Source organism: Aulonocara sp. 'chitande type north' Nkhata Bay, linkage group LG19, assembly GCF_057382095.1.
Source record: "Aulonocara sp. 'chitande type north' Nkhata Bay isolate Kocher_YH1m ecotype deep benthic linkage group LG19, A_spYH_male_GT1.1, whole genome shotgun sequence".
In the NCBI taxonomy this organism is placed as follows: Eukaryota; Metazoa; Chordata; class Actinopteri; order Cichliformes; family Cichlidae; genus Aulonocara; species Aulonocara sp. 'chitande type north' Nkhata Bay.
In genome coordinates this window covers 6,563,136-6,780,054 of record NC_141362.1, presented here as the reverse complement: position 1 = coordinate 6,780,054, position 216,919 = coordinate 6,563,136, and the positions used below count along the sequence as shown (strand labels likewise).

Sequence of the window (216,919 nt, the reverse complement as noted above, 5' to 3'; positions counted from 1 at the left end):
AGCAACCATTTGACTAACATGTGTGTCTCACCTGCTCTTGTTCATCTCTGTTCTGTCCTGTCTCCTCTCTCTCCCTCTCTGCTCCTCTCTCTCCCTCTTTGTGCTGACAATCATCAAATATACAGTTGAAACCACATATTTACAAACTCTTCAGATCAAAACACAAACACTTTTTTAATTGTAACATCAAATCAGACTAAATGTTTATTTTTTTAGATTGATAAATATAAAAAACATATTTGTTAACTTTAAGAGTAAAGAGAGAAACTGTCTGTGTTTTTTAATTGCAAATGGCACCAAATTGTATTCAAATTGAGCCACACTTATGGAGCTCCACGATTCTTTTCCTGGTGTTTTGGTTGACATCTCTTGATTTTCCCATGTCAAAGAAACAGCCTCTGTGTTTTGCCTTATATGCATCCACAGCTGTGCCACCAATTTACTCACATGGACTCTACTAACCTATCAGAAGCTTCTTCAGCTCAGAATGGAATCGTCTGGAGTTTTCTTATTAATTAACAATAAATTTAGTGTACATGTACTCCTAAATTTAATGAAAGTGATAAAAAATAGAAGCTCTGTCTCTCTTTATTCTGACATTTAACTAATTCAAAAGATATTTCAATATTTATCTAAAACAAAAGTTTACTCTAAATTGATGTTGTACAGTAAAAATGTTTTATGTTTTCTCCCTAAAGTGTAAATATCTGGTTACAAATGTGAATATCCTGCTGTGTACTGAAATCCCTCTTGTTTTGCATAGAAATATACTGAACAACATACAAAGCATAATATATAAAATAACATTTACCTGAGTTTTTTCTTTGAAAGAAGCCTCTAATGTCCATTCTTATATTTCAGTACATAACTGAAACCGAATTAGTCGGGGAGGGTAAGAACTGAAAATATGAAATAAACACACGTAAGCTAAGACTCTCTAAAAAATAGCATTTGTTCGGCTTTTCATTTTGCCATTTGTTGATTCACTTGAAGAGCAAGTAAAATAATATTGGTCAAGTGATCAGTTTCATATCAATCTTTCGTGATGCACCGTCATATTTACATTATTTGTACGGTACGAATGATTTGCTTTGGTACCTGCTCAAACTTAAGCTCTCCTTAGTATGGCTGGCTCCGTCTCTCCAACAGCGCACTCACGGGCAGCAGCTCCCCCCGCCCCCTCGCTCAGTCGCTTAGTGCCTGAGCTTGGATCATACCAATATCAGGGGGGGATTCACGCACAGTCGTAAATTCCCACAGTGTGCACTATGTGCTTCGAATATTGTGTGTACTTTTTGTTTTATACAGTTGTCAGCCAGACATCTAACTATGAAAAAATTACACTCCAAAATACCCCGGGCTTCTGACAAAACAACCCGGGCTTAAGCCCCGTAAGCCACCCCCACGCTCCGCCCCTGCCTGACGGTGGTAATTTCTTGATGAGGCAATTCATCCCCTTCTACATGTCTCCACATCTTTCTTCTCCTCCTCCTGTCACTGACTCCTGGGAGGGCTGACGTATCCTTTCCGTCATAATTGAGTGAACCGTGTGGTAGAAGCTGTAGACTTGGCCAGGTTGCTCTCTAGAGTGGTGTGATGAGTGTCACTAGCAACAAAAATGGACAACCACCCCCAAAACAAAACACATGACACAAAAAAAATGAGAATGAGACAGTAGCAGGGTAAGGCGGAGGACAGCTGTGGAGGAGCTTATGGGTGAAATAATTGCAGTCGGCATGTGAGAACAGGAGCAGGGTCTGTACCTGGAGCCAGCTAATTGAGCCTGAATGAGTAAGTGTAGACACAGGTAGGAACTGCATTTGAGTTTTGTTCCCCCTTTTCCGTGTGAACGACTATGAACAAAAGGGCAGACGCCTCCCTAATCAAGCTAATGGAGTGGGAACAAGCTGGTGGCTGAATTCGATGGGCAGTGACAGGTAGAAGGGCCTTTGGGGGATTTACAGAGTCAGGAGGAGAAGAGGCAGACCGAGGTGAGGTTTTCAGCTGCTGGTTGGCAGGACGAGGGGCCGATATAAAGCCTCGGCTTGTACTGCCAGATCCATTAGCAGATGGTTCAGGTCAAAGGAACCATCAGTGACAAGTACTGTGGTTCATGTTATTCATTCAGTCCAGCCAAAAAATCATTTCACATCCGAGTATTAAAAAGTGAGAGTAGCTGCTCATTAAACAGCAAAAAACTAAAACAGATGCTTCAACGTCTGCTTGAAACCAGACTGCAACTGCGATTTACAGCTGAGATGACCCTTCAAAGGAGACAGCCACAGTGGTGAGTGCATGCAGGATTATTTTCCGAGGTTTAACTTCGAGGATTGTAGCTCTTAACTGTGTTCAGTCAAAATAGCAGGACTGTTTTTAGTCCTGAACGATAACCAGGAATGTCAGAGATTTACAGATTTGCAGTTTATTGGTGACAAGTCCAGAAAATAATAAATGATTCTACAAATAACTTAATTTGTCTAACTCTGTAGTTTTTAACATGTTGTGTGCTTTTGGCAGACAATGTATCAAATGAGAGGAATTACAAAATTATCAAAAGTGAAAAATTCTATTTTTAAGGATTAAAACTCCAATAATTTTTTGACCAGTACTGGACCATACTTCTATTATAGAGGAATGCAGGTGATTTAATAAAAAACAGAGACCTGACCGTTGCCTGACACTCTACAATACAGCTGTTATGGGCTTCATTCCTAAAACATTTGCATAAAAAAACCCAATACTACAAAGTGATAACTAAAGGGGTATCATCTCAGCTAAAGCACACTGAGAATAAACTCATTTAAAGTCAAGTTCTAAAGAAAATGACTTGACTGGAAAGTTCAGGGTTTTATTACATTTTTGAGGTGGAATGTCAGCAGAGACACGATGTAGCGCTCTTTTCCTGCTTTTATTTGCTCTTTGAGTCTCCTGAACGTGTCCTGGTTGAGGCACAGAGGAATGGAATGGTTATTCTGAATATTACCAAGGTAGGAAATACATTTAAGGCCATTTAAAAACAACATTGGACAAGGTGGTCAACAAACTGTACTTAAGATTACAGATTTACAGTAAACACCTATGATTCCATTTTAATTGATTTTATGACAAGCTTACAAATAACTGACACCAAAAAAAAGTGCAGTGGGACAGCTTCACATCGATATGCAGAGGCCAGAATGCTCTCACTCTAAAGAAATGTGTTCATGCATTTAGGGAGTCAGCCTCCTCGCTTGCATCAAGTATGCCCTCACAAATCCTATTTAAAGTCTTCTTTAAATCACTCCTCCTTCTTTACGTCCACAAATCCTTCTCTTCCTCAGGAAGCCTGCTGTGGTTCTGTGTTGCTTTTTGCTCGGGATCTCTCTACAGTCCGACAACATCAGCTGTGTGTCAACCATCAACCTGCGGCGTTTCATTGGCTGCGCAGTCCGGGAGTTCACCTTCCTGGCCAGGAAGCCCGGCTGTGGGAGTCTGCACATCACCACTGATGCCTGCTGGGGGCGCTGTGAGACCTGGGAGGTGAGGACAAGGGCCACTGTACCAGGCACAGACACACAGGGAGGATAAGGGGGACTGAAAGAATATGATTATAGTGCGAGGTGATATAACTCACAACTTTACTCAAAATTAAATTATCAGCATAGATAAAAAAAGATGAACAACATGGTTTAGTAGACAGTTAAACACAGAGAGAGGCAGAGACAGATGAAGTGAATACTGTAGATACAGAGATGGAGAGATGGGTGATCCCGCCCTGGAGAAAATTTGTTTTCGCTTTCTCCCAAGGTCAGCTGCAAGTGCAAGCAGGGATTGAGCTGCTACAGTTAGATGTCCAAGGGAAAATTATTTTGCATAAGAATGAATAAAGACAGAAGACTTTTGTGTGCTAAAATTGAGTTAACATTCTGCAGGAATGGGAAGCAGCGTGGAATCCAGAGATTGAAGTGACAGCAGAGGTTTCCTCCACAATGCCTCAAGAGCATGAGAGACACAATTGGATTTCACAAGTCACCATATACTATTATGAAAAAAAGACGCTGTGAAATCTCAAGTTTCATCTGGAACATTGCATTCAGTGACGGGAGGCATTAGGAAGCTCATGATTCTCTCTGCTTTATTACTGCAGTGTAGCGGAGCTTTGTGTTGTTCTACTCTTTGGATCGCCTCAGGGAAGAGCCTCATCTTTTTCTCTGTTCTCCCCCACAGGGAGGTCAGGGCACAGCAGAGGGAGCTGATGTATTGCTTTAGGGAGAGTCTGAGGACAGACACTAGGAGGTCGGGGGTTAAATCTGTGCAGGCCACGGAACCGTAAACAGCTGCAAAAGATTTGCATTAATTTGAGCATTCTTTGGAAAATAGAATCAAGATAAACTTTTGTCATTTTATAAAGTATTTGAGGAACACTGAAGGTGTTTAATGTAATGTGATGATGTGTCACAAATGTCCCATCAAAGACAGCTTGGAATATAAAAGCTAACTGGAGCAGCTTTCTTTGGCAAGCTGAAAGAATTATCATTAATATGAAATGATAAAGTAGGCCATAACTGTAAAGAAAGCCCAGCCTCCTTATTCATGGATTTTGTCAACGTCTTAAAATACAACAACAACACAGGTATGGAGCAAAAAGAACTAGACTGCATTTGTATGAGGCGCACAAAGACTTTAAGTTACACTTACTGCAAAAACAAAGTACAAAGCCACACATAACCTTCACCAGAATGAGACACATCAGTAAATCACAGCAGCACTCAGTGATAGTTTGGCTTCCCTTTAAAAACAGGTGCACTGATTAAGTCTGCATGTTAATTGAAGGACAGGATTGGGCCACTGGTCCAATCAGTCATGGTGGAATGCAGGACCAAGAACCAGCAATGAGGATGAAAGGCAGGATGTGGAACGTATGCAGCCACTAATCGGGAACATGGGTTTGCATGCACTAATTAGCATACAAAACACTCAGATATGTTAGTCACAAGGAAGGAAGAGGGAGCGTAACAACCACGACAGCTGGAAACACATTATTTGTTATTCAGTTGAGAATGAGAACAGAAAAGCCTACATAAATACATGGGTGCTGCAATATACCAGTATTTGTGTGTGTGTATATATATATAGTATGCATATGATAATGATAATAGACTTTTATACATACCTTTCAAGACACACAAGGACACTTTACAAGCGGTTAAATACCATAATCACAGTGTGCACAGTGTGTGTCTGCCTGTATATAGATTCTGTCAGTGTGTCATGTTCACGTCTCGGTCCTCGTCTGAGTGTTTGTTAATTCCTGTTTTATTTGAAAGTTCTCAGCAATAAACCTGCTTTTTTTTTTTTAGCGTTTGGCTCCAACCCTGCCTGCCATACAGTGAACCCTGACAGTATTACAACAAAGTGATAAATAAATTTAAAACAAAATCAATTTATTTTTGGTTTTTTCAGAAGCCAATCCTGGAGCCTCCCTTCATTGAGTCCTATCAGCGGGTTTGTACTTACAATGAGACTCGGCTGGAGACTGTGAAACTACCAAACTGTCAGCCCAATGTAGATCCAACATACACCTACCCTGTGGCCTTAAGATGTGACTGTGGAGTCTGTCTGACCAGCACTACTGAATGCATAACTTCTGTGTGAAGTCTGAACAGGCAGAAATATTTTATGTACACTTTTGGTAATAATTACACGCAATACTGCTTTAACTGGAATGTGTCACTATGCCAGGAAATGTTGTTAGAATGCTCTTAGTTTGGATACTACATATCCAAGAAAAACCTGAGATATAGCACTACTGAAATATGTTACCAGCTTCACTTGGCATTTTTTCTTAGGAGCAAAGCAATCACTGTAAACCTTGCAATGTTGTAATTGACATAAGTAAAAAACAATTTTTTATCTGCCTTTAATGGATGAATAATGAAATGATCACTTATTAGCTTTTAATCAACCTGAGCTTTTAGCCCAAGGGTCTGCTGGAGAGGTAAGGGCTTACTAAGTGTCCTTATTCATTTGATTTTCCATGAGAACTGGGTGTATTAATAATCTCTGAGTGCTCTCGTGTGTTTTGGAGTGCAGGACCATCACTCTTTCCACAATAAAAGCATGTTTTCTTTCCTCCTCTGTTTCTTGTCATTTGGGTTTGTAGAACTTCATGTTTATGCTTAAATTGCTGCAAATCTGGCTTTTGATACAGACATTACCACCAGGGCAGAGAGCTGTGTAAAAAAAATAAAAATAAAATAAAAATATTAAACTTTTATACAAAGCAAATAAACAAACCAATTTTATAATTTTAGAAACAGTTTTAAATTCTCATCCTCATAAGAAACTTCAATATAACATTCATTGGTCTGTCTCACAAAAACTTTATAAACAAACATGGTTTTTATAAAGAATGAAAACACTAAGCATGTTCAAAAATGCTAAACTAGTGTAAGATGTATATAAAAATACAAAAACTTGCTGAAAATAATGTTGAAATTGAAAGAATTATGTTGTTTTTTAAGAAAATGTATTCTTACTTAGAAACTGATGCTAGAAACCATGTTTCTGGGTGTCCCACTTCAGAGTGCTGCCTCAGGGGCAAGAATCAGCTACTCAGCATTGGTTTTCAGTGCTATCCTCTGAGTACATAGATGTTTTAATAATGTTACACAGGGAAGATGTAATGATGAAACCTTCATGTGGTTCTTTTTAGAATCACATATGACGTTCCAGCCATTTTTTTTTAAATGATGGGGGTCACCTTTGCCCAAGCAGACCCTCAAAAAGTGAAGTGGCTTATCACAAAGGTTAGTTATTTAAAACATTCATTATCATTAAAATTTTATATTTAATTTTATATTCATTACTGCATTAATATATATTACACTCTTTCTGTTAGTCAGGAGACTGAGACTGAGGAGTCTTGTTAGAAGAATAAAACCTGTGACCTTCAGCCATCGAGTCACCTGTTATTGTAACTGACACTGTGTCACTTAGTGCAAAGATAATCTTTGCTTTCTATTGATTGTGCTCAGTTGTTAGAAGCTGCACTGGTCTTTTCTTACACATTTTAGTAACCTTAACAGAAACCAACAAAAACTAACAAATGGCCTTTCTTAGCTAAGGTCAGCGTCGCTGAAAATCCTTGACCATGATTGATTTTTGTTGCTTTTTACAGCCTTAAAATCACATATGGGCAAACTTAGGTAATCAGTTGAGAGCATTGCCCTATGTGTGGAAATAACCACACCTCAACATGTCCACAAGGGAACATGTCAAGAGATGACTGTCGTGTCTACTTCACTTGTTAAAGCTCTTGCAATTACTATACTACTACTACAATAATAATAATAATAGCTTATTTCCCAACATGCTGTGACAGACTGTGACAGGGTGTGCTCTGCTCTCGTCTAATCACAGCTGGGATAGGTGTGCAATGTACAGCAGATAATGGCAAATATTATGTAATACATACAAAATTCTTTGCAGCCTGTCGCTTTGAGAAATGCTGTTTCTACGAGCCCACTGCAGAGCTCTATAGTGCCATTCATAAAATGAAGAAAATCTATAAACAAAAGCAGTTTGAGTGAGTGCTGAAGAGGCTTTTAAGGGTGTACATTAAATGGAGAGGTTAAAAGGAGACACTAGAGAGGGTAGCTGTCTGTGCTGCTGACTCTCCTGAGACCTCTGTTATCTTCAACAGCCCTGGCAGGAGAGTCACTGTAACGACTCCCGCTGTCCTAATCATTTCTGACATTAGCACTTCCTATTCTGGCAGGCAGGAGGTGGTGGGGGGCCTGCAGCATCACTTGGTGGGAGGACTATATAGCTGTGAGGGAACACAAAGGAAGACCTTTTAAAATGGTAAACATGACAGAATTTTTTCCATTAATAGCAGATAAATGTGTTGTTTTTTGTTGTTGTTGTTGTTGTATACTGTACTACCTCAGTACAATTTTTGCTCAGACCACACCTACAGAGCAGGACAGAGAGTGCACTCACACTACTGTAAGTTGATGTACACCACCTGAGCACGTCTCACCCTTAAAGCTACGGTGTTACTGTTTTCCATGCCTGTGTACAGTCAGTATATAGTTCTCATAAGTTCTGTCCACTAATTTTGCCTGTAGTGAAGAACTAATACATTTCCTCAGTGTCACCTGCCTCCTGTGCAAGTCAGAGGGCCGTATGTCACCGTGCACCAAAACAAGCCCCCCAAAACATGTCACAAAAATAGGATCCCAAACTCTTTTGTGCTCATCTTATTGAAGTGTGTGTGATAACAAGAAAGACTCAGGGGAGATGACACATCCATTTCATCTTGTAATGTCACGGTCTGCGTGGCAGTCCGTGGGGATGAGGAAAATAGGACCTAAAACGCAGGACTCTGCGATGCCACAGTGCACTTTATTTACAGTGAAACCGACAGGCAGTGTTGGTCAAGTTACTTGAAAAAAGTAATCAGTAACTAATTACTGATTACTTCCCCAAAAAAGTAATCCCGTTACTTTACTGATTACTTATTTTCAAAAGTAATTAATTACTTAGTTACTTAGTTACTTTTTAAAAACACGATTTACAACCTGAAGAGGTGATAAAGCGATAGATCTTTCAGCCCAATTCTACTTTTTCTGCATAATCCATCATACAAAATGTAATCAAATGGAAAAGTCTCTTTTTAACTTGTTTTATCAGTTTTAATCTTTTAACTTTATGCATCAAGCAAAAATTTAATTATATGCAACATTCTCTGACTGGAAGAAATTAGTTTAACATTTAAACCTATTTTCTGCACATTCCAGCACATAAAATAAAATATTTTTTGGGTTTTCCACTCACTCTTTCAAATAGATGCAAGTAAAACACAGCAGAAAATAAATAAAGTCAAAGACTCAGCGGTCCTTTTGCTCTATTTTCACCTGTAAAGCAGGACTGGGGTAGGCGGAGGTTTACCCTGGTGCAGGTGTGCCGCGGTCAGTTGAAGAATCCGCGAGTTTCTCTGTGAATTTCCCATTACGTCGTTGCGCACTCGGTGCTTGCTTAGAAGTTTAGAGGTTTTTTTCGCTGTAAAAAGTTTTCTTCCCACGCACAATGCTAATGGACGCTAATGTTTTTGTCACTTTTTATGGAATCAAACTCAAAGTAAGGTCAGTACTTCCACGCTTTAAACACGGCACGCTCATACTCTCTCCGCACTCGATATATGATCCATTGTTGATCTGCACGCAGCTGTTGTCACCAACGTTGTCACTGTCATGAGACATTCTCGCAAAAAAATCACGGTTTTAGTAACGCAGTAACGCAGCGTTCCTACGGGAAAGTAACGGTAATCTAATTACCGATTTTGCAATAGTAATCCCTTACTTTACTTGTTACTTGAAAAAAGTAATCAGATTACAGTAACGCGTTACGCGTTACTGCCCATCTCTGCCAACAGGTAAGTCCAACAATTCACTCAAAAGTGCAATTTGCCAATAGTGCTCGTCCCTTGCTCCCAGTGCGTCCCGTGCTGTAGCTCCGTTAGTGTGTGTGCTCCCCAACTCGCTTCTTCGCTCGACTCTCCTGGAGGAAGAAGGAAAATCCACAATTAGCCACACGCTAGCCGAATACCAAGAACACACGTCTCGCACAGGCTATACCAATTAGGAGTAATAATCCCACGTCGACTGTCGCCCAGGTTAAATACCTCTGTCTAGCCGGGGGGGATGATAAGATAAGATAAGATAAGATAAGATAGAACTTTATTAATCCCTCGGGTGGGTTCCTCTGGGAAATTCGACTTCCAAGAAATTACCAACAGCTGAGCAGGTAATCAGCTGCAGGTGGGAATCTATTTTTGTTGTGCTCTATGATCAAAAAACTGTTTTTGCATAACATAATAAAATTAAACCCCCTTACACACACTGAATTAGTACTCAAAGGCATTTGAAATATTAAATATTAACACCCTGGCAGCTGTGATCCCTAATTGACAACTTTCTGGCCAATCGGAAAGAAGCCTCCTGCCAGGCTATGTAAACATAGCTGTCTAGAATAAAAGCAGTGTGTCTCACTAATAAACAGTAGTTTGAAATTAAGGCCAGCTGAGTAGGTTTTGCAGTCAAGCCTTAAGGGCACCTTCTCCATTGCCTTAGTAGTAACAGTCTGACAGGTAGATGCTGGGGTTATGAATTATATAGCAGTTCCTGCAGGGACATGAAGATTGAGGATCCCTGTGAATATGATGGATAAATCTTAGGAAGAGTATCTTTGTTGGATAACATTTCTTTTGAGGCATATTCTCACTGAGATTGTTACAGCCTTTATTACCAATGGCATGTAATAAGACAGAGGTGTTATGATTGAACGCTATATTTTCTTTTTGCTGGCCAAGAAACAACAATTGAAGACAGTGACGACTTATTTGGTTCTCAAGAGAGAGCACCTTTATATTTGGAGTATTTCTATTTTAAGAAACCTTCCATCCATTTCCTTAACCACTTATACAATAAAAGTTCATTATAAATTGCAAGTGTGGAGTCTGCAGTGGGTGTTTGTTGTTATATACCGGGGTTTTTTTTGTCATAATTTAATCCTAAGAGTTAAACCTTCATATATTCAATATTCATTACACACAATACAAAGTGAAATACCATTTGGTACTAGGATCCATGGACACGTCCTCCTGGAAAAGGAAATCAGGACCTCCATAAGGTTGTGAAAACATGAAGTGCTCTAACTTCTCCTGGTAAATGGCTGCACTGAAATATGCATTGCATATATATATACAGTGGGGCAAAAAAGTATTTAGTCAGCCACCGATTGTGCAAGTTCCCCCACTTAAAATGATGACAGAGGTCAGTAATTTGCACCAGAGGTACACTTCAACTGTGAGAGACAGAATGTGAAAAAAAAAAATCCATGAATCCACATGGTAGGATTTGTAAAGAATTTATTCGTAAATCAGGGTGGAAAATAAGTATTTGGTCAATAACAAAAATACAACTCAATACTTTGTAACATAACCTTTGTTGGCAATAACAGAGGTCAAACGTTTACTATAGGTCTTTACCAGGTTTGCACACACAGTAGCTGGTATTTTGGCCCATTCCTCCATGCAGATCTTCTCGAGAGCAGTGATGTTTTGGGGCTGTCGCCGAGCAACACGGACTTTCAACTCCCGCCACAGATTTTCTATGGGGTTGAGGTCTGGAGACTGGCTAGGCCACTCCAGGACTTTCAAATGCTTCTTACTCCTTTGTTGCCTGGGCGGTGTGTTTTGGATCATTGTCATGTTGGAAGACCCAGCCTCGTTTCATCTTCAAAGTTCTCACTGATGGAAGGAGGTTTTGGCTCAAAATCTCACGATACATGGCCCCATTCATTCTGTCCTTAACACGGATCAGTCGTCCTGTCCCCTTGGCAGAAAAACAGCCCCATAGCATGATGTTTCCACCCCCATGCTTCACAGTAGGTATGGTGTTCTTGGGATGCAACTCAGTATTCTTCTTCCTCCAAACACGACGAGTTGAGTTTATACCAAAAAGTTCTACTTTGGTTTCATCTGACCACATGACATTCTCCCAATCCTCTGCTGTATCATCCATGTGCTCTCTGGCAAACTTCAGACGGGCCTGGACATGCACTGGCTTCAGCAGCGGAACACGTCTGGCACTGCGGGATTTGATTCCCTGCCGTTGTAGTGTGTTACTGATGGTGACCTTTGTTACTTTGGTCCCAGCTCTCTGCAGGTCATTCACCAGGTCCCCCCGTGTGGTTCTGGGATCTTTGCTCACCGTTCTCATGATCATTTTGACCCCACGGGATGAGATCTTGCGTGGAGCCCCAGATCGAGGGAGATTATCAGTGGTCTTGTATGTCTTCCATTTTCTGATGATATAAAAAAGATATAAAAATATAACACTACAACTGCCGCTATACCACTGGGTTAGGCGTAATCCCATTCAGTCAGCAATCAGCACATATTCACACAGAGGTGCAAATGTTGATAATCGTCCTCACAGGCTGTATATATCAACACCTCTGTTGGAACAATGTGTGCATGAGATGGCAAAAAAATAACTATAGATGAAAATAAACTGAAAAAAATACATAATTCTGGTATATAAATCACAACATATAGCCATGAAAGTGCCATTGAAAACAGGCCTATTATACAACCATGTGGACAGTTAATAGATTTAATTTAATTAGTTGTACAAATTAAATCTCAGTAGTTTAAGTCTGTGCTCAACAACTGTAATTTAACTATGGTAATAAACTGCAGGCTGCTCAGTCTCTGAGTTTGCTGAAATATGATGAAAAACTCGTTTTATCTTCTTTGCAAAGATAAAGATTGATAGCGTTCAGTGCTAAAGGCGCGCTATGAAGTTTTACTTTCATTAAAGTCTTGTTTATTCATTAACTGCTTCACTAAAAAGGGAGCCGTAAACCGAGTTACAAATTTAGAAATGTAACTAATTATTTCACATTGTTATTACAGTCATCTGTTGTGCTTTGTATCGTGGTATTTGATACTGAATTAACCATGCATGCATCTATATGTAGTACATATAGTATAGTATACATTAACCTTAAGTGTTACTCAACAAAAACTCACCGCTCTTGTTCAAAGTGTGATTTGTTGACCCTTAATTTGTTTACTTTGATGCTAGCAGTTATATTTCCTGCAGCAAACATTGCAGGGAAAGATTAGCCTAGCATAACACTGAAAGTTTCACGTGCGTCTCTCCACGCTTACAAAATATGTTTTACTAGCATAAGTTATGTTTCAGCAGAGCCTGTGGAGTACAGTCATAGTGTGATTGTGGTGATGATGGCTCAGTGGGGTGATAGGCCTTAGATGTTGGATATCCCTCCAGTCTGCTTTGCTTCCACTTTGTCTTGATGATGTAACATTCTGAAATCAGACAGAAGTCCTTACATGTAGAGCCAGAGCACATACAGACCATAAACTACAGTAAAGTACACACACACACACACACACACACACACACACACACACACACACACACACACACACACACCTTATCATTCTTATTATAAAGACTTCGGTCTGCTCGTTAGCGATGTCGTCTTGAAAGAAAAACTTCAGGAATAGCAACTTATAGTCAAACTATAATTAAAATTAACACATTTTGTGAAAAACGCCTAACATTTGAAGCACAAAAACCTTAATCTACAGTCACAGTGTCACAGTGATTGTGTGTCTTCTTCTAATAATCACCCAACAAATCAAAGACAGTTTAGGTTCTTGGCCGTTATAAGGCTACAGGTTTGGGCTCTATGTAGGTTTGCATGCCTCAGTGATTAAAGTTCTCCTAAAATATTAATTTTTGGCTCCATAATTTATTTATTTTTTTAACTTTGGCTCATGCAATGAGGATGAAGCCCTCAGTTTATTCTCTTTCTGTAACAAATTGTTTAAGTGTGAGTTTTGGTCCTTGTTTCTCTTGTAATATAGTTGTGTCTCACTTCCTGTTTCATTTTGGTAGTGGTTGTTGTTCGTGTTTTGTGTTGCCATAAATTATTGCGGTGTGACATGGAGGCAGTCAGCTCATGGTAATGCTGAGTAAATGAAAGTTGTGCCAATAGCTACTTCTCTATAGCTGTAGCTAAAAAATTATAGCCTGTCTTCATTTACATTTATCCACTAATGATCATGGTAATGACAGCTTAGGGGGAAAAAGCAAGGTATTGTCGTATACTTGTGGAAATAACAAGCTGTCAGGATATCAGGTCAAAGTCAAAATATGAGAATTTAATTTACAGACTCAAACAACATAGATTATACATAGCGAGTCCTTTGAAGTAGCCGAGACCGGATTCAATTTTAAATCTAATGAGGTAGCCTCTGGGGAGACCTTTGTGAAATTAACAATCCAATCTTCTAATTTCTCATAAAGGATTCAATACTGTATGTTACAGTATTAAGCACGACTCAAACTGTGGTATTTTCTCTGATATTGACAGCAACTAAAACGTGACTGTTGTCTCCTGTCTGGATTTTAAGTGTTTCATTCTCATGATGCTTTTGGGCATCTGTTTGGTATCAAAGCAGTGTTTGTCTCGAGATGACAGACTTTTGATCAAATGAGCTGAGACATAAACCTCTGATGATTAAAAGTCTTTATATTTTACAGCTATTTGGATAGCTTCAATAGTCTGCCTCATGCACTTTTTGATTTATATGATTGGGACTGTGCAGTCTTGTGGAAGGCTTGGATAAGGAGAGACACTGTCTGCCTCTCATGTGGTCCTCTTACATAATTTGAATTTCCTCCTTAAAAGACTGAGTGTTTGACCTGGTTGAGATGAAGGGGAACAACATGATCATATTGACTTCTATTTTGTTTTTTAATGTGAAAGTTTTCTGCCTGTAGCAAGGAACAAGTTGCTCTCTCATCAGAGTACGATTGTGTGTGGATGTCAGATAGAGAGCACTTGTATAAAAAACAAAGTGGTGGTGTGAATGGGGGAATGAGGCATGTTGCATAAGTTGCTTTGAGTTCTTAAATGAAGTAGAAAAGCAGCGGTGGCTGAACTCAGATTGTACAAAAATATCATAGTTAATATTCGTTACTTTTTGTGCAAGTAACCACGTGACGTGTCAACCTTCCCTTCTGGATTTTCTCTTACTTGAGAAGGTTTTTAGAGGCATCATCATGGGGGCCGTGATGGGTTTGCCCCCAAAATCCAAAGAGGAAGACACATCAGCTGGCTACTTACAACAAAAGCAACAGATAATAACTGGGATCATTTGAAGCTCATGAAGCTCATCATTACATTATTTGCAAATGATGGACTGTAATATCTGAGCCAAGGTTCTTGAGTGAACCATGAGTTTCTATTTGTTGAACTGATTGTTCCAGTGTCAAGAATTAACTTGAAAAAAGACATGCTTTGTAAAAACCAGAATGCTTCATCTTTCTCTGCTTAGTGATTTCCTGCAGTAGCAGACGCCACGCTGCTAAAATTAAACTTCAGTCATTGGGATTTAAATGTTAATGAACCACTACCCACTACAACTGCTACCACCACCAACTAAATCGTAATATCTCATTCAACATTTTTAATATTTTAAAAAGTTAAACAAGTGTAAAACTCTCACTGCATGATTCACTGATATTGAATGAGTCAGAGAACAATAACAGTTTGAAATGAATTCACATGCAGGTTATGACTCATTTTAAATGTGCTGCTGGAAGAACAACAACTAAAAACCTAAACATACATTATTCTTCTTCCTTTTCTTCTTCTCACTTTAAGGATCGCCACAGTGGATCATCTTGCTCCATCTCACTCTATCCCATACAGCTCTGGACATCAGTCGATACCATTACACTTCTTCTGTATATATCAGGTATCATCTTCCTCTCCAGGATTGTGGTAAACATTCCAGTTAAAGTCTGTCACCTGAACAAATTTCATTCTTTATGACCTGCATGGCTTTCCTCACACAACCCATCCCATTTATCCAGGTTTGGGACTGGCACTAGGAATACACTGAGCTAAAAATGCAATTCCCTCTCCTCAGATGAAATTCTCCACATTAGACAAAGAGAATGTTTCTGCACCAAAAAACTACCATATCCTGTGAATTTAAAGGTAACGTTGTTTTGGCATTGAGAATACCTTTAAAAATACAGAATTTAACTACCTCAAAAGTTGTTGATCCACACAGAGAGAGGCACCAAAACACCAACACTTTATGACTGACACTAAAAAAGAAGCAATTCTGGAGTAAATGAGTTTTAAAAGCACCTCTACTTCAAACTGCTGTAACTCGTCGACTGTAAACTGAGAGACAGCCTTTCGCACATCTACTTCCCACCAGCAGCAATTAAAAATGTTTTCCAAGAGATTCCACTGGCACATCCGGAGCTGATGGGTGTCAGTTTGGGTAAAAGAGTGTGTCTCCTCTTCTCTATTCTCAGGAGCAGTGAGGAGACACTAATGGGGATAAGCATGTGCTCAATCTTGGCACCAAAACGGGGCTCAGCTCTAACTTTTGGAATCAGCAGAGGTTTCTGTGTCCAGGCAGAGCTGCAGGTGGGCCTGCTGGGGCTACGGCACAGCCTTGACAGGCTAATTCCTCCTCTGTGTTTCCTCTGGCTCACCGTCATTGCTCACCATCCACGGGAAACTAACCGTGATAATTCTGGTGCCTGCAGGTAATTGGCTGTGGAGATTCAGAGCCTATCACCTCATAATGGTCCATGACAGAAAAATGTCTGATCAGATTAGCTGGACGCATTATTAGATGGAAAGGGAGGCTGAAAAAAAAATACATTTAAAGATGTTAAAAAACAACAACAACAAATTTTTTTCCTGCTAAAATATCCAAAATCACAGCAGCGGCTTCAACATCCAAAGTCTCTGCACACCTCTGATGTTTTTGAGCACCTTAATGAGATTTTGTGGTGTTAAACTGGGACTTGAGATTATTTCACATTACAATGATCCGCTTAGATTATCTCAGGTAGAAAGAAACTGAAAAAAATGCAATTGCAGGAGGACGAGGTGGAGTTTGAGAAGAGGGAGATGAGCAAATGCTTAAGCTGCGGGACACGATAAAGAGACTCAAAGTTTCCAAATTCTATATCTGACATCTGGCGGAGCAGCAAGTGTAATAAGAATTGGAACTTGTGGAGAAATCAAGTGAATAAGTTTAACCTTCTCTCCTCCATGCAAGTAGCATCTGCATGAATTATCCTTCAGATCTAAATTTCAGCAATCACAAGTAAACGGAGGTCACAAAAACTTGTTCTCTCATGCTGAAAATAACCTTCAAACTGGTGTGTCTCATTGACTTTGGAAAATTTGGAAATTTCAACCAGTGACAGCATAAAGTTTGCATGTTTAACTGTATTTTCATCTTCTTCTTTTACAATCTTTGTACTGACGAGGAAAGCAGGTTTATTTTTACATATATTCACCATCAGTTCATTTATTTATTTATTGGTTGGTGTACAAAATAAGACATTTTCTAAATTCACAAATAATTTCAAGGGTGCTTTTGTTTTGTTTTCACAGGATTAAAGATGTTTTCTCTTTATTTTTTATAGCATAGACCAAAAAATGTAAGGTTCTGGAGCTCTACAGCACAATTTCTTCATAACGTGGAAAAACTTCAAGTGAAGTTGTAGTCAAACCTCAGGAATAATTTAGGTGCGTGTCTTTGGATGTCACATAAAATATCCTTTGCGTGCATTCTTTATGCAGCACTATGTGGATTCATTTTTGGTTTTGTTTTCTGTGTGTTATTTTGTTTGTGTTATTTTAATTATAGAACCGCTTCTGGGATGCATCTGTTGGAATCAGCAGCATTGTCTTAAGAGGGTGCGATCAGCTGGTGTTTTCTCAGGGTAACACGTCCAAGTTAATAAGTAGAGTTCTGTGTGAGATTTAAAGTTCTCTGTATTATTTTGGTATATACAAATAAGGAACATAGAAAACAATCTAACATAAGTGCAGATATTTAGTGAACATAACATCTATAAATCCAGTCATTTGCTAAACTGCTCCCCTGAGCAGTAACTGTTCAATCATAGCTTTAGGATGACAGTTTTTGACCTCTAGTTGTGCTATATGCTTTGATAGGGCCCATCACAGTTTAGAGCTTATGCAGGAAACCCAATGGATATGTGCACTGTGTTGCCAAAGGTACGCTTCTTTTTGTGTTTGTTAAAGAAACCAGGAGCCAGATTTGTGTCCGGTATCCTCACTGCATGCTTTGTTTATTTGCACGCAACTGATGCACATAGAATAATGCCAACGGTTCGACTGACATGTAGAAGTAGCATGCCAAGTGTTACAGGTGTTCTCCACACGAATGAATAATTCTACCAATAACTTTTCAAAGTGAACTATAGTGAATCATTATGATTACTGCCAATAAGCAACAGAGCTCCTATCTGGCAACTGAGAGCGAAATTTCCATCTCAGTGGTGATTCACAGTACGTGACTTCCTCATTGATAGACTATTAAAAGACTGTGAATGCTACAGCAACGATCATAAGCTGACAGCTTAGTCATAAACAAGGTGCTGCTGAGTTGTAAAGCCTATGAGCAGTGCTATCGGTCAGCAGACGTTTGTGCTGAAATGAAAGTAACAGCTTGAAGAAACAAGAGTGAACACAGTGAGTCAGAATCATCAATGTCCATTAAGCCGAATGAACAATGCGTTCACTTTCTGTTGTACAACTGAAATGCTTTGAAAACAGCAGCTCAAATCTGAGCTGAGGAAAAAAGCATGTAAAGTTTACATTCAGTGAGCAGGAAACTTTGAACTGAACTACAAGAAGTGATTGGAATCAGGAAACTGATTTGTGCTTTGATACTGAAGCGTCCATTCAAAGAGCCATTTCAGCTAACATACATAGTATTGGAAGACTCCTTTAAATCTTTGAATTCAGGTGTTTTTATCACTGTCACAGGTGTCAACAAGAAGCACTCTGAGGGTGCAAACCTCCGCAGTTCGCTCTCCTGGCAGTGTTGTATTTTCTATATACTCATGTAGTTTTCCTTGTACTCTTTAAACTTACGTTAAAAACAAGTCTAAGTGCAGGCTTTTGTTATTTGCCCTATTGAAACCCATTTTAAAATACGTGATGTAATTTTGACTAGAGCTATTTTTTATTTATTTATGTGGGTATAGTACATGTGTAGCATTTGTTTCATTGTTTAGTAAAAGTCCTTTGAATGTAATAAATATCAAGGGAAAAAACATTTTTGATCACAACTTTATTTTGTTTGTCCCCCCCAAAAAAAACGTATTCAGGAACATTGTACATGTATCCACGGTGGTTAGGGCACCTGACAAGTATGCGAGGTGTTCCGGGCATGTCTCACCGGGAAGAGGTGGGACAGACCCAGCGTTGTGTACACGTTCTGACCTCATTCCTTTCCACTCCAGCGTCACTAAAAACAGCTCCATCATCACCCCATGTTGACCCACCTGCCTGGCTCTGCCCCTTGAGCTCATTGCACCAACCCTTCCCTGCAGCTGAGCCAGGGACCACACCGTCGCCACAGATATGGAAATGAAAGTTACAGGAACTCAGACCTCGGAAACTTACGTAAAGTGGGTGTAGTGCATACACGCCTCAGTACAGTATGTGTACAGTGGGGAAGTGGCTTTGACTTTAACATGGGTAAAAAGACATTCAAACAGTTTTAGGAAAACAATTAATCTTTTTTATGCTTTTAGCCACCACAGCTCAATAAGGTTCTTTGAACTCCTTTTAGGTGTCAAAAAGCAAAAGATAATTGATTCATTAATGCTTGTTTTGGAAGATGAGTGCAAAGGAAGCTCTCACTGAAAACAGAGAACCAGACAGGAAGCCCAGCGAGAGTATCCCAGACGGATGTTTATTATTCTGACACTACAGTTTAGGTGTGCAACTGCAAAACAATACATGAGTCAGTGTGGGAATCCAGTGCTGTGTCATACCACTGCTTCAACAATACAGTAGAAATTGAAAACATTCCAGCAGAAAAAAAATAGAAAAGCTTTTCTAGTGGGTCCCATTTATTAAAAGGATCCAAAGTTTGAGCTAAAGGTGAGATTGATGAAAAATTAATTCAGGTGAAAAAAGTCTGAAGGTTGTGTAGATAAGTGAAAAGATAAAAAACAATTCTATCACTCTCCGAGAAATGACTTCCATTTCTTTTTGAGTCATCTCGGACGCACTATGCAGAATCAAATACAAACCAAAGGATAATTTTAATAAATGAGGCCCCTCTGTCCTGCCCACCCATCCCAAGATTGGCGCGTTTGTGGTTTTTCAGTCAGATGGCACGACAAAGAAGACGGTGCTTCATCAACATGCTTATGGGAGCAGTTGCAGTTTTGTGAGTGGGGATCATTGAGAAGGGAGAGAGAATGGAGGATCAGAAGGGTGAAGGTGGAGGAGACCCAAAATGACAAAACATAAATAAATAAATAATAAAACGAAAAAACCAAGGTGCTCATAGGAAAAGGAAGTGAGACAGAGCAGGACTTCTTACCAGGTTCAAGGCAAAAGATACAGCAAAGGGACGCTTCCAAAAAGTAGAGAAAAGCAAAATATTTTTTTCAGAAATAAAAAGAAAAGAAGAGAGAAGGGAAAAACTTCCATCCCTACTCCAGAAGAAATTCTCAGAGCACAGAGAAGGGACAGTATTTGGAGTGGGGGTGGGGTTGGAGGGGGGTTTGTACATTCAAGCGGCAAAGCCGAAAAATCCTGTGCTGAAAGGTGTGTGTGTAGGTGTGTGTGTCTGTGTGTATATAGGCCTCAGATCACAGAGTTGCCCTTCACTCGCTTGTCAAATTAATAAGAACGAGGACGAGGACGCTGCTGTTTCTCCTCAGACAAGCCGTAAAGTTTCAGGTAAATTCGCTGACAGGAAAGCTCTCAAACTCGATCCAGTGCTGCAAGTTCTCCTGTGAGCCCCCTGTCCTGCACCTCATCATGTACTGCAACTACTCAGGGGATGATTTTTATTTCTGAGGACAGAATAGCAGTATTGCTAATGCAAAATTTAGGGTTACTTCTTCAAACTTATCTTACTTAGCACTTCCAAGGTGCTCACAGTCTTGTCTTAAGACTTGCTGCTGCGTGAAAAACAGACAACCAATTGGAAACCAATATTTTGAAGTTTGCATCCAGGCCAAGACTTCCTGTTCCGTCTGCTGATCATTGTTTGCATTGTTTACAAAATGCAAGTAAGTTTTTAAGAACTTGCAAAAAGCAAAACCATCATTAAATGGCAGCTGATGGTTCCTAAACTGCATTTAAGGTGCATTTAAGATGCAGCTCATCTTATGCTGTTGACTCCATGTTTACCTGCATAAAACCAGACTGTGCTCAGACCCTCAGTAGGTCTGTAGTACCTGGACTATAAGGAGACTATAAAAAGTCAATATGTGTCTGTTTATAGAGAACACATCGACCAATACATGATTTTTAATGAAAAATTACAAAAAGAAACCTTCATGGTGGATTGATCTGATTAGCACTTTTGCAGCGGTTTGGGTTGACACTCTGACCACTATGAATCACACATTCTCTTCCTGGTAAAGCTAAATTTTAATGACACTGTTTATTTTAATTTGAACTCCATTTGGAACGAGTACAAACATGACTGTGGAGGCCGTTTGAGTACAATGAACTCACTGTTGCGTTCACCAGAGCAGTTTGAGATCATCTTCCATTTTTTTTAGCTTTGTGACATAGCCCGTTATCCTTCAGCCGTCAGGAGATGGCTACACTGATCATAAAGGGATGGACACAGTCAGCAACAACACAGGTAGGGTGTTGACATTAACATGATGCTATATTCATACTAAAGGGCCCAAAATGTGCAAAGAAAATACCCCCTACACCCTTCCACCACCACTATTAGCCTGAAATATTCATACAAGGTAGGATGAATCCATGCTTACACCTACTCCAAGGTTCAATGTGTTGTCCATTCAGAGATGTTTATCAGCATACCTGGGTTGTAACAAGTGATTATTACTGTTGCCTTTCTATCAGCTCGATATAGCTTGGCCATTTTTCTCTCATCAGCAAACCCTAGTAATGGCTATGTGGGAAACTTTCAGTAGATCAGCAGTTTCTGAAAGCCTCAGACCTGCGCGTCTAGCACCAACAAACTCGTCACTATCAAACTCACTTAAAGTCAAGTCAAGTATTTATTTATTGTCATTGTCAAAGAACAATGAAATTGCGTTTGGGGCTTCCGTACAACCCGTAAATAAAAATAAAATAAAATAATTTAAAAAAAAAAAAAACACCTTTCTTTCTTATTCTGATGCTCACTTTGAGCTTCAGATGGCCGCCTTGACCATCCCTATGTGCCCACATGCATTGAGGATCCGCCATGTGTTTGGCTGATTAGATATTTTGTTAATAAGCAGTTGAACAAGTGTATCTAAAAAAGTGGCATTTAAGTGTTTATAAAATACATTCTTTAACCCCTCGCATTGAAAAGCAATGCTACTTAGTGACAGCAAGAGATCCTGAACAAGTCAGTTATAAATGAAACCAAGCTGTTTATTTGGGGTATGAATAATGTGTTTTTTTTTAATAAAAATACACATTTTAGTTCCATATTTGATACATTGTACTCTTTGCTTAATGGATATTTATTCTAACACATATTTTATTGCACTGAATAATTTTAAGAAGACATTTTTGAATCAATTATAGGTGATGTTCTGGGTGAAAAGTTGACCCTAACGTGATACTTTTAGGTTAAGGAAGTACTCTAATTCTTTTTTTTTTAGCACGTGCTGTATTTGTCTGTGAGGAAAATCTTTCCGTCAGGTAGAGAAAAACAGCATATGATATACTCCAAACACGAGTATGTGACATTGATCTCATGTCTTTTTGTGAAAACACATTAGACTCCTCCATAGCCACAAATGTAAGGAAATGATCCCTTTAATGTCTTAAAATGTTTCTAAGGAGTTTGTCTTGTATTGTGGCTTTATTTTTGTTATAAATTCTAATATGATAACATCCGACAAAACACGTCATTCAAATTCTCCCTAGACTTAAAGAAGAGAAAAAGTCTGGGATGTTTGGTACTTTCTGAGAGCTATTAAGTAATTAATTTTACTGCTGCACTCACTCCTCCTCCTGCTGTGTCAGTCAGTGATTTCTTAGTTTCCCAAAAAGCTTTTAACATTTCCATAGAAGAGTCTTTGTTGGTAGCTGAGCGTGTGGTGGGGGTAAAGCCACAGTGAGTCATGCCCAGTTGGTCAAACTACAAAACCCTTTCACACACTACCATCTGCAGATCCACAAACATTAATGACCGCTGTGTATTTTTGTCTTGTACTATGTTACTGTGGCTAAATAAGCTTGTTTGGTAGGTCTCACCGTGCACAATGCAAAGTGTGAACAAAACCAGATCTTAAACTGAATTTCACAGCTTCAGTTGGAGAACTTTGAATATACGCAAGCCAATATGTGGAATGTAGCATTTAACTTGAGAGTTTTGATGTTTTCAAGATCTCTTGTCCAAAGCTGAAGCAAGAGATCAATGTGAAACCCCCCTGATGGATATACTTTGAATAATTACTATAATATCTCGCTTTGTGTGATATTGACTCCAACTGTTAAGTGACGTGAAGCACACTGGCATGTTTTGCACTACACACATACATTGGTAGCCATCATTGAAGATGATTTCTACAACAATCACTGGAGCCAAGTTGACTGAAAATGCTGCTGCGTTTCCCCTGAGCAAGGCACTTGCTGCTGATTCCAGCAGGGGATCTGCTTAGCAGCCTGAAGCACAGAGTATATGGCCCGCCGTGGCAAGTGACCAAGTGTGAGTGTAAAAAAAGATGTTGGTAGAGGGAATGGGCCTGTGCTGACAGGATGAATTTCCAATTTAAATTAAATGTTGTCATTTGCATAACTGCAGCCATTAAAACTGTATTCTTTCCAAATTGAACAACCTGATTAGCATGTCGTGACAGAAATCTAATGTCTAACTCGGACTACTGTGATTTTATGCCAATTAGCATCATAAAGTTATAATTTCTCATTATTTTTCTGCCTGTAGAGAACAGAGAGAAATGAATCTGAATGAGCCTTCACACCTATAATCACAAGAAATGGCAGGAACATTCAGAATAAATGCTTCGTTTTTGCTGCACCAAAAATGACAATTGTTTTGGTGAAGTTTCTCCAGAATAAAAATCAAGAGTTGTAACTGGGCTCATTAAAATTATAGCAAAACATCCCTTAATTTGTTATTTTTCAAGCATGGGTGTCAGTCAAGATCAGACAGCACAATATATGTCTTTTGAAATGGTCACTATATCAGTTTGTGCAGTCATGATGGTTTAAATTTCTGCTGTGAATCCTAACGGCACGCAAAGGGGGCAGAGATGAGGTGTGAGAACAGAAAGAAGACATGGTGCCAATAGCACCACTGAAAGGCATCTAGGTTCTGATTTGTTAGAATTCTATTGGTCACTTCTACTTTACAAATCAAGCAGTGTACATTCATCCATAGAGTAACAATTGATTACATTTCATCACTTTCTAGACTACATGTTTTATGTCGACAATGGAGGGCGATCGCTTTGGAACTTGCATGTATCTCCTTGGTGTTGCCTAAGCTACTAATTTGTCTTGTCTGTAGATTTCCTGGATCAGCAGTGTGACATTCTGACAGTCAATCAAGTTCAATATGATGCATTAGTCTGGTTAATGTGAATCCAAAGAGGTAAGACTTGTTCCTAACAGCCTCCTGGAAGACATCTTTAGGGTTTGTACTCCTATTTGTTCACATGGGAGATGATAGAGATTATCTATGCTTATCAGAAGCTCAGCAAAGATGTAAAGCGAGGCTAAATATTGAGAGGATTGATTTTAATATGATATAGAAATAATTGTATGCAGGTTCCCTCTAAGGACTGATTTAGCCTTCAGCAGCAGGAAATCTACAAGAGAACTTGTATGACATAACCATAAATCCCTTTTAACCCTATTTCTAAGCTTGGGTCAACAAAGCCTGGATTGACTGAATGGCTTGGAAGGTTATGGCATAGGGTTAAAAAGTGTTTCTTTTTATGTCATTAGATTTCTTGCAGAAGCAGTTTCCACACCCATCCACTCTTTTGACAAAAACCTATAATGGAGTATCTCTTTTTTTGTCCTGTCGCCCTCCCTTCACTCCCAACTGGTCCCAGCAGATGGCTGTCGCTCCCTGGGCAGAGGAAGCAACATCCAGAGGTTTCTTCCTGCTAAAAGGGAGTTTTTCCTTCCTACTGTCGCCAAGTGCTTGTTAGAAGATACTTTGCAGCAGCATCAAAACAGGTTCTTGTGTTTAAACCAAACCATTCACTGTGCAGAGGACAAACTGCAAAATCCTCAGTTTTGAATCTAATTCTTTACTTTTTGGCATATTTACTACTGTTAACTATTTAACTTACTATTCATTCAGCTATTCATTTGATATAACCACCAGAAAATAATTAAATGTTTATAAAACTTTCATGATGGCTACTGTACATTTGTGTTCTTATCATTGTCTTATTAAATATGATTCTGAGAGTGTGTGTGTGTTTTTTCAGGGAATGAGCGCTGGTAGGAGGAGGGACATTGTCCAATTCACAGAGGACCTGAAAAGACTGTGACTTCTGACAAACCAACTGATCTGCCTTGTGTGAAGAAAAGGTCTTTGCGAGCCTTCAGGGTTCACACCACGAGACGCCTTCACACTGCATGTGTATGCATGAAGCAAATGTGTCACTTCTCACACGTGTATTTGTAAGCACTGCGGAGCATAAAACTGCTCCTTCACATGCAGTTTTTTTACAAAAAATTATATCATAGAAAGTACACTATTCCATTTTTATGACTTGCTAGCTTTGAGGCAAAGCTGTTGCTGCTTAGTTAATGGAATTCAGAGCAGGCTTCAGAGAGACGCTAGCTGGTTAAGACTGCCGTGTGTGTTGCTGGGGCCGTGGGATTACATGTCACTGTGCTGAGTGGACTTTTGCGTGAACTGTGTTATTTCCCCAAAGCCTTCTTGTCACCCCAACTTTACCCAAAAGTGCATTCTGCCATCCCTGATTCATGCAGAGGAATGGAACAAAAACCCCCAAAGAAAACTAAACAAAAAACATTATTCATCAACGAGATTACAAAGGTACAATATTCTGGCAGCGTACCCGAGTGATGCATAGACACAAGGAGGGCTCAAACAAAACAAGCATTTTTCAGGGTTTACATATCAAACTGAGGCCAAGGGCATTTCTGTAATCAAAAATAGAAATCAATGATCATTATTATTATTATTATTATTATATATATATTAGAAAAACATATCAGAAATTTCCCTCCCTGTTTTAACAGATGCTGATCCTCACATCCGAGCATCTCTGTGGCGAGAGAACAGAATCACACATCTGCTTCATCTGACAGGCAAAAGAAATGAAACAAAACCTCTGTCCCCTTATAACTTCTCTATGTATAAATAATCCATGCACAATCCATCTGCCTGTAAACCCTTTGAGATATTCAATGTTTATAGTGCTACTAGTATGCAAACCCTGAATGTCCACATAGTAAATTCATCAATGAAAAATATTTATATGTACAGTGTAGCTCAATAAAATGTCTCTTTGAATCTTATTTGCATGCAGTCAACTGCATAATATACAGGCAATAAGTACGTTTAGTAGTTGTTTCTTTGGCAGGCCAGAATCCAGCTGGACATGCATAGAGAGGTATGTACAATCAAAAAGAAACCAGAGTCCGGGTGACTGGAGAGTAAAGACTCTCACATCACCTGGAGACAAAAAAAATCAGTGTGCAAACAAGAAGCCAGTTTTTTTTTTTTCAATTTGGAATTGAGACCAGCGGTGTACGAGAGTCCAAGAGGATGCCCAAAAATGAGAGTAACCTTGAATTGATAGAGCTAATGTTAATATAATCTCTGTTAGTCTAGTGCGCACTCTGCACCGCTGGTTCAGCTCTCTTCAGAGCCCGTCGTCTTTCTCTGAGTCTGGAGAAACGGGCCTGGAGACGGTGAAAATGTCTTGCCGTTGTATTTTGGTTTTGGGCATGGCAGAGGCAGGTGGCGCCCCCGTGGACGGCTGTCTCTTATCCGACAGCAGTTTGATAATTTCAGCTACCTGACTCTCCAGGGCGCCCAGACGGCCTCCCAGAGTCTGGATGTCCCCCCGGAGCTCCATCCGGGTCTCGTGCAATGCAGCCTGCAGGGCCTGTTCCGGTATGGGGCAGAAAGAGTGAGGGGACCCCACTCCTCCGGGAAGAGGGCTGTGGAGAAGTGGGGTAACTGCCGCTGGGGTCCGCGGCTCCCCTGCCCGGTCGATGCGCAGCTCGCTCTTAGTGATTCCACTGTCACAGGAGTCCGTCTTGCGAAGTGGGTTGTTGCTGGAGACCCCACCTTCCTCTCCATCCCTGCTCCCCCCTGTTTCCCGACCTTTACCGTCCTGAGAGAGCATCTCCACGGAAACAGCTTTGACATTGTTGTTAAGACCCTCCTTCCTCGTCTCCGCTGGAGCCATGTTGTTTTTGAGGCGCATCCAGCCGCTCGCCTTGGCGGCCGGCTTTCCAAGCGCAGGGCTGGTGCTAACTTTGAGCCTGACAGTTTGCTCGCTGCCCCCTCCAGCAGAACTGGGCTGCAGCTCCATGATGTCACAGTTGTTCTGCTTTGCAGGTGCCTCGCTGGGATGGCCGTAAGCCAGAGAGCTCTGCATGGGTGTGACCTGAGACACAGTCAGAACACTGCTGCTGGGTGGAGCCCCGTTCTGCATGGAGGTGAGGGGCCGCTGCAGGGTGAGCGGCAGGGAGTGCTGCAGACTGGAGTGGCCGAGCTGCAGGGTGTGAGGATGCAGGTGCTGGTGGTGCTCCACCTGCAGCTGGTTCTTCTCCAGGTCTAGTTGTGAGGCAGCTGCGGCTCCTTGGTTGCGGAGCTCCTTCTGCTGCTTGAACTTCTGGAAAAGCTTCCGGACAGGATGGTCCTGTGGGATGGTGAGCTGTACCTCGTTCTTCGCTCGCTGTCTCTCCTCCTCCTCCTTCTTCACCTCACTGATCTTGCGGAAAATTATCTGCGGGGGAGGAGGGATACACATAAATAAGCAAAATGCAGCTTATCAGCAAACATCATTTCATATGAATGCTATGAATAGTAATTCTGTCTCCGGTGCGCCCCGATGAGCATTGCACATAATTCATCAGAGATAAAAGCATTTTTCTACAACAAGAAGTAAACAAAGATTTATTATTGTTATGGAAATCTGACGGTCTGTTTTAACATTTTTCACTTTAGAACACATGACACATTCTTTCTGCAGTGCACTCAGGTACTGCAAAATGTAGCTGACTTCTGGACAGTCATGTTAAATTATCCATCAGTGCTCCTACACCTTGCCTGTATTATTCAGCCTGGCGCCAGGCTCTCTTCTGGCTCCTCTTACACCCTAATTACATTGGAAATGACAGAAATCCCTGCCAGGCAGTCAGCCAGCCATCCAACTGGTAATTTAAGTGTTATTTTTGGTTAAAATAACGGTGCCCAATGGATGGGGAGCCGAGTCGATGTTTGACTTAAAGATGGAAGCGAGGGGAAATCGCTTACTTCGCTGCCCAGCCATAATCGACCCAACTGACCACATCTAGCACATCTCCTAAACTCCTTCCATTCATCCACCCATACTTCCTGCTCGTCCAACCTGCTGCCGAGAGCTGCTGAGCCAACCCAAGCTAGAAGCTGCTCTGAGCTAGAAGAGAATCTGTGGTGGGAGTGGGGAATGCCTTACGTGTCACTTCATATCTCCATGTCTACCTGGAGGCATAAGCTGAAAGATTAGCACTTTTAATTAAATGAATCTTTGGCAAGAAGAGTACGATTTGATAAAAAGTAAATGAGAAGCTATCACTGGTGGGCTTTGTTCTCTTACTCATTACCTTCTGACAAAAACAATGAGTCCACTGTTGCTGAATACAAATCAGGAGAATCTCTGTCACAGCTGAGCTGATGATACATGATGTGATCGGATCAAACATGATGAACCGTCATTGCTTCATATCAACTAAAGCAGTAAATGTTCCTTCCTATTATCATGATATGCATTGCAGATGTTATACAAAGTGCATCTAAACAGTGTGATTAAAGTGCTTCATCTGGTAAAGTGAAAGGGATACTGAGTGTCAGCTGAAATTAGATTAAATGTCAGCAGAAGTGAAAGTGCTGAAAGGAATTAGTGTCAGATAACTGTCAAGTAAAACAGAGGTTTCTTTCATCACAGTCCAAACTAACTCCCCCAGAAGAAATATCTGGAACAAATATATTTTTGCCTTTTGTTTGTGTAGATGAAATGTTTCACTGACGCTTCTGCCTGTTCAGTCAATTTACCGATTGAAAATGCTGGCCACAGGGACAATCTCAGCCAATCCTCTTAGAAAACTTCACATAGAGCTTAGTATTTGAGTTGCTTTAGTGCACCCACAGTGGCTACTACCTGCAAGCCCCTTTACAACCCATCTTGGCCCCAACTCCTCCTTTTAATGAAGTTTTTAACTAAAGCAGTGTCTTGCTGCTGGTCCTAGAAGAATGCCACCAAATTAAAAAGAATTAAATGAATGATAAATAGACTGGCTCTTATTATGCTTTTCAACTCGAGCAAGTCATGGTTTAATCTTGCCCAAGGACACTTTGGTATGTAGACTGAAGCAGCCAGGAAACAAACCACCAACCCTCCAATTAGTAAATGACCCACTCCACCCTTAGTGGTTATTTACAAGCTTAAATAACCACTGACTGCTGATTGCTCACTGATTGTCCTGACTGAAATCACATTTTTGATTGGTTAACTGTTAAATTACAGTCTTCTGGTTTAGAAGCTTTTTTTTTTTCGCGCATCCAAATAAGCTGTCAGTGCCCAGCATTAAGCTAAATCTGATTAGGTCTAGAGCAGTTTTTAAATTTTTTTAAATGCCATTTTACTGGTAATAGGGGCTGAAACTGGTAAGTGATTCAACAGGAAAATCCCTAACACCGCAGGTTATTTAAGCTGCAATCCAACGCCTTGTTAATCGTGTCTGCTCTGTTCAGTGTTGGGGTTTTGCTGCTGCTCTGGGTGGGGAAGTCACATAACAGACAGTGGTGATGAAAATAACAATCCTTTTGACTGCAGTGGCCCAAGCTGAACCACAGCTTCTTTAGTTACAGCGACAGCATCTGTTCCATTATGTCAGGGACTTTTTCACAATAATAATAATCTTATAGTGTTTTTTTCCCCTTCAAGTTCTCTGTGTTTCTGTTTCTGTTTCATTTGGGCATTAATATTTAATCTTTGCACACTCTTGTTGCTGACTATCGACCCTGAGGCAGGGATGCTCACTTCACCAAGAATTTCCTGTCTAATTATACAAGTCGTTCCTAAACTCACGGCGTCTTTTCAACCAATCAATCAGCCAACTCTTGATTTGAACTATATCGTTGTAGGGTCTTTACCTTACAATGTAAAACGCCTTGAGGCAGTTGTTGTGGATTTCTGCTTGACTAGTTATACCCGAGACTCAAAACTGACTCAAACTTATCAGCTGGTTATTGCCAACATATGGCTCACACAAACTAACTCTGCTGTCACTTTAGGGATGAACTACTGAACTTTGAGTACTGACAGGACTCAACATTACTGGTTTCTTGGAAGAAGACATGACAAAGATAATATTGATAATAGTTTGTGGTTAAATACAAAGTGTCGGGTAACCAGTGTTGGGTGTAACGCATTACATGTAATGCATTACTTTAATTGCATTACATTTTTCAGTAACAGTGAAATAACGGATTACTATTAAATTCAGTCATTTAAATCTTCTTTTATTCATTTTTAATTATGTTGTTACTTGTGTTACAAAGGTTATCCAGTTATCTGGCCGAGGAATAAAAAATAAAAACAAAACATCAAACAAACAGCCTTTTCCCCCTGCGTAAATGGGCTACAGTCATTTGATTTCAGTTTGTGTGCAGGGCTACAGCTTTTGAGTAGAGATATGCACATTACTTGTATTTTTATAGCACAGAAGGACAAGAGCTTAATAGTAAAGTGGAAACTGCATCCAAGACAGAAACAAATGGATTTTACTGATAACAGAACATTTGCACAGACAGCATGCTAACGCAAAGCTAGCCAAGAACACAGAGGGATTTTAAAGCTAAGTGTATGCCGACCCCCAACCCAGCAGGCAGAATCCGAACTTAAAACAGGTATCAAAAGTAGTGATGAGTCATTTGTGTTTCTAGAGTATGAAACAGTGTGACGATCCTATCTCTTTGGGCTGATTTTCAACTGATTTTCAACTTTGCTTTAACTAAACTAAAACAAAGACTAGTTATGTTCTCATTAGAATTGGGATTCAGATTACAGTCCCACAGACTAACACAAGGTTTGCATTGTTAACTGATAATTACGAAACGGTGTGTTTCAGCTCATTTTAAGGACTAATGAGAAAGTAATATAATGAGTAGTGTAACAAATTACTTTCTCCAGTGAGTAGTTACGTAACATACTGCATTACGCTTAAGAAAAGTAATGATACATTGATTTTCTGGAGTAAAAATCCCAACACTGGTTTTAACATGTAGAAACATTAGATCCAAGTTCTTGTCTCTCCTTTTTGCATCTCACTTTTTTTTTAAATCAGGAGGATTTAAATTTTTGTGTGAAGAGTTGGTTTTTAAATACCACATAAATGTCAAATACATTTTTTATATGGCTCAGAAGTAGAGACAAATCCTCTTACGGTAAACATGTTTCAACTAAATGAAAAAAATGAGATCTATTGTGAAACCGCCAGATTATCTATAACAACTGAACCTGAACCTCATGAGTACTATTATCTGTGTAGACTTTAGTTTTCAGATGTAAAACGCAGTTGTATTGCCAGATAAGAATACACAATGGAGAACAATGGGCTTTGTTTAGTGCCAACATTATTTTTGCAGTGAGTATGTTTAAACAATAGGTGCAATAATTAAGGCGTTGGCTAGCAGCCATGCTGCTACTTTTCTCAAATGAAAATAAAGTTGAAGATGCTAAACACATACCGTAATTTATGACGGTGTTACAGACCTGGTGTGAACTGTGGTTTTGCTTGTGGGGGTGTTTTGCTCACTATCCTGCTTTATGCTTAATTTATGGTACTGCAATTGTGCCAGTTTGCATATGCACTGGCCTACAGAGAGCCAGTGGAAAGAGGTTTTCAATCAATGCAAACATGTGTAGTATGCTGAATGCTGATGACCTTCAGCTCTTTGTATGTTCTAACTTTGCTCTTCATCACAGCACAAGCAAGCGTACCCCACAGACATATTGTATTGCATATTTTTGACACTGCCCCCATCTGACAGCAGACGCGCTCTGCAGACAGACAAGCAGTCTGCAGCTGCCCACGCTGCCAATGCTCGACCACTTCTGAAGCCCTGTAGGTAGGTACCGCCCTGAGATTTCACTCAGTGATTAGGAAAGCGAGTACTTAAGGTCAGGGAGACGAATGCTCCGGGGCCAGAGTGACATTTTCTTGGCAGAGTTTGAGCTGTGTGTTTGTGGCATGGAGTAGGTGGAATGTGTTTTTGCTAACTTCTTGACTGATTTGTGTTTTGACCAATGTTCTTTTCCTAAAGTAATGATAACAGCTAGTCTGTCTCTTTTATTTTAAGTATTAATAACAAAAAGAAAAACCTGTTGAAAATGTCTGAGTTGAAAAAGAAACATTGGTATTTCCACAGTCACGGCAGAAGGTTTTCATCACAGCATAAAGATGTTTGCCAGTATCATGGATGCAGTCGATGACCTGATTACGTCTACTTTGAAAATCGGTCCAACATGAAAGAACTTGTAGTTTTGGCCATTAATCCATTTCAGAGTCTGTTGCATCTCCTCACTAACAATGTCTGTTAAATTCTCCGTGTTCTGGTGGTGTCTGTGAGGTTGATCTGACCTCTTTAAAGTGAAACTTTGTGATCCCTGGAAAAAAACAAAAAATGTATTCCATGTTTTGCTTTCCCAGAAATTTTAAACGTGAACCTGAGGGTTTTTCTTAAAAATGTATGACTCCATAACCTTAACAGATATTCAAGGTTTCAAGGTTTTTGTAGACTATTACCCCCACCCCAACATCTTTTCTGACCTAGAACAGCCCTAAAAATCCCTCTCAGTAATTTTTATTCAGATCCATCAGTATAAACACTTTGCCTGCTGGATTTTTAAAAGAAACAAAACTGGTTGGGTTTACACAGTTGTTGGGTGGCTCAGTGGACCTCAGGATGATCGCTCTGACTGCATACACTAGAGGGACCTGACTCATTTCTCACCTTTGACCCAAAGCTGACCCAATTATTCAGGCCTTCTGCCTGCTTGACAGCCAGCACTCACATACGAAGCCTCATTCGGAGTCTGAAGTGGCTGTCCTCCACGACTCATGTACAGAATATAACTGCGAGTTATGAGGAATGCTGCTGAACGGCTCCCTCTCAGCATCATTCCGAAGTAAGAAGTCATAAGGAAAGGGAAGACAGATAAATGGGTTTCTTGTGAACCACTGGGCTGAACAGCTGTCAAATTAATGCAGGGATTACTGTGAACCTGACGTTCCAGTATGATTACTACAAAGAATACAAAAAAGTGGAGTGTGAGCTCTGCTGTGCAGCACCACAAAATCTTGGCAGATTGGTTTTGGCTTTGGATTTACTGCATGAAAAGTTTGAGATGACATTAAGGCTAAAATGATGAATCCTATTATATCATTTATATGTAAGACCTTTGATTACATAAAACCTTTCAGCTCAGTGTTTGAATAGATTCTGAAATTAGTGCTTGTGTACTTCATTTGAATCAAAATGTTTGTTCATGTCTAGGAGTAAAAGGAATTGGATTTGATTTCCTCCCTTTGGCGAGTAGCGTTTTCACAAGCTTTTTAAAAGCTTTCCAAATTCACCAGCAGCGTATTTCAATTAATGATTCTTTCCTACTGGCTCTTCTTTTTTCATCTTTTCAATCTCTCGACCTGATGTGTCTCTTAGAGCTTCTCCTTTGTGCTTCATTTGTAAATATAAAATAAATGGGACACGTACTACGCGCAGCACTTGTGTTTGTTTAAAAACAAAAAAACAAAAAAATTATCTGGATATGGTCAAACAAAAAGCCAAAGTAGACAGTTTTTAAGCTGATAATCAGGCCGAGATGCCTTTTCCTTCTTCATAAAGACAAAAGTTGTGAAACTTTGAGTTGTTATTACCTTCATCACAAATCCTCCCTGCTATGGGAGGCTGCTAACAAAGCTTTGTTATGGCTAGTATAGTAATCTGTCATTAACCCATAAGTTGACTTTTTAGCAACCTGCACACAAGCTTCAAAACGCTGATTAATAATTTAATACACAACAACTCTGGTGCACCAGATTTATTTTATTCCTGATTTTCTCCTGTTTTGTTAGAACCTCGGCCAGGCTCTGCCTTCTGAAATGTATTTTTCAACAGATAATGCAATGAAGCTGCACAAAGCACAGACTTTGCAGGAACAAGGATTTGTATTTTGCATGACAATTTTTAATTCTTAATTTCTCCTGGATTTCAACATCTAATATTTGTGCAAGTAGTTAGGTACAGACACAGTGCAGCTGTAGGTGAACGGTAGAACAGCTGCTTCCTGTCTCTTTCATTCTCTGCTTTTGCTGAGAAACTATTGTGCTACTTTAAAAAGGTGTTTGTCCCAAAAACATATTAGTGTGTGTGTCTGCGTGTGTGTTCACCTGATTGTCACAGAAGGTCACAAGTATGAGCTCTGCAAACATACTCTCAAGTCCATTTTCTCCTTATTGACTAATTGACTGATCAGCTAATGTTTCAGCACCAGTCAAAAGGTCAGTAGGACCTGAAATTGCACATTGAAATAGTCTGATGTTACCACCTTTCCACAGGATAATCACTTTGGCGGCAATTATCTGAGAGCTGATGTCCATTAAGTCCGTACGGTCCTTTCATAGTCCGCCCACAGTACACTGGAAGCACTGCTGGGTTCCCCTGAGAGCTTCATATGCAAATTTGAGGATTCATAGAATGAAAACATAGAAGGGCACTGAGACAGTCTGGCTGCTTCTCTGGCTCGCTGCCTTAAGTTGTTGCTGCTCATGTTTGTTATGAATCTGATTTCTTAAAGGCCGACTTCCCTCAGTTTGGCGTTCCTGTCTTTTTTCTCTTTGCTCATTTACTGATCTATTCATCTGAGATTGAAGGTAACCATCTAGTTATTGTCGCTTACTGTCAGGTAGTGGAAGTGGCTGCTTCCATAATTACATTGTGCCATTTCAGAAAGGCTAAAAAACTGTAAGACATATAGACACGTAGAAATATCACCCCAGTGATATATGAATGTTAAATGAACTTGTACAAAGTGCAGAGGCGAGGGGACCGTGACTGACTATTATGGCACAGGTCCAGTGTGTCCCTCTCTTTACATAGGAGCCAAATCAACACAATAACTCTGGTGAAACGTTTCTAGAGAGGTGGAAGCGACCTGCTTTTGGCTCATACTAATGGCTCATTAGTAAAGAAGTTCCTCTGCTCTTCTGCTTGTTTTGTGACTCCCATTAACACAGCCCTGGTCAACAAATAAATACAAAAATGGGCAAAAATGTAAAAAATATAAATGCTTCAAAATGCATGTTTAGTTTAGAGGATGAAAGCATCATGAGTAGAACCAGATTTGCATTAACGGAAAAACTTAAAGGCCAACTTGGAGTCATCTCTTTTGTGGCTACATGGTTGGGTTTAGTGGTCTGCTCCACCATCGCAATACATGTACAGCCAAATGTAAATACCAGCCTTCCCAGTTGAACAAATAATTCAGTTATGGGGGACAAATATGGGGAATAATAATGGGTGGAAAATAAATATATTAAACTGGATTACCTGTTGAACAACATGAACCAGTCATTAAGCTTCATTACCTCCAGTCTTTTTCAAATATTTTATATTAATCATCCATGAAATATAACCATGCTTATTGTTTTAACAGTGACACTCAAGGTCATTTTAATTGTTTTGAATCAAACAACTGATGTCAGGTAGCCGGCTTATTAATTGCTGGCTAGTTCAACATCTGCACAAAGCAAATGTTAGCATTCATCTCAATGCACAATTTTCTACTCAGTAGCAGCATTATCATTACCTTGGTTAAAACTAGTCCAACATTTAAAAATAAAAAATATTAAAAAATGGTCCCTCAGCAAACTGCACAACATCAGGGTGAAAGAAAGCTGCATTTTTGCATAGTTTAGGTACAATGAAGAGAGAGTGTTAGAAAGCAACATGGAATTTAGATGGTGAACAAGCTCGTGTATTAAAGTTTTCTTCCTCCATTTTATGCTAGCTATAGGGCAGAGTGAGGTTTCAATTCTGTATTGAACTACAGTAGAATTGTTGAAGAGCTGGACTTGAAGTTTGTGTTGGATCATACTGTCATAACGTCTGTGTGACAGGCAGGATTTGGACTCAGTTGCAGAACACGGCAGACAGAATGTCAAAAACAGCTTTAACATTACACTCAAGCAAAATACAAAACAAAGGAATCCAAAAATTAGAGAAACACAGAGCAGGAACATAAACCCAACCAGGAGGGAGGACGCAACAATGAACAAAAACAAACTGACAGGAGACATCTGGGAGGACAGCTGAACCTAACTGAGAAAACGAGACAAGGGATGCAAAACTAATTAAAAAGCACAAGAGACCAGTGACTAACAAAATAAAACAGGAAGTGACTGAACACAGGAACAGAAATGCAGACTTGACACAGAACAGAGGAGGGCAGGAAAAACAAACTCTGAGGATAATAAAAGATTAAAAAAGGAGACTGAACCAAGACTAAAAGTAAAATCATGAAATGAAATAAGAATACAAATAAATACTCAAACTGGCAGAAGTATAAATAAATAAATAAGCAGAAAGATACAAACTGCACATTTATCAATAACTGAACTTGAAATGATCCATGATACAAACAAAAAGAAGCTGGTTGCCATCACTACTTTCCAAACCAACCAAACCATTAAAGGCAGTGAATTCTCCCCAAAATAACCATGAATGAAGACACAAAATACTGTACATATATTATAATATTAACATACACACAGCAGCCCTGCAGTAGTGTTGCTGCAGGATTACTGTACATGGACTGAGAGTGACCGAAGCTTTTGTTTCATGAATTTTGTCCATGTGGCTGAAAACAATGAGCAGACCACTTTTTGGTGGCAAATCTCTCACAGAGCACAGTTTAGTTTCCCCAAAGTTAATGAGCATCTGCATGCCATTCTGTACCCCACCTCCACCCCCAGCTCCTCCTTCCATGCTGCATCTGACTTAATCAAAGTCAACTCTGCTGTTGACGCTGGCACTCTTCTATGTCCAGCTCTCGCTGCTACTCTCCATGCCTCTACCTTTCCACACGTGCCCAATGCAGGGCAGAGAGCTCCGAGGAAAAAGCCATTTTCTTTTGACTGTCTGGCTCCTGAAACTCATGTATTTTATGTCTCTTTATCAGTTACATCAAAACTCTTCCTTCTACCTCATGCATCCAAAAAGATTTCAGTTTAAACCTCTAACCAGCTGTAAACTCTGTTAACCCACAGGGCTGAATGGAGAGAGTTTTATGATGCAGTTTAAATTAGGACAGAATGAGCAGTGTCATTTTAACAAGTCGTGTGCGGCGATCTGCTTGATAATGAGAAATGCATCCTCAGACAAGTGACTGAATCCAGTTAGCTAAAACAGAAATGGATAATCACATTTGAAACATGCGTATGCCTGTGTTCTCTGCAGAGGTGCTCGAAGCATCTTGGCACCAAAGATCTATTTGGGAATTCAAAGTTTTAAAAACAGTTTAAATAGAAAGTGTATTTCATGACTATTTCGAAAGAGAGCACAGAGCTGGAGCGGGACTCACATCAAATGTGACATTGTGTTTGCGAGCTGTCCAAATGTACGTCAGGCTTGTTTAAATATTCAAGAGCAGAGCTGAGCAGAAGGAGAGTGTCAGGGTTTATTTAGGGGTTCGCACAGAGATGCTGGTTGGGCTGAGTAATGTCTTCATTTTACTCAGGTCATGATATTCTGACTGGAGGGGAGGAACGAAATAGCAAACACTGCACACTGAGGAGGAAATGTGAAGAGGACAGATTACATAATATTAAATGCAGTAAGTGTCTGATGTGTATAATATTTAATGCTGTATGTATGAACAGAATAAAGTGCTATGATCTTATGCTCATTTCTTTTTTGTCTTTTATAAGACCCTGGCCACACAATACAGCAGTGCTAAATATGAAAGGATAACAAGAGGAAAATGTGGACAGGACAAAAGAGACATGACAAAACAAAAAGACAGAGAAGACAAGAGAAAGAAAATAGTAGAGTGGAAAATGGAGAGAATGGGATCAAAGAATAAAGTAGTGAGGGCAGATAAATTAAAGCTGAGCAGCAACAGGAAACAACATACGTCATTAAGAAGATGGACCCAAAGAAAGCGAGGACCTGAAATACTAACAGAGCAACATGACACAACAAGAAAAACTGATGATCCAGAAAGAAAGGAAATAGATGGGCCAGAGAGTGAAAAATAACACTGTACAGTTAATTACGCTGAGAAAGGTTAGACAAAGCGGGAGGAAAAGAGCACACCACTTGCAAAAAAACAAAAACGTCATTACAGGAAGAATCTGTAATTGCACACATAATATGGCATACATAGAGTATATGAGAGCCTTCACTGCAGTGTGATTAAGCTTAGAGAAAGGTCATGTTTACTGCTAAATATATGATACATATGTTTATTGTCTTTAGAGGTAGGTGAAAAGATTAATGTCAGGCTTTTTAATACAAAGCTACAGCTTGCATAAAGACTAGTGATGGCAAAGGAAATGCTGACTAATGCTGTTGTACTTACAATAAGGATGAAACAAAAAGCTTTTATGCATCATTTTTAAAAGCAGTTATTGTACAGCTGATGTTTGGAAGACCCCCTAACACCTAGTGTGTCATATTTGATGCATAACTTTGTGACTTTGTGACACGGGGAATTTCAATGAAGAGGTCATTAGAAACATAATTGATATACGCCACATTGCGCATCATGTGTTAGAACATCCTTGTACTTGTATATAATAACAGAAATGTCAGTAAAAGCTTTTAGCAATTGCTTTAAGATCATTTTCTGCAGTAACCTGTTTGGAAAAAGGTTTGACAAAGTCTTCGTGACTTTCAATTAGAGATTACCAAATGGGCTATGGATGTTAATATGAGGTACTTTGCAACATGTTTCTCCTGAAAATGCTCACATCTTGGAAATATATACTATATAAAGTAAAGATTAGCCTAAAGAAAGAAACAATGAAAAAAAAAAAACACGAGTAAATGAGGCGTGAGAGTGAAAGAGAAAATGACCAGGAGGAATAACAGACATTTCTGCCTCCTTATCTACCAAACTCAATATCAACTGTGGCCCGTAAAGAATTTGCTGCAAAGCATTGTGGGTCATGATTACCTCCAGCCTCTCCCTTTCTCTGGCTACATATTATTATGAACTGATGTCACTCCTTTATCATTTTCACTTCACTCCTAAAGAAGAAATCTCTTTTTCTTTTTTTATCTAGTGATGGTTTCTCGTTTATGCAGAGCTGCCTACAGTCATGCGGCGCTCTCACTCACTCATTCGTCACTGTAATTGTTCAACGGGAAGCAGCTACGTGTGAACGAGGTGAGAGGATGTTGTGGCAGAAATGACAGAGGAGGTCATTAGAGAGCGTGACTTGTTTATGTAACGGGTCAGACACATATACAGTACTGTGCAAAAGTCTTAAGTAGTCCCTCATTTCTGTATTTTTTCTAAATAGATACAACAATTTACTGAGCCTAAACTCTCTTAAGCAAACTTTCTTTAAATCGTGTTCAGAAAAAGCTAATAGGCTTTTTTGAAAGGCAAGCCAAAGCTCTCCTTAGGATGTCGTCTGAATTTTGTTTGTTCTGTCAGGATGAGCCCACACTGCTTCAGTAATGCCGCAGCCTGGTCAGATCATCTTCCGATTTGCTTTTACTGTATTCCATCAGTTTTGACAGGATCTCCAACATCAATAGCTGAAAAACAGCTCTAAAACATAACTCATTTGGACTCATCATTCCACTGATTCTAATTGCTGGTCTTGAGTAATTTGGCATATCTCAGCCTTTCTCCATATTTCCTTTCCTTAAGAAAAGCTTCAGTCTGCTTACATTTTGAGAACAACGTTTCTCTTTAATAAACCCAAGATTTCAAGCACACATGTTTCTTTTTAAGTTCTTAAAGGACAAACATTTGTTTTCCATGGCAGATGGCAGCCCAGCCTGAGTCCAATTATTTTGGACTCAGCCTTTGTAGAACCTGTTCCCTCCTCTGCCACTTAAGAACTAATTAAACAAAAAGATGGTCGCTCCTTCTACAGGACAAAAAAGGTTTCTTGGTTTTCCAATTACAATGTGTCAACTTTAATAAGCGGATAAAAACAAGCAAATTGAAAGTTTAATGATATGATCAGTGAAAAAATTGCACTACTTTGTTTTTCTTGAGGATGATCTCAACTGTGGAGATGTACTGCGCAGTATATCGCTATAGATATAAATATATCCACCCAATTTATCTGCCACCTCTTTCAGTTACAAGTTATTACACGCTTCTAAGCAGAATGTCAATAAGTCAGAAAGTTATATTCAGTTTATTTCTCTCTTCAGTTCCCAGAGTATCAAATGAAAAGTCGTTATTTTGTCCTCTCCAAGAAAAATCCAATTTGCCATGCTTTGGGTGTTATGAACATGCTATCTTAAGAAATAAAGATGATAGTATTGTTTAATCATCACTTTTGCAACACTCTTTAATGAAACGTTTCAAACAGTACCCCAGCCTCTTTTGAACAACAACACCAAAAAATAAGAAGATAATTGAAGGTCAGCACTTCAGTAAAAAGTTTCGTTTTTTTTATTAAAAATGGTAGACGACAGCATTAGAGCAAGTCTGCTGCCCTGTCTAAAGCAGAATGCATTTATGTTTGATTTTATTATTTAAATGTATCATACTTAAGATTTACACAAAACCATACCTGTTTCTGTCACTATAGTAGTCACCACAGTTTGCTGTGAGGATTATACCGACGGAAAAATGATCCAACATAATGAAGCTTTATTTTAATACTGGATTTGTCACTAATCCCTACTAGAAATACTACAAATGTTCTAGTGTTGGACAGTAGCGAACCAAGAGTAATGTGAACCAGTCAGCTTTTATAGAATCAGAATTTGTTACTGAGATCTGGGAGGTGTGCACTTTAGGGATGTGATATTCCACTGTCATATTAATGATATAGTGACACCATGCCTTTACGTTCCCTAGTGCGCACAACAATGAGACGAGACCAGACACGTCTGACTGCGAGAGAAAGCGTGTCACCTTCCGATGATGATTTAGCAAAAAGGGAGCTACTTCAACAACCTCCAGCAACGCACAATGCTTTGCAAAAAGAGCAAGAAAAGTTTTCCTGCTAAAGGAAATTTGTTTCATCACTTGAGGCAAAACTACAGTATCGAGCACAGCTAGGCTGTGAGGGCACGTGAGTAGGAGACAGTAGCAGCTGATGATGTGTGGGCCAAAACTAAACAATAAAAAGACTCCACCAGGCATCACCGGAGCACATGCTGGTGCACTCCATATGATAGGAAGAGCGAATAGTGGATGAAAATTACTAAACCAGTTAAACAGTGGTAAAGGCGGATGCACTGGAAACATGTTACAACATTCCAGGTGAAAAATAATTTTCAGTTTCAGTTTTATTATGTGACAATATTGTAAATTACGTTACTTTAATTTGAGATGTAATTACAATATATCGATAAGAAGATACATGTGAATGCATCTAGGATACATCTAGGCCAACCCCTAGTCACCATCAGCTCTGTACAGTTTTGCAAACACATTGACATGTCTTGAAAGAAACAGAAATTCTTCACTGAACATCTGATTAACACTGTGGAGCATTTGAAGCATCCATCCATTCACTTCCGCTTATCCTTTTCAGGGTCGCGGGGGGCGCTGGAGCCTATCCCAGCTGTCATAGGGCGAGGGGCGGGGTACACCCTGGACAGGTCGCCAGTCTGTCGCAAGGCTAACACACAGGGACAAACAACCGTTCGCACTCACATTCATTTGCACATTCACACCTAGTGACAATTTGGGTTATCCAATTAACCTATCCCCACAAGCTGCATGTCTTTGGATGGTGGGAGGAAGCCGGAGTACCCGGAGAGAACCCACGCAAACACGGGGAGAACATGCAAACTCCACACAGAAAGACCCCGGCCTGATGGTGGAACTGAACTCAGGACCTTCTTGCTGTGCGGCAACAGTGCTAACCACCATGCCACCGTGCTGCCCTTTGAAGCAAAGATGATAATATATATGGACATTTTTACCATCATAACTTGGTTGTACTAATAAGTGCTAATTTTGACATGAAATTTTAGGCATCTAAATTATTTTAGTTTGTTTTTACCAGGGGAAGATCAAACGTTTGTTCTCACCATACTGCACAATGAGATAACTTCTAATTGGATCCCTTCCAAACGTGTCCCATCTTTCTACACAACTGAATACGTTTGATTGGCTCTCGTCTTTCCGATATATTTTCATCTTGTCTTTATTCGTTGACAAAACTGTCAAAACATTTGATCATGTTTTGTCCTTGTGCATTCGTTTTTATTAATTATCTTGTTTTTGTCAGGGAAAAAAAGGTTGTTGATGTAAACAATGACAAAATTCACAGGTCAATAAAATTAGCACTGGATGGATGAATGGATAGAAGTTGGTAAAGACCAAAAACAAGGGAGTCCGATGGCTTTGCACGTAAATAATTGCTTATAGTGGATGGAGGTTTAAGTAATAACTGTTCACAAACATACTCACAATATTATCTTAAGATTTGATGCTGTTAACCCTCAATGTTGTGTGTTTTTGCTGCCTGAATTGATATCTGACCAAAGAAGCTGTCACTGGAGGTTACAAACTTACAGCATACATGCTCTCTGTCAGCTAACCTCATCATTTACTTGCAATAAATTAGACTCATTGAAATGATGATGACAATTAAAAGTATTTCTTTTTTTTTTTTCTTTTTTTTTTAAATGACATCAGAAACAGCAGTATGCGACATTACGTGATGGCAGAGCTTCAGTTCATCCTTTGTCATTTTTTTTTTTTTTTTTTTTTTTAAATAAATAGGACAGGGGGAATGAATGAGAGAAAGAGGGGGAGAGAAAGAAAGAAAACCAAAGGGGAGAAGAGACGGTGAGAAGGGGGGGGAAGAGAGAGAAAAAAAAAAAAAAAAGAACTCCTGGGTCACCTGTATGGAGAAAAAAAAAAAAACAAACAAAAAAAACAAACAGAGGAGACAGCAAACAACAAAGAGCAACATAATAATAGAGAAAACAAAGCACCATCACAATAAACTAGCTAGTCATAGATATCAATATTTACTAAATAATAAACGATATTGTGCAGCACGCAAGATAGACAGCGCACAGTGTGCTTTGAGCGCATGCATGTCTTAAAGCCAAGAAAGCTTTAGTCCGCGTCTGTGAATACCCATGTGTGCATACCTGTGTGGATCAGCATGCTTGCATTCCAAAGGTTTCTCCATGTAATGATCTGCTAGGGAGTGTGGGGGGGCCACAGCCCCGTCCTCCAGGGTGTGAAGCGGGTATGGAGGAGATCAAAACTCCAGACATCCAGAGGCCCCCAGAACACAAGAGACCATGGAAGACCAACAGAGGGGCAGCCGCGCCACTGTTCCAGTAAGAGCTGAGGAGAGTCCCAGATGAGGGCTCGCCCAGCAGCCGTGGAGCAGAAGTCAGGGGGAGTTGCAGTGACGCGCCCGTGAGCTCCGCCGGCCCCCAGCTGTGCCTGAGTGACCGAGCCCCAGGCCGAGAGGCCGGGGGCACCCCACCTCCAAAGGGGCCCGAGCGAGCCCCAGGCCCCAGGCCCCGACAAGCGGCCGCCAAGGAGTGAGCCGGTGTGTACCCGGACGCCCACCCCCAGACACAAAGAACCACCAACACACCGACACCTGAGGGAGTCCGCCACCGGCAGGGGAAGTGGTGGTGGGTGGAGATAGGCCTCCAAACCTTGGAGGGCCTGAGGTGTCCCCAGAGAGGTGGCGTCTGATACCCAACCTGACATATAGACACAGACATACAGGCACACACAGACACAAACATCCATTCCCACCCTCATGCTCTCATATGCACTTACTCCACACTCAACCAACGTGGAGACAGACATAAAGAGACGCTGTACACACAATCACACTCCCCAAGCGTACTCTACAAACCGGGTCTAGGTACCCTTGCCCCTGGAGGGGGGAATTGCACCCAGACCCAGGTGGTGTTACCCTTTTCCCTGCGGTGGGGAGAGGCAGACCACCCCGACTCCGCAGCAGCAGGGAGGCCCCACACCCCAGACCGCAGTCGGACGGCCAACTCCTCCTACTAGCCCTCCCGCTCCAGCAGGCCGCAGAGAATGGGGGTGGGAGAAGACTCCATTAAAAGTATTTCTAAATTACCTTACTCTGCACTCTCATATAAAAACAATTTATGTAATTACCAGCAGGATATATATACATAAAGCCAAAGCCAGCTCAGCAAACTGAAACACATCCAAACCCTCCCATTACCATTGCCAGCTAGAAATCTGTCAGAGTCAATTATGCAAAGTAATAGAGCAATAAAACCTAGTTTAATTGCAATCGAGGCGTTTTTGCTTTCATCTCACATTAGCTGTATCTATACAATAATAACATTTATTAAAAAAAAGGTTTGAAGCAGCAGAAAGTGGCAGTTTAACAGCTCCTATAGCAGGCAACTGGAACCAGGATCCAAATGCAGATACAGTTGGTTAAGTAACAGGCAGTTTATGTAATTCAGGAATCAATACACAGGCTTATAGTTGGCAGGGTGTCAGGAACATAGAAGAGGCAGAGGCAGGTAAAGGGCACATTTGATCTTCAGAAAAATTCCACCCCTGGGTGTCCAGTATCGACACTTTATCACCTTTCTGCCCATGAGTGCCAAACCTGCTTCCCTAGATGGTAACAATAGGCTTGTTTTGCCTTTCATAGGTGAAACAATGCTCATCTGTGTAAAATGTGTTATTTCTGCATGTACTATATTGAATTGGAACCTGAGAGGGTTGCAGGTAAAACCACCTGAGCCTGGAACTGGCATGTGACTGAAGCATGTGATTTCTAAATGAAGACGATGGACAGTATGCCCCCCTTTTTAATCATCATCATCATTAGTAGTACTTGCAAGGGTAGTTGCAACCCTTTTACACACTGCAGTTTCAGTGCCACGGTGTAAACAACACAGTCACATAGAGTCAGCAGACTTATTTAGAATTCCCAGGTTAGCGCTGCAAGTTGAAGCAAAGCATACAAATTCTGCAGAAGTGATACTGATTAAAATGCCACTTTTTTACCATCTGTTAGTCAGTCAGTTCCATAACGATGCAAAAAACACATATTACAGCTGAATATTTTGTACTCTCAATTGAAATATGAATAGTGATTTTCAGTGTAAGGTTTTGTGGTGGAAGTTGAAGAAGGAAGGATAAAGTTTTGGAAGCTGAATAGTGAAGAAAGTTTTCTGGGTGGTAGGAAAGAGTCACCAGATGACTGGGAAAGTGAGGAAAAAGTAGACAGCAGAGAGAAGTGGAAAGTGGAAGGTCTGTTGGTCCAGACAACCAACTTGTCTTAAATAAACCATACCATAAAGTTAGGGGAAAGCTTTTGAAGCTAGGTTAAGATGAAAGGTGATCAGCGAGCAGAGAAAGTGCACGATACAGCAGGTGAAATAAGTATTGGACATGTCACCAATTTTCCAAGTAGATATATTTCTAAAGGTGCTGTTGACTTGACGTTTTCACCAGATGTTGGTAACCCATCCAATCCACACATGCAAAGAAATCAAAGCATAGAGGTCCATAAATTAGGATATGCGTAATAATGAGGAACACAGAGGGAAAAAGTATTTAAAAATGCTTATTGGAATGTGTTTAATGCTTTGTCCAAAAGCCTTTTGAAACTATTCACATGCATTGCTCAGGTGTGATTTCGACCAATTCTGCCACAATCTTGAGGTTTCTTGAGCCCCTCTATAAACTCTGAGCTTTAATTCTTTCCACAGATATTCAGTTGGATTCAGGTCAGGTGATTGGCTGGGCCATTCTAGCAGCTTTATTTTCTTTCTTTGAAATCATTTGAATTTCCTTGGCTGTGTGTTTAAGATCATATTCTTGCTGAAACATCCCCCTTCACTTTAACTTCATCATCCTGGAAATGGCAGCAAATTTTTATAAAGAATGTCTTGAAAGAATTTTTCCATTCATCCTTCTTTCCATTACATAAAGCATTCCAGTGTCATTTGCTGAAAAACAGCCATAATGTTCCCACCTCCACACTTTACTGCTCGTATGGTGTTTTTGAGGTGAAATACAGTGCCTTTGTTTTGGTCTCATCTTGCAAGACTATCCGATTGTTCAGTCTGACGTTGAAGGAAATTGCCATCCCGGGTTTCCTCCGTGGCGTGAGCGATAAGCAGAGTTTTGTCCTTTCCTTCTAAGATTCCTAATTATTTAAAGTAACACTCAGGTATGCCGTTCAGCTGGGTTAGTTACAGCGCCGGGAGCAGCTTGGGAGAACAAGGAAACACAGACTGCTTCAGGTTGCCTTCCCAAATCGACTCAAAGGTTTATTTGATACACAGCAGTTTATATAGATGAAAAAAAAGGTTCGTGTGTCAGCTTTCCCAGTTCAAACCGGTACAGACCAAATAAGGAAACGTCTTCCTGCCTTGTGAACAAAGAAGTATCCTGTGTGTAGTTTATCAGCTCAGCTACAATTTATGATCATCCCAGCAAAATACACTCCTAGACATAAAATACAGAGTTCTTTCATTAGTGAATTCTGAAACGAACCACCTAGCCTTTAACGAGCCTTTTCCAGGAGATAAAGAAAAAGGGAGGATGGGAGTAAGGAAGTGGTCTCATCTCTGTGGTGTTTTCGACCTTGGGGTACCAGCTTGTGAGTCCTACACATTAATTCTTGGGTCACAGAGAAAGAGAAAAACAACTAGTAGTTGGGCCTTATTGAGTAACAGTTTTCCTGTATAAAACAATATCCTGTAAATGCTACTATGGTATCAAAATACCTAACAGACGTCACTAGCCGTGTCTGGACCTAAACTCCGCTGCAGGTCCATATATCAAACGATCACTATGGCATTACTGAGAGTTGAAAAACTGTCTAAAGTCTTTCATCTTTAATAAAATGATCAGCGTTCTGCTCTACCAGGTGTAACAATTGAGTTTAACATCCAGGCATCCATGAAAACGGAATTTATGACATTTAACGGAGTTAGAAGTTAGCAGGAAGTTAGCTCGCTAGCTTCCATCTAAATACAATATAGCATGTCCTGACTGCGGGGTTTTGGAAACAAATTAAAACGTACAGCTCTGCTATCACTTCCAACATAAATGAAGACAGAAAACTAAACAGCAGTGACGTTTGTAGGGTTACTGAAGTTTGGCTAGCTGGTATATAATGATGTGCTACGTGACCGCTAGCGACACAGCTATGTTAGCATAATATAAACAAGCTAATTTTTTTTTCCACTCGATAAAAGTTAATGTGAGTGTTCTCGGTGGTCAGGAACAAATGTAATCGCATGGCAGGATGCTGTAAAAGGACCAAACTTCAGCCAGGAGAACAACTGAGATAATCCATCCACAATACGAGGTTAGTCATTCATATACACTGCTGCATGGGATGGGCTGTAGCTACATCCTAAGGTTTTAAAAACTGAGCTTAAATAAATGATTAGCGGTAATAAAAGCCGAGGGAGGTCAACAGTGATCACTGACTGTTTTAGGAGCTTTTTGAGATTAAATAGAAGAAAATACATAACATTAAACATGTTAACAACACAAAAGCCATATTAAACGCAGACTACTTTAGGCCCGGAAGTAGGATTCGTCGCGTCATCACTGAACAACCGGATATGCTCCCAGTATCTCACAGACTTATTATTTTGTACCTGTTGTGGCCAGTTTATGGTGAAATTATGTTCTTACTACTTCCACATTATGGCCCCAACAGTGCTCAATAGAACCTTCAGTAGTTTAGAAATTCTTTTGTAACCAGTGCCATCAGTGTGTGTTGCACCAGTCTTAACAGAGCTCACTGGGTTTTGCCCATCATGAGATGTTTCTTGTGTGACACCTTGGTAATGAAACAGCTTTTTATAGGCCATCAATTTGGTCTGAACAGCTGATAGTAATTTGCATGGGTTGTTATAGACATCTGTAGACAACGTATGTCAAAAGCACCTTTAAAATATTCTTACTCAGAAAACTGGTGACGGGTTTAATACTTTTTTACCTGTTGAAGATGCAGTTTGTTTTCAGAGTGCTGGCGGGCAAGAATAAAGTAAGTCAGAAGGTATCGCCACGTCTCTTTGTGGATTTAGAGAAAGTATGCGATAGGGTGCCAAGAGAAGAACTGTGCTACTGCACGAGGAAATCAGGAGTGGGAGAAAAGGGTGGTACGGGACATCCAACAGCGAGACAGTGGCGAGTTGTGCAGTAGGAGTGTGGTGGGAGTGACAGATGGGTTCAAGCAGTAGAAGCAACAGAGTGTGAATGAGAGTGAAACAGGTGTAACAGTGAAGCTGCAAGGTGTAGAAGTAGTGAAGGCAGACAAGTTTAAATAGCTGCAATCAACCATGCAAACCAACACACTGTGCACAAGAGAGGTGAAGACGAGAGCACAGGCAGGGTGGTGCAGGTGGAGCTGAGTTTTCAGAGGTGATTTGTGACAGAAGGATAGCAGCAAGAGCGAAAGACCTGCTGTGATGGATGGTTTGACAGAGTTAAAGATGTGAAGAGAATGGAGAGGATTAGAAATGAGTACATCAGGGAGACAGCTCAGGTTACGGAGTTAAGAGACAAAGTTTGAAAGGCTGAGATGGTTTGGAGAGTGACAGAGGAGGGACAGTGGATATACTGGACAAAGGATGCTGAATATGAAGCTAGCAGGTAGGAGGAAAAGAGGAAAACTACAAATAGGATTCATGGATGTGTGGATGTGTGACAGAACAGAATGCTAAGGATACGGTGAGATGGAGACAGATGATTCACTGTGGTGAACCCCAAAGTGAGTAGCTGAGAGAAAAAGCAGAAGAAGTCAAGTAACCCATTCATGACTCATTTTAGCTACACTCTAAGTGACCTAAAAAAAGATGTCTTTCACAAAGATCGAGGTGGCTGTGGCTCAGGAACTGGAGCAGGTCATCCACTAACTGGAAGGTTGGTGCTATAATCCCTGGCTGATCCAGTCAGCATCCCTAAGCATCCTTAGTCAAGCTACTGGTGACTCATTCTCTGATGGACACTCTCTGATGCATTCATCAAAGTGTGAATGTTAGATAGAAAGCACTTAGGCATAGAAGAAAAGTCCTTGTATGAATGCGTGTGAAGGATTTTGTTCAATGCACTTTGAGTGATCAAGTACAGTAAAAAAGCAATATAAAAACGAATCCATTTATCAAAGACGTACCTCTGGTATCAGCTCTGACAGACATAAAGTTGTGTTTACTTCTCATGTCATGATCTTAGGAATATTCTTTTCAGGTGAGAGACACTTTGGACACATATAAACTTGGCAATAATAGTTTTTTAGCAGAAGATAATCACAAGATATTTTCTTCTGGCACTAATTCTGTAGTCAGTGTGAGCCTCTCTGGTACCTGGTTTGAAGGTAACTCTACCATCTGTGCTAACATTAAGAAACGCATCAGAAGCATAACAGCTGTGCTGCTCTGTGCTTCTGTTATCATTACTCTTAAGAATCAGCATGTATTTACTAGGTGGTGCATTTTCCCAGTGTTATCGTAGCGAATCAAAAAACATACACAGGTCTTCACAACAACACTGCCGCCTCAGCTTGAGACCTCTTCTTGCCTTGAGGGTTGGCACAGTGTGGTTGTTTTAGATTGTTTGTTTCTCAGATGTTTTGGGGTTTTTTTTTCCTTTTTTCTTCTCTAAGGCTTTAGCATGCATGTCAGGGTCTTGTTTGTCGCGGATGTTGTCATGCACATAAATCACGATTTGTCTATGTATTGCACCATGATTCATCTTTGATGACCATTAATGGAAAGGGCACACAAATTCATAATAATTTGTGTGCCAAGGCTCAAGTTTTAACAGAAAGTAGTTTTGCGTTTCACGTTACAAAGGGCCGTGATGGGGGCGGTGAATCTTGTACAGACTTTGTGCAAGGAATTTATTGCTAACTGGAAGTAGGATTAATTATTTTAGTCATCAAGTTAATTAATGTTTACTAACCTGGGTATAGCTTTAGTTTACTTAAGCCGCAAAGTCAAGTCCAGCAGATGATACAGGTAGATCATCTAATTTAAGCACCTTTAAAACATATTGCAATTTGAAACTGCTGCTGCAGTTTGATCCACCCAATTTCCTCCTTTTCATGCAGTGTCTGACTTAATCAGTGTTGTATCTATTAGTACAAATGCCTACTCTCTTCCTAAATAGGGGTCTTCCTGCTCCCCCCACATTTTTCCATGGGGACAGGGGCGGCTCTAGAAGGGTCGCATGGGGTGGCAAGTGACACCCTAAAATAATCTCTTAACACTTTGAGCATAGTTACAGTTAGCAGTGAATACAAATTCTAAAACTGAAAATATTGCATAGTGTTACCCCACTCCAGCATTAAAAAATGGTTCAGTCCATAGCGCAGACCTGCTTTTTTCTTGTTTTCAGTAGCAACCGATGCCTAGAATTGTGCCAGAGCACATTTTGAACAACACCATGGGAATTTAGGTTTCACGTAGGTGGTTGGTTGTTACACTCTGGAAATAGAATGAAGGGGAGGGTTATTAACCCTCTGGGGTCCACAGACACGCTGCACCTCCAAATCACATGACTGATTTAAGCTGACATAGCAACAATCTGCAGCCACGCTGAGTCTTTTAGCCCGTGTTGAAAGTTCGGACTTCAACGTATACACCGGTTTTTAAATTTTAATTACAGGCCAGTAAATCCAGAGTTCTGATAAAATATATATCGTCACATTTTGTTTTGTTTGTTTTTAAAAAGCATTTTCTAAGGACAGCGCAAAAACAGTAAAGAAAGAAAAAAGCCATGTATAGTTACATGTATAGTTAGTCTGTTGTGTAGTCGTTGTTTTGTTTTGTGTGTCAGTGAGGGAACTAATGAATGTCACAAAAGCACATTGCAGTGTAAACACTGCCACCAAGTAGAAAACCAGCGGAGTGATACACCTCCTGTTGTCAGGCCTGCAGGTTTATCCCTGTGCTGTTCTCCTCTGTCTTGTGGTGGAAAAAATTTTTCTTTTACTGGCACAAATAATTTGTGGGGCATCCTTTTGCGACAGCTGATTGTTCTCTCATTTTAGTTATAGTAATATTTTTAAAGGGTTGTACAAAATTTAAAAAATGGCAGGTGTATCGGCTGCACTTTTAGATAACTATACTATACTATAAGTTTTCAAAATGTACAATTTATATTTGCATTTCAAGTTATAAAAATAATTTACTCAACATGTCTGTGTTTTTTTACGGTGAAAAAAAAATACTACTAGGATTTTTATGTTCTTGGCGCGATTTCAGATCAGTTGTGTTAATACAGTATGTCAGTGAAAAAACAACTACATTCAGACACGTGAGGTTGAGCTGAAAAGGATGATACCAAGCCAAGGAAATAAAATAAAATGAAACAATTTGAAGGTGAAATACAAATTTAAATGAGGAAATTCGTGGATTTCACCTATCGGGGGTTATTTTTGGAACCTAACTCCCGCGATAAACGAGGGACCACTGTATATAGACAAAACTTTTTATAGTTACCATGAACTATCCATCCATCCTCATCTTTCAAACCATTCAGGGGTTTTGGAGTCAACACCACGAACTAATCTCGTATAAATTAAAATCTTTGTAGTCCCAGATTGACTTTGACTTTACAGCATTATCACATTAATAGACAACTGAGGCCGTCTGCTTCCTTTCCACACCTTGCCCTGCCATTTCAAAGAGGCCCCTGGAGACCAAGCACCAGGAGCCACCATGACAGGTGGAAGTCGAGTAATAACTCAGAGATGAGGCTGGTGTGGGAAGTTTAATCCAGAGCGCTGAAGTAAAAGTTAGGTGTGTGTGTTTGTGTGTGAGAGAGAATGCCTCAGCGTGTGTGTGTGTGTGTGTGTGTGTGTGTGTGCACTTGATTAAATTCTTTCTGTTGAGTTGTGTTTTTTTTGTTACACACACAAAATCAAACCAGCAGCAGTCACCATGATGGATAGATGCTCAATTGGCTCATACAACAATAGGCGGAGTGAATAAAGGAATCCAAACCGGACCGCACGTCTGCCTGGGCTGGATCCGACCGCGATCCCACGTCAATGGGAAAATGAAATAACAATAAGAGCAACCGACAGGAAGCGGCAGTGAGGGAGGGACATTACAGCTCTGTTCTGGCAGGCATCGAAGGAGCTCATATCATGAAGCCTCTAAAAATAGCAGCAGCGAGATCGAGAGACTGCTGGGCAGAAACAAGAATGTGAGGAGGTAGAATTTACTGACTTAAGGGACGAAAAGAAGCTCATCTCTTTTTTTCAAGCAAATGTAGTCTCTTAAATAGCAGGGAAACATCTACACACACTGTAAACATTAAATTAAAATCTCATGAAAGATTACCGCATGTATACATAACATTAAATACAAAACATACAAACAAGAAAAAACAAAGAATCTCTTGCCAACCAAACATTTTTTTCATATCCAAAATATCTGTTACCACTGATGTGAGCATTGCCTTTAGCTGGGAGTTGAATTAGCCTTGTTAAAAGGTTCAGGAAAATTACATAATAGTTCGCATATACTTGTTCATAATGATAACCTGGTTAACTTCATCAACACAAAGCAAGCTGTAAATCATATTACATACAAGAGAGACCCTTATTAATAATTAATTAATAATTGTGTTTGTGAATGTGAGAGAGACTGAATCTCAGCCAATGCATATCCCTTACATAGGGGCTGACGGAGATGGTCAGACAGGCAGAGATTTAAAAGAGACATATTTATGTGACATACAAAGTCTGTTGAACATTTGATCATATGCCAAATTTCTACAGACAGAAAGTAAGTTGCATAACTTTAGAATTATGCATGTGGATATATGCGAGTGCCTGTGTGGCAGTGAAGCATTCTAGTACTTAATCCACTACAACCGTGATCAGGCTAACAGAAAATAAACTATATTTCAGCTTCTCAACCATCCATGACTTTCATTAAGAAGTCTTTAACTGGAGATATGTCAAGAATCAATTTGATAATCCTAGGTGGCTTTCTTCTTGAATTATCAGATTCCCAGGATTTTCAGAAAACCTGACCTTGAGGTCGAGGTCACTGAAATTCTGGCTTGTTCAAGATTTTAAACAGATGCACTTATGGTATAAAATTGACATACTAGGTCATGTCTTTCTTGAGTTATTGTGTTCACAAAGCTGGGTGTCCACACCGTGTCATGGTCCCCGTGTCTGCCCGGCTGACTCAGGTTGGCTACATATGTTTCTTGTTTACATCTACCTCTCTCACGCTTGCCGTGTCTCGCCGGGGCGGAGCTCATTGCGGGCTCCCGCCCCTGGCCCTCGCACCTGGAGTTAATCACACACCTGTGGTTCATCGCCTAAACTCATCCACTACTTAAGGCAGTGGCTGGAAACATCTCGTCGCTGGACTAATGAGTAACCTCGGTAGTAAGCTCCGGAGTACTAGTCTCTTGTTGCCTTTTCGTATCGCTGACCCTTTGGATTAATTACTTGTTGTCTGTAAACAGGAATTCCGTTTCCCTGGAACCCTTGGTGTGTGGGCTGCTGGTGTGCTGTGTTTTTTGTGAAGTCCCTCATGTGTGAAGAGCTCCTTTCCCGGATTTCCCTGTGCCCTGGATTCCCCCCGCCCTCTCACTTGTATATATTTGCACCTGGTGTTGTATAGTAATAAACGGAACTGTATTCTAGCTGCCTTGTCTGCGCTTGAGTCCATCCCACTTCGTGACACACCGCCTGTCCACACCGCCTGGGGTGACGACAATATGCCATCAGCCTTTTATCCTGAGGGGTAAAACTCCAGCAATCAATCTATGTATATATTTCTCTGTATCCTGTACAATTGTGTCAGATGTATCATTTCGTATGTGTTATCAATTCTTATACCAGCACACTGTACAACACAATAAATGTAATCAGGAGGTGCCAGCATCACTACAAAAGGATATTGCTGAACCTGCCCAAACACAAATAGTGTTTGGGCAAGTGTATATAGTATCACATGTACAGTATTTACAGTACTATGGCCTTTATTTACTGTTCTATTTATAGCTTGTTTGTATGGCTCTCTGTCTCTCAGCCACATTCCAAACAGCCCTGAGGGACTGAGAGGAGAAGAAATCCTAATTGTGGCCGTCATCTCCCTGCCACGCAGCCACCACGGGGGAACCAACACAGAAACTACATCCAAACATGCACACAGGGACTCCAGAAAAACACAGTCACATGTTACCAGCTGCCTAGTGATGTGTTTACTTTATGTGAGGTGGTTCATGAGACACAGCAGGTTTTGCCTCACGTGGGATTGTTTGCTCTGCAACACTCCCACAATTAATTCTAAAGAAACACCAAAGCACACCTCGCCATCACCGATCTCCACAAGAGGAATTGAACGAGACAATACAGACTACCAGGAAAGATCACTGCCCCCATGAGGATTATTTAAACTCCAATAAAGCAAATATTACCCTTTGAATGTCCTCTAACTTGAACCATGTTGAGCAACAGAGTGCTGGCACATGCTGCAACAGGTAGTTGTTTATTTTCAGCTGTTTCTTTTAACATTTTCCTCTGTGGCATATTCTTTCCACAGGTGGACTTCACCAAAAGTCAGAGGGTAGCGATCAAGACCAACACTTATACTCTAGTACATGTCCAATGATGACACTGATTAATCGACAATTTTTATAGAGGAGATTTAAAAGAAGAAAAACCCCAAAACAAAACAAAGTGATGAACAGAAACAAAATGAAATACATTTCAAAGTTATAAAACAGACACATGTCAAATTCTACTTGCTGTAACTACTGGACCTATCACTCTAATCATTGTTCATCTAATAACTGTTTTAGCAGTTACAAGAAACTACTCAAAGGGTAATAACAGCACACACACGCACACACACAGACACACACACACACACACACACACACACACACACACACACACACACACACACACACATATATTGGCTTTTATTGCTACTGTATTAGAAAAAAAATACTTTAAAGAACACCTACTACTAACTCTTCTGCTTTTAAAAGCATGTTAGTTTTTCTCATTTCTAGCAGCTAGACCGCAGAGAAAATCCTCCCTCGTCTTTCATTAATGTAGCTCTTACTTCTCTGGAGACAGACACACAGGAGAGGAAAAAATGGGCTTCTTTTTCCTCTTAAGTTGAACAATTCATTATTTACCAGACAGGGAAGAAGAAAGAAAATGAGACTGTGTGCATGGATGACTTGCTCTACTCTCCGCTGCACCTCGTCCCTAATGCTCCTGCAGACTTTCTGCCCATCGAACCTTAGACAATCACAAACACACACTAAACTAATGCACTGTGCTGTGCTACAATGAGCGCTCAGGCACACAATTGCACAAAGGGGCTCTCCTGTACAGCAATCAGGAGACATAACAGGAAAAAAAAGTCGCTATGACTTCTACTAACAATATGCACGCGTTTGAATACAGGACGTGTACATTTTCATATTTTAAACACCAAAGGTAGAATAAACTATATGTCATGGTCCTGGGTCATTTTGGCCCAGCGTTTTGTGTTTCCTTGAAGTTCATTTTTGTGCTTTGTGTTTATTCTGATTTTGTATTGGTTTAGGGTTGAACCTGTAGTTTGGTGTGTGTATTCAGCCCTACCTGTGTCTGTCCTTGGTGCTCTGTTCATGTCCCCGTGTTGTGTTGTAAATCAGTCTGTGTGTTCCTGCTTTACTTTGAAGGCTCATGTTCTGGATTTCCTATTCTATTTTGAAGGTCTGTGTCTGTTGTCATTGTGTTCAGCTTGTGTCCTCCGGTCCTCATGTGTATTAGGTTCAGCTGTTCTTCCCTCCTGTGTGTGATTACCTGATTACCTTGTGTGTGTATATTTAGTGGGTGTCGGTCTGTGTTCATTGTCGGCTCGTCTGCGTTCTATGGTGTTCCTGTCTCTGCGTCTCTCTGCCCCGCACCCCTTTTGTATGGTCTCAGGTTTGTCATTTAGTTCTCCCAGTTTAGGTTTCTTCAGTTGTTTTGTCATGCCTCACTGCCTGTTTCTGCCATTGTCACTTTGTAAATAAACATCACTCGTATCATCTGTCACTGCTGCATTTTGGGTCCTCCCTTTCCTCCACACCACACGGCTCACTCCGCCAGCCGTGACAGTACGAGCCGACCAAACATGGACCCAGCAGCTTTGTCTGGAGAGAGCGACCTCGCACGCATCCGACGCCTGATGGACTGGGTAACCCACACCACCAACGCAAGGGCACAAGTGGTGGGGTTAAAAGCCATCGAAGCAATCCTGGAAGAAAATCCCTACCTCTGCCAGCTTAAGGGAGTTTCAGGTTTAATTTGCAACCTGCATAAAGCCCGGGGGGTGGTGCGAGCTCGGGAATCCACAGACTTTGTCCAGCAGCAGCGGATTACGGCCGCCCTGGAACAGCCACGTCAGCTTCTCCCGCCGGAGGTTTTGCCCGGCCCGCCGGAGGTTTTGCCCGGCCCGCCGGAGGTTTTGCCCGGCCCGCCGGAGGTTTTGCCCGGGAGGAAGCGACGATCGCGCCGTCGGCGCGTCACCCCACAGCCGGATATTGGAACTTCAGAACTGCCGGCCGTGGTGAGTGAGAAGGACCCTTTTTCTGTCTTGGACTGTGGAACAGTTTAGCAGACGACAAGGAGAACGGTGTGTTGCTTGCTCATTCTCCTGCTGAGCTGTCTTTACCTCGTTTAGCTGCACAGCCGCAAGCAACTCGGACTCCGGTATCTCCGCTAGCCCAGTCATTCATGCCGTCTCCGTACGGGAGGCTGCGTCCGTGCCTCCCATTTTTGACTCTTTTTCTAGTACGTATTATTTGCAGAGAGACAAACACGTTAAAAATGCAATCGTTCCTCAACAGCTGGCTAGTTTAGAGACTGTTACTTGCTCCAGGGCCTCCCCAGAGGCTGGGTTCCAGCCCCCAGCCGACTCTGGACCCCTGGAGGTTAAGAAGCCAGCTGAGGACTGCACCGGACTGTCGCTGCCTGAGCTGAGTCACTGCTCAGTGCAGCTGCAGTCTGCTTTGTGTTTGCCAGAGGCCCGTGTGCCTGCTGGTTCTGTTGCGTCCCTGCCAGAGGCCCGTGCGCCTGCTGGTTCCGTTCTGTCCCTGCCAGAGGTCTCCGTGCCTGCTGGTTCTGTTGCGTCCCTGCCAGAGGCCCGCGTGCCTGCTGGTTCTGTTGCGTTCCTGCCAGAGGCCCGTGTGCCTGCTGGTTCTGTTGCGTTCCTGCCAGAGGCCCGTGTGCCTGCTGGTTCTGTTCTGTGTGTGCCAGGGGCTCCAGTGCCCACTGGGTCTGAGACTGTTTTTGCTGGGGGGCCCGAGGAGCCCGTCCAGCCTTCTGCCTCGTCAGCTGGGGGGCCCGAGGAGCCCGTCCAGCCATCAGCTGCAGTCTCATCACCAGCTGCAGTCTCATCACCAGCTGCAGTCTCATCACCCTCGCCTGCTGCAGCCTCAGAGTCTTCGGCCTCGCCTGGTCCGGTTTCAGCATCTGCTTTGGCTTCATCCTCGTCGCCTGGTCCAGCGTCTGCTTTGGCTTCATCCGGTCCAGCCTCTGCATCCTCATCATCCTCGTCTGGTCCAGCCTCTGCATCCTCATCATCCTCGTCTGGTCCAGCCTCTGCATCCTCATCAGCTTCGTCTGGTCCAGCCTCCGCCTCCGCCTCGTCTGGTCCAGCCTCCGCTTCGCCTTGGGCTGCAGGGGCCACGCAGCCTTCAGGTCCCCTACTACCACCTTCACATCGTCGGTCATCTGCCAGGCCGCTTGTTGGGCATCTCCGCCACCGTGGACGCCCTCCAGAACGCCCTCCTGAACGCCGCCACTGCCTTCCACGTGGCCGGCCTCCGGACTTGTTTCCACGCCGCTGTTGCCGTCCGCACGGTCAGCCCCCAGAGCTGTTTCCACGCCGCTGTTGCCGTCCGCACGGTCAGCCCCCAGAGCTGTTTCCACGCCGCTGTTGCCGTCCGCACGGTCAGCCCCCAGAGCTGTTTCCACGCCGCTGTTGCCGTCCGCACGGTCGGCCCCCAGAACTGTTTCCACGCCGATGTTGCCGTCCGCACGGTCGGCCCCCAGAACTGTTTGCCCGTCGTTGCCGTCCGCACGGTCGGCCCCCAGAACTGTTTGCCCGTCGTTGCCGTGTGCACGGTCGGCCCCCAGAACTGTTTGCCCGTCGCCGCCGTTGCTGTGTGCACGGTCGGCCCCCTGAACTGCTTCCACTCCGCCACCGCTGCCTTCCGCTCGGTCGGCTTTTGGATCTGTGTCAGCCTCCGGGCCGGCCTCCTGAACTGTGTTTTGTCCTTGTGCTCCAGCATGTGTGTTTGTTTTGGACAGGTCACTTGGTTCGCTGGGGCTTGTTTTTGTTCGGTGTTGGTCCCTCCGTCCTGGGCCCCCGCCGCCCGCCCTGGGTTGGTCATCTGTTTTTGTTTTGGGCTGTCTGGAGTCAGCCCTTGGAAGGGGGGTACTGTCATGGTCCTGGGTCATTTTGGCCCAGCGTTTTGTGTTTCCTTGAAGTTCATTTTTGTGCTTTGTGTTTATTCTGATTTTGTATTGGTTTAGGGTTGAACCTGTAGTTTGGTGTGTGTATTCAGCCCTACCTGTGTCTGTCCTTGGTGCTCTGTTCATGTCCCCGTGTTGTGTTGTAAATCAGTCTGTGTGTTCCTGCTTTACTTTGAAGGCTCATGTTCTGGATTTCCTATTCTATTTTGAAGGTCTGTGTCTGTTGTCATTGTGTTCAGCTTGTGTCCTCCGGTCCTCATGTGTATTAGGTTCAGCTGTTCTTCCCTCCTGTGTGTGATTACCTGATTACCTTGTGTGTGTATATTTAGTGGGTGTCGGTCTGTGTTCATTGTCGGCTCGTCTGCGTTCTATGGTGTTCCTGTCTCTGCGTCTCTCTGCCCCGCACCCCTTTTGTATGGTCTCAGGTTTGTCATTTAGTTCTCCCAGTTTAGGTTTCTTCAGTTGTTTTGTCATGCCTCACTGCCTGTTTCTGCCATTGTCACTTTGTAAATAAACATCACTCGTATCATCAGTCACTGCTGCATTTTGGGTCCTCCCTTTCCTCCACACCACACGGCTCACTCCGCCAGCCGTGACACTATATGTTCAATCAGTTGTGAACATCTCTGCTCTGCTTATAGCCATGATATGAGCCTACATTATTTACCATGAGAATTATCCTCCACCATCGGGGCAAAATGAAGGTATAATTATGGGAAATGCTAAACAAAATGAAATTTTCTATTTATTCACATTAGGAAGATGGACTAGCTTGTCCAAAAATACTCTTGCTAAAGCTGGGCAATAAAATTTAACTGTTTGAAACTCTACTGTGAGTGTCTTAACCAATTTTAATGACGCAACTACTAAAAACCAACTGGAAATCCATAAAAACAAGCAAGAGCTGAGGTTGACCACAGTTAGGTGATGCTTTACATTCTATTCTGAATGGACCACAGGACGGGGGAGTGAAAAGTTGGCCGTCATACAATAGATCGTTTCTCCAAAAATATTCTCAGCTATCCCCAAAGTGCAATAAAGAGTTGGAAATCAGATTAAATTACATTTACATGTGATCATTTTCACCCCTGCATGACTGGTCAATCATAGCATGTTGTAGATATAGTATACCTAAAGAACATTGGAGGACGGTAATTAAAATTTACTTAATGCGTTCTGTTCATTTTGGCAAGAGGCATCCAAGAACAGAACTTGAAACTCTCTCACTTCCACTGGTAATGGTGGACAAATTGCTCTGAGCAGCACAAGCGACAATGGATCTGTTTCCAGAGGACGTCAAAAATTGATGAGCCATGCTGGACTTAAGATATTCACAGATTTCTGGGATCAATAACCTGGAAGCGAAAGGAGTCCAAAGAGCAACAACCTAATTTTCCTTAAACTAAATTGTCCTGTGAGACTCAAAAATCAATCACTAGCTTCACTGTTGCACAGCCACCAAACTCCCTTTACACCTCAATGGTCTTCTGTTGGCTATCCTCCAATACTTGTTTTGGAAAATGCACTTCCTTTTAGTGTCTTAATGGCAGGATAAAGAGACATCTTTATAACATATCTGCACTTACACCCTTCTCTTACCCACAACCTTACCCCTCATCTTTCAAAGACACACACAGCGATTCGTCTCATTCTGACAGTCCTGTCCACAAACATTTAAATTCCATTAAAAAGCCAGCCTCTTTAGGAGCACTTGAATTAAAAACAGTGCTGGCCTAAAGAAAGTAGAGACCATGACTTTACACAGTCACATTCAGTGAAACATTCAGTATCATACATATTTAAAAAAATATATATATATGTATATATATATATATATATATGTGTGTATATATATGTATATATATATATATATATATGTGTGTATATATATGTATGTACTAAGGGTGCAACGATACTCGTATCGATATTGAACTGTTCGATACAGTGCTTTCGGTTTGGTACGCATATGTATCGAACATTACAAAATTTTTAATTTATTTTATCAACTTTCCTTCTGACGATGCTGTCTGTGTTGAGCGCTCAGTGGATCTGCGCTTGACAGTGCAGCCTAGGCGGAGTAGATTCAGTAAGCGCAGGGCAAGCTAGCGAGACAGAAGTTAAGCTCTCGTTGCAACATGGCAAATTGAACCTCCCCCATCCTCATTCAGATCTGGCATTTGGAACTATTTTGGTTTTCATGTGACGTATGACCCTGAAGGTAAGCGCGTCATGGACTAAAGTAAAACAGTATGTTGGATGTGCCACGCAATGCTCAATTACATGGGTGGGAGCTAGTGTGTTAGCGCAGTTAGCTCGTTAACGTGTTGGCCGTCCAGCCCCATGCACGGGGCAATCCGCGGTAGCTCGTTAACGGAGATTTGCCGTGGCGCTAACGTCATTTCAACGAGATTTACGCTGACAGCACTAGTGGGAACACAACGAATATGACTGCACATTTACGCCGACATCATCCTAGTGCAAAGACAAGTGGAAGCCGACAAAAACAACAAGCACGCATGCTACAAACTTTACCCGAGTCATTTAGACAGCTGTTAGCACATGATTCTCCTTATGCTGCTGAGAATATAGCCCAGAAGAAGCGTATAGTATAGCTTTTATTTTGGAAAGAGCCCTTTCTCTGTAATAAACTCTCTTTTCCAAAGATGAGTGATTCCTCAATCAGATACAGGGCTCGCAAAATCGCTAGCCCGACGTCCTGGGGCTAGCGATTTTTCCAGTCGGGCTACCAAAATCTATCTCTGCCCTGCCCGTCGGCCTATCGTAGGAAGGAAAAATATATGTCAATGCTTTTGCATTCTTTCGGAATTGTAGCTGGGTAATTATGTCATTGGCATCGGTGAGCCGCTGTCAATATGTGACATATTGAAATCGCGTTTGAATTTGCGCTTGTTTTTTGCTTTCACTTTGCAATCGCGCGAACTGTGTATAGAGAGCGACAGCACTGATTGGTGAGTGATGATAATTTGTGCACCAATTCCTCTGACATCGTCTTATTAATCATTAGCTTACTATGCAAACATGACAAGTGAAATCTCCGGCAGCAAGCTTAAACATGTGAGAGGTTGATCACGCAGAGGATCGCTGAGCATTATGTGAGTGCCTGTGTAAAAGCAGCAGGATATATATTTTAGTTCTGCTGAGCCAAATAAGACAGGTCAGGGTGAAGAGGTGACAGCCAAAGAAAATCTTACCACAAAACGGAAAAGATATGACAAATCAGACTATAAGGCAAAAAGAAAGTGCAGCTTTATGGTTTCATGGACAAAAGAATTTCTGAGGCTGCAATATGACGAGCTAAATAACCAGGGCTGCACATAAGTGGTCCGCAGGTGCGCATTCGCTGTCAAAATAAAAAAACACGCACAAGATAAGAAGTTGCAACGCGTGTTTGCGTACATAAGATTTTCAGGAGGAGGACAGACATTTGTTTAGAACTCTTAAAGATGTCAAAGAAGCTCCTTTAAGCAATTACTGTGATGTTCCTCCACCTCCAAAGAAATGTCAGAAGGAGTCCAAACCACAAAAGAAGCATGAATTCTCGGAAAAGTAGTTGCAGGAGGTGAGCTGGCTTCAAACAAATGATGAACGCACAGAGATGTGGTGCAGAATGTGCCGTGAAAATTTAATAAATGACAAATTAAAAAGGCATGAACATTTTTTTTGGTATCGAAAAAATATCGAACCGTGACACCAAAGTATCGAACCGAACCGAACCGTGAATTTTGTGTATCGTTGCACCCCTAATATATATATATATATATATATATATACACATATGTATATATGTATATATGTTTATACGGTCAGCTGCCCATCCGCTTTCGGCTCAGTTACCTGCTCAGCAGCCACCTGTAGCTGTGGCACAGCCAGCTGCCCAGCTAGTAATCCAGCCGTCACCTGCTGAATCATCCCCCATCTACCTCACCGCTTACCGTTTCATCCCGTTCACCATCCACATCACCCGCTCAGCCATCTTCTCCACCAGCAGCAGCCTCCATTCCACTACCCACTCCAGCGGCCTTGTCCGGAGAGAGCGACCTCACCCGCGTCCAACGCCTGATGGACTGGGTAACTCACACCACCAACACAAGGGCAAGGGTGGTGGGGTTAAACGCCATCGAGGCAATCCTGGAGGGAAACCCCTACCTCGGCCAGCTCAAGGGAGTTTCCGCCTGCCTTTGCACCCTGCATAAAGCCCTGGGGGTAGTGCAAGCTCGGGAAACCTCAGACTTCGTCCAGCTGCAGCAGGAGCTCAGCGAGCCGGAGGAGCTCAGCGAGCCGGAGGAGCTCAGCATGCCCGAGCAGGAGCTCAGCGAGCCGGAGGAGCCCGCACCGCCAGCTGAGGAGCTCAGCGAGCCGGAGGAGCTCAGCATGTCCGAGCAGGAGCTCAGCGAGCCGGAGGAGCCCGCACCGCCAGCTGTGGAGCTCAGCATGCCCGAGCAGGAGCTCGGCGAGCCGGAGGAGCCCGCTCTGCCAGCTGAGGAGCTCAGCGAGCCGGAGGAGGAGCTCTCGCTGCCGGCCGAGGAGGAGCTCTCGCTGCCGGCCGAGGAGGAGCTCTCGCTGCCAGCCGAGGAGGGTCCCGCTCGGCCGGAGGTCAGCGGACCGGAGGGACCGCCACGTCTAGCGCGGCCTCCTCGCTGTCCACGTCCGGTGCGTCCATGTCAGCGATCGGCGCGTCGTGGACCTGGTGCCACGCCTCGCTGTTGCTCACCGGAGCAGCGCCGCCGCCACCGGACCCATGGCAGGCCATCAGAACCGTTCCGCCGCCACCGGACCCGTGGCAGGCCGCCGGAGGAGCAGCGCCGCCGCCACCGGACCCGTGGCAGGCCGCCAGAACCGTTCCGCCGCCACCGGACCCGTGGCAGGCCGCCGGAGGAGCAGCGCCGCCGCCACCGGACCCGTGGCAGGCCCCCTGAACTGTTTTGCTGCTGCTGCCGGACCCGGGGCCGTCCGCCGGAGCTGCTACGTCGCCGCCGTTGGGCTCGAGGTAGGCCCCCTGAACTCTCTTGTTGTGTTGATGGGCCGCCTGTGACTGTTTGTGGCGTCTTTTCGTTTTTGTTTTTTTTTTTGCACCGCTGCGGGATGCGCGGTCTGACTCTGGGACTGTGGACTGGGTCGGTTTGTTATTTTGTTGTTTTGCTTGTTTTGGTTCTGGCCCTCCGTCCTGGTTCCCCCGCCGCCCGCCCTGGGTTGGTTGTGCTGTTTTTGTTTTTGTTTTGGGGTCGTCGGGAGCCGACCCTTAGAGGGGGGGTACTGTCAGGGTCCTGGGTCTGTGCGACCCAGGATCCCTGAGCAGTTATGTATTATATTATTATTATTATTATTATTATATGTATTTTGGTGTTGCTGCTGCTCTTCTCCATGCTTGTAGATGTGAGTGTGTGTGTGTGTACGTTTGCGGGTATGCTTGGAGGTTGGAGCTCAGCCACCTGCAGGCCTGAGGGGTGTGGCCCTGTGGAAGGACTGGCCACACCCGAAGCCACACACCTGCCGCTGATCAGGGCTCGTCGGGGGAGCTACTTAGGAGAGTCTTGGAGCTCCCACCGACGCGGGATCATTGCATGAGACTCCACGTTAGTCGTCCTGTTACTGAGTTAGTGTGTGTGTGTGTGTGTGTATGCCCGCAGTTGTATGTGTCCTGACGGCTGCGTCTTTTGTTTCCCGCAGGAGGAGCGTGGAAGACACGGGAGCAGCGAGCACCAGGGGGGTGCTGACACGGGAGCGGAGAGCACAGAAACACGGACTATTCACGGGGAGACACGACACGGGAGTCTGGGAGAACACGGGGATTTATTGTTACTTTCTACCATCACTGTAAATAAACGCACTGTTTATACACAGAGTACCGCGCCTGGGTCCTCCTTTTCCCCACATCCCCACGGTCTGCCAGCCAGACCGTGACAATTGCGTGGCACATCCAACATACTGTTTTACTTTAGTCCATGACGCGCTTACCTTCAGGGTCATACGTCACATGAAAACCAAAATAGTTCCAAACGCCAGATCTGAATGAGGATGGGGGAGGTTCAATTTGCCATGTTGCAAGGAGAGCTTAACTTCTGTCTCGCTAGCTTGCCCTGCGCTTAGTGAATCTGCGTTCGACTACTCCGCCTAGGCTGCACTGTCGAGTGCAGATCCACTGAGCGCTCAACACAGACAGCATCGTCAGAAGGAAAGTTGATAAAATAAATTAAAAATTTTGTATTGTTCGATACATATGCGTACCGAACCGAAAGCACTGTATCGAACGGTTCAATATCGATACGAATATCGTTGCACCCCTAATATATATATATATATATATATATATATATATATATATATATATATATATATATATATATATATATATATATATTACATACTAGGACGCTGTTCAGGTCATAGCTCGTTTTGACTTAAAACATTTTAAATGCACTAACAGGAGCTATTATTTGGAGAAATTTTGATTTGCAAAAACTGATTGGAAAGTTATTTGATGCAGAGATCAGAGAACCTTTTTTCACCAAATACAAGATAATCAAGAGTGGACAGTTTCCGATACCTGGGTGTCCACATCACTCAGGACCTGTCATGGTCCTGTCACATCAACACCCTGGTTAAGAAAGCCCGTCAGCGTCTCTTCTTCCTCAGAAGACTTAGAGACTTCCATCTGCCACTGAAGGTGCTCAAGAACTTCTACTCCTGCACCATCGAGAGCGTCCTGACGTCAAACATCTGCACCTGGTTTGGGAACAGCACCAAGCAGGACAGACGAGATCTGCAAAGGGTGGTGCGCTCGGCAGAACGCATCATTCAATCAGAGCTCCCTGACCTGCTGTCCATCTACACCAAGCGGTGCAAGTCCAAAGCTAGGAAGATTATGATGGACCTCTCCCATCCCAACAATGGACTCTTCTCACTGTTGAGGTCTGGGAAGCGCTTCCGCTCCCTTAAGGCCAAAACAGAGAGAATGAGGAGGAGCTTCTTCCCCCAGGCTATTCGGGCCCTGAACCAGGTGTAGGACTGGACTCTCCCAAACACGTCACTATAAGACTGGACTCTCACACACGTCACCACACGCACCACCACACATTTCCTATAATCCTATAATTCCTATAATTTATAATCCTTATCTTTATAATCTCTTCTGCTATTTGCACATTCTTTACTGTAAATTCCTAAGTTAATTTGTAAATTTTTGTAGTAAATTGTAAATATTGTAAAACTTTTCTTCTGTCATTTAATGGTCGGGCATTGTACAGCTACAAGCATTTCACCCCCATGTCATACTGTGTATGGTTGTGTGTGTGTGACAAATAAAATTTGAATTTGAATTTGAATTTGAGATAATGACAGCTTACATATAACAGAACTCTTTCCTTGAACATAAACATAAGAGTTACCCATGTCTGGATGAAACCTGACAAGCACAGCAAGGGTTTAGTTGCCGTACAAGATCCATATATTTATAGAACATTAGACTGTGACAGATGTATAGAGAACGGATCTTGGAGAATGATAGCATACTAACTGACTTTGGAAACAGAGATCGTGTGAGAAATGAGTAATTGTTCTCAAAGCCTGAAGATATCCTGTCCTGGAAACTGAGATTTGGCCTGCAGCTTCTTTCCCTCTCACAATATGCCAGTTAGCCCATAGTTACATTCTACATTGCTATTTTTAGCTGTGAAAAATTGGAACCAACTATAGTACCAAACAAGGCTTTAGCCTAGTTTAGATTGTAACACTGTGAGGTGATAGTCAGGGTTAGACTAATATAAGATGTCCCAGAATACCATTAACCCAGGGGGAATTGTCTATAGAAACATTTGACTATATAATGCAAAAATGTAAGTTTTTAAAAACAAATGCTTTTGTATAACTGAAAAAGGTTTAACAACAGATCATCTCTGTGCATCTGTTTATGGGATGTCATAAGATATATTTTGCAAAATGCGCAGTGAACACAAACAGCCGGGGTATTTTCTGGTGTGTTTTCTCAAGAGCACACATGTGCAGCAGGGATGACCTAAAGACCTGAGCTTCTCTTAGTTATTTTAATCTCAGATGTCTCTCACTCTCCCTGTTTTGTTCCATACAGCAGAATGCTTTGTCAACAGAAACAGCATAGCTTTCTCCCTGCTGTTGGCTGTGTATAATTACTGGCTTTCCAAAACATTATGAAAATGTTCAAATATTAATATGAAATATTAAAATTCTTCATCTTAAAAATGAAAGGTCTGACATTTCTAATGCACTGAAAAAAGACAAGATATTAACAGAGGTGTACATATCAATTAAATTAATTAAATTATTAAAGCCAAATCTTTACATTATTAAAGCCAAATCTTTACATAACAATTCCCTTACAGCAGACAAGTCAGGCAGATTATAATCTGTACCTAACATAAACTGCCTGGAGTTTCAGGGAAGAGCTTTCAGATGAGCAGTGAGAGTAGAAATAAACCCCTCTTCATGATCAGTTTGTTATCATGTTAACTTGAAGAGATGGCTGCCAGGGAAACGGGAGTGCTGCCTGCAAAAGTTGCAGAAGAAGAAACGTGAGCCGAAGTGCTGGATCTCAGCCAAATAACGAGAACTGTGGCTTTCCTGCAACTTTTGACCAATCACCTTAGTATCCTGTTCATCACACATAATAAAAAGCATTTACTGTCTGGGTGTGGGGCTCTTTGTTCATTTGGGTCTCCAGTGCGAGCAGAGAGAGACACAGCAGCCTTTTGTCTCTGAGCCAGAGAGAGGAGGCACTATGGCACCTTGTAAAACTAATTTGAAATTCTAAATGTTTTGATAATAAATTGTGGAGCACATTTGTCTTGTCTCACATAAAAAAACAGTTCATAAGTAATATTTTAGGTTCTGAACCAAACCATTTTTTCTTTACCAGTAACTCCTGTTTTGTAAGTCACATATCCAGCTTTGGCATGAACAAAGCTAAGCTGAGTGTGTAAGCTGAATATGTTAAAGAACACCATCAATGACATCATCAGAAGCTTCTCCATAGATATCAATCTAATTTGCATAGTTGTGGTTGTTGCTCTCTCAGGTTTGACCAAGCTGCAAGGTGCTGACATGGAATAAAAGATAAATATAAGCAGGAGACTGATTTAAAATCTGAGTGGCTTGTTTAAAGTCAAAACAGAAAGAGATCCGAGTCACTTCAGGAGAAAAAAATACAGTAAAATAAAATACAAATTCATCATGTAATGCAATCACAGTTATATATATTTTTAGTGTGGTTAGTTTTAGTTTAGTTAAAGTTACTGCGATGAATTAATGAACCAATATGACACTGATGGGAATTGTTTCCATCGTGTAGTTTGATTCTAAAATATCAGTAAAATATCAAAATTTTGTATCTATTGTGGGTTTTTTGTACCTTACAATATAAAGCATCTTGAAGCAACTGTTGTTGTGATTTGGCACTATTTGAAGTTAAAAAAACTGAAATCAAAGTAAAGAAGTGGAAACATGAGGCTTAACACTGCACTGATAAATGCACTGGATCACAGCACTTGATTCATGTTTATTGTAATTGTTTGTGTGTGCACAGTCAGTGATGTTTTTTTGGTCTTGGAAAAAATCCCCTCAGCAGTTCCTTTATTCGCTAAGGTTAGACAAGTGTCGGTGACATGCACACATGCTGCTGCACAGTCAAACTGCTTCCTCACACAAAAGGAAGTGCAGGCACACACAGGCAGGCACACACTAACTCAACATGCACGCCCATCCGCTTTTTATTCTCGGTCACATAAATAATCCAATTGAAGGCTGGTAAAAGCCTCCCAGTCTGCAGGCTTCAGCCCTTAAGTCTGTCCCTCCCAGCATACAAGCTGTCCCGAAAAACCCAGCACAGCATGCTAAGCCTCCCAGCAGACGCCTTTAACAGCCCCACTTCGCCAAAAAAACACACTTACGAGCCCTGTTTATTTGTTTATTTATGTTCCCAAAATTCTGCAGAACAAGGATGAATACCTCAAAGAAGATACACACCAAGTCAGCTGCAGCCAGCTCCTTCTGCTGTGTAATCAGATCTGTTTGTGTGCACTTACTTTGTGAAATCAAATCATTTAGCATGTACACAAGCATTTTTTTATGGTTTTTACAATTAAAGTCAAGCTAGCAATATATGTTTTTTTTATTAACCAGAATAAAAACCTTTCTCAAGACTATTAAAAGGTGGTTTTAATAAATGTGAAGGGGTTTATTATTATCAAAAATTGTATCTAAATATATTCTGATAAATTGCAGGAAGTACCAAAAACACACATAAGCATCAGCTTATTTGGTGTGTGCCTTAAGGTGGATCTTCCTTTGGTTTAGCCTCGTCTTTACATTTTACTCAAATCTTTCATTATTTATCATTTAATTTGGGTCGTATAAACATGATTAGCAACAAATCCGAGACCAGGTGGGGCACAAAGAAGTATCTTTAAAGCTTTAAACTTAATGGCACAGCCAGTCCAACGCTGGTATTTAGAGTGTTTGATGTTTCTGGTGTTAGAGGCTGAGCAGGCAGTGCACAGTAGGTTCTGCTGCTAAAAATAGCCAACAACTAAAAGAAGTCATGCTGGTAAATGTGCTGGCATTAAACCATACAGATCATCACAGGAACTGCACGTCCCATAAGAAACAACTCGGTGCTGCTATTAAAAAGTTAAAACGTCAAAAGACATCAAAACAGGCAGAAATATGTTCAGCCTTTTGTAACTGTTTTCTTTAAAGTTTGTGATCGCAACACTAAAATCACACACTGTACCATTAAGGTGCTTCTGACTGTGATGAGGAGTCATTAGCATTTCCCCAGTTAACAAAAAACAGAGGAATTTTCTGATGAAGACAAAGCTGCAAAGTTGGGATTTGAAATAATAAACCCCGCTGATGCCCTGAGAACAGCAACTGAGAAACAACAAATTTGCACTTTTCTAAGGGTAATAAATCCTTTTTAGACTGGTGAAGAGGCGTAGTAGCCTAGGGAAGTAGTAAAAAGAAGAGCCTCACTTACAAAGTAGTTACGTAATAAGAGCTCTGGTGACTTGAGGTTTGGCATGCTATGACTCTGAAGCCCCATTTGCGCTGCATCCCTCTCTGGCTCACATTGTGCTGTTGCATCACTTCATTCTCTCTATTTACCTCAGTGTCTAATCTGCTCTGAAGGTAAGGACCTAGTGTCTATTCTCTGCTAAAGGCCCTGTGAAAAAGAGTTTTGAGTCTTTTCTGCTGACTTACAGATAGCAGGGCTTGAACAAATAAAATAACTCAATAAAATGATGAATACTGATGCTGGCACTTCTGTTTGCTCCATGTTAATGTGAGGAAGATGAGTTTTCTTTCTTCATTACTCGACACAGACACATTTATTCACTTGTTTCCTTTCATTGAACAGTTACATTCTCTGTTATCAGTACACACACTTTTCTGTCTCAGCCCTGTTTTCTGATGTATGATTTTTCCATGCAGTCTTTATACTTAATTTCAAAACACACAGAAAAACATGAGTGGATTTTAAAAAACAACTCAAGAACTGCACTATGATAACGCAGGATCCTAATTCATTTCAGTCTCGGTTGTAGGTTACATGGCAAAAACAATTGCCACAGAATAGCAAAGTGCAGCTGGGGAACAATTCAGAAATATCTACTACATTTACTGTATGTTCACATCACACACAGAAGACCCTACGTGTCTTGTCTAAGATAAAGGTTAAGTGTATGTTCCACAAAGTTTTATTCAATTCAATTCAGTTTTATTTATACAGCGCCAAATCACAACAACAGTCGCCTCAAAGTGCTTTATATTGTACAGTAGATATTACAATAATAGATACAGAGAAAACCCCAACAATCATATGACCCCCTATGAGCAAGCACTTTGGCGACAGTGGGAAGGAAAAACTCCCCTTTAACAGGAAGAAACCTGCAGCAGAACCAGGCTCAGGGAGGGGCAGCCATCTGCTGCGACTGGTTGGTCTACGCTCATGAAGACACAATTGCTCCGGAAGTTTTGTGCAGCTTTGCAAACCTGCACTGTGCTGCCTTGTTGTTTATTAGAGAGAAGAGGCTACAACAAGCCATATTGTTCCGTCTTTTCTCTTTGACCGTCATGAATACGCTGGGACATCCACTCCTTGTGGCACTGTGCTACACACAAGTGAACTGCTAAAACTTCTGCTTTTATAGACATACAATCACACTTGATGACTGCAATTGCTTAAAGAGCATATGTTCCACTTTGACATCGGGGTACAAAACTTGTAATTTTTAAGATTCATCACACAAAATTAGATGTGTTTTTGTTTAGTTTTTTTTAAATCCAAGAATCTATTCTTTGTAATTTAAACTACTGAGATCTGTTGGATCTGCCTATAATGGTTTTGATGTCATTTACAGTAGTCTTAACCCAATACTAGGCAAAGAAAAAACTATTTATATTATAATTTATTTTTTGATTCTAACCAGTCTGTGGAGCAAATGTAAAAAGCCCAACAAGATAACAACAATCACAATTTTTGGTTTGTGAATCATCAGGTCCAAGATATACAATATAATATAAATCCATCTATATAATATTAGTATTGCTTTAGTGTATCTTGTGTCGATGGTCTGCTCTATGAACATGCATTTATAGTCATGTCACATTACTGGGATGTCTTCAGTGTTGAAACATGACTGGTTCATAGCCTCTTGCGGCTACCAAAGGTCCAATATCTTGCATCAATCTATTAGAGCTCTAATCGTTTGTCTATATTAGTTTATACCTAAAACGACCTAATTACTGTCAAATTGCAAAGGAACAGACATACTGTACACTTTAACACTTGGTTTATGGTGCTTTTCAAATATCTGGACAGCAGAGCCTTTTATCAAAAACTACAACTGTGTAAAAAAAAAGAGTCAAGCACCTAAAAATACCACCAAATATTTATTATCAGCAGAAAGAAACCCCCTCTCTGAATTTGCATCCCAGCAAGTTTTGCATCTTAATGAGAATGAAACTGCAGACTTAGCTGTAAATTACTCAGCAGTATTGAGCTGCTGGCTTAACGTGTAGACGTGACCAGTGTGACCGAAAATCCTTTCTCCCCGACACACTTCTCAATTACATCCACAAAATATCGAAGGAAAAATGCAGAGAGAAATACAGCTGTGTGTTCTGCAACTGCAGCATCAGCAATGAATTTGCCATTTGTGATGTTGCTATTAGAGGATGACCTGAAGTCACTGCAGAAACCGAGACACATTAGAACAGATGATGGTTTTCCATTCTGTGATTGTCCAATTTTGGTGAACCTGCAAGAGTTGTAGCCTCAGTTTCCAATTCTTAGCTGACAGCATTCTGCAGCTGCAGACCATCTGCCTTGAGGTTCAGCATGATGATGTGTTTCTTCATACCTTGGCTGTAACAAGTGGGCTCCCTATCAACTCAAAGCACTCTGGCCATTCACATTTGACCCCTGGGATCAACAAGGCAGAGAACTGCTGCTCACTGAAGATTTTTTAGGGGGGACCTTTCTTTGTGTGTGGAATAATGCAGGTAGATTATCAGTTTCAGAAATACTCTGGTGAGCCAGTCTGGCACCAACAATCTTCCCCCTTTCAGGGTCACTTAAACTGCCTTTCTAATTGTTAATATATCATTTTTAAGTTCAAAAGTTCAAAAACATCTAGATAAAAAAGACAATTTAAACCTCTCTTTAATGACTTGGAGGAAATGGACCCAAATTCAAGACACACAGCGAGTAAAAGTTCAAAAGCCAAATCTTAAGTCAAAGCAGACAAGTCATCTACAGAAGAGGCAGCAGCAGGTTGATCAACTAGGTGATCCACATTTGATGTCATGGGCTGGGTCTGTGACCCAGTGTTTGAGTTCTTATATATATTTTGGTATTCATTTGTGCCCTAGTTTAGTTCATCTAGTTAATTTCGAGGTTGCTGTTTAGTCCTTTGTTTCTTAGTTGTTTATGTCATCTCCTCCTGTAGTCAGTCTCCCTGGTCCGTGTCTGTGTCTAATGTCAGTGTATGTAGTTTCACTTTCCCTGTCCTGTCATTAGGTTCATGTGTATCAGCTGTTCCCCCTCATGTGTTTCCACTTCCCTTGATCATCCCTTATGTGTATTTAGTCTCTGTGTTTCATTCAGTCTGTGTCGCGTCGTCTGTGTTCCCACCCTCCGTGTTTCCATGCCCAGTCTTTTGTATCCCCAGCCATAGCCTTACCATAGTTTGTTCCCAGTTTAGGTTTCTGTTTAGTTACTGCTCTTGTGCTGCCCTCATTCTTGTTTGTTTCTTTCATGATCATCAGCCACAATAAAAGGCTCGCTTTTGTTTAAGTTTACTCCCGTATCCTCACTTGTGTTCGCACCTGGGTCCACCACACACATCTCCGCACGGTCTGTCTCCACAAACCGTGACATTTGATGAGTGATGGTGATGAATTGACAGAATACAAGACATAATTGTGGAACACAACACCAATGAAACTAATCAGACTGGGCCAAGCAAGGATGGAAATTTACTAAATACTGACAGTAATACACAAGAGCCAATGATTACAATTTTTAAAAAAAAAACTTCATCAAAACACAACAATTGAAAAAAAGCATGACACTGATGGCTTTAGTCAAAGGTGCAGTGTTTTAAAAAGTACTACGACCAGTGGTTAATCAAGTGGATGGCAAATATTGGAGAAACTGATTTTTCCATTTCTTTTTGGATCACAAAGGAGGCCAAGGTGTCATCTAAATAATGGAAATCGATTATAACTGTTTGGAAATCCACAAAGCCTGTAATGGCAAACTGTCTATCCTCAACATGACCCACCAACTCACACATAGGTGGACTGGCCATCAGCCCACTGGGCATAAGAAAGAAAAATACTTTTCTTTCTTATTCTCATTTAAAATGTCTCGCTTTTAAATAATTATCTGAATCTTACAACCAAAGTGATCATCTGATGTAAAATGTATAGAAATTCATTATTGTATATAGTAAACATTAAGTCTAATATACCCTAGTAAGCTATAGTACTTTTTCCTTTGGGAAGGCACCATGTGTGCAGTCTGCACTTCTGTTGAAGAAAGATGTTGAATCTATTTAATTACTGTAGAAAAATAATGGTTTCTATGAAAGTTGATTACGTCAAATAAGCATCATGAGGCAGAGGGTGGGGGGTGGTTCCCTATTTTTTTGCTGGGAGTTGGCAACACTGCTAGTTGGGTATATGTAATTATTGATTAGGTTGTTTGATATTTCCGGTAAGTACTGTTTAAAATACCAGAATAGGGAGGATCGTTTAAGGTTTTAGGTTTAAGTTATACCAACAAGATAGTGTACATCACTGTCACAACAGCATTTGTTTTCATAGGCTTTATGGTTTTCCCTATAATACCTGGTGGGCTGGTCTCTAGTCAAAATGCCCGGGCTGATTTTTTGTCCCAGTCCAGTCCTGAACTCACATAATGCAGAGTCTCAGCCATAGCAAAGCTAATCAAATGCTCTTTTTGGCTGCAAGGTAATCTAAAGTACTAAAAGTCTAGTGTTTTACTATCAGTTTTTAATTCCAATGTTTGATAGCAAATATTTCAACAACAGTAAGATCCACAGTCTTGACATGCTGCACAGCTAATAGGACTAACCTTATCATTAACTTTGAATTTAAGTGTCATCCAAAATCAAAAACAACCAAAGCAAGAAAAAAACTTTGTTTATATTCCTATGTTTTCAGGCCCCTTGTCTTGCTATAGTGCAACCTCATCTCATCTGAATGTTTTTGCTAGAATTCCTTGACTGTACAGCATCTAAATCAAAATCAAATGGTTACCAAATGAGTTATTTTAGAAATGGTAGTGCCAATTGTGTCATGTCATGAGTTCTACAGCAGTTTGTTCAAACATACACAGTTGAAGTCAACTTTGGTGGGGTATGTGTGGCAGGGGTACAACTAGATATGAAAATTTAAAAAAATATTTGGGGGACGTGAGACTTTGTGTCGTGTCTTTGTAGTTAAATGGATTATCCCACATTTGGAAGGTAAATGCCAAAATGGAAGGCATTTTAAAAAGAAATTAGCTCATGTTCAAACTGCGTAGGTGAGGTGTTAGATGAACCAATCCATTAAGAAATACACATCTATGTATAAAAGCCAAACGAGGTACTTGAGCCCTCCAGCAGGGTCATAAATAAAAACGTTTGGCACTCTACTGAGTATTGTCTAACACAGAGTTCAAAAATTTAGCTTTTAGCATTCAAGTTTCAAAAACAAACAATATTGTACTGGAGAACAAGAAAAATGAGGAGTCAACAAAATGAGGAAATATAATTCAAGTCAAAGCATGACAGCGAAAAAGAGAGAATGATAAAGAGAAAGGGCTGAAGGGAGAAGGTAAAGTGCTTACAGGCGTAGATTGGTAGCCAGCCACGAGTGACAGAACGAGTTAGAGCTGACACATATTCTGGTCTCCTCACAGTCCCAGAAGCCCAGTCTTAGCTCCCTCCAGAAGTTGTTTGTCTTCATCATTGCGGCAATGTAGCAGCTGCCAACCATCCTGGGAACTAACGAGCTACAGCAGAGAGGAGAAAGCTCTGGCCGCAAAGCTTTCTCTATGTTTACATGAAGGTACCGCTGGGTGAAATTCCTACAGGGCAGTGCGAATAAGTGTCCATCTTTACAATTACCTCAGTTTAGAAAAAGAGCCGTCCAAAGACAAGGGATTGCTTCCCACTTCTTCCCAGTGCAGCTAAGCTCTGCTAAGCTTTTGTTTTGGTCTTTTTTACTTTTTAAAGCTTCACTTAGCAATTTGTTAGTGCACTGCTGCTGCATAATCAGCCTAAATCACACACTGGGGATGCAATGAAAATGAGCATCATGTCCTTTTCTAACTGACATGCACTCATTACTAAAATAACAACTGAAACTGAGTTGTTCTCAGTTCATAAGGACCAGACAGGACAAGTATACATGGAAAAGTAGAAAAATTACGCTCCAGCCTCCATCAGAAAACCAGAAATGTATTTTTTTCCTCTCTTTTCACTTCTTAAAGTAATATTTTGCCCAGAGACTTAATAGTATTTGGTAGAAACAGATTATTAAACAAAATTAATATAATTAAAATGTAATTATAAGGAAGACATAGGAAATTCAATTGACCCTTGGTATGCGCATGAATTATTAAAACATGATGAGCCACGATGAACACTGGTGAGCTTTACACACAACATTAATCCCATTATTGTCACGTGATTGTAGGTTTCAAATGTATGGAGTAGTTCTTTTTCATTACTCTGATATTTCAGAATTTTAATTAGAGAAATTGGAAAGTTTATATGCAATGACTATGTCTCATTCATATTTTGACAAGTTAATGTCAAGTAATAAACTAAATTTAGTCAAAGGTCATAGATGGACTGCCAAATCATTAACTAATTAATTTCTTAAATTACAGTATTTTAAGACATGTAGATGGCTGGTGTGACAGAAGTGGATGCTAGGTATAGGATGATGGAGCAGCTAGATGAAGAGGATTAAAGCCTCTGATAGACCTTTAGCTTACAGGTCTTTTTGCATTTTGGAATTTTATATTTTCAGTAAGTATTTGGGTGGAGTTTCTGTTTAGAGGGGTGCAATGGTGAAAGGTTGACATCAAGACAGTCCTGAGTTTAAATCTGCCAACCTGCTGGGGCCTCTCTGCTTGGAGTTTGTACGCTGGCCATCAGTGTTACTGTGGGAGTGAATTGTTGTCAGTCTCTATGTCCTGCAATAGACTGACAATAATGGTTTGTTTAGTTTTTTACTGTTTCCTAAAGAGTTGTGTTTGTATACTTCACCCTCCAAACTTATCTTCAATAAAAAATGATTATTTTACAAGAAACATAACAAATTTGTTGCTATTATTTTCAGCATTATTTTCAATAATAACAATTATTGCTTAAAAGCAATTTGCATGTACATAAATTACAGGTAAAGAAAAAGAATTGAACAAATAAAAGAAGTAAAAGGCACATATGATAGGTTTACATTCCAACATAATTTGAAATTCAGAATAAATATAGCATCAGTCAAAGGAGCTTGCAAAGAAAAGCGTCTGGACTGAAGAAGCTTCTTGGATGAGAGGTGAAACGTCTTCAAGCAACTTAATGGTATAGAAATGATATCTTGAATTTGGATGTAAACATGTTCACCCACATGTTTACATCATCTCTAAAATTAGAAGTATCCTGTCTCAAAGTGACCCTGAAAAACTAGTTAATGCATTTATTACTTCTAGGCTGGACTACTGAAATTCATTATTATCAGGATGTCTTAAAAACTCCCTGAAAATCCTTCAGTTAATCCAAAATGGGTCCCTGTTAAATCCAGAATTGAATTCAAAATCCTGCTGTTAAGGACTTAAATAATCAGGCCTCATCCTATCTTAATGACCTTGTAGTACCATATCACCCTATTAGAGCACTTTGCTCTCGCACTGCAGGCCTACTTGTTGTTCCTAGAGTATTTAAAAGTAGAATGGGAGGCAGAGCTTCCAGTTTGGATTCAGGAGACAGACACTATCTCTACTTTTAAGATTAGGCCAAAAACTTTCCTTTTTGCTAAAGCATATATTTAGGGCTGGACCAGGTGACCTTGAATCCTCCCTTAGATATGTTGCAATAGGTGTAGGCTGCTGGGGGACTCCCATGATGCATTGAGTATTTCTTCTTCAGTCACCTTTCTCACTCACTATGTGTTAATAAACCTCTCTGCGTTGAATCATACTTGTTATTAATCTCTGTCTCTCTTCCACAGCATGTCTTTTATCCTGTCTTCCTTCTCTCACCCCAACCGGTCACAGCAGATGGCCCCGCCCCTCCCTGAGCCTGGTTCTGCTGGAGGTTTCTTCCTGTTAAAAGGGAGTTTTTCCTTACTGCTGTCGCCAAAGTGCTTGCTCACAGGGGGTCATATGAATGTTGGGTTTTTTCTCTGTATGTATGGCTCAGCTAGGGCCATACAATATAAAGCGCATTGAGGTGACTGTTGTTGTGATTTGGCGCATATAAATAAAATTGAATTGCATACATACATATTTAAACAACAACTGACAGTGTACTATGTATTATAGATTATTATGGTGGGAAGATGCCAAAAATACAAAGGTTAAAAGGTAAACATATTATCCAAAATACAAAATGTCTTGTGTTATTAGTTACAATATACATCAACATGTTCATGTACTCTAGATGCAGGTTTAAGGGACAAAATAAAAGGTGTTCATGTGGCCATCAATAAACGGTAAACTACATACTCAAAGACATGAATACAAACAAACTGCAGCGAAACCTGCTTCAGAGAAAGACAAGATTTCCTGTTTGAATGTCAGTAAAAATGGGCAAAAGGGTGCAGGACACAATGAGGCTATCTGTATTGTATGTATAATTTATCACATTTAAGCCACACTTAAATGGAAAAAAACCCTACTGAGCTGAGGGACTATGAAATATGAAACACGACAAGTAAACAACAACAACAGACTTGTTATGAAAGAAAATCAGACAATATGATGTGTGTGAAGAAAAAATAGAAAATGCGCCAGAATGGCAGAGAATAGTGTTTGATTAGGACTTGTGTTCGCAAGCCCGTACTTTCAAATTTCTCTCAAAAAAGAGAGAGAGAGCACAGAAATCCCTAAAAACCTAAACAACAAGCCTCATGTGTGGCTGTGAAACTTCTGCTTGAAGCTTCACAGTTTTACAAAAGATGAGCAATGGTATCAGAAATTATCATGCTTCTCTGGTAAAAAGGCAAAAAACACATGTCTGTGGCCATAAAACCACTGAGGCTACAAGTCTGCTCACACTGCACTAGAAAACTTATAAGATATTTAGCAAGTCAAATTTGCTCAACTGTATCGATCTGTTTTTAATGAATTCAGCCCCAGCTGAGCCATACTTTTCTCTTATTTGGAACGTCAAAACTTTCCAAATTTCCAAATAATATCCCACTTTTCCAGAGAAAATAGAGCTTTGGCTCAAATGTGTTCTAGATTTAGAGTTGATTGCATGAAATTGACAAGTAAAGCATGGCATCAGAAATTAAAATACTTGCTGTTGAACATTCACACTGCTTAGTCACTATTACAGTGAGTAAAAAAGCTTAGAAAGCTAACCAGCCTAAAGATTCATTCTCACTATCACCAGCATCCAACAAGCCATCAAACTCAACTTAAAGGCTTGATCACTACATAGAAAGTAGTGTATATGACACCTGAACTTGAATGTTTTATCGTTTTTCCAGTTGCAATGTTTTTGATATTTCAAAAGCAAGAAATCTCACGCAGACTTGTCACATAAAAACAAGATTTACCAGAACCTTCAAATGGGGACTCGTGACTACTAATGTCAAACTTTGTGTTTTGATATATTTGTCACTAGAGCATGGCTGTGCCAGCAAAGGAAGTTGTACTGAAGATATATCATGTTAGTCAAAGTGTATCAAAGCTGTAATATTTAAAAAAAAACCTTACTGTAAAAAGGTGAGCTGTTGTTTTGCAACAACACAGAATGCCCCCTCTAGTACATAAGCAGTGCTGTGTGCTTCTCTTTACTTGACTGTTTTAAAAATTCAGTGTCACCGTGACATGTTTGTGTTGGTGTCTAGCATCAGCAGACACTGCTACAGCACAGACGTAATTCAACAACCAACCTGCATGATAATCTGATCTTGCTCTCTAATCTACATCATCTTGGCTTTCTGCGGGGAGTGGAAGTCCAGTCATTGCTTGATGCTATTGGCCAGAGGAGCAGACAGCTTGGGTTGGTAGACTAAATACGAAATTTAGGTGCCACTACTACTGACCCTGTCAACAGCAGCGAAGCCTGAAAAACTATGAGTCAATTGTGTTGTTGCACTGATGAGTACGGTTGTTGTCACAACAGCGTCAGTGCATCAACAATACTGTCTACTTATTAATGAAGTAAAGATGTAGATGTGTTACTTTGCTTAAATTTACAAAATCCCCAAACTTTTTATGTGTTTTTTATTTGTTTTATTTGATGGGTCTATGCACAGTTGTGGTCATGTACTCATGGTGATTTCGGGCTATTAATGATCTCTTAAACTGATCTTTTTACAGGGTGAAAGGATTTACAGCATACAACTTAATCCAAATCCAAAATAAACTCTACAAGTTTGAGTTTATTTTTGGATTTTCCCTAATCCACACACACAGGGTCAAATACATACATACATACACCCTTGGAAATTTAACCTTTGGTTATCTGTTAGAAAGCTGCACCTCAACAAGATATTTTTGGTAGCCATCAACAGCTTTTGCATAATTCTGGCTGAATGTTTGACCATTCTTCTCTTCTTGGCAGAACTGGAGGAGTTTAGTATCTAGGCTCATTTTTACCTGTTTCCTTTTAACTATCTGAAAACCTAAAAAAATCATTCTAAAGTTGGCTTTAGAGAATAGGTTTTTTCTAAAACCAACTGTGAAGTCAAATAAAGAACAATCTGACTGTCAGTGATGTGAGAAGAAGTCATAAATACATCCACCTACACAGAAAGCAGCAAGAAAGGTTTGTCAGACTGCAAAGTGGAGTGATGTCTGTTATTATTACTATTTATGTACCATGTACAAAGAGCTGAATGCCTTACCCGCTTGCGCAAGTTACAGGTGAGGATGAGGTTGCGGGAGAAAGAGTTGGCGAAGGAACTGTAAAACTCCAAAACTTTGAGCAAAGCTTCCCTCTTGATGACGTGGAGGTCACAGTAGGTAAGCGCTCTAACATTTGCACACGCATGTGCAAGAGTCGTTTCTTTCCAAAAGACATCTCCGAACACGTCACCTTTTCCTGAGGACACAGTAAACAGGAAGAGCATTTTATTCATCAGTGACAACTATCGCAACATCAATTGTTTACAAAGATGACAGCTGAGGTAAAGCACAGAACAAGCCCTGCATGCCCCACACATTCAGTAAATTAATACTGTGAAGTTACACAAGTTATTCAGATTCCTGCTGCTGTGGCACAGCACAGCCTAATGTTGGAAATGCTTACCAACAATGAGTTACAAGCACGAACACACTAAGAAGAAGTGGGGGAAAAAAAAGAAATCCTGTCCTGTTATCTATGAAACTGGAAAATCATGTAAGATTTGTTTTGTTATATAAATCTGTTGTGTCTGCTTTTGTTTGGTAAAGAAAAATAAATCTATGTATGTATACAGCGGCTCTTTTTATTTTGCAATTTGCAAGTTGGGAAAAGGTCCAAGTTTAATAATTTATTTTATTATACAAACACAAATTTGCATTTAAGAAAACCTGACTTTTCTTTGTATAGGCTGTCAGTTATTGGACATACAAAGAAAATCATAATTGGCAAAATACAGTATCCGCAGGTCACACTTACAAAAAATGGTAAATGACAATCGGCCGATAAAACTGCAATTTGTGCATCTCTAGTTTAATTGAAAAAATATAGAAGCCTTTAAAAAGTATCTCATAGAAAGCAAGAAAAAAGTGTAGACCACAGTCATATAGGACTGGGGAGCTGTCTGCGATCTTCTGGCAACTATGACTCACTACACCTGTCACTAGGCCTGAATGAATGAGGCTGAATATACTATAAGAGCTGCTTGTAATGTATAACTTGAGATGTAGTGATTTACTAGCAATTTCTGAGTATGTCTACAAACAACCCTGTCGATGTCTGATATGGAGCCACATATACCATTGCTGCATATTTCTGTGTTTTACCACCACCCACCAAAGTGTGAGTTTACATGAGTTAAATGGTCACACAGCATGGAAATGTCATTTAAGAAATACATTAATATTTAATGAGAATGACATTAAATCTCTGTGTGAACCACACTCTTCTTCTTCTATCAGTCTACGCTTTGTTCCTTAGCAACAGTTTTACCTGGCCAAGTCCATAGCAAATAGACCTGCTGATTTAACCATTTTCATCATTAAAAGTTGATGGCAGCTGGCATGTAGTGGGTATGGATACTGTTATGTTGCCAGGTAGATAACTAATAAACCATAGAAGAAACCAGAAAAAATATTTTTTGAAACATTGACTATAGAGTTCTGCTTCACCCTTGGGTGTTGATCAATGTGTCTGAAGTATAGCAAATTTCTTTGAAGCACTTAGTCTTTGGAAATAGAAAGTTCACCATCCATGACGTGTATGCTCAGTAGATGGTTCTTATATAGCCCTATTCTACTCCACTTGAGCATTCCAAGTGCTTTATAAGCATGTTGGCACTGTTGGTAAACCTGGGTGAGCTACAGACAGCCCATCTAGCTGCCTCTATTGCCAGATGGAGCAAGTGTACAAATCATGTGGTGCAACTGCTCTGTAGGCTACTCCTGCTTGTGCAGTGGTTGGTCTGCCAACCAGTCGGAGAGAAGAGCAAACGTGTCTACTGTAGCCACTACCTGTGTTTTTTGTACTTTTTAAAAAACTATTAAATACCTACACACACAGAAAACAACTGCAGTAGCATGACAGAGTATGCATGAGGCTGCTACATAACCTTTGTTTTTTTTTCTAGGAGATTCATAAAGTCTTTAAAATCTTTTTAAAAAATACAGTAGGAACATATCTGAAGAACAGCAGAATTTAAAAAAAATCTTAAAAAAGTTATGACCTAGTGAATAAACAAAAATTCAGCTAAAACCTTCTGGATGATGAAGCAGATGACATATAGCAGACGTATATATGTATAGCAGATGAATGAATATTTACACTTGTGAGCACCTCCTGAGCAGTGCCATGCTTGTTGTCATAATAACAACACAGGAAGAGAACAACAATTATAGGAACGAACGAATACATCATGTCATCAAAAAATATTTGTGATTGATGAATTCAATGGGTGCCTGATAGTCAAAAAATTAATGTGTATCAATTGACTCCAAAAAGGCTCCAACCCCACTGTGTTTCCTGATATGAAAAGAAATGAAGTTATAAAACACAAAAATAGTTTAAAAATGACCCATTATGAAATCAAGATATCTTAAATAGGCAGCATACAGAATATAATGGTGCTTCTGCATGACTTTTCCCAGAAGACATCTGTGCACTCTGAGCTCAAGAAAGTGAAGACGAGACTCAAATCTGTGTCAAACTTGCCACAACTATCGTCTCAGCATTTTTCTGACAGCTGACCTGGATAAGATGTGACAAAAAGCAGTCCACGCTGTCCACAAGCTGTCACAACACGCTGAGTAATACGCGTATACTGCTTCCAACATACAGTCGCAAAACGAAGCATGTATGCCACTGTGGGTGTGTGAGTGAGTGAATCTCATCTTGACAATCCCTCCTTTGCACCCTCGAGGGCCCATTTCCTTCTGAACATCCAACAGAGGCTCAGGCAGCAGGACTCATCTGGAATGAGCTCCCTGGAGACCCACAGTTCCTTGCCAATTAGGAGTCTGGATGTGGATGTGGTCACGCGGACCAGGGGGTGCTGAAGATGGTGGCAATGTGTGCACTGAATCTAACGCGTACAATGAGATTATAGATGGATGAAGATGGATACATTGGGGCCATAACCCCCATTTCCAGGCTCTGCAATACTCCTGATCACTCAAACACATCTAAAGCCTTCATATTATTCTGCCTGTCTGCAAGAAGGAAAGTGGTGTACAGTGTTAGACTATAGATAAGAAGCAAAAAAGAAATAATCAACTCTCATATGCAGTCTTAAAGCCTAAATGTTATCTTTTTGACTGCAGCCAAAGGTTATAATTTTTGGACTAACAGTGTAAGTCTTAAGTTATCAGCAAACACTGATAAGCTTTGTTAGAAAGTTGCATTCATACCTGCTAATAAGTAGCAAGTAACAGACTAATAAAGTACTAGAATTTTACTCACCAAAACTGAAGCATAAACTTTGTTGCAGAGTCTATGTCATAGCTCAGCATATATTTTAATCTGGGGCAGAAAATGTGTGCCCACAGTAGCCTGCAACGGGCTATTTTGGGTCGCTATATAGGTTTTCTATGGGCAAGACTATTATGGGTTGCCCACAGAAAACTGTAATGGGGGACCTTCAGGGTAAAACTACTATGGGGCCTGTATGGGCTAACCCACAAAGCAGCCACAGAGGGTTTTCTCTGAGCAAGCCCACCGTCGGGTACCCAGAGAATTTCCTCTTGGGGATCCAAAAGGGCAAAATTGCTACAGGCCCCACATTGGCTACCTTTGCCCATAGAAAACTCATGTGTTCTGCAGCTCTAATTAGAAAACTGTCTCAAGCCCCTTGTGTCTGCAACCTGTTAATTAATGAAACCACACCCTTAATCTTAAGAATTAGTGTCACTAGTGGTGACAGCAAAAGTTGCAGGCCTTGAAACAAATAGCTGATGGGTTGTAGCAGCCACCACATTAGAGGCTAAAAATCATGAACTACCCTAAAATGGCAATTACCAGTTAGCATTCTCTAAACAGATAGATTGCAAATTGCATTTTTCTTGCCCTCATCAATCATATGCTGGTCTGCCAGTCTGGTATCAAAAATCTGAGATGATGCAAAGGAAATCAGCTGACTAGCATGTTCTAATATTTGTTCATGTTGTTTGGACAGGTTTTCTCTACTATAGAGAATCTTCAACAACAGTTCAGGATTTTCTGTTTTCTGCAATCCAGATGTTGATATTATTTAACCATCTATGACTAACAAAACCCTCACAAGAACAGCTCATTCAGATGGCTGGTAGTGAAAATGTTACAGCATGGCCTGGTAAACAAAGCCCACATTTTACTCCACCTTTGCTTTTGTGATCAACTTTTTGGCTTCTCAGGCCAGACCACAAATTGTACGACCATAGCACTGGGATGTTGCACTCCTTCCTCTTGTAGAATCTTTAATTTGACTGTTTTATATGCTGTGAAGGAGTGCTACCTTTTCCTGATTGGGGCATGCACTTGTTCCTCATCCTGCCTTCCTCCCCTTTCTGCTTCTTCTCCATTCTGGCTTCTGTCACCAACTGATTGGATCAGTGCCATAGTTCTATGCTGCACCCTCAGAATATATATATTTCTGTTTTTTTAAAGGGCTGCCAACTTGCCATTCAAGGCAGCTGTGATTTAGTATGAACACCTAAACAATCTCTGCTCTTTGTGAGTAACTATATGTGAGACAAACAGAGTTCAGGGTAGGGTTAGAATTCTTTTGCATTGTTTTTTATAGTTCTTTATCCTCTTGCTATTCCCTGGAGAATGAGCCAAGAGTTAGATCTTTCTCTCTGTTGACTTAGATGGGGTCAGGGGCCTCACTTCCATTTTATTATTTTTAAATAGAATAATTAGGTAGGTTGGGATATTTCTGCATGAATTAAACTTTTTGTTTGTTGATTAATTAGCACCCATTTGCCCTGGTTGAGCTGTGCTTGATTTGTATTTCCACTGTATAAACTTTACTCAATCAGAGTGTGTCCAAACTTTGCTTGGACCTCTGAACATTACTTTCCTGTTCCCTTTCCTGTTCCCTAGGAAGCTGCGGTTCTATTCTATTATTATTTCTTTCTTTATTTCAACATGAAAACTAAAATCATTGAAAACGCTGAAGAAAAGAGACAAATCAATCACAGGTCAGTAAATTAAATGAATGTGAAGCGCATTTCAGCATGACCTGATCTTAGAATGCCAATAAACAAGCTACCCTCTAACTCATATTAACCTAGTTTACTTGTTCAATCACATCTCATCCCGAATCTGTGTCAGTATAGTCTGAGTGCTTTAAATGTTCAATTTGGGGAAAACAGTCTTGTTTTTTTCTGATCTTTCACTAAGGAACCCCATGCTGAAACAGCCTTGGCAGAGAAAACAACAGATGTTAATTCCTCCCTGCTGAATTTACTTCCAAGGTTTGTTTCCCCCATATTATCCCGACCCTCTGTGACACACTGTACAATAATACATCTTTGATCCCACTGGAATCCAACAGGACTTGCTGGGTGCCAAATCTTAGCCAACATAAACAACCCAGAAAAAAAAAGAATCAAAACAGATCACAGCTTTTCTTAGGCATCAGTGTCACTGAGACAAATGCGGTGTTATCCGGTGTTATCCGGTGGTATTTATGCAGATGAATGCATTTGCTCTAAATGAATTACACTGGAGAATTTCTTCTCTTTACAAACACCAACTCACAGTTAACGTTCTGACATATGTGTATCCCCCATCAGCAGAAAAAGAAATTACCTGTGGGTGGATGTGCCCTTCTATTGCTTTATCTAGCAGTGCTGCTCAACCTGATGGCAGTCCAATAAGATACATGTCAAGGTGGTACTTAGAACCGGTGTGCTGATGCTGCTGTAACCACTGTCAGCCCATTATCCTGAACCGAGTAGGTGGAGATAGTTATACAGCTGCAGTGACACTGATATCCTCCAACAGCAGCATTAGTGGTCCTTACTGTATTAGAAGCCCCACTATTACCATTTGAAGCCCATGCTGGCCTTGCCGCAGATAAACTGTCCACTTGTAGAAATGCTGTAGATATGAATGATTAATAATTTCTAGTGAAGATATAATTAAGTTCATTCTATTCTCAACAACAGGAACTTGAACTGCCTCAAAGTCCCAACATGACCAACAAGGTATTAATCAGCACTACTTACTCTAATAAGATGATTAATTAAAATAATTAGCTAATTAAATAGAGAATGTTGCTGCATCTGATTACAGCAATATGTCCACAGCACAAGCTTTATGAAGTGTAACCAAGGTGACCTGAAGGTCTGAGAGGGTTTAAGCACCTGGGAAGGGATCTCAAGACTGCATTGTAGGCGGTTGACAGGTGGTGTCGTTCTCTGTTTAATGATGGTTGTTTACAGTAGATACAGAAGGCTTCCTTTACTCGTCTCTCAAACCATCTGTCTTAATGGTCAGAAATGTGAATGTTCTTCTTCGGGTACAGATATACAGCTGAGTCTTGACTTGTTGAGGTAGCTGTTGAGGTGTTGTGCCATGCATCTGTAGAGTGGCTGTTTGGTTTGTACCATGTGGATGTCTCAGCACTCTTCACTACACTGCACAGCATAGACTATGTTGTGTAGCTTGTGTTTAGGAGTTTTGTCCTTGGGGCAAACCAGATTTTGTCTGACGGTGTGGCTGGATATCATACTTAGAATTAAATTGTCCCAAGTTTCTCAGACAAACCTGCTACATAAAGGATGAAACAGAATGCTGTTCTGTTTGCAGTGTTGGGGAGTGATGGAATACACGTACCGGCGTTACGTATTTAAAATACAAAACATGAGTGAATGTATTTGGTTACAGTTACCGTTTAAATGGGTGATAATCAGAATATATTTACTTTGTTGAAATAAATAGAATACATGGCAGTCATTTCTGGTTTCATATGTTTGGCTATCCCCTTTCTATGCCTTCTCCAATTTCTGTTATAAAATGCAGTCGGGTGTAGGTTTAGCTCAGTTGGATGAGCATGGTTAGAGCAGCCGGCGCAGGTTTGAGAACAACTCACGGCTCTTGTTTTAATTTTTTTTTTTTTACTCAATTTCCATCTGGGATTAATACAGTACAAAAAAAGGCTCTAATGTAAGCGTCCCGTTAACGCTGGTGACGTCAGTTACACAACGGACCCAGAGCCAGCATCCACGGGCAGGATCTCTTATTTGGAAATTCCGACACCACTTCATAATAAGAATAGGATGTGTGAATCTTCAGTATCTTCAATGTACTATTGCTATTTGATTTTTATTTATATTTATTTATTAATGAACTCATCACTGAGCTAACATTGTTAGCTGCCATTAGCTGACTGAAGACTGTTAGGCCGTTTCTAAATACTCATGTACGCAGGTCTGTACTTGCGTTTTCGCTAGTCTGGACTTCCTAAATTCACACACGAGTCCAGACTTCCCGAGAACGCAGCGCGATTGTTCTACAATTGGAATGGCAGTGTACTTGATGACATCACAGCTGTCATTTTTACTGCCATCCCCTCTTAATGTAACTGTGATTAATATTTGCAATGGAAATTACACATGACATAAAAACATTATACATGATATACATGTTTAAAAAAAAGATAATTTGAACTGATTTTAACTAATCTGAATTGAATAAATATTTAAAATATAATCTGATTTTAGACTTGATGGATAGCATTAACAACCTGCTAGCTGCACGTAGTCATGTGCAGTTCCACATGATTATAAACAGACAAAAAGAAAACATATGACTGATACAGAAAAAGTTTTCTCCACCAGATCACTGCAAAAAGTGCAGCCTTGCCTAATGTCCACCCTATTGTTACTCATTTTATATTAAGATTTGAAAATCTAGTTGGTACTAGAAAAATTTGCATTTCCTGTGAAAATGCTGTGTGGATGCTTTAAAGCTGAAGCTGTCTGCAAAAACTAGCTGAAAAAGCTGAAAAGTTGCAGAAATTGTAAAAACTTTGCAGAAGCAAAGGAACTTTGCTAAAATGGAATAACTTAGCAGAACTGCAATATCTTAGAGGAAACATAATACTTGGCAGAAATACAATAGTATAGCAGAACTTTGTTGTAACTTACCAGAAACATGATAACCTCTCAAAAATACAAGAATTTAGGAGAAATAGTATAAGATAACAGAAAGAATATATTCAGCCAAAAATACTTAAGCATTACAGAAACACAATGATTTAGAAAAATAGTACAACACAGCAGAAATACTGTGATTTACCAGAGACACTGTGATGAACTATGAATATTGTAATTTTAAATCAATACTATGTTTTAGCACAAATACTATAATTTGACAGAAATACTATCATGTGGCAGAAATACTATGTTTCAGCACAAATACTCTGGTTTAGCACAAATATTATAACATAGCAGAAATACAATTATATAGCAGAAATGCTGTATTTAGAAAGAAAATATAATATAGTAGAAATAGTATGATTTAGCAGAAATACTACAATATAGCATAATAACAATGATTTAGAACAAATACTATGATTGAGCAGAATAGTAATAACTTAAGTGAAAATACTAGAAAAGTAAGATGACAAGCTGAAAAAAAAAACGGAACATGGTTAAGTTCCCTCAAAACTAATTATTTTTCACCTGTGATAAAAAAAATAAAGAAATAAAAATAAATGTAAAAAACAAGAAGGAACAGCCAACAGATACACACAAAATCAAATATGTATATACAAATGCACAGAGAGAGACACACACGGAGGGTCTATGCCAGTCAACCAGTCTGAATATAGCCTATTATATGTTTTTCTAACAATGAGATACTGCCCTAAAGAGGGTCTCTCTCTCTCTCTCTCTCTCTCTCTCTCTCATGCACACACACACACACACACACACACACACACACACACACACACACACACACACACACACACAGGGAGAGAGAAGTAAGCTGCTGAATTTGAATCCACCAATCAGAGAGGCTGTGTACTTTTTCCCGCCAAAACAGGTGCACGCAGCACAGAGAGACACAGGATTTTTGCAGTCTATTTCTCATAATGACGACTCCCCTCAAACAAATGACCATAATTTCCTAACCGTAGGTGCTAGAACGGTCATTCTTACACCGTTTTGTTCAGAAGAGATGGGGGAATCTTAAAGTGTTGACAATTTATCATTAAAATATGAATTATTAAAGATATTTGGAGTATTAATATCATTCTTTCACCGTAAGAGACAGCAGGCTTTGGTGAACAATCATGGAAATTTTCAGGTCTCTGTGGAAATCCATTAAAAAGATATGACGAGAGAAAAAAGTGGTTCATTTCCAGAGTTTGAAATCTGAAGAAATCTGAGCGAAGGACGAATTTCCTACCCTCAAACAAGTCCAACTCATTTCAGAACGGTAATAGGTGAGAAAGAAATTCTTGAATTGTGAGCGTCAGGAGTGTCTGAAGATATACTGGGACAAGCCTCATGTCTTAACTTTGCTACGTTAAGGAGATATGACAATTCGAAAATGCCTCTCATTACAGAAATCAGGCGGTGATTTTGAACAAACTCTCCATTGACTTTCTATGGAGAGTTTTCCGACTTTCTGTTGGTCTGAGGAGATTTGCCAAAATTCTATAAATTCCACAACAATGATAGTGACATTTTCAGAAAGCCAGCAAAAATACCTACGTTTTGATGTATAATATGTGGAAGTTGAGTGAAATTTGAGCAAGTAGCAAGAAGTTGTTCGGACATGAAGAGAAGACTGTGAAACCTTCAGTGGCACACTGGAAGCCAAGTGCATAGCAACCATAACAACGCATGGTTGTTCTACGTGAAAATATGAGGAAGTGGTTAAGTTTCAAAAACAAGCAAATTTTAGCAGAATTGCAGAAGTTTCCCATTCATTTCAAATTAAAGGAAAAAAGCTTAATATTTTAAAAAGTATAATAGTGAAAATACCAAAAGACATAGCCGTCATTAGCAGAAATAGCAGAATAGTTTAAAATTTGAACGGTGAAAATCGGCTGAAAATTGTGGAAGTAGATCCACAGCGAAAAGTGTACGGAAACACCAAGAAGGAACTCAATAGTGTGGATGCTTAAAGCATCCACACAAATAGTGTGGATGCTTAAAGCATCCACACAATTAGTATGGCGAGTAACTTTCAGTAATAGTAATAAATCACACAGCAATAGAACATTCATGTAGTTGTAAACAGCATGACAATATATCCAGTAATCCAAAGTATTCAGAATACGTTACTCTCAATGAGTAACTTAACGGAATACATTACAAAACACATCTGGAGCATGTATTATTTAATCTGTAGTGGAATAGATGTTAAAAGTAACCTTCCCAACACTTTCTGTTTGTCATTCTGATTCTTCCTAGTTGGTGTCTGGCCTTCTTTCCCATATATCTTCCCTGAGTTGGTGGAGACCCAGTTGGTCTTCATCAGGCTTTAAGAGGTCAGTGTATTTATTTATTTATCTATTTTTACGTTTCTGTTCCATTTCTTTTGTTGTGCCTTACAGGGAATGTTTTTTTGTTGAGAATTGTAGGGTCCTGATTACTACAGGGAGTGCAGAATTATTAGGCAAATGAGTATTTTGTCCACATCATCCTCTTCATGCATGTTGTCTTACTCCAAGCTGTATAGGCTCGAAAGCCTACTACCAATTAAGCATATTAGGTGATGTGCATCTCTTATTTATTTATTTATTTTTTGCCTGTCCCGTTTGGCTCTTTTGCCATCGGAATTGTTGTCTAAAGGTAAAGAAAGATGCCCAACGGATTTACTTTACCAAATTGACCATCCCAGCCTTGCCGTAATGGTCCATTTGATTCACCTTTTATTGTTTATTTTATTTTCACTTACTGAATACGGGACAGACTTGACTGGGGGAAAGAAGGGGAGAAAGAAAGAGGGAAAGAGAAACAGTTGAGAAGAGGGACGGGGGAGAAGGGCAAAAGACAAAAACCAACAGAACAGGCAGAAAAAAAAAAAGAAAAAAATGCATATATCAATCACCTGGATCACCTGCTGAGAAAGAAAAAAGAAAACAAGCAGAAGAGAACAAGAGTAATAGAATAAACAACATCACAATGATATATGGGAATATGACAGTAAATACTAAATATTAAACATTATTGTGCAGCACATAAGATCAACAGAACACAGTGTGCTTTGAGGTAGGAGCCAAAAAGGGTGTAGTTTGTGGGTGTGATCACCCGTGTGTACACCTGTGAGCATGGACGCGCTTGGTTTTTTTTTTAAAGGTTCCTTCATGTAATGATCTGCTAGAGGGTGTGGGGGGGCCACAGCCCCGTCCTCCAGGGCATGAAGCAGGTATGGAGGAGATCAAAACTCCAGACATCCAGAGGCCCCCAGAACACAAGAGACCATGGAAGACCAACAGAGGGGCAGCCGCGCCACTGTCCCAGAAAGAGCTGAGGAGAGTCCCAGATGAGGGCTCACTCAGCAGCCGCGGAGCAGAAGCCAGGGGGAGTTGCAGTGACACGCCCGTGAGCTCCGCCGGCAGCCAGCCATGCCTGAGTGACCGAGCCCCAGGCCGAGAGGCCGGGGGCACCCCACCTCCGAAGTGGCCCGAGCGAGCCCCAGGCTCCAGGCCCCGATAAGCGGCCGCCAAGGAGTGAGCCGGTGTGTACCTGGACGCCCATCCCCGGACACAAAGAACCACCAACGCACCGATGTCTGAGGGAGTCCGCCACTGGCAGGGGAAGTGGTGGTAGGGGGAGATAGGCCTCCAAACCTTGGAGGGCCTGAGATGTCCCCAGAGAGGTGGTGTCTGACACCCAACCTGACATATAGACACAGAAATACAGGCATACACATATACAAACATCCATTCCCACCCTCATGCTCTCATATGCACTTACTCCACACTCAACCAACGTGGAGACAGACATAAAGAGACGTTGTACACACGATCACACTCCCCAAGCGTACTCTACGAACCGGGTCTAGGTACCCTTGCCCCTGGAGGGGGGAACTGCACCCAGACCCAGGTGGTGTTACCCTTTTCCCTGCGGTGGGGGGAGGCAGACCGCCCCGACTCCGCAGCAGCAGGGAGGCCCCACACTCCAGACCGCAGTCGGACGGCCAACTCCTCCTCCTAGCCCCCCCGCTCCAGCAGGTCGCAGAGAATGGGGGTGAGAGAAGACTCCAAACCTCCCTCCACCCGCTCATTGTAGTGTTGATGCATGTGTGTTCTAAGGTGCATTTAAAACCCAGGAGGGCATGGAGCTACCTGCCAGAGAGCAGCAGGTAAGTGCATGGTCCCTCCTGCTAGCCCTCAATGTCTACGTGTATTTAAAATTGAGAGGTGGGCAACGACGCCAGGGGTGAGGTGTACACCCTGATGGTAATTTGGACTCCGTGTATCGTGCCCACCCCCAAGATCCTATATGTATGTGTAATGAGAGTGTGAGTAATGTGAATGTCTAAGTTGTGGGATAAAATTGAGGCAGAGGCAGCCAGAAGGGGACAGAGGGGGGGGTAGCCTCCTCTGCACCCTGGTGACATACCCCTACTCCAAGGTCCTGCATGTGTGGGTGGTTGTGGTGGAGCGGGAAGGGGGAGGCAGCTGGAGATGGGGAGGGAAGGAAGGGAGGGGCAAGTGACCCCTCCCTGGGGCCAGCTCCCCCGCTGACCCCAGTAGGCACCCCCATACTCCGCGACCCGCCAGGGAAAGGGGGCCTAGGCCCATCCAGACCGGGGCCCAGTGATGTGGAAGGGGTGTGGTCTAATGACATCAACACCCTATATCAGGTGTGCATAATTATTAGGCAACGTCCTTTCCTTTGGCAAAATGGGTCAAAAGAAGGACTTGACAGGCTCAGAAAAGTCAAAAATAGTGAGATATCTTGCAGAGGGATGCAGCAGTCTCAAAATTGCAAAGCTTCTGAAGCGTGATCATCGAACAATCAAGCGTTTCATTCAAAATAGTCAACAGGGTCGCAAGAAGCGTGTGGAAAAACCAAGGTGCAAAATAACTGCCCATGAACTGAGAAAAGTCAAGCGTGCAGCTGCCAAGATGCCACTTGCCACCAGTTTGGCCATATTTCAGAGCTGCAACATCACTGGAGTGCCCAAACGCACAAGGTGTGCAATACTCAGAGACATGGCCAAGGTAAGAAAGGCTAAAAGACAACCACCACTGAACAAGACACACAAGCTGAAACGTCAAGACTGGGCCAAGAAATATCTCAAGACTGATTTTTCTAAGGTTTTATGGACTGATGAAATGAGAGCGAGTCTTGATGGGCCAGATGGATGGGCCCGTGGCTGGATTGGTAAAGGGCAGAGAGCTCCAGTCCGACTCAGACACCAGCAAGGTGGAGGTGGAGTACTGGTTTGGGCTGGTATCATCAAAGATGAGCTTGTGGGGCCTTTTCGGGTTGAGGATGGAGTCAAGCTCAACTCCCAGTCCTACTGCCAGTTTCTGGAAGACACCTTCTTCAAGCAGTGGTACAGGAAGAAGTCTGCATCCTTCAAGAAAAACATGATTTTCATGCAGGACAATGCTCCATCACACGCGTCCAAGTACTCCACAGCGTGGCTGGCAAGAAAGGGTATAAAAGAAGAAAAACTAATGACATGGCCACCTTGTTCACCTGATCTGGACCCCATTGAGAACCTGTGGTCCATCATCAAATGTGAGATTTACAAGGAGGGAAAACAGTACACCTCTCTGAACAGTGTCTGGGAGGCTGTGGTTGCTGCTGCACGCAATGTTGATGCTGAACAGATCAAAACACTGACAGAAGCCATGGATGGCAGGCTTTTGAGTGTCCTTGCAAAGAAAGGTGGCTATATTGGTCGCTGATTTGTTTTTGTTTTGTTTTTGAATGTCAGAAATGTATATTTGTGAATGTGGAGATGTTATATTGCTTTCACTGGTAAAAATAAATAATTGAAATGGGTATATATTTGTTTTTTGTTAAGTTGCCTAATAATTATGCACAGTAATAGTCACCTGCACACACAGATATCCCCCTAAAATAGCTAAAACTAAAAACCAACATAAAAACTACTTCCAAAAACATTCAGCTTTGATATTAATGAGTTTTTTGGGTTCATTGAGAACATGGTTGTTGTTCAATAATAAAATTATTCCTCAAAAATACAACTTGCCTAATAATTCTGCACTCCCTGTAATGAGCTGTCATGGTCACGTAGCTTTCCGTTGCCCTGGAGGTCTGCCCATTTGTAGTAGTTGGGCAACAGAAGATGCCTGGGACAGTTCAGCCATAACTGGTCTTTGTATTTGAGTTTCTGGTAAACCTTAGTGTTGAAGCTACATTTTGCATAAGATCCAGTCTTAGCTATTGTAGTGATCAGAGCAAGGTTGAGTGAATTCTAATACACACTTATACACACTTAGACATGCCATGATATCGGGTTATATAAGCATGTTAAAAGTCTGGTGTCTAAAGCAGATTTCCATTTCAGTAAAACTATATTAATTATTATTAAGTGTGTGGCCACTTTGACAGATTCAGTTGTAGCTGGTAGCAGTCTGCATACAGAAGAACTCATAACAACAGTCACTTAGATGTAGATGAATATACTAATATTAATACTGATAATAAGAAAAAAAATACTGGCACTGTGGGTGAATTGTTAAGCATCACTACTCTGACTCAGATGTTATCTCACTGCACTCTTGAGATAGTCATTCAAAGCAGCACTGCCTTAAAAAAGATATTACCCTCTCTGTGGAAGGTTCCCTTTTATCATTGTCTCTTTAACCTCTGCTTCTAATATATTCCTCTTTTAATGTATTACACATCAAAAAAGCTACATGATCATTCTTAGTACCATATTTTGTAATGCAGCCAGTGCACACTTGTATGTGATTAGAGGCTCATCTCCTGCTGCTCACTGTTTCTCACTGGGCCAGAACATATTGCTATATGAATAGAATGAATAGAATGGATCTGTAGAGAGTTCTTGGTGTAAGGGGACACACTCATCACCAGACATATGTTGGTTTTGGTTGAATTCATTGACAACCAAGCAAAGATAAATGCAGTGGAAAAACTCTTTCTCAGCATCACGCAAAAGCACTTCTGTTTTTTTTCTCCAAGGTGCCTTGCGGGGCTCCATAAAAGGCTGGTAATTGTTTTCCTAACATATTTAATAATGGAGTTAACACTACATGTAGTGTGTTGACTTTAGGTGTGTTAATTTGTATGTCTCTGTTCTCCACACTTCCACATTTCCACACAGATACTTTATTGTCCCTCAAGAGAAAATCTGTTTCCACAGCCTGTGTATGGAGACATTAAAGAGCCATTTTAAAAACACACACTGGCATTACCACAAGTATCTTTGTTGTTCCAGAATATGTGTGCGCATACTTGTGTGTCACCTGATGCCACTGTACACTAATGAGAGCAAAGTGTGTTACATGCTCAAGGAGCATCCTCACCACTCAGCCTGGGGGAAAATCACTGCTTCTGAAACCACATCCAGCACAGAGCAGCTTCATCCTCCTTTTCTTGTTCCTCCCTCTTTCTGCTTCACCTTAATTTCCATTTATTTCACTTCTGTCTTTAAGTTGTATGATCATACTTATTTTCTCCTTCCCTCGTTTTACCATCAATCCTTCCGTCTCCTTTTTATTATTTTATTTGTATGAGTCGACTGTGTTTTTCTCCCCGTTCCTTTGTTCCTTCATCCTTTCCTCATCTTCTTTCTATCCTGCAGTCTACCCTCTCTTCCTCTCACCACCAAGGATCATTGCATTCTGCTTTTTTTTATTCCTCTATTTTGAAATCACTTTCTTTAGAAGGCTTCACTTCTTTAGTAGGCTATGATCAGACAGCTACCTCTTCTTTTCCCTTCCACCACTCCTTTCTTCAATTCTGCTGCTGTCCCTTTACATCCTGCAGTGCATTCTGCTTATGTTATTATATCCAATCATTGCTCTTTCCTCCCCTTGTTTTTGTTTCTTTTTCACTAAAAGAAAAAAATACAAAGAATGGGACAGAAGTATGAAGAGGAAAACTTTGCAGAAGAAGGCAATTATTAAAGTGAAGCCTTCTTTTCATGCCAGGAACATACAGAAAATACTCTTATCTTGCTTCCTTTAACCTCTACTATTTATTGCAATTCTTCTCAACCTTTCCAAGATCTTGCCGTTCCCCTTACACCTACACTGGCCTCACTCCATCCTCCTCTCAGTGCGCAGGCTATGATCAGACAGCTACCTTGTTCTCTAGCACAAAAGACGTGTTGCAGCCCTAAGCACCGCTACTGAGGAGACGTTTACTTGGTTGCTATGCAACACAAACTTTAACAACAACTTGCAGGCAATCCAGTTAGGATCAGATGGGCTTGTTGCTACCCACAGTGAATTCTGTGGAGAGATTTTCAAATTCAATAAACAGTACTTAATTATTTCTTTCAGCACATGTGGAAAGGATATTCAAAGATCATTGAGTTTCAAGGTGTGCTATACACTATGTTACTTTATACATGCAGTCTGTTTATCTAGTTTTATAAAACACATAAATACATTTAAAAAACTATGTTTTGTGCTATCATACATACACATATTACATAAATGAAAATATGTGTATTTGTGTGGTTTTTCTGATTGCAAGAGTCTATAACGAGTCTATAGTTATGATCACAACAGTAATGAAACTGTTTTAATGATTATAAAGGCTATTATAATAATTGGTTGAGCAGTGTGAGCTGTTACAAAGTGCTTTCAAAATGTCAGCGCCACAGTTTAAAGATATAATGATAAGTGTAAAACAAACACAACCATGTTAAAAATATATTTCAGTGCAATCTTGATCCTGTCTGTCTCCACAGTATCAGCAGCAGCAGACGACTAGCTGACAATTTACTGATTAATGACCCCAGTTAGATGAAGCAATTTATCAAACATTTAATATGCTCTTTATGAACCTCAGGCTGCTTCCTCGCCTGCTGCAGTCTCCTAATGATGTCAAGGAAGCAAAGAGGCAACACAAACGGAGACTCTGCAGAGACCAGATAAGACAACAAGGCCCACTCTGACGTATTCTTGCCCATAACAGTCATCTGCAACTGATTTGGTGATCTACGTGAGACCCATAGCTGCATAATAGCAGTTAACAATATTAGATGCCAGAAACAACAAGGGATTACGGTATTCCCTAACATTTGAACGTCAAGCGTCAAGAGCACACGCCATCTTGGAGATGTCCGCTGATCACACTGCATTCCTTCACACATAACTGTTGTGATCTAGTCCCATTTCAGAAGGTGGCATCCTGTTCGAGATCATTTTCCAATAATGTAATTTGATTGTCTCAGCTCACAAAGCTACAGAAAAATTCACTGGTCACCTATAGAAAACGTGTCCTCCAGCTTCTGGAAACATGAGACTGCAGAGCCCATAGAAGCAGTAACAAAACGGCATCAAAAATGAGTCTAAGTTGGACGTTGAAAAGACGTCCACAGCCAGGGCTGGACTGGGACAAAAAATCAGCCCGGGCATTTTGACTAGTGACCGGCCCACCATGGTATTATAGGAAAAGCCATAAAGCCTTAATAAACTTAAACCTACACCATCCTCCCTATTCTGGTATTCTAAACAGTACTTAGCAAAAATATAAAACAACCTAATTTATAATTACATATAGCTAACTAATAAGGTTGCCAACTCCCAGCAAAAAAAGAAAAAAAAAATAGGGAACCACTCCCCCACCCTCTACCTCAAGATGCTTAATTGGCTAAATTGATTTTACTTTAATGCACGTATAAAACAAATGCACAGAAATCTATTATTTTTCTCCAGTAATTAAATAGATTCAACATCTTTCTTCAACAGAATTGCAGACTGCACAGATGGTACCTTCCCAAAGGAAAGAATACTATAACTTATAGGGTATATACTAGACTTAATATTTACTGAATACAATAATGGATTTCTATACATTTTACATCAGATGAAAACTTTGGTTGTAAAATTCAGATAATTATTTAGTAAAAGCTAGACATTTTAAATAAGAATAAGAAAGAAAAGTATTTCTTTGTGCCCCCTTTCCCTGTTAATGCCCTACCTGGCCCCCCTGGTAAAACTTTGCTAGATCCGCCCCTGCACACGTAGCTGTCAGCTACATAGAAAAGGATCCTGGTGTTATTTGTCTCTCAGAAACAGTTCATAACTTCCCTTCAACTCATTCATGTCACCTAAAAGGTAAACCTGTTTCTCCATCACCTGTTCAGCTCTGATGATTCAGTAAGGACGTCTCCTGGTTTCATCTTCATGTTTCCCTCTCACCACATGTACAAACCGATATCATGACCAGCAGCTTTTACAGCTGTGGCTCCAGCAAACATCAGCTGATACTAGAAAGTAATATTAAATAAATTCTAACAACATCTGATCAAACTTAAACGTGCTGCTGTTGTTTAGAGTGACCTCCGGTGGTTTCCTCTTTCTGCCACAGAGAGAAAAGCCAATCAGCTGATCATGGATCAGTTTCATGATTGAATTAGCAACTTTCTATCTGAAGTAGTATAGGACAAATTGTCTAAGGAGCTTGCAAAGAAAAGTGTCTGGACTTGTTTAAGTTGCTTGAAGACGTTTCACTTCTCATCCGAGAAGCTTCTTCAGTTCTAAGGTCAAATGGTGGAGAGTCCCAGATTTAAACCTAGTGGGAGTATCCCCCAAAGAGGGACAAAGGACCCCCTGATGATCCAGCCGAGGTGTGAAAATGGGTGTAGGTCACAATCAGCCAGGGTTTCGGGTGAGCTCATTGTGAAACCTGGCCCCACCCTATCATGTGATTTCCTGAGGTCAGATGACCCAGGATGTGGGCCACCATTTGACCCTTAGAACTGAAGAAGCTTCTCGGATGAGAGGTGAAACATCTTCAAGCAACTTAAACAAGTCCAGACGCTTTTCTTTCCAAGCTCCTTAGACTACGATGACCTGGATGACTGAGAACCTTCACAGACATATAGGACAAATCGCGTTCCTTTTCACCTCAACTTTAAAGTTCGACCTCCTCGGCTGTAATTGGTCCAGCCCAGAGTCGATCATGACCAACTGGCCAATCCACCACCATTCATTTATACCGTTAAAAAAGAAAAGAAATAAAACCCCATGAGCCCATAAAAACGGGCATACCGGGCCCGGTATGCCCGATGGCCAGTCCAGCTCTGTCCACAGCGACCACATCAGGACTATAAATAACTCGTACACGGGGGTCAATGGTCAATGGTGGTCAATGGTAACTTTATTGTCCCTAACGGGAAATTGATTTGCAGTATGTCCGTACAAACAAACAAACAAACAAACAAACAAACAGATAACCAACACATCACATACAATCACCAAAATAATATAAGCCTGATAAAACAACCTAGATTTTTCATCAAAAAAGTGCAATGTGCAATGGCAACAACACTTATGGTTTAGTGTTATTAACTATGATAATAGCACTAGGTACAAAAGACAATCTATGTCTCTTTGTCTTCACTGCAGGCACTTTATAATGACGACCTGATGGAAGCAGTTGAAAATCATTAAAGAGAGGCTGATCTGAACACAACAGGACAGAGGTTGCCTTCCTCAGCACCTGCCTGTTATAAAAGTCCACAAGCTGGACCTGAGACCTCCCTGAAATCTTGCCCGCCACTTTAACCAGGTTGTTAAGTCTGGTCTTATTATTCAGGGACATATTACCGTACCAAGCAATGATACAGAAAGTTAAAACAGATTCAATCAAACTTTTATAAAAAAGAGTCATCATTTCAGATGAAACATTAAAACCTCTCAACCTCCTTAAAAAGTACAGTCTTTGTTGAACCTTTTTCACTGTAGCAGCAAGATGTGACTCAAAGGACAGAGTCTTATCAAGAACAACCCCCAAATACTTATAACTGTCCACCAGTTCAATGGCTGCACCATTTACCACTGTAAACGCAGGATGAGGGGATGACTTCCTGAAGTCAATAACCATGTCCTTGGTTTTCAAGGTGTTAATCATTAAGAAGGACTGATCACACCATGAAACAAACTCATCCACAACAGGCCCATGGGAATCCTCTTCACCATGAAGGAGGCTTACAATGACTGTGTCATCTGCGTATTTAATGAAATGCCTGTTGGCCTGTGTACTGCGACAGTCATTAGTGTACAAAATATACAGTAGAGGAGAGAGACAACAACCTTGTGGTGAGCCAGTAGAAGAGTTCAGCTGTTTGGAAAAACAACCGTTTACTCTCACACACTGAGATCTGTCAGTTAAAAAGTCTAAAATCCAACCAACGAGATTAAAATCAAGTTTTTAAATAGTGTCTCAAGTCTTTGTTTTCCTGAATGAAAATCAGTAATAAATACAGAGTCCTAAATGCAACTTTATTGCTTGATTTTTAAAACCTTGTGGCTGAAAATAAAAGTGTTGCCTCATTCATGTTGTTGCGTTAACAAAGTTGGGCGTCCTTGTATGGTGAGAGCAACACGTAAAAACGAAAACTATCTTATGGAAATTTGAAGATGAATTTAAATGTCTCCCATGTCTTAACAATAAAGCTTTTATTTTTTAATTCACACAGTTTTCTTCCTGCCTTCAAACAGGCCACACTTTATTAATATATCAGCTCTTTTCCATTCTTACTGACCAAAACATTTACATCACTGTAAACACAAAGATACTGTACAGCGCTCTTGCACCTCTAATTTATCAGCAGAAGCCCAGTTACTTGCATTCTAATCTTATAGTTTACTCTTCCTTTGTAAAACAGCTGGGTTAACTTAGCAAGTTGATAATTAGTTGCTTGTGCCCACTTCTCCTGATCTCCTGAGTCAGGGTGTGTCAGTTCAGCTGGTAGAACGATACCCTGGGTGTGTTGAACCTGATTCATACCACAGGGCTCAGAGTTCTGCTGAACAGTCTATTTGTTCTAAAGTTTGAAACATGCTCTGCCTACACTGAACAGTACACCAAAAACATAAAAACCTCTCCTGTTGCCTAGCAAAAGCAGCTGTTAACCAATGGATGCTGTGAAAAGTTTTACTTTTTTAGGTTGTTTCAATGTTTATGAAAGAAGACATGTCCAAGTATCCCAGGCTGAGATGGAAAAGTAAAATAATGCCGGACAGTCACTGCAGGAATTAACATCAGCCATTAAATTTTCTTTAAACAGAGAAGCTGGGTCCACCTCAGGAAAGTTCAAGCAATCGGCACATTATTTCCTGCATTCTGGTGAACTTTTCCCCAAATGTAATTTAACAGCTCAGAAGTGTTTCAGCTTATTTCTGCTCATGTTCAGAACTTTCTGTACTTTGCACACAGATCTGAGTTTTAGGACTCGCGTTCATCTAAACAAGTCTGTCTCAAAACAGGAAGCACAGAAAACATTATCCTAATAATAGGAAAATAACCATCACACCAATGTCACACTCTCGCCCTTTACATACTAGCGTCTCCATCACTGAGATCATAACAGCGATTTTTGTGGATGTGCATGTTTGTGCACGTGCTACTTCATCTAAGCCTCTGCACACGCACCAGATGATCTTTTGCTGTGCAGCTTTGCACTCATTCTTCATACTAATAATCATTTGTTCTTGTTATTCGCTGTTGGTAAACGCTCATTTGGGGCCCGCTGATGATTATGAGAAAGCGCCTTTCACTGGATGCCTTGAGCATCAGTGCTATCTGTGCACACCTCAATAAAAAGCATTTTCCCTTTCTTCTCTCTTTCTTCCCCACCTCATAAATATTATACAGTACAAGGCAGCAGAGAGCGATATGTACAGCAGCAGATAAGAGACGCACTGTTTGGGTTTAACACTTGAAAGTCCAAACTGACGTCAACTTGCTGATGTGACTGAACATATCTATTAAAGTGGCTCCTCTCTGAAGTGTGCCCACACATTCACTTTCTCTTGTTTGCAAGTTTAAAAGTCAAATATAAAAACAGCAGGTCCAATTGTTTATCTTGTGTACTTGGAAAGGTTTGCATAACCTGTTGTGTTGTGAAATCTGCTCAGATCTCAAGGGTCAAAAAGAAGAAAGAATCTTGAGATCAAACTATTTAACAAATCCACCTGTCACCTGGCTGACCTTCTCACTGGCTGCCTGAAATACACAAACTTTTACACTTAGCTAGATTAATGCGATGGTGTTGTGTTTAGTATGTTGCTTTGTTTCTTTTTTTTTTTTGTCTTTTTTTGCTTGTTTTCTATTTTTCTCTCAACAGGTGATCCGGGAGATTTTTTATTTTTTTTCTCCCCCCCTTTCTCACTGTCCCTCTCCCCTTCTGTTTTTCCTTTCCTTCCTCTTTCTTTCTCCCTTTCCTATCTCTCACTCATGTCTGTCCCGTCTGTAACATCTGAAAATAAAATATAATAAATAATAAAAACAAAGATCGACCAAATGGACCAATACGGCAATGCCACGATGATCCATTTGGCAAAGTAAATCCATTGGGTATCCTTGTTGGTCTTCAGACAACAATTCTGATGGCTAAAGAACCAAATGGGACAGGCGAAAAAAAAAAAAAAGAAATACACAAAATGATGTTTTTGTATTTTCAGATGTTAAAGTAGTTTAAGTGTTTTATTAAATTTTCTTCCTGACTTCACCTGCTGGCTTCTCATGAACTCTTCTCATGAATGTGTCCCTTTTCCCAAGGCACATATTTCATGTTTGTTTTCATTTTAATAATTGCTTTATGGATAACTGACAAATTCAATATTTATTGTGCATGTGCAGCAATCTTTGAACATGCCAATCTCCTTACCTCAGTCGACATTTTGAGAAAGACTTTTTTGTTGTTGTTGCACAATGATATCTAATTTAAGAATTTCTACTTTCCAAACATGGCATTACATCCAAATGATGACTACGTGAATATGTTTGTTGCTTAAAGGTCAGAAAAGAAAAGGTGATGCTTTGCAATTGTTTTGACCAGCAGTCCAAATACCAGAGTTAAGTTCAATTTTCAAACCTGTCAGAATCAAACTAATTCAGTGATCACGTACCTAAGATGGCAATGACTTCGTCGTCCTGGATGACCTCCAGTGACCCCGACACCACGAAACAGAGGGTGTCAACGCTCTCCCCGGCGTGAAAGATCAGGTCTCCTGGAGCGCAGTGGGTGGTCTGAAACTCGACTGCCAGTGAGCGCAGGCAGCCATCACTAGCTAACCTGAATGCTGGATGTTCGTTGAACACCTGAATAAGAGAATCAGATTGAAGAGTTAGACTGGGAAAAAATGACCAGACAGGATGTGGTGCATTATACTGCTGAAAGAGGCCACAGCCATCAGGGAATAGGGTGTACATGGTCTGCAACAACGCTTAGGTAGGTGGTACGTGTCAATGTGACATCCACATGGATGGCAGGACCCAAGGTTTCCCAGCGGAACACTGCCCAAAGCATCACACTACTACTGCCGGCTTTCCTGTTTCTTTTCAGCACTGATGACAGTTTTTAGACCAAATTTTAAAGCAAGTTTTTCTTTCAACGCCTTTGGATTGCTGACGCTCGAGGAACACAGACACACTACAGCAGGCTTGGAGGGCTTTCTTTGCAAAAAAAAAAGTTCTCATCTCATAAGTGGACAAGAACACTTTAGATTTCGTTGCTTCCTCGTTTTACTATCTGCAGAAGTACACATTTTCTGATATCCTTGAGAAAATGAAACCGCTTCCACCCGGTGAGATAATCCATCAGAGTACCAGGGGAAGATTTTATTTGGTTTGTGCAAGAGTGTTTTTATATCAGTGCTCCTTGTCAATCACCTGAAGCCCTCAAGCAGAAATGTAAGCCTCCATCTGAAATAATCACTCAGAAGCACATCTCTCAAACTTCAGTGTCGCGTCTTTGTGGTTTCGCTCTTGGAGTCTTGTTTTGCCAGGACAGCAGGCAGCACACCGTCAGCAAATTGCAGCACAATGTGAGTGCATGAAGTGGTTGGGGTTTAAGGGATACAACACCTGAAATGTATCTAGTGTGGCACCGTTAAAGTGTTCACATCAGCTGCTTCATATTAAAACTGAAAGGGAAGAAAAAAGGAGAGGTTCAGATTTTTCCTGTTTTCTTTTTGTTAATCCATCCATCCATCTTCATCCGCTTTGTCCGGGGCCGGGTCGCGGGGGCAGCAGCCTAAGCAAAGAGGCCCAGACCTCCCTCTCCCCAGCCACCTCCTCCAGCTTATCCGGGGGAATACCAAGGCGTTCCCAGGCCAGCCGAGAGATATAATCTCTCCAGCGTGTCCTGGGTCTGCCCCGGGGCCTCCTCCCGGTGGGACATGCCTGGAACACCTCACCCAGGAGGCGCCCAGGGGGCATCCTTGTCAGATGCCCGAACCACCTCAGCTGGCTCCTTTCGATGTGGAGCAGCAGCTGATCTACTCTGAGCCCCTCCCGGATGGCCGAACTTCTCACCCTATCTCTAAGGGAGAGGCCAGCCACCCTTCGGAGGAAGCTCATTTCTGCCGCTTGTATCCGCGATCTCGTTCTTTCGGTCACTACCCACAGCTCGTGGCCATAGGTGAGGGTAGGGACGTAGATCGACCGGTAAATTGAGAGCTTCGCTTTTACACTCAGCTCCCTCTTCACCACGACGGACCGGTGCAGCGTCCGCATTACTGCAGCTGCAGCCCCAATCCGTCTGTCGATCTCCGGCTCCCTTCTCCCATCACTCGCGAACAAGACCCCGAGATACTTGAACTCCTCCACTTGTGGCAGGAACTCATCCCCGACCCGGAGTGGGCACTCCACCCTTTTCCGGCTGAGAACCATGGCCTCAGATTTGGAGGTGCTGATCCTCATTCCCGCTGCTTCACACTCGGCTGCGAACCGTTCCAGTGCGAGCTGGAGGCCCTCACCCGATGAAGCCAACAGAACCACATCATCTGCAAAAATCAGAGATGAGATTCTGAGGCCACCAAAGCGAAAGCCCTCCGCCACTTGGCTGCGCCTAGAAATCCTGTCCATAAAAATTATGAACAGAACCGGAGACAAAGGGCAGCCCTGGCGAAGCCCATCACCCACCGGGAACGAGTCCGACTTATTGCCGGCAATGCGAACCAAGCTCTTGCAACGGTTGTATAGGGATCGAATGGCCCGTAGCAATGGGCCAGACACCCCATATTCCCGCAACACCTCCCACAGGACACCCCGAGGGACACGGTCGAATGCCTTCTCCAAGTCCACAAAACACATGTAGACTGGTTGGGCAAACTCCCATGCACCCTCAAGTATCCTATTTTGTTAATCACTTTGAAAAAAATGTGGGGCTTAATTAAAAATGTATTTGCATCTTAACCCAATCTTTGTGGGGGGAAAAGCAACTTAATGGACAGGACAGGACATGAAATACTGGTAAAAGTAAACAAAAATCTTGTTTTTTTAAAAAAAAACAACTAATTCCACTTCTTTTGTGAAATAAAACCAAAGCACAATATCTTCTTCCTTTGAAACTCCTAAATGACATCCAGCTTTAATTTCCTCTTACAATTAAACAGAATGTCTTCTTGTCCTGTTTCACAATCTTTTATCATAGTCAAACATCCCTGAAAAATTAGATGTATTTGAAACGAATGTAGTGCGTGAGCTTTATTTCAGAAGAGACACTGAAAATCAGCCGCACTGCATGACAAGACTAATTTTAGTAACTTCTGACTAACTGTCATTGGAGACGGTTGTCACACAGCACAATTACCCAACTGAAGGTGTCCTCTGATCACGCCACTTTAGCATTTGACATCTCCTAGAGTTTTGAGAACAATATCATTGCATGTTAAGTGATATCTAAAAGACTCTGAGCACAATTAACCTTCACTCAGTTATAGAACAAAAGCTCCCGATGCTGATGCTGTATAGTCAAAAAAGCATAACATCTTTCGCTGCTTTGTATATGACCCACAGATATATTTGAATATACAAACCAGCAGCCATGCTTCTATTCAGGCACTAGTGAACTATCCTGGAGATATACAATGATAAGTGGAGACAAACTTTCTTTATCGGAACAAAAACAAAACAGAAATTTTATTTCTATTCCCTATGCCTTTCTCTCTTTCCTTTACCCCCAACCGGTCGAGGCAGCCAGTCATCAATCCCTACAATCATCTGATTGTAGGGATTTCTCTTTTAGTACCATAGAGTCTTTACTTTATGGTACAAGGCACTTTGAGGCAAATGTTGTACTGATTTGGTGCTGTATAAATAAAACTGAATCAAAATTGAACTAAAGAACTGAAAGGTATGCCATGCTATGCCACAGAAACATCATGTCTTACTTCCCATCTGACATAAGACATGATAGTTGTCACTAGCAGCTGATTTTTCTGGAATGAGGGAAAACATTATAAGAACAAGTGTGTAATTGCTGCAGGTGTTTGACTTAAAGCTGTGCCAAAGCCTTGACTCCAAGTTTATGCTAAGCCCCAGCAAGAAAAAGACTCTGTCCTCTCTCAGCAGTGTGCACACGCCTCTCTAATCTCAACTTTGTTGCCAACCATATTGAAAGGTCTGCTAAAGTGCAGCTATTAAAGAGACTCACTCAGACACATACGGTTACATATCATAGCAGGAGCTTATTTTTCACTACCTTGAGACACACATTATTGCATCTTTCATAACTCAATTAAGCATTGTAACAGAACTGATGTATGGATATATGAAAATAACTGCATACCTTCCTGTTGAGATGGACACAGATGTCGGCCCGCATGTCCTTGGGACAGATGGATAAGACCTGTAACACAAGAAACATGAGAGGGTGACGTGGTAGTTTAGACTAACAGCACCTTCCTGTTGTCCAACGGCTTCCTTGGTGACCTTCTCTGGATGGATACCAGGCATCCAGCTAGTAGGAGAATCCCAAGTAGACCCTGAGATTATATGAACCTCATTCGACTTGGGTTCTCTGGATTTCCCAAGTCTTGAAAATGTTGTTGGGGAGATAGATTCAGGGCTACTTTGCTTTGGTTCATCTAGGCTAGGCAACAGACATTTTTAAAAAGAGGTCAGCGGTCAGGGACAGCTACACTGTAGCCGTCACCTTCCTCTGTCATACTACATCTGTCGGATTGTCAAGTAATTCAAAGTGTTAAGAAAAGAACGTTTGAAATTCAAACCTAAAGACAATAGGAAATCATTTAAGCTGCGTGATGTTTGCTTTCTGCCTTCTTATTGTTTTTGCAGTGAGACCTGTTGCATTCCTGTTTTTATTCTCAGAACACCTAACTAACTCTGCATGATTCACAATTTAAAAACACATATCTTTATTTCTGTTGTGTGTGTCTTTACTCAACCACCCCAGTTCATGTTCTGTCTTAAGCAATCTGTAATAGCTCCTGTCTTTTAAGGCCACTCTGCCCAAAAACCTACTATTTCTGTGCTTGGCCGACTTCTGTATGCCTTCTAGGGGCAGCAGCCAGTTCTTGTGAGCTGTGGGCAGTAGTGGCATCACCTGGATGTCATAGGTGTGTTGTGCCTGGAGCAGATGACCGTATCACTGAAGTATTCCCTCTGAGGTTTTGGCTCACGAAGAATACTACATTTGTTGGCCTCATTATTAGAAAGCCCATTTTATCTGATTGTTCAACAATATGAGGATATGAGAGAAGCGTAACAAGGTTCCTTTTAAAAAACTTCTCATTGATGCCATGTGGCTGAGGAAGGGATTTGGAAGATAAATATTTCAACGCTCAATGCAGTGTTTTAGATTATGACAAACATGAGGTGTCTGTGCAAGGTGAAAGAACAATATATGTGCATTGAGTTTATTGAACATTGTTGCTGCAAACAGAAGCTAAATGGTAAATGGGCTTTTTCTTATATAGAGCCTTTCTACTCAGTTTGAGCACTCAAAGCACTTTCTACTACAAGTTTCATTCACCCAATTACACACAAAATGCTTTATCTGACATTCACACAGATGCATCCTGGTTCAGTATATTGCCCAAGGATACTTGAGCACAGGGCTGTTGGTGCTAGGGATCAATCCAACAACACTCCAGTTGGCAGACACCCACTGACTACCACCTGACCCACAGCTGCTCCATCAGCCCTATCTTATTTTCATCCTGGGCAGTGTATTTGTAGTGTGATTGACTTGGGTCAGTAAGTCAGTTGCAGAAAAAGACCAGAGGCTTTCTTGCTCAAGAACACTTCAGCAGAAAGCAGATGCTGTCAGAGAAGATCAAAAACCTCAACTTCAAAGTGAAAGCTTATTTGTTTTGAAACCTGATTTTTCAGAAACTTCCCGTCTGTGTATGAGTGACAGATTTTATATTCCAGTTTGTTTAGTTGCATTCATTACCTCGCAGTGAAAACAACTGCAGCAAAGGCAGACTGTTAATGATAACCGTTTAGTGTAACTCATTACACACTTTTTAAAATCTGTCCCAATAAATGAAGTACTTAGCAAAATCAAAGAAAACAAAATATCATCCTCCATAAATGCTGCCATCTTACTTATGAACAAAATTGAGGAGGGGGGGAAACTTAAGAGAAAAAAGACATATAAAAGTCTTTTGTTTGCTCCATTTAATGTGGATCATACAGTATCAAGAAGCCTTTGGGAAACACTGGTGTTTTTGGGTGTGTACTCATATAAAGAGCTGACTATGAACCATATAACGGCTCCCAAAGTGACAAACTTATCTACTAATTGGTCTCAGCTCTGACAGTGAGGTATTTATCCAGAGAGCAGGAGCAAAACTAGCCTTATGTCTCTTCAAAAGTGTATAATTATCTGGGACTGATGAAGAAGAGGCTAAACTGAAAATAACGTTACTGGGAAAGTAAACTAAATGGGCAGAGAAAGAAGGCATGGACAAAACTTGAAAACCGGAAATAAATAATAAGAAGATTACATGAGGCTTATCTTGGATCATGAGTTTATAATGTGCCAGTCTCCAGTTCAGCCAAAAAAACAAAAAAAACAACAGGCTTTAATATTATTCCATATTTAATAAAGAACATAAAAATAAACAAAAGACAGCTAATCTGTCTAATATCCTCAAAGTTAAATCAAACTGGGGAAATTTCAAATCTCAAAGTCTCAAAAATGGAGGTTCAAACAATATTATTGCAAAATGCAATATATACATATATGTATGTATACATGTATGTATTTGGTTAATTAGCAACCAAGGCTTAATGTCTATTTGGTACAATTTTAGTACTTGGAAAAGAGAGCTTTTCATCTAGTATATATCTGGCATTTGGAACAGTTCTGTTCTAAATATTATTTATTATTTAATATGTATTTAATGGTAAATGATGTGGGGTGATTAGCTAACTCTGATATATGCACAAAGTATACAGGTATTGTGGTAGTGTGCTGAAATATCATCATGAAACATTATGCCTTTGGACCACTTTTCTATGGGTAATCGTCATAATGTGAAGATTTTATGTATGTGTGTTCCTTATTTCCTCCTAGATGAGAAGACCGATCTTGAGGAAACTTTGTATAAAGAAAATAAAATATCTAAATCACATATAAAAAATGTTTTATACAAGCTCTACAATCATATTTATACATTTGACAGGTCAGCTGAGTAGAGAATGGAATTTCAGATAAGAATCTTGTGCCATAATATAAGCATGCACATATTTGCATGTTCTCTAGCCCTGTGAAGACCATGCACTCGCTCAGGGTAGTCAACTTGATGATAATGACAGTGAGGAAGAGTGGAACCCACAGTTTTAAGGTGCAGTTAGGAGGTAATGTGTGTGGGTAAGCACCAACATCTGTATTGGTATATGTGTGTTAGGAACATAGATAGGACTACAGAGGGGCTCATGAGGTACCAGGATTCAATGGTACTCCAAAAGTCAGAAATGTGATGTCCACCTCACATTTACAAGCAACTGCTTCCTGAAGTTCCACACATAACGGTTATTAATGCCACACACACACACAAACACACACAGGTGTAAAATGCAGTGTTCATACACCTTTTTCAGAGTCAAACTCAAGCATTTTTAAGCACTTTAAGGTCCATTTCAAGCTTTTCCAGCACATTACCAAAAAAAGTATGCATGTTTCACTTCACATCACCTCAGTAAGACCATGTGAAAGTTAAAACAAATCATATGAGGTTGACTGAAACACTTTTGTTCCCCTTTTGCTAAAACATAGAAAAACACACCACACAAAATACTGCAAAACAAAAAGGCTGCCTTATATGTAGATAGTGTCGAAACTCAAAACGCACATCTCACTTAAAATTTAAGACGTGTAAATGTGAACAAATCCACTTGTTAGAGATATTAATCTCCTGCTGAAAAAAAACAACCCCACAAAACAAGACAACTGCACCAAAAACCACAAAATACTACACACCGCAGCCAAATTAATATCTCATCAGATATTGATGCTTCTTTCATATGTGACACAAAAAACAGGAGACAGATATTTGTTTGTTTTTTGTAGCTCATTCATTCAAAATTAACTGTAAGATGTTTAACTACATTGCTGCTGTGTTATTGTTGAAGTCCTAAATTATCACCTTTAAAGTGTTTGTGCTAATAACATCATGTACAGTAAGACAGGCATGGAGAACAGCACTGACTGGGAGAGGCTTTGAACAGATGACATACTCAGTTCAATTCAACATATAAGACTTTACGAATGCACAAGCATCTATCAAAAACCTATTTATTTAATCTATCATTTGTGAGGTTATTATGTACAATTATAATGTAATGTTCAGCTGCCTTAAATAAACAGGCAGCCTTAAAGTATGAAATATTCATTTGTCTACTGTCTCAGTGGCTGATAGTGCCCCACAGGCCTCAATGTGAGCTTGTAGCCATTATAATGTTGAAGTTGTTTAACGATTAACAGATTTTGAATGAAAGCAAGGGAACTTCGGTAGCACAAAAAAAGTGTCTATTCTTTGTGCACATATGGATCAGTCATATTACCATTGTTTCCCACTAAGGTGTTGCCAAAGGCACCTAGTTAATGCTTGAAAAAGCTGCAGCAATACACAAAAATATAATCAATATTCTATTTACTTGGTGACAACGCCGCTTTTAGCCTTCAATCAGAAAGCCTTAATTTGGCTAGTTAAGCATCGGGCTAAGGCTTAAAGCTTTCACTTAAGGAAAGTCACTCACATTACTGCTACTGCTACGTAATCTTAGTTAGGTTCACAGCATATTCCATAAATTACCATGCCATAACTAACTGTTATAACAGCGCTGCCATATTGCATCATACTGGGTGCATTTCAGTCATTTATACACATAGCTAGTTTCCTAGCTATGTGTAACGTACACACTCTCGAAATAAAATACACGAATAGAACTTAAATTTAATGTATATAATCTTCACCAAAGTGCAGATGTCTGAAACAAAATGAGACAATAGCCTTTAATATGTACATTCCCAAATTTCATACATTTTGGGGGGGAAAATTAAGAGTCTTTTTTTTGTTAAGTTTCCTGACACTATATGTTTGTGTAAATTAGGTTAAAACTCATTTATATTCACTTTCATTACGGCACATAATACTGAAAAGAACACTTGTGTGTATTTTAAGATGTTTTCTCTTTGCTCTGAAAAAAATGTTATGTAGATTTTTATTTATTGATTGATTTACTTTAAGACTCTTTGAGAACACTGATACAGCAGCTAATTTTGAGACATATATGGGTAAATGCTCTTAAATGTACTGTTTTTGGATGTTATAAGCATCTATGACTATTAAATATAAAACCGTCACTCTCAAGCTTTTGCTTCCTGACACATCACTTGATACTTTGTAATCTGTATAAACGACACGGTGTCTGGCTTTTTCAATTCCAGCCCGGATGATTACTGTAGCACAAAATACCAAATCTCCATAAACAGATGGCACATCAGTAATACATTAGCTTTACCTGACATGTTGCGTCTCAGTCTCACCTTTTCCGTGTCGATGCCTTTGGTCATTGACCAGGTGGAGACGATGTAGTCCATCACCCTCTCACTTAGACCCTTGGGAACTTGGTAGAGTTTCAGGAAATCCCTGACATTGTTGAGCATCTCATGGTAGCGATTGGTGTTGGCATACATCTGCTGGAAAATCGTGGTCACATTTCCAAAGATGGTGGCATAGAGCAGAGCTAGAAAGCAAGTAGGAGAAGAAATATGAAATGTATAAAGCGCTCATTTCAAAAACATTTGATGAAAACAATTATTTTGACTTGAACTAAATTAGAGATGGCACGATACCACTTTTTTATGTCCGATACCGATACCGATATCATAAATTTGGATATCTGCCGATACCGATATGAATCCGATATAGTGTTTTTTAATCAACAAAACTGTTTTTTAAAATATCTTGCTGCATTTTGCAAGTCTGCAAGTTCATACTCAAGTTTAAAACAACAACTACACTAAAGCTATTCTGTTATACCTGTATACAAAAAAAATATTTCATAGTTCAGCAATACTGATCAATCTAATAAACTTAGACCTACACCATCCTCCCTATTCTGGTATTTTAAAGAGTACTTAGCGTAAATATTAAGCAACCTAACTAATAGGGTTCCAACTCCCAGCAACAACAAAAATAAATAAATAAAAAATAGGGAACCACCCCTCACGCGCCACCTCATGATGCTTAATCGACGTAATCAACCTTAATTTGATGAAGTGTGAAAAAAAATGCACAGAAATCAATTATTTTTCAAGAAATATTAAATAGATTCAACATCTTTCTTCAACAAAATTGCAGACTGCACAGATGGTACCTTCCCAAAGTAAAAAGTACTATAGCTTACTAGGGTATATATTAGACTTAATAGTCACTATATACAGTAATTGACTTCTATTCATTTTACATCAAATTAAAACTTTGGGTGTCAGATAATTATTTATTAAAAGCTCGGCATTTTAAATGAGAATAAGAAAGAAAAGTATGTCTTTGTGCCCCCTTTTCCCTGTTCATGCCCTATCGGCCCCCCTGGCTAAACTTTGCTAGATCCGCCCCTGCACAGTTACCAGCGTCAGCTACGTAGAAAAAGATCCTGGTGTAGAAAGTAATATTAAATAAATTCTAACAACAGCTTATCAAGCTTAAACGTGCTGCTGTTGTTCAGCCGCTGGTTTCCTCTTTCTGGTGCAAAGTGGGCCAAAAACAAACAAGAGAGACGGACTCGTGACAGAAAAGCCGATCAGCTGATCATTTAAGCAGTTTCACGATTGAAGTAGCAGCCCGAGAGCGAGAGGCAGTCGCTTGTTAAGCTTAACTCAGGAATGCTTTACAAACATTCAGAGATGGACTTACACACTTGCTTTACTTCTCTCGGGGATAACTTTGTCGGAGATGAAATGCCGGGTTGCTAGCGAAGCTCCACATGCTATCCAGACCACCGACAGGTCCGGCATGCCACAGCTGCTCTATCACGTGATGCATACTGCTCCGACTGCTAACGTTCTGAGGTGAGTTACGGCGTGTTGCAAGTTTTGTGAGGTGCTTTCGTGATATTTAATGGATCGGATTACATTTTTTATTTTTCTCCGATATCCGATCCAGTAATTTAGGTCAGTATCGGACCGATACCGATACGTAATATCGGATCGGTCCATCTCTAAACTAAATATCTGCTTACTGCAACACACCGAGCCAAAAATCTAATGTTTTAAAAAGAAATGGAGCCTGCTTTGTTTTAATTTCTAACCATAAATGTACACCTTGCAAGAAGCCAATAGTGAAAAGCACTACATAAATACTAATTTGGTTTATGTGCCCAATGAGTTACACCAATCCACCACAACATTTAAAGCAACTGGTCCTTCTAGATAAAAGAGTCTTGGCTTGGCAGACCTTCCAAACAAATCGTACTTGTACAGTCATGAACATTAGCACGTATTACACTAACTGAAGCATGGAGTTTGAGATGAAGATCCTGAGTCTTTTGCAATTTCTCTGAGCATGGCACAGTCTGACCTTCAGTGAATTTGCTGGAAAGATTGAGGCATTGGGTTTATACCATCCCATCCATCCATTCGCTTCCGCTTATCCTTTTCAGGGTCGCGGGGGGCGCTGGAGCCTATCCCAGCTGTCATAGGGCGAAAGGCGGGGTACAACCTGGACAGGTTGCCAGTCTGTCGCAGGGCTAACACACAGGGACAGACAACCATTCACACTCACATTCACACCTAGTGGCAATTTGGATTATCCAATTAACCTATCCCCACAAGCTGCATATCTTTGGACAGTGGGAGGAAGCCGGAGTACCCGGAGAGAACCCACGCAAACACGGGGAGAACATGCAAACTCCACACAGAAAGACCCCGGCCTGATGGTGGAATTGAACTCAGGACCTTCTTACTGTGCGGCAACAGTGCTAACCACCGTGCCACCGTGCTGCACCGTTTATACCAATACTCCTGAATACTCCAGACTAGCAAAGCACCAAATCTCTGCTTTTATAGAGGTGATCCCAATAGCTGATGATCATTTAATTGGGTGCATTTGATTAGCAGAACATGGCTTCTACTTACCCTCTGACTTTCTATGGAAGAAGAGAGGGTATATTTAGTTTGTTACACTGCATAGAGTCCCAGGAAAACTTTCTTTTTCACATGACTGTAGGTACAGCTTTTGGTAACAAGACCCTTCTGCCAAGGGTCCGATGCGATGGACAAATGGAAAAACTTCAACAGGAAAAGTCCTGTTGTCTAAGATGAAAAAGGCAAAGATGACTTAGAGTGGCTGAAAACCAAAGAGGTTTGTGTTTGGCTTTGGTTTGTGTTAGGTATTATACTGAATAACAGCTTAAGAATTTAGATGTCTAGACAGTGTTTAGTTAGAAATCGCGACAGTGTAGAAGCTTCAAGGTGAAGGGACACCAAGTCCTATGATAAGGTCGGTCATCCAGACCCTGTGAGATAAAAACAGTATCCAGTCTCAGCCAGAATTACTCTCACGGTCATTAGAAGAACAAGTTATCAGGGAAGAGATGTGAGGAAGGGGAACCTTCCGCCTTCTAGGTGCAGGTCGCCAGGGCAGAGAGACAGAGCGCTGAGAAGCTGGGACTAGCCAAAGCGCCAAAGAAGGGAGAGTTAAATTTAAACTCTAACTTCTCCCCACCTGTTTTAAGCAATCTGATACATGCACATTTTCCATATAAAACTCTGTGTAATGCTAAGATAGGTACTCTCATGGCTGCAGTTACTGTTTAGATGAACGATGTAGATAAACGAACGCGTTCATAGTGTCAGCACGCCAAATATCTTTAGGTAAGATAATCACCCCACGCTGTTCTCTGATGCATTGATCGCAGGGTGAATGTTAGACAGAATGCACTTAAGCACAGGAAAAAGTTCTTGGGTGGGTAGATGAAAGGAGGCGTGTTGTATAAAGCACGTTGAATGCCATGGTAGAGCAGAAAACTGCTACATAAGAACCAGTCCAGTTACCAAATATCTTCAGATGAGTATACACTTGTAGGAGAGAGCTGCATGACTTGAAAGACTTCAAAAACAACATTAACTTGGCATTATTTGAAGCAGATGGGTAATCACCAAAAACTGACTTTTTATTAGCCAAATACAAACAGATGTTTGTGACAGTGGCTTAGAGGGATGCAGGTTTGAGTAATCATCTAAAGCCACTTACAAAAGTCAGACAAACTTAGAGATCAGTGTTAGATGTATATTATATAATGTCTCCTGGTGATCAAGAGTGTTTCTCACCTTTGAAATTTAAAGCCATCATGCGTCACTGCTCAGCCTCCTCACTATCCTGCTTGTACTTTACTGTTTCCATAGAGACCTCACTCAAAATAGTTTTTTGCCTCCTCCCAGACAATACAAGTGACAAAGGAAAGAAAAAAGAAACAATAATTTGGAAGACTTCTGAAAAATCTTGTGGTTTGCAGGAGATGGAGGGAATCTGACGACATGATGTGTGAGAATGCAAGGCTGGGGCAGAATGAATGTACAGTACAAAGGGGTAGTTTGTAAAGAAGGATCAAAGAGGCAAATGTTGGATTTTCTTGCAGCAACTGTGCATTCAAGATAAACTCTCTATATGGATGCTGTATGAGGTAGTGTAAAAATAGTAAATTAAAAAAACAAAGAAAGTGAACCAGAAACATGACAAAAACAAAGTGTGTATGTGTGCTTTCTTTTCCTCGGACAGTTTATCTCACAGAAGCAAGTCTACAGAGACACAAAAAGAAAAGAGTGTGTCTGAAAGAGAGACAAAACAAAGAATAAAAGCAGGACATTCACACACATAAAGGTGTTGCATGTCAGTGGTGAGATAAGTCCTTCAAAGTCTGCTGCCTCCCAGCCTACAAAACCTTTCCAGGACCCCGTCAGCAATTCAGGAAGAATTCCAACAGCACATCTGGCCTGGAACTTAAGGTTCAGACTCACAGCTCTCTGCCCCCCAAACCCAAGATTTCTAATTGGCTGACTTGATAACCCATAGGGAGGTAAGTGTCACCTCAGAACACAGAAAGGCAATGGTTTGAAGGTTAATTCAACCTTGGGATATCAATTTCTAGCCAATTTTATTTTATCTAAAGTAGTGACATGTGGATGTGTGGATGGGTATGAAGAGAAGCTGCAGAAGAAATCTGTGTCACCACAGTAAGTAACCACAGTACAAAAACTATTTGGGATGAAAAGCTAATTAGTAGCATTCATCAGGTGTAAATGAGGTCTGGCTATCAGCACTTTGGAATACTGGTTGTCAAGGAAGCTCGAGACAAATAACAGGGCTCAAATTAAAACAGACTGCCAAAGAATTGAGCCTCCAAAGGTACAAAAGCAAGATATTCAGGAGTCTTTAAGATAAGCACTTGAACTTATAGTGTTAACAAAACAGTTTAAATATGTTGAGTTTACAATTTCGGTACTTTCTCCTTTGCATTTCTATAACAGTCAAAGTCTGTGTTGACTTAAGCACATTTCCATAGCTTATACAACCTGCCATGGCTTGAGTTTGGCCTGTGGAAATCAACCTTTTGAAGCTCACCACAATTGAGTCAGTCAAAGAAAGTCAAGAACTGGAATCATGCTGTTAAATAATATTTGCACCATATTTATAAACTAGTGTATAAAAATCTTGACACAAAGTTTTAAGAGTTCTGTCGATGAATCATTTCCCTGAAAACTTGGCTGACTCCATCTATTTTGCCAAAATTTCCTTGCAGCAACTCAAAATAGCACTCATTAGTTTGCATACATGAGAACTCCAAATGAGATGATAAATGGTAAACTGAAGGATCTCCACCAGATCTGAACCAGAGCATCACAGAGCTCGTGGACAGTCTGAGATACAACCTGGTGACGTTGAACGGAGCAAAACATATCCCAGAGGTGTTCCAGGACAGGATGAAATCCTTGGACCCAAGGTTTCATCCATATAACTAACAGCAGTCAGGGTCCTATTGCACAGCCTGTTGAAGTCTGTGTTTCCCTCCATGGCTACGTCCCACCAGACCATCAATGACCTACCACCAAACCGCAGCATAGCATTCTCCACGGCTTCTCCAGACCATTTCCCATCTGTCACATGTGCTCAGGGTGAACGTACTCTCATCCGTGAAGAGCACAGATGGTGGACAAGGAGTGGACCTGCCATTTCTGGTATTCCACAGCAAATGCCAATCGGGCTCCACAGTGCTGGACCGTGCATGGTTCCACTAGAGGATGTCAGGCCACCCTCATGAAGTCTGTTTCAGTTGTTCTGAGACATTCCTACAGTAGCCTGCTGAAGTTCATTTTTTAGGGCAGTGGCAATGCTCATTCTGTTCCACAAAGGAGCAGGTACCATCCCTGCAGGTGAGTTAAGGGCCTCCTGCAGCAGATGGCCGCCCTGCCTGAGCCTGGTTTTGTTGAAGGTTTCTTCCTGTTAAAAGGGAGTTTTTCCTTCCCACTGTCACCATACGATTGTTGGGTTTTTGTCTGTATGTGTCATCGTAGGGTCTACCTTACAATATAAAACACCCTGAGGCAACTGTTGTTGTGATTTGGCGCTATATAAATAATTGAACTGAATTAATTCCTGGAATCTCCACACTCCACACTCTTGGAACTGTGCTGGGAGACACAACAAGCCTTTTGGAAAGGGCACGCATTGATGTGCCAACCTGGAGAATTGGAGTATCTATGCAACCATTGTAGAGTCTAGGTATCTCCTAATGCTACCAGTAGTGACAATGACCCTAGCCAAATGGAACCTAGTGAAAAACCAGGAGCGTAAAAATGTCAGTGGCCTCCACCTGTAAAACCATTCCTGTTTTAGGGTTTGTCTCATTGTTGCTCCTCTAGTGCACTTATTGTTTATTTCATTAACAGAAAGTAGCTGATACTGATTAACAACCCCTTCCTCTACTTATCTGATTAAAGTGTACCTGCAGTTTTTTTGCACAGTATATGTATTTTGGAGAAAATATATTCATACAGAAGTATCTGATCTCAGTAGGAGAGTAAATAAATAAATACAGAAGTAACCAACAAAGCCCTGGAATCACAGAAACCTGTTACTGATGGATTGCTGATTATGCATCGTTCTGTATCAGCTTCCAGAAACACTTTTCTGGTCTCACGTGAATTTAGACAGTTAATCCATGTAGTCAGGCTACGGTTGAAGCTGTCATCTCAATACTGCATTTAAAATCTGACCTGTCCCCTATGGCTCTATTTATTTAAATCTGTCTGTGTTTTCCCATCTGGTGGATACAGAAACAGGGGTGGCGAGTTTTGGGGGTGATAGAAAGTAGTAGATTTGCTAATATTTAATAAATGCCGAAGCACCGAGAAGACAAGATGCTGTCAATAGTGAGGCTCTGATCAGCTGGTAGGAATCTTTTCAGGAAGTTTGTTTCTAAAATCACTGTGACACAAAGAAGAAAACTGGACTTAAACAATCCCCTGCACTGATGTCATATCAGCAGCAGTATTTTATAATAGCATACTCTGAACCCCATCAGGCAAACAGTGTGGACAGATCTGTCAGTTCAGCTTGTCTTGCTAAATTTACTCAAATAGCTTTTGCCTTTAGTAAAAGTATATTACTTCCTGTTTTGTTTTCTACTGAATAGCCTCTAATCATTACCTGTTGCTTTTGTGAAACAAAGGATATCAACATCACCTCTCACTTGATAAGATTTTTCTTAAAAAAAACTTGTCTTTTGTCATGACTTTTTTATCATTAAAGTGAATCATTCAAATGAGACAACGTTGGATATGTAGATATTTCCATATGAGTATTAAAATTACAAATGTACAAAGAAACATAAAAAGCCCCCCATTTACATTACTTTTTTCAGCAATCCAACCTCTGTGTTCATATATTTTCTATTTCTATTTTTTAAGTAATCTGCCAGAGGAGTTTAGGATGATTTGTCAGACTGAATGAGTGTGAGGGACAAAAATCTGTCAGTCTGTGTTAACGCCTACAGCCCAGACACACAGAAAAAACCCTGTGATAAGGTGGCCTGCACACAAACAGAAGTACCCACACAAATGCAAGGATATACTGTAGAAGCATAAAAGACACACACACAATCAAAGTGTATGATTATTTATAAGTTTAACTTCATAAATAAACAGTGAATTCCAAGTTAACTGTTTGAGGGTAAGATATTACTTTCTATATTAAATTACTACTACATTATTCCTGTATATTTACTTTAAAAACCAAGTCAAGCCAGAGTCAAAACCTGATGTACTCCTAGTGTCGGTTCCTGAGTGGGATAAACGGGGAAGTACAATCTGGCCAAATCAAACATATGGATCATAAAAAATGAGATTTCCGTATTGGATCTATATGGGCCCAGGTTAAAAACAGCAACCTGATGAAGTTGGCCAACAGGGTGCTGATGGAAACTGTGCTACTGTTGGTCAAAAACAATGGAAGAAGATAGGGGGAAGATATATTAGCAGGTAGTGAGAGAGAAGGAAAGACAGGAGTTTCCAGGTGAGCGTAAGGACTTGGTGATTGGAGTAAACTTTAGTGGGTTTGTAGGTTAAGGGAACAATGATGATGAGGAGTTTATGGGTAGGTATGTTGCTAAGAAAGAAATGCAGGAGGTAAGAGAGAAGTGTACACAAGTGGACTATATCTTATGCCGAAGGTGCAATCTTAAAGAAATAGGAGACTGCAAGGTGGTGCAAGCTGCAAGCTGACGGGTTGGATCATGTCAAGTATCGGGTCAATATCTGGAGTGACCAGGATGGGAAAAATTAGAAATGAGTATGAGTAGAGAGACAACTCTCACATTGAGCAATTTGGATCCAAAGTTAGAAGGTTGAGACAGTTTGGACATGTGCAGAAGAGGGATTATACATATACTGGACAAAGGATGTCGAAGATAAGCTGCCAGGAAGTAGGAAAAGAGAAAGACCACAGAGAAGATTCATGGAAGTACTGAAGGAGGACGTGCAGAGAGTTATTGTAACACAAGAATGCTAGGGATAGGGTTAGACAGAGGCAAATCATTTGATAAGGCACCCCCTAAAGGGAGCAGCCAAAATAGACAGAAGGCCTTTAGAAAAAAAGGTTCATTGTTTTTTTTAAATTAAAAAAATTAAATTCAGATTTTTATTTGTTTAAAGTGTAAATATAAATTAACAAGCACATACAACTTTCAGTCAATATAATCAAATAATTTACTGTCTCAAAAATTTTTGCTGTCTTAAAGATGAAAGATGAGAAGACTGCTGCTTCTTTTGTACGTGCATTTTCAGTTAGGATGTAGTCCATGCAATGGTAGTCAAACAGTCAAATAAATTAACATGCAATCAGTGAGAAGAGTGCTTTAATATATGAGGAATAAATATATTATAGTTATAAAAGCTTTTACAGTGAAAAGCTGATACTACCCATAAATTCCAGTATTGAAAATATTGACACACACACAGACCTGACAACCTACAGTATGTGACCCAAATAGGCAAAGTGGAAATGAGCTCCCATCTGCCAGAGTCCTTTATTTTTAAATGATTTGTGGTCATTTTCACAAAGAAAATGAGATAAATTGCCTTTTTAGTTTCAGATATATCTGTAATCAATTTTGACAATGCTGCAGCATCGCTATTGCTTCACAGACCCATGGGGGAAAATGAATAGCAAGTTTTTACTACAAGCTAACAGCTTGTTATTTCTGATTTTATTGAATCGTGAGTTAGAGTCTTTGTTGATGTCGAACAGAGCTCTCACTGGAATTAATTATGATGAGTAATATTAGACAAACCTGCAGCTGGAATTCATGTGTCAAATAAATAATTACATGATGGCAGGGGAAAAAATCTAGAAGAACGCATACTGGCTAGCTGCCATGTTTATTTAAGTAACAGCAAAAATACACAGGAAAAAGTGTTTTCGTTTACTGACTGATCACAGAAAATCTCTACATTGATGTGTGTGTGTTGTCAGATGATGGATTTAACAGAAGCTCAGCTGTTGGATTCAAGTTGCAAATACATACCGAAAGAAAATTCAGTGGGGACGATGGTTCAAGAGTAACACCACCGCATAAATGTGTTTTAACGAGCACCAACTGTGCATCTAGATCTTTCTGGGTAAGTAAAATATTCTGGCTGATTGTCTCCAAATAAATCCTGACTAGAATGTATTGTTTACTTCTCATTAGGACAACCTAATAGACTATTTACTGCTGTGCAAACATTTTAATGGGTTTTGTAGTGAGTGAGTCGGGCGGCTGGTGGGAGGGTTGATGTGTGACAAATGTCTGTCTTCACCTTAGACCTAAACCCCCAAAGTGATTACACTCGAGAAATCCAGGAGAAAAACAGAAAAACAGAAAAACATGTCCTTGTTTCAGAGAAAATCTAACCTCCTGAACATAAGGGCAAATTCAAAGAAAATGAAGACTTACATCCTGTAGAAATAACATCTTCATTAGAAATAACTTGGAATTCTTTTTTTTTAGTTATGGAGCTAAAGTAAGCAGTACTGGAGCACTTAGCTAAGTTCTACTCAGGTAAGAAAAATGACCTCCTTACAGCTCAAATTAACCTGTTCGCAGGTAGTGTCTTGCTGTTTAAGCTTATTAAGGCCCATTGTGCTTACTCTTAACTCTACATCTTTAACTGTGATCACTACTAGAGTAGCTTTCCATTACTCATCCAACTAATACTTGTTTATCTTATATAGTATTGGGTCCTGGTGCAGCACCTCTTCCTGTAATGCTACAGTCACACAGGGACAGTAGTTGGAGACAACAACACGACCAAAATTACAGTGACCATGTGTGCAATGAACTTGTAATCTTGTTGCCTTTAAATGGTTTCTTTAAAAGACCCAGACCATGACTGCAAACACTCGCACTCAGCTGCAACCTTCAAAGTAACTTCAGTGTGTGAAGATCGCAATAAGAGGAAGCAAACTGATCAGTCTATCGGTTTGAAATTAAATGTGCTCAAGGTAGCAATTACATGCAATCTGTTTGTGATAATGTCGCAGTTATGGCAGTAAAAGAAAGTAACACAGATGCTGGATAAATGTTGCTGTGTAATAAATGGTTTTGGGTTGTTTTTTTACAGAAGATCACAGTTTAAGTTTCCAGAAACTGAAATTTTAAATTACATCTCACTCTGCAAAAGATATCCTGGTGAAAACCTGATAATGACACATATGAAGTTCAGAGATGAATCACCACATTTAGTTCTTTAATCACACCCATAAATCATGATTAAATGAATAACCTGGGGTCAGCCGAATGCTCAGCAGGGTTACTTTACTGAGCGATGGTACGGTACTCGTTACATATCAAAACATACAATCACTATCAGGAAAAAAAGAAATATTATTATATTTTATATTTGTATTTCCCCAACACTTTCATTGAACCTAGCTTGTTAAAAATTCCTCTCCTGAGGGTTTAAACTAAAATGTTTCCAGTGTCTTTTTTTTCCGGATTGCTTCATAGGTTTGTGTAGTAACCTATGAAACTATAATACTAAGTGATGTATAATGTAAAACATTTTTAGGAACAGCGGCAAAAATACAATTGCGTGTACTTCCTTTAAAAGAGCAGACACCGTGGAAATCCCTCTGAACAAGAACATATTCTAAATACAAACAATGTGCATCAGTGAACTCTTGCCTTGTTTTTACTGTTACTGCGCTAATGTTTTTCATCTGGTGTTGTGAAGCTGAGAAGAGTGTTGTGGTTTCGCTAATGGGACCAAATTAAAACACAGCACAAACAAGCCAACTCTGAGGTTTCACTGCTGAAGGTAACAAGGCCATCAGGGGCTGAGCGGTGCTCCCTGTGGACCGGGGCAGGAATAATGAAGTCATGGAGGAGCACTCACATCGAACCACAAGCGCCTGGTAAACAATGAAATGGTTTTTATCAGGAGGAACAAGTGGGGCTGTGGAGAGCTTAAAATTAAAGTCGACTGTAGGATAACGTCAGGAAAGCAATGCTGTCATATGACGCGGCAGGTCAGAATGTCATCTTCTGATATGGGCAGATGATTGTCCATGTTGTGTTTAGGTTCTGTTTGAATATGATAAGGTAGGTTGAATGTAGGACTTCAAGTAAGGACTGACTGCATTTTTTGTTTTGCAAATTATGCCTAAAGTACAGGTTTTAAAAAACAAAACAGGTATGGGGAAGAAGGTTAACAAAACCATCAGGTCACCACTCTGTCACAGGGTTTATAAATACTCTACAGCTTTGAAACTACTATTATGAATTTAGGAGAGTTTTAGAGTCTTAATTTTATATAATGTCTTACATAACATATCTGCAAAGATGTGTTTATTGATCCATTCGAATGACTTATACATGCCTACTGGTTTGATATTTGCATTTATTATGTTGTAAAGCCTTCTTAACACCTGGATAGACCTCTGACCCCCTTATCTTTTGCACAGGTGTGATTTCCTTTTTTTTCTTTGAATTTTTGATCGTTCATTCTTTTCATTTCTATTTCTCTTAAAATTTTGAATGTACTTTCAACATGAATTTCATGTTTACGCATTACACAAGGTTCACGAGGTACTAGGTTTTGGACCAGCAGCTTTGAATTAAGAAGGCATGTCGACTGAGAGTATATGAAAAGCGAATTTGTCACGGTGTCAGTGAGATCTTTAAGTTTTCAGTGGTGACTTCCAATCTCTCACTGTTAGGGTATGACAAGAAATCTCAAAGTTCAGTGCACCGGTCTTGTATAAACTGTTCACTACTGTCAAGACTTGATACTTTTTGATTAGTCCTTGACGGTTCATTAGGAGACCCCAGACTGGCCTCTACGGAGTGCTGGCATCAGATGACACCTCCAGCAGACATTGATTGACCTCCCAGCTCCTGGTTTCGTCTCACTTTGGCAGTCAGTTTTTGCAGCTCAGGGAGGTTCCGAGGTCACACTCACTGCAGTTAGTGGACTTTGTCAGGGGACCTCACATCTGAGGGCAATACACACAGTCTCTGTTCCACAAAGAGGTTTTTTTTAGTGCTGTGACTCGTATCAGCAGGTGAGACAAGTACAGAGCAACTGTGATAGCTCACGTGCTCTGGGACTCGTGGTAATCACAGCTTGGCCCCCGTTTTCCCCACTGTCAGCAATTATATTTGAGAAGGACTCATCTATCATGGCTGGCACCTGCTTGATTCAATTATCTCCCCACTATCCATATGACTGCAGGCTTCACACTTATGTCTCTGGCATAAATTAGAAGAGCAGAAATTAAAAAATTATAATAAAAATAGGACTGATTGCTGCCTTTAGAGGCTTTTCACTGTGGAAATGATCTAGAGATTGAGTTCTTAAACGAATGAGCGTGAAAGAGCTGTGAGGACGATTACAACTGGTGATAATTATGGAAATGGGGAGTGAATCACCACGAAACCAAACCCCTGGATGATTTGCACAGCACACATAAAGAATATGAAACCTATATTAATTATTTATGGCCAAGCTCTGGTGTAATATTGTGAAATTCATTGCTAGTAAGCATTTTTCCCCCTAACGCCTTACTACCAAAATCCTGGAACTCGGCACACTTTCAAACCTGTGCCGATGAATGTGCTTCAATATTTAAATTTTCCCTCAGGCTACCTCTCACACATACCTCCATGTAAGGGCACTCACACAAACAAGCAGTGTCACTCATATACAGAAATCTAACAAAAGACGTCACTGGTTATTCCCATTTATCCAAACCCTGCAATGTTACTGGAGACATTGTAACAATTCTTATCTGGTGTCATGTTCTAGCACAAGTATGACTCATATTATCATCATATGCCATTGAAAGCCCTCATATTTTCCTCATATTTTCCATGAAGCCAGTGGGTTGGCTAATCACACTCTAAATCACTCAAATCCCTGAAAAGATTACCTGAAACAACATCATTTTCTGCACTGCAGTTTTGGAATTACTTGTGTGAAAATGCCTTATTGTCAGTTCTGTCTGCTAGCAAAAAACTAACAAATATCTGAAATCTGATGTGTGGGATGCATTAATAATAGGCTAAGTTTTAATGAACATCCAAACCAGAAAACTGACACTTTCAGGAGACAAAATGTGGAAGAGGGAAACCACTCCATTACCTAGAAAGATGGAAATGACGGGCTCTTGTGAACTCCTAGATGTGAAGCCAGCACTGTCACTGATACACAGGCAAAGAAAACATTAAACAAAGACACAGTTTGGGGATTTTAAAACATGTAATCAACATACAACAAATGTGCAGACTTTCAGCTTTAATTTAGGGCTTTCCAAAACACTCTAATGATTTAGGAATTACAGCCATTTAAACAAATCCCTACATTTTCAAAAGCACAAAATTAATTGGGCAAACTAATATAATTTCAAAATGCAACCCTAGCTCAAAAAAGTTTAGACTTTGTGTATAAAATGTAAATAAAAATACAATGTCATGGTTTGCTAATCTCATTAAGTCAATGTATTCACAATATAACGTTAAAACAAACATGTCTAAAATGTCAAAATATATTTTAGGGTCATTTGAATTTGATGGCAGCAACACGTCTATAAAGACAAGGCTGCCACCAATGTTCACTAATGTGTAGCATTCCACTTGTTTTCACCGCAGTCCGTAAACATCTGGGAACGGAGGTTCTCCTACCAGCTGTGGAGTTTTAGGAGAAGAATGTTGTCCTGTTCTTGTCTCATATAAATGTCATGGTCCTGTTCCAGTTTTTGAAGTTTGTTTTAGACTTATCTTATTTATCTTGTATCTCATTGTACATCTGTATAGTGACAATAAAGGCATTCTATTCTATTCACGTCTCTCTCTGTTCTTTGTTATGTTTTCTCTCATGGTGTGTGAGCTTCTGTCAGTATGTTTACTTGTTAGATCATTCCTGCCTTTTAATGTTATTATTTTGTTTATGCCATCTTTTTGTCAGCTAATAAAGCTGTGATTTTTTTTTTACCTCTGCCTGCCAAGTCCTGAGTACTGGGTCCACCTTCTGACTGCTGACTGTATTGCATTGTATGTTTGGTTGCATGACGCAAAAATTTGTTTCAATTGGTGGATTGGATTGCAGGGAGACCATTTCGGTACTCAGACTGATTTCTTATACAGGTAGAGTTAACACAGTTGTAGCTATTAATATTAGAAAGTTGTTACATCTTTAAGTTACTGCAACCTGCACAACTATATTGGCGTCATCAACTCATGTTACCATTTTTCCAGCTCCAGCAAAAGAAGATGACCTTACAGATTTTTCCCACCTACAAAGATCTGACTGGCTTGGCCTTTCAAACTGCAATAAAAGTTGACAATGTGGGCAGTGATTCAGAAAGCTGGAACCAAGCTAATTTAATCCACCCTGCTCTGGTGTTATTTTTTTCTTTACATATGATACTAATTTAAAAGAACCACAGACATTATACACACAGCATTCACAAGATTATCCACGTATTGTCACTTAAGTAAAGAGATGTGGTTACTGATACAATGGCCAGTGTTGGAGACTAAGACTAGGAGTTGCAGTATACCCTAACAGCATATGCTCTCTTTTCTCAGGTTGGTAAGCAAAGCAAGGCAGGTCAGGGTGGATCAGGAATGGGTTTGCCCTTCTGTCTACTGCTGAATTTCTAAATAACAAACTTTCCTGACAGTCGGTCTGAGGAGGCTGATCAGCCGTCTATCTTGTACATCCATCCACCCGATAGCTGATATATTTTATCTCATCTGACAGTAACAGCATTTGAAAGGTGAAAGAGTAACAGCAGCATGTAATCTGTGAGCACCAGGTGTAAGTTAATTTCCTGTCGTGGTCCGATCAGCATGTCAGGGCCTGAGAGAGTAGCTGGCTGGGATCATTAAGAGCCGTGTCAGTCAATCCTTGCAGGAAATTGGTTTTTGGGGAAACAAAGGAAGCTCACATGTTATGTCAAGCTAGCAGTAGGAAGACTTGCATAAACATAAGGTTTTAGCAAAGGATCTTCTTCAGGTGGAAGGCTCAATGTATTTAAGGCAGGCTTAACTTCACTGGTTTAAATTCATCTTTGATGAAACTGAGATCTACCATGAAAACTGATGAATGTTTTCTGTGGGTAAAATGTGAAATTAAAGCAACAAAACTGAACTGATCCAAGTTCTTTTCAGTCACTCCAGGTTTGTCACGTTTTGCAGTCTGTGGTTGTCCAGCAATCCTCCTGTCGATAACGTAAAAAATGTACAAATTCATGCTGACATCACCCACTGGTTTCTGGACTCTACATATTGCAGGCTCAGCATCTGAGTTTTAGCCAAGGCCATGTTGCCGTTTTTGGAGCCAGACACGATCACATTTGACATCTGCTGCGTTTGAAAAGTCTTTAGGTGAGTTTTTGATTTTCTTTTTTCTTTTATTTTCCTTACACACTTGGACTCAGAAGATTTTGTCAATGTGTTTCAAGTGCCCACATGAACAGAACTAGTGTTAGTTAAGGGACTTCTAGTAAAAACAATAGAAGTTCTGTGTGATCGTAATCCCATGCAAACTTGTCGTGTGTAATTATTTATGAAAAAAAATTGTATTTTGGAAAACACAAAGGTCCTTTCATTATGCTGGAATATGTGAATAGGCATCTTGGAAAATTCAGTCTTTTTCTCTGTTTGCAGTTTCATGTGATCTCTATATCTTTGCCGTATCTCTTTTGGAAACATGAGTGTCACGGAGGTTACATTGACAATTATGAATAAATATTTGGACAGCACTGTCACTACATGATATGAAAACCTAGTCACAAAATGAGCAAGATGAGATAGATAAGAGGCAGAGCAGCATTTAGCATAAATGTTTTGCTGTTTTTTTCAGTAGACTTAATGGTTAGCTAGTAGCCACAGATGTGAGAAAATCTGAATAAACTTTTCCCATGCACAAGCCTCCCCCAGGAACACCAAGCTTTTGTGAGTGCGGCTTAAAATGTTGAAGGAAATTCCCCCTTTTTTTCTCAGATTATAGCTTTATCATAGCCTGTATTGTACAATATTTACTTTTTTCTGTGCCAGGTGTTACTTGTCAGCAACTATGACAAATTTTGTTTCCGAAACAATGGACTCCTTTGCATTGTTATGCTTGTAACAATTTATTACCTAGACCAAGGCTGAAAACTTTTAAATTTATGGCCCACAGATATGTGTCCTTTAGAAAACTTTAAGACGGAACAAAACCTGGCTCCCTTAGTCCCTCAGAGAGACTAAAAGTCATGTTGTCTTTAACTGCTTTTTATAAACCTGGATGTTAAAAAACTGTCCAAATTCATAGTCACACCTCTGAGGCTAAAACAACAACTAAGACGTGTCTCAGTTTCAATAGAGATGAAGGTGTAACGCTAAAACTAATCATAAACAAATAATGAGCCAACTCAATGTCACCTTAGTCCCGTCCTCTGTTACACAAACCCTCTGTGTCTCCTCCTCCTCCTTCATCTCCTTGTGGCAGCTCCATATTCAATAGTATGTCCACTGTTCCTCCTCTCCACATGTCCAAACCACCTTCACCTTGCTTTTTCCCCAAACTGCTAAACAGGAGCTGTCTCTCTGATCTATTCAATATCATTCTTCCTGGTCAACTCTACCACTTCCACCTGCACCTCCTGTCTTTTTGTTGGTGCCACCATCTCCAAACAATACATCGTAGCAGGTCTTACAACCATCTTGTAAAACTTCCCTTCCACTCATCACTTGCTGCTATCCTTCTGTCACAAATCACCCCTGACACTTGTCTCCACCCACTCCCTGCCCACTCTCCCTTCTTCACTTCACTCGTGCACTTGTCTCTACCTTCACTATCTCTGATCCTTGTATGTTCATCTTTCCATCTGCCTTCCTGTCATTCACACATTTATTCTCTCTTGCCTCTACTTACTTCAATTCCTCTTCTCTTCAGTGCAGACCTCCACCTCTTCAGGTTCTTTTCCACCTTCTCTTTACTCTGACTGTAAAATCACAATTTCATGTGCAAACATCATAGTCCATGGAGACTCCTGCCTGCTCATCTGTCAGCCTGCCCAGCACCACTGCAAACAGGAAGGAGTTAAGAGCAGATCCCTGTAATCCCAGCCCCATTTGAACCCCGCTGTACAACAACAACAACAAACCTTATTTATATAGCACATTTAAAAACCAGTGGTGTACCAAAGTGCTTAACATACAAGAGAGTAAGATGAAGTAACAGGGAGGATGATGGCTATGGCAAAGTACCAACATGGTAGCATGTTAAATGGCATTAAAAACACAGAAGCAAAAGAAATGCATATAAAAACATAAAAGAACAATATGTGTAAAGGATAAAACAGTCAAAAATGTTAAAAATGATTAAAAGTAGTTAAGAATAGATCGAAAATAAAAATAAGCATTAAACTAACAAACAGACAATCATTAACTGGTAGAAAAGACGAGGCTAAATAACTGGGTTTTTAACTGCGATTTGAAGGATTGAATGGAATCAAACTCGCAGATAGCGATGGGGAGGTTACTCCATAGATCGGGTGCAGCCAAGGCAAACGCTCAGTCACCTCTAGTCTTCAGCCGGGATCTTGGCTGTACCAAAAGTGACTGGGAAGATGATCTTAGTACTCTAGTGGGGGTGTATAATCTAAGTAGCTCAATGAGATAGCTTGGAGCTATATTGTGGAAGGTGAGCAGCAGGATTTATAATGTCTGGCTTTGCTAATAAGACACAATTGATAGAAGCAAGATTTGACAACAGCAGACACTTGTTTGTCGAATTTAAAGAGCTATCCAAAAACACACCCAGGCCACTAACAGTGTCGGTGAGGAAACTATCAAAGGAACCGAAGGCATCACGTAGCTGGCCGCGGGGGATACTACTGTCAAACACGATGATTTCAGTTTTCCTGTCATTTAGGATAAGAGAGTTACCTGCAAGCCAATTTCTGACCTCGCGCATGCACTCACGAAAACCGTGCAAAGACATAGCAGGATCATCAGTTAATTCGAAATAGATCTGTATGTCATCAGCATAACAATGATGTGCAATGTTGTACTTCTCAAAGATTGCGCCTAAGGGGAGCATATACAGTGAGAAGAGCAGGGTGCCAAGGACAGATCCTTGAGGCATGCTGCAGGAGACAGGTGCAGCAGAGGAGAAATACTGATCGAGAAAGACCTTTTACAAAGATATGATTTAAACTGATCTAGGGCGGCACCTCTAATGCCAACTGTATGTTCAAGCCTCGCTAATAGGATGTTATGATCTACCATATCAAAGGAAGAGGATAGATCTAGTAGGACCAGGACTGAAGAGCGTCCAGAGTCAGCAATCAGAAGGAGGTCATTGAGGACTCTGAGCAAGGCCGTTTCAGTACTATAACAGGGTTTGTAAGCGGACTGAAATTTATCATTAACGGCATTCGCATCCAAATACGGCTGGAGTTGTGAAAGAACGATCCTCTCCAGTATTTTGGACAGGAATGGAAGCTTAGAAATCCGCCTATAGTTCACGAGATCGTTATGATCTGTAACTCGCCTCTGTCAGTGCGCCCCAGTGTGGCTGTGGCTACAATGTAGCTGCCATCACCAGTGTGTGAATGTGTGTGTGAATGGCTGGATGACTGAATGTGTAAAGCGCTTTGGGGTCCTTAGGGACTAGTAAAGCGCTATATAAATACAGGCCATTTACAGGCCATTTAACTCCTACGACACCCCTCACCCCTGTCTCGGTGTCCTCATACATGTCCTGCACCACTTCTTCTCCACCTTTCTGCCAGTCCTACTTCTTCTTTCCTTCTGACCTCCTCTATACTTCTCTATTAGCACTCTCAAAGCAAAGATCGCATCTGTAGTGCTCTGGAGATGAAGCCATAATGCTGCTAGCACTAGCTCTCCTTTGTTTCCCTAAAAACAGAATGAACAATGGCCTTCTGCATTCACCATGATTACGACCTTTTAACAATTTTTTTTTTGTCTGGATAATATCGTGATGTTATATGCCATTATTTTTCCACAGTTGCATCAGAAGATATCTAAACAGATCTCTAGATGGAATATAGGAGTTTGTGTCTTTGGTTTGCTTGCAGCATCTCAGTGACAAGATCGCTGTTTTGGAGAGCCACTTCCCTCAAAGACCTTGGGGTGAAAACATTGCAAGGAAAGCAAGAAAATTATACTCTCACGGCCCATTTATTATTCAGTGTGCCAGGGTGCCCAGTGTTCTCCCTCTGCCATGTTTAGCATTCTGTTACGGGTAGTACCATGACTTTCCTAAGATGCTGAGGAGAGGATGCCATTGTGATGAAAGAGAATAAGACTACAAGTGTATGAGCAGTAATGCAACCTCCAGAAGGCAGAGAAAAGGATGCAGGAGAGCTGCAACCAATCACAGATGTACAGCATTGAGACAGAGAATACAATTTAAGTTAGAATGGTAACACAAAGGTACCACAACTAATGTTTGGAGCAGCTATGATATAACTCCCTCCTCACTCGCCAAGACTAACACTGACTTTTAGGCAATACAGCAGGCGCCTGTATTTGAACCCAGGAGAGCTGCTGAGTGTCCAACAACAGGAGACTGTAGGTTTAGTGGGCAGCTCCCAGGAGTAAATGTGAGGAAGTGTATGAATGTAAAGCAGCAAACTGCTGAGAACAGCAGATGAGAAAATGTGTTCTGAAAAGTTTCAGGTTTTAAAGGGAAGTTTGGTTTTACAAAGGGGGAGAAACTTAAACTTGACTCAAAGTGTCTGGCATTCCAAAACAAAACTCTGAGCTGTGAATACCAAACTTCTACAGGCAACACTTACTTGACATTAATCAATCCGCAACTAGACCCAATTCTGATAATGTGTTGTACACGACTGCTGTTCTTTAGGGGGGAAAGTACAGGGGTGTGTGAGAAACCAAGTAGTAACTAACTGCTGTCAGTGTCTGATGAAGGCAGTTATACTGGTAGTGGTATACTGGTAGTGGTATACTGGTAGTTAGAACAAGTAAAACCCTGTTGAAGTTGAAGACTGTGGTCGTGAGTTCTCAGAATCGCCTCTTTGAGCACAAGAATGACAACATCACAGAGTGCTTGATAACATCATGGAGAAGCTCACGGCTCTCCAACGGGAGATTGAGAGACCAGTGTTGGACTGTTAGAACAGCTTTGAAATTCATATGAGCCGTTCGCACTAAAGTAAAAAGCACCATCACTTCATGCGGATACCCTTTCGGCGCCAGCTGCGGTCGCAAGGCTGGAGCCGAACAACAACACCCTGATAACGACTGTGTTGAGTCTGTTCCTTCCCATTCCATGCAAGGCCACCTGGGTTGGCTGGAAGACTGTTTACTTAGCCTAGCAGGGCAAAGGACACGGTCTCAGCTGAACTATGGACACGCACACACATACATATACACTGATATGCACACACTCATCCCCCCTCCCTTTCCAAACGCGCTGGGCAGGATGGCTGCTGTGTTTGCTTCGGATTACTCCTCACCCCCCACCCGACCCTGTGGCTTGTCACGTGTTCCATAATGTTGTGCTGTGGACATTTATGTGTTTTTTGTGCAGAGGAGTTTTTTTGTTTCCCGTTCTCATGCTGTCCTCCCAGGAGCCCAGCATGAGTAGAGGTCTCTTTTTTTCCTCTTGTACTTTCCCATTGTAGTGTATATTTCAGTGTTTTTTCTGTAATGCTACCGATCTCCGACCTGTATCCCCATGTGATGTCTGTGTTGTGTGTGTAAGGTCGGGGGGGTCCTATTTCACTGCAGGGCAACCTGCACGTGGCGAATAAAGCCTTGATTGATTGATTGATTGATTGATTGATTGATTGATTGATTGATTGATTGAAGTACTGTATCAAGAGCCCCTGGCTGTAAAGCCAACTACTAATCAGAAGGTTGGTGGTTTCTGGCTGCTCCAGTCTGCATCCCAAATATACTAAAAGATACTAACCCCAAGTTGACTTTAGATGTATTGATCAGAGTGTGAATATGAGTGATAAAGAGCACTGAGGTGTAGAAAAAAGTGCTTGTGTGAATGGGTGAATGAGGCATAATTTGAGTGCTCTGAAAACCGCAACATAAGAACCTGTACAGGTATCACACAAACGGTTGTCTTGAATTAAACTGACCCAAACTGCTGTACAGTATCTGTACCAAGGGTATTATGGTTGCCTGATGAACCACTGATGACGTGTTTATTGAGTCTCTGTAAGTCTACAGGACAGCGAGTCAGCTGCTTTCAAAAAATTCTGTGTTTTTGTTATATTGCCTGGCCTGATTTCCCTTAATTTTGCCTCTTAAACATACCATTCATACATTAAAAACTAAAAAGACTAATCAAACAATAAACACTAAACTGTAAAAAGAAAATCCACTGTGGAAACTAACAGAAACTAAACTGAATTGAAATCAAACAGTCGTACAGTACAGTATCATATGAAGGGGTGGCTAATAATAAAAATGGTAGAAAAATCATGGAGGCTAAACATTTTTTTTTCAGGGTGTCCAAATCATCGTCTTAGTTTTTTACAGAGAGTACATGGCGAGCAGCACCAAGCTTGAAGCCACGGGATCTCAGTCACCAGGAGACACTCGTAAAAAAGGGCACGATCACAACTGATCGGACAACCTGAAATACAATACTGAGAGAGAGACAGAGCGAACGTCATTGTGTGGGAACGTTATTGACAGGACAGAATCTCTGTGGCTCCAAAATACTTTAGATGTGAAAACCACAGTTGCGTCATTTTTAAACTTCATTTTTGATCGGCATTGTCATAAGAACAATAGTTGGACTAATATTCTATTTGATGATGATTTTCCTGGTTGGTCTTAAAATGAAAGACAAATTAGCAGAATATTAGCTGTTTACCTGAAACATGCAGCATGGTCTTCATCCCAAAATAATACTGACATCCTACTTGAGTTATCATTGTAGCAAAGTTATGTGTTTACATCATCCACTGCCTATCAGGAAACAGCCAACGGGGTGACGACAATACCAGTAAAAAGTACTGGATATATTATACAATCGGACCAAGTTAGAGTGCAGGCTGAACGTGACCCACGTTTTAATTTGTTGGCAGTCTGTCCAAATGTTGCTGATATATTTCAGTCAAAACAACAAACTGAAGTACATCCACACATTTAAAAAATCACCACAGGGCCAAGTAATCCAGTGTTTCAGTAACTCTGCTTTTAAGGAAACCTGATCGTGATAAACCAATGGATGTAGTCTTCAGGAGAAGGCTGTCTACAACTGGTCAACCTAATGTTCACAGATTAATCCCAGCTCTGATGAGTCAGAGGGAGAGAAACAAATCTCTGAGGGAATGGCATTATAAGGGTGGGAGGAAAAGTAGGGATCATTAGAGAAGATAAAGAAAGGGGAGAATGAAAGAAAAAAGTGGCCAAAACAAAGAACCCGATGGCTCCTTATGGATTAGAGGACTACTTGCCTCACGACTGCTGCTGTCAGAGAGGCCACACACAGTCCAGTCTCCCACAGGATGAGCTAGCACAACAATACAGAGCACTTTTCATCCAATTGTTTCTGAGTGTACGTGTTTCTATCTCTCCAGCTCTTGCTTTCCAAACTAATCAGAGCATCTCAGCTGAGAGGCCAGAGGGGAAAACGACACGCCGAGCTGCTTCCTCTTCTCTCGGCCTTGCCGTCCTTCCCTTCCTCCCCCATCGTCCTCCCCCACTCTTCCTGTCTCCTTTCTCATCCTCGCGAGCCCCATTTTTCTGCCATCCCTGCTTTCTGTTCTCACCACCTTCTCTTTCCCTGCAGCTCCACCACTTTATTCCCTTCCTCCCCCAAGCCTCTCTGCATCATTTTCATCAACCCGCCTTCTCTTCTCCATGCTTCCATCTCCTTCTCTCTTCCCCTTACCTCCCCGTCTCACCCCCGCGGGCCTCTGACTCTGTCAAGAGATGAATTAGTGGGCTGGGATAGATGGGAGGGGGTGGCAGGTCAGGAGCATTTCCAATCCACTCTGTGAAACCCAAACTTGTCATGAGATTGTGTGGAAGCAGCAACCGGTTCCAGAGGAGACACTACTGGAGCACTTTTCTTATAAGGCAGGGTTTTAATTCAGATAAATACTTAGCCGAGGGCGAGAAGTCAAACAGAAGAGATTCCCTCTGTGATTTTTTTCACCTCTTTTTTTAAATGTTGTCCTCCCCTTTCCTCCTTTGAGTCTCGTAAGTCTCCTCCCCTTAAAAACCCACAGAAATCAGGCTCCCCAAGCCAAACCTATTGCAATCTTCCACCCAGGTGAACGCATCACCAGCATCACCAAATCCCTTTGAATGCATGTAACTCCCAGTATTATCATCCAGCTGATGGCCGTCAAGTCAGCCTCGTTTGTGTGGTCATTTGTGATTTTTGTACTGCCTCACCTTGTTTTCCTTTGCTTTTGCATTGCACAAAAATACTAGTTTGTCTGGTTCCTGTTAGAAACCCATACTGTAGTTACCTTAAAAAAAGAGAGATTTTCAGTCAGCGTGAAGGTAACTCTGATAGTTATTGTCAGTCAGAAGCCTGAAGATAGATATTTTCTTTTTCACAGGAGTATTTGTGCCAAATCCCGATCTCCCAAGATTATCTTCTTCAAAAGTGGTGCAAGATGGTGTGTTTAACTCTAATACAGGTGCCCTTAGTCTGACTCTGATTTATTTAGGTTTTTTGGGGGGAAGATGGAATTAAAAAGGACTTTTGGGGAGAATCTGGAGTCCATTTCTTTTGCTCAAAAAGGTCATTTGTATTGGACGTAAGTGAATCTGCCTCACTACAGTGGTATATTCATTAGGAAATACCAGTAAGACTCTGTGCTTGCCTTAATGACTTGCTAATGTCAGTTTTCACTCACTGGCTGTGCGGAGCTTTAACGGCACATCCAAGTGCAGCCAGCGGCACTTTTTCATTGTTTTGTGGTATCGACCTGCCTCACCTCTTTGATCCAGATGTCCTGCTGGATTACTTTCACCCCTTTCTGTTCTGTATCATTAAGAAAACACTGCAGGGGTGACACTCCATCAATATCTGTTGATTACTTTTTCAATCTTGACAGATAAAAACATGAGAAAAAAAATACAGTGCTGAAGCTGAACTTCTCTCTCACTAAAAAAGCTTGATTCCATTTTGGAAATATTTCCCAATTCATGTTTGATTCCGAGTCATGGTTTTCCATGCCCTTTTCAGTTTGCCAGTGTTAGCGTCAAGAACAAGAAAACTCGAAGTAGCAGCGTCAGTTGGAGGCGGGAAAATACAAGAATCCCATTGAGTTTTAGTTTGATAGAGAGGTCTCACACAAGACTTATGCAATGCTTTTCAGACTGTAATTACTGTCTGTGCTCTAAAATAACTGTTATTTCCCTCTAAGCCACTGCGGAAAAAACAAAAGCAAAAACACTTCTTCATCTACTCCACAATTAAACCTTTAAACAGAAGTGTGTGTGCGAGAGATGTCGAATTAAAACCTTGGCATTTGACAACTCAAGTCATTCAAGATAACAAGGAAAATGGCATCCACACATGAAAAGCGCTTACTGCACTGAAAAGACAACAAATACAGGACTGTCAAGATGAAACCACCTTCGCTGACATCTCTCAGTGTGGAACAGCAGCACTTCTACTCTGAGGTCTTTCTGAATGTCTCAGTTCATCACTCTGTGTCTAAAAATATTTGGCGCTACCCCACAAAGTACATTTTGGCTGCTTGTATCTGCTGCTTGCCTACTGGTCTTGGCCAGAGGGGCCGATGGCGCGATATGGCAGCCTCGCTTCTGTCAGTCTGTCCCAGGGCAGCTGTGGCTACAACTGTAGCTGCCTCCACCAGTGTATGAATGTGAGAGTGAATGAATAGTGGTATTGTAAAGCGCTTTGGGTGCCTTGAAAAGCGCTATATAAATCCAATCCATTATTATTATTATTATTATTATTATCTGTTTTTTTCTTTGCCATGTTAATATTTCAGTCAGGACAACTATAGTTAAAAGAAGATTGTCACTGCAGTAATTTGTATTTGGTCATATAAGTCATCATGCACTTTTACATGCATACATGGAAAGTTAGAGGCAGGGAAAGCAGCAGCTTAAAACAGAGCAAGGTGGACGTCACTGACAACACGTGACAAAGATCACGTCTGGTACAACATGAAAGGAGGATATAAGGGGCAGTGGGTTGTAAAGCAGCTTGTAGTAACTGCACAGCGACTGTGTTTAGGCTAAAGCAGCCTTTTAAGTATGATGCCATATTTGAGACTTAGTAGCATTTGAAGCTTTTTTAAGCGTGACGTGAAGCACTTTAGATGCTGCTAAATTAAATTAAATTAAATACTGTAAGGAATATTGCCGGCTATACCCTCATACTATCAGTTCAAAATTCAAAATAACACCTCTGCATAGTTTCTTCATAATTAATGTAAGTGGCAGACAAAGGTAATAATAAAAGCTCAGAATACCACACACCCATGTGAAAAAATGCATGTACTCATTGCTTGGCTGGAATATTGTGACGAAAACCAATCCTCTCAGAATAATTAGCAGGTTAAGGAGCGTTATTTTGTTTCAATACTGCTGCATGAGCAGAACCATAAAGGCTGAACAAGTGTTTCCGTGCGCCTTTGGCATCTGTGATGCTGACTTTACAGCATCAACAAAATATTAAAGAGAACAGTGTCCCTTTACATCAGCTCATTTCTGCCACCCTATGAATGTTTTAGGGACTCTTTAAATATTGCACTCTGACAATTCGAGGTAAATAATTCTGCCCTGTAGCTTTAGTGATTTTAACAAATCTTGTGATTTAAATTCTCTGCTGATTGAAAAAAATAAAATCTCATAGGTGTGATTAAACAGTACTGTGACTGCACTTTTAACAAAAGCATACAAGTCTGAATTTGGTTGCCGTCCCATTCAAAGTCACCTCATTCACTAAAACAACACCCCCAATGGTTCTGCCATGCTTGGTATTCACTCTGAACCTGATGGATGAGTGAATGGTAAAGAAAACACTCTGGGTCACAAAGCTGAACTGAACTGAACCTGAAGTGGTCTTGGGCACCGAGTCCTCTTCCAGCTGTTTGATCTCAGGTAAGCTGTTGGGATGTAACCACAGATCAAATATGCATATGCATGATTGCACTGCAAAACTGTGCTCAGTAACGGAGCAAAACTAACTAAAAATGTTTGACAGAACAAATTCAAATTTGCAACCTGAAACAAAATTTAATTTCCTTTTTAAATTTCTTTTCTCTTCATAGAAAATATCAGATGAAGAGACTCTCACTATCTAAGTATGATTGGTGTTTCTTATAATCAGTTAAGTGGTATCTGTACAGATGGAAGCGTTTTCTTTTTATGTAAAAGGTGGTGAAGTGAAAATATTGGGATCATTTCTAAAAAGGTATTTTAGAATTTGCTGCTCACCCATACCTTAAGTGGGATGAGCCAAGGTGGCCCAGCAGCTATGAAAGTATTCCACGATGTGATAATTCTACTATGTAATTACATACAGTATAATGGAATTAAATGAAAATCATTAAGGGCTATTATACTAATGGCTCTTTAATGGTGCTGATCAAAGTTTCATGGTGTTTGGGTTCAGAAGTCTGTGCTGTCGCTTTGCTTGTGAGTCAAGCCTTCAAACAGGGAGGTATACATGAGTTCAGAGAGGTTTCTTGGCTCTCTGCTGATGGTCGCAGATACTGTTAAGTAGGCCCATTAATCCTGAACCGTCTCATGACAAACTGGGTGTAAGACGTGTGGGAGGACAGCTGGGAGAGAGACGGGCAGAGGGAAGCACAAAGGAGGAGCTGTACAGAACCATCTCTGTTCCACTGAGAGTCATTCACATGGTTCATTCTGGTTTGATTATTTGAAATGACGACAAACAGACACTCAGTCACAGATTGACTTTCAGTCTGCCAGACAGAAGCACTGACAAAAGGACCAAAGGAGTGATGGTCAGATGGAAAGCAGACAGCCCGGGTTCGGCTGTCTATTTTGTCATTCAGAGGCAACAGAGAGTCAATAACTGCCTAAATGATGATGGGAGTATTACTTATTATCAGTCTGTCAGAAAACAAAGAGTTATGTCCTTGAACTGACTAGTGCTTTTCTTTCTGGATAGATAAAAGCTCTCACTGCACAGTCTAGAAATAGTGTTTTGTTACTTGAGCCTCTCTGCAAGATTTAGTGTGTGCTGAGGCTTTGTACTGTTGAGCTACAGTGCTACAGAGAATTTCACCGTTTTCAGTATTTAGATAGTATTTAGATCAGGTAGGATTCAAAAACTACATGAAAAATATGGAAAATCACAAGTTAACCTTTAATGTACACTGTGGAACGCACTTTAATATACATGAAAGAATATTTCTGTCACAGTCTGGCGAGGGCAGACTGTAGGTGTTGGCAAAAGGACCCAAACGCAACTCCATAAACTGAACGTGGCGTAGATTTAACAGAAAATAAGCCGTTTATTGAGGCCAGCAAAAGGGGAGTACAAACAGCAGGACACAGGTGAACACTAAACCATAGCCTAAACTGGGTGAACTAAAGCTAAACATGAAAAACCTTAAACGTGGTGAACTGACATAGAATGCTGAAGTGAGGGTATGGATGAGCAGACGACCTGACAAATGACATGCAAAAACAGAGGACTTAAATACACACATGAGGTGATCAGGGGAAGTGGAGACACATGAGGAAACAGCTGACTAACATGAACCTAATGACAGGAGCAGTGAAGCTAAATACAAAGAACCAAGAACACACGACTCCTTCCAAAATAAAACAGGAAACATAATGAAACGCAGACATGACAACCAGAACTTGACAACGTAAGACACAGACATGAAACACATGAAGAGCAGGGGAGACTTAACATGGGTTGGAAACACGAGGGGGAATTAATAAGAACTAAAATCACCTAGGCATGGTAACAAATGAACTTAGAAAACCTGAAGGGCTTAACATAAACTATAAACATCAAAATGAACTAAAACTCAAAACACTGGGTCATAAGACCCAGGACCGTGACAATTTCACAAACCAATGCAAAGTATTTGACGTTGAAAATGTTTTTCTAATATGACTTGATGATGGAGTTGCTTGTTAACCATTAGCCATTTTCAGGTGCAAATGTTCTGTCAGTTCTCAAAACCAAACAAGCACCAAGGAACCAGTGAAGGTTACATGTGTTCCCAGTTCACTGTGTTATAAACAGCACTGCTACAACTCTGGGGCAGGGGGTCTGTAGTAAAGTTGAGCCAAAGTAGTTAACGTATATTGATCTGCTAACCCATGGTTAGCTACAAACAGTAACACTGGTAATGCATGGCAGGTTTAAACTGTTCTCGAAGTAGTGGTATGACTACACACCTTTGGAGTGGGAGTCACAAGTTCAATTCCCACATCAGGGAGTTTCTCTGAGGTGAGATGGCGTGACCACATCCACAGCCTGTCTGTTGGGACTAGGGATGGGTATCGTTTAGGTTTTATCCAATACCGGTGCCAAATCGGTACTTTTGAAACGGTGCCGGTGCTCAAACCGGTGCTTAAAGAATGGAGAACACAAAATTGGTCCAAAAACCTCTCATGTTCAGCTGTTTTTTGTAAAAAGATAACAATGTTAGCCTTTTCTGCAGCTATGGGGCATATATGGTATTACTCTTGGCTGGAAGCAGTGCTTAAACAATGGAAAAAACACAAACTTTGACCTAAACCTCTCATGTTTAACTGTTTTCCACTTTTTCTTTGGTCATTTTAGCCTTTTTGGCCAGGGTGAAGGGAGTATCTGTCACAGGCTGGGTCTCTGACCCAGCGCTCTGAGTTCATGTTTGTATTTGTCTCATTTTGTTATGTGATTAGTTTTGTGTCATTTCCTCTCTGTCTTTAGTTTGGGCAGCTTTTGTTTATTGTTCCTCTGGTTTTCTATGTTTTGGGTTCTTGTATTTATTCATTATGTATTAGGTCTGTTAGTTTGTGCTGTCATGTCTAGTTTTAGTGTTTCCTGTTTTATTCTGACAGTGTCATGTGTTCCTTGTTTATTGTATTTAGCTTTCCTCTCCTGGTCCTGTCATTAGGTTTATGTTAGTCAGCTGTTCCCCTCATGTGTCTCTACTTCCCCTGATCACCTCTTGTATGTATTTAAGCCCTTTGTTTTCTGCATGCCATTGTCGGTTCGTCTGTTATTTCCACGTTAGTCATAGTCTTAGCCTGTTTATTTCCACCTCAGTCATAGTTATAGTTTAGGTTTTGGTCTCAGTACCGTTTAGTATTTTGTTTCTTAGTGTCTTGTCAGTTTACTTTGGTTTCCTGGTTTACTCCTGCAATCATCCAAATAAAGGATCGCTTTCTGTTTAAACCTGCAACACCTCGTCCACATCTGCTTTTGGGTCCTGTTTCAAAAACACACCGGCGCACCCCGCCGTGACAGTATCTGCCATCAAACAAGAAGACAGCCGCATGTAGCTATGATGATGTTTGCTAGTTCACCTTACATGCATTAATGTAATAACGTGGTTAGCCTACTCAACGTAAATTACACTCGAACAACATGAAGCTACTCACGCAGAGAAGAGCGGCTGCTGCTGCCATCATCATCCTCATCATTTCTGCTACACTGGCAGGGCTAGGGGCCAGGACTCTCCTCTTCGTGTTTTTGGGGGTAGTAGATGCGCTCGGTGTGAGGTCTCGCAGCAAGCTATCAAATACGGCGCATTTCTGGGCTTTAAAAAAAAACGCTATGCGTCGCCAGGTGTTTCATCGGATTCGAGGTGTTACCTCCTTTGACAGTATCACAGTATCAGCTTAAAGCACTTGTTGCAGGCTGCTGAGTTTGCATATTTTGCTGTGAAGTACAGCCAGACTTTTGACCGCTTCGCCTTGGACATTTTTAATCTGTAGCTCTGCATAAAAGAACGTACGTACCTGGGCCCGCCTACTATCCTCGGAAACGTAAAATGATTGGCTAGAATCTAAAGTGTATCACAGCTCAGGGGAAAAAAAGTACCGAAAAAAAGCACCGAAATGTGCGCTGCTTTTCGGTCTGGTTACTACCGCTTATGTCAGAACCGGTGCCATCATGGCACCGGACACCGGTACCCATCCCTAGTTGGGACACATGCATTTCACTGCATGTTGTACTTTGTATGTTTGTGTATGTGATGAATAACATTTGATAACATACCAAGGTTATCAGTTCAGATGGATTTGATTCCTATGTCTTCAGAGAAGACAAGTGGATAGTGTGGCATAAATGCTTCTACAGTAACATTGATCCATAGTCAGTATATGGTGCCAACAGATATGTCATCCAGATGTTCCTGTCACTGAGTAGAAACAGACAACAGAATCAAATAGAATAAAGGATACAAAAGATCAACCTTTCTCCTTGAAGATGTGTTCAACCATATAGAAACAATCTGCATCCTTTAAGTAGTTATAATTGTCCTTCTATGTTGATGCTACCTAACTCACTGCTTCCAAACTTGGCATGTCAGTGCCTCAAAACACTCAAACACAGGACCAAGCAGGGCTCACTAGGACTGAGCTAAGTGCCATTTTCCCTCAAGGCAAGACATCTGTGTTGTACTTGGCCTCCTGTCCCTAACTGAGAGCATTTGTCATGAGAGATTAACTTTGAATAAATGAAAGAGGGCAAGCAAGCATTTAAACAGGCAGGAAACCTGACATGCTGCACTTGACCCAGACATCGTCGTCTCTTCATCTAATCTAATCTGTCTTTTTAAAATAATTTGTTGAAAATGTTCATCAGATCAACAAAGTCTCTAAACAATATATTTCCATCAGGGTCAGCCATAGCTCTTCAACATATAAAATGACAAAATGCATCTTTGTTCTCTTTTATTTGATTAACAAAGGTAACGTGAAATATTATATGTAGACCTAATCAATAAGTTCCGATTCATTTTCATGGTCGGTGTGAATGGCTGCATTAAGAATAGGTCCTTTTGTAGCTGTTTAAGAGTTTGTTACTTTTATGCTCTATAAATAACAATAATACTTTGTTGTTAATACTTGATAGACCAGCTACAGGATTAATAAAAAAGGACTAGGATTGTGTGTATGTGTTGGCAAATGATTAAAAGTCTCTTTCACAGGTGTTTGCCCTGTTTCAATGACATTACTTTGTCTTTGACATTAGCTCTTTAATTCACAGCGAAGACTGCAATGCTAATTACAATAAGGCAAATCAATAAGGAAATCAATTAGATTTCACAAGTGTTCTGCTGACTTTTACTGATGTTGATTGGAGTCATGACTCTTTGAAAAGTGACTATATTCCCATAAAATGCTGGAATTATTGAGGGGTAGGTTAGAAAAAGATAAAAACATCAAAATAAATCTGTCACATCTATCTTTTTATTCTATACAGTCTACCAAAATCTGTAGACTGCATTACCCACAATTCAAGTGGACATCTGACACGTTTATGTGAGGTCAAATGTTACGCTGATGTCAAAAAGTTGACTCTGTTCATCTGGACGTAGCGTTTTCAGCGGGGGAAATGTTTTGTCAGTCATCCAAGTGATTCTTCAGTCTCAGCTCACTGCAGGTTTCCTCAACCTTATAAACATACATTTGCATAAAGACTGCAACTAGCACCACTGAGGAACAATGGGCTGTGAGGTCAATTTCTTGATTACTGATATGCAAATTGTAATGACCATTGTACAACAACCACTGATCAATGACAATTAAACAGTGGTCATGAGTACCATACACAGAGAGTTGGGGAATGGCTGCCAATGGCTGTTATGCTAATGTAGCCTGTAGCTGCCTGAAGATATCTGGTTCAGTTTAATACCTTTTAGTAAGATTTTATTACACTTACAGCAACATAACATGTTGTCATCAACTCCATTAACATTTTAATACTCTTTCACTTCATATTCTCTCTCATTTACTTCACTCTACACACATCACCATCATTATTTGTTACATCTTCATTGCACATTGGAGTGTTAATGTCAAATCTGATTTTGCCTTACACATTTAAAGAATAATTTGTATTCCAATCAGATTCCCATGCCTCAGTGTGACGAATACAGCATAAAAATTTAACACAGATACCGGATGAGTAGTCAGTGTCAGCAGATATTTGAAGTTATCTGTAACACCAACTGAAAGTTTTTGATCACCATCTCACATGTTAGTGCTCTGTGACATCAAAGGTGAGTGCGGCTACAGAGACAAAAGAGAGCATTTACGACCACACAGTTACATTACATAATCCAAATGTTGCATTTGGTCATAATATGGTAAGATTCAACATTACCAGCTGGTGACATTGTTACAGCACTGCTCAGTATTTGCAAAATATTCAGAACACATAAAAACTTAGTCAGTAACACTACTTCAGCCTTATAAAATAGCATGATAATATGATGTATTTTCCTAACATAACTGTGCCATATTAAATTTGGGGTATGGTTATTCAGTTCAATTTAAAAATATTTTTAGAACAAACATTCTTCTTCTTACATTTTTACATTAGCCTTGCATAAATTGAAACATTAACTAAAGATTAATTGAATGAATTCAAATTAATCCAAGCTTTCCCTAAGCAATATTTTCCTTTTTTAAAGGAATTTCAGGAACATGGAACTTTTTAAAGAGCTGGTACTGAGTTGCTCTTTGATGGCATCATGGGTATTATGCCAGAGAAATATATTTTCACAACTCGGCATCCCAAAATCCTCATTAATGAGAACAGCAGTGACTGATCTGTGGACTACAACACAGGCAGAACACTTCAAGCTTATAAACCATGCTTAAATGGCACCTTGTTGGAAATATTTTTTCTCCTGCAGCTTGACGGTGGTGTAAATCTGACTATTTATATTGTAATGCACTGTAAGTCTCGGGAAAAATCCAGAAAGCAAAATGAATCTGTCCCACTATCAGCACTTGCTTGCTGAGATCAGTAAAACTGCCCACAGCCTGTGTGAGAGGCTGCCATGCCAAGAGGACTATCAGTCACAGCCAGACAGAACAGACACTGAAAAACATATCATGTCTCTCTATTGTTTACTACGGAGCCGAGGCTGTTTAAGGTCCAGGTGCCAGAAATAAACAATATGTAGAGCGGCCCAAGGAGGTTCTGGCTTGGCCCAGATACTAAACCTCAGGGTAGGAACAGATCAGTTAAAGAGAAAATTATAAAAACACTGCTTTTCCAAAATGTTGGCTTTCACAAAGTGGCTGAGTAAAAAAAAATCTTCATAGTGTTTTTAAAATGGCCAAACTTAACACTTTCTACAGGCTGGAATCTTTTGGATATTTGGCAAACAGAGAAAGTTGGCTTTTTACATTTTTATAGGATGTGTAAGAGAAACACTGCTTAATGCCACCAAACACTTTAAGGAAGGCTAAGAACAAACTTGAACACCTAAAAATAGCCATTGGCTGCAAGCTGTTTCTGGATGTGTGTTGCTTTGTTTCCCTGTCCTTAAAATGGACAAAGTCAGATGATACGACAGGTTGCCAAAAACTATTTGTTTGTTCCAAAAACAAATCTTTCAACCCCTAAATCCAAACAGCAGTGCTTTCTGCAATAACGCTTACATTTTTGATTCAAGTGAACTCCACATCCATAATCTATACTGAATAAAGCTGAAGGACACGGTTCATCCCAACCACAGGCTTTGAGTCGGGATTGATTCTCAGCTGAAAATCAAAACAGCATGAAAACGAACATTTTTAGGGACAATATTGTTGATTTTTTAAAATAAAAAATATTATTCAAAATGCTCACAATATCCAGATCTTTTTGAAGGTTTAATTTTTACCTGTAACCTTATACAGGTAAAACTCCGGAATACTTCATCAGAAAGACTGTACAGTAGACCAGTTATTCCTGTATATAAAAGGTGAACAGAGCCAGCATGATGTCATGCAAAGTCCTGGCTTGAGAAGCCTGTTCCAGTGTCCAAATATCTAATCAGCCTGCTCACACTGCACAGCAAATACACTGGACAATTACATCCACGCTCTTTGGTTCTGTCCACCAGTTCAGAAATTTTGGCGTGAGATATGTGAAGACTTATCAAAGTGTCTGAAATGTAACATTCCAGCCTCCCCTTTAGTATGCTTGCTGGGCAACTTGGATGAGGTCATTGCAGAAATAAACACAGCCCACGTTGTTTTTACGGCCCTATGCATTGCCAAGAAAATGGTCCTCATTAACTGGAAAAATAAAAATAATCTTAATTCTAACCAATATAGAAACCATCTAATAGATCACATTAGTCTTGATACAACATCTGCCATCACATTTGATCAATCCCTTTGGGCTCCTTTGATCGGCTTCATCACCTAGTGGGGGTGGGGGGTCATGGTTTGGTCCTGCCTTCGCTATTGTGGTTGATATGGGGGTGGGGACGGCCTTAGGGCGTCTGGGGAGTCCCTAGGGACGTTTCCCTAGAGGGACTAACCTGGGGGATGTGGCCATGACCTGGTTAGGAGCTCTGGGGCTCTTGGATGGTGTTTTCCTTGTGGCTGCGTACAGCGGAGATGGGGGAGGGTCTGTGCTGGCGGACGTTGGTTACTGGCCTGGTAGCCTGGCTGCCCCTGGGAGGGTCCGGGACGGGCGTGGAGGCTTGGGGGTCTGGGGGTGCTCCGCCCCCCGGTCTGGGGTGCTGGCCGGGCCTTGGGGGCTTGGGTCCTGGCTGTTGTGTTGCCGGAGCAGTGGGCGGGTGGGTGCAGGGGGGCTCAGCCCCAGTGCAGGGGACCTCTGGTGCATTGGCCCTACTAGGGGGCTCTCTAACTGGTGGGGAGGTTGTTATATCTTTGCAGGTGGTCTCCTCACTACAGGAGCTCACTCTGCAGGTGGGGGGAGAGATATAGGAGAGGTGGAGAATGAACTCAACCTGGGTGTCTATTGTCTTGTGTAGTTTGGGAGCTGATTGGATGATGGGGTGGGTGCAGTTTTCTCTGGGGTGGAGTCGGGTGGGCTGCCCCGGACTCTGTGGGGCTGGGCGGTGCTGCTGCTGCGGGCCCCGGTCCGGATGGGCCTGGGCCCCCTTGCCCTGGTGGGCTCCAGAGTGTGGGGGTGCCTACTGGGGTCAGCGGGGGAGCTGGTCCCAGGGAGGGGCCGCTTGCCCCTCCCTTTCTTCCCTCCCCATCCTCAGCTGCCTCCCTATTCCCGCTCTACCACACCCACCCACACACGCAGGGCTTGGGGTGCAGGTATGTCACCAGGGTGCAGGGGAGGCACTCCCCCTCTGTCCCCTTCTGGCCGCCTGTGCCTCAATTTTATTCTGCAACCTAGACATCCACATTACTCACACTCTCACATAACACATACATATAGGGCCTTGGGGGTGGGCACGTTTTACAGCATCCAGAGGATGGTAGGTGTACTCCAACCCACCTCTGGCGCTGGTGCCCTACCCTCAATTTTAAATGCATTTAGACACTAAGGGTCTTTGGGAAGAGCCGTGCTGCTCTCTGAGAGGAAGCTAGTACCATGCTCTCCTGTGTTTTAAATGCACTTTAGAACAGCACACAGCAACACTACATATGAGCGGGCGTAGGGAGGTTTGAGGTCTTCACTCACCCCGGTTCTGTTAGCCGTCAGAGCTGGGGGGCTGGGAGGAGGTGTTGGCCATCAGACTGGGGTCTGGAATGCGGGGCCTCCCCGCTACTGCAGATAAGGAGGTGGTCCGCTTGCCTCCACCCCAGAGAGAAGGGTTACATGTCCTGGGTCTAGGTGCGGCTTGCCCCTCTGAGGGCGGGGGTACCTGGACCTGGGATATAGAGTATGTTTGGGGAGTGCGACTGTCTGTGCAGTGTCTATTTGTGTCTGTCTACACGTTGGGTGAGTGCCGAGTATTTGGTGGTGCATATGGGGTGGAAATGCACGTCTGTGTCTGCGTGTGCCTGTTCGTCTGTGTCTATATGTCAGGTTGGGTCTTAGACTCAACCTCTCTGGGGACATCTCAGGCCCTCTAAAGTACGGAGCCCTATCTCCCCTCACCACACTCCCTGCCGGTGGCTGATGCCCTCAGACGTTGGTGTGTTGGTGGTCCTTGTCGTCTGGGGCTGGGCGCTCATGTATGTACCGGCTCACTCCTGGTGGCCGATTGGCGGGGCCGGGCGCCTGTGGCCCGGCTGGGCTCCTTCCGGGGGGTGGGATGCCCTCAGGCCTCTGGGCCTGAAGCTCGGTCCTCTCTGGCACAGCTGGCTGCCGGCAGAGCCCGCGGGTACGCCACTGCAACCCCCTCTGGCCTCTGCTCCGTAGCTGCGGGGTGACCTCTCCTTTGGGGCTCTACTCAGCTCTTCCCAGGAGGGTGGCACAGTTCCCCCCCCCCTTTGGTGGTCCTCCTCGGGTCCTTGTACTCTGGGGCCTCTGGATATCTGGGGCCTGGATCTCCTCCATACCTGTTTCATGCCCTGGGGGACGGGGCTATGCTATGGCTCCCCACACTCCCTAGCAGATCGTTACATGGAGAAACGTTTGGAATACAAGCATGCTGATCCACACAGGTGTGCACACAGGTGTACACTCGGGTGTTCACAGACTACAGCTTTCTTGGCTGCTGCCTCAAAGCACATTGTGCGCTGTCTATCTTGCGTGCGGCACAATATCGTTTATTATTTAGTATCTACTGTTATCTACTGCTAGCTAGTTTATTGTGATGGTGCCGTTTTTTTATTATGTTGCTCTTTGTTGTTTGTTTTCTCTTCTGTTTTTTTTCTCCATACAGGTGATCCGGGTGTTTTGTTTGTTTTTCTTTTTTTTTTTTTTCTTCCCCCCCTTCTCACCGTCTCTTCTCCCCTTTGGTTTTCTTTCTCCCCCTCTCTTTCTTTCATTCTTTCTCCCTGTCCTATCCCCCAGTCATGTCTGTCCCGTTTGTTGCAACTGAAAATAAAATAAATTCATAATTATAATAAAGGTCAATCAAATGGACCAATATGGCAAGGCCATGATGATCCACTTGGTAAAATAAATCCGCTTGGCATCTTTCTTGGCCTTAAGACAACAATTCTGATGGCTAAAGATCCAAACGGGACACAAAAAAAAAAAAAAAAAAATCTAATCAGCCTGTGAGCACCAACTCAAAATATTTAGTCATGTAGACATGATGAAGACAGCCAGCTGAAGTTCAAACCGAGCATCAGAATAAGGAAGAAAGATACCGGCTGATGATGTCAGGCGGGCTGGTGTGAGTATTTCAGACATGTTGATGTACTGCGATTTCCAAGCACAGCCATCTCCAGGCTTTACAGGGAATGGTCTGGAAGAAGAGAATGGCCAGACTACTGTGAGCTGATAGGAAGGAAACAGTAAAAAATTAACCACTCGTTACAAAAAAGTTATGCAGAAGAGCATTACTGAAAGCACAACACATCTGACCTTGAAGCAGATGGGCTACAGCGACAGAAGACCACACCTAGCAGCTAACTGCAAGAAACTAAGGCTACATTTTGCACAAACTGGCCAAAATTAGACAACAGAAGACTGAAAAACAAGGCACTCCAATGGCCTCCACAGCCACCAGATCTCAGCCCAGTAGAGCATTCTTGGGTTGTGCTTGAAAGGGACAATTTGGATGAGCAGCAGTGACACAAAACTGAATGTGTGTATTTCAAACCTTGAAATACAAACCTTGGACAGTGTGTTACTGTATTTGCTCTTTCATACATATTTAAATATGTATGAAAGTTTGAAGTAATTTGACTGAAAACTCTAATACAGTGCTGGAAAATATTCCAGAAAGTGCGCGAAATAGAGCTGTGACTGACAAAAAACTACTTTACAAACACCATTTTTGTCACAGTACTGGGTCGTGTGACCCAGTGTTTGAGTTTTATGTATTTTTTTGTATTCATTTTCAATCTAGTTAAATTCTAGGTTGCTGTTCAGACCTTAGTTATTTCTGTCATCTCCGCCTGTACTCAGTGTCCCTGGTTCCTGCGTCTACGTTTCATGTGTATGCGGTTAAGTTCATGTCATGTTTCATGTCTATGTGGTTATGTTAAGTTCATGTCTGCATCAGCCCAAATAAAGGCTCGCTTTCAGTTTAAGTTCACTCCCATCTCCTCGCCTGTGTTCGCGCCTGGGTCCACCACACACACTCTCCACACGGTCTGCCCCCGCTGGCCGTGACAATGTTGCCCTCAACAAGACTTAAAACTAATGATTACAATGATAAACTCGACAAAAATGCTTAACTACAGCCACAGTGTTCTAAAGACACACATAACTTATTTGCACAGGATAAAAAAAAGAACGACCATAATTAAATTGTTCTAGCATAAAAGATGTGATAAATAATGTACAGCAGCTTTTCCCTAAGGCAGTTGTGTCTACAGAAAAAAACTATTTCTTGCCAAGTGAAACAACTGCAAAATACAAGACAGGTACAGGATTCCTGATTCGAGTTGTGTAAAATATTGTGGTTGTGATAACACTTATGAGTTCTGAAGATTTGTGACTTGTACAACGAGAGAGATTTCACTTAAACGTGTAATTTTGAGAAACATAATCATAGAAAACACTACTCACACTGCTGTTGACAATGTGAATGCCTATTTTAGAGGTCATAGCTAAAGTAACTATTTGACCTTTCTACCTAAACTGTTCTGTTTGTCATTCCCCTGACAAAGCCTCCAGGGGACTGCTTGATAGAAAAAGAACACGGTGTAAGAATCTGTATTTGCAGTTTTGCAGACTGTGCGTACACTTAAATAATTGATGACCTGAAAGTAACTTTTCCTCCAGGATATAGACATTGTTACACAAGCCCCATCAGGCCAGCAGAAGCATCAAGAATGCCAGACAGAAATGCTTTTGCAATACAATTTAGGAGGGGAGAACTCATCTTCCTCAAAAACACTGAAAGGTTTTTAAAGAGAAACCACTGAACAAACAGGATCAAACAGATTGTTTATACCACTCAAATGGATAATAAATTGTGCCAAGCAGGCAGAGTCTTCATGGAGTTTTGGCAAACTGAAAACTGGCTTTAAAAGTTGTACGTGACACGTATGAGGAAAACTGCCAAATGCTTTAATGAAAGATATGAAAACAAGCGAACACTTAAAAATAACCATTGGCCACATGATGTCTGCTTTTGGACTAATTGCTTAGTTTCACAGATTTTATCCTATACTTTGACTCCAAGTGCTAGTCCACAGTGCATTATTGCCCATTTGTTCTACTTATCTCAGTAATAAATAGAAACGCAAACTAGATTATGTCAGCCTGATAGCATAGAAAATCAAACTTGCCAACATGTGGATAGCATTGCGAAAGGGTTATTTTAATCCAAGCAATTAGCTTTTCTAATATTGTGGTGCTTTATAAAACAGCATGTGAAAATTTGAGTCTCATTGAAGCTTAACAGACTCAACTCCTGTCTAACCACTGCCACCGCCTCATGTTAACATTTATTCATGCATTTATTCCACCTCTTTTAGGCGGAAACATCCCCCACCTTTTTTGTGCACATTAACTATAAAATTTGGTGATAATGAACCTGCTACTTTGTGGGTGCTGTTTTCATCCACAATTTGTGAATCAACAGTGGATTTTAAATCAAACAACTGATATGTGATTGAAGTGTTAGACTTTCAACTTTAATTCAATGGGTTTCACAGAGATTTTGTGGTAACTGTTTAGGAATAGCTACCATTTCCCCCATTTTCAAAAGCTCAAAGTAATTTTTGTAAAATCCCTTGAATTAAGGCTGAAAGGCTACACTTCAATCACATGCTGATTTAAAGTCCACTGCAGTGGTGCATAAAAATTGTCATTGCCCAACAGGTTGTGGATGTAACTGTACGGGAGTGACATTGACTCATAATGGCCCTTTACTGGACTGATAACATTTGAAACTAGAGTCCTGGTCCATTCGAACTAGCAGAGCCATGATCCTGTCTGCAGGTTCATATCAACAAATGCTCCATCATATCCTCCCTCCATATCAGACAAACCAAAAAACAAAAACATCTGCCAGTCAAGGCAGATGGCTGCTCCTCCGTAAGCCTGGTTCTGCCAGAGGTTTCTTCCTGTTAAAGGGAGTTTTTCCTTTCCACTGTCACCAAGTGCTTGTTCATACAAGGTTGTGTGATTGTTGGGGTTTCCTTTTTTTTATTATCAGGTCTTAAGGTGACTGTTTTTGTTATTTGTTGTTTCAATAAAACTGAACTGACTTCTACTTTCTAAAGTCTTGTATTCACACATAAAATGCACAGTGTAAGAAGATCCTGACTTATCTTCAGATAAATCCCAGGACCAATTCTTAAGGTTACCACACAACTCAGTTACTTTAAGAAATATAACATGTGGGAACATTGTGCTTCATTCCTTTATGTAGTGTCCACCATGAGCCTGTGAAACCGTAACTAATGAGCTATAGTCAGGCTTTGGCAACTTGGGAAAGGTCAAGGGGACAAATAAGATTCAGAGCAGTGATTCTGTTCAACAAGCTGAAGATGAAGCCGGATGAGATTTCCATGTGAGCATTTTTTTTCTCTGAAATGCAGAATAATGAAATTACTTTTTTTTTTTTTTTTTTTTTAAGGAAAAAAAGGACCGTGCCAGGATTCGCCGTTCACTGTGAAATATTACATCGCTAAGTCATTTGTTCAGATGATTCTTCGGGTTAACCACAGGGAGCACAATTTTCCATTTTTCATCTCTGCCTCACGCTGCCTTCTATTGTTCTTTTTGGTTATCTCCTGCTTTCATCAGCAGTATGGTGCTTCCAAGCAAAAGCCTTTAATATGTTCAGCAGCAATTTTCCTGTTAATATTTTCCATTATTTAAATCAACTGTGATATTCTGTTCAATAATAACCTTAAAGCTTGCTGCATATAAACATCATGTGGGATTTGTGAAGAAGTCAATATTAGATACCAAGAATATCATGGTAATGATTAGCAGGTATGTTAAACCCTGATATAGCCTGTTAAAAATGTAAAAATAGGATATAGAGTGGGTATTGTACTATATTTGTTTTACATTCTAATATAACTAAAGTATGTCAGTCAAAAATGAACTAAACTGGTCCACACAGCTGAGGAAAATATGCTGCCTTACACACAATATACATGACAATAATTAAACCTTATACGGTGCACATGTCAGGTACACACACACACACACACACACACAGGTGAGCAAATTCAAATTCCTTCCAACTACAGTCTCTTGAGAGAACAGCAGTCAAACATACAATGAACCTATTTGCACACAGCTGACCAGAATCTATCAAAATATGGACACTTTACGCGGCCCAAAAGCCTAACATCGACAGACAGTCAGGAATCCTTTTGCAACAAAGGCAGGACTGTAAAATTACTGCTTAATTATAATGTTAAATTGCTCTGCGGCAGCTCATACTAAGCCGAAGCACTCATCTGAGTGCACAGTTATGATACTCCAAATGTGGCTTGGCGTGTCCAGAGTTTAGGTAAAAAGTGTCCTCACAAGGGGCACTGATGTTAAAAGTCTGTGAGCGTATACATCAGGGCGAGGTGTGTGTGTGTGTCTGCTTTGTGTCATGGTTATGAATAACCATGTTTTTTAATCCAAGAATGATCTGCAAATGAGGCCAACACTGGGACATTTCCATGACAACTCCAACATGCTTTTCTCTTGGGCTCTTTTTTTTAACATTGTTTTTAACAACGCCTTTAGTCACACGTTTGAATGTTTAAAGCGTCTCAACGCATTTTTTTCTAGCATTTGGCCAGGTGTGATGTGATGTTATCCTTTTGTGATGGGGTGTACCCTAAGCACAAATTTTGACCTTATAAATATCATAAGTCGAAAGTTGGTGTAGTTAAAATGTTAAGTATTCATTGTGGTCCATTCATTGTGAATTCTGAGTGTGATTGCACAAATGACTGTGCAACAAGAATTTTCAACCTGATTTAGCTGTCAGTAAATTCATTAGTAATTACCTCTTGGATGTCTTAAGTGTTCAACTATATCTTTAATCATTAAAATTACTAGCGTAGAAATAAAGCATTGGACTGACTAACTAACAACACCTGAACCTTTCAAACACCACGTTATGTCAGCACATATCAAAACTCCATCACGAGCGTTCCTTCAGACAACTTTAATGTCTGCAAAGAATATTACAGCAGCAGAGGACAACTACTGGGTGGAAATGGCCTCCAGTACCATTTCACTGGCCAAAACATCAGCCAATACCTGTTTGCCCCATGAAAATCACCAAAAAGCCCAAACAACACATAGCTTGTACTTACATCCCACCATCATCATGGCCACAGAAAAGATCTTCTCTCCGTCTGTGGTGGGGGCAATGTTTCCAAATCCAATGGTCGTCAAACTGGTCATGGTGAAATACAGGGACGTGATGTACAGAGAATCCTTGCCAGGGCCGCCCTCCCATTCTCCAGAACCGCTGGCATTGTATTGGTAAGGCGATCCAATGCTGATAGCCAGCTGATAAAGCCAACTGTCCATCTTGATGGTGTTGGTGGCTTCATCGATAACTTCGTAGTCTCCGATGCTGTACCTGTTTGGGACAAAATCAGAATTTGAATACATTTAAGTACCTAGTTTAAGTAGTTTAAGTACATTCAGCTAGTCTGACAACTGAACAATTAGATTGAGATTTGAATGAAATATCTTCTTCCCCATTTACTTTCAGCAGCCTTGACTAAATGAGAGATTATATTCTAAGAAAGCTGATTTCAACAAATCTGTAAATGTGCTTAAATATCACCGTCTTCTTTCAAATACATTTATATGTATCAATTTAGTTATCCTGTTGGCCATTTGCTTACTTTATGTAAGACAATGTGGTGCTCTGGTTAAAAAAATGCTGCCCAACCCAAATTTAAAGCATGCGGCAGTTCAACATTACAGGTTTAATGTGCAAATATAGTAGGCTTTAAAGAAAATGACAGACAACATAATGCAGGAAAGAACTGTTTCATTACAGAAGCAATCACAACTATGATTTAGATGAAGGGAAAACTCTTTAAAAAATATGTAAACCGTTTTTATTCCTTTCATTAATTGGGCGCATAAAATCTGACACTTTTCTTATTTGCTTACAGTAGTGAATAAACAACTTCAGTAAATATTCATTACGGTTATTGAAATCGTTAATCCTTTATCATATGACAGACTTTAGGTGTGTTTATGGACTGTTCACTTTAATCTTAATAAAAATAAACTAATGCACCTTTGGAAGTATACATTAGAAGTATTTAACTAAGTAACTTGAGTGACTTACAAGAATACAAGAAATGTACAAAAATGACCATGGACTACATTTCAGTGAGCAATACGTTAGAAAAATATTGTTGTGTTAAATGTTCATGATTATGTGAAATTAAGGAACGATTTGAAGTGGGTTTCTGTGCTTTCATGTGGGAACTGTTCCCCTAATCTTGCTATGGGGCAAATTAAATTAGCATATTACTCAATATCATGTGGAAGAAACTAAACAAAGCAGAACAGCAGTGTATGATTTTTAAAACACAGATAGGGACAAGGAAGCAATGAGCATGCATGAGTAATTAGGTGCAGTGAGGTTAGGTAAATCCCTAGAAGAGCCAGCAGCAGCCTTTAGATGTTACTACAAGGGAAGGTTTCTTCAATGACTTTTGAAATCATTTCAAACACAGTGTACCAGATGCAGGCAAGCCAGTGGGCCACCAGTCCAAACACGCAGACCAGGAGGACCAGAACAGCAGCACCATACTCCAGGTAGTGGTCCAGTTTTCTGGCCACCCGGCCCAGACGCAGCAGGCGGACCACCTTCAGAGAGCTGAACAGGCTACTGATGCCCTGAGCAGCAGTGAAAGGAGGAAGGAAAACGGAAAAAAAGAAATATTAGAAATGTAGGAAGGTATGGGGAAGGAGCGGGACGAGTACGAAAAGAGAGAAATTGGTTATTATAAGTTGCATCTATGTCAAATCTGTCTTAACAGTGTCATCACAATGGGGAAAATGAAACCCTGAAACACGTGTAGAAATGTTGAGACTGATATTTTGTTGCAACAATACTTTTACATGTAATCAAAACAGGCAGAAAATCGGAGCCGCCCACAGCAGCAATTAAAACTTTTGAAAAAGTTTGTTAGAGACCTTTTATGTGCTTACATAAGAGCTGCACAAGGGAAAATGAATTATGGAGTAAAGAAAACTCTAATTACAGTGTGCTTTTGTTGTTTTTAGTTTACCTGCAAGTTAATTGTTTCCTTCAAAAAGTGCTTTATGTTCACGACTACAAAAATAACCCTACTATTAAGACTTGAACTACCCAAATTAGGATATGTGCAACAAATAAGACGCATCTTTACAACCACATCAAGTAGTAAAGATACTGAGGTGTTCCTATTCATAACAGCAAGCCCAATTTTCATTACTTTACAATATATATCATTAAGCAGCTACCATGTTTGTATTCATTTTCTTGATAGAGAAACTGGCAGATATGGTCAAGCGATTTGCAGCAAAACAAGAGAGACTATTATGTTCTAAGCCGCACTTCAGCATCCATCAAAATTACAGCTAAATGACATTTTGTCATTTAGAAATAAATTGTTATGCAGCTCAAAGCTCAACGGGGGGAAAACCAGCAAAACTGAGAAAAACACAGAGAAAACATAGTTATTAGCCTCTATAATCCATCATTATCTTTCACAACACAATTAGGAACCTAAACCAGCCAAGAATTTAAATAGAGAATCACATTTAAGATTAATGATTGTAAATGTTTTTCAAAATTTGTCAGTAAAGCAGAATAATAGATGCTGGTAAACGCTTGATAAAACGATACACTGAACTGGTTCTCCGGTGTTTGACCATTTGGATTACTACATGTTACTTTTCATACACAGAAACACTAGGATCTCTATCTTTTTGTGCATCCCAAAGACAAACTATAATATTGAACTAAGGCTGGTTGAAACATATGTTTGGGATGCTTATTTCTCCATAGATTTGTTTTTTATTCTTTTTCTAAAAAGTATTTTTATTACTATTAGTTTAGTAATAAGTTACACTTAGTTACACTGACCCAAGCTTCAATGTAAAAATTATCCCAATGTTTTGTATCCTGTTTACAAGCCCTGAAAATATATTATAGCTCTGAGTATGTCTGTGGATGTTTCTCTGCTCAAAGCTTTTGTAGACTGGTTCGCTTTGACTGATCTACATACGATTTCAGTATTTAGTCATTTTTTTCATTTACTCCCTTTAATTTATTTGTTGACATGAAATGCTGCTTTAGATATCACAGGTACCTGAAATAAAATTACTTATGTTAGCACATAAAGCAATAAAGAACAACAAGCCTATGCACTAACTACACAACAACAACAACAACTTGTTGCCATCTTATTTTCTGATTGATTGACATGGGTGTTTTTTGGTGAGGGGTTGTTTTACTCGCAAGCACTTTCAGGTTGTAAGCTCTTGTCTTAGAAAATCTGTTTTTTCACCGTTTCTTCCTGCACTAAATGTGACGACAGTATTCTGAAAAAGGATGGTGCAAAATATTTATCATAGCTCTGGTTTTACTTGGCTGTCAACTGTCCAAATGGAGAGTCGGCGAGGCTACCTTAAATAGGTCATGTGATTTTGACACATTGTCGCAGGCATTGACTCCAGCGGGTTAAATCACATTTTTTGGTGTTTATAAAAAATGCTCGATGATGATGACGATGACAGTATTTATTTTTTTATTTATTTTTTTCTCTCCCCCTCATCAGTATGTGGATGAAAATACAGCAAAAATAACCGTGTTCCTAATATGAAGTATATGCAACAATCATTTTAATCTCTTAAACAGATGAAGACATGCAGTGTTGCTCAATATCTGATCCATGAAGACTTCAAGGACCAGAGATGGACTATAGACAGAGTTGAAGATGGACTCCTGGATCTGTTACAGCACTTACAAAGAGAGACTAAACCACTGCAGCCATAACACCAATGTCAAGCTTCAGTTTATGGATATGCATTGTTAGAAAAAACATCTTAAAAAAACAGTAATATTCCGGCAGCTGGGGCGCCAAAATAATACCGTAAAATAACAGAAAATAACTTACTCATAAAAATACGGTTATTTCCAGTAATGACAATACAGTTTGTTGCCCTAATTTTACATGGGATTTTGCCTTTTTCAAGTGCTTTTAAACATGAAATTAGGAACAATTTAATGTGATTAAACAATGAACTTACCTATAAACAAGGTCAATGAATGCGGCAATATGAATAATAATAATACTTAAATGTACAGAAATATACAGTTAACAGTTGGTTTAAATAATAACGGATTGCATTCATATTGCGCTCTTTGAGACCCCTGAAAGCGCTTTACAATTCCCCGTTATAATTCCCCTCTGGCCATCACCAGTAGGTGGTAGGTGAAGTGTCTTGCCCAAGGACACAACGACCGAGAGTGTCCAAGCCGGGGCTCGAACCGGCAACCTTCTGATTACAAGGCGAACTGCCAACTCTTGAGCCACGATCGCCCTCAAAAGCAATAATTATTATTATTATTTGATGTAAAAAAAAAAGTTCGTTTTATATATTTTTCCATAGCATTACATTTGAATTTAACAGTTCAATCTTTCAAATAACGGACAAATATTTGTGAAATTATGATGCATTTGTGAATGTATTTTAACAATCTAAATTTGCATATATACAGACAAATACATTTAAAAAAACCAGAAAATTATGTTTTATTACATTGCAGTGATTTTACGGTAATTTACATTTGAAATGTGAAATCACAGTCTATTTATGTGAATTTAATGATATTCTAGAAGAACAGTACAAAACTGTAAAATACACAGTAAAATACTTTTATATTAGGATTTTTATTTTTACAGTGTGCTTTTAGGAAACTACTTCTCTTCTCTTCAGAGGACAGAGTGCTGTGGGTGTGCCTTCCCTACATACTGACTTCCCTAGACTCATCCAGTTCATCCAGCTAAAGGATATTTTGGCCCAGAATCTTACAGGTTCCTCAGCTTTGGTTTGATGCAGAGCAGAAACTGCTCATTTCACAGCACTGAGGAGACTACTGTGAGAATGATGAACACTCCAAACACAGATGCCCATGACAAACCAGAGGACATCAGGTCTACTAGCTGATAGACCAACAGATATTTGTAATTTTTGATTATCAAGACAAACACATACATTAAAATGAAAGAATTATATCGGTTTAACATAAGGTAACTACACTCAACAAAAATATAAACGCAACACCTTTGTTACTGCTCCCATTCCCCATGGGATGGACGTAGAGACCTAAAATTCATTCCAGATACACAATATAACCATCCCTCCCAAACAGTGGTCACAAATCAGTCCAAATGTGTGGTAGTGGGCACATTTGCTATATTGAGATAATCCATCCCACCTCACAGGTGTGCCACATCAGGATGCTGATCTGACATCATGAGTAGTGCACAGGTGTACCTCAGACTGCCCACAACAAAAGGCCACCCTGGAATGTGCAGTTTTGTCTCACAGCAAAATGCCACAGATGCCACAAGCAATGAGGGAGCGTGCAATTGGCATGCTGACAGCAGGAATGTCAACCAGATCTGTCGCCCGTGCATTGAATGTTCATTTCTCAACCATAAGCCGTCTCCACAGGCGTTTCAGAGGATATGGCAGCACATCCAACCGGCCTCACAACCGCAGACCTCGTGTAACCACACCAGCCCAGGACCTCCACATCCAGCAGGTTCACCTCCAAGATCGTCTGAGACCAGCCACCCAGACAGCTGCTGGAACAATTGGTTTGCACAACCAAACAATTTCTGCACAAACTGTCAGAAACCGTCTCAGGGACGCTCAACTGCATGCCTGTCGTCCTCATCAGGGTCTTGACCTGACTCCAGCTCGTCGCCGTAACAGACTTGTGTGGGCAAATGCTCACATTCGATGGCGTCTGGCACGTTGGAGAGGTGTGCGCTTCACGGATGAATCATGGTTCACATTGTTCAGGGCAGATGGCAGCTGAGAATGTCCCAGTTCTTGCATGGCCAGCATACTCACCGGACATGTCACCCATTGAGCATGTTCGGGATGTGCTTGACTGGCGTATACGACAGCGTGTACCAGTTCCCACGAATATCCAACAACCTCGCACAGCCATTGAAGTGGAGTGGACCAACATTCCACAGGCCACAATTGACAATCTGATAGACTCCATGCGGCGATGTGTTGCACTGCATGAGGCAAATGGTGGTCACACCAGATACTGACCGGTTCTGGGTCCCCAGACCCCCAATAGCGCAAAAAACTGCACATTCCAGGGTGGCCTTTTGTTGTGGGCAGTCTGAGGTACACCTGTGCACTACTCATGATGTCAGATCAGCATCCTGATGTGGCACACCTGTGAGGTGGGATGGATTATCTCAATATAGCAGATGTGCCCACTACCACACATTTGGACTGATTTGTGACCACTGTTTGGGAGGGATGGTTATATTGTGTATCTGGAATGAATTTTAGGTCTCTACGTCCATCCCATGGGGAATGGGAGCAAAAACAAAAGTGTTGCGTTTATATTTTTGTTGAGTGTAAATACACTCAACATTTAAAAAAAAAGTTTAAATGTGAACAAACATTTTTGTGCTATATTAACATGAGATAACTTGACAAACTTGATAACTTGTTAATTTAACATGTAAAAGTTGTGCAGTTATAAAAAACATAAAGTTGACTAAACATAACTTTACTTCCTGCAACCGATGTACTGTACAGATTTTTTCATGTCAATCCAATCCAATTATTTTTTCAGTGTACTACTACATTATTAGGTCCTGATTGTTCAAGACCTTTTATTTGAGAAGAAGGAAATTAAATTAAATTCTCCATTTAACAGGGAGCCAATATAGTAGAAATATTCTCTCTCTTTCTTCTCCCCATCAGCAGTCTCACTGCAGCATTTTGGATCAACTGAAGGCCTTTCAGGGCGTTTTTAGGACAGCCTGATAATAGTGAATTACAGCAGTCCAGTTTAAACATAATAAATTCACAAACTAGTTTTCAGCATCACTCTGAGACAGGATGTTTTTAATTTTAGAGATGCATGAAAGCAGTCATACATATTTCTTTAACATGTGGTAATCACACAGCCGAAAACCACTATAACAGGCTTTTTAATGTCATTGCTGACATGGCCATAAGAGGTACTGCAGTTTTTTCCAGCTGGCTTCAGCCCCAGAGGTTAAGACTAAAGCACTGATATCACTAGTCTGGGTTCAGTATAAGTGTTAATAATAATGATACTCATAACTGATTCACAGTCTTATTATAGTAAGACGGCATTAGAAAAAAAACTGAGCAGAAAGGCCCGAAGCATCAACAGCACACCATACTTTTAACATCAGCGAATGAGACAAAGTAAATAAATAACACTACGACTCTTTTCAGCCGTGTTATTGTCGGCTTTGCAACACATCACTGCCGAGGCGCCTGAAAGAGAAAGGTCTGTCTAAAAGCAGGAACATGGTTTCAGGGGGTGTACACGCACTAAAATTCACGTGTATACAAAGAAAACAAAACCTGGAGCTCAGTTATTTTTGGTGTCATCCCCACTTAAACTCTAACGAGTCTTTACAGAATTATCACAGTGTGCAGGTGCTTATGCAGCTGAAAACAAAACTGTCTTTGGACGTATCAAATGAAAAATGTGCCGAGAGATCAGCAGTTTTATAGGTTCAATACATACGGTTCCTCAAAAGCTGTAAAATATAAATGAGAGATTAGGCTAGAAATGAAAACAGCTTAAGGCAAATCCTGTCTTAAATTTCATCTCTGTTCGACATTACAAAGCATCAAAAAAAGAAGCACTTGAAGGCGCAACCTTTGCCAGGTAAACACTGCCCACTCTCTGGGCTGTGTTTACCGTTAAGGGTAATAGTATTGTATTGTCTATATATTAATTTTGTTTTATTTATTGTTTTTTAAACGTACTTTAAGAACTTTGTAGCGCAGTAAAAATCAGATAAAGATCAGATGTGAAAAGGCAGTAGAATTTAAGAATAATTTTGAAGGCAAGACATTTCAAGAAAGTTTGACTTTATTGACCTTGAAGAGGTCGGAGGTCCAAAGTATCGTGATATTTAGAATCTTCATATATCATTCTCTGTATGCCTAAATGTCAATACAAACAGTGGCAGTACGAAACATGGTTTTAAATAGCTCTACAGAGCATTATTATCTTGTTGACCTTCAGATCCATATTGTAGGAGAGGTCAGAGGTCAAATGTGACCTGACATTTAAAAACTTTATACAGTAGACACCACACTTGGAAGAATCATAGTTTCTAAGTTAGAAGGTATTTTGTCAATTTTCCACCAATAAATCATTAAGTTGACCTTGACGATCTTGGTGGATGTGATTATTTACATGACTCCACTCTATACGTCTACAAGGTTTTATCAGAATTCATTCAAAACCTTTTGAGCTGTTGTGTTTGCAGCCAGAATTACAGAAACGCACACGGTAGCAAAAACATTAACACCTTGGTGGAAGTAATAAGTCAGTTTATGTAGTATGAACTACTTTCAAACTTGAACGTATAATAATATGAGTCAGTGGAGTGTAAGCTGATATTGCTCCATTACTAAACAGCATATTGCTGATAAGTAACTAGAAGCTGCAAATGCAACAGAAGAGATGGCAACTAGTCCATACGTTGGTCAACATTATGACATCATCCAATGATTTTCATTCAGCTAGTAAGTAAGCTCCCTCTGCTACCAGTGTTTGTCTTCTAAATAGATTCCTTCATATTTTCTTTATGTCAAAAATCTACACATACCCAGTGAGCAGAGAACAAGGCTCATAAAAATAAACATAAGTCATTCATTCTTCTTAAAAACAGGAGTAGCAGCCAGGACCCCGGAGGCTTCTGCACGCTCTGCACAAAGTGTTTTAACACAGTTAACAAAGCTGAGTATTCAGAGCAGCAGGGGCCAACACTGTACAGCCCCTAGCTAAATATTTACAACATTAGAAAATAAAAATTCTCAACTTTGAAGCAAAAAGATGGAACAGAAGACGGGGCCAGAGCCAGGAGGGTTATCTAAGGATGTTATGTAATAAAGAGGGAGATTGCTGAGCAGACGAGCTGCAGTTTTCTGTGAGCCTTCACCTCCATCCTGACATCAGCATTCAACCTCAGTTTCCCCGTCTGCAGCTGGAAGCCAGCTCACTTGACTCCCTCGTTTTACTCTGACCTGAGTAGAAGACCAGAGCTTTGCTCTTTAGCTTTACAGTAAAACATTATTTCACTCTGACTGAAAGCCTGACAGCATCACTAGACTGATATTCATATTCATGTATGTTTTCTAGGAGATTTTTTTTTCCCTCCAATTCAGTACAACAGTTATCGGAAACCATCTGAAAAAGTCTTTAAAAACAAACTGACAAATGCACCTTGGGTACAAATGAGATAGACTTGCTTACTAATTCTTTCCAGTAACGTTATTAGATTAACAGCTTTCAATTAGCCTGACAGGAAGTAATCTGGCATTTAATCATTGAGGGGAAAGGAAGTGACCAGGGAGCTAAAAGTGCAGTGAAACTGACTCAACTAAATAGGTCCAAAAAATGCTGTTTGTTGCTTGTATGATCCAGGTAGTAGATGCATATGGTAGCTACAGTGGAAGAAACTAACTGAGAATATGTGAGTAAGAGAGAAAGTAGAACTACTTTTATATGTTACGTGCTTTATAAATAAGGATACCTGAGAGAACGAGGCATGTGAGCTGAATTTAATGTGTTGCAAATCTCCCTTTATATGTATACAAGGAAAAACTGTTTAAGTAAATTGTATCGTTTGGGTTAAAACAGTGTGCTATGCAAATAGTGACATATGGGATGTATCGGGGGAAAAATAGTATTTATCAGCATTTGATTCTATCCATTGTTTTTCTTAACTACTTGTCTAGTCAAAGGTTAGGGAGGTGCAGGAGTCCATCTCATTACTATGGCAACAGGACCTAATTCATACAACAAAACGAAATCAAAATTTCAGATTTTACTAAAGATTACACATCCTATCACGTATCATACAGCATATGGGGATCTTCCTACAAGTTCACTACAGCGTGTTCAGATCTGAGACTGAGCTGCATCTTTAGTTGGAACCTCCTCTCCCATCAAAGCCGAAGTGTGAGCTGCTTCACACCCTAGCACCAGTTTTAGATCCAGCTCTTGTTGCAACAGTCCTGGTGCCAGAAATTACAATACCTCAGGCTCTCACACACGCTTCCAAAATACTAAAAGCACTGGCTGCACCACACATAAGGATGAATCTGTGTCTGTGCTCATCTTCAAGGCATTGATAGAGAAACATTTTATGTCACTACTATTGCTGTTGAAGACTCATTTTAATATTGAGTTCTTTGTTAACTTGGCCTGGTCTTCACTGGACCAAGAAGGTCAAAGCTGCAACTTCAACTTAACTCCTGCTGCAGGTTTTGGGTCACTCTCTCACGCCACAATCCCAGGCAGCCCTCTGCAGCCCTCCCCACCTCTCCTCTCTGCAGGCGCAGCTTCAAAGGCCTCCCCAAGGACTCGGACAGCTCCCAGCTCATATGTAAATGCCTCTAAATTAAGCAGCCACAGGACAGAGCAGCGCAGATGAAAAGAGCATGAATCAAGAGCAAGCAACGCATGTAAAATCATGGCTCATAAGCACCTGTTTATCAAAAGAAAGCATGGCGAAGAGAGACGGAGTACAGGCAGAAATTATGTGTCCATCGGGAAGCTCTTTTTCACAGTGCAGGCTTTTTCTTTTATTATTTCCACAGCTCAGGACACATTGTTGAGTATTCCTCACAGCGCTGGGAGCTTAGTGTGTTGTCAGGGTTTAATGCGACAAGCATTAAAACTCAAAATTGTTGTAAAATCTCATGATTCGACTGTGTTTTCAATTGTCCCTTCATGCAAAACAGGAACCAAAACGCAAAATCCTCTCCAAGCAGCCAAAAAAGAATGAAAAAATTATTTTTATATGGGTTTTGATCCCATATAATGTTTGATTTAACATTAAAACATGAGAGAAAATGTGAAAGTAAATATCTTTCCCATATCCTAGTACCCCAAAATAGCTCCAATAACAACATATATAATTCATCCATCCATCCATTCACTTCCGCTTATCCTTTTCAGGGTCGCGGGGGGCGCTGGAGCCTATCCCAGCTGTCATAGGGCGAGAGGCGGGTACACCCTGGACAGGTCGCCAGTCTAACACACAGGGACAAACAACCATTCGCACTCACATTCATTTGCACATTCACACCTAGTGACAATTTGGGTTATTCAATTAACCTATCCCCTCAAGCTGCATGTCTTTGGACGGTGGGAGGAAGCCGGAGTACCCGGAGAGAACCCACGCAAACACGGGAAGAACATGCAAACTCCACACAGAAAGACCCCAGCCTGATGTTGGAATTGAACTCAGGACCTTCTTGCTGTGCGGCAACAGTGCTAACCACCGTGCCTATACAATTCATATCTTCAGATATAGAAAGTGAGGAGACACAACACCAAAACAAATTAGCAAAAAATTAGAACAAATAATTAGAGGGCATCTTCATCACCAGTTTTGTTTTGCATCTGTTTCAAAATGGCTCAGTGTTGTACATCATTTTGGTCAGAAACTATGTCAGAGGTTAACCCTGCTAACCAGGCATGCTATAGCTAGTAAAATGTGATTTCTGTTCATTTTATATAATGCATTAACTTGCACTACAAATTTTCCCACAGCTAGTACCTGTTACATTTCTGCTCATACAGTAGGGGTCAATCTAAAACACAGTCACCAACAGATAATGCAGAGAGTGCAACACATCAACAGTTTTCTTTCGTCAAACCAGTGGTGACAACAGGAAAAGACTGAGGTGAGCTATTTAACAGTTAACTGAGGGCCACCATAACTCACAAACACATACTTTCTTTTGGCTATTCCACTGAGGTTGAGAGAAGATGGCCGGTCGGTGTTGAACAGAATGAGTCAGCGAGCCGCTGATGGAATTTTATGCTTTCCAAAATAAATGAGAAGCAAATCATTTTTCACATATTTTTTTCACTGCTGTGCCAAAATGTATTAAACCTATAAATGGAGAAATGCAGTTTTTGAACCATCTGTACTTTTCCTGCCATCGCATATCTAAAGGTCTGCTCTCTCCGTTCCGTGCTGAATTCACACAATGCAAAACAGAAAGAACGGGACGGGCTCTGATCATGCACTATTAATGCGATCCAAATCTTTAATGAGTTCTTCATGTGCTCATGACCTAACTTTACACAAACTGTCAAAAAAAACTGTTGTTGTAGTTTTTATTGCAGTCTTGCTGACAGACAACTGATCAAATAAACACTTTCAACCTTAAATAAGAAACAGGTTATGAAATCTCTGGAGAATCCCTCCATTTTTCCAATTCCTAACACAATTACAGGCCTGATAAGGAGTTTTTATGTAATGTTATCAGTGTTAAAGTCATGTTTTCTTCAAAGCTTCGCAGCCATTTTGACACAGACTTGTTTACACTTGTGTAGTTTATATTGCCAAGTGGGTGATAGCTTACAGCTATCATTAATTTTCACATCTCTCACACTTGTGATGACAACTGAGAGGATGACTGAATGGCTTTTCCACAACTCAGAGTATGATATACTGTAATACACTGTATTAAATATTAACATAAGATAGTTTAGACAGAACAATGTTATAACCTCACCATTCAATCGTTATCTAGAGCAAAGCTTGGGCTGTACACTGTGCAGCAAGTGTGCTCAGGATCGAATCAAAATAGATATGTTTTTTTTCTTATACTACTGTCTGGTTTTCAAGAATGGCAAATGAAAACAATGCTATGATATCCAAGTGAAGTTGAACTTTGACCTGTTGATTATCTATGTTAACTTGTGATTATAATCTGCGAACTAAAATGTGTAAAACTAAATTTACAATTAACGTATGAACTACTGAATTATGGATAAAAAATGACATTTGAACTTTAAACAGCAAAATTTGAATTAATTTAATAGAATCCAGTTCAACTGTATCTATAAAGCACAAATATCATCAGCTCTAGAGGTGACAACAGTGGCATAAAGTGATATAAAGTGCCTTGACAGCTCCCTAAAGGCATCTCATATTGAAACCCAACCATCAGACAACCCGCTATAAGCAAGCACTTGGCAACAGCAGGAAGGAAAACCTCCTAATTAACAGGAAGAAACTCTGGCAGGACCAGGCTCAGGGAGAAGCGACCATCTGCCACGACTGGTTGGGGATGAGGGAAGGGAGACAGGACAACGGAGATTAATAATAAGCCAGAAATTAAATGCAAAGTGGTGCATTTAATCTTTGTGGCATCTGCATTTGATGCAGAACACCTGATTGTTCTGTAAATAGTTTGAAATCGTTATAATTTTTAGGTAAATAGCTGCAAATAACTTTGTTTGCAAAACTTGTGCACAAGTTTTTAAAATTTACAATTTATATTTGCATTTCAAGTTATGAAAATGATCCATTAAACATTGTTGTGGTTGTTACAGTAAAAAAAAGAACTTTTTTCTACACTGATTTTATGTTTTTGTCTGATTTTAGATCAATTGTGTTAACACGGTATGTCAAAATGAAAAAGTAACAGTAAATTCAGACATGTGAGGCCAAACGAGCCAAGGTGAAATGTAGAGGTAAAATCAAAAGTAAAACAGGCAGTTATATCCTGGACCCCAGAGGGTTAAACATTCTTTTAAAGTAACGCTTTCCTAGTAATTAGTTACTTTTATAATATTGTAACTCAGTTACTAACTCGATTACTTTTTTTGAAGAAGTAGCTGGTAACTATAACTAATTACTTTTTCAAAGTAACTTGCCCAACACTGCTCATACATAGAATCTCCCACATCTAAACACTGATCTTTGATCACTTCTCTACTGCTCCATACAGTTCTTTCAATAATAACTCATTTGCTGCAAGCGCATTCATTTCCCACTTTCTGTTATCTTCCTTCAGCCTTACAGTCTCTGTGTTCACACGCAGTTTTAATATCCCCACCCCTAGCTGCATGGCACACAGCTTCCTCCCGGCCCTGTCAGCTTGGCCAGCCATGGCTGTGGCAACATGCACGGCACGCAGAAAGGTCAGGGTGGATTAGACCTTTTTGAGCAGCCGCAGCGCCTGCAGATGCACACTGTGAACTCCCGATGGCCTTCCGGGCTCCTCTGTGACAGCAGGTGGCTTCGGGCCCGTGGGGGGTTCCTCCGTGCCTGACTCCCACACTTGCGTATCAAAGACCCACTTCAGCACACACGCACAAATCCTCATCCAACACCAACCCTGCTGCAACCTGAGGGAGAGTCAGCACCACTCCTTATGCGAGCGTTACATCATTTTTTCTGCTGCTGTGATTTTACAGTAATAGCCTGACTACTTCACTTGCTCTGTTCATGTTATTGCTGACCTCCATGCATCTTGTGTATGTGTGGGTGTTGCTATTTTTGAGCTATCTATAACCTCTATCTCCAAAATGCCAACTAGAACGAACAGAAGAGGAGAGTGGAAAGTTTTGTACAACTTCAGGGTTTTGCTCTTGTCCTTTCTAACACACTCACTATCCTGTGAAAAAAACATTTCACTCAAAGACTTAACTGCAGAGATCTTTGGAAGTGGCACCACTAACCACTGGATTCGAAAAGGATAAACACCACCAGCTGTCAGATCACGAAGTGAAAAACAAACTATGAAAAAGCCATTTAACCACTTGTCTTGGGGTATCCTGTGGAGGATTCTTCAGAATCACAGGCCACTCAGTCACTGTACAACCAAAGCAAGAGCTTGGCGCATATTGCCATCAGTACTCTGGGGGGTTGTCATGGATTCTGTTCATTTTAGTTGTATTACTGTATATATAACTAAAATGTTACCTCCACGTCCACCGACTCACTCACCTACTCAGCCAGAGACGGAGGTCGAGGAGCCAGAGGGACCTGCTGTGCAGACAGAGGGCATGGACAGAGGGCCGGAGAGTCCTGCTCAAATGGAGCTAGAGGTCAGTGTGAGTGAGGGACCTGCACAGCCAAAGCCATGTCGGCTGGTCCAACAGCGTCCACGCCAGAGGCCAGCGCGCCGTGAGGTCCGCCGGTTGCTACGCAGGTGGCCCCCGGACCTAACTCGTCACCACCGCCACTGGATACGCGGGCAGCCCCCTGAACTAAGACATCCCTGCATGCCTCAGCCGGGCGATGAGGTTATGTGGTCTGTGGTGCAGCTGCGAGGGAGACGGACGCACCTGAGCTGCATCCACAATCACACCACGCCGGCATAAATCAACTGAACTAGGTCCCGTCACTGTTATTGTTGGTGTGTGCTCGGCTGTGAGCTGAAAAACTGAAGCCGTCTCTGTGAAACAGCAGCCGTAAATAAAAGTTTATGTTGAAAAGCATGAAAATGCCTGTGGGTCTGTCGTGGATCTTTCACAATTACATATTAGATCATTTGGACAGGATGATAGAGAGTCTGTACTTTGTTGACTTCCAGATTTCATCTTTGCTTTTTGCAGATGATGTTGTTCTCTTGGCTTGGTTGTGAACTCCAGCTCGCACTGATGTGTAAAACAGCAGGAATGACAATCAGTACTTCCCAGTTCAAGATCATGGTTCTCAATGAGGGAGTGCTCCGGGATTAGACCTCTGGGACTAGTTACTATACCAGGTGGACAAAATTAAGTATCTTCTTGTTCAAGAGTGAAGGGAGAGTGATAGTTACCAATCTGTTGTGGTAAAGAAAGAGCTGAGCATAAAAGCGATGTTGTCGATTTACAAGTGAATCTACGTTCCTAACCTCAACTTTGGTCATGAACTCTGGGTAATGACCAAAACAATGAGGTCACGGACACTAGCAGTGGAAATGAGTTTCCTCTAAAGGGTGGCTGGAGTGAGAAGCTCAGTTATTCAAGACATACTGGTGTTACCTGTGGGCTCTGTCATGGTTTGGAGTTGAATTTAATGTGATGATGGGATTTTGTCAAAATTGATGAAATTATGACAATACAAAAATACCTGATGATCTATACCTAGAAGAAAGCTTGCCTAAGACAGCTCAGACTGTGATGAAGAATAAAGGTGGTCAAACCAAATACTGACTTTAAGGCTTGTTCAAATTCTACAAACTCAAACTTGTTGTTGCCTTAAATACTGTTTTTCCATGTATGTTTGTCAAATATAAAGAAGTGAGGTAGAGCTCAGGACTTTTGCACAGAACTCTATCTTCTATCAACCTCTTCCTATGTGACGTTGTCAAAACAAACTGTCACATTAAGCTCTGGGTGAATGTGATGGGCATATACAAACAAGCAAAGATTAAAAACCATTAATCACATTCCTACAAAATGCTAGTTTTTAACTGATGACAAATAACAACCTTTAATTGCTACGCCTAGTTTATGACCAGAACACCTCACCAGTGTGCAAGATGAATGTAGCTGTGTGCACTTTTTTAAAGCAGACTCAGGAAACAGCAGTGCAAAACTGGACTGATTTGTAATGCTTTACTTTATATGCTTTAGGGTTAATTTATTTTTATTTTTCTGAATTGTTCAGAAAATACTTTCTCGTTGTTTCATGTGGTGAAACAATTATGTTAATTAGGTAGATAGAATTTAATTCTTTTCTTGTTTTCACTGCTGTAATGACTTTGTCTTTTTCACTTTCCCTCAAATACCCTAAAAATGGAAAACATTTTCACAAGTTTTCTCTGTTTTGCATCGTTGTAAAGTGATTATCTCTGAGTATGGGATAGCTGGCCAGGCAAAGCAGCTCTCTGAGGACATTAGGTTTATTTTCTGACACTTAAAATGCTTCAAAGTCAAAGTCAATCATTGAAAGATGAGCAATAGAGGAACTGCATCTCTAGTTTTGATTAGCCACAATGTTAAGCAGTGTTGTGGCTCAAAGTACTGTCACTGATTGTCAAAAACAATATAATTGGGACTAACGAGCCTTGTTATTATGAAAAATACTGAACATTGCCATATGGCTATACTATGTTGTTATTCAGACAGAAAAGAAAAGTTCTCCAAACTCTGGTATCTTCTGCATATACATATATATATACATATACATATATATACATATATACATATATATATATGGCTGGTTATGACTTTTAAGGCTCTTATGAGAGCTCTTATGACAGCCCTAAAAGTCATGCGTTTGTGTGTAAGCAAGTATGTGTAAGGATGTGTTGGCAGCACCTACATCTCACCATGCTTTGGCATGGCTTGACAACATTTGAAACCTGCGTTAAAATACAACTAAAAATACTCCCCGCCTGCTTCAGCCATAGAACATTTCAACATTATGCACTCCACACTGTATATAAATGCCACTTGTTTTGCACATATTCAACTCTGTATATTTTATTATTATTATTTTTTATTTATTTTATTTATTTTTTTTTTTTACTATTTAATTTGTAAAAATGTGTATACACACACACACACACACACACACACACACACACACACACACACACACACACACACACACACACACACACACACGTAGGAAAATATTTAGTATACACATCCAGAAATGCATACACTATTATATATTGTACATATATTTATTAGTTTCAGGTTGGCCATTCTTGTATTTTGCTCGTTTGTGTTGTTGTGTTTGCACATCTCTGTTGCTTGTGGGGCTCGCACACAAGAATTTCACTCGCATGTGCTGTGCCAGTGTGCCTGCACATGTGATGTGACAATAAAAAGTGATTTGATTTGATTTGATTTGAATGCATCAACACGAGGATGAAATGAGGCTAAAATAATTTCTGCCTTTCTCCTTTCACATTACACCTTAAGCCGCCCAAACACCGTCCTCAGTCAGCATGCATCCATTCTTCTAGCCTGCTAATACAGAAAAGCAGCAGCAAAAATGTCAATTAGGCAAAGAGGGGCAGAGAGGCTTTGACTGTGTCCTCTGGAAATTTACGTGCCATTGATTTCCTCTCTGCCTGTCTCCCCCACACTCCACCTCCTCTCCCAGTTCACTGTTGTCTACTATTTGAAAGGCAGCAACACAAAACTCCACCTAGCAGGGATCTCATCGAATCCATCAGCGACCGGCGGTGAGAGGCCGGAGGACAAGAGACACCTGAACTAACACGCAGCACAGCTCCAGACACTTACTGAATGATCCACAATATAATACATCATTCACTCTGACAGTGGACACAGTCAGCCAGCCAATGCAAACAACCACAAAAACATGCTGAGGGGGAGGTTTAAGGCTGGCTGTGACACTGGGCCATGAATTAATTACCAGTAATTCAACCCTCACGCCATGTTTCAGCTGAAATAGAAAAAGGAAATAGTTTGAAAACCCTGTAACCGTTTTCACTCAGTGTTTACTGCATATTTATGCACATGTCATTAATATGCTGTTCACTGTTAACAGGTCATAATGTAATACTGCAAGTAATGAGTTGAACTGAAACAGAAACTATAAAACATGAATCGATTCATTTAACTTTTTTTCTTACCTTTACCAAAAACGTAATATTACAATATCTGACTGGTCCAACTGATCTATGGGTGCTACCAATATATCAGCTAGTATTAGGTATTTGCAATTATATATTGGTATCATCATTTGTGACGGCAGCTAAATAAACATTTTAAACTTTCTACTCAACACTTATGATTGTTGCTATTGCTCATTTGTTCACCAGAGGGCACTCTGCAACTCCTCTGTTGGCAACGTATCTTTGCAATGCCACAAACACAACAACCAGCTGAGCCAAGCAGTTGGGCAAGAATGTAAACAAGTAATCCTCGACTTGTTGTGACAGTGAAATTAGTTTATTTTTAAACTGCGTAAGTAAGGATAAATTACTAAATATAACAAATGTAAGAGGAAATCTGTAACATATGTTGAATCTGACACGTGAAAGAAACGCAAACAGAGAAGGTAACATCGCATTTGCGGAGAAATGAATGTAACATGTCAAAAAGCCAAAGAATTGCCATTTAGAATAATTTTTTTAAACGTATAAATCTAGATAACTGCAGTATGTGTGACATTGTTCATGCAAAGTTTCATTCAGATTTCCAGAAGATAGAGTACATACAGTACAGATCTATGTATATGACAAACTGTTTAGTAAATATCTATTTGTTTCTTTCAGAACAAATGATCTCTCTAAAACACTGGGATTTTTAAAGAATTATAAAATATAAAAATACAAAAAAAGTTAATTAACAACATCTGTACATCCTGAAAATGAAAATACCTGTCAGTGTGATATTTTTTTATCTCTTCTGTGTATGATTTTGGAGATATTTTTATGCATTAGAGCTATTTGTGACAGTGACTGTATTATTTAATACTGTTGGTACTTCTGTCCTTACTGTCTTTGAGCAGCTGTAACCACATAATTTCCTCTGGGATTAATAAAGTATTCTGGTTCTGATTCGTAGGTGCACATTTAAGTTAGAAAACACAGAAAGATAACTTTGTTGTGCCTTTAAGAGCTGTTAAGAATAGTTACCAAAAAAAGCCACTAGAATGTGTGAGCATTTCAGCATGTTGTGTCAGTCCAAATGTTAACAAGAACAAAATGCCAAGAGAGGTGTGAAATGAAAAATTAATAGATGATTAAAATTCAGCTGCTGGTAGTTTAAATGCTGGTATTATTATTGTTATTCCTGGCATCTGAGCACTCATGTGATTAAAGCCCAGCTTGGCAGACACACATGTATGCATGTATACACTGAATGCAAAAAACACAAGTCGCACTTTGTTTTTTCACAAGCTCAGAAGCACGTGTCACAACAAGAGCAAAAATCAAACATAAATAATTAAATGTTGAAACACATAAAAAACAAAGAATTACACGAGTAAAACTTCAGTAGATATTAGTTGTTCTTTTCATTCTACGTTCAATTGATTACTCCGTACACTCGGGCTGAAATATAATTAACTGCTGGGAAATCAAGTGGAAAATCACCTTTAATGGACTTGAGGCCATATTGATATAACTGCACGATATCTGATGGAGGTAAGTGGGCGTGAAAAATACTCCGAATGAGCTCGATCTCATTATGAAACCTTAACCAGAAATCAAACTCTCTAATGTGCAGGAGAACATCAGTACAACAGTATTTTCTCTAACCTCCTTGTGAGGAAAAGCTGGGACATAGGAGTTCTCCACCACTCTGAAAATCTGATGGCAGTACCTTTTAGCATGTTTAAAAATCCATGCAACTCATGTTCAGTCATTATTCCCTAGAGCAGACACTCACTTTCTTCTGGGAAGAGGAAGAGCAAATCCTGTCTCCAATATTCAAAATCTTTCCTCCTCTGTGCATCCCTTTAACCTAAAAAGATTTTAAATCTGCCAAAATACAACCTAATAGCATCACAGAAGCAAGATGAGCTTAGATTTTGCTTCATATTCGTCCCCTTCATATTAGTACATGACCCCATGTACATCTGATTTCAACATATAACCTGCAGCTGCATTTGGTATTAATCATAATTCTTGGCTTTCCAACATATGTTTGATTTCATCAAATGTTTTGATGTTTTTATTTCTTTAAATAGTGACCACACTGGACAGAATTCAATTACATTACAAGATCCAATTACAGCTCAAGCTGTGACCATCTCCAGACCTGGTTTGGCCAATGTCATCACATTTTACATTTGCATTTACACCTGAATTAAATGCCTTCTTACCTTGTCCTGATAAGACATGCAGACACAGACTGCCTGTTAATAGCAGGTGTAAATGGGGTCACAAACATTCACTGTGACTCATCTGTGCCCCCGAGCTTTAAACTCAACCAATCAGCAAACTGTGGGAAACGACTGACATAATGGCTTGATGAGTCATCATCTCGAGAGAACTTACAGTAATCTTGGAAGTATAACACGAAGCCTGATTTTTGCTGTGTAATGACATCCCTTTCATTTAGATGTAAATGAATTACGGAGCCACTAAAGCCCATGTGGTGAATCAAAAAACAATCATCAGTCATCTTCTGAATCATCTGAAAATAATCTGTTACACATCTGGCTCAAACTGACAGACTGACTACAGACAGAACAGTACCGGGAAACATATTAGTCCCTTTTAAATGTTTACTCATTTCAGCCACAAAAAGAAGAAGCCCACTCTCATACGAACCCGTCATCTCAAGATCACGCATTGAGACGAGGACTGCATGAATAGACAAAAGATAGCGAGACAATCCTAGAAGAACTATAAAGTTTGAGCACTTAGGCATTGTTTATTTTAAAAAAGCTCAAAAGCTTCTGTTCATTCACTGCATCTTGTACTTCAGTAACGATTTTTAACCCTGAAGTCTAAAGAAGGCAAAAAATTTGACGAATAGTCAAAAAGGTTATTTGAGAGGTGCACAATTCAGCCACAACATTAAAAGCACTGACAGGTAAAGTGAATAATTATATAAATCATCTTGTTACCATGGCACCTGTAAAGGGGTGAAATATATTAGGAAGAAACAGATCTATTACATTTTGAAATGGATGTGTTGAGTAGGAGGAGGGAAGAAAATGAGCAAAAGGGCCTGAGCACCTTTGACAAGAGGGAAATGTTTGGTCCTGGCATTAATGCGAATGTTACACTGACATGTACCAAAACCAAAGCAACACTGCAGGACAAGTGCACCTCGTAAAGTCAACTGTATCTTCAGCCCCATTCAGCAGAACAATGCGTACTGCCACACTTTAAAAAAAGGTTTGAGGTTCAAGATGTTGCTTTGGCTTCCAAATGCCACCTCAACATGACTCTGCATGGCTTAAAGGATATGCTGCTAGCATCTTGGTAATTAGTACAACAACGTCACCGTAACAGGTCTAATGGAGAACATACCTTGATGGATCAGAGCAGCTTTGGAAGCACAAGAGGCAGCTACACAATATTTAGACCGGTGGTTTTAATGTTGTCGGCCACTTTCAGGGCTGAATTGAGATTTAGGTTTGTGAGAATTCTAGGTAATTGCACCTCTAACAACAGTAGAAATGCCCAAACTTACCTCATCCACATTCTCAAAGGCATTGATGATGTCATAGGGCAGGCACGACAGCAGGTCGATGACGAACCAAGTCTTCAGATAGTTCATCCGAATGAGTTTGGGGTCAGAGATCACCTCTCCACCGGGCCCCACGAAGGTGGTGTGGAAGTTGAGAACGATATCCACCAGGAAGATGACGTCGACTACGCTGTCTAGCACCAGCCAAACAATGTTGTTCTGCTTGGTCTTAAAAGAGACATTGTAGGGCACCATGATGGCCGTGTAGAAGGTGAGGATGAGGATGACCCAGTCCCAAGTGGTCTTGAAGGTGCAGTAGTGAAGTATTATGTGAGGTGGTGTCTTGGGGGCTTCCTGCTTGTACTGCGGGAGGATGTCAGAGTTTAGCTGCAAAACCTGGAGGTGGTTTTGCAGATGGAAACAGCAATATGATTAGACTTCAGTTCTTCATCAAAAGCACCCTTAGTCTAAACAAAATACAACAGTAAATGTACAGTATGGGTAAAAAACAGGTTAATGCTTTAGACATCTGTGGCTTTTGTATATTTAAGTGTACATTTTACTAATAACATGAATTAATAAGTGATTTTCCAGCTCTTCGGCATCTTTGTGTGTTAAAAACTTGTAAATATTGAACTGCCAGTTTTGTTTATGCATTTTATGCATTTCCAGCTCTTTTTTTAAACTCTGAGAATGCATAAGGGTAAGCTTTTGTTTTGTTTTTATTTCTATCTCTGGGCTCTTAGTTGATTGTCTATCAGAAACAAGTCATTTTTATCTGTTGTCTGTTTAAGAAATCCCTCCCTAAAAGCCCATTTTCACTTCATTAGCCAATTCCTGGAATCCTGCTAAGAGCAGCCGGGTGAGCCATACTAACTGTACTGCTGGACCTGCTTTTGCATGAAGTGAAAGACACTGGAAACATTGGGAAACCAGTTTCATATCAACATTGTGGCATTGAAATGAACTAAAGGAAAGCATGATGCTGCAGGTTTCCTTTAATACTGATTTGAATTAGCAGAAAATTTTATATATACAAGAATTCCAAAGAAAGCTAAAATTCCCCTGGTTCTTTCTCCAGCGTGAGTCCGATTTATTAGTTCATTAGAGAAAAGTTTGTCCTGTCAAGCGAATTTCTAACTGTCAGCGATGTTTGTAACAGCAGTCCAAGAAAGACGGTTGCACGTTTCTGTTTTTTACTAACTACATGCACGGTTTCCAGAAAGGAAACGAGAGAAAGGGGGAAATTAAATTAGTGAAATAGATGAAAGAAAGCTCAACAAAAACAGTCCTTGTTTTGTTTTTGTTTATTAAGTCTAACGATCATCAGCCCATGGTGCTCAGCACTGTGAAGGAAAAGTTTTTCCTCTCAGTTTTAATCTGTGTTCATCACGTCTGTTCTTCTGTAAGGCTGTTGGTGACAGAAATGTATTATGAATACATTTTGGCTTGACGTGGGGAAGACACAGAAGGGGGACTGAAATTGGCAAGAAGAAAAGGAGAGAGGGGGGAAAGAATAGATGACCAAAAAATTAAATTAAAAACATTTTTTTTAAAGAATACGTAGTCTATTTCCTAGCGTGGTGATGATCACCCTTGCCAAGCTCAGCCACCTCTACAGAACAGACTCCATTAAATCCAGCAGCTCCACATGCAGATCACACATTAACCATTCGACTCATTATTTATACAAAATAATAGTCTATTTGTGTCAGCTACAGAGCTGTAATATATTCTGCCGCCGCAAACATAACACATTAACAGGTTTCTGTATTCGGTGAAAGAAGCCTGTTAAATATACATATTTAGTAGTAATACAGCTCTAATAGTAAAATTGCTGTTTTTATAGTTACTACCAATACAGCTCTTCTGGTTCTGGTATTATTGTATTTGCGATGACTACAAGTAATAACCCTAAACTACTGATACTGCATGTCATCATCATTTTCTCCTGACAAAACAGTTGGGACAGCATGGCCTCAGTTAGCCCAAACTGTCCTCACACTGGGATTCAGTTTGATGCTAAATAAAACGATGGATTGACAGAGCTGAGGTTTAACAGCAAGCTTCATAACATCAGAGCTCAGTCACTTCTAATTCTCTTCATCAAAGCTGTCAGTCAAACTGGTCAAGAGCTGCACCACAGCTCAGAAACGAGGCTGCCAATTAACCCACAGAAGCATTGTGAGGAGAAGAAAAAAAAACACTCGCACACATCCCTGCTTACACGTGAGACACTCAACAGCATCCTTGACAGACGCCAGCTGTGCCTTTCAGACTGCAGGGCAGATGGCTCACCTGCAGTGTCTGCTGAGCACCCTCAACACATTACCCTGCAACCCATCCAGCACCAGGCCAGGAAAACGGCTAAGAGAGTGCATTAGCTTGTTATACCAGGTCTAACTTATTTCTTTTTCCAGTCCTTCCTTCCTACTTCTCTCCTAAACATTACTGCTCTTACATTCTCCCACATCTCCTTCTCTCATGCCATTCTTTCCCTCTTAAGTTGCTACTTCCACTCCTTTCTCTTCCCTCTCTTTGTAGTTCTTTTTCTCCACCTTTCTCAGTTCACCTCTGTTTCACCTTTAGGACACCTGAGTCGGTAACACCTTCCCAGAAACCCTCACAACTTCTTGCATCATGCACTAAACACAAACAAACTCTGATTAAAGGCATCACACCTTCCTCAAACATTCATGAATAAAACAGGTTGATGAAAACTGGGAAAATGAACCATCTTCTTTCCACCCTGCAATCCATTTTCTAACTTTATAGCACAATCATTTGGAGTGCTCGCACCACCCTATTCTGTCTCTCCACCTGTCCTGAATGGTGCCCACAGTTCAGAGGAGCAGCAGGGAATGTGTTACTTCCAACAACAGCAGTTAAGGGGAGGGTGGTGTGCGTGTTTAGGAAAAGGTGAAGCCTGTGACTGCATATGCATGTTTTTGACTGTAAAAGTTGATGTTCTCTTTTAGTGAGCTTTGGGAATATGGTCAGAAGGAGGCTATACATCTTTTATACGGCGATTTTTTTGATGCAGAAATATTTCAAGGGTGGCAAATTTACAGTGTGTGTGTTTATACAGAAGACTCCTTCTGGTGTGACAGGGTAGCTACACAGCAAATTCAAAAGTGTTAAATGTTTTGGTGTTAATAGTCTTCTTGCAAAAGTAGAGTTAATTTTACTCTAAGTAGAGTCACATTCTTTTAATGTAACTCTGAGGTGTAAAATGATAGTAGTTAAAATCGAGTGTTAAAAATGAGTGTTTCTATGTCAAATCTGGAGGTGTTACAATGGAAACATTAACTCTTGACCTCTTAACTCTGAACTCCTAGAGGGGCCATGACACCAACAGAGTAAATTCACAGACTCCGCCCCCAGCACGGCTCCAATCGAAGCTGAAGTGAAGCCGTTTCAGAACATTTTGCTCTACATATTTGAGTTGTTTGCCATGCTTGGTAAGTCATTTTTTCAAAGATTGTTTCAATTATTATTATGAGCTTTTACTTCTGTGGCTCTTTGGAGTTGAGACAAAGCTGTGTGAAAGGCATTAGCCATGTTGCTCGGTGATAGCATAATATTCTGTTTTAGCTAGCTGAAAGGTATTGTTTGCGGGCAAATACCACAGCCTTGAAAAAAGCTTGCATGTGAATTTTCAGTCAAACTTTTGGTCAAATACACCTAAAACAATGTCTAGAATGTGAAATGTTGGTATAATGGTGCTGCTTGAAGCCTGAAAACGATCGCCCATAAAAAAATAAAAAAACACGAGCAAACAGCAGTAGCAGGCGTCCTGACTGGGTTCCACGGTAGCATTTAGATCCCTCCAGAGTTTTGTGCACACGGTTTAGGTAAAAATGAAAAAGGTTGAGGTTTTACATTTAGTTCAGTATTACCTGTTGCCTGCGTCTTTGTGTTTTGGGAAAATACTTTACACAAGTAATGGCTCAAAGAGGATTCCTTTTTTTTTTTTTACTGTGCTGCAATTGTTTACTGGATTATTTGTGCCATTAATTAATGTCAACTAATTTTTATTCGATCTCCACACAGGATATGCTTGTGAAGATGGAATATGGGGGAGAGCAGAAGTGCGTTGAAGTTCCACAAAGTGATGAATGAAGGACATGCATATTGTATTGAAGAAATAAGTGATGAGATGCTGTTATTTGCATTTACCATGTCAGACCTTTTGATAAACAAAATTCTAATGAAAGTGAGAACATGTATACTGTTACATCTTTCAGAAAATGTTTTGAAATTGTGGTGCACAGTTCAGAATAAATGTTTTTCAAAAACCATTGCGTCTTTTTAGTAAATGTTTATTTCCAAAAGAAATTTCTAGAAGTTCAGAACAGTAAAATTCCCGCTTTTTAGAATGAATTAGAAGATAACTCTTACGTAGTTAAACTAAAATACTCTTTGAGAGTTAATATATAAACTCTTAACACCAAGTGTTAAATTATCAACTCCAGACAGATTTGGTGTTTAACACTAAATCAGAGTTAACGTACCAACTCTCCAAAAAGAATTAAATTAACACTCTCTGGTGTGGACCCATATAGACACTTTAATAGTGTTGAAATCAAATCCGACAGTGTTAATTTGGACATGCTGGATTTGCTGTGTACAGTTAGCGACTATGTTGTTTGCAGAATGAAGAAATGGGAATGATTTTCAGTTTAAGTTGAAGAACTAAGCTGCTGCTTAAATGGAACAATTAATAGAAGGTTTTGCACTGCTTAAAGGTTAGCAGGCAAACAGAAAACGCACTTAAATTTACAATAATACAATTTCTTTTTTTTTATCAAGCTAGGATTAGCCAGCTAGCTGCTATTACTAGGTAACCAGCAAATTATCTATCTGTGTGAGCAGTTCAGCTTGTGTTACCAACTTCAGCCAGATAAAAAACTATTTGTATCTAGTGAAACCTTGTGCACACATGGCATAAGTACAATTTAGGTGAGGAAAAAAGCTTTTTAAACCTCAAAGTTGAGCAAGCTAATACTCAAATCATAACAACAGTTTCCTCAAGGTGCTTAATATTGTAAAGATACTACAATAATACAGAGCACCCTCAAAAATCAGGCAACCCCCTATGACAGGGGTGGGCAATCTCAGTCTAATTTAGCCATTTAAATCAGCTGTGTTGGTTCGAGGACACATCTAAAACCTGCAGGGACACCGGCCCTCGTGGACTAAGATTGCCCACCCCTGTATGAGCAAGCACTTTGGCAACAGTGGGAAGGAAAACCTCCCTTTTAACAGGAAGAAACCTCCGACAGAAGCAGGCTCGGGGGGCAACGATCTGCCGCGAGCGATTGGGGTGAGGGAAGGAAGACAGGATAAAAGACATGCTGTGGAAGAGAGCCAGAGATTAATAATAGCTCATAATTAATAGCCACCAACAGCCTTGCAGCATAACTAAGGGTAGGTTCAGTGTCACCTGATCCAGCCCTAGCTACAAGCTTTGCCAAACAGGAAAGTCTTAAGCCCAACATTATAAAGACATAGACATATGTCTGTCTCCTACATCAGGACATCCTGAAAATAACAAAGTAATAAATAGATGAGCACATGTCCCCTTCTTGGCCAGTTACAATGTCTCAAACACAACTTTAGATCACTCCATGAAGTCCTGTTGCACTTGTACATCTTTGGGTCATAATCTGTGGTCTGGTTCTTATCACCAGTGATGAGCCATTATGCAAAACCCAAATCTACGAGATGATTACCTTGAAGGGGCGATGTGCCAAAATTGGTTTGGGTCTCTTTTTTTTTTTTTATAGGTGGCACTGAGTAACTTTTTCATCGGACCTAGGATAAGTACCTGCAAAAAAAAACTACAAAAATGTTCTTCATATAACGTATGTGCTCACCTCCGCCAGTCTGGACTGTTTATGGCTGACTTCAGGTTTGCCAATAGGCGCCAGTTGCTGTAGGGTGTTGCGGTTGTTGGTGAGTGCACGTGTTAGCCGTGCAAATTTGGTCCATCCTGAAAAAATGAGAAGTCAATTATTGCCAAAATCACAGTCATTACACTTTAACCGGTCTTGTCATCTATGTCAGCTGATACTTTATGAGCTACACAAACACAATCAGACCCCAGGCAGCTGTATGTTACCACTGCCCATGCAGTTTCCCTGCTCAAGGCTCACAGCAGTTCATCAGATTTTCACAAAATGTTGTCTACTGAATCACTGTGCTTTCATTGCAAAGCAGCACAGTTTGCTTTAGGAGGTCAGAGCCATGGATTAAGTAACAGGACTTTCACCTACTACAGTCATAATTCCAATATTTTTCAAACCACTGACACTTTCTTCATGCCAATTGTACTCTTAATTAAAAGTGAAGCTACTTAGGATTATGAAAAGATCATGGTAGCATTTAAGCACCTGTTTGACAACAACTGTGGGGAGCCTCACTTACACTTCTAGCACAGCAGCAAAACCCTTCCTAGTAAAATACATTATTTGTCTTCATGTAAACAAAAAGATGACATTTTGTCTCCATTTCACTAATTCATGTAAACACAGCGCAAAACCCAGAGCCATCCGGTGTGCCCTGACCACACAGGAATCACTGAAAATTTTGCACATTTTTGTCTTGTGAAAAGGCGAAGGCTTAGGGAACCTGCTGTCTGTATGTACTAGTCAACCAGACATTATTCCTAGGGAAATTCCCAGTAATCTGATATTTATTCACACTATCATCTGCGGTCGACCGCATGCAACACTCAGAGATCCGTACACCCTGATAGTCGTGAAAATCAGTGTTTAAATGGCAGAAGTGAACAGTCATTGTAAATTGTTCCAGTTCAAAAGAAGAAAAAGGGTAGAGAAGAGCCGTCCATAACCAATCAAACACAGAAATGCTGAAGATGCATCTCACACATCTGGATCAAACCATGTTAATAGTCCGTCCCATGTTTCCCAATCAGTATTGTTAGATAGATCTTTGTTGGGTTTTTCTCTGTATCTATGAAGCGCCTTGAGGCGACTTATGTTGTGATTTGGCGCTATATAAATAAAATTGAATTGAATTGAATTGAATTTCCTCTTTTGGTCTTTTAAACTGAAGCCTTCCGTCCTATCTCTGACTTCCATTTGATTCTTTCATCTCATGGAAAAAACTAGAAAAACAAGGATTAAGATGAACGAACACTTCTTGAGCCCTCTGAGCCCTCGTGTTTGTGCGTCTTTGTCATTTTTTTAAAACATGGTCATAAGAAATATTCCAATAAATAAAGATAGTAAAAGCTGCAGTTTCTTTGGAAAATGTAATTATTAACTAAAAACAGATTCATATAAAAGTTTGTAAGTCTACCTAAAAATACAGCCATGTCAGCAGAGGTCATTTCAGTAATGACGGCCACACCTTTCTCAGTGAGAGCAAACACAGTTTTGGAGGTCAGGTGCTTCCTGCTCTATTGCTCTAAAAATAAAATCAAATATTTCAAAGAGAAAAGGGTCACACAACAGGGGCACATCACTTACAGTAGTCACACGTCGTGATCGACCCGGCCCTTTGAAGAAACCATTACGAATAAAAAGCAGACTTTGAAATGGCTTTTAACCCTCAGGCCTCCAGCTATGTGAAAATCCTCCTTTCATTCTCTGTTAGAACGGAGAGAAACTCAGGCGCTCACTTCTTTGTGCAGCGGTGTAGAAAAGCCTGAGACAATGCTGTGCTGATGTCAATACGGGAGGAATATCAACACGACATCCAATTTATTCTGAAACCCAATCATCAGCTTCCCTCGAGCAAAACTGCTGCTGCAGCTATTGTAAAACTTACTGTACGGCTTCAGTTTCTAAGGCTTCTTTTCTTTTTCTACACATTTTTAAAGTTGGTGTTGCACAACCACAGAAAATGAGCCTTAATTTTTAGCTAAAATGAGTATTTTAAAGTATATATTCTTCAGGGAAATTGCTGCAGCATATGTACACTAGCATTGATTGTGTAACTCACTGTATAATATACTGTATTTTGTTGGCTGTTGATCAATTTCACTTGTTCGTCATAATCCCTGCAGTGTGTTCCTATCTTTTCTACCTCACATTCTACATCAGTGCGCTTTAATATTACCTGTATACTTCCTACGCTTATGCTGTAATGTTACCTATTACCTTTTAACAACTACAGCTAATACATTTGAAGATTCTAATTTCATATTTACACAAAAATACATGTAAACCCACGAAACATCCTGCGGCTCAGGCGGAAGACTGGGTCGGCTACCGATCGGAAGGTCGGTGAATCAATCCCTGGCTTCTCCAGTTTGTATGCTGAAGTATCCGTGGGCAAGATACAGAAAAAGGTACAGAGTTCCTCCCTGCATCCATCAGAGTATAAGTTCATGTCTGAACGATGCTATATGAACAACTTGTCACATCCTCAACAGAAAAAAGTGCTTTACCTGTCCATTTACCAAATTCACATCCCATCTCGAAAGGCTTAATTTGTTATCTTTGGGTTGTTTTTTTAAAAAAGGGTGTAGTTTTTTCTTTCCTCAAACTTTGGACTGTTACAATTAAACTGTTAAATTACAAATAATTATTACTCATCATTATTATTATTAATAATATTATTCCTATGTTTCATTCACAAGAACACAGCTGTGCTCACTTGTGTACATGTAAATAGATATTGCTGAGTAAACAACATTCTGTGCGTAGATGTGTTGAAATGGTTGCAGCAGAGTACAACAAATACAACACATGGGGCAATTGGGAAGTGATGAATAAATACAGCCCCAGAGCCTACAGGTGGATGCTGGCTGGGGGAGGGGGTTAAAGTAACATGCAGTGATGCTGAGCAGTAGCAGCTGTCAGAGGTAAAGCTGGGAACTTATGAACATAAATGTACTGTCAAAATGAAAGTAAGGCAACCAGTTTGGGAAAACAATGAGACAAATTACTGTGTAGGACACAATGCAGCTCGAGTTGATTTGGCGCATAACTGCCAATTTTTAGTCAAGGTGGCTACTGATTAAAAAATGTCAATGTTGCTCAGTGGATGCTAAATGTACCTATTAATAATATGAGATAATAATAAAAACACAATATTCTGAGACTCCTAGTTGGTCTCTCTACTGACATCATTGCACAAGTGAGACAGGATATCAGCCAAAAAAACACACTAACCCAAATAACTTCAACAAGCAAGGGAGAGAGCAGAGGCCCTCAATGCTGACCCACATTAATGTAGCACTACTAATGCATTATAACACTAAAAACTTTCTTCCTCAGAATTTTTAGGGACACACTACACACAATGCTGAGTTTCTAACTCAGGGGTGCCCAATCCCGGTCCTCGAGAGCTACCGTCCTGCAGCTTTTAGATGCATCCTTGTTCCCACACACCCGAATCAAATGAATGGCTTGTTATCAGGCCTTTGCCAAACATGATGGCATGCTGAAGAGGTAATCAAACCATTTGATTCAGCTGTGTTGGAGTAGGGATGCATCTAAAAGCTGCAGGATAGTAGCTCTTGAGGACTGGGATTGGGCAGCCCTGTTCTAACTTATAAGAAATCAACTTGGGGACAAAGCCTTTCAAGATGTGTTATCTTTGGCATTTTTGTAGATTCAGCTGAAGAGACTGGAACATATAAAATGTTTTTGATAGAGGCTGCAAGTAATTAATTCAGCAAATTTAATGTTTAGACAACACTGGATCATCCTTGAGTTGGGTGCCTTTTTATACTTGAATGGCTCATAGATCACAATAATAATAATAATGATGATGATGATATTAAACATTCTTCTGAAAAAGGTACAAGGACTAGACTGAAAATGCATGAAAAGCAATGTTTACGTTGGCTAACAAGCTGCTAACAATATAAACTAGATCATTACTAATAAAAATCTTGCTGCCTATGCTTTTCAAGTAGTTTCAATTTACTATGAAGCTGACCACTAGGAGCTGTGATCGAGGCTTACATTAACTAAGCATCCTTTTCACTCATGACAGCAAATTAATAGTCCACAACTAACTCTCTTAAACAGGGAAATCCATCATGACACGTGATTTGTTGTGAAACCTGAACTATTTCTAACACCTAAATCTTGCATATGAATTTATGTTAGAAACCGTGACAAAGAATGATTTGACTGTAGCGCCTTTCCTTTGTGATGTAATTCTTATCATTTTCATGTCATTCTTAAGACTTTTTTTCTGTGCTGCCTATAATGGCTGAATAGTTCACGGTAAAATGTGCATGCATTACAGAGCAGCACAATGCATTAACAGAAAAACAGCGAGCCGCTGGCAGAGAAAATGAGCCAATGGGCTCTTTTTCATACAAACATTTTCATCATGAAGCAAAATGGGAGAATTTGTCTTGCTGGCATTCACGTAAATACATACTGACAGCCCACAGGCTTCCACTGTACATTGTGGCAAAAAAAGGACAAAAAGCCCTCACAGAGAGCATGAACGGAAACTGCAGGACAAGAAAATAAGCGGTCTTTTTCACGGTTAATAGTGCTGCGTCTGCCTATGTTTCACAAGAATGCAGCAACCGTGTGATTTATCAGACTTGAAATGGAAATTGAAAAAAAAAAAGAAAAAGGCATTCGGCTAAAAATAACACAGGAGCAGAACTAGTGCACGCACCAAAGTAAGTAGAGTCTGAGATTAGATTTTGGTTGAAAATACTACACACAGCAAACTGCATTGCATGACATGCGCCTTTATAAACAGTACATGTGGGACACATGACTTATATACATGCAGTGCAAAAGCACATCATTCTTTTTCATTTTGTAATACCTGGAAGTGCAGGTGAAAAAAGATGTCCTGTAAGAGGGGAGATATAGAGGTCACAACAGAGTTTGGCAAGAGGTCACAGACGGTTTTAAAGATTAACTCTACATCCACGTATGGCGCAGGTTGAAGCAAATTGCAGCAAATCATGTTTGTTGCTAAGAATTGAGTGGAATTAAACAGCCCCAATCATTTTTATGACTTAGAGGATAAATTCAACAAATGTTAACAATATTGCTGCATAATGATAACCTTGGAAAAAGAACCCTAAATCCAAGCAATAATTTGGACATTTAGCCAAAATGGAAGTCCGATTGTTAAATGAGTTTTATGTGGCCATTGAAATGCCGTGAAGTTCACAGCACACAGTTTTTGTGCTGATGGAGATACCATAATCAGTCAGCAGAGTGTTGGCAAACGTTTCCCAGCCTCAGCACTCACCAACCCTGCTCTGTAAATTTACGTGGTCTGCCACTTCATGACTGAGCTGCTCTGGGTCTTCACCTTGCAGTAATGCCACTTCCAGCTGATCGTGGAATACAAGCAGACTTGTTACAAAGATGGCATTCAGTTACAGCACTGTGGTTGAATCAAGTGGACACAAATGTTTGTAAAAGCAGACTGCATGGTTAGGTGCTGTGATTTTATACACGCGTGTGTTCGGGACTGAAAACACCCAAATTCAAAGATTCAACAGTGTGGTCCTATGTTTTTTTTACATATAGTGTAGCTATTGAACAATTTGTTGTAATATATCAGTGCTTAGTAAGGTTCCTTGAGCTTTCCAAGTTGTAAAAAACTTGTGTGTGACAAGTTGTTCTCACCCAAAGATGGATTACAATTAACTAACTTGGATAGTGAGACAGAGTGACGAACCCGACCACACAGTTCGCACGTTTTGACCCCTTTTATTTAGCTGTTCGTGCCTTTAATACACGGTCGCAGCTTTTCAGCTGCCAGCCACACGCACAACCCCAACTCAGGTCCCGGTACATTTCTTTATAGGGGAGACGTAATTGGCTGACGGAGCTCCGGTGTGTCTCAGCCTCCCTTGCAGCTGAGCCCCAAGCCACACCCTGCCACAGATAGATTTCCAACAAATGAAATGAAATCTATGCATTTTTTAAACACAATGGAGAACAATTCAATTAAATGTCTTCCACATTCTCAAATATTGTATTCCTTAAAAAAAGGTCACCATTTAAAAAGACTTCCGTTCTTCTCAACAGAGCGGACTGTAATTTCCACAGCACAAAACCACTTTGAGTAAAGGTAACTGTTACTGGTCAAGCTAAATCAAACTATTGGTTTAAAAAAACTGAAGGATTACACTTAGTGCCTGAGGCACTTGTGTTCCTGCCACAGTACTCGTCACTCATTGTGATCAGCCGTCAGCCTGAAATGTTGTCTCGCCTGAGGCTGAGGTAACAGCACTTTGTGAAGCACTCACAGGTGCTGACAAAGCAAAGCAGTCAACACAGCCACTCTACCATAAAACAACAACAACACAGTGACCATTATTTTTTAATAGTTCTGCTTTCCTGTGTATTCTTTTTCCTCTTTTTTTTCTTACTGCTTCAGTCAGTGGAAGATACTGAGACGAATAAGCACCGGCCAGCTGGTTCACCTTGATAACCACAATCAGCCACGTGCAAAGAAAATTGTCTCGATCCAGATGTTTTAGGTTCGTGGGAGAAGCACCATTTAAAGCTCAGTTTAAGTGGAAACATGAAGGAAAGAATGCAAATCTCTTCTCACATGCAGAAACATCCAGGTTTTAGACCAATAAATGTGTATAAATGGTTTATTTTTAGGTGAAACGGGGACACGGTGTCAAGAAAGCACACAATGAATTTGAAATCCCCTGTTAGATTTTTACTGCAATATCTCCCACTCTGATGACGCTGACATGCTGTGGCATGCCGCGCTGTGGGAGCAGCCGGAGATGGAGCCCAGAGTGAATTTTAGTCTGCAGCACGAGCCAACTCCACCAACGCCTGCAGCAGCGAATCTCCCTTCCCTACAAACGGCCTCTCCCACCCCCCTTATCACCAGGCGGGCTAAACTGCTGAACCCAGTACGCCCCTGTGTGCTCTGTGGCACAGCAGGCAAAGGCTGCATCCTCTCTGTGGCTTCTAATGAGCTGTACTGTACTGAAATACACCACAGTGCACTAGCTGGTCTGAAGTTGGAGTATGCCAGTCAAACCACCACCTGCGAGGTGGAGCTTTGTTACCAAGGAGATTGTCTTTTAAAAGGTCAAACTATACGCACTTACATGCATGTCCAGAACAAGAAGCCATATCTTTAATAGTCCATTCCTTTTTAACAATATGTTTATTTTCATGTTGAAATGTCAGAAATTAAAAGATTAAAAGTATTAAATGCTAAACTGTTTTCTGCTCAAACCAACCCTGTTTACATTAGCTTGAACTTATATTAACTGTAAATAAATTTTAAGTAAATTAGTGTTGTGTTTTATACACACAAAGCATTGCTTTGACTTTTAATGAACTATGACTTTAAAAAACTTTTAATATACCATCCAAAACTGACAGACATGAAAATGCATTTTCTTTATTGGCAGTAAATATTCATCCACTTTATTATCAGGTACACTTGTTCAACTTGTTAACATAACTATATAGTCAGACAATCACCTGGCAGCAGGTCACGAGTGTCAGTTTGGGGAAGAAATATGACTTAAGTAACTCTGAATGTGGCATGGTTGTTTGTACCAGGCAGGCTGGTTTGAGAAACTGCTGATCGACTGAGATTTTCCTGCACAACCATCTGTGGGGTTAACATAGGATGGCGTACAGGAAAAGTGAAACTATCCAGTGCAGATCCAAAATGGATAAAGATCATAGATTCAGACCAGATCAGGCCCAGATCCATTTCAGATGAGGTAATTTCCCAGCTCTTCCCATTCAGGTGAATCAAGGCGGGCTTATTTTGTCTGTATTCCTGATTTTAACCCGTAAGAGCCCAGACCAATTTTTACTGTCAGGAAAGCTATGGGAGAGTCAGTGTTGAAACTTTAACAAGAACACCTGTGTGACCTTGGTTTCTCATGGGTTGAAATAGGTCATCTCGCCAAAGCTATAATGAAATATGTCAAATCTAGCTGATGTACAGTAGACAGCGCTATAAAAGCTTACACGTGTCTTACAAAACTTGGAAAGCTGCATTTTTTTTAGTTAAATGTGAAACAGTTACTACTGACTGTATGACAGCTATCAGCTATCAGTAAAGGCTGATCTTAGATCAGATTAAAAAAAGGTTAAACTGGGAAACAAAGCATAGTTTTTCTGTAAATCTCATTAAGCATTTTTATCCAGTAATGGAAGAAATAATTAAATCCTCTAACATTAAAAATCAGACTGTTACAGCACATCAGTACATTAAATGCTGATTGAATTTCATTTAAAAAAAAATGAAGTGGCCATAAACTGTTACATGTCTGATGTGTCAGTCAATGTTTTTATCTTCAGCTTCTGTCACCTACATTTTTCCTCTGTTAACTTGCTGAATAATTAGATGGAATCACAAACTGTGATGTCAAATTAAGATTGCAGCTTTAGCTAATGAAAACTCACGTTAGCTAAGATAAATGGTGACCATGGAGAGCACGAAAAATGTAAATATTTGTATGCAACTTTTTTTTTCTGTGTCTGATGATGACAGAGTGAACTAAACTTTCCCCTTTTTTATTTTTATTTTCTTAAATCAATATTCTGGGCCTTACTGGCACATGTTCATATTCAGCACTGGTACAATTTACCCATAATTATAACTTGTGTTATTACAGCTCCACAGACGAGGAGCTTTTTTCTCTACGCATGCATGTAGTTAACTCAAGATGATCATACTCAGAGTCTATTGGACTCACTCTGATCTTATGGCTAGACTCAGAGTTTGATGAACCTGCTTCCTGGAAAAAGGCCCTGATTGAATACTGTTACAGCATAACTGAGGGAACAACTCAGTAATTTGGTGCCACTGCTTTTTCAGATTCTACATAGCTTTGGGGTTATTAATATGTAACAACTGTAATGTTTGTGAGAATACTTTAATACAACATTTTTAGAGCTTCTCTACAGCACCATTACTGTACAAAAATACTTTAACTTGGATAAGCTAAGTACACTCATACTGCATAAAACTTGATGCCTCACTTTGTCAAAATGTTAAGCAAAGTTTGTCACACTGTCAGAGGCAGCAGCCACAGCTAAATCACAAAGATGTCAACACGCTAATGTGACGAATAGATCCACTAAGGCTTCGATCGTTCGATTGCTTTGATTCAGGCCATGTTTTTCATGTCGCTGAGAACACTTTAAATTAATTAATTAAAAGAAACACACATGAGAACAGTGAGGAAATCTTTGCAGCGAGGAGGCAGGAGTACATCAGTGCATGTGTGCGCACATGTTTACAGGTGCCTGTATATCAATGAAGGGGGAAGGGTGCATGATCCTTGTAAAAAGGGAAAACACACCAGAATGGCAGCACCAGAACTGACTCCCAAGGCGGGGAGCTGACACTGTACATCAGTCAGGGCACGGAGGATAACACCGGTACCCACTCCTCCAGTGACTCCTGACAGCATCAGAACCTTGTCAAACACAACCTGACAGCTTTGCAGGGAAACTGCAGAGAGACTTGACATGTTCCTTTTTTCACATTCAGCTTGGGATGAAAAACAAAAGAAAGGAAAAAGGTTTGTAGCAAGTACTAATCTTCTGAGACTTCTCAGCGTGAGAGAAAGGACAGAGGAGAGTTTGGTACGCAGAGTCAAAGGGAGCAGAAGGATGAGGTGGATGACAATTGAGACTAATTTGCTAATTGGAACTTGACACAAAGTGCATGCCAGACTAACAGAAATCACATTAACTTGGAGATAATAAGACAGATAAATTTTGCCTGACGATGGCACATACCGATAAGTCAACAGATCACCAACGATATCAGGCATTTCCTGAGGGTAATGTAAATTTGAGTATCCATTTTCACAGCCATCCACTGAGAAAAAAGAACAAGTGTCAACATCATAAGGGCCCCAGGGGGAAAAACCTCTAAAGCTGCAGTTTGAAGCAAAAGTGGTGGACCAGTCAGCCAACTGGTATTGGAATGCACTGTGCCAGCAAGGATAAAAAGAATAATGGGCATAATTACACAGAGAATGTAACGGAGGTAGCAATCAGTAACCAGAGAATATCAGAGAAAATTCAATGCAAGGCGAAGACGATGACTGAGCAAAACAGAAGAAGAGAGAGAAGGATGATAAACAAAACAGGTGTTCAAAGAAAAAGCTGCAAGAACGAGGAGGAAAAGCTAAGAAACTAGGATAAGGAAGAGAAAGTCAGTACCGTAAATGAAGGGCAAGAAAAGGTAGAGAATGATAAAGAAAAGTTAAAGATAAGGTGAAGGAAGTTTAGAGAAACATCAAGTAATAAAAGGAAAAGAATAAAGTGTAGGAGTGTACATATGCAGAAGGAGATGGAGAGAAAGGAAGAAAAAAGCTGTTGAAGGACAAGGATGAAGAAAGCTAATTACACGTCCGATCACAAGCCAAGTGGCGTTAGATTGCATTGGAGCATCCAGCCATGTATTAATTTCTTTTGCTCTCAGACATTTTGTCACATGTCATGCCCTGCACTGCTCTGCTGTTATTCTTCATAGTGTGTTGCTGTCTAATAAACCAGAAACACAACACAATCTTTTCAAGTGGTTCAGAGCACCAAGCTGATCATCATCTGCACTAGGGAGCGTCGGGTTTTCAAATCTGTCAAGACTTTGGGCCCTCCGTCGTCCTCCACACAAAACTTATCTTCAACAAAAGGAGAGAAACATTTGTGCAGTGTGAAAACACCCACCTTTAGTAGTTTCATCTTCGATGGGCTGCTTGAAGAGGGTAATGTCCTTAAAAGTGCAGAGGAACAGCACCACCTTGTCATTCTCATTCCTGATGGGAGCCACTTGCATGTAGAACCAAACAGGACTTCCTGCAACAAAACATCATCAAATCTTAGAGTACATATGTCCAAAGGGAGTCACTATAAAACAAAATAACAAATAGACCCAAGACAGTGTCACCATTGAGGATTTAACATCCATGATGCTCGAAATAACCTTACCAAATGTAATCTGAACAATCTCTTGTGGAATCCTTACTAGGTTTGAAACATTATACTTTTATGTTGCTTTACTAAAAGAATTTTTCAAACTACTTATCAATGCTTCCATTAGGGGTTTGTGTTAGAGTGTCCACAAACCTTTGACCACTTCTTTCAAAATGTGAAAAATATATGTTGGAACAATTTGTGGAACAATTTGTGGAAAAAAAATGTTTTATTACTGCACTAGCTTTTATGACATCTCTGCTGTCTTTGCAGAAAACAGATTAAAGTGATTTCACATCTAAATTGCTGCTCTGGGCTTGCTCAAACAATCAACAGAGGGCAGATATAAATATAATCTAGCCATTAATTATGCTCCATTATCAGGACCAAGCAACCACATTAAGACTCTCAGAAGACAATCTTTGTGCCACTGAGTCAAATGTGGTTGGTTTCATAAGTCTGTATCAGATATTAAAATAAATGTAAAAAAAAAAAATATATATATATATATATATATATATATATATATATATATATATATATATATATATATATATATATATGGTGGTAGCTAACCAACCGGACATAGTGGTGGTAGACAAACAGAAGAAGACGGCCGTAGTGATCGATGTAGCGGTTCCGAATGACAGCAATATCAGGAAGAAGGAACACGAGAAGCTGGAGAAATACCAAGGGCTCAGAGAAGAGCTCGAGAGGATGTGGAGGGTGAAGGTAACGGTGGTCCCCGTGGTAATCGGAGCACTAGGTGCGGTGACTCCCAAGATAGGCGAGTGGCTCCAGCAGATCCCGGGAATAACATCGGAGATCTCTGTCCAGAAGAGCGCAGTCCTGGGAACAGCTAAGATACTGCGCAGGACCCTCAAGCTCCCAGGCCTCTGGTAGAGGACCCGAGCTTGAAGGATAAACCGCCCGCAGGGGCGTGCTGGGTGTTTTTTTTATACACGTTTAAATCTATATGCCAATAATGGATTTTAGAGATATCTATCTTAATAAAGAAAACAACTGAATTACACACCAGTGTGTGATAACCATTATTTTTATATCTGGTTAAAGGGTATTTTTTTCAAAAAGTGCTTGCTCATAGGGGGTCGTCTGATTGTATATAAGCACCTTGAGATGAATGTTGTTGTAATTTGGTGCTATATAAATAAAATTTAATTTAATTTATTTTAAAAACACAAGTCAAATAAAAAGAAATATCATATTCTGCTTTCTTACTTTGAAATTTAAGCAATTTTGTGGCAATGAACATGCTAACTCATTAGTACAAAAGGCTGAGTTGAGTCCTGAACCAGCACTCACGTGGCACTTGGGTACTTTGTGAGAGTGGTAAACATGGCAATTGAACTAAGTGGATGTGTCAGAGGTCAAAGTGATATTCTTTCCGCTTTTAAGGGGGCAGTGGATGGCACCCTAAGGAAGCCAGTAGATAAAGAAGCAAAACAATTAATCTACGTGTACTAAGGAAAAGAAGAGAAAATACTTCACACATAAAGAATTCGCCTCATTCACGTATTACACAAACGCCTCTATGAGGGCCCTGCTCTCATAATTTGTCATCAAATTTGTGCCATGGTAAAAGTTTTTATTTCCTTCTCCATTCTGCACTCAAAGATGGACCATTTTGTAGTTCCAGCTTGTCAGTTGTCCTAACACGCTGATCTGGTACCTCTCAGGTTAACATTATAAGCACTGACAGGTAAAGTGAATGGCTCATGGCTCCTGTTAGTGGGTGGGATATCCGGTCTTTAAGTGTTGACATATGAACCCTGCTTCCGGGTCCAAACTACTCTGCGTTTATTAAGGTTGTTGTGTTTTTAACGTATTTTAATGCTTTGTATCTTGTTCTACTTAATCTGAAGAAGCCTCTAAAAAAAAGGCTGTAATCACTGTCCGCCTCTCTCAGTTTTTATTACCACTGTTCATTCTAAAGCTCAGTTTTTAAAACCTTGTTATGTGATTACAGCCCAGCACAGGCAGCAGTATATTAATGACTAACCTGGTATTGTGGATGGATTATCTCAGTTGTTCAGTTGTTTGGTCCATTTTCAGGATTCTGTCATACAATTGTGTTTGTCCCTAACCATCGGGAACCCTCACGTTAACTTTTATCAAGTGGAAAAAAGTTTTCACTGTGGTAATGTGTTTATAGTATGCTAACCCTAGCTGTGTAGCTAGCCACCATGTAGCACACCGTTACATACCAGCTAGCCCAACTTCAGTAGCCCTACAAACGTCACTACTGTTTAGTTTTCTGTCTTCATTTATGTCAGAAGTGATAACAGAGCTGTACGTTTTAATTTTTTCAGAAATCCCTCAGTCAGAACATGGTATGTTTAGATGGAAACTAGCGAGCTAACTCCCTGCTATCTTCTTACTCTGTTTAACTTCATAAAACCTGTTTTCATGGATGCCTGAATGTTAAACTTAATTGTTACACCTGGTAGAGCAGCCATACTGATCATTTTATTACAGATGACAGAATTTATACAGTTTTTAAACTCTCAGTGATGCTGCAGTGTTCGTTTGACTTTGGACCCGGACACAGCTCAGACTTAAAGACCTTATACAGATAAAGAGTCCATTTAGTCCTTAAAGTTAATGTGTTAGAAGAAGGAAAAAGAGGCAAGTGTAAGGATTTAAGCAACTTTCACAAGGACCTGTGACGGGCTCTGGGTTTTTCCTGCAGTGGATAGTATCTATCAAAAGAGGCCCACAGAAGAAACAGTGGTGAACCAGCAACAGGGTCATGGGCAGCCAAGTCTCATTCATATGTGTCGAGCGAAATCTGTTCCATGTGATCCAACAGATGAGCTATTTTAGCTCAAATTGCCAGTAAAGTTAAAGCTGGTTCTGATAGAAACATGTCAGAATCCACAGTACATCACAATTTGTTCTGTATGGGGCTGCATAGCCGCAGACCAGTCAGGGTGACCACGCTGACTAATATCCATGCCGAGAGCACCAACAGTGGCCATGTGAGCATCAGCATTGGAGAACGGAGGAATGGAAAAAGGTGATGATGAATCTTTTACATCGTGTGGAAAACCGGATACATCTGCGTCACTTACATGGGAAATACCTGGCACCAGGATGCACTATGGAAAGAAGTCAAGCTGGATGAGGCAAGGCAGGTGGTCATAATGTTATGCCCAGTTGGTATACGTTACTATTGTTCAAATACACAGTCAACAACACTGTGTTTACATTTTTAAATTCATTTTATCAAATTGTATCTGCCCTCCATTTATTGCCTTTATCTAACATGAGCAGTGATTTAAATCTCACATCCTTAAAGACATATAAATAAAAAAAAGTCTGTCAAGGACATGTAAAATAAAATAAAAATGAAAAGAACATGTTCATTAGAAATAATCGATTGATAGAATGTTAAAATCAGAATACAAAAACATAACTGAACTTAACATAACTCAACTGAATACACACTGATAGAAATGATGACAACAATGCAGACAGAAGGCTATCAGTAATGTATATGTGTTAAAAAATTACATAAAAGACATGATGAGACACATCAAGAAATAACTGAAGTGAACACTCACTGTTCTTTCTGTACAGCAGGATTTCAAAGCAGTTAGATTCATAATTGTCGAACGTCTGTCTGACTTTATCGATGGTCTTCTTGTCTGTCAGCTCTCCGTACATAAAACTGTGAAGGGAAATAAGCAATATGAGAAACTGCAACAATCAATCATCAGTCTTTCATGCCTCTGTATGATATTTCATATATGTTATTAATGGTACTGTCAATGTGTTATCTCACCATCAAAACTCCATTAATTCTTATGTTTGGTTCAATAGAATAAAGTGATGCAACGGCTAAAGGATAAATTGGGCTCACAGGGATGTCCCATAAAGGGAACATTTATACATTTCTCCTACTTTGTTTTCCAAGATCAAATTCCAGTTCCAGTTTGCACATCCACACACATTTGTACTTTTTAGAGTGGGCACAGATTCAGTCACTATTTTATCCATTATGCTGCCACAGTGCAGGTGACCATCGACCATTTGAAAATGAAATACCAGTTTAGACTTTCACTTGATCTTTCCTTGATACACAAACAAACTCAGTGACCAGATCCTGATCAGTTCATCCTTGAGTTCAGTAAATGCTTTTATGTTTTCTTCCAGCTTTGCCAAAGAACTTAAAATGAGGATTTTATTAAATTTCAACATCTTTTGGTTAGAAATGCAGAGTATAGCCATCCATTTTTTTAAATCCAAATCAGGGATGCAGGAGCCAACAGCAGCTATCATACAACAAGAGACAGGGTACACCCCGGACAGGTCTACCAAAGAAAGGCTAAAGCCCCACATGGAAAGACTACAGACTGGATTCAAACCTAGGACCATTACTGTAAGGCACCAGTGCTACCCACCACAGCACCATGATGTGAACACAGAAATTGGACGTTTTCAGAAAACTGGGATTTGACATCTAACCCCACCCTCTAACCTCTAATGGAATGGGCCAAAGTTGAATGTCGCCTTCTAGCAATGTCACCAGTGATGTCAGACATATTAGTAAGCAGAGTGGAAAATTCAACCTGGCCTTACTGCGAGCTGAAGACAGGCATAAGGAAAATTGTTCAGTGAAATGATGTGAAAAATCAAAAACAGCATTAGTTTAGGATTAGCTGTTGTCAGTGCCAGCCCACATCCTCCGCTGGCCTTTCTATCCATCCAATAAGTGAATCTGTGAATCAGTGTGGGCAGACTAAAGCTGCTTAATCTGCCCACAGTTCTTAAGTTAATTAATGTCATATCTTTCTTGTTCTGTATGGGGGTCTCCTGCTTTCACGGGCTTTGGCTTTCCACATTTGCATGTTGAATTACTGGGAAATCCAGCAATACACGTGTAGTGGTGTGGTGATCGGCCTATGGGACCAGTCTAAGACACGAGTCCTTTGTAGGTTGGCTGATAAAAATCCAAAAGCAAAACACTGCAATTTGTATAGCATAATGTTTCATCTTCAATTCGCAGCTGAAGAGGTCTACCTTCACTTTTTATGAAATTGTTTTGTTTTTTCCTTGACTTACTGCTATTAGGATTTTATGTGAAATGTCAGCACATCTGCACCACTGTTACCGATTCATACCTTTTGTACCACAGTTAAAAGACTAAAAAGAAAAAGAAATGTCTCTGGACCCCATTAACAGGCTGCTGTCTTCCATCAGTTTGGCAGCAGCCTGTAAGTTTAAGCTCTCAGTGGCCTCTTCAATCCTCTCAGTGTCACGACTGAGCGCATTGTCAGTCTCAGTGTCCTCTTCAGCCCAGAGCAGCAGGAAGCACAGGGATAAATCCGTGTCTCTGTTCTCACTCAGCTCAGTGTCCGAATGGAGTCTTTTTAGCTGCAGGCTAGTCAAGGCCGACCCCACCCCCACCCACGCCACACACACACACACACACACCACCCTCCAGTCACATCTGAGAGCAGCCTGAGGAAAGGGAGTCAAATTTTAAAACATCTTGACTGACAGGCGAGCAGGGCACCGTCCTCGAGGTGGACCGGGAAGAGCTCCCCTGACAGCTCCAGACTGGATTCATTTCAGACACTCACTGAGTGGTGTGCCATCCTCTCTCTACTTCCTCTCTTTCAAAACAAGAGTTTTTCTTTTGGCTAGAGGAGGACAGAATTAGGGAGGTGCAAAACAACTGACACTTTGAAACCTTTTCTTTGTTTGTGTGTATCTTTGCAGGCTAAATAGAGAACTTTGAAAGTGACAGGGTTTGAGCTGTGAATCATGGCTAGTCTGGTGTGGTTATAAATACAATAGTGTTGAAAAAAATATATAAATATATATTGGTTTTTTATGAGTCCCACTCTTCACTGAAGAATAAACCATTAAAAATGCATAAACCCGGGAGCTAAATAAGACATATGAGTCTACTAGAAATTCAGCAAAGGACTGTATGCAAATGTGAAGATGAAATTTAATGCATATATACCTAAACTGGGATTGGATTATTGCTCCATTACCACGCTATAACTAATAATGCTGTTACACAACAATACGTGCATATTTGCAGTCTTTAAAATGAACCTATTCTTATTTCCACCTTTTTTCTTCTTGGACTCAAAGACAGTAGCTCTGCATAATTCAGAGTTCAAAATAGTTGATCTCATGCTGGACCTTGATGCACCCCTCAATCAACCCACTGTCTTAAGCTGTGTTTTAGCCAACTTTCTTCTGATTGGCTGTTCCTTCCAGATGTTAGGCTCAAACAACAAGCAGGCAGGTCGACTTTGGTCGCAGCCAATCACATACAAGTAAACTGCTCTGACTGCAGTTTACTAAGTTTTTCAGTTTATTACCTGAACTTTCAGATATTTTTAATTTGAACATCCTTCAGTGCAACAGTAAATATATGCCAGAAAACAAATAAAAACATATCAGGTCCACTTCAAATGTCTGGTAATGATACAAAATCTAATTTGACTTGTACCTGCATGTGCTGCTCTTCTGCATGACCTCGGCTCTGTGGAAGCCAGACAGCTTGCAGAATCCGTCATTACTGTAAACTATGGGCCACTCCACGATCTGGGCGTTTCCCAGGAGAAAGCTGGTCTCTGACAGACAGACAGGAAAGACAGAACATCAGCTCCAGACAGCATCAAATATAAATAACAGATAAAAGGCTACAAAGCTTCTTAGCCTCTGAGGAGGACTGGATAAAGATGTGTTAGACTGGCCGTGTCAGTTTTAGTTTTGCTTTTCATGAAGCCAACATGTTGTTCTGTTTGTAGTCTTAGTGGGAAGAGATTAAAGGAGAGTCTCTGGTTTGAGGACCTCAGAATTTCAGAGGATGTATACTTTAATTGATCTTTGAAAACTGATTGTAAAGGTTCATTAAGCTTTGCTTTAAATATACTATATTATTATACTAGTAATGAACCTTTTGTTTAGCCAAACCACAAAAAAGTGATTCGACTTTAAACCGATTTGTTAGAGCTCTTGTTGCAAAGCTATTAAACCAGAGGAAATGGTTTGACCATCAATAAAGCTAAAAGCAGGTTTAGAGGGTGTTTTACACTAAAAAGACTAACTCTGAAACAACTTCTCACAGCGGAGGGGACATGCTGCACTGGTAACATGAGGAGGAACGATTACAGCAAGCAAGAACTCTGTGAGCCAGCATGCAGTAAGACAGACTTCAAAAACTCTGAACTTAAAAGCTGCAGCCGTATGTGTGCCCTATGGAATAAGGAACTGAGTAAGGCTTACTTCAAGACAGTCAGCCTGAATCAAATCAACACTGGTTAGGCTACTCAATGACCTTAATGTGCTTCTGGTGCCTGAGCAAAATGTTTTGGGTCATTGCCATGCTGGAAGCTCCATGATCCATCTTCAGTGTCTCGTCCATGATTTTAAGGGGTAAATCGACTGATTCTTATATAGTGCTTTTCTACTCCCCCTGAGCACTCAAAGCTATAACATGCACATTCACCCAATCACACCCATTCACACAAGCACATCCTTCAATGTTTACTATCTAATATTCACGCTCATTCATACTCCGATGGATGTATCGAAGAGAACTTGGGGTTAGTATCTTGCCCGAGGATGCTTGGCATGCCTGGGATCGGCAGGGATCGAAGCACTAACCTTCCGATCAGTAGATGATCTGCTCTACCTCCCGAGCTACAGCCACTCCTTAATACTGTGAAGTCATCCTGTACCCTTAACAGAAAAACAACCCTAAAGCATAATGTTTCCACCTCCATGCTTGACTGTGAGGATGATGTTCTTTGGGTCATCCTCAGCATTTCTCTTCCTCCAAACATGGCGATTCGAGCTTAATTTTGGTTCTTCTTTGACCACGACACTTTCTCCTAAGCCTTCTCCAACTCATTTAGATGTTTACTGTCAAACCTAAGATGGGGCTGCAAAATTTGAGTCCATTATAATGCAGTGTGTTACCAGTGCAGTTCTTGGTTACTGTGGTTGTCTTCAGATCGTTAACAAGCTCCTCTTGTGTAGCTTTGGGCTGATCCACCACCTGTTTTATGAGCCTCCTCAACCCTTGAGACTTGATGGAGCTGGATGGAGATGCACAGAGCTCCAGACTGAAGGCGACTGAAGTTCATTTCCTCTGTTTCCAAATAACTGAACCAAAAGTTGTCACCTTCTCACCAAGCTTCCTGTTTGCCTTTTGATGGTTTTGTAGGCATCAAATACTTATTTCTCTTAAACACTGTAACATTGTATTATAAATAATTCCCTGCCTGTACAATGGCTAACACTGAGCAGTGCTGATTTTCTAACACTGGAATATTTCTAACATTTTGAGTTATTTTCCAGTGTTAGAAAATCAGCACTGCTCAGTGTTAGTCTTTGTTAATCTTCAAAACTGACTAGGTTACTTTTAAACATATAACACTGTCAAAAGTGTTAATTTAACACTCAACAGTGTTGTATTTAACACTCAGAGGTGTGGACCCATATAGACACTCTCTAGTGTTAATTTAACACTGGAGATTTTGCTGTGTACAGTGTACCATGTAGGGCTTGCGCCATATCATACCGTTCACGGTAATACCGGTATAATGTTAGGATATAATATATATAAATATAAAGATATAATGTTACTGACCTCGAACTGATTTTATGTGGTACACGGCGCTCAAAAATCTGTCAAAAAATGTTTTACTACGAAGCTACGAACCTGCACCGCTTGATGGATTGTCGGAGCATTACGGCTATTGTAGGCAGGAGCCTCGCGGAGTGATACGTACTGTGCTTCAACATAATATTACCCTATTGTGTGTGTATAATCTAGGTTTTGTGGAAATTATACATGGCTGAAGATATGTCGGCCAATTTCCACTGGAAATGCCTTTTAGTTAAACTTTCAGCAAGGAATTTGCATTTGCACTGTTAAATTTTTATATAACTTTAATGCACATAAAAAACAGCTGCTTGTTTAAGTGAAAATATATTGATGGGTTGTGGATGTGGAGTTGTAAAGTATTTTGTCTCGCGTCATTTATATCGTCAGTTATATCGTTATCGTAAATTTTAAAATATTATATCGTGATAAATATTTTTAGCCATATTGCCCTGCCCTAATACCATGTATAGTATGCTATATATTTTGTTAGTGTTTATTACTGTTTTCATTTTATTCATTGTTTAGCTTATCAGGTAGAAAAACACATCTGCATCATGAATATTTGGTCGAACTTTATGGATACAAAAATCACCTGAACCTGATTCTTCAAGTCAGTTTTACTTATAAGGACAAAATAAATAATGGACATGACCTTATGAACAAGAATGAACACAAATTCCCCCAGACATGCAATCTATAAGAATGAGTGAGAAAATCATAAACCTCCCCAACCCTCTTGTTCAACCTGAATGAGTTACCCAGCAGCTACAGTCTGGCAAAAATGAGACTGCAGAAACATCAGGGCAGAGGAAAAATACCACCAGCAGCTTCTTGCCCTTTCTCCTTTCCCTTTTTAACCACACAGACATTAATAATTCATTTGATATATTCTGCATGGTGATAGCTTGGTCACTGAGGAGAACAATGCAGAAGGTTTTGACTGTTTAACAATTAGCTGTACAAATCTCATGCACATCATAATGCTGCTAAAGTTTAACAGATGTGAGCAGTCCCAATGACATATTCAATTTTTTGTACATAAATTATCTGGAGTATATTAAAACACACACACATTGGGTTTCAGGATTAGCGAGGTTCAGTTTTTTACTCTTAATGTATTTGAGGTGTAGCGCCTGTGCTCCAATGACCAGTAAAAAAGGCTACACTTGTGAAAAGACTAAGTCCTGCATTTCAATACAATCAAAGCTAAAAATGATAAATGACTCTTTATCAGGAGCAACTATGACTAAAGAAATATGGAGGACGGGTATTGTTTGTGTACAACAATGAAATAAAACAAAACACATTATTCCTTTACTTGAAATTAAAACAGCCCATGAGAAAGATTTACTTACTTGATGGCTCTGGCCCCACTGTGCCTTTGATTCCCTCCTTGTGCCTAACCCAACAAATTATCACTGCTCATGAGTTATGCATCAACCTATCACACTAAACACAGCCCAATCAGCAGCACTGCAGGGTAGGCCAAAACTTTGTTTAATTCCTTAGAGTCTTTTCAAAGTAAAAGCCATCTAGTGCATCAACTTTTACCATCTTGTTTTTGGAAAAGCTGGAAACAGCCATGACTGCTCTTCATGCTATGAAATACCCAGATATTGCTGAACCATTTAATAATATATATAACTGATAGCCAAACTCAGAGAAATAACACCCTAATCATAATGGGCCAAGATGATCTTTTAAGGGTTTTTTTTTTTTTTTGGCATGTTTGCATGGGCAGCACGGTGGCACGGTGGTTAGCACTGTTGCCTCACAGCAAGAAGGTCCTGAGTTCAATTCCAACACCAGGCCGGGGTCTTTCTGTGTGGAGTTTGCATGTTCTCCCCGTGTTTGCGTGGGTTCACTCCGGCTTCCTCCCACCGTCCAAAGACATGCAGCTTGTGGGGATAGGTTAATTGGATAATCCAAATTGCCACTAGGTGTGAATGTGCGAGTGAATGTGAGTGCGAATGGTTGTCTGTCCCTATGTGTTAGCCCTGCGACAGACTGGCGACCTGTCCAGGGTGTACCCCGCCTTTCGCCCTATGACAGCTGGGATAGGCTCCAGCGCCCCCCGCGACCCTGAAAAAGGATAAGCGGAAGCGAATGGATGGATGGATGGATGTTTGCATTTATTAAATAGTAAAGCAGTGAAAATGGACAGAAAAGGGGGAGAGAGAGAGAGAAGAGGGAAGACATGCTACAAAGGTCCATGGGTTACTTGAAGCCAAGCTGCTGCACTCTGGCCACGAGGTTGTCTGCTCACCCGCTGAGCTAAAGAGGCAGCTGAGCTTTTAAAGTAAATAACCTTTTCATTGTTAAGCCGTGCACAACACATCTCCCAAACTCTCCTGTCGCTGTCTGTTTTATACACCTAAACATCCTCAAGCTGACAGTCAGCTGCTGCATAAGGAAATCCCAAAAGACTTCAGCTAAATCTATCCGATCTCTCCGATGTTTGCATCTCCTCGAAATCACAACAAAACACACGAGCAAGAAAATAGTAACAACTGTTTCATTTTCAAGGCTCTTTCCATTAAAAAGTAGGTGATTACAGCAAATAACAATATCATAATGTTAACAAAGTAAATAAAGGTTCACTGTAATAGTAACTAATTATATAAAGTATATTTAAGGGCTGCATGGTGGTGCAGTGATTAACACTGTTGCCTCACAGCATACACCTCCTTTTCCACCATCAGGCCGGTCTTTCTGTGTGGAGCATGTTCAACCCGTGTTTGCGTTCTCTCCAGGTACTCCAGCTTCCTCCCACAGCCCAGAGACATGCAGTTAGTGGGGTTAGATTAAATGATGTTTCTAGGTGCCCGAATGGTTGTCTCTATGTGAGGCTAACGGTCTCTTGCCTCTCACCCTAAGACAGCGCTCCCATACCCCCGGGCCACAGACCTGTACTGGTCCGTGAGTTGTTTGGTACCTGGCCGCGAGAGATAAGGCTCGGGTGTGAAATTTATGGTTTTCAGGGTTTTTATCATTAACTCTGTCGTTTCCCGTGTTGTAGTTGTGTGTCTTATTTTGAAAGAAATATTTACGCATTACCATAGCGACCAGAGAGCATTAAAGGAGGACGTTGCTCTCAATGTTGTTGGCGCATTTCAGGAGGACGCTGCTAATAAATTTACACAATTACACAGTGAATTCACATTTATTATTATATTTACAAAAGACCACAGTTTTTGTCTTGGTTGTATCATTTTATTTTGTTGTATTTGTCCGCGACACCTGAAAGGCCGGTCCGTGCAAACATTGTCTGACAATAAACTGGTCTGTGGCGCAAAAAAGGTTGGGGACCGCTGATTTAAGACAGCTGGGATAGGCTCCAACCCCAATGTGGGCCTGAATTGAATAAGCGGAAGAGAATGGATATTTATGAAGCTAACTCATTGGTTAACATGTCTGAGAAGTCAAAAAACAGACAGCAGTATTTGGAATGAACATGCAAAAGCAGTGATGTCCCTTATCACCTGCCAGGAATATTGTCCTGGTAACTCAGAGAGACTTCTCTCTTCCAAAATAAAAACAGTTGGCTGGTAAAAGGCTGGATTTTAGGATGAAAAGATACTGTAGCAGCCAATCAAATAAGACTGCATGTATGCACAAAAAGCAGCATTTCCACCTGTTCTACATTTACAGCATTGAGGAAAACTCTGTGAAACAGCATTTAAGCTCTGGAAAGACAATAAAATTTCTGCAGTGAGACACGAGCGGATGAGTTGTTGAAGGTGTGTCAGCAGCTCTTTCAGCCATTTACAGACTGATGAGTAAAACCCTCAAGCAGCACACTCTATTGATTTCACCAGTCAGCCATCTAATGATAAAAAAAAAGCGATCATAAAAACGTTCTTGCTGTAGTCAGGGGAAAACCTCTATCACTGCATTGGCCTGCCAGCACTGACTGGGTGATATTTGATTTTTAACAATTGTATATTTTTTAAAAACTCATCAGCTGAACGCCTTGCAATGATCATGTGACCACAGATATACTGGAAAAGCATATAGATGGCATTTGAAAGTGTGCGAGTATATTCAAAGGGGAACGGTGACCTTTTATAATATTAACTGTCTTCATGAAGCCGTAACAGCAGGCTGACAGTCAAAGTATCACCTGGGGCTGGTTTTCAGTGACTTTGTTTTAAAATGATATTCTCACTGATTTTATGTCTCCACTGACACGTTTTTCTTTCCTGCTACAAGAAGAGAAGTTTTTTTCTTTTAACAGCCCCTCCTGTTATGAGAAAGCGCTTCTACAACATGAAAAATGAGGAGTGGAAGGCCATATCCAAACAGGACATGGCTTGTAAAAACACCTTGAATTTTGTTTTTGTGGTTGTGGAAGCATCACGGATAATATTTTTAAACTTCACTGTAACTATTTTTTTTCCTGGATTCAATGGAAAAGAAAATCCAAGTACTGTATAGAGTGGGTTCTTTAGAGCTCAGCAGGGATATTATTTGTGTGAAATAAAACCTTTGAATCAATGTCCCACAACACCAGATTAGCTGGAAATTTCCATCAATCCACTTCCACGTAGTGGAGCCTGTCCCTGCTCCATAGGGCAAGAGGTGGGATTATACAGAGAGACAGACCATTCACACCTACGTCCAACTTAGAACCACCAATTAACCCCACAAACTGCGTGTCTTTGGACTGTGGGAGAAAACCAGAGTACCCAGAGAGAACATTCAAACACCCTACAGAAAATGGAAATGTGGTATGTGGTTTCAGGAAAACTGAAGATTTTTAAATGCACAAAGCAAAAACAAACAATTTGCTTCTAGGAGGACTTTTGGTGTAAGTTCACTTATAATCAGCTCAGCAAAGCATAACCTCAAATCTTATTCAGAGTTCAGCGAACTGATGAAAACTAAGCCAAGTCTTACACGAGTCTCAGATGTCTGCACTAACAATCTAGTAAATGAACAACTGAAAAAACTTATGGGTTGCCAATACATCTGAGACTTTCACCTGGTCTTGTCCACCTTCCACCATCTCCACTGAGCCTAATATGATGTGTTCTCTGGCACCACCCACAGGAGAACATCTCCAGATTTTTCATTCACCCAAAAGTTTAGTTTGAAACAGGCATTTGATTAAAATAACTTTTTTATTTAATTTAGTGCAAAATGCTTCAGGCTCACGTGCTGATGGAGCTGAAAAATGATCCCCCAAAAAATCCGCAGAGCATCATGGGTAAGGGGTGAGATGGACAGAAGAGTCCGGAACAAGATCAGCCTCATCTGTTCTCTGCATCACTTTCCAAACAATTACTTAACAGATTTTTCAGCACTAAAGGGAACGGGAGTTACTTAATTTATCACCTTCTCGTTTTAAGCCTGAAACCTGATGACTGCAGCCTCCTGTGGGCTCTTTAAAATTAAAGTGCTGACTAAGACTTAATGCCACACACACAAAAAACACATTGAATCATCTTGACCTTTTCCCACTCTCCTCTTTCATCCCAGCCAAGTTGTTAGCTGGACTGTGGTATCTGCCCAGTATGGCTGCCTGAAGGCAGATACCACGGGAGCACCTGAAGAAAAACTAAAGCCATCGTGGGACTTTATTAAAACCCACTTTTAACAGATTATTCCAAAGTTAACAGCTCTGATTTAATTTTCAGAGAACTGTGTGACAGGCTATGAAACCTGTTACTGTTTAATTTTTATTAAAGCCGAATGAAAGAAATAATACATTTAAAGTCTTTTGTTTTTTTTAATCTGTTGTGCTGTAAGAGCTCATCCTACCAACACATTCCAATGTCCTTAAAAATGACAGGAGCTGCTTAGCAGTACTCAACTTCCAGCTGGAAATACAACCCCAACTCCAAAAAACTAGGATGCTTTTTAAAATATAAAACAAAACAGAATGCTGTGATTTGCATATCTTGTACTGACTGGGTAGGCAGAGAGCTCAGGCCGGAAAGGATGAGCAGCAGGTTAGAGCGATTGAAGATAGAGAGGGAAATGTACTAATGAGTGAAGTGTGTGTCCTGAGAAAATGTTAGGAGTGTTTTGAGGAGCTGATGAATGAAGTAAATGAGATAGAGACAAAGGTGGATGGAGGAAAGTTAACGAATAAGGAAGTGAAGAGGAACAATAAGGAGGAATCGATGGCAGCTATGAAGAGTAGAGGTTGGGCAATAAAGTTAGAGAGGCAAAACTGAGATGGTTTGGACATGTGCAGAGGAGGGATAGTGGATATGCATGAGCAAACAAAGAAGACTTCAGCGACGTTTCATAGATTTAGTGAAACAGAACATGCAGAGGGCTGGAAAAGTAAAACAAACTGCTAAAGGAACTTTTGTTAACTGGTCAGTACCATGATTGGATATAAAATTAGCATCTTAGGGAGGGAGAGTTTCTCAGAAGTGATGATGGGCAGAGGTTCACCTCAATCTGCAAAAAAACAATGTCTATAAACTGTAGAACGGAATTGAAAGAGATGCTGTCGGAAATCACAGCATCATTTTCTAGAAATCGTTGTCTGTGAGCAGAGTTCACCATGCCAGCCACAAATCCAGGTTGCAAAGAAGAAGCCATGATCCATTTTTTGGAATTGGGGTTGTATACCCATCATTACTCACTGAAGTTCTACATAAACACACTTCGGCTGCTGTCATCATTTAAATGTAAGTTTACATTTGTAAATGTAAAACGTAAATTTGAATTTTGCTATTTTTTTGGCTCTCCTTGTGCCCTTGATGGAAGAGTGATTGGCGTGTTTTCAGGCTTTTATCCTGGGACAGAACATTTTGGCACTGGTGAAGTTGTCAGTGTTACCAATGACCACGCTCACTTCTATAGGGCACATAAACACCAAATCTGAAAGTGATGTGAGCCAGGTGCTGTGAATTTTGCAGTCACTAACCTCCGTTCAGTTGAATAGTTATGGGAGATTTTGGATTTATGTGACAGCACTCTCCTCCACTATAATTAAAATATCAAATATCAAATGAATATGGTTTTGGAAAAAAATATTCCAGCACTCCAGCAGAGCATCAGAGACTTGGACAATCAATGCCAAGGTGCACTGAAACAGTCGGTGATGGATTTTGTTCAATCCTGAGGTATGGAGGAGCTGACAGGCCAGAGAACAATGTACAACATCAACATCTTTTGCTACTCACATCATCCCAGACAGTTTCATTTGTGATTTCTTAAACAGAAGAAAAAAAAACGAAATAACACGAGAGAAACTACAACAAATTTTTTTTTTGACTAAGGGCAAGCGACAGAAACACCTTTCCGGAACCATCTTTTTGACCTCAATACCACCACACAGCCTGAACCTCCTCAGTTCACAAGTCATTCCGGCCAATTACCCGGCAGACGTTTTTGGGAAGATAAAGGAAAGCAATCAATCTAATAGAGACGAGAGCGCGTTTTCAGGCCGGTGCCAAGACAAGGCGCAGTTTACGAGAAAGATAGCTTTTTTCCCTCTCGTGCAGAAACAACACAAAAAAGCAGTCAACAGTGATGCAGAGTAATACCTAGCAATTCAAGGAAAGGGGGGCACGTTTTTATTATTTAACCAGGCAGATCGTTCATTCCGTCTAACTAAACCTAACGCAGATACAGCATTACATGACGGAGCATGCTATAAAAAATTCAAACCACTGTGTAGTCCTTTCAGTCTGTTCCCGTGTAATAATAATAATAATAATAATAATAATAATAATAATAATAATAATAACTTCAGTTTATGACAAAAAAACTTTATTTAAAAAAAACTGGCGACATAATGGCCTCGCATAAACTCAATAATTTAACATGAAAAGTTAAAGGCGATGCGTAAACTGTAACTGTTGAGGGACCTTAACGCAAACAAAATCCAATGTGATTGGAAAATATTCTCATTTCTGAAATCAGCTTCTTTTTTATCTCTTGCTTGGGTTTGACGGGCATCAGCTGATGAATAATATTGGGTTCACGTTGCCTCACACGGGGAGCAAACAAATAAATGCAGGTATAAAGTGACTTTATGTGATTATATCCTCCAAACCTCCCTCGTTGCACTGATATAAAACACACACACACACACACACACACACACACACACACACACACACACACACACACACACTGTTTTCCATCAAAGTCCTGGTCCAAGCGATCTGGTAAAACCAAACCCAAAGCAAGCTTCGCTCCTACGCGTGGACTCACCACTTGAACGCCGGACTATGTTCTCCAGAAAAGTGTTTTGCGGTGCCACAAGCCCTCTCTTTCCCCCGGGCATCCTGCTGCGGGCGGACGGAGCTGGTGTCTGTGGCGGTGTGTCTGCTGCTGGAATGTCGGTACTGACGCTGGCTCTCAGTCGGACCGATGGGGAAGCTCATTGTAACCGTGCGCTCTGGATGCTCGGTGCGCACTGAGCCACAGCAGCGGCGCTACATCCCGCTGCCTGCACGGAGCTCCAGGACGCATGCGTGTCGGCTGCCGAGTGCTCGCTCTTCAAAATAACGATGTACTGTAATGTTTGTGTAATAAATGCTGTTTACTGGCTAATATTTAGCAATAAGTGGAACCTTTATATATTTATCACACATTCGGTTTGCATCGTTAGTAACGCAGATGGCAATATCAGACTAGTTATGTTTTTCATTTGCATTTTGATGAGATTTTCTAAACAATTTACATAACTGCTCAATAGCGCATTAGAATTAAAATTATTTGGCACTAGAACTGCAGCTTATTTATTTCTTATTGTTCTGATTAGGGTTAATCTGCCAAGTGTTTTCCTCTGTTGACTAATTTATTGTTTGCTCTCCAACATCACAGAAAATGGTGGTAATCAGTCATAGTTTCATGCATTTTAAGATTGAAGAAGAATTTATGAAAACAGAAAATCAGCCCAGACTGAAAGAAAGCAGCAAATACTTCCAATGGAGAAGCTGGAACCAGAGGACCAAAAGGTAGCTGTAGATTATTAATAAATCAGCTATACTTGGTCAGTTTACAGACATCAAGTTTTAATGGCAATTTCTTTCAAAAGATCTATTCATAAAAGCGTGTTAAAACCATAATACAGTTCTTTTTAAGTTGATTTCATAGACACGTCCATCTACGGTTATAGGATACACAGCATCGACAATCTACAGATCAAGAATATAAGGTTAACAATTTAACTGTTTAGGCACCAGAAAGGAAAACTTAAATGTTGGTCTACTGGAGCAGAGGGCCCAACTAGAGGAAGGAGGAAGGTATAATGAGTTAAACCTGGCAGGTTTTCATCGACAAACTTGTAACACAGCAGGAATTAATGCCAGGAGAAATAAAGAGCCAAGTGAAACAAACAACCACAAAATTCCCCTTTTTAACTTTATTTCAATTCATGCTGAGCAAAAGTGATATAGTGTGTTAATCAGTGAGATTTAGAGCTGTCAACAGATGCATTTTTTAATCTCAGGACAGAGTCAGGCTGGCTGTTTCCTGCATCCACCCTTAATAAACTATCTGTGCTTCCTAATTCAAACATGGTACATGAGAGAAATCTAGCAGAATAATTCAAAATAGTGAGCAGATAAGTAACTGTGAGTTGCTTTAGTATGAAGCAGTAAAACTAGTGTCTCCCTCTGCGAGCTTCCCCCAGGAACGCTCATTAGCTTGCATAAAGGATTAATGGGGCACCTGGGAGCAGAAGGCCTCCACTGGAGCAAGAGACCACACTTCATGCTGACGTCACCACCAGTGATGGGAATAACGGCGTTACAATAACGGCGTCACTAACGGCATTACTTTTTTGAGTAACGAGTAATCTAACTAATTACTATTCCTATCGTTACAACGCCGTTACAGTTACTAACAAGAAAACGCGGTCCACTACTATTTTTCAACAAACAGACAGTTGGAGCTGTGTTCAGCTTACCGCATTTCATATCAGTTGCACGGAAGTAGCTGTAAGTAAACTGGACGCTACAGCTTTAAGCAGCTGCGCGCGCTCCCGCAGACGGCAATCACGATCACTGTCTAGCACAACACCTGGAGCTAAGGGAGCAAAACAATCACATGAGTGCTGCTGTTTGACTGAGGAAGAATAAAGTAGTCGTGGTAAGCCAATCACATGACCACTTAAAGAAAAAAACAAAAAAAACAGGGGAAGTTTTAGGAGTGACGAGAGAGAGAGAGAGAGAGAGACCGCAGAAAAAGAGAGAGAGAGCGAGTTTTAAGATGTGAGAGATTTGTGACGTTTATCGTGTTTGGAGTGTGTAGTTCATGTGTTGTCTTGTGTAGTTAGTGTGTAGTGTTGTGGATAGTTTTGTGTTGTGTGTCATAACAATGAGGCGGCTGCTGTCTCCGGGTAGAAACAGGAGTGATACACCTGCTGCTGTCAGACCTGCAGGTATCAGGCTGTGATGTTCTCCTTTATAGTGGACAGAAATTATTTTTTTGGAGTGGCACAAATAATTTGTGTGGCATCTTATTGAATAAAGAACAGCTGATTGTTCTGTAAATAGTTTGAAATGGTTATTAAAAAAATCAAGGTAAAAGGTAAATTGATGCAAATAACTTTGTTGTTTGCAAAACTTGTGCACAGGATTTTAAAATTGACCATTTATATTTGCATTTAAAGTTATGAAATATGATTCATTAAACATGTTTAGTGGTTGTTACAGTGAAAAATATAACTTTTTCTACTCTGATTTTATGTTTTTTGTCGGATTTTAGATCAATTGTGTTAATACAGTATGTCAAAATGAAAACATAACTGTAAATTCAGACATGTGAGGTTGTGCTGAAAAGGATGATACCAAACAAGGCAAATAAACTGTTTTTAAAGGTGAAATGTAGAGGAAACATCAAAAGTAGTTAAAATGGCCAATTACACGCTGGACCCCAGAGGGTTAAACTTTTTTTTAAAGTAACGCAATAGTTACTTTTCAAGTAATTAATTACTTTTAGAATATTGTAACTTAGTTACTAACTCAGTTTTTTAAGAAGTAACTAATTAATTACTTTTTCAAAGTAACTTGCCCAACACTGGTCACCACATTGTATCTACTGCACTGTACATAGCAGGTCTAAAAACTACACTAAAGCTGATCAGATTGTCTCAATCTTTGACTGTTTGCACTTTAAATACCTGGTGACCCTCTCTTCTACTGTAACCCCTAAGAAAATCAACCCTGAGTTTGAAAACTAAGTTACTAACCTTATTAAGAATTTGAATGTGTCTGTGGAGATGATCCAAAAACACAATTATAAATGTTCAAAAAGGACAAAAAACACCTACAGTAACCATCCCATTGAGCTTTAAGTGGCCATTAAAACCAACATTATGGAAACCATACATTGACTAAGTCTTTGAGTTAACACTCAAATGTTGGACTCTATCCCAAAGTCTTACGTGCAAATCTCCCTTTTTGCACCTACTAACACTCTTTTCATCTGATGCTGTCAAGAAATCTGTCAGCATCACCTCGGATATTCCAGCATGTGTGTAAACACGCGAGGTGGCAAATGCTCTCATGGGATAACCTTAATTGGCCCAGTTGCATCATGGGGTATCAACCATATGTGACAGCACAGGTCGGACAGCTGCCGTCTGCTCTAACAGAGCTGTGCAGACGAGCCTCTCTCTCTTTTACACAAGGTGAATGTCTCTCACTCTACAGAGGTTCATTAACGACAAATCTGTTGCTGGAAAGGAACCAGTCAGTTGGTGTAGCTGACTTTATATTGAAGTGGACGGAAGAGAGTGTTTTCAGCGTGTCAACTAACTGAAGAATACTAGTGAGCTCAATATGCACCTTGTTTATGCTTGTTTGTCTGAAAGTTGTTCTGGCACACGAAAAATTAGCAGTCAGACGAGGTCATGGCATGTTAGAATGCAAAGGTGTCTGTGTCAGGGTCCTGGGTCGGAGTGACCCAGGATCCCTGAGCAGTTATGAATTATATTATCATTGTATGTATATTTGGTGTTGCTGTCCTTCTCCCTGTTTGCGTGTGTGAATATGTGTTTCTGCGGGCGCCTTCAGGCCTGCTGGTGGACTGGCCACACCCGAAGCCACACACCTGCTGCCAGTGTTGGGAAGGTTACTTTTAAAATGTATTCCATTACAGAATACAGAATACATGCCCCAAAATGTATTCTGTAACGTATTCCGTTACGTTACTCAATGAGAGTAACGTATTCTGAATACTTTGGATTACTTAATATATTATCATGCTTTTTACAACAACGTGAATGTACTATTGCTGTGTGATTTATTACTATTACTGAAGGTCCGCGACTCCGAGCTGTAGTAAAGGGACCTCTGACTAATACGGCGGGGTCCCTGTCGGCTCGTAGCCGAAAAATAGCTTTACTTTGTTGTGTGGGTCAACTTTTCTTGCGAGAGACAGAGAGAGGCGTTGAAAGACTGCTCCAACAGAACTTATTGTTTTCGGAGGAAAACACAAACACAAACACGGTGTACAGTCGAGTCCTAATAGCTTACTTACAACTGGGCTCGTCAGGCACTCTTCTTGGCTGAAGTGGTTATTATTATATTATTATATTATTATTATATTATATTTATTATATTTACATGCTTCCAGCTCCCGTTTTTCCTCGATGACAACTCGTACCTTTCCACTCCCCTTGTTGTTGAATTGTGCTATACAAATAAACTTGCCTTGCCTTGCCTTGCCTTTTTCTCCCTCCTCGCGCTCACAGACCCATAACGTGTATGGCAGTCCATTCTCCCTGCAATACGGACTACACTGCCCATGATGCTACATTCTTTAGAGCTATGCTTGTAGCATTCTGCCTGTTAGCTTAGCACAACAACAACAACAACGAAAAGGCGCTCTCTCACCCAGGAAACACACAGTCGCAGAGAGAGAGAGAGCGTCGCCCTGTAACCATGGCAACCGTAACGCTGCCGCCCGGAACAACAGAACGTAGCTGTCAAACAAAACCCAAACAGTCCTGACCCGCGACAATATGAAACAGGAAAGTACCGCAGTGTAATCCATTTATTTCAACAAAGTAACTGTATTCTGAATACCACCTTTTTAAACGGTAACTGTAACGGAATACAGTTACTCATATTTTGTATTTTAAATACGTAACGGCGGTACATGTATTCCGTTACTCCCCAACACTGCCTGCTGCTGATCAGGCCTCGTCGGGGGAGCTACTTAGGAGAGTCTTGGAGCTCCCACCGACGCGGGATCATTGCGTGAGACTCCACGTTAGTCATCCTGTTGAGCTCAGTTAGTGTGTGTATGCCCGCGGTTATATGTGTCCTGACGGCTGCTTCTATTGTGTCCCCAGGAGAGGTGTGGAGTGCCAGACAGCAGCCAGCACGGGGATTGCTGAGACACGGGAGCGGAGAGCACAAACACTGGGAGAAGACACGACACGGGAGTCTGGGGAAAGCACGGCAATTTATTGTTGTTTAGTTCCATACACTGTAAATAAACGCACTGTTTACACACAGAGCACGGCGCCTGGGTCCTCCTTCCCTACACCCCCACGGTCTGCCATGCTAAACCGTGACAGTCTGGGTCCTCAATGCAAAAGCCCATAATATCCATGTGAACTTCTCAAACCACTACTGAAGTATAATCGACTTTAGAGGTTTAGGTCCATTTCCATCACACCATACCATTAGGGAGGCATCAGGTTGCAGGATTGCAATAAGTCCGAACATCAGGCAGAGTCATAACTTTAGCTAAATGTTACAGGCATGGCCCTTTAAGGGTGAAGCCTGATGGGAAATGTATTCGGGATGTGTGTTGCGGGACTACCCTGGTGTGTGTGTGGAGAGAGAGGAGAAGGGGAAAAAGTAAAGGTTAGCAACAGAAGAGGCGGAAAGAAAATTAGTAAAAGGAATATAATAACTCCCTCGGCAGCAAGAGTTGTGTTGGCGATGCTCGCTGTGAGTAAACTGTTTCAGCCCACTGTACGCGGTGTTCGTGCCTTGGAGAAGAAATAAAGTTCGGTGAAGCAGTTTTTCTACGCCTCCTTCGATCTTTTTACTAGCGGAGTTGACCTGTACAGTAAGCTAGTTGCCGGCTACGAGCCAGTCACGGAACCTTCAAGTAACTGTCAGAGGTTTCCTTACTACAGTTCGGGGCCGTGGATCTGGCACGGTAACACTGGGGGCTCTTTTCCGGGATTAAACTCCGCAAAGTGCAGAGAGAGACAGAGAGAATGGCGGCGCCGGGAGATGCTGAAGGGGATGACATGGTAATGTACTTCAGTAAGAGTAGCAACCCATTTTTGTCAGAATCCCCGGAGAGTGGCACAGTTACTGTGGAAAGTGCTACTAATGTAAATAATAGAATCTATAGCGGCAACCCCTTCATCACAGACATAGAGTTAATGCCAGCGGCAAGCATAGCAGCAGCCAATATGACAGAGTTTGAGGCTGCATGGCATCTCACCCTGCCACCTTCAGCTTACACGAAACCTTTCTTAACACCAACAGCAAAGCAGAATGCAGTGTGCAGCGAGTTTAAGCAGTTTCAGTACTCAGACTGTGAAGGCCCTGGTAATATTACATCTACACCGCTTACAGTGGGACGGCATGGCACACATGATCACCTATCTCGGATTGTTACATCTCTGCCATGCAGCCAGCCATTCACCGCCATGAACTGTACCTGCAATGTCCCTACAAAACCACAGTTTACTGAGCCAGCGAAGCTACACGTTATGCCAGGTACACCCCAACCTGCGCAATACAGTTATGAAATGCCAGCTCAGGGCTATTTTTCCCCATGGTAATACAAGCACCAGCTGGGGGGTGTGGGCTTTGTAAGCATGGCCAAGGTCACAGTTCAAAACAAGCCACGCCAGGGCCACGCGGTTGTTTAGGGTGCAAGACAGTGGCTTTGCGGATTGTAGTGCTGATGAACAGACGAGGGGCAAGGAGAAAATTCCCAC

At 40.6% G+C, this 216,919-nt stretch overlaps 2 protein-coding genes and 1 pseudogene across 2 annotated transcripts; 2 read left to right on the top strand and 1 right to left on the bottom strand.

Annotated features, from left to right (window-relative positions):
• The first annotated feature begins 2,069 nt into the window (after positions 1 to 2,069).
• gphb5 (glycoprotein hormone subunit beta 5) lies at positions 2,070 to 6,085 on the top strand. Its single transcript, XM_086275866.1, has 3 exons — positions 2,070 to 2,101; positions 3,321 to 3,519; positions 5,443 to 6,085. Exons 1-3 carry the CDS (start codon positions 2,070 to 2,072, stop codon positions 5,632 to 5,634), a joined length of 423 nt encoding a protein of 140 aa, XP_086131992.1. The 3' UTR covers positions 5,635 to 6,085.
• Positions 6,086 to 19,339: 13,254 nt separating this feature from the next.
• Positions 19,340 to 210,385, bottom strand: kcnh5b (potassium voltage-gated channel, subfamily H (eag-related), member 5b). The gene is made up of 13 exons (XM_086274700.1): positions 210,208 to 210,385; positions 199,861 to 199,984; positions 196,952 to 197,058; positions 193,122 to 193,250; positions 182,352 to 182,467; positions 176,476 to 176,868; positions 156,040 to 156,197; positions 154,643 to 154,914; positions 111,891 to 112,090; positions 106,659 to 106,718; positions 102,994 to 103,186; positions 80,176 to 80,372; positions 19,340 to 27,569 (listed from the first exon to the last, which is right to left on the bottom strand). The coding sequence occupies exons 1-13, from the start codon at positions 210,278 to 210,280 to the stop codon at positions 26,475 to 26,477; spliced, it is 3,117 nt and encodes a 1,038-aa protein (XP_086130826.1). The 5' UTR covers positions 210,281 to 210,385; the 3' UTR covers positions 19,340 to 26,474.
• On the top strand, positions 56,183 to 63,643 carry LOC147306385 (uncharacterized; annotated as a pseudogene).
• Positions 210,386 to 216,919: the final 6,534 nt, after the last annotated feature.

Bases quoted from the DNA above. Each gene is read 5' to 3' on its own strand.
- gphb5 (XM_086275866.1), top strand. From the start codon at position 2,070: ATGGTTCAGGTCAAAGGAACCATCAGTGACAA. The intron at 2,102-3,320 runs GTACTGTGGTTC...TCTCTTCCTCAG, and splicing joins AAAGGAACCATCAGTGACAA to GAAGCCTGCTGTGGTTCTGT. The intron at 3,520-5,442 runs GTGAGGACAAGG...TGGTTTTTTCAG, and splicing joins GGCGCTGTGAGACCTGGGAG to AAGCCAATCCTGGAGCCTCC.
- kcnh5b (XM_086274700.1), bottom strand. From the start codon at position 210,280: ATGCCCGGGGGAAAGAGAGGGCTTGTGGCACCGCAAAACACTTTTCTG. The intron at 182,468-193,121 runs GTGGGTGTTTTC...TCATTTTTTCAG, and splicing joins CGAAGATGAAACTACTAAAG to GATGGACCAAATTTGCACGG. The intron at 103,187-106,658 runs GTATGCAGTTAT...TCTCTTATTCAG, and splicing joins GTGTCCATCTCAACAGGAAG to GTGTTCAACGAACATCCAGC.